This window comes from Ischnura elegans, chromosome 2, assembly GCF_921293095.1.
Source record: "Ischnura elegans chromosome 2, ioIscEleg1.1, whole genome shotgun sequence".
In the NCBI taxonomy this organism is placed as follows: domain Eukaryota; kingdom Metazoa; phylum Arthropoda; class Insecta; order Odonata; family Coenagrionidae; genus Ischnura; species Ischnura elegans.
This window is the reverse complement of record NC_060247.1, coordinates 125955853-126194460: the sequence shown is the minus strand read 5'-3', so window position 1 is coordinate 126194460 and position 238608 is coordinate 125955853. Positions and strand designations below refer to the sequence as shown.

The window sequence follows — 238608 nt, the reverse complement described above, 5'->3', positions numbered from 1 at the left end:
AGGTTGTTTCTAGCTGAAATTGAAATTAAGAACCTGTGGCAGCTTTTATTTATTCCACTTTCTGGAGTAATATTTATGCTTTTATGGCCATGTCTTGTGACATTGTGAGGTTGTTTGACCTCTTCAATATGAAATGTTTACCGGAAAATGTATATATCTGATTTTTAGTTTAAATAAATGTTGTCGAACTTCATAAATTATTTTTCTCTCCTGAAATACCGCGACGAAAGGTGCTAGAAAATAACGAATTACTTTTTAACATGTTAATTTTTTAGGTTATGCAGGGAGGTGAAATGATGTTTATTTAAAAGCCGCTCTTTATTTCTAAGTCAATAAATTTTATAGGGTGTTCTTCCATATTAACAACCAATGGGTTAAGTAGTAAACTAAACGGTATTTCCTTCTTGGTCTGAACTTCTGGGACGTCGATCGCAGTACTTAAATATATTTCCGTGAATAATCTCTCGTATCCCTTGGCTTGTTATTAGTTCTCACGATTACTTTTAATAAATAGCTGTTAAAATACGAAATATAACTACTCGAATAACTCAACCCTACCGTAATTTTTAGCTTAACTTTAGGGAAGGTGAACGGAGGTCCAACCGTATTAACGTCAACAGCTGAGAGGCCGATCCACCGCACCCCAGGCGATGTGCAGAGTAGCACCCCTGACGTCACGTAAAGCGCTGTCGCCAAATTGCATGTTCCGGCCTGTATTATAGGTGGCCATGGCTCTACGTTCTGCTCTGAAGAGCGCATATGCCCCGTTTACACCACGATCGTCGCGACGTTGATCGCGACTACTGCACGTTTACACGTCTAAAAGTTACCATCGTAACTCAGTGCTGCCCTCGTTGTGGAATTGTGTCATTTAACAACTGACGACGACACTGCGTGAGAAAATTGAAATCCTGGAAATTAAGAAGCAAAAGAATATTAATGTTTTCATGTGCTAAAACTGAAGCTAGACCGAACTGTCGGTAAAACGTTGAAGAATGTAGGTTTCTTTATGGGAATCTGTCCAAAGTTTAGCAATATTCATGCGGTAAAGACAGTAGATATGTCTCCTTGCTACGTTCCAAATTGGAATATTTTGCTAACTGGTCACTTTATTATAATATCGACTCAATCCGGATTGAACGTGTCCAAAATAAATTTTTCAAATTAATTAATTACGATTTATTAATCTCTTTGTCTGATTACAACACTTCATATATTCTTTCCCTAGTTAATTTGAAAACTCTTGCACGACCAAGGATCCTCCAAAAAAGGCGTATTCCTCTGCAAAATTATCAATTAATATTTAGATTGTTCCTATCTCCTTTATTAGTAACTTTTAATGTATCCCGTCATAGCTATATAAATCCTCACCTGCATGTTTTTAATTACCATAGAGCAAATTATGTCTTCAACTCCCAGCTATGATGAGATAAAACTAAAACTTTAAGTCATAACAGTCCGTGAAGTCTTTAAGAAACTAGATTCTTCGAGAGAATATGTCAAAACATTCAAGAATATTCACGCATTAAAGACAGTACATATTGCCGTTATAATTTAACTAGAAAAGGCTTAGATTTCGGCTTGATTCGGCACAAGTATTGATATCTCCATGTCCTCATCTAAATGTTATGGTTATTTCTGGCGAATTTTATTGTGAAATCCTGTATACAATGATTTAATTGGTTAAAATTTTGTGCATGTTTGTTATTTTCCATCATCTGTGAAGTATAATGTAAGGATACATGGTTATGGGTTAACCTGTAAATAAAGAAATGCATAAAACTGGTATAGTATAGAATATCCGATATCATTTGGTAAATAGAACATCAGAAAAAACTTTCCCATCACGTCCTTCCATTACCTGCTCAATAATGTCTTCAATCGTTGCCATATATCTTATATATATTAGAGTTATTTATGAAATATCAATTATTGTATCAAGATTGCAACGGCGCGAAAGAATCGTATATGCATCGATCTTCATTTCCTAACTCTTTTTTCTTGGCACACTAGCGCTAACCATCGTAAGTTCGGCAGTGTTAGGTACTAAGGCCTACGATGGTAACTCTGCGCGTCTACACGACGTTTTGAGGTTACGATCGTACGGATCAACGTCCCGACGATCGTTGTGTAAACGGGGCAATAGTCGAAGAGCACGAGAGGGCGCATGGATCCACCCTTATTCGCTCTTCAGCCCTTCGTCTACCGCCGTTGAGGTGGAATTTTCGTGGATTCGGATGGGATTTGATTCGGAGCAATGATTCGGTTCTCTAAATCGTTTATAAGGAATCGAGTGAATATCGAATCCGAATGAATCTTGAATAGATGCGAATTTAAGGGTGTCCAGCGACCGGGAAAGTCGGGAATTATGCATGAATTTTTTATCCAACCCGGGACTGTAGAAACGTTTATATCAAATTCATTTCACGGATAATTTTTCCAGTTCAACGCCCATTATCTGGTTAAAATGTAATTGTTGTAGATTTAGGTGCAATAGCTAAGAAGAGTTTTTTCAGCCGCAACGAAACGTGCAATGTCAGACGAGACAACAGAACCGAAATATACTAATATATGTACTCTATCTGAATGAATGTAAATATCTAACTATGAACTCAAGTAAGACTCAAAAGAATGCCAGGTGACGTCGACATCTAGTTACGAGTTTGAAGCAGCTCGTCAGGCTTGCTTTGAATAATGTCAATGCTAACAAACGGATTTCTTTTCCTTGTAAATATATTAATATGATATAACATGAAATCACTTCAATGGTTTAAAAATCATGTAAGAGATTCGGGTGTATTAAAATTCGAATATATCGCAGTAATCACGTAAGATTAATCTGGGAATTTGTAAAATTTCCCTGGAGAAGCTGGAATTATGCATGAAGTTTTCTGCTTTGGCTGGATGCCCTAAATCTGCCGTATTTCAAATATTATGACGGGTACCTATTTACAGTGATAATTTTTCATTTTAACGACATCTTTAATAAATTGTTTTCAGATATAAAAACCACTTAAATTTGTCTGAATGTACGAACACTACATGGTTGCCTACACGAAATTAGTAGCCTACAATTGATAAATCTCGCCTATGCCGTATTTTATTCGTTTTAACTTCTGCAATTCCATTTATAAGTTACATGTAAGCATATATATAAGTACATATGTTTATAAGGCATTAAATTATTGCAACACTCACTCCATAACAACAACAACATTGCACTATTTTCTTACCCTCCAAATTTGTTACTCAACTTTTTTCAGTTTCGAAATCTGCCACTTGACAGTGGTGGCACTACTTGCAATAAGAGCAGGAAAGAGCGAAAGAGCCGTTTAGAGCGTAAGAGCGCAAGAGCGTAGAGTGCACCCTATGGATTGGAACACGGCCTTAGTAATAAAGGTAGTAACAAGTGAGCATCGAGTGTTAGTCGCCGTTAGTTCGTTGCATGGCCTCTACGCGGCGCCCTACTCGCCGTTCGAGAAATGATTTCTCTTGTATTTAGGAAATCTTTCTCTTGGATTTCTCTAGTTTTTCTCTAACTTTTCTCCAAGATATACGTATATGATTTCTCTTAACGTATATGATTTCTCCGTTTTATACGGAAATTATACGTATATTTTGGTTCTATTTAAAACGTTGTGCCGGCTGGGTATGCGCATACTTTGTTCCTTAACTGTTCGCTGTTGCTAAGTTGGACATAATAGACAAGAGATAATTTATGTTAAAATAGAATTAAAAGTTGAAATTCATTTGAATGATTGTAAGAAAAAATTTTATTGTGCTTTTCCACATATTCCATTAGTTATAAAAATCTTGAATAGTTGCAGAAAAGCAAGCTTTGTCATCATTAACAGAACAACCACTGCATCAACAAATATTTCACATGCCTTCATCAAAGAAATATGTACTTCCTTTCATTAATACAACTCGGATTCTGCCCTATGTCAATATAATACGTGTGATTTTAAAAGAGAAACACGCCTTTAAAGAATATTTATGAACACGATGATTTCACTTCTCACAAACAAACCTACAAGAAAGACAGTCCTCTGACAATGTTTGTTGGTTCTTATTGGCGACGTAACGCACATACGCATAATACAAATACAATACAAATCTCAGTACTTGCTCAAAAACTTAAGAGACACAATAAATTATTAAATAAACACACTCAAGAACAAATATCACTTCACGACTTTCACTATCACTGAATGGATGCACGAATTACTTAATTCGTCACTGCGGGCATTTAGCACAGGTTAAATAATAATCAAATAAATAACTGTTTTCTCCGCAACCAACAACTTCACCACAACACAGTCGACCATGTGCTCGTAAACTGTCCGGATAACGGTATCGGTTATTGGCGTCCTTTGCGTTTGCTATCTTCTATAGGTAGGTAGCAGCACCACGCAGGGCTTTGGCGGCTTTGGCACAGGGCGGGCGAACTGTTGACAGCGTGCGACACAACAGTCTGACGGGCGTTTTCTTGAACTAACGCTATCGTTTCGTAAGATTATTTTTGATTAATAAATATTATTGCGTAAAAAATTATTTCATAACTTGTGTAATATCACTCAGTTGGTATCTTTAATAATAAATACGAAATATGAAATATGTGTGCTTCCTCTGTCTCACCCATTGACCAATCATGAATCGGCCAATGAAATTTCGTCTCCTCATTTCGAAAGTTTTGATCGTTAGGAAAACATCTACTTACTGTGGACCGGTTAGATCTTGTGTTCTCGCGATGTACGGTTTTAGGCGTTGTTTGTATATAGTTGTTGATTCTATTTTAACTTAATTCTCTCTACATCAAGTTTTCAAGCCTGCGTGTGGTGTGTGAAGTGGTTGACAACGTTATATTTTCGAAAAAGTCACGTATATTCAGCCCATTAACGCTTGTATAGTGATCTTGATTTTGCTTACGAATTTTTGTTTTTCAACAATCTCATATTCAGTGCAGTGAAGTGGCCACTGGTAAAGGAATTTTCTTTGTGGTGTTCTTATCCCGTAATTTGTGATGACACTGAGGAATTATAGTTCGCTGTGTGTGTGGGTACGAGGACTTATGCGTACACAAGTGAGGCATAGAGAGATTCTTGTCAGGCTTTCGCCATCCTGTGTATAGTGTTTATTTATATACTAATTCAATTCATTGTATTTGGCAGGTGAGTGACTTTTATGTGAACTTTTATGAAATAAATGGGCATTTGCTTTGCACATGTTGTGATTTTATTTAAATGATATCCCGCATAGTATCCCTACCGCATGCAACACGCAAAGCAAGAATAAAAGTGGAATGGGGACTGGAGGGGAGGGGGTACGGTAGGGGAGGGTGCTAGTTTACGGAAAACGCCCGCAGAATGCGCTGTAGTGGCCCCAGCCGCGTCGTCCGCTACGCTACGCTGTCTACACTTTTTAACATTGTGTGTCACGACTGTGGCACCACGCTATCTTTCCGTCCTTGTTGAGAGCCTGTTCACTAGCTGTTCACTGTTTTCTGTTCGTACCATGTACCGTGAAACGGACTATGAACCGGCCCTTGCCTGTTGACTGTCCGTTCACTGTTGTCTGTTCGTTCCCAGTCCGCCGAAACCACAGAGTACATACTCTTTGGCTGAAACATACGGCCCCTGCCTGTAATTGGCGAAGTAAAGTATTTAACGTGCGTAAGCCGAGCAGATAGCTAATATAATTTGCGTGCTCACTTCAATAACCGTCATCCGTGGTTGATGGTAATCGTGATAATGAATTCAACCGTATATAATTACTGTTTAAGTAGATGATATTTTCTTTGGATTCAATCAAACTTCCTTGTACTCAATTAAATTAGGATTAATTCAAATTGTTGTCCAAATTCCGAAACTTAAAACAATTGTTCGTACGTTGTTCATAATCTGTTCTCAAAATCTCCAAAAGGTTCCAAACTAACAGCGAACAGGCATCATTTTTACGTAAATCGATAGGGTGTTTAGTGTTTGTTCACTGTTGTCTGTTCATTCCCTGTTCGGTGAAACATACTACCAACCGGCCCCTGCCTGTTAAAAGCTTGTTCACTATTGTTCCCGAAATGCTTGTTGCCTGCCTGTTAAGGAACAAGCTGCAAACAGAGTACAAACTGTTGGTAGGCTGTTCGTAAGTTGTTCCTACTTGTGAGTGACCCGAGATTGTTCGTTGGCTGTTTATACTCTGTTCACTAATCTCCAACAGGCTATCAACAGACTTCAAACGGACAGCGAACAGGCATTGTTGTTTCAGAAATCAACAGGGAACTTTTAATTCTGGATTGACTCTATCGAATGCCGTGATGAGGGATAGGGGGAGCCAAACTTAAACTGGTTATTAGTCCGAAAAAAAACCTACACATCCACGTAAAATGAAAACGAGCACATCAAAACTTTAAATAAACAATAGCATTAAGATACAGGGTTTGTCCGCAAAGTAATAGGACTGAGTCGATTTAAAAAAATTTATTGAGCCAATCGTTACAATTCTTTAAAAACTTTCAAAATAGGCTCCTTCTGCGTTGATGCATTGATGCCAGCACAATTTCCAAGCGTTGAAGGCGTCAAGGAAGGCATTCTCCGGAATAGCCTTGAGAGCCGAGGTGCATGCTGCTTGGATCCCCTCTGTCGTCTCAAAATGCTTGCCTTTCATCGGCCATTTCAGGCAAGGAAACAAAAAAATGTCCGGGGGGGCCACATCTGGGCTGAAGGGCAGTTGCAGATGCGTTGGGATACCGGCCTTGGTTAGGTAGCTGTTCACAAGAAAGGCGATGTGAGCCGCAATTTCTGGTCGTCAGTGAGCACTTTTGGGACCATCTTCGCGCACACCTTGCGCATGTTCAAATGCTCTGTCACAATGTCATGAACCACAGATTTTGATAAATTTAACATCTGGGAAATTAAACGAATACTTAGTCGACGGTCTGAGTTCAAAAATTTGCGCACACAAGTCACATTGTCGGTGTTTGTCGAAGTCGCAGGTCTTCCAGCACGGTCTTCATCAGCGACCTCTCCCCGGCCCTCCAAAAAGGCCTGGTGCCACCGAAACACACCACTTCTTGCTGAAGCAACATCTGGGTAAGCCTGCTTCATCATATCAAACGTCTATGTCGCAGATTTACCGAGTTTCACACAGAATTTAATCGCGTATCTCTGCTCTAACGAACGCTGCGTTTTCGGCTTGCACCACTCACAGAAACACGTCGGGCAAAAATGTCTGTCCTGACTCTCCAGGTGCTCGGAGACAACCGACCAGCCGCTCGAGCGGCTGGTCGGTTGTCTCCGATCGTTCGTTAGCTAGGAACACCCTCTACCGAATCCAGTCGGTGCGCGCACGCTCCGAAGTACAGTCGTGGCGGAAGAAAATCAGTCCCATTACTTTCCGGACAAACCCTATTAGATGATTTTGATTCACTTATTTGAAAACAAAATTTAAATACCTCTGTAAGTAACGTGAAGATCTCTCGCGATCGCCACCAGGTTAGGAACTGTATTACTGCTGACTAGGCTTAAAATGTTGTTTTCTGAGGCTAATTTAAAATAATTTTCCTGGAGAGTGCCCAAAGGAACTTTTTGTGTCCCTGGGGGGTATTCTATAGCCCCTGGACCCCCGAAAAGATTGTTACCCCTAACATTAAACTCTAAACTCCACCCAATTCATAATCATTTTAAGTTTTCTCGAATGCTTCATAAATGTTATGCAGCCTATATATTATCCTCACAGTTAAAAGGTGTATATTGAGTAGGAAAAATGAACAAATATTTAGATGTGTTATTTTATACTTGAATATTTCTACTGCTCAGCATAATCTGCTTGAAACTAGTTAAACATAAGCTCACTTCTTGTGCATTATGTACTTCCTTCCCCCAAATGTGCACTTATCATGCACATATTTCATTAGTAAATAAATTTATGCTACTTTTAAGTAACTTATGTACCAATAGGGTAGTTTCCTTCATCAAAGAAAACGAAAGGCATTGATTGCAATTCGTTATCAACCATTATAGTGTATTCATAATATACAAATTATATGGTTTTATAGAAATCCCAGTTTAGACGAATGGAAATGGTCAATTCTAACCGCATTTGAAAAAGGCCAGATTGGCACCCATGCATTGCCACTCCACGTGACATCACAGCAACCTAGATGTTATACGAGTAGATAGGAGTTTTACATTGGCTGAGATTACACTTTTATCTTAAGTCTCACATTCCTCGCTCGCGATGCTTTACAAAGCCGCATAACCTTAGTTTTCTTGTGATTAATCCTCATCCCATACTCCTCGCAACGCTCGTATAACGCATCCACTAGAGCCTGAAGTCCCCTCGCTGACTGGCTAATTAATGCCTGATCATCAGCGAATCTCACTGATTTGAACATCATTCCTCCCACTTTTATTCCAGCTTTTAACTCATCCCACGCTTCCCTTACCATCTCTTCAGCGTACACGTTAAAGAGCAGCGGCAAAAGAGGACAGCCTTGCCTCACTCCTCGTCCCATTCTTGCCCACCAAGATTCTCCCTCCGCTATCCTCACTTGTGCAGTCTGGGCCATATACAGATTACGAATCAGTCGCCTATCCCTCCAATCTACACCTATTTTCTTGAGAATATTCAATAACTTTACCCAGTTCACTCTATCAAAAGCTTTTTCAAAATCCACAAAGCAGGCGTACACGTCCTGCTCATATTCTAGGTTCCTCTCGACGAGGGACCTCATTGCTGCTATTGCATCACGAGTTGACTTCCCTTTTCTGAAACCAAACTGATCTTCGCCAAAATACTCATTTGCCCTCGCCTCCATTCGTCTGTTCAATATCCTTAGTACCACTTTCGCCACATGCGATATTAGGCTAATAGTCCTGTAATCACCGCATTCCACAGCTTTCTTCTTTTTCGGTAGCGGATTAAAACCGTCTTCACGAAATCCTCCAGCCAACATCCCTCCTCATAGATCCTGCGTATAGTTCGAAAAACCTTTTCTTACCTTCCTTCCCTAGATTCTTCAGAAGCTCACACGGGATATTGTCCACGCCTACTGCTTTCCTGGCCTTCATATCACGAAGTGCTTTCTCTATTTCCGAATCTAACATCCCCGGCCCAAGATTATCTTCCTCCACTTCACTTTCATCCTCTAAAGTCAATCTCTCCGGTTTGTTCCTTCCTTCATAGAGATCCTCCACGTATTCCTTCCATCTACTCTGTACCTCTTCTTGCTCGCTTAGCATCCTTCCATCTTTAGCCTTAATTTTAGGCATGGTTTGCCTTCTTTTGCCGCCCAATAATGACTTAACTTTGCCATATAACGCGCCTACCTCTCCTTACTTCTGAAACTTTTCCATTTCCTCACACTGTCTTTTCCACCAAGCCTCTCTTGCTCTCTTAGTTTCACGCCGTAATTATTATTAATTTGTCTATACATTCTTTTGCCCTGTTCTGTGTCCACGTTCTTCCACTTCCTCCTCTCCTCCATTTCCCTTATCATGTTCTCCGTTATCCACGGCTTCTTTATCCTTCTACTGTCAACGTAACCAATTGACTTCTCCCCGCTTTGACTATTCCCATTTTAATATTATCCCATCTTTCCTCAACAGTCTTAGTTCTTTCAATCTCCCGTATACTAATGTCCACTAATTCCTGATATTCTCTCCTCATACTCCCTTTCAGGGCTTCTACGTTCCATTTCTTCGCCTTCCTAACTTTCATAAGTTTTTTGAATCTTACGTTGCATTTCATAAGTACTAGGTTGTGGTCCGAATCCACATCTGCTGCTGGGAAGCTGCGCAAGATTTTAACACTATTCCTAAACCTCTGTCTTACCATAATGTAGTCTGTTTGATATCTCCCCACATCCCCTGGACTATTCCATGTGTACCTTCGCCCTTTATGATGATTGAACGTTTTTGTGATGAATAACTTGTTTCTCCTGCAAAATTCTACTGCTTTCTCACCCCTGTTGTTCCGAATTCCTAATCCAAATTCTCCTATTTCGTTTCCATCCCTCCCTTCCCCGACTGAAGCGTTCTAGTCCCCAATCACTACCAGATTTTTCTTACCCGGTGTGTCTCTAATTATTTCCTCGAGCTGTTCATACACCTCATCTACTTCTTCCTCCCTATGATTGCTAGTGGGCATGTAAACTTGGACCACCAAAAGGTTGGTGGGCCGTGCCTCAATTTCTACCACCATATTCCTATCGCTTACCTGGTCTATACCTACCACACGCTTACCCATCTTCCCGTTTAATACTAAAGCTACCCCTCGCTGGCTTTCCTCCCCTCCACTATACATAACCATATACCCATCACTCCAATAGTCCCCCCATCCCTCCACCTCACCTTGCATAGTCCTAAGATATCTATCCTCCCTTTATCCATTTCCCTTTTGATATTTTCCAACTTCCCCGCCCTCATCATAGTCCTCACATTCCACGTCCCTACGTTTATAGCCGACTTCTTCTTCTCCATCCTCTTGGTCTTCTTTTCTTCTCTCTTCATTGCTGCTGCTGTTGATGATGATAAGTCTCTGCAAGGATTTCGCATGTTGACGACCCCAAGGACCTTGCCGACCTCACTGCCGTGCCCGACACCCACCCTTTGCGGACGGGTTCCGGGCAATGAAATTCCGAATGTATGAAGTTACATGATTAAAAGCACCATCCCTTCCTATCCAGTAGCTGTACGATTCACAATTAGATCCAAGGACCAGTTGGAAATAAATTGATATACAAAATATTTCACTCTAAATAATCCGACTTTTTGTAAGTAAAAATTTATGACGGAATGGATATCATCCATTACTTTAATATTTCAGAAAGAAAGTTTTGAATAATCATACCGAAATATTTCTATCTATCATACCGAAATTTTTAAAATCTTGTGGCCGCACCTTATGATTTCACCACAAGCAACTCAAGAAGATCACCATGACGGCTCATTCACCCAAATACGACTCCATTGAGAACTTATGGAGAATTATGACAAAGGAATACTAAACGAGAGGGGTGACACAAGAGTCGGGGTGCTATAGGCGCATTGCCACGACTGTGGAATGCACTTCGGACTCATATGTATGAGAAATTTGTTAGATCAATGCCTAAACTTCTGCTGAAACTTTTAGAGGCAACGACTGACACTAATAAATATTAATTAATGGATAAAATTGCTATTTAACTTATTAAGTTCCTGTTTGCCCCAAAAAATTTGTCAAAGGAAAGTGACATGTGGGCCTGATTAAAATGTTTGAAGACAAGGGTGTCATCCATTTCGATTAGAAATAAATGTTTTAACGAGATAGAGTCATTAATTATATACATTTGGTTAATAAAAAATTCTGTTATTTTTTTTATTCAACTGTATAGGCTGTGCTGATGTTATGAATGCGTCCTTTAAAAAAATAAAAATAAAAAATGATTACCTCGGACTCGAACCATCCCAGAACTCTACTGTCACTTACGCGGACAGAAAAGAAGTACTTGACTACGGAGCCACGTATTCGTATACATAAACGGTGAGTCAAAATATGATTGTAAAGAGAGGAAAAACCTCGCCAAGTAGCCCGTAAGGATACACTCCGACGGCCCAACGTGTGCGTGGACGTGAGTTTCCTCAGTGAATTCCATCCGCTGATCTTATTTCCGCTGGGCCATTTTCGTCTGGAGCTCTAGCAACTCCAGCTTCGGTAGCCCCGTCGCGTCTGCATCCATCCTCGTCGGCTCTTGATGCCGTGAAGACAAAGGAATACAGTTTGCTTCATGTGCCAACCTTCCAAGTTTTCACCGACCCGGTCCCATCAGTTAAGTGGGGCTCATTGGTGTCTACATATTATTGTAAGCAATGGTTCATGATTGTAAAGGAAATGATAGTTTCTTATGGGACCAAACGTTTCCCATTGCTAAATTACAACAGGAAAGAAAATCCTATAGAGATTTTCACTAGGGTGTCATTATTGTTTCCGTATGTATAGCTAAAAGATTTCTACTAGTTTGCTTCTACACATCCTCTTGAGGAAGGAAATAACTCCCTGATCACGTGGTTGCACTCATTCAGGCAATTAAGAGGAACATGAACGACTTTCACCTTCCTCAGTTTCAAATCCGAAGTTATCTGAGCAGTAAAGCCAGGGGCGGTCTGGCCAGCTCGGCTGGTCGGCGATCGCCGTGGGCCCCGAATTTAGGGGGTCCCCAAAACACTCGGGTATATCGTGAAGCGTATGTGAAAGGTGTAGCATAAAAAAGACTTGTATTACTTGAACCAAAGTTTTTTTCTCGAAATAATAAAATTCTAATAATAATAATAATAATAATATCTTTATTGTTCCATGGGTCAAACAGGTGACATAGAACATTGTCAGGGAGACATAGAACAGACATAGAACATGTGACATAGAACATCAAAACATACATGTTGTCATGAACTATCAGACAAGAATTCATTTACATTATAATAACCCTTAGGCTGTAAAAAATTTTTTAATTCTGTCTTAAAAACATTAATATTTGAAATGTGTTTTATACTCGTAGGCAATTTGTTAAAAATAAGCGAGGCAGAGTGATGTGGACCTCTTTTGGCACATAATTGTTGTAAAATATGTATATTTTCACTCCCACGGGTCAGATAGGCATGAACCGAGGAGTTTGGTAAAAATAAGGTAGGGTTCTTTTTTACAAATAATGCACAGTAAAAAATGTACATACTTGGTAGTGTCATTATTTTATATTTTAGAAATAATGGCTTTCCAGGAGACCTGATGGACACATTTGCCATAACTTTCAAGGCTCTTTTTTGCATAGAGAATGCTCTAGCAGCAGCACTTGTGTTTCCCCATAAAACTACACAATAAGCCAAGTGAGAATGAATTTTGGCATAATATATCAATTTCAGTATTTCTAATGAAGTAGTTGGAGCCAATTTGCGAATCATATATATTCCCGTTGCCATTTTGCTAACTAAATCCTCAATATGATATTGCCAATCAAGGTTTTCAGTTAATTTCAACCCTAAAAAATTTATAGAGCTAGACTGCTGAATGGCTGTTGATGAATTAGTCTTAAGTAGAGGACTCGTTTCTGGAGGACTAATTTTGTGATGGAAATTTAAAAAACATGTTTTATTTCCATTCAATTTTAAGTTATTACTTTTACACCAGTCAATCATCTGTGCTACTGATGAGCGTGCCATATCAATCACCTCCCCTGTCTTATTACCAAAACTCAGAGTAGTAGCATCATCAGCATATAAAATGACTTTACTCTGATGCAAATGAGATGGTAAGTCGTTAATAAAAATGATGAATAATAGTGGCCCTAGAATAGATCCTTGGGGCACTCCACAGAATTCTGTGTTTTCATTAGTTGCTTTACACTGCATACACACTCAGTGTAAAGAGATTATAATACATCTACATAGTACTTCGCAAGCCGCATATAAGAGTTGTGGCAGGGGGTGTTAGGACACCAGAAATTGTATAAAAGTGAATAAAATGGAGTCAGAAGATAAAAGAGTCTTATGCTTTTTTGAAAGGGTTATACAAAAAGGCTATTTTAGAAATTTATTTTAGATTTCAACGCATTGAAACATATTAGGAACAATTTGACTAAATAATAGATAGTAGAACACATAATGCATTATTAAGCTGTGAAAGTCTCACTTTACATTGTATTTTTTCTTATGAAATCGCTATTTTTTTATTAACTTATACATAATTTCGTAATATTTTCCGGGGAAGGACTCCCGGATTCGGGGAGCCCCATCATGAGCCACAGTATAGGGCCCCAAACTACTCCAGACTGCCCCTGGCTACATACATCCAACTGGGCCTAATTGCCTACATGCCTGCAGTTAGTTACTTGGACGAAGGACTTCATACTTGTTATATAGCGATTACATCTAATTTTTCAATAATTGCAGATTGAGCAATTCAGAAATTGATGCGCAAATAAGCGATGGTAGACCTATGCCACTTTGATTGACTTATTGGACGTAAAAATTTAAAATGTAATTCACATTGAGGTTAAATTTTTATCATGATTGGATGGGTTATGCTTGATAAAATTGGCGTAGATATTTTAATATTTCCTCGTGTCATATAAGCATTGGTCACAGGCAATGGCGCCGACTCCATGGGGCCTGAGCCCCCTCGGGAGGAAAAGATGTGTAAGGCCTGTCATTTTTCCCCGGAGTGTCGAGGTATTGATAGTCAAGTTTTCATAGTTCTAATGCTGATCATATCACTCTACTATAATGCTTAAAAACTTTAAAACTCACTATTTATAAAATTTCCTGGGGCAAGACCCCAGTATGGGCCCCTCCAAAATTTTTTATTAGTCGGCAGCAGGACAGACAGACAGACAGACAGGGGTGGATTAAAACTGCTGTTTACGAATGGGGACTGGCAAATTATCACCTTCCTCAGCAATTTAGTGGTATGGAATACCTCTCCATGGTAATGCTTCCAACGTCTGATATGCTCAGGGAGGTGGCTTTTATAGACCCATCAATTATTTGTAAACACAGCTGTGTCCAACTAGTTTGATTACCACATGAAGTAAAACTTTCATAGGAGGGCCACTAACTTAAAGATTATTAAATTTTCAGTTTTTCCAGATATTACAGGGGGATCCCCCTAAATCTTCCATCGGGGATGGACTCCCTTGAGCTCTTATTAATTTCTAGTTGAGTGCCTGTTGAGTTGAAAAATATTTCATTTGGTAACGTGACATATACCACAGAATTGAAGGCAACTCTCTGAATTCCATAATAACTAAATATATATACCCAAGAGACAGGCTCGGAACTGGGGAGGGGCAGAGGGAGCATGTGCCCGGGCGGCAGATGTCAGGGGGAGGTAAAATTTGAAAAGTTTATTTTAAAAAGTTATTCAATTTTTTAAATCCAATTATTTGACAATAATTATTAATTTATAAAGCTGTAATATTAATAAAACTTCTTAATAGCCAACATACAGTGTGCAATTTCATCTAATGCATCTCAAAAAAATGGTTAAGGATGTATTATATTTTGGAGTGGGGGAAGGGGATTTCCAGGTTACAAACCCTTTAGCCTTTAAAAGAGGCGCCAAAATCATCATTCAATTAATTTTTTTATTTTAATAGATAGTCACACAAAATTACTGTTTTTGAGTCCAAAGTTTGAGTGCAAAATCAATAACTTTTGAGTGCATCATGTAATCATTTTCCTGATCCATCAGGGTGATACATAGCTCTAGGGATAGCTTTATATGCACCAAAAACAGTGATCGCTCAACCACCCATCATTTTCTGAATCATATGGTCTTTCCCACCATACCTTTTTCCTATACCTTGTCTGTCACTTTCTGTACTTAAAACTGTCATTCCATTAAATGCCCAATGTGGTGTAACAATCGCTGTTAGCCATCATTTGTTCTTCCATCTTCCATTAGCCATCATTTGTTATTAAATTCAAGTCAAACGCCTTAACAATCCATAGTGGATGTGATCTATTCTATGCCCAAAAGGAAAGATAATTTAGAGCAATACAATCCTGAGTTTTCTCCTGGGCTGTTGGTTAATAAAAGTGAGAGAGGGCTAGAGGATAGGAGACATCAAGGTGGTCTGGAAATACCAATAAGAGGGTTAAGGGAATAGTATATATGTACAAGGATTCGACCATTTTTATTTATATTTTAATATTCAATAATAATAATAATAATAATAGTTTTATTAGCCAAAAGAACCAATACAAGTAAGTAAATGGTATAGGCTTCGTCAAGTATAATACATAATTGGTATTTTAGATAATGTTCACTCAAAAAAACAAAGACATCTTCCTAAAATAAAAAAGTTACATTACAAATTTCAAGCACACAATAGTGAAAGCTGAACAACAGCCATGTATACTTCAACACTTACTTCACAGCACAAAACCTTAAGCACAGGTATACAATTCTCATTTAATAGGTTAACACATCAAACTACATACTTTCTTTACAATAGTTAATAAATTCATCAACACTATACAATGCCTTTCCAGTCAGGTATCTTTTCAGATTTACTTTAAAATTATTTACAGAAGACAAACTTCTCAATTTTTCTGGTAAAAGGTTATATAGTTTTGTACCCTTATGTAGAGGACCATTACTACTCCTTTTTGTTTTCCTGGGTAGCACATGTAAACAGTCTTTGGTTCTGGTCATATGTGAATGGAAGTCAGAATTTTTTGGGAGAGAATTTATACGTTTTTTTATGAATAGCATTAAGTTCAGAATATAAATGGATGTTAGAGTTAAAATTTTGTGTGCCTCAAAGTGAGGTCGACAGGATTCTCTATATTTTAGGTTTAGCATAATTCTTACAGCTTTCTTTTGCATAGTGAATACCTCAGTGCTATTGCAACTGTCACCCCATAAAATAATGCCATAAGAGATTAAGGATTGAAAATTAGCATAGTACACATATTTTAAAACACTCAAAGAAACACTTGATCGTAAATAGCGCAGTTGATACATAATATGTGACAGTTTGGTGGTTAAGATTTCGACATGTCTAGACCACTTCAAGGATTTGTCTAGTGTGATTCCAAGGAAAGAAATATTATTTACATAAGTTATTTCAGAGTTGAATAGTTCCACTGTTGGTGGCGATTTACAATTTAAGTTCATACATACAGTTTTTTCTAGGTTAACTGCCAACATACTATTTTTTAGCCACATTTGAATACTTTGAACTGTAGAGTTTACCTTAATCTGTAATTCTTGCGAATTTGGGGCTTGCAACAATATACTAGTGTCATCAGCGAATAAGATTGTTTTTGCTTCCTGGAGATATTCAGGAAGGTCGTTAATATACAAAGTGAACAATAACGGCCCAAGGATTGACCCTTGGGGTACACCATATTTGACTTCTTTCATAGTAGAGGAGCAATTATTTATATATTTTGTGTTTGAGTCCAAGTAAGAAATTTGGACAATTTGGTGTCTGTTAGTTAGGTAAGAATTTAACCAAGAATAAGCTACTCCTGTAATACCATAATTTAAGAGGCATTTCAACAATATGTCGTGGTTTACAGTATCAAATGCTTTTCTGAGATCAATGAACAACCCCACAGTTTGGTTATTTTTGTCGAGAGCATCAGTTGCATCATTTAGAAATTCAAACAAAGCATCAGTTGTTGACTTATTTTGTCGGAAGCCAAATTGGTATTTGGATAAACTTGCATTTTTATCTAAAAAACTTAAAAGTCGATTGTACATGACTTTTTCGAAAATCTTTGAAAAACCTGAAAGTAAACTTATGGGTCTGTAGTTATTACAATCCTTTTTGTCTCCTTTTTTAAAGAGGGGGTAGACTTTGCAAATCTTTAGCTGCTGAGGGAAAATACCTTCTGATATTGATAAGTTACACAAATAGGTGAGTGGGTTTACGATGAACGGGATAGAGTATTTAATAATCTTATCCGGGATGCCATCAAAGCCCGATGACATTTTGTTATGGAGGGAGAGGCCAATTTGTAAAATTTCCCTTGGAGTGGCTGGGTAAATAAAAGGTGCATTCTTATTTTTAGATGCTGGTTGCTTGTAATAGGGATCTTTTGTAGCATGATTGCTGCTTAATGTTTTGAGTATTTTCTCAGGGGTTTCAATAAAGTGATCATTAAAAACATTTGCCACGGTTAATGGGTGAAGGTATTAAAAATTAACATTATCCTGAGAAGTTTTATACCTTTCAAAATCCAAATTCTTCACCTCTTCTCCAGCTTAATCTTGATGCCATTGCAAGGTCTCAACACAAGATCATGCATGAATGAGATGTCTTTCGGTGTGTCAACAGGAATCAGCTTGTAGTGACGAAGTATTGAGCAAAGCACTGATTTAACTTCCAGCATGGCAAACCTTTGACCTGTAACAAGAATAAATTCATCAGTTCATTATCCAATCCCTTTTAATGTCAGATGACCATAATTATGATGATCATAAATGCAGGGGAAACTTGATGGGAGTGGGAAAGTATAATTCTTGGAAATTACAGGAATTTTCTTTGGTACATAGTACAGTGGAACCTTGATCTATCATTTTTCAGGGGGATGGATGAAAAAAACGATGAAACCTATGTCCCAGGAAACGCAGCATTTTTGCGAATTATGATATTTATTAATGGATTCAAACAAGATTTTATGTAGCTGATTGCAGGAATATTATTACTTAGGTCATATTGTTGATTCGACTTATATCTCTTTCAAATATTCTAAAGGAACACACCACCTTGCTAAAAAAATGTTTCCACTCGGCATTTTCACTGCTATAATTGATTTCTGTCTGATTTAAAAATTCTTATCCATCAAATGCCATTTCAAGTACACGTATTTACGACAGCAATGTGCATGTTATGCCTAAAACAGCCGCTTTCGCCGACGCAGTGATAGGTTGTGAGATGGATCAAAAAGGCCAAAAATAGTTTATTATTTGAAATGTTCCTTTCTATTAATTGATTTTTTAATATGATTGAGGCAATGTGTAAAGCGTTAACAATGTTGCGTTAATCGTCAGCGGCACGCCCTTCATCCCACTTCTCCGGCATCATCCCACTTTTATTTTCACCAGGTATCTTGCTCTACCCCCACCATTGCCGTCATGTGCTAGCGGACAACCCGAGGCACTCTGCAATATTCGCGCGCTTCTAGCCCGGATTCTTTTCCTCGTCTTCAATTATTTTCAGTCCATCGTTTAAAGTTCTCACTTGTTTCTTCGGAAGGGCAATGGTCCGAAGACGAATAAAAATAAAACTAATAAAAATGAAACCGGACTTTCTTGAACCCACACGGAAAACACTCGCTGGTTTGAAGTCAACTCACCCTGGAAAGTACGGAACCACTCGTACAAGGTAAAGTTCGGCACTGATGCTATCGCGTACGGCGTAAGCAGAGCTTACTGCAGAGGGTGAAGCATGACCATATGACTGCGCAATGAAATCTTTTATCCTATAGAGAAGGCAACTTACCCACTCATTTCTAACAATAAGTAGCATAGCTCTAGATGAGCAGATGAATTCAGGTTGCTAGTAGGGAGAAACAAAATATCCTTAGAAGACATCGCTTCGTTAGCAACTCTGACAAGTGAGACTTGTAGCATAACTCGTAAATTGTAACTTGATGCCCTGTTTTCGAAAAAAATTCCGCATCAACTGCCGAGAAGCTCACAATCAGCTGCGAGGATATCTAGATCCCCCAGAAATCACCATCGTATTATTCCAACTATATCCTTGCTTAAAATGCTTAAATAACGTTTGAAATATGTTGTGTTTAGTATCATTCTTTTTTGAATTACGTGCACATTACTAATATTTTGATCTATTAAAAGTATAATACTAATTGCTGAAATTCATCGTTCTACACATTTTGGGCTAGTAAGTGATTCATAGGCTGAAAAAAAATCATTTACAGTGGGGAGGAGGCGAGTGCTGAATGGAGGGGGATAGCGGATCTTGGGAAATGCGCTAATGTAACTATCCCACGGCACTCAGCTTCTCCCTATAGTATTTCAATCTCCTGGGGAAGATTCAAACTATGTGTCTGTCATTATTAGCCACAAATAACGCATTCTAAACACTTCATCTCATTGGATGATCTTTCCATTCTATTCGGGTTTTTTCACCGCGTTTGTTGTATTTTAAAGACAACAGTTTCGCTGGCGTTACAGTCGGCATCTTCAGGTCGAAGGTAAAGTTTTTGGAAATTTTTTTAAAGACGTGGGGAGTATCCTCCGAAAATCAAGACCACCGAGACCGAATATAACAGCTGCAGAGAGACGAGCGTTGAGAAAGCTCCAGGACAATGGTAATATTCTCATATTACCCGCAGATAAAGGGAACGCTACTGTTTTGATGCGAAAGGAAGACTACGAAAAGAAAATATTATCTCTTCTCCAGGAGCAAACCTACAGAAAGATGAAGGCCGATCCAACAAGCAAATTGGAACGAAATACCAGGGCCATCATCAAGAGTTCATCCATTCCAAGAGAATATCAACGAGGCCTCCTCCCTTCAGCTGCGAAACCACCGAGACTATACGGCCTACCAAAAATCCACAAAGAAAACGTACCTCTGAGGCCGATTGTGAGTCAAATCGACGCCCCAACTTACTGGCTATCCAAATATCTAGCCCAATCACTCCAGGAATACGTTGGACGGACTTCATCGCATGTGAAGAACTCATCCCATTTTATTGATATTCTTAATACGGTCTCCGTCACAAACGAAGACATCATAGCCAGCTTTGATGTGGTGTCTCTGTTTACAAACGTCCCTATCCAAGAATCAGTGGATATCATCCGACGACTCACCTCTGAAGGCATCCCGAATGACTTTCCCAAATTAGTGGAATATTGTCTAAGAAATTCTTATTTCTTATGGAATGGGGAATTTTACGAACAAACAGAGGGGGCAGCTATGGGGTCTCCACTATCTCCAGTTGTAGCGAACTTTTTCATGGAGGATTTTGAAGAAAAGGCCATCGCGTCGTACGAAAAGAAACCATCGCTCTGGCTGAGATACGTTGATGACACGTTCATCATTTGGCCCCATGGCGCCGAAGAATTGCAGGAATTCCTACAGCATCTCAACTCGCAGCACCACGCTATCAAATTCACAATGGAAATGGAACATGATGGTCAACTTCCCTTCCTGGATGTTTTGGTAAAAAGGAAAAGAAATGGGCTCCTAGGACATGCCGTTCACAGAAAGAAAACGCATACTGACCGCTATCTGAACGCTTCTTCGCACCACCACCCAGTGCAAAAAATCTCCTTGGTGGCAACATTAATACATCGTGCCTATGCCATCTCAGACACCGAGTCACTATCTGCAGAGAAGAAGATTCTCATTGAAGTGCTGGTAAGGAATGGCTACAGCAGTAGCATGTTGAATAGAAGATTTGTGGAGCAGGAGAACAAAGATGCAGCCCCAAAAAGGACCTCTGAGGAAGAGAGCCGGCCGGAGCCGGAAGCATACGCCACAATTCCCTTTGTGGCAGGCACATCAGAAAAGATTGCCAGAATGCTCAGAAAACACAACGTAATTACACGTTTCAATTGCGTGGCAAAGATATTAGACATGCTACCCGGAGCAAAGGACAAACTCCCAATGGACTTTTATGAGGGTATATATCGAGTGCCTTGTTCATGTGGTAAATATTACATTGGCGAGACCTGCAGATCAGTGAAAGTCCGATTGCAGGAACATCGGAGGGCTACGAAAAACAAGCAGCACCAACTCTCAGCCATATCTGAGCATGCTTGGAGTGAACCTGGGCATAACATCCTCTTTGAAGACGCCAGGATAATAGCTAAAGAGAATAAATACTTCCCTCGCTTGATCAGAGAAGCTATTGAGATAGCGAAAACGCCCGCAAATTTCAACAGAGATCAAGGCTACAGCTTGCATACTGCATGGAAGAGGATTCTCCGACCACCAACAATGAAAGATGGACAACCGGCCAATGAGAGAGCAGCAGCGGATCAGCAGCCGCCGCCACCTATATAAGGCGAAAAATTTTATGCCTATAAAAGGCGGAAAAAAATTTTCCAAAAATTTTACCTTCGACCTGAAGACGCCGACTGTAACGCCGGCAAAACTGTTGTCTTTAAAATACAACAAACGCGGTGAAAAAACCCGAATAGAATGGAAAGATCATCTAACCAACGCCGCAAAAATCTTCGAACCTACTTCATCTCATTTTCGTCAAACGATGGATGCGGGAAAATTATATGACGGGACAGTGATCTTCAAACGATCAATGCAGGAAAACGATACTTCGGGGAATGATTGATGCGGGAAGAAATTACATTGTCTTTATGGAACTTTATTTGGGACCAGGAACGGCGAACGATGAATGCGGGAAAACGATCATAGCGCGAACGATAGATTGGGGTTCCACTGTATTTGTATGTTGATTGAAACATCGTTCAGCAAATGTAGTCATTTTTGTAACTCAATTTGTCTTACTATTCCTAATTCTATGCTAAAAATGTAAAATAATAGAATATTTTTCAATCAAGTATTAAATAATTTTTTTAATTTGAAGATCCTGCCGTAAAAATATCCATTTTTTACAAATATCAATGAAAATCCATTGCCATTATAAAGCAAACTTTTCTAGCTAATCATCTTTTTTCAAAAGAAAATTGAGCAACATTTAATAATTTTAAGTCTTGATGGTGACTGTAACAGGAATAAAGACTCGTATGAGCTTAGTTTCTTAGCTTACTGCTCTGTTTTTTTTTCGTGGAATGGCATATGGCATTTGATGGAGTTCACGCATTTGTTTTCCAAAGAAATTTTCCCTGAGTCCAAACAACTGCTATTTCGATTAATAGAGAAAGAGGTAACTGTGGAGAAGCTTTAGTATATCTCTATTTGATGGACCTCCCCATAACGTTACAGTTACGGTAACCCAAATGGCCTGCCACACTGTTATCTGCTGACCAATGCATACTCTGCAAGAGCAAAAACTCAGAAAGTATCTAAGCCATGTTGAGCTTTGGGCAAGTGCAGCTAATCCACCTCTTTCCCAATGCATGCCATTGCTTTGAATATACTATACCCATTTGCATATACTGTATACAATAATTTGTTGAAAGTCTACCCACTCGATTGTTTTAGAAAGACAATATGTAGTATGTAGAATATGGAAAAGGCAGTTCAGAAAATTTCCTAAACTTTTTAGAACAGAATTTCTCCTAAATTTTATTAATAAATTATTTTTTAATAGTTATTTCTACCTTACAGGCCAAATTTTACCATAAACTTGATGGTTTCAGTCTTAACTTTGTGAAAATTCATTGTAAATATAGGCCAGACTGGACGTTTGTTTCAAGTAAGAACTGAGGAACACAAAAGACATTTAAGAAATGGGGAGAGAGACAAATCGCATTTTGCGAAGCACCTATGGGAGAGTGACCACAGGAGCGATTTTGTCCCGGAAATTCTCCACTTTGAGAAAAAGGGAAGAAGGACGGACTGCTTGAATGAGTTAGAGATAAGAAAGCACATTAGGAATGGAATTTTAGCTAATGAGAATATTTTTGTCAACCATTCCCCCCCTCTTGGAAATCCCCCTGAAGTTGAGTAAAGCTCCAACCCCGGGGCCAATGCAACCCTCCTTTACCAATGTGTAATAGCAACCAAATAAACAGCAAAATAACAACAAAAATAACGATTTCTGTACCTGAATATGTCACCTCTGCGATGAAACAGGTCATCTTAAATAAATTGTGTGAAAAAATACCATACCTTTTTAATTGTTTACAAATTTTACCAGATAAAAAAAATTGACTGATATCTGTCAACTTTAGATTTTTTATGTGAGTTTGATAGTCAAAGGCAATTTTGCGGGTTTGGGAGATGGAATCAGGAGAATTCTCACCCTTGTGAACTATGATAACTCTGTTATAAGCAATCTACAATATACTGACCAATACAATTCCTGGGCCCAGCAGAGAAGGGAACATAAGCATATGGGTGTCTTGTCTTGACAACATCTGGGAGAAATCTGTCTGGATCAAAGACCTCTGGATTTGGATAAACTCTGGGATTCATGTGAATGCCCGATATGACCACATTTACCATTGTACCAGAGGGTATTTCATAGTTTTCTGAAATGGAAGAAATTCATTTATAGTTTTTTTTTATGCTTAAGAGGTAGGTAGAGATGTTCACTAGGTTTATCAGTCAATCTGAGCTAAGATTAGTCTGGAAGCTCATACAGGAGCTGAATTGGATTGCCAAGTTAGCCAACTCAGGCTGAGATTCTGCATACAATTTCCAAAATGCATAATTCATTTAGCAACAAAAATCATTAAAACCTCTAATGAGAATTTTAAACGACTACTCAGGGTGATATCAATTGGTTTTTGTTGGTATTGACTGCCGTAGCATTCAAATCATTGTGCGCTACCACCAAAAGACAGCACCGCCTGGAGGGAGACAGGCAGAGGACGCTTGACGCTGGCAGGGTAACAGTACACTTTAGGGTCTCTAAGGGTTACTTCGTGCAAAATAACTATGCCCTATGTAACAATGAACAATATATAAATTTATTTTGTCATGAGTACAATTGAGTCGCACTCAGGGAAACGGTGAATGTAGCGTTCAAATCATTGCACGCTACCACCGAAAGGCAGCACCGCCTGGAGGGAGACAGGCAGAGGACCCTTGGCACCGGCAGGGTAACGGTACCCTGGGGATTTGGCGCCCTTCTCCGAGAGTAGCGTCCCTGAGCCCACGCGAGTGAGACCTGCCAAACCGTAGCGCGGAACTGTAACTGAATCCACGGACATCACGATTCACCGTTTCCCTGAGTGCGACTCAATTGTACTCGTTACGAAATAAATTTATGTATTGTTCATTGTTACATAGGGTGTAGTCATTTTGCATGAAGTAACCCTTAAGAGACCCTAAAACTGCCAAAAGAAGATGGGGAGAGTGAAAATTGCACCTCTCCATATTAATCCAAAATCTCAGACTGCTGGGGATAGCAGGCTGACTAAGCCAATTTCTCAGATCAATCTGACCATACCATTACTTTTATCATACCTAGCTGAGCTGGTCAGATTCATCTCATGTTAATTATGTTAATGCAACTGTGGTTTTCCACTCGATTTTTTGAGATCCTACTGATTTCAATGCTGCATACCTATTTATTATCAATGGTACAAAACTCAAAGTTTCTGGGAGTGCTAGCTAAATTTTGTAAAATTTTTGAAAGAGGTTGGGGGTTATTGAAAATAGTATGAGGGTAGAAACAGGTGTGAATCCTTGGAAGAAAAAGGGGCAATTGATGTGTATCAGTTGTTTGGGAGGGGATACATTGAGGGCATTACTGTCAAGGGGAAGGAAGGGTCTGTGGGAGATCGTGGGATATTGTGACCGAAGATAAGAAAAAAGTACCACTTTATGAATTTTGGGCTGTTTTTGGCCAAAGTCAGCCCCAGTGAAGTCACCCAATATTGCTGTATTTGAAGAGATTGCACATTCTCGTAACTCACCCATTTGAAAATCCGTGGTCAGGACTCTTGAAATGAAGGGAACACTTGGATACATCCTCAGGGTCTCCTTAATGCATCTCTCAAGTAGCTGCAAATCGTTGTATATCTTTGCTGTAGGAACGAAAGATCCATCACCCGATTCAGCTGCATGCTCTGCAAACTTTGATTCTATCTCATGCCACACATCTTGCTGAAATGAGGAAGCAAAAGTTTTGAAATTTACCTTCTTTGATCAAAATTTGACAACATGTGGGAATTGTATGTGACATCAAGAAATTTTTACATGAATGCATATACATGTATTTATATATGTAATGCATATAATATGTATTCATTACTTGCAGGCCACCTGGCATTGTCGTTCAGGATAGTATGCAGAGAAGTGGGAGACTTGGAAATTGGAATTATTGGTCACATGGCAAGGATTTTAGGTAAAGGAACAAAGCCAGTTTAACCCTTTTAGTGCCAGCCCATTAATAATAGAGAATAATAAAGCAGAATAAATCCATACGAAGCTCAAAAAATAAAAGGCATCAGTGCAAAATATGCCTGGCCGATAGATCGGCCCTTGGCACTCTTCGCATATACTACCCGGGCCGATGGATTGGCCCCCTGGCACTAAAAGGATTAATAATGGTAAACATACGTAACTGCAAACAATGGAAAAAATAATTTCCGTATACTGTGCATGGGATCAGCTTATACTCTGCTCCACAACATTGATTGTTATATCTGTCCTTAGAAGCATTGACCAAAAAGCTTGTGTGAATGCATACCCTAGCAAAAAGGTTTGTACCAATAGGATTAATACTGTATTTACTTGTCCACGCCCTCTTGTATCCCGTGCATCCCCATATTTGGGCCGGCTCGTGAGGAAAAAAAAATTTCACAACGCTTTTTGGGTGCGGTCTAATATAGGAGCTCGTGATTCATTGCTAAATCGATAAATTTACGTTTCCAAGATTACTAATAAGGTTGAATGATGTTGGAAGTGTAATTCCTGCGAAGATTTCCTAGTTTCAATGCTAATCTCTGGAGAAATAAACGATAAGAATTTGAGGGAAAATGGTACGCGGCTTACATTAAAATTTTGAGGATTCTGAGCCGCGCACCCCCCGTTTTTCCACCGGCATTCTGGAAAAAAGGTGCAGGGGTTCTATGGGTCAGAGGCGCAGCAGGGGGGGTTTTGGGGGATAAAATCCCCCCCAGAGCTCAGAGAAATTTTTTAATTAAATCTATTTTACTTTATTGCTTGCAGAATAGAGTGAGGATTAACAAAATATCCCTCAGAAGGCTGTAAAACTTAACATTCTGAACCATTTATCTTAAATTTTTATCTGGCGGAGGGCCCCCGCACCTCCGGCTTACCCTGGCGGGCATATCACACTCCAGACCCCCCAGTATTAGTTGCACCTGAAACCCCCCTAGCCTTAATTCCTCGCTGCACCCCTGCTATGGGTAAATATGGTTGTTTAGTGCAGAATCCTTTGAGTTATGTTTTCCCTTTGAGCGTGTCAAGACTGTGCCTATATCACAGGATGTCCAACCATAGAAGTTGTATTACGTGACGTAGCAAACTTTAATGAGACAATGACGCAACGGATGCATCAAACACCACCAAAAGTAGCATTATGGGCTTCAACAGCATGATATGACGAACCAACTTTGGTTGCAAACCGCCAGCCATATTGAAATGCATAGCTGGCAGATAAACAGGCATCCTCTAGCTAATGTATCTGAGGAAGTTGCTGTGACCATTAAAAAAGTAATTATTGTGTCTATGGTGAAACTTGCCACAGCTGTATGAAGAATATTGAGGAGGGCAGTGGCGTAACTAGGAATATGCCTTGGGGGGGATGATGGGGATTAGTGGGGGCTACCCCCCCAGGAAACTGAAACTTTGAAAAATAACGTGCCTGAAAATGTATTTTACATCATTTTGGCACTTATAATTTAACTTTAAGCAGATGAAGTTAATATAAATATATATCAAATGTAGACAAGATTTTTAAATGATTTCTTGATTTCTCTGAGTCTTTTAGGGGTCTTTTCCCTCATCCCCCCCATAGTTACGCCACTGCGATGGAGAGGATGAAACTAGGAAGTTCCATCCATCCATTCCCCTTTCTCCAGTTCCCATTCCTACTCTGCGCATATTACATACTTATAAATACAAATTTTGGATATATGGCTTTGGATTATCTGGATATTTCAAGGATACAACTCACCAGGGCCGGTATTCAGTACCAGAAACTGATTCGCCTGATCACCCGGGGAGGGGATTGGAAGAGAAGGAAACAGGAAGGAAGCGCCTCCACGATTGGAGACCGTCGATGCCTCTGGGATGAGGATAGGGATGGATGGGAGGGGATAGGGGAAAACCTGTGCCGCCATCTGGGCGACAGGGCCCACTGCTAGCAAAACCATAATTTGATGTGCTAGTGATATTGGAAGATTATTCTTTAGTGAGAATACAGGCCTGTAATCCAAAGATCATTTCATTGGAACTTATAAATACAGGTAGCTTTTTGACTTTGAAAGAAAAATTTCAAATCTCAGCTAAATAAATCCACTATACATACATACCTGTATATCAGGGTGATTTGCCAGCATGAAAATTGTCCAGCTGATTGCCATGGATGTGGTGTCATGACCCTGAAATTATAGCTTTCTTATTTGCTTGATCAATGCCTATCAACTCATTTTTAACTGAAATCATTTGTATATACTAGCGGAGTGCATACAATCCCTAGTAGCACCAAAAGGATTATTTCTAGATTTGATGCGTATCAGAGTATACACTGTAAGCATATTACCTAGGGGAGTGATGTGGCGGAGCTATCAGTGCTGCAGCTCGCCACATTGGGCGCCACCGGCTGGACCCTGTAGAGTTGATGGAGTTCCAAACTTGGCCACCAGATGTGCGAACGGGGACCGGACCGGAAGCACACCGGAGTCAGCCGGGAGTCCGCCGTGAACCGCCATATTGTGCACTTGTCAACGCTTACGTACTCTACTTGTATCTGCGTCACACGCTTTAATAAACGTGGTCCTAATTACTTCGGTGCTAATTATTGAAGTGCGTATCGTTACCCAAATACCCTTCAATACGTATTATATCTGCTGCCATAATATGGATTTTATATAGATTACATACATATAACTCGTCGTAAATCTGTATATTATACATATCTTATACATGTCTGATGATCCCTGGTTACGCGGTAAGGATATTATTTGTATATTTTAAAGATTCTGGTATACATCAAGGACCATGGATCATCAGACATGTATAAAATATGTACAGGTAAATACATAGGTATACAGATTTACAAATCTGTATTCCTATGTATTTCAAAATCTTAAAAATATACAGATATAATCCTTTTGGTGCTACTAGGGATGTTTATAGCCATACAATGTAATGAGCAGTAGAAACAGAAAGAAACTTCCATCACAAAATTGATTATAAGTTATGAAGGATGTATGTATTGAGAGGAGGAAGAAAAAAGTCATCTCTTCGCGTAGGGAAAGGTGGTGGATTTTTCTATCTGTTAGTCTCAATTCTAGAGGTCAAGCATATAGATGCTTCATCAATATTTTCTCTCTTTCAGTGTACATTATAATGGTATGTTTTAATTAAGGTTTTAGTAATGATACGTATATTATAAAAATGACTGTGAAAATGACTTATTCTCCCCTTCCGTTGAATATCATGGGCATATTGGCAAGTAATGAGTTACTTCAGGAATAAACCGCACTTACCTCAAACATGAATGTATCAACTTCTTCCCTTATTTCTTCATCTGTCAATTCATTCTTCTCTTCAGATAACTCTATCAATAGCTCCAGAAATGCTTTAACCTTCTTTTCTAAAATTTAAAAGACTTGTCTTTAGATAATCATTATTATGCCATTAATTAAATAATATTCATGTCATTAATCATACCTTACAATAAGTAATAAATCTTCAATAGTGTTTATTACAATAGGACTTTGATTATAAATTATAATATAGGGGCAATACAAAACTTATCGTTGTATCAGAAAGGAAAGACAATGGCAGGTTCCACAACTTATTAAATACTGCGACCGGTTTCAATACATAGTATCATTATCAGGGCATCAGCCGTATGTATTGAAACTGGTCACAGTATTCAATAAATTGTGGAACCTGCTATTGTCTTTCCTTTATGATACATCATGAAGGAGTTCCATCATGTTTCCATGCCTGACATGATTGAATTTATCAAATCTTATCATTCAAAGTAGGTAGTGGATAATCCATTCATAATTCTTTTCTCAGCACTTTTTACTCTGATGTATGTGCAATGATGGATTAATTGTCATCAATGATCTTTACCTTTTTCTATACAAACCAACCTTTAAGTTGAAGCACTGGGTGAATGAAGTCTAATCCTGCATGAGCAATTCTTTAGGTTTGAAAATTGAATCTTTTCAATTTCATAGGATTTGCTAACAACAGCGTAAAAAATTCACTTCAATCAGAAATTTTAAGCAAAATTCAATTCAGTTTGGTTTGATATGAAACGTTCTCAATCCAGGCTACTTAATTATATGAGTGTACCATTCCTGAATTTAGATCATTGTAATTGCTAAGACATACTGATCTTATTACTTGTAACTTTTGAATCTCCTTTGCTTTTCTTTTCCTTGGAGGCCTTGTTTCTTAGGTATTCCTCTTTTTTGTCTTTGATTACCTGAAAAATATAATACAAAAAAGATAATTTTATACATTGCTGTATTGGAAGAATTACAGATTATTTTTGAGGTTCAGTTACTGTCAGTATAAATTTCTAAATACAAGCCCAAGACAGTTGGTTATTATAGAGCCAATTGACAAGCGTTAGGGAGTCTATGAAAAATAATCCTATTCAAGGAAAAATACATTTAAAATTTATATTGTCTTAATTCATTCATTTCCAGAGCTTGGTACTCTGTGACCGAAGGCACGTATTGCTTCAACATGTTAGAAAAAATTGCATCACACCGTAACCATATAAAATTAATTTAGGTTCTCAATTTTTAAATTTCTGATGGAAGAATTTCATTGCTTTTGAGTCTGAATTGGGGATTTTTCATTTGCATGAATTTATTCAACTTCTTCGTTTGTACACTTATAGTTTATTAATGGTGGTAAACCACTTCTGTAATTTTGTAGTGCATACCCTTTCAGTAAAGTCATGTAGAATCTTGAGTACTTTCTCTTGCTGCCTGTAGAGAGGTGTCAGTTTGAAAAGAAAATCAATGCCATACCATGGCTTTGCTATTCGATTGTAAAAAATTTCTCCAAATCTGTCAGGAAAAAATACAAATATAAATGTATTAAAAATAAGCAGTGGGGGGTTAGAGAGTGTCCAGGATACATTTTCATGGTTACTGCCATGCTAGATAAATTATGAATGTAATTATGAGCAGGCATGGATACAGATTTGTTGCTTGTGGGGTCAAATACCTTGTATTTTCTCCTCCCTCTCTTTATATGAGAACTATCTATAACTATTTTAACTTGGACACAACAGTTGGGTCATGGCCCCCATTACAACCGTTGTGTCTGCCAATGTTGGTGGGTGTGGGAATGCTGGTGGTTATTAGTATTGATGCCTGAATCAATTATTTTTTATAGAATGGATAAGAAATAATACTTAACGAGATAAGGCTCAAGGAAAATTGGCAAAGAAGTGTGCTTTGAGAAAAAATTTGTTGAATGAGAAACATTTTTGAACATGTGCATGATTTTGTTTGAAAAAATGTTTTATCTCTCATGAAGCTTGAAATCTTTAAGTGTTTAGTAGTCAGCTTATTGCTATGAATCTCATCGCTGAGGATTCTTATACCAGGGATAGAGTAATAGGATTAAAGGTGGTGAAGCTGCCACCCTTCATCTGTAATATCTGGCAAAATAGAAGAGATGTTTTCAATAAGGTGGCTTTCCAGTTCCTGTTTTTATTTCCCCAGCTCAACAAGCAATGTTTAATGATAGTTGGTGATTATCTAATAGCTGCTTGCCTAAACAGATGCATTATTAAGAGAGGATTGCATACCTTTTTCATAGGCATCATAGGAAGAAATGGTGCCCCGAGAAACAGCAGCCTCAATTCACTCAGGTTTATCCCAAGATGAAACTTAACTCTTAATGTGGCCCTCATAATGGTCTAATTGCTGGGAAAGTAGCCCTGCCATTCACCTATACTCCAGGAATACCCTTTCCCAACACTCCAAGGATGTTGAGGCCAGCCCTAGAATACATTCCAATTACTCTACCTGAAGCCTAGTCATTCTATTTTGTAGGGGGATTCGGGATGTGGACCAAATCAATAGCAAAATACAAAATAGAAATGAATGGAAACTGAGGAATATGTAGTTTCAGTGGATTTATTTTCTGGAAAAGAATGGTTTTTATTCCTTAGGTCAAAAATAGTTTAAAAGTTCAAGCATATCAGGATGAAATAACAGTTTTTATGTGACTTGTGTGCTCTCAAATAGGTAGTATCTTTTCTGAGGTTTTGGTTGATAGTCGTATGTGTAGTTATGTGTTGCCAAATCTCTGTGTAGGTACTACCTATGAGAACCATGTAAATAATTATTTAAACAACTTTTATATAGGAAAAAGTCAATTTTATGACTAATAATTTAAAATTTTTAATGTGTGCAGGAAAAGTATTTACTGAATGAGAAATTCTCTGTATTATGCATAAATTTCTTACTTATAAACTCTAAAAAATATGTACACCGAAAGTAAAAAGTTTAAAAAATACCATAAATTCAAGTTTAGATGCTCTCCAAGTTAAATATAAATGGTGGTGAAAATCATTGTTGGTGTGCTTACTCTTTAATTGCCATCATGTACTTCTTCTGGCTTTCATCTTTGGCATCTAGTTTTATCCCCATTGCACTCTCTGAAAGAGAGAAAATGATATATTGGTATAAGAAATCATTCACTCAGAATTACGAGTGAAAATGAAATTATAATACGGAAGGTCAAAAAATGTAATATTTAAATACATTGTCTTTTTAGATGTGCAATTGCAAAAGCAAACTTATTTCCTCTAAGAATACTTTGATAATCCATGACACCATCTTGCATACTTTCGTGGGTATCCACCTATATCTTCACTGATAAAAGGCTGGAAAATTAAGGGTTATATTTGGTCCCACGCTTTACTTGAATTTTGAACCAGTTCTTTTTAAAATTACATCATCATGTAATTTTTGTATGGATTTCCGTATTTACACGTTATTTATGAAATTTTATTGAAGGAAATATCTTTGAGTCTTTAAATTGTTTCAATGAGTTCATGATCATGACAAAATTGCAAAATTTATCATGAGTAATTTTAAGTGTTCTAACTATTCACCACATATTATTTCCAGAGTGCACTGGGAGACAATTGACACTATATCAAAAGCCTCTCCAGATGATGCCTCCACAGAGAGCTTCTCTGCTAATGCAGTACTGCTCTCAGCATATAGTGTCACAAATTCTTCCAATATCTTGAAATGGAATGTAGGTGTCAGGAATTTGCGATGAGAAAACCACTTGTCACCTGCAATTATCACATATAGCAAGTTGAGTCATTCATAAAATCAAAATGTTCATATTTCCCACCATTGTTGCATTGCTGCAATTTTCCAAAATTTGTTGCTTCTACTAATTTGTAATAATGAATATATGGTAGAGGGTCAGTAAAATGTGCATGGCTCGAATCACTAAGGGTATGATGGTGATTGATAGTTAGGCTTCATGATTAAACCTCCAAGTGTATACAGTAAACTCTTGATTTTACGAAGCAGGATTTTACGAAGTTTTCGATTATACGAAGTGATATTGCGGTCCCGGTGAAAAGCCTATGCTAAATACATGGCGCTATTCGATTATACGAAGTTTCGATTATACGAATTTTTTTGAATTTACGAACCTCGGCTCGGTCCCTAGGAGCAAATGGCATTCGTTTATACGAACTACGGCGAAAAATTTGTCAACAAAACTAGTTACGCCGGCGTAAGTAGCTAAAAAATCAGCGCTTCCAACTGTGGTCCATCAAAAGTGCGAAATCGTAAATGATAATGCAACTTTGGAGAGAAATGGGTCGCCAAAAACCTCACTGTGGGAATTTAGGGGGAGTAGGAGTTAAGTTAAAATATCGCGGCTGACATTATGCCCCTATTTACGTGCCTGTTCGTAAACATAGCATCGACAATAATTCGTAGTTTAACATGTAAGGAAGGTCGCGCGGAGTATTTCGTACACCCCTAATTAACCCTTTGCACTGCTGTGAACGTACTTCGAAGACTACTTGACTACTTTTCGCCGAAGCACTTCGAAGGGTCCCTAATCCGGGACCCTTTCCTCGACGAGCTCACCCTCGCTGGCCCCTGAAACTGGGCTATTTTTTAATGCATTACCTGACGCAACCCTGGGTTTCAAATGGCAAAGGTGCCATGGGGGGGGAAAGAGTAAAGTGCGTGTTATTGTGGGTCTGTGCGTCAACCAAACGGGCACGGACAAAATAAGCCCGTTGTCATTGGGAAATTTGAAAGGCCACGGTGCTTAAAACATGTAAAATTGGAAGCCCTCCCCGTTTTTTACCATGCAAATAAAAACAGCTGGATGACCCGAGAAATTTTCCAGCAAACGGTTATACGTCTACAGAGAAAAATTGCTGGAGAGAACAGCAAATTTGTTTTAATAATGGATAATGCCACCGTTCATAAATACGTGGAAGATCTAAAATTGGCTAATGTTTGAGTCCTCTTTTTACCCCCGAACTCGACTAGCAAGTCCCAGCCCTTGGACCAAGGCATTACCCAGGATTTTAAAGTCCTATACCGGAAGAAGCTTGAGCGGTATTACTTGCGATGGATCGGTATGTATACATTCATCTATTTTGCTCCTGTGCGTTTGGATATAGATTTAGATATTTTTATTCATCATTATCATTCTTTCAAATCTACGATTTGAATCTCGTATTTGCTACTTTTATAAATGGGAACAGAAATTAATAACATCTCGAAATGGACGTTGATACATGCAATCCGCGCCATAATATCTTTTCATGTATATACTGGCCTTTGTGAATGAACAACTTAAATATCTTAAGTACTGGGCTCTATTTACCGCCAATTTATATTTCAGGCTTCTCGTAATGAAGACGCACTTCCAAGTCTAACCATGAACTTTCTTCTCACGCGCTTCCCCGTTCTCCCATGCTGGGGTTCTGTCTTTCCAAAGCCGTCCCTTCCCTCCTGCCGCCTTTGGCTGATCTTGCTGACACCCCCTTACGCATCACAAACCCCTCCTTCCCCAGCATTTCCCATTCACTCCCTCCCTAAGGAGACTGAGCTTGTGTGCGTCGCAAAAAAATACGGCCCCCAAAAGTAGACTGAGGCAGAGCTGAAGGCCATTTCCCCACCCTTCTTTGTCCTGCCCCCTTCACCAGTCCTTGTGCTGAACACACTTCTTTCCTCAGGCAATCCCCATCCCACTCTTATTCACCCCACCCACTGGGAACGTTCCCCGATTGTGGAGAAGGGCATGGTTCATCTTTACCTGCAACGGGGGGAAGTTATTAACCGGAGAGAGGCGGAAGAAGTATCTTCCACTATCGGGAAAATGGTGCCGCGCTTATAATTGTCTCTCTTCTTCTCAGCTGACTTTTCAATTGAAATTAATTTCTTTGCTCTTTCCACACTATATTTATTTACGATTATGGCGCGACTATTTTTAGTGCTAAAACTAAGAAAATCTTTTCTCTATGTCAATGATCCTTTGCCTAACTTTCAATACGGCGGAGAAAGGAACACGAAAACTAAATGAGGTGACGGTACAGGTTTTTGCGTGTCATTTTTTGGGAATTCACGCTAGCGAACCAATACTTAACCACATTGAGAAATGATAAAACGTCTCTTGTAGGAAAACAATCAATGTGGATAATAACGTTTCTATCTATATTTCTCCGATACTGTAAGATGTTTCTCCTGTCGTTTTCCGGTTGAAACCTTGCTCCTGTCGGCATAAAAGGAGAGAAACATACTATATGAACAGGTCACCTCACACCCGGTATGAAGAATACAGTCCTGATGAAGAATTAAGTCTTTTATGGCAACGTCTGCGAAGATGATGGAACACAGTAGTCGGACGGAGAACTCAAACAGAATTTACTTCAAATATTCGCCAGAAGATAATCACATCCTACGTTATTTATGATCGTAATTGAATCTCAGTGAAAATAGAGCACATTCTGCTGAAAATACGAAGTAACTCGAAATATTAACTTACGAAGGTTATTTTGGAAACGGGCTAAGAGCCTTGTTTTTCTTTTTTCTCGTCACTGAGCGATAGAGGGCGACATAAATGGCGGTTAGGCCGGCTGCCGCTAAAATTCCGTGGGTGTCAGAAACAAATATCTATCTTTTGCATACTTAATAGTTCTTATTCACTCCTAACCACAAATTTAAAACATTAAATTCTTATAATAAACTTTGCAATTCATTATTTGATTACGTTTTCTAAACTGGTCGGGAATTTCTTAAGCGATCGTTGATGTTGAAGTATGAACAAGAAATGGGAATTTTATGGTGGTATAATTATTTAACGATTTTTCACATCATAAATCGATAGCAAAAAGCCTTTTCTATGAATTATACCGAGAATAACCACCGAAAACGTTTAAATAAGACCACTAAAGACAAAAAACGGCGGAAGAAACAAAAGCGAACATTTTTTTCGTGACTTATGAAAAAGGTTTGAATTTACGAAACTCGATTTTACGAAGTGCCAATTTTCCGGTCCCACTGACTTCGTAAAATCAAGAGTTTACTGTACATATAATTATTTCTAGGAAAAAATTTGCACTGTCTCATGTAGGCACATTAAATATGGCCTACATTCTGTTTGACAAAATATATTATATATTTAAAGCTGGAAATTCATTAAAATTGCGTGATTGACCATAATTAGCAGCCCAAACTACCGGGCCGATCGAGCTGAGATTTTTTGTGGTAAAACTAAAAAAATATTCATCGGGAGAAAAAATCTGAAAATGCCAAAAAGTGCGATACTTTTCGAGATATATCGATCTACTTTAACATGGGCTCTTATGGAAAAAAAATAAATTCGCGATATGACCCACTTTTAATCTCCGCACGCGGACGAGATCCAAATGGGAAACATTAGTTTTTTGGCCGATTTTTTTGGCATGGGTTAGAAGCTTCCAAGTCGAGCCGATTTCGAGATATCGATTTACACGCGTTCTTATGTGATTTCGATTTGAGAGCTGGCGAACGAAACTTAAGCTATGTAGCTCGCGAAGATGTTGGCACAAGCCTACCTACTCGGTAGACTTTGGGTTTTCTTTTTTAATTAGGTATTGTAATAGTTAATGAATTATTTCATTTTGAAATTTTCCCAAATTATTTTTTTGGTTTCCCGGCGATCGCCGCCATTCCTCCCCGCCAAACGGTTTGAGGTCGGACTCGGTAAGAAAAACGCGCATTGCCTTATAGGAGGGAGCATGGCAGTAGACGGGAGAAATACGATAAGTATGGGACGATACCCAATCAACCATCGCGGTCCATTCTTCGAAATGCATTGCTCTTTTGTTTTCAAATTATTATCTTAGGCCTCATGCACCATGGATGGGTATATGAGTTTGATATAAGGGCCGCCATTGCCTGTTCGGCGAACCTATGCTGCCATTGAAAAACGCGAATTTGCACTACTTGGTTGGTATTACAGGTAGACCAATGAAATTTGCAGGAATGGTACATCTTGGTATTCTTCACGGAGCAATGTTAAACATACTACTGCTGGTGGGCTTACCTTCGATATATATCGAACCTACGTTTTATTGTATTTAATCGAATGCTAATAAGTACTTGGAATATTCATAAATGGGGACAGATGTGCCAGCCTAACATTGAGAAAGACCAAGAAATGGAATACCAACCAATGAAATTGCGTATTTCAGAGTTCCGGGGTCAGCATAATCGAAAGTTCGATACGATTATTATACCAAATACGTAAAGTACCATAACTTCTTAAATATTTTTGATAGACCGATAAAATTTGGTTATTTGGTACATCATAGTATTCCTCATAATTCACTGTAAAAATATAATTTGTATGTAGTCTCATATTCGATATATATCGATTCTGCGTTTTCTTAAAATGTATCGAATTGCTACACCACATAGTATGTAGCATCGAAGGGGTAAGTTGAGGTGGTATTAAATAGCTGATGATCGTAAAAACAATTCTGAATCATTAGAGTTGCGCATCTCACCATACAGGTGTCAGTATAATCGAAAGTTCGATTCGATTATTATACCAAATAAGTAAATTGGCATAACTTGATAAGTATTTTCGTTACACCAACGAAATTTGGTAAATGAGTACATCTTCGTATTTCTCATGAAGTACACTGGGAATACGTACTGTAAGTAGTCTCACATTCGATATATATCGAATCTGCGTTTTCCAAAAATATATCGAATTGCTATAATACTTAGGATTTAACATCAACGGGCATAGTTGAGAAGGTAATAGATAGTGTACGACCATAGAATGAAATTCTAATCAATAGCTATGAGCATTTTACTGTACAGATGCCAGAATAATCGAATGTTCGATTCGATTATTATAACAAATACGAATGTTGACATAACTTGATAAGTATTTGAGGTAGATGAATGAAATTTGGTAAATGAGTATATATTGGTATTCCTCATAATGCACAGGGGAAATATGTTTACTATGTAGTCTCACATTCGATATATATCGAATCTGCCTTTCCTTAAAATATATCGAATTGCTATAACACACAGAATTTAGCATCCACGGACATAGTTGAGAAGGTAGTAGATAGTGTACGACCATAGACTGAAATTCTAATCAATAGTTATGGGCATTTTACTGTGCAGATGTCAGTATAATCGAAAGTTCGATTCGATTATTTTCCTAAATACGTAAAATGCCATAACTTAATAAGTATTACTGTTAGACCAATGAAATTTGGTGAATTGATACATCTTGGTATTACACATAATGTGTTGTGTAAATATGTTTACTATGTAGTCTCATATTCGATATATATCGAATCTGCGTTTTCTTAAAATATATCGAATTGCTATAATACATGGGATTTAACATCCACGGGCATAGTTGAGAAGGAAATAGATAGTGTACGACCATAGAATGAAATTCTAATCAATAGCTATGAGCATTTTACTGTACAGGTGTCAGAATAATCGAAAGTTCGATTCGATTGTTACAATAAATACGAATATTGACATAACATGATAAGTATTTCAGGTAGATGAATGATATTTGGTAAATGGGTGCATATTGGTATTCCTCATAATGCACAGGGGAAATATGTTTACTATGTAGTCTCACATTCGATATATATCGAATCTGCTTTTACCTAAAATATATCGAATTGCTATACCACATAGAATTTAGCATCCACGGGCATAGTTGAGAAGGAAATTGATAGTGGATGACCATAGAATGAAATTATAACCAAAAGCTATGAGCAATTTACTGTACAGATGCCAGTATATAATCGAAAGTTCGATTAAATCATTGTAAGTTATACCAATATTGACATAACATGATAAGTATTTGAGGTAGATGAACGAAATTTGGTAAATGGGTACATATTGGTATTCCTCATTATGCACAGGGGAAATATGTTTTGTATGTTGCGTCAAATTCGATATATATCGAATCTGCGTTTCCTTAAAATATAACGAATTGCCATACCGCATAGAATTTAGCATCCACGGGCATAGTTGAGAATTAAATTGATAGTCGATGAATAGAATGAATAGAAATGTATAACCTAATAAAAATATGAATAGATTTTCGTATTTTTCAAAATAGATGTTACTTTTTTTAAGTTCGATTCGATTACTGTAGAAAATATTCAAAACGACATATCTTCATAACTATTTCAGTTAGACCAATGAAATTTGAAGTGTGTGTGCATATTAGTATTCCTCTTACTTCTAATAAAAATTAATGAAGAGAATGGACTACCTTTAGATTTATATCGAATATGCGTTTTCATAAAATATGTCGAATTGCTTTAACATTACGTGGTGAAAATTTCGAACTTTTTACCAACTTATGGACCCAGGACTAGGCTACAATTGACACCACCATATCTTCTACCCTTTACACACCCGCTTGAAGAATTCAAGCGCCCAATCGACTCGTTTATTATTACATACTCACCACCACTGGTCAGTAGTCCATCTCCAAGCCAAGGTTGCATAAACTTGTAGACCCATCCTTTTTCAATGTGCTTCGAGCTGTGAAGTATAGCCTGAAGTGGGTGATATTGAGAAAAGTTGGGAGCATATCCATGTAAATTTTATTTCCAAGTTACGCAGACCTCATTATAGGATTTTATGTTTCATTCATTCATTTCATATTCATTGTGAGGTTGATAAGATATATGTTATCGTAGCTGTACGTTCTTTTGATAAAGTTTGACACATTTTCTATTTATTTAAAGTACAGAAACTAACTTAAAATATTAACCTATCAATCTCCTTCATCACATTTAAGTTAGTTGTTATTGGGTATATATGAATGTTTGTTACTATATCTTTATTGATATCTCAAAATCAGTACTATTTATGTGTCATGTCTTTGCTTATTTTTAGTAGGTATGGCTTCATATCAATACATTTTTCCTGAAATCATTTGATTGAAGTTATTGTAGGGCTTTTACAGATAATATTATTTTATGCATTGCAGATCTCGAGTCTCCAAAGTAACTATTTAAAGAACCCACCTCAACATATTCAGGTCCAACAACATTAACCATAGGTTGCTGGAAGTACCATAATCTGTACACAGGGAAGTATTTCTCACAGTTCTCCTTCCTGTATTGTAATATACCTAGAAGGAGAGGATAAAATATTCCACCAATTACAAAGTCATTGCATATCACAAGGCACAAGCGTATTTGATATCATCGTCACTTGTGAAAACATAATTTTACTTTACAAAGTGATTACATTGGCTGAAATTTCCAATTATGAAGTATGTAGTCATACAAAGTAAAATATACATGAATTCAAATGAATTAACAATTCCTTAGTTGATCATTAGTAACTACTTGCAGTGAAGGCTGCATAATTCCCCCCTTTCGATTTAGCAGTCTCCTCTACAAGTGGGTAAATACTTTGGCCATCGTTTATGCGTAACCCTGAAAAATTCTTAAATTTGCCCATGGATGTTTGGGCTTTAGGACTTTTTGAAAATTTTTTATTTCAAATACCCTATTTCTCTTTCTTCATCTACCATATTTTCTCAACTCTTGCTTTCATTTTAACAGTAAGTGCTTTAGCAAGAATGTGAGACAAAAAGATATGTCTGGAAGGAGGGATGTATGTGTGTACATACTATCCCCATTAGCTCTGTCCATTTTGGATATATGTATACATATAGGATGTGAAAGATGGCTTGCAATCCTTTTTAAACCCAGATTTTGAAGGTTTTCTTTGATGAAACCATTGTTTGACTCTAGGTATGTCCAATTATATGTGGAAAAATTCTTGTGAATACATTTTTATACCAAATAATTTTCCCTATTTTAGAATGTTAATTTTGTTTAAATCAGAGGAACAGTTATTTTGTGAAATATCTATGATTATGATATTCTTGGAAATTCACTTAATCAGTTATGATTAGCAATCCTCATCCTTCCTGTACCACTACTGACATGTGATGGCTTTATGAAGACCTTCAAAGTCACCATAGCCGTAATGGGAGTCAAATCATTTGTTCAGGTACGTACATACATGGATGAAAATCAATGAATGTATGCGCTCTAGGCAGGCAGTAACATCAAAATTATTTGATAAAAAACAATGCAAAAAGCTTAATCCACCAAGCACTGTTGAAAGTGAGCATTAAAATAGACACAATCAAGTTGAGTCAACCTTTCATGATATTCATTTTAAAGGCTCGTCTGAATTTCACAATAATACCTAATATTGATTGCTATTTTATGAACCCTTTCCAGCTGCTGAATTATCTTTTATAAAATCACTGAAATCTACTATTTGGGTGGATTTTTTGCCAACCTTTACGTGAAACGAAGAATGCGGCAGCATTTCCCATAAAGGCAAAGGTTGGAGGACCATGGATCTTGTTGATGAGTTCACGGGTCCTTCTCCCTGATGTGGTGATGTATGAAATGATGACCGGCCCCATTATCAACAATACAGGCAGCATGAGGATAGCTACACATGCAGCCATTGAGTACATCAGAATGCTGGTCAACAGCGACTCCATTTTGAATGGCTCTGAAGTCTGAGAAGGCCTGAAATTTGAGAAAAAAAAATGAATTTGATAAACTTATGCTATAAATTAATTAAGCAAGCTCAAATACACACCAATGATGTAATTCGTCATGGAAAAAACATTTGGCTTAGTTTTTATTCTGAACAGGATCTCCCATTTGACGCTCAGGTATGCTTCGAGTCAGGGCTGCCCACATACTTCTCATGGCCTGGGTACAGTTTGGGCATGAGGCCCCCCTGAAGAAATATAGCATTTGAACTGTTACTAATCTGAATAACTTACTCTTAACTATGTGGCCTGGGGCAGTCTGCCCCATCTACCGCCCCCTGTGGGTGGCACTGCTTCTAGTTACAATACCCAGCCTTATTCCTTCAAACTAGTGACTTAATGAGCAAGACCTCTGTCTCCAGTGCCACAGTGGGGACTTAAGACATCAGCATCTTGATCGTTAAACCCAATCTGAAAGTCACCACCTGGTAATCAGGGGTGCAGCTAGGAATTAAGGTGGGGGGGGGGGGGATATAGGTGCAACTAGGTAATACCAGGGTGTGTGGGGGTATGGAATACTCACCAGGATAAGTGGTAGGTGCGAGATTAATAAATTGTGAAATTTTAAGATGAATGGTTGAAAATTGGTGAGTTTTAAGGCTTAATGAAGGATATTTTATTAATCCTTACGCTATTCTATTAGTCATATCAATCCAATTAAGTAAAATGGATTAAACTTAAAAATTTCTCTTAGCTCTGGGGGTGGGGGGGGGGGTTATCCCCCAAACCCCCCCCCCCTTGCTGTGCCACTGGTGGTAATAAGTCTGGCCATCAATCAGGATAGCCAAATTTGAATCCTGCTTGAGGCAAATGATTTTCCCATGGCAAATTTCATCGTTGATGTAGAGAAAGCATGTAATGGGTAGGGTGTTTATGAATAGATATGCAGGTACATATATCGATGAAAGGGTGTTTTCATAATGGGGTACTCATGGCATAAGATTCAGCACTAACATAAGCCATATTTATGCAAGTACATATTTGGTGATACGCTGACCACAAAAGGGGAAAAAATAATAAATAATTTCACCAAAAAAGACCATAAAGTTTGAGAGAACTGTTTTTCTACTTTTTTTAAATAAAAAAATCATTCATATCCACCCCTCATAGCCTTGATGAAATGATAGACTATGGTAACTTCCCACTGAAATACATTTTTCTCGAGAGATAAATTTATGACCTTGGTTTTGGCATTCAGTCTGTCGGCCAATATCAAAGACCTCTGCCTATTATTTCACCTAAACAAAAGTTTTGGATCATTCATAGGATGGTCTGCCATTTCTTAGGAATAGTAAAGTCGGTTTTGCTAGTGGCAGCCCACATCACCCAAATGACGGCGTGGGATTCTGAATCCTTTTATTTCCGCTCCAATCCATATTCAGAAAGCGTCGGCAGGCTCCTTACCACAGCAGTTCCGCTGTCTTCTTTTCTTCCCCATGTTCATCATACTAGAACTCCACTTCATTTCCAGGTTTGAAAGAAACTATTAATTAAGAGAGATATTTTGCCGAAAGGATAGGTATGGAAATTCGTTTTTCCCAGGCACGATATAGGACTTAAATAAATGTTAGGCATATTTTCATGAGAGCATTTCTTTTTTATAAGTAAACGGCTGCTGTCCTAACATCCCCAGCTACTTGCCTGTCAAGTTTACTTGTGGGGTAGAAGATATGTACCTGTAGATGTAGATGTTCCCTTAGTCCTCCATTTTCCTGGGGTGAGGGAATAAACGTTTAGGACTAATGAGCCTGGCCCCAGGAGTGTATCATTGAGGGCTCGCTCAGGGGTTCATTACTGTTACTTATTATTTTATTGTGAATAATGCTGTTACTTTTAAAACTTAACTGCCGCAAGGTTAAGCCAGATACCCTTTTTCATCCCACTCAATTTCCCTCTTGCTTAGCAACCCACATCTCATCAACTCTCACCGCCATATAAGGGTTACGCATTTCCCTATCATTAGTCATATAAGAAATCGGCCAGTAAGGAATGCTGTTTCCATGGAAACGGTTGGCAACCTCTGGGGACTTCAACAGAACGTGTGGAAATGATATGGTAACATATTAGAAGTTTTCTAACGTTACAGATCAGGAATTTAGTCTGCATTTTTCGAGTTTTACCGCATCATAACTGTGTAAAATACCACAGTTTCCCCTGCATCCATGCAGGCGTTTTGATGTGGAAATACTTGATGCCGTGTTTTAGTAATCATTAGTGGTGTGATGTACTTAGATTTATATAAATTATTTATTTTTAGAATATGCATAATTTCAAAAGAAATTTCTGAAAACGTTATATCTCATATATTTCTTAATTATAGATACTTTTTTTTAACTACGCTGGGCATCTTCAAAATATTACCTGAAATTTCGTTACCTTTGTTTCTGCAAAGCTCCGGCGACAATTTCTACTCGGGTACGTTTAAATTTCACTGTTTATTTTTGCTCCGAGATTACGAATTGGTGTAAAAAATAATATTTTGTGCTTATGGATGAATAAACTTCATACCTAAGGAAATAAGTTTCGCACTTTCCCTCAAGTTAGATATTTTTTCTTAAGAGACAAATGACTCGGTGACTGAGATCGTTCATTCGAGTGCCGACTTAAAGGACGCAGAGTCCTTTTGTATTGGGCTCCAATTTCAATCATATTAATTCTAAATTACTTGTGATTGGAAAATGCAATCTGCTGATGACGTCATCCATTTAGGCGTGGCTCTGGCAACGCATCTTTGCCCCAGTAACACCACTATCAGTTCGAAGAGGAGAGGACATTTAAGTCTTCCAATGGCCGAAGTAAAATCAAAAATTTACCCCAAAAAGACAGATAGGTAGCCTGCTGGTAGCTCTCCATGAAGCCCTCCTCCACGTATTTTTTCTCTTGAGGGGACTTACCCCGATACAACGAGGAGACCACTGATAAGAGGGCCATCTATTCTCTGAATCTTCTATTTTCGATATATTTAGTTACATTTGATGGAGTAAGCCATCAAGCAATAATGACTTTATCTATCAGAATCAGTGGCGTAACGTGAGATATGCTTTGGGGGGGTTTAGGGGTCATTGGGGGGGGGGGGAGTGAGGAGGATTACAGGGGGCAACCCCTCCCAGTAAACGGGGAGTTCAGGAAAATTTTTGAAAAATAACACGCCAGAAAATAAAATTTACATCATATTGGAACTTATACTTTAACTTTTAGCAGAGGCAGTTATTATGCATCAAATCCAGACAAGATTGTTAAATAATTTTTTGATTTCTCTGAGGCTTTGAAGGGGATACATCCCCTAATTAATCCCCCCATAGTTACGCTATTGATCAGAATTCTGCAAACGAGAAATGTAGCTGATTTGCTGAAATTAATGGTTTTCCGATGCGTGCGATTCCGATGAGGACTAAATCTCAGTATAGGCAACCCGCACACAGCCCAAGTTCCTCTCGATGCAAATTTCAGGCCACAAGTCTGCCCCATGATGAATGTTCTTCGTGCTGAAAGATCGCCAAAGGAGGACTTTGATCTAAGTAAGATAAAATTTTTGAAGAAAAAATCCTCCATAAAAATGAAACCCAAGCGGCGTTGTCGGATTTACTTTTGGAGGGTTGATGATATCGCGGCTGATTATCGCGTCGCGCTCTTCAATTGCCCGGCTCAACAATCATCAGATTGGCCCTCTTGGGAGTGGCGAGAGGAGTATGGGAGTATGCTACCGCCACTAAAGCCGAAAAGGGAATTGCAGCTATTACAGTAGCGGATACAGAAAACAGTCGAGGGGGGCGGCGCAAAAGATATTTTGAGCTACCCATATTTTATCGTAATGAAAAATAATCAAGTCACATGCAGAGTTTTAGAAAGTTTTATTCAAACTGATTATACACATATGCAAGAAAATGCCATGACATAAAAAACGATAGAATTGTGGTTCTACAATGTTCGGCAATGCGGGCAACCCCGCAAGGGGGGAGGGCGTACCCTCTGCGCCCCCCATATTTATCCGCCGCTGGGATATTAGCTACGTTTTCTTGTATTCCATTTTGCGTCGCTACGGACTGCTTAGGCCATTGAAAACCGGGCGATCGGAATTGCTATCTGTCATTTTTACAGTATTGGTATGGTATTTAGAGGAGGCTACCTCCAGCTAATGTAATTTGCATTATAGAGAAGGAAGAAAGGAGAGCCAGCGTCGCCATTAACCTGCTCATAACGAAAGAAGCCAAGCGAACACGGCCAGTGGCGTGATAATTGGGGGGGGGGGGTTGAGAGGATAGATCCCCCTCCCCCCCCAAAGCCTCGGAGAAATAAAAACTTTATTTAAAACTATTGTCTGGTTTTGAACTTAAACAACTGCATCTGCTTACAGTTAAATTATTAGTCAAAGGTGTGGGTCAAAATGACGTAAAATGTGTATCTAGTCATCTAATTTTTCAAAAAATTTTCCGTGGCCCCCGTTGCCTGGAGGGGAGAGTCTCCACCCCAGGCCATTCCGTTCCTCCCAAAGGATATTCCTAGTTACGCCAATTAACACGGCTTAGCGTCCCATACGACCGACGGAGTGCTACTCCTAAAGTGCCCTCAACAAAGCATTCAGGCAAGGATCGGGGAAAATCTCCGCCACCGCCACCTTGGCCCACGGGGTGGGACACCAGCACTGTAGCCACCGAACCCCAACCCCAGTCGATTCAATATTTCTTTTGTATTAAATCCAGTGAATCTATTATAATATTTCCGGTAATCAAGGCCGCAGGTGGCTGGAGGTGGGGTGTAAGGGATCCTCCCAAATTATTTAAAGATACGGGAAACCCGTCCTAAAATCCAAGGCCTTCTCAAAGTGAACACCCATGTAAATAGGGTGGTACCCTACTATTTTTTATTGCCTAAATCGAAAGATTATTACTCCTAGAGTACGTATTTCACGCTTTTAGATTTTTAAATGACGATATCTATTTTTCGCGATTAAATGGAAATTGAAAATTTTCAAGCGCGCGAAAACGCGACGGCTAAGTATGAATGCTGGGAAAAGCCCGTGTGACGTCGTTCTGCTTCCGGCTGCTGCCGTGTGAGGCCAACTTGGTGCGAGGCTATGAGCGCCGCTACGATGCAGGTAGCAGAGTATACTGCTAACAGGTAGCGCTTGGCTTAAATAAGGATTATTACCCTATCAAACGAAGGAAACTTTCCGATCTCAGGCAATTTTGATTGGTGATTATTAAGGGATTTTTCCCTGAGATCTGTGCCTAATGCATGCATTGGTAATCTCAGACAATGTAAAACTCCTGACTTATAGGTTGCTGTGACGACACGTGGAGTGGCATCGCATAGGCGCCAATCTAGCCATTTTCAAATGAGGTTAAAATTGACTATTAAAATTCGTCTAAACTGGGATTTCTAAAACAAAATAATTTGCGTATTATGAATGCACTGTTGATGGATAACGAATCGCAATCAATGCCTTTCGTTTTCTTTGATGAAGGAAACTACCCTAATGTTGTCCTAGCTTTGGCCTTGCCAGTGGTACAGAACAGGATAATTAATTATTTGTAAAGCGGAATGACTGTCGTTGCGATACACATTTTGTGACGAAAGGTATCATGAATGATTTGTAGAGTTTACGTTTTAATATTGAGAGTATCTACTTTTCGCTGTTCTTTGAACAATTTATACGAAGGTGTATGAAGCGAAAAAAGTTACATATTTATGGCGTGGTGATTGCGTCGGAAAACTCATCTCCTGCCATTAGATATGCGCCAAATGATCCCCACTAAATGCCATTGAGTACCTACCTGTTCAAGATAATGAATACCGTTAGAGTGAAACATTATGGAAATGCTAGCAAATACTATGAAACGCCAATATGGAATATTGATAATAAAAGTTAAGATAATTTAGGGGCATGCCGGCACCAATCGGGGAGGTAAACAAATTGTGAGACTCCCGCTTAGTCACGATACTATCCGGAAGTCACAATCAATCGCTATGATACTTAGCAGCAATCGCAAATCATCCGTTTTTCCGTGAAAATTCCAACAGTGGTCTTTTTCGTTCTGTATTACTTCATCAAAACTTAAACTATTATCTTGAAAGTCTGAGGGTATTCAGAGTAGACCTTTGCCACATTTTAAAGATTCTCAAATTTGAAAAATTTTCCAAAGCATTTTCTTACGTAGAAAACGTTCATGTTTGGGGTTTAGCAACATATTGTCGAAGGTCCGATTTATGTTCGCTGAGAATTTTGAAGTGCCAAACTAAGTTTTAAACATGTTATTCGTGGCGAAAAAAGGCAAAATACCTATAAATGCTTCATCGACTTATATCCCCTCGCCTACAGTTTAGCGCGTACACATCGAATTGATTCATACAATCGTATCTCTATGGGCCACTATTTCGATGATCAACTTCCATGTGTTAAGGGTGCAGTAGTTTATAAGCGGCGACATGTATTTCTGGTCGTTACTCATCCAACAAACTGTTATTCAAGGAGGTTATTCGGCGTTTAGGAAGCGGACTAACCTTAGTAGGCGAGAAGAAGTTGATCTCACGGTGCTTCCTCGCAGCTACGGACGGCTAAGGAGAGCACTGAGGCGGTTATCTATCAAGGACGCAGACGCGACCGAAGGAGGCTGCCTGCGGCTCCGATCACTGCGCATCGCTCAAATACGATTCCCGCGTCTCTTCAATTTCGTTCCTCACTTCTCTCCCAGATGGCTCTGCGGGTCCAGGCACCGAAGAAGTCCTTGGAAATGGTTCTACACACCTAGGTCCCCTAGGTCCGTGACCGAGGCACCGAGGTCAGATATGGGATTGAATCGGGGTTGTGGGCGCAGGTAGTGGGGTCTCGCCAGGGCCGGATCAACCGGGGGACCCGAGGGGCCCGAGCCCTGAGCCACCCACCAAGCGTGAGCCTTCCGCCAATATATAATATTCCGCCTTCCCAGAATCGGAAAAAAACACAAATAACCATAATGTATGAGGGGATTCGGAGTGAAGCCAGTGGCGGATACATCTGGGGGACGCGCGCCCCCTCCGTTGCGGGGCCGCCCACATTGCCGAACATTGCAGAACCACAATTGTAACTTTTTTTATATCATATGATGGCATTGTCTTGTATACGCTTGTTTTCAGTTCCAAGAAAACTTTCTTAAATTTTGCATGTGACTTAATTATTTGTGATTACGAAAAAAGTAAACGTAGCTCAAGATATCTTTTGCTCTCCCTCCTGTTGAGTTTTTTCTGTATCCGTTACTGAGTGAAGCTGGGGTTGTTTTTTGGTTAACATGCAGTCGTCAACAGTGACGTTAACAAGGGCGTACCCAGGATCATAAATAAGGGGGGGGGGGCAAGCCATGGTCAAGGGTGGAGCAAGCCAAGTTGTCTCATTAGTTTATGAGATATTTCCTTAAAAAATGTTTTATTTTAGTTACATATCTTATACTAATACATATAATTTTTCGTAGGTTTAAAGAAAATTTGTTGACTGCTTTCGTTTCAATTCAGTACTGATTTTGCTTAAAGACTTTTGCGATTTTTGCTTCTAGGGGGGCGGAGGGGTGGAAAGCTGCCCCCACTGCCCCTCGCTGGATACGCTCATGGATGTTAAATGAATGGTTAACACTGCTGATACAAACAATCCTTTGGGGTTGAACGCCACCAGTGGCACCTCCCCGCCTCCCACCTAAATGGTCCCCGGGGCACCTAAATCCGGCCCTATATCTCCGGATGGGATTCCGTCTCCCCCAGGAGGCTAACCTAAGTAGGTCTACGTACTGCTCCGCCAGCCACCTCAAAAGGCGTGTGGCAGGGGGTGTTACGACACAATTCCTTGACGAATAAAAAGGAAATAATCCAACGAAGTTCTGCCGAGCATTTATAAAAGTCCTTTATTACTCGGGGGAAAACGAATTCCCATATCTATCCGTCCGGTAAAATATCTATTTTAATTTATCATTTTTGTCGGAACTGGGAATATAGTGGAGTGCTAATATGATGCTGTCCGTGTCGTTCCGAAACATACCTATTTTAAAATTCTCAATCAACCAAAGCCTAGCGCGCAGCCTTCTGAGTCTTTAGCGTCTCCCAGCCTAATTTCTTTTAACGCTCTCTGTTCGCCCATCATCATCATCGTCACTGGTCAACAATTCTAGGATTGGTTTGACACAGCTCTCCACTCAGTTCTCCTATCAGCTAATCTTTTCACACCTACGTATTTCTTCTCTTTCACATCTCTCTTTACTTGTTCCATATATTTTGTTCGGGGTCTTCCTTTTCCATTCTTGCCTTCCACTTGTCCTTCGGCGATTGTCTTCATCAAGCCATCATGTCTCTGTTCGCCCGTGACAGTTTTTTGGACTTGCGTCACAGATTTCCATTATATTTTAATAAGTTCACGGATTAAGTCTTACAAAGTCTCATGGGCCCTCTAGAAAAAATAGCCAAATCGATATCGTGGCGGTAATGCTTCGCTTACTGGTGGCAATGGCTTTCAGTATTTCACAAAAATGTCATCAGAATTAGGTTTAATTTAAGTTCTTCGAAGTTTCAATTTAAAAAAATTTCCGGGATAGAAACTTCTCCTCTTGAATTGGGTTAACCCCCCAAATTCCAAGGGGTTGGTGTGCTTGGGGTGGTGCCATAACCCCCGATGAAAAATCCCCTAATAAATCCAATTTAGTGTACCTACTTGCTACTCACCCCGGGGGTTACAAACCCCCACCCATAAAGTAATCACCCCCCGCTGGAATATAATATTCATTAAAGAAAAAACTCCCCTCTGAGTTCTACGGCCTCAAAGATGCAATTAAAAACGAAAAAACTCAAATTGCCGAATTATATATCCGAGCGCTCGTTCACCTTGCAAAAATTGATCATTGCGTTAATGTGCGGGAAGAGGATTTTATTCGCAAGGACCAAACCCCAGCCTCTCAGCTGGAATAACTAAACACTCTTGCTCTCCCAATCACAATTTTTTATGGCGCGACTTAGGTCATAAATTTCCCCATGTAGGCGACCCTGCCCCCGTGGGCCAGGGTTGGCTGAGACCGACGCGTCGCTATGGTGGCTGAGATTTTCAGAAGAGTCCCGATCCTTACTTGGGATCCTTTCTTGGAATAAATATCATGTACAGCACTCCGTCCGCCACATAGGACTTTAAAGTCGTGGAAAAGTCAGGGTGATTACCATAATAGGAGGAGACAAAAAGGGATTGGAAATAGTCTTCGATTTCCTTGCATAGATTTTGCTGGGAAATGAGTTCCTTCTACAAAGTAATTTCACTGGCGCTTTTCCTTTATGTATAGAAATAAGATATTTAAAAATTATTTAATCCTCTGGTTTCTTTAGGAAGTGAAACGTCGAACGAAGTTCTTAACCTTTTCAAGGGGAGAATTTATCGACGTCACTGGTTGCTCCCGTTCAGTTAAACTGGCGTAGTCGTTACATTATAAACTCGCCTATTTCAAGAGGACGAATCGTATACTTGATGGTGTGATGAAATTTTTAAACGTGAAAGTAACCTCAACTTCTTAATTTAGGAGTGAATAGCTGAAAGGAGAAATGTTTTTTTTTCTCGCATAATATCTATTTTGTTATCTATTAATTGAATCGATGGAAGACCCTATTGAGGGTTTATTACCTATGTATATTAATGGAGGATGCGTTATTTGGATAATTTTATTCGTGCACGTTTGATGCTACTTTCAGATAAAATTTAAGCTTTCAGTATGTTCATTGAGACATTTAAGAGTTCTTCCGAGATTATACGACAATTCATCTTAGCTCATAATCGCTTGTTGGGCTGTGGCGGATACCTATGGGGGCGTAGGGGGCGCGCCCCCCCTCGTGGGGCTGCCCGCATTGCCGAACATTGTAGATCCACAATTATAGCTTTTTTATTTGTCTTGTATAGTAGTGGGCCCTGGTCGCTTCTATAGCGACGAGGGTTTTCCTGTCCCGCCCTTCCTTCCCTATCCTTCCCCTGGAGGTGTCGTCGGGCTCTCATCGCGGCGATGCCTTCTATCCTTTTCCTTCCTCTGTCCTTCCCCTCTCGAGATGGCGCGGGCATATAAGCTAGTATCGTACCCAAGGCCTAAGTCTCTGACTGGATTCCCGACCCTCATGAGTGTACCCCATGCGGGCCCGCCCTGGGTTCCCGAATTCACTGTCTTGTATGTGTATAATCAGTTTAAGTATGATAAATAATAATAAATATACTCTCAAATTATGCATGTAACTTGATTATTTTTCATTACGATAAAGTATGGGCTACTGAAAATATCTTTTGCGCTCCCCCCCTTGAGTTTTTTCTATACCCGTGACGGCTGTTGGGCCAGAAAAATTGTTGGAAAAACTAGGGCGAAGCCATGGGAATGTCATAATGTTTCAATATTGGAGGTGTGTAATAATATAGCTTGGAAATTTCGTCATATATTGGCAAAATGACTGTGTGAACCTGTGTATTATCAACATTAGTCTTGAAATATTGGCAATCGTGACGAATAAATGATTTGAGGGTCTGCCGGAGGATGCGGTAGAGTTCTTGGGTTTCCATCTTGGTAAGTGGAGTTCTTGAGAGTTCAAACCGTCATGAGTTACCACTAGAAGAACCAGGCCAGACGTCATTTTAACGGATATCCTCTGCTTACTTAATCATATTCCCTCGAATTTTTTTCTGTCGGCTTCACCTTATTTATTTTTATGGTGCGTATTCCTTTAAAATATAATTTGATTTTTTTCACGTAGAAATACATTTATACCTTCTGTCTAACTTAAAAGACCAACAAATGTTACAGATACCGCTTCATCTGTAATAGAATTTCAAAATGACGGGCGAAGCGTTTCTATTTCATTTGTTACGGTAAAGCGTGTTTTATTTAGGAAGGCACTACAATATATTATACTACATCATTTTGATGTTTTGGTTAAAACATTTATGAATTTAACATTCTGAAAGTAGGGGTAGGTTTCCCATGACCGTGTTCATTTTAAATGTTTTGTAGCAAAATGATTTATAAAAATATTGCTCAGTTGTACTGATTTATAAAGGAAAAGAAGTCATCAATTAATTTTAACTTTAACGTAGACATATTTAAAATACTTACAGCCCGTCACAATGTCGAGAAAAGTGCCTACAAGGTAGACGTACGACCCCGGTCTTTCTTCAACTTAAGTCTTGAACAGCCTGAACATGCTGGAGATTACTCCATTGACCAGGGTAGGAACCCAAAACCTTTATTTGAGTAGGGATAAATGTCTCAAAAAATAACGATTAAATGCTGAGTGATCAATTAAAGAGGAGAATTTCCTACACATAGTGATGGTTGAAGCTATAAATGGGAGATTATTCATTGTATGTATACTCTCAACGTTTATAGGAACGATTGAAACTCTCCAGTACAAACAGTTACCTGCTATCTCTTGTAATTCGGTTGCTCAGGAGATTAAAGTCCATGTGAATGGTAGGTTTCGGTTATAAAATTATCTTATCCTTGAATTTTGTGATAAGGGCCTTCTCTCAGTTTTTCGAAACAGCGTGAATATACCTGATACTTGACACGCGCCACGCAATATCTTTTCTTGATTTACTCTCGTGAGGTCTCATACATCGAGAGGAATTCATAGAGGGTGACCGATATACATCCATAATGTTTTGCTTGATTTTTGTGGGGATCGTGAATTTTGTTTCGCTTTGCTCTGAAGTCTACTGAAGGGGACTTTAATAATCAACAGATTCCATTCAACTTATTGTCACTTAATTGAAGTGAGTTTTAATTACATTTTTATTGCCGTAAGATAAGGGAATGCAATAAAATTTCGCTAAATTTCGACAACGGCGATCAGCAGGAATTGTCGGCTAGATTTGGGCTGCCGATGTCATTTAGACCTACACACATTAAATTTTGGTTAGCGACCTGCCGAGCGAAGTAAAAATTACCCGTGATTGATAGGGTGGGTTGACCTTTTATGTAGATATTATATTTTTTTCTGGAAAACGTCTGAAGTTGCTAAAAATAAATCCTCGGAGATTGATCACCATGAAAGGCAGTGTTATGTATATGTAGTTGTAACCCCATGTATACATGAATTCACTTGAAATTCTATTCACGAGTGATTCGCGTTAGGTCGTTGCACCATTGATTGCATAAAATTATTAGGGAAAGAAGTTTTTGTCATTTATCATCACATCCGCGCGATTTTCAACGTCAAAAATGTAATTGTTCGAATATATTTCTTTCGAGTCCTCCACCATGTGAGTTCTTCCATCACTGTCAACGTTTCGACTCCCAACTTGAGTGTCGACATCAGGTCTTCATAAATTCTGAACTGTTCAGAATACACCCCCGACGAAGATTCTCCAGTTGGGAATCGAAAACTTGGCAGTGATGGAAGACAAACCGGTGGGGAATCTGAGAGAAATTTATTCACTATGTGTACCGGAAAAGCACTTGATCTTACAATAAACAACCAATCTCATGACGGAAACAAATTCAAGTAAAATAGCTATACCAGTAATTACTTTTTATGTAATTTTGAGCTATGCATCCTCCGTATAAAGTTTACTCTAGACCTATTTTTTTCTGGATATTTTTTTTTACTTATACCACTTATTTTTTACTCAGCGCGACCCGGGCATCAATGAATTATCATCATGTTGTAAGTAATTTTGTGATATCCAGAAAAAAATAATGGAATACCACAAAGTTAATCAAGAGTTAGTGAATTTTACTCTAGACCTGTTGACTTTTATCACTGGTTATTGCATGGCCCCGATTATTAAAAGACTACCTGTGAAAACAGAAAAAAACGTTGGAGTATGAACATATGGTTATTATATTTGTTTAAGTTAGTATTACAATTAACAGAAAAGCAATTGAATTTTAAAACAGGCATTTATCAAAATAAATTTTAAAGGAGGAGAAGTGATTTGGTGATGTAATGATACATTTTAGTTAGTAATAACGAGTATTTTCAGGCCGTAATCGGTGCTGATATGGTATCTGGTGGTAATTTGTCCGTGACTTTCTTGAGTCCAAAGTTGATCCTGGTTTTCTTCCACTCAGCACTTGATTCATGATTTATTTTCTCTGGGTTCCAATTTGATCCTAATACCTTTATTTGATCTCAACACTATGTCGTGCATCAGCTGGATGTCTTCTGGTTTGTCTACGGCGACGATTCTGTAGTTCTTGATCAGGGCTGACAACACTGCCTTCATTTCCAGCATAGCAAATCTCTGACCTAAAAGTAAATATCTCATTAAAGTTCTAACTAGTTGTAAAAATTGTTGAATATTACAGTCTAAGATCAAAGTATAGCATATGGATGGAGTTATTTAAAATATTACAACGATAATTCATAATTCAATCGCGATAGTTAATTCCTCACGAAGCATCTTTCTCAATGGATGATTTTTGCCTGAAAAACAACATAAATAATTGGTTGCAATGTTTTGTTCAGAACTAGTTTTAACCACTTTATATTACATTGGATAATATACATGGTATTGCCATAATGAGGTATTTACAGAGGCATATGTTCAAGTGCTGGAAATAATTTGGAACTCAAAGCTATCCAACTAGGGATATAGGAATCGATTTTATTTCATATGCATGAGAAATTACTTTTTTTCTCATTTTTTAGAAAATTTTTAATCAGTATTCATTTTACTTACCGAATAACTTAAACTCAAGTTATTGTTTTTGGAAAGGGTAATTGAAAAATTGGGTAAAACATTTTTTCGAAAAATTTCGATTCTTATTCAGTTTAATTACCAAATAACTTAAACCCAGGGTATTGTATTTAAAGAGCATAATTGAAAAAATAAAAATGCTAAGGCTCCATGCGCGAGCAATGCTTTGCAATTTTTTTTTAAATTATATCAAGTGTTCAGGCTTCACTTGGTGGAGCCACATATACATAGGGCGAAATAAATAGCTTATTAATGCTCAAAAAAACTTTTATTGCTTCCTTACATTTCTCCCCGGCCCCGCAAGATTCAATTCCTTAACGATTCTCCCCTCCCGCCCCTCTCATTTCGGACCAGTCATGCACACCTCGCCTGATTACTCCTTCCCCACCCTTTTCTCTGTGTTTATAAAGCCTGAATCACATGATCATTTTATCCGTCATTTCCTAATGATCACTATCAAGATCACTAGAGTGATCATTCGCAAATGATCGTTTCCGCCAATTTTTTTTCGCGATCACTCTAATGATGAGGATTCCCATCACTTTTTTTATCACTCGTCCGGTCGCTTTTACCGTCGCTAAAACCCCATATCAGCCAATCAGAACGCATGCCCGTATGGAGCAGCGCAAAGTTTGGCAATCGTGGGAACGACGTAGATAAACAAACACGCTATATATTTTCTTGATGCGGGTGCTATGGCAACGAGCTGTGATATCGGAAGTGATGCGAAAGGAGACGGCGGGAGGGACCGTGTGATTCAGAAAAATGATCACTGGAGCGATCGCTCTAGTGATGACTTTTCGCGACGAAAGAAAATGATCGTGTGATTCAGGCTTAAGGGGCTCGCGGTGAACCACTTGTTCATCTTGATAATGACTATGTACTAGTTGAAACCCAGGGTCGGGACAATAAATGTTTTTGTGGAACATTAGGTACTGAGTGATTTATTTCGCACTGCTTTTTTTAATTGTTTCCATTTTCCTCCTAGAAAAACACCGAAGATTCATCGTCATCTTGGAAATACGTTTATCTCCCGTTTGTGCTTACCAATGCAATTTCTGGGCCCAGCTGAAAAGGGGATGTAAGCGTAAGGATGCCTCGACTTCACTTCCTCTGGAAGGAATCTGTCTGGATCGAAGGTCTCCGGGTCTGGGAATACAGACGAATTCATATGGATGCCGGTGATGGCCACGTTTATCATAGTATTGGCCGGGATCGTGTAGTCACCTGCAGAAAGAGAGGAATATGAAATTCATGACCTGAGCCTTTATTGTTCCCCTGCAATTATTTCTTTATCGCGTGTTAATTATATTCGCGACGAAACACGCATGAATTGAAAATGAATTTTGATACGTCGTCGTCGGCGAGCGGGCAAGAGCCATGAGCACTGCGTTGGTGAGTTCCAAGTGTGGAAGGGAGGATGAGGCTAGCCAGGAGGGGACTCGAGCGGCCTGCCGCGTTACTATCCGCCACATTGCGTGGGCGTAGGAATATTTTCTTCGCGCACTTAAATTTGGCATTTTTTTGGCGAAGCGGTGGCAAATACATAAAAATACACGATTTAAAAAAATCTAAAGGGCGGTACCTCGGTTAAATGTATTGGGAATGACCATGAAGTATTAAATTTTCCGATATTTTACCCTCCCCCCCCATAAATGATCGATGGGCGAGGGGTCAGGGGTTCACAGGTCACAAGACGTCTCAATTTTTTTTGGCCTTATAGTATTTGATCATTTCATCGTCTTTTTTGATTGGGCCAGATGGATTTGAAATAAAACTGATTTTTCCAAACCACTCTAATGAGCAGCCCGTCCTTCAGCGCCGCGACGCTGCTCTGCGTCTGGGTTGCCTAGAGATCTCCTCTCAGGCGCTGTAAATGGTCAATTTTTGGCCAAATGGTCACAGAAACGACAAAATGGGCAACAGTTTTGTTTTAATTTGACTCGACGGAATCTATTGGGAATGACAAAAATTAATCTATTGTAAATTATATACCCTTTTTAGCATTACATGTCATGGAGAGAGATGTTTGGGTTGAATTAGAGGTATTAAATATTTTTGGCCTTATTTTTATTGTGTTCCACAACTTTTTGTTGAATGGAGTTGATCTCTCCGAAAAAAATTGATTTTGCCAATCCGCCCTGGTAAGCAGGGCTTAAAAATCAGCTTCGCATACTAAGGCGTTGCGCTAATCATTGTTCAGTTGACGGTTTTTAAAAGTAATTTTATTGTCCGATTGGGTAATTCAGTCCTCACAGTTGACATAAAAAGTGCAATTTTTAGTGATTGAAATGCTAAATCTCAGATAATGTGATCTTCCGTCTCTCTTTCAGTGTCAGGGAAGATTGCCTGATTCCTACGTTGGAGCCGGTTCACTTGGTGTGTATTTCAATTAATCATTTTATTTCCATTGAATATTACTCTCATAAGGAAGGAGATGTTTCTGACTTTAAATAAAATCTATGAATCTGTATTTATTTTTAATTTTCCATCATAATATGGAATTTGGGGATTTTAATGCTTGAATCGACTTTAGAATACTGCGCAGCCTCCTATAGCGCTCTGTTATGAATTACTTAGAGATTCGATCATGACACCAGGAACACTTGTATTGGCTCTGAAACACTTGTATAGGCTACCTGTATCCCAAGAAATAAAACTTTTTGTGATCGATATCATATGCCCTAAGTCCCATTCTTATTCAATTTCCGCGGTACAAATTGTTGAACGCCAACATTTTTGAAAAAAGAACAATTGAATTTCACAGGCAAGTTGCTTTGTGCGTGGTGATTAATAGCGTAATTCGGGTACTCTATCCGCACGGTTGCTATTTAGAAATCACCTAATAGGGTATATAGTTATATGCTGGAAAAAATCCCAAAAGGTTGTATGCATGGTTCAATTATTTCGCGTTATTGAGGATGGTATCGAGAATTAATTATAAAATGACTTTAAGTAGACCCTTGATTGCTTTTAGAAGGCCTTCTATGTACTTCTTTGAAAGAAAAATGCCATTGACTTAACCAACCCTTATAAAAATCCCCTGATATGCAACCCCTGATATGCAATACTTACATGTCTCGTATAGAGTTAGGGGTTAGTCCACCACTGGTTACAATTAAAGAGTAAATCGTCACAGCCTGGATCAGAAAGAATCGCGGGTATTCACTCAAGGTGTGTATTTGCCATTTACTTATTTGTAAAAGTGTATTTTTACGCCATTTCCGGTGGTTTCCCCGTCACCCATCGATTCAAAATAGCCGAAGTTATAGTGAAGCTTCACGTACGTTCATCCTCTGATATCCAATTGAAGACTAGCATTTCACGTAAATTAAATTCATCTTAAGATTATATTTTACCCATTTCCAAATCTTCGGCCAGCAGTCGCGCTATATACGGCACGCTTGGATACATCCTCAGCGTCTCTTTGATGCATCGCTCCAGGAGTTGGAGCTCTCCCATGGACTCCACATTGCTACCACCCGTGGCACCACCAGATTGGCTGAACTGAACCTCCTTCCACACCTCTTCCTGGAAAGGGATATAACGACTGTGTAGTCTGGATAGTCTAACCACTGTAAACGAGTGGTTTCCAGCTGGTGTAGTCCGCCTTTGTAGCCTCCCGAAAGATAAATTAAAATGTTGCCAAGAACTGGAAATCTAGCATTAACTGAACTATTTAAGATCTGTTTTTAGAAACACAGAATTGGAATTTATAACAAGAGATTCAGAACCGACGTGTATGCTGGAGAAAGAAAAAAGTGGCCAACGTCCGCCTCGATGGAGAAAGATTGGAATAAATGGAAACTAACCCCAGAAGCCCAAAACTTGATTCAGAAAGAGAACAGCAGGAATTAGGCATCGTATAGTCCAAGTTTAGACCACATGCATGAAGGAAACGCCGCCAATATGATCCATGAGCTTTAGAATGGATACAAGGGCACAGTATACGTAAAAGTTCGTTTGAGCAGTAGCACTCCATTGATCAGAAATCTGGACCTCAATGCAATGCTAAGAATGATTCAGCTAGAGATCTTGAGAGCGTTGTGGTCCGAAAGAGATGGGGCAAATATGAATGCATTCTCAATAGGTGGTCGCCCTAAAAGTCGGCGAAAGTTTTTGGGAAAATACATTTTGCTGTAAAATTAAAATTGAGTTTTTTCCATCCTCTGACGCCTCACTATCTTCCATAAATGAACATCCCATTTCTAAGATGACATCTAGGCTTTGTAACAATTTAAATTCATTTTCAAAACTATTTTTTTTAAATCTAATAAATTAATTTTATTCTATTTTCTAGTCTAGTTTTACTAGCAGCCAATCGAATATTATTTAACTTTAAGACGAATCTTCATTAAATTTTGTGTCGTTAAACCTGATGAAAAATTGTCATCATATTGCGGCAAGTATTGGAAAGTCATTTTGATATTGGAGTGGCCACCGTTGTTATGAAAACCATGTTGCTCGATCATCTTTGAAATAACTACAGGAATGGCGTTGATACAGGTTTGCAACTTATCGAAGGCGTAGTGGAGGTTTATGCTGTCCATATGCGATGTAATTTCAGGCTGAGTGGCCTGGAGACAATTATGGGTCGGAAAGTACTCTCTTAAACGATATGAGTTCTGGAATCACAATACTTACTTGGATTTTCGGATGATTCGCCAGCATGAATATTGTGTAGCAGATTGCCATCGATGTGGTATCGTGTCCCTGAAAAGAAGCGAAAATTATATTTAGGCTATAAACAGAGATGAGAATATTAAACCGTTGCGGGAAAGTTGAAACTGGACTCCGTCACGTTCACTCTTTTAAATTTCGGAATGATTAGAGCACCGATTACATTTATAGCTATAAATTGATACAGCTAGGAAGTCGAGGCTTTCCTCACGCGTAGTAATTCTCCAACAGGCGTACAGGCTTGTGTTTTCCTAAAGTGAAGCCAGGCATGATCGAACGTCGACAGAAGTGGCGAGCTCAAATTCGGATTGATAGATTTGCGGACCATGTAGATTATTACTCGGATTGGAGCTTGCAATTCACCATACTCGGCCATAAATAATTGAGGCTATAAACGGCGATATTATTAAATGTGACGGAATCGATAATCATTTGTACTGTTTTCTGTGGATAAAATCTAGCTTATTAATATTTAAGCTTACTCAAGTGTACTTGAGCTTGGAAATTAGCACTGTTACTTCAATCACAGAGGAGCTGCATTTCATATTAATGGAGTATAAGTGGCGTGACTATGGGGGGGGGGGGGTTATTTATGGCCGAGTATGGTGAATTGCAAGCTCCAATCCGAGTAATATACCCCCCTTAAAGCCGCATGGAATTTAAAAAAATACTTCTATTTTTCGCCAAATAATAACAGCATCTGCTCAAAGTTACACTTTAAGTGCCAAAATAAAATAAAATGTATTTATAGGCATGTCATTTTTCAAAAATTTTCCCGTTGCTCGGGTGGGCGGAGGGTGGAATCTTGGGGTAGGGGGATGTAAACCTTTATTCTCCACAAAGCATATTCCTAGTTAAGCCACTGGAGAGTATCGTGCTGATAATAATCAAAGAGAATTTGGCGGAGTCTGGAGTGAATGGGCCGGTGAAGATCGAAATAGCTGCCCTGGTGTCAAGCTCACGTTTAAACCATTTTGAAGGCGTATACAGTCAATAGTAGTCGATTTAGCCTCACCTCAAACATGAACGTGTCCACCTCTTCTCGGATCTCTTCATCGGTGAGCAGCCTCTCCTCCACCGCCAATTCTATCAGCAGCTCAAGAAAGGCTCGTAATTTCTTCTCTGGAATAAGTGAGAGGAGATTTCATAAATTTTAACTAACCGATCAGTAGGAAATGCGAACATATTAAAATAAAACTTGCAGGACAAAGTTTGACGAAAATTCGCAGGTTATAAATCTTAGTAAAATAGTTTTGGAAGCCCTATGAAAAGCAATAGGGTGCAAAAAAACACCACTTCTAATAGTGTCTAGCAGTATGCGATACATCACCGAAGTCGTATCATGGATTGGAAAAACAGATATGCAAAGAATGACATGGCTGAATTGAAAAATTTTCACTAATATTTTATTTGGATATATGCTACCAAATAAGTACCCTTGTGAGAGGAATTGTGTCTTACTTCCAGGTTTTATATCACTGGTGCCAGAGGTTGGAGCCTTGCTTGTTTTATTTCTGATGTACTCCATTTTCTTGCTCTTGATCACCTGAAAATGAGAGTGTTTTAAGTGTTATTAGCATTTTGTGCAGCAGTATATAATGCAATAGAATCTAATACCATTTCAATATTTTTAAAAGTCTCACTCGACCAAATTAAATGCCTGACTTCGGTATTATTGTCAAGGAGATGTGGGAAGGGGTCTTGTTACCCTCAGTATTCTTGGAAAGGCTCGAGATGCGATAGATAATGCGAGCTTCTTTTAGTCATTGTGTTTATAACCAGTCTGTGCCATTCAAAGTAATATTTTGGTTTAAAATATGCCATTTAAAATAAGTATAGTTTTTTAAGGCGGCTTTTCAGGTGAGAGTGGTCAGTCCTTAGTACGTGACGCTGCTATCCTAACGCGAGGTCTGCTTAGAGGCCAACTCTGGCGGGATGGGGATTCCTGCGAGGGCCAGGCCATATTTATTTGTATTTATTTTTGGGGCTCTGTGCTTCGATTTTTGAATTATTGACAGGAAGAATGAAAGATGCAGCTGTTTTACCTTGATCGAGACTGGACAAATATTCGTTTACTTAACTGTCGTAGTGGAAATTTCAGTTTTGGAGAGTATACCAAATTATTTGCTACTTCTAATCGAAGCTGAATGTAAAGAAAGTTTTGAAACTATGCTTTTATTCGGAACATATATTGGGTCTTAAAAGGGAATATGAAGCTATTCAATTCCTCTGTTCAAAGTACATTACAAAATATTGATACACCTGCGTAATTTTGTCATCCAGTAAAAATTAATTCTTACATAAACGGCAAACTTTATGTGCACTACGGAATAATGTAGAGAATAATACTTATTTATACCTTTCTTAGCGTCAAAATTCTTGATTTGTGGAACTTGCAACAAACACAAAAGCGTGAAAGGCTCTCCTTACTCTCCACAGATACGAGCCATTCTTTTAATCGCCATTCGAGTCAACTTTTAGACTGAACATAGTCAAAAATGGCTCCTCATACTTTTTCATCCGAAAGTCAGTGGAAGTTATTAAAATATACGCGGAATTCACCCTAACAAATTTATAGATTTATCAATTTGAAATTGATGATGTGCGAAAGCTTCAGTTTCCGCGAAATATTCTCACGCACATTTTCGGAGAAGGAGTGGAGGACTTGGAGGATCCTCTTGTGTTCCCGGCCGAGTGGCGTCAGTCCAAACACCCAGTCCACGGCATACCACGGCGTGATCGCCCGCTCGTACAACACCTCGCCGAACCTGCAATCGACATCACGAAGCAGTGGTGATGTAATGTAGACCACACTGCATGCACACCATAGTGGTATTTGCCAGAAAGAAATAATTTGAATTTCGTCGTAGAGAAAGATGGGTTGGCAGCGTAAGTCATAACACCAATGACCAGAAAAATAGAATTATATTTAGGTACGAATCCCGGCTAAGCCAGATGATTTTTTTCTTGGCGAATTTTATCCTTGTAAATTGTGGATGAATGAATAAAAAATGTAAGTGAATAATTGGTTAGTAATAAACCCTTTTGTTAAACTTTGAACCCATGCGTGTGACAGCGTGCTAAGTCACGTGTTGCATGCACTGCTGTACCTACATCTCGGTGATACTGATTCAGTCGATAGCCGGTGGAAAACCATGGTATGTGAATTGAACACTTCGTACAATTCCACGACTTGTTTTGTTTTTTCAACAGGTTGAAACTCATCTGGGATGTCCAATTTTTGAGGCGATTTTCAATCCAAAGATTTTTTATCCAACGATTTGATCTTTGGATTTTACTTATTTATAATAAAATCTCCCAAAATCGTTGGAACAATAAAGTAAGCGTTCCGCTAGTAGTGGGCCCTGGTCGCTCTCATAGCGGCGAGGCTCATACCCTATACCGCCCTTCCATCCCTATCCCTACCCCGGAGTCGTCGAGGGGCTCCTATCGCGGCGGCGACTTCATCCTTTTTCCTTCCCATTCCACTCCCTTCCCCGGGTGCGCGGGCGTATCAGTTGTATTACTGGGTCCCGGTCCCGGTGTGTTGTATCCTTTAAAGAACCCCCCTTAGGTTCTCATTCTTGTCCATTTAATTACGTGAGGCGATTTTCGACCGACCCTCCCTCCATGGTGAGATATCGTGAGATTTTTTGGTTGACTCCCGTCACCCCAATCTCTCATAAGCTTTTTAAAAATGCTCATTTTTGGTGTTAACCTGAACTTGATTCCGTTGAACTTGTAAAAAATCATTTCCAGTATTATTTTTATTTAAGACTAGTTGAAACCAATACTACATTCTCTACCCCCACGTGAGATTCGGCTCGACCCCTTACCCTCCTAAAAGCCTGAATGTTTTGAAATGAAGGAATATTTTCGGTTCGGTTAAATCTTCTATATTATTTCTACTGTATAGATACCTTTTTCTCAACTTATACGCATCCAAACTCTACAAATGAGGTACCAAAATGCACAGAATTTATCAGAGAACATGGGACGGTATATCTGACTTCCTAAGTATTGCTATTGTTTCCTAAAATTGGTTTTTAAATAATAAAAAAAAAACAAAAATAAAACCGGTAAATGTTCCTGACGTTAACGGCGCACAAACTGATACATTTGTTCATTTGCAACAATATCTCGCATTCTTTAAATAACTTTTATCAAAATGCGGCTGATTCCACATTCAAGTCTCCTGTTGATACGTAAGAATGAGTCATCATGCGCGTTTAACAAAGGATACTGTAATTACTTCCAATGTTGTGTTTAAAGAGGTCCTCTGACCTCAATTTATTCATGAATATTCATATTAAATTTGCACATAAGACCCTGCCTTTTTTTTCTACATTTTAAAATTAGAAACGCGCCTATCCCTCTGTGGACCTGCATTGAAAAGAGCGGGGGAAGCCCGCTGGTAGCGGCCGCATCACGCTCGTTAGTAGTTTAATAAAGAAATTCTTCAATCTGTAATTATTTTGATAGGGCAGGGAAAAGGATTGTGTAGTAAAGGCAAAGTAGTAGTAGAGAAATGGATTGTATAGCAAAAGGCAATGTAGGGGTTCCATAGATACTATAATTTTTTTTCCTCCCTAAATTAGAATCGTGATGGACTGAATCTGCAATTTTCCCGTAGGTCGTGTGCCACCACATGCATTATTTTTTCATTAATTTCATAATAAGTCGTCATCATAATCAATTCAGAAAGTGTGCAATACCAACCTGTATATGGCCGCTATGTAATCACGCTGCTCTTTTTTCTCACGGTCCAGTTTGATTCCCATCGCACTTTCTGAAAAATAGATATTTATTTCGTTCGTTATCATGCTTGGTATTTTACTTGGTGATGAAAATAATCAATGAATCAGCTTAAATGACTGGAAGCATGCGGCGAATTTTTACGACAAGATCACCGCGAGAAGAAGTGGCAGTTACAGAGGAAGATGAAGGACTAAAACAACTTTCCGCGAATATATCCGTGAAAGCTTTGATAAATTAAGTGTTCCTTTGTCATTGGCACCACATCAGAAAGTGGAAAAGTTCACTTCATTTTTTATATTTTATTTACCTAGCTCAAAATCGCCACTGAGCAATTTTGGTCGGGAGCCTATTCCTCCAAATAAATTTCAGACTAATGAATATACTCGGAATAGAAACCCTATAAAGAACGACGTGTTAGTCCTAAACAACCATCTTTTCTGTTTACTATTTACAAGTAATTTAAGAACCACGATTTTCTACCTCTGTCTCATGGAGTATCCTGAAATCGATTTTGTCACGTTATAAAGGTAATGAGGTGACTATGATATTCTTTCATTATAACTGAGCTGTGTTACGGTTTAGTTGACTTATTGTGTAAGGCCCCGTTTACTTCAAATTCGTTTGATGTAACTTGGATTATGATATTGAATGTTATTATGACATAAAATTCCGTATATCCACGGAAAGACTGTTTAAATAACTGTATAAGTTGTTGTCAACGAATTTTTATGATTCTCTTTTCGTTTCGGATAATTTTCATGGGTTTTTCGAAGATTTTGAGACTCTTGATGAATTTAATGAAAAAGAGAGGTACCAATTTTTCAAAAAAATTATTTAATAAAGTACAACGTGTCTCGATCGTCAGGTCATTCTCAAGTCAAGTGACCTGACGGTCGAAAAGCGTCGTATTTCGTTAAATAAATTTGTGGAAAAATACCATCGCTCTTTTTCATTAAACCAGGATGTCATTCCGCTATATCTTACCTGCCTCAGTTTCTTTAATTAGAATGAAATTAGAAAGAAAGTAATAGATAGCCGTGATAAGTGAGGTTTGCAGAGCACTACCCGTTAGTGCAAGAGTGCTCACCGCAGATGACTTCTAGGGTGCACTGCGAGATGACGGGGACCACGTCGAAGGGCTCTCCGCTCTCCGCTTTGGCGGCCAGCTTCCTCGCTAACTCCGCACTCCGGTCCACGAACATCGGCACGAACTCCTCGAGGATTTTGAAGTGGAAGGCGGGCGTCAGGAATTTTCGATGCGAGAACCATTTCTCTCCTGTATTTTAGAAACAACAAAGGAAAGCTCATCATCGTTGATCAAGGTAAAAATGGGTTAATATTATCTCGTCAGAAGTAGGCATCAGAAACAGTGACTTAACTACGGGAGGAGGTGATGTGATGCATATGCGGATTTAGGGGAGGGGCACGGGGCCACGTGACCCTCCCCCAAACTTTTTAATGCTGTTCTCATTACGTTCGTTTTGTTTTGTGAATTACGGAGTCTCAATCTTTTCATTTCATACTAACCCTCTCTAACCCATAGCTGTTTCTGCGAGAAATTAAATTTCAAGGCTTCTCATTTTAAAAATGAGAAAAATTTCCACTTAATCATAATGAATGTGGCAGCACATATTTCGGTGTTAACCTTTACAGCACTAAAGAAGGCGGATATTTCCTGACTAGAGCTGAAAATGTACACATTTTTATGTTACTAGGAAGCAACATTGGGTTATAATGGATTAATAACTTTCATATTAAAATTAAGAGAATATTTCGTACTGTAATTGCTGCTTTTAATCTCAAGTAGGAGAAGATATTTTGCCTGTCATACCCCCCCAGAAAAAAATCCCGGATCCACCCTTGATGAGGTGAATTGAGCCTCCCCTGAAACCTTCTCAGAGATCTCGTCTCGCCTGCCGATTATAAAGGGTCGCCTTCGTTTTAACGGGAAAACTAGAATACTTAAACTTTCTGTAGCAATTACTTATTTTTTTAAATTTCATTTATATTCATCACCTAGAAAAAAGCAACACTCATCTACCCTGAGGACGATGACTGAGTCCACAATTGAAACGTGCTTATGCCTTAAACCCAGTTAGCATTTAACTCCATTCTTTTACTTGTCACCACAAGTTATCCTTGTTGGGAGATAATTTTCATCAGCGCTCCAATTTTTTTTTCTTCCGTTGTTTGACATAATGATTTTTATTGAATTCTGCACTCTCACCTTAGGTGTTTATGAATTGAATGCATTCTGGAGTAAGATGGATTTACAAAATTTATAATCATTTTCACTCTGCAGATTCGGGAAGTTAAAATGTAGATAAGCCTAATACTGTGATAGCTGTGTGAAGAAGGCGGGGGTACCCTAAATAGGGATTTAAATGCATTTTTTACATAGATAATGGATTTTCTGCGCGGCAGATGGCGAAAAATAATTTTGTTTCCTTTGTAAAAACTTTGGAGAATGGGGATATCGTAAGGGTAACGAGTTAGAGATTTTTAACGCTGTTTTAAGTATAGGGAAAATGAGGTTACTTAGGGAATGAGTGATGTAGAATGATTCCACTTGAACTCGAAAGAGAGGAGGGGGGAGATTAATATGCCGCCATCTCAATGTTAATCATACATAATGATATCTACTCACCTTTACTCGTGAGCAATCCATTGCCAAGCCACGGGCGGAGCAAATCGTAGACCCAACCCTTTTCGATGTGCTTGGAACTGCGAAGGATCGCCTGTAACGATTGAAAGGCAAGCTATTTTTGCATATATTGCCCAAAGTGATGGCAGCCCCGGAAGAACAAGTAGGAGCTTCACTAATTTTCTTAGTGTAAACTATAGTCTTGTATTTGAGCTTGGTATTCGGTAAAGAAAATTCGGTAAGACCTTAGATTTTCCCGGCTAATCAGGTGCAGAAGTATTCTCGAGTTCTGCAGTGGGTAACTGGCTGCATGTCTCCCAACGTTATGAAGGACGACTTGTTCTTTATCCTGAGATCAGAAGATCCCGTGAGGATGAAGAACAAGTCGTTCATCGAAACGCCGGGAGACATGCAGCCAATTCCGCTGTGGAGAACCCGAGTTCCTTTCTGCAAGGCATTTTTGCAGTGTGCATTTATGTAGGTGCAAAGGACGCTTTGTTAAGTTCAATTAGCCATCCGCAGAGCGCGTCAAAATCAATTCCACGAGTGGGCGCACCACACCGGATTGTACCGCCAATATAAAATATATTCCTATCATCAAGGCGGAGGTTATTCTGATTTAATAGTTGCTACTGCTGCTTATTGTATCGTTTACAACTGAAAGTACGATGCTAATTATCTTAGCTCACATCTAGATCATGCATTTCGTCGCATCTGATTTATGTTGTGCCTTGACGACAATTCCGCATGTTACATTTATTTTACATCTATAGTACACAATTTTTGACCCATAATTTTTTAAGTATGATTGCACTTGTCATTATAATTCACAGTGATATCATTAATTGCATCACTAATAGACGAATTTATGCGTCTTATCTCTCTGAATCGTCTCTCTTCGATGTCACCAGGCTAATCCGTTTATTATTGATCCGGGTATCGGAAAAACTGTCTCTGATATTAAAATTTGAATGCCTAGGGACAAAGACCTGCGCCACGAAACAGAGAGCTCGGAAACTTAAACATGTTGCAGTTTTTCGCTTGCTCACAGGAGAAAGCTGAAGTATTAGTAGCTGGAATAGCTAAGGTTAGAGTTTGGCTTCATTCATCACCTAGACGGTGAGCAATGAGCATATAGTTGTAAATTGAGAGAAAATGCTTCTAGGTTTTGTTTTCCAGCGCACTCGTGTAATCTCTTTCTTCCCATGCACAAAAAACTCCATTTTCATCGCTCATTTTTTGCCAGCTTGCCAAACACGTTTTCCGAAGGAGAAAAAGTCCGCTTTGCGCGTTAGAAATTTCTTTATCAAAGCGTAGCGGAGTCGAAGAAGTTGAGTTGTTTCATTAATGGTTATGAAAGAAAATTTACCGCATGTAGAAATTAAATTTATGAAGCATTTTACGCGGGTTCCATGAAATTCTAACTGAAAATTGTATATTTTTTTACCGTTCCTAATATGCTAGCAGTGGAAATGGCAGTGACCCGGCGCGGCCCCGTTAGGCAACATGGCATTAATGGAATTTATTAACATTCGGACATACCAAAATTTTTATAGATTATTGATCATAGAAAAATTACAAATAAATTAACAAGTGTGTCTATCAGTATTATTTTTCCTACCGGGATAAACTGTAGGGCTAGATAATCTTAAAACCTTTTCGTAAATTAACAACAAAATATGCGAAAGCTCAACTCAAAAGCCATTTAATTAATCTAAATATATTTTTGCAACATAGCGTGGGAGATGAACGCTGTAGACGCTGTAGTTTTCCCTAGGATGAGTTATTGATTCATGAAGTTGACAAAACGGCTAATTTTACGGTGCGCGGAGTCATTTATTGCGCTGGCGTGGCTACATTTTTGAATTTTTCGTAAAACGAAAAATGAATCGGATTTTGAAATAAAATTATCTTTGAAATGACGTATATTTCATTATTTTAGGATGAACTCAAGCCCAGATATAAATTTGCAAAGTACAGCGGCTCATCATTTTGACGCCCGCAGTCGCTAGTCCGGAAACCCGGACGGTTTTCCACCATCTACTGACCCATCGGAAAATATCACGGTAAACAATTTGTTTATCCTTTGAAATACGTATTGATTATTTTTTGTTGGTACATTATTTTGGTCTAGCGGTTGTTTGCATCGCATTTATGCTTTTATTTACAGTCCAGCCACCGAGAGTTGTCTGATTAAAGGTAGAAGGGTCTAGTTCGGAGTAGTGGAAGAGGTTGCCGGTTCAGAAAGGGAAACTCTCACGTCACATGTAAAAAAAAGGGTTCCGCGAAAGAAGGAGCCGGAAGGGCGTGAAGTATTCAAAGGAAGAATCCCTTGTCTTGGTGATTCGAGGAAAGGGCTTGTTTTGGTGGCTCAGGCTTGTTTCGGTGTTTCATATGGATGTGACAACGTTGTATGACTGGGCGAGGGTTTGAGGTGCGTTTTGGGGACAGCGATTGGCTGCAAACCATGCTGGTGCAGGGTTTTCTGCCACTCCTTCAGAACTGTCATCGGGCAACTCTCGATTGTGACTAAGGAAAATTCAGGGTTGTGCAGCAATTGTGACTACATTCAATGAAAATGTGGTTGCGTGCCTTACCTCAACGCATTCCGGACCAACTGGATCGATCATGAAGACTCCAAGGTACCACAGCTTGTAAAGGGGATAGTATTTTCTGCAGTTGTCATTGCGATATTCCAGTATTCCTGAAAGGAGGGGAGCAAACATTTCTTAGATTAGTTTTTCCCCTCGACAATACGAGTTGGCAATACTGCGACTATCTGTCCAGCATCACCCATTTGGGCAGAAACAATAGATGTTCTTTAAAGATAGCTTTAATTGAAAACCGGGTTTCTGGGGTTTTATTATTATCAAACTATTTTTTTACTCTCCTTGGGCTAAGATGAGGTTTAGCAGGAAATGATCCATCACTTTAAAGAGTTTTTGTCCCGGATACGTGGTATTATCAAGCAGATACTTCCTCGAATCGTATCTATCACCTAGTTTTGTTAAGGGTGTTAGAGTAGTTTTCTTTTACAGATAAGCGACGACACTCAAGCGATATCAAATACATATATCTTCTTAGTTACTATTAACTGATAATTTTTAATTATGCAATAAATGATATTGTTCATGCATATGTACAAAGAAGATTAGATTGCACATTTGACCTTACGCATCGGTATTTCCGGGGCGTGAAGTGCCAACGCAGTTGAAAGTTCAAGTATCTGGATTTACTCCGTCTGCAAATAAAGAGGAATGGCTTTATATCAAGTGATATCATTGATTTATTTCTGAATGGTTTGAGTGGGTTTTTCATCGGAAGCTATCCTTAACTTATGCGTACATTTTTATACTCCACGTAAGGGTGGTATTCAATTGTTATATTTCTCCAATAGTGCGGCCACGAAGACAAACTTGAAACAGTCTTTGAATTGTTAGTGGACATGTTACCCAATAGTTGGTAGCCATCTCACGAGAATGTTATGCATAAATATCGGCATTTTGCGGCTCAACTTAATAGTAGGACTCCAATTTTGAAAATTTTGTTGCTTTTTTTTTTAAGGGATAGATAATTTTACTATATTTAACCGCGGTGAAGAATAATAATCATTGGCACAGTCGGTACATTTAAAATACAGGAATTCGAGGACAAAATTAACTTCTTAATTCGTGCGCAAGTTCTTAATTTTCTGTATATTGGTTATGGCTCATTGTTATAAACCACCTAACGCGTGTGCTTAACCTATATTATTGGTGAGAGATTACCGCACCATTTAGCCTTGGTGCGAAGAATTGAGCTACTGCACCGGTAGTAATCACACATTGTCAATAGCAAATTGTAAACAAAAAGAGAGCGATTAGTAATGCTTAAGCCCTACAAAATACATAACCAGTTATTTAAAGGGTACTATTTTGATGCATGTTCGAAATAACATTGGTTGAAAAATAGATTCTAAAGCTTTTCAGATTAACATTAAAATAGAAAAACCCAGAAAACGTTTTCTAGGGATTGCTTCTTCATTATTTTCGATGCATTAACGATTAATTTATTAGGAGCATTTTCCTATAAAGAATAATGCAAATGCAGAATATGTAATAGGTTAGCTACTCCATCTCATGGGAATAGTATTTTAGTGGATTTTGCTTGATCTATCATTCTGTGTTGTGTCTTAAGCTTTGAAGACATCATTTTCAATTTTTTTTGTTTCCAACGCCCGTAGCCAATACTTAGCGCATAATTCAGATTTGTATATTAATCAACTCTTTTGAAATGGGACCTTGATGTAAATGACTTTTCAGTTAAAATTTTAAGCCCAAAATTGTTGCTTTATAAATTATGTCGAAACCATCGTAGAATCTGGTATACATATTTTGGTAACTGACATCGCTTTAATTAGTTGTAATGCATTTGCTAGTAATTATTAATTTGGCAATAATAATTATATACTTAATTAATATGTTTAATCAATAACGTCGTAGATACATCAGTAAGTGAAATTTTTGTGTGAAATTAGAAAAACATACGAAAATCAACTATGGTAACCTAATTTTTTTTAACTTTGGACTAGAATTTTTTTTCCAATCTATTAACCCAAATTTCCCTCAGTTCTAATCATGGTCATGAATTCCTAAATCTCAAATAGTTTGTTATGAGACTTCTCACTGGCTTCCTTCCTCTATGAATTTATTATGCTATTGCGTAATACATTCTCCACTATTAAACTAGAAAAAATATTTAAAATATAATGTAATTGACTTTTTATCCAGAACACGCATGTAAGGTGCGTGTTAAAGTTTATTAGGATTATAGAAAAACTTGGGCACCTAATCTCACTACTTTCGATAATAGTCTTAAATTTAGGCGGTTAATGGATTGTATAAATTTCAAACTTTACGCGTGAACATCGGTGACATTCAGATTAATTTCTTGGGAGGAAATATATCTGAATCGGAAATATAGCGTATGGAGTAATAACACTCATGGGAATGAAGTGACTGCATCGCGTAGTTGTCTGCGCGGTGGGAAGACAAAGGTCTGTGATTCGATTCACGGTCCACGGAAAGTTTTTTCCATGGCAGGTAGGTAATGTGGATTTACTCTGTAGTAACTAGGTCATTATTTAACGTTAGTATTAAATAAATTCCATGAATTTATGCATTCTATAAATGCCCGACGCTCGCGTAAAGCAAGCACTTCTTAGGAACTAGAAATATCATTTCTAAGCGCCAGAAGAACTTCAATTGTTGACAGTCGAGTGGACTCACTTTCCCTGGAGACCCAGATGTCGAGGGCGTTGCCGAGGACTGGCAGGTGTGGCGGCCCTGGGATGGCGTCGATGAGCCTCTTGGCCCTGCGCCCCTTCGGAGTCACGTAGATGTAGAGCAGGGGCTTCAGGATGACCACGACGGGCACCATGATGACCAGGGCGATGGCCAGCGCCACTGACCACGCCACGTAGCACAGCACCACGCCCAGATCCATGACTCCTTCGGTGAAAGAGAGCCAAGGTAAAGGAGAGAATAATTAATTGTTGCTATGGAATCTTATAAAAATATTTTACCGCCCATCCGAATTTTTTTCATGCATTATTTTCCTAAGGAAAAACTGTTTTCATTAGAACGGTTTCCAGTTGAGGCCAAAATTAATCAATGTGCATTGGAAAATTTATTTGAGAGTGGCTGGAGAAATACGGGCTTATTAGTGTGTCTAACTCAAAGACCACTGAAAGATGTCTTCAAAATCCTTCCCATATTTCTTGAAGATAGTTAGAACTTTTTGAAGGTGCGATTCTTAGGCGGGCCATCCCAGGCGCCCTTAGGTTTTGGCGGCCGGAGTGACTCCTGCTTAGAACAACTTTTTCATGCTGTGAAATTTTGATTCCTCTGTTGTACAAAAATTAACTTATGACGGTGGATATATGTAAATATTAATACCTTTGACCTTGACACCTTGTCATTCATTTCTGCAAAATTACTTACGCGTAAGAGAAAAACTGACCACCTATTCCATAACTTGTAATTATATCTGCGCCTCTATCTTCGAAAAACTTGTACTTGTCGTAATATTTATTTATCGAACTTAATAATATTATTATTTTCTGGCGAATTTAACTTGCAAAAATCTTCTCGGGCTGTACGCGGGGTAAAAATTTATTTCGCCTCTCTCGGTTTATTTGGCTATGTAGTTTCAAATTTGGTGCTGAGCCCAGGAGATCTCCGTGAGCGAAGAGCAAGGCTGATTTTTTTAGGCAGCTCTGGACTCGGGCATTGTCCAGAAAGTAAGGGATTATGAAAATACCTAACTCCGAGGCAAGCTTTTCTTAGTTTACTCTGATACTGGTTGTATTAAAATATTTTTTAAGCGATTATATTATATAATTTTCTCCTTTTCCTACCCAGGAACAAGCTTTTTAAATATCCAAAGAATAAAATACTGCCGCTAAGCCATTGATGCTGCGAAAAGAAATTTGTTCCAAGCCATTATTTCATGTTGTGTGGCTGTTGAGGATTAAATACAATTAAATAAATAAAATTAGGGCGGTAGGATCGAATTGTTGAGTAAAGCCTATCCAAAACTCCCCATTAACTCACCCACTGCACGTCCCTGATTTGGTTCCGAGCTCCAATTTCTGTCTCCCAGCATGAAAACAATTGCTGGGAACGATCCGTTATGAAAACAAGGGAATCAATAGTATGCAGCAGCTATTGGTGGAAGATTTCATTCATTAGATAAAATATGCCTAGGCTGAAATATATTTTAAACCTTGAGCCTAGGTACGATTAAAGCCTTCATACAAGCGTTAAATACGAAAGTTAAAATTTATATCTTTAAGAATCGTATGGAATTTTCCGTAGGGTATGAAAACAGTCCGTCAAAAAATAGGATAATTTTTAATCCCCATATAGCGAACAATTTCTTGACAACCCCGCGCCCTGAGAATGTTTCTCATTCACATAGAGAACACTATATCTTCCTATACAGCTCTAAGACCAAATAAAAGAAGCCGGCTTGGGTATCTCGAAAGATAAGAAGGTATGTAGATCATTTGTGAGTTAGCTTCCCTCCGGCAAATGTGATAGCTCAGTACCTAGTAACATTATCGTGCTTAAATTATTGGATTTTTTTTGTTTTTGGTTGAAAATGTTGTTACATTATACCACGAAGGACAAAGCTTGCTTTATTTTTGAACTCACCAGTGAGCGATTGAGCCAGCCACACGCCGCGTTAGTGTTTTTCTTTCTTCTCGTCGAGACGCTGCGCTGCCTCGTCCTCGACTGTCATCTCCCGGCAGACACTATCGCTCTTCCCCTCACTTCTGTTATCTGCCAAATATGTGAACTTGAAAACATCTTGACTGACACTGAGAGAGGAGCAGAGATAGTGCATTTAATTGCCAATCTTTTTTCATCTTTCCCTTTTGAGGCGCCGCAGTCTCTCCGCGGTCATTGATGCCTACATGCAATTTTCGTATAAACTTATCTCATCGCTCTTTCCTTACGCTTGGAAACTTGCTGCACCAAATTCGGCGAGGCCCAGGCGGGATGGCCAGTCTGGATAATTCGTTTTCTTCAATTTTTTCCCGTAGCTTATTGTGGTACCATGGGGAGTTTGGTAAAATAGGATGTCTTACAACGAAACAGCTGAAAAATATTAGGATTCAATATTTACCTCAGTGCATATAATAATCGGCGCGGATAGATCGGTTAAATGCAATATTTGCTAGAACAAAAATACCACTGTTTTAAACTTATCTTAGGAAATAAATAATTTCAGGGTGCCCAAAATCGTGTCACGTAGACAGTGGTAGATAATAGGCACCGAAGAGGAACTATGGTTATGATTTAGTAATTTTTACTGACATTAATTATATATTAATGAAAGTATAGGAATAAAATACATTTGAAAAGTGATCTCCCACAGATATGATGGCCCCTCAGTTACAGAAATAAAAATTCACCCTGGAGCATGGTTCAAATCCTGGGTGAAGCCGCGCGCCGCTGCAAACGAACACAAGAGGTATGCATCAGCAGTAGCATTATGTTTTTGGGAATAAGGGTGGTTGGTGACCTTGATTTGTTTGCTTGATAGCGGGATGAGTAATGGCCCTTTCTGTTACCACGTCGAAAATGAAAAGGTTCCTATCGGTTCTACCGGGTTTCTACTTCGGGTCTTACGTATGGTGGCGGGGATCATCTAATGTATGATTTTATCTTCCCTTGAGACCTTATTTTCATCATAGTTGTGATAATCGTCGTCTCGTTAATAACAAGACGTATTGTCGTCTGACGAAAGTTTTGTTTTAAGCCTGAGTCGGTTCACATTTAGTTGAGGTTGTGAAAGGTAAAACAAATAGCGGCTGCAAGCGGGTTCACTCATTGCTTTAATTCTTGCCGTCGGGATATGAATCCCTTCTGCCAGGGGCCGAAAAACGAAGTATCCAAAGATGGATTTTACGCGGAGAGCATTTATACAGCAATCTCAAATAGAGTATTTTTAGCATGTTCCGATTGTAAGTTGATGCGGCACAAGAAAAATATGGCAGTTCATAGCTTTTGATTGTTAAAAATGTTTTCAAGAACCAAATTCTGCAGTCGCCAGTGGAATGCCTTGATCTGCACTCTCTTCCGGCCTATCGGACGAATCATATATTGATGGGCTGCTGTCATGCACGTGTGCCAGCTACTATCTGAATCTCAGGCGTTATAAACACGCGGGGCCAATATTTTAGATGGAAACTGCCTCGCCTTCCTCTAGATGACCGTAAAGGCCGCTATACACGGTGAATGATCATGCGAATATTGTTTTGAGTTTCTGGTCACCCACTTTTGGTTTGAGAGGAGAACGTTTGTTGCTGCTCCTAACTCTCCTTCTTTCACCTTCAACTCTACTACCTCTTTCCTCGCCCCTTCCCCTCTTCGTTGCTTTCTTATGAGCCTCCGTCATTGTGTGTGAGGACATTTTTGCTCATAGAGGGTCGCTTGTTCTTGACCTTATCTGGGATTTTGCTTTACTTACTCTATGGTTATACTCAGCAAAATGTTCCTACCCTTAAAAATGTTATGGACGTAATTTCGTTCACAATGGGTGAACATGTTTCTCATTCACTTATGTAAAGTATTTAGTACTTCTAAGCATGACGAATCGCTGGCTCGAAAAGATAAATATTAATAATGCTGACCTAAGAGACTCTACCCTCCAGGGGCGCAGCTAAGAATTAAGGATAGGGGGGTTTTAGGCGCAACTAATAATTAGGGTAAAATAGGGGGTCTTGCGTACCCGCCAGGGTAAGCGGGAGCCGTCCAGAAAGTTTTTAAGATTAATTGTTTAAAATGGCGAGTTTTATGGCTATCTGAGGGATATTTGATTAATCCTATCACTATTCCATAAGCAATACTAATCCAATTAAGTAAAAATTTATCTTTGCTCGGGGAGGGGTTTTATCTCCAAATCCCCCACCCTCGCTGCGCCACTGCTACCCTCACCTATTTCTTGACTGAAACTTTCGCATCTGTTGATGATAAATAAGACATTGGGGTTTATGCTCGTTCATCGACGATTTTTCTTTTAGATTATTCATTTCCAAATTTATTTCCAATGTCCTTCCGATAAAAAATGAAAATATTCAGTCAATATTTCCTCAAATTTTTGGACATGTAGGAAAAAAAAACGAAAATGTCATCTATGTTTTCCCGTTCGAAGAAGAATATTTTCAACTCGGAGATTTTGGACACTCCTATAGAAAAAAATCCATGGGTGGCCGTCTGTACTGAGAAGCCTATTCCGAACCCATACGCCTGAAGCTCAGTCAAGGATGCAGTCTACCCTCACCTATCCCAACCAACTTTCGGGTTGAAGTCCTGTGTACGTGACACGATATAGAGCACCCTGAAATTTGGCTTTTCATATGAAAATTTTACAATAGTGGTATTTTTGTTTTTGTAAATATCATATTTAACCTAAGTATTGGCACGGGTTATTACATGCACTGAGGTAAGTGTTAACTTCTATTTTTTTCGGAGGTTTCGTTGGAATTCTTCCTAATTTGGTGAAAAATGATTGCAACATTATTGGAAAAATGTAAATGCACTAGAGAAAACTCAATAAACGCAAAAATTTTATTTCTGTAACAGAAGGGCGCGAATATCCGTGGGAGAGCACTTTTCCAATGCCTTTTAATCCTATACTTCCATCAATATATATCACTGGCAGTAAAATTGACAAATTATATTTGTAGTTTTTCCTCAGTGCTCTTATCTATCCCTCTGCGGAAAAGCTGTCATCCCTCCCAGTCTCACTTGCTAGTTTGCATCGCTCAATCACGCTCATTTTCGATGCAAACATTCCTTTCTCGTAAAAAAATCGATTTCCTAGTTTTGAGAAAAATCCTAAAACAATCCCTTTGGGCTGGTATGACTTTTTTCAGCGTGGAAAAGTTCATCGAAGCACTTGCAATTTCCATTAAAATACTGGTGATAAAAAATCGCTTACAGTTCTTCTTCATACACATTTTCTATTTGTATATATTTCGTTGGATCGTGGCTACTCCTCATTTACTTTTAATTTCCATCAAATAACTGGTGATAAAAAAAATCACTTAAAATTAATTTTCAGTCAAATTTTTTATTTGTGTGAATTATTTCATAGAATCATGGCTACTTATCATTTATTTCGACTGAAAATAGCCAGAGCAATAATTAGAGCAAGGAGTACCTCAGGTTATTCGATTATGAATTTATGATTTATGATTTTGACGAGTTTTCATAAGTCTTGGTCATCTTATTAATTATTAAAAGCAATGTATGAACAGGTGCGCGAGCGCGAACTTGGAAAACATCTATTTAGAGAAATAATCGTGGTAATAATTTATTTCCCATTATATACATGGCATTATTTAAAAATAATGGTTTTACATTCTTTTAAAAGTGGTGTGACGATGATATTTTGGATTAGCCGTGTCACAGTTCCGACGTCTGGCGAATCAATTTGGAATGCCAATTAGAGGTTACGACCGAGAGCTTGGGTCACTTCCCCCTTGAGGGAAGGAAGGTTGGAGAGAAACCCAGCGTCGGCATTAGCCTGTTCTAAACGGAAGACGCCAAGGGGACCTCGGCTTTAACGTCCCATCCGGCGGACGGAATGATGTACTTAAAGTGACCTCAACAAAGCATTGAAGTAGAAATTGGGCAGCCTCTTAAAAATCACTGTCACCCTGGAAGCCGGCCCCACGGGTTACGGAGCCAATACTTTAGCCACCATACCGATCTGATACTTCATCTTCCCTCGGACTCAAGGTGACGAGCACACTGTGACACGGGTTGCCCGCAAGAGCATCGCTGTACAATATGGACCGCGAAAGTTTTTAACCGTATAAAAATATTTTTATTGAAAAAAACTATCGAACAACAAGGAAAAAAAACTAACAGGTCCTTGGATTGCAATTTACTTAAGTTTTGCTTAATCGATTCAGTATCATTTGTTTGTAGTTTTCTACCTTCCAATGTAGCACGAATTTTATGCTCAATGAGAAATTTTTCTAGCAAATTGGAAGACATTCCTATTTTTATAAATATTATTTTTATGCAATATTGCCTGTACTAGGCCTATGTTTTGTATCAGCTCAGAGGAATCCTTCCGCGGAAAGGATGCAGGGAATTAATATCAATCTCATTGTTCTTCACTTTTATTCAAGCCACTTTTGGTGACGTCAGGGGTAGCTCTTCCGTCTTGCTTCCAACCTGATCCGCAGTCCCTTAGTTGGCCTCAGCACAATATCGTGCATCAGTTCGACATCTTCCGGCTTGTCCACTGCGTGGATATTATAATTCTTCACTAGCGTTGAGAGGACGGTTTTCATTTCCAGCATGGCGAATCGTTGACCTGAAAAGAAAAAAAATATAATATTGAGCTACGCACTCTACCCTCATCTGTTTCTTGATGGAAGCTTTCGCGGATCGTGATGATAAATAAGTCTTACGAGTGTATGCTGCGTAATGAATCAAGTTTTTTTGGACCTGCGCACTGTGGCTGGATCACGAAATAGCTGCCCAAAAACCTATCAAACTTTTTTCTATCCACAGTGCTTTTATGTGTCTTATATTAAATGCAAATTTCCAGGGCATGTTTCCCTAGTCAAATTGTATTGATATTTCACTCCAGTAATAATCAATCCCTTCTCATGGACCCGTGGTGGTCCCGTGGACGCAGACGCCGAAATGGACGGTCGATTTTCAACTAATAGTGCAGGAAACTGGTCCCCTATATTTCTTTTTGTAAACTTATATTCGATAGTAAGGAAATAAGTAAGGAAAATATAGATATGCTTTTGAAATTTATATTTTAGGGAAAATAACCGTGCAGCAAACAGGACTTTAGAATTTTTTCCTCGTCACACAATCAGGTCGGTGGGATTATTTAGCAGGTTACATGCTAGAACTTCCCTCTCAGTGCACTAAGCTAATTAGAAACCGCAACTTTATTTATTTATACTTATAATCAAAATAATACCGAAGAATCGGCCTAGAAGCTGAGCCCTGATCATTGAGCAGCTAATATGTTTTACATTCAAATAATAATTTTGTCTTGCGAAAAACTGCTCTGTTGAGACCGCGATTCAATTTATTGGTGAAAATTTGACCGATGCGTGCGCAAACGTATCATTAGGATTAAATACTGACCTTTTGAAGGGTTTTTGTTTCCTTGTCTCCAAACACCTGTTTTATGCTCAATATGTCTTTCTGCGAATAGGAGCAAATTTTCAGAAATCCCAACAAACTTTATGAAAATCATCATTTACCGAAGTAAACAATATTTTCTGAGCATGTTCTTTGATCATCATCTGTACTCCGTTAGAATCTTTTTTTTTATTTGCATCCGTGAGTGAGATGAAAATGGGAGAGTAAACCAATTCATGTTTTTATATTTTCACGGTAACCATGACTCATCCAAACCGGATACGTCGAGGTTAGAATACTATTTGGTGATTTCGCTGAGAACGAGTGAGTTTAGTTGTTTTGTTTTGGCATGCTTCTGTTGTCGCCCGCCAAATCCTGCCCGGCTACAGAACAATTTGTGAATAAAATTTACAGTGTGAAATAAATTTTATTTTACTGAAATTCATTCGCGTCAAAAATCATTCGCTTCGACCGGAACTTTGACCACAGATTTCCGGTCGAGGGCTTTAGCTAGTTAGCTACCGCAGTGGCGCAGCGAGTTGAATCAATTTATCTTTCACCAAGTGGTCAGACTTGCCTATGCAGTTCCTTGGCCCGGCCGAGAAGGGGATGTAGGCGTAAGGGTGCCTCGTCTTCACTGCTTCGGGAAGGAAGCGGTCTGGATCGAAGGTCTTCGGATCCGGGAAAACAGATGGGTTCATGTGGATGCCGCTGATAGCCAGGTTGATCGTCGCACCCGCGGGAACCATATACTCACCTGCATTCAAAGTGAGAAGCGCATTCTTATTTTGTTTAGATGGTAATAATTAAACGTAATGTATTATTATCTTATTGTCTATAAAGATGAACCTTCCACCAAATGCGTGTGCATATAGCCTACATACATTAATTTTGTCATTTCAATAATATTTTTTAAGGTTATTCATTAACTTTACTTTATCATATTTTAATCATCTGCAAAATGAATGCTGATAACATTCATTTTACTAAAATGGACTTAAAACCAATATTTTTCTGCAATTCATCACTTTTTAGAGTTTTCCCGAGGTTAATCTGCTGAAATTATAACATCAATTAGTTAAGTTAAATTGAAAGTCACTGGGAATATTTCCCCAATACTCAAATTTTACTTCACGGAAACATAAAATGTGTTAAAACTGGTTGTGAATTGAAACTTAAGTGCTCGTGGAAAATTAACAGCAACTCTTATCAGTCAATTACATTTTTATCGTCAGCGAAGATGAATATTTCATCGAACGCGCTTCATAAAAATTCTGAAAAATTGCGAAAATTGTCTGTAAAGTCTGGAATGGTCGTACAATTTTAACCGGATAATTGAGTGGCCTCCTTATTCACGACCACCCAGTGTCAGTTCTTCCAATGTGACGCTGATAAAGGAGGAGATGAAGCTCTCACCCATTTGGAAGTCCTCGGTGAGTACTCTTGCGATGTAAGGGACGCTCGGGTAGATTCGCAGCGTCTCTTTGATGACCCTCTCCATGAGGTGCAGCTCTCCGAGGGCATCCACGTTGGACGCCCTGCCGGAATCGAAACACGATTCCACCTCCTGCCGCACTTGCTCCTGAAAAAAAAACATTTTCGTGCATCAATGGAAGGCTATTCCATTCCCGAATTATTAATGAGATTACCCAGTTCATCATAAACAATTAAATACCTGAAGATTTCCTGAAGAAATATTACTTCCGTAATACCAAATTTCTTTCTACTGCCTTTGGTTTAAAAGAAAAATTATGTTCCAGTGTTTACAAACTTGTTTGTTTACAAAATTATTTGTTATTTACTGGGCAGTTGTTCATCAGCCACTTCTGACAATATAAACTATGAAAAAGGAAATTAAAACAAAAAAGAGAAAGTTACATGGCTAAAGAAAAAATGAAAAAAAACATTGACAAAATGAAAAAACACAAATGATAATGATAAAAAACTTAAAACTAACAACATGTTACAGAAACCTAAATATCAAAGAATAAAATGTAAATTGAATGATTCAATTGTTTATTGTCCATTCGGACGCTTCCCGATGTCATTTGTTAGTTATGTTTGGTTCTTCCTAGACTTGGTGCGCATCGCAAGCGCTCAATGGTAGCTCTTCTCCTCCATTTACACTGATCCATTACACTTGTTTGTGCGAATTGTCCCCATCGTGAGTGCTACCGCACAGACCATTCCGCTGAAGAGGTGGAAACTTTTACACCGACAGCTGGACATGTGGCCGGTATATACACCGGGGAAATTATTGCGGATCGCTGTCGTCGCTAACTCGGACTTAATGAAAACTGGAGTGATTTCCGGCTTCAGCGTCTGAGACCAAAATTGGACTCGCAAAATGCAAGATTTATTCCTACATTAGAGTAAGTTAACATGTTTTTTCTTTTGGAATTCTTTGGGGTTACCAATATCCATATTGTTTTTGTGTGATATATTTCACGTAACAACGAGAAGAAATTGAACTTATTATTTTTATTAAGTTCGTCAAGGCGGTACGTACGTATTTAGTTAACTCTCGCACAGGAACGATTTTAGTTCCTCCTTATCTAAAAGATCGTCTGAAAGTACTTACCTGTATTTCTGGATGGTTGGCCAGCATGAAAATTGTGTAGCAGATTGCCATTGAAGTGGTGTCGTGGCCCTGAAACGGAGAAGGGATATTCTTTTAGTCATGCAATATTTTTCTGCGATCAAGAACCGAGTGTAAGGCACCCATAGGTGAATAGTGAGTTATTTGATCGTCTGTTGACAAGGTATTGTAATTAGCATACAATTATGGGAGAAGGGTTACACAAGTTTATGTTATTTAAACTAGTGTCCGAAAACTCATGGACATCTAAATATATAGGATTAGGATAGAATATATAAATAAATAGGATTTCTAATAATATCCCACAGTGGGCTGTAATTCCCAAAAAAGGGAGGCTCTGACAAATTTTACCAAATAAGGTAAGTTTTAATTCCGTTCGAACATGAAAATAAGTTCAAAGATATTAATATAGCCTTGAAGATGATGTGAGGTAATAGTGATTAGGTATTGGTGGGTCATGATCGTATTTATTTTCGAAATAAAAATAAACTAATTGGAAAGAAGCGAGAAAAATAAAGGAAATCGAGTTTTGCTAAGTATAAAAAAGAAATAGGAACACTCTAGGATTTAAATTAAGATATTGTATGCGTTAGAAACAGTTATCTCGATTGGAAAGAATCCATGATAATAAATGTAATGCATGGGCGTAGAGTAATTACCCTCCGTGAAATATCGTATGTTGAATTAAAATATTAAGTGCCCTGCAGACATTTCACGCTGAAATTGCTGCTGAACCTGAGTTATTATTGCTGGTGAAAATAGAACTTGAACATCTTTAATCTTCAGGATTCTTGTGTCATTATATGAGATCAATTTGGCAGACGACGTAGGTATTACCAATCTGTAGATTGACAGCCCATGATCCGTTTATCATTCAATCCTATCGATAGGTATTAGATAAAAGTGTAAACAGCTGGAATGTATGACATAATGTTATCTGATCTGCTCATAATCTTATCAGAAAAGAGCAAACGGTATCTAATTCGTACACTCATCCTTATCTGACTGAGTTGGTTCACGAGAAAAAAATATATTTTCCAATTCATGGTTTCAACAACAAACATTCAGAGCGGTTTGGAATCACCACTGGTTAGTAATAATTGCATTTCGTAGACTTATTCAAAGTGTTGGTCGATTTTATTTTAAGCGTGCCATAATTTTCTGGGTCCATCCATCTCCATTCTCATGGTCACACAATCTATTTTATAGTCATTGGTAGTGATTAATCATCCTGAGAAGTCGCATAAAATTTTTACCATTCTCAATGAGTTCGCATAATGTTCTGAGAATATTCGCTATAAATAGAGGTAACTAAATTAAAGTTCGTAGTTAAAGTGCGTTCCGCTTCATAGTTAGCAACTGTAAAATATCGTATTGTATATAAAATCCAAATATGTATGAAAAATCCAAATAAATAACAGAGAGTATTTTTTTTCACAATAAATTTCAGTATTAAACAGTTCCAAAATTTGAAATGGCACTAAATGGTACACGATATTTTTCATAAAAATTGCAATATTGAGAGACCTAATGGCATTGTTATAGGCCATAGTTTTTTTATTTTTTATTTTGACTGCTTGCTCCGGATGTGCGTTTTTAGGTGTGTCTTGCGCTAAATTCCTTCACATTTAATCAATCAGCATAATCAATTGTTTTGGCTGACCGAAATCTAATCTTCTCTTATCATAAAACTTGTGGTGATGATTTTAAGTCCGGTCGTTGCACTCACCTCGAACATGAACGTGTCAACCTCTTCCCGGATTTCTTCATCGGTGAGCAGTCTCTCCTCAACCGCCATCTCTATAAGCAACTCCAGGAAGGCTCTTAGTTTCCTCTCTGGAATAGAAAATCATGTAGAAGCATGAATAATACATAATTAACATTGACATTTTCAATTTGGATCGATAAAAATACTTGATTTCCTCCTTTTTTGTCGCCTTTTACATCTCATCTTTTTTTGCTAATATGAAGGAAGATTTCAAAATTATTATTTTCAAGCGAACTGCTCTTTAGGGTGAAGTAAAGATGGATAGTTGCAAATATGTAGTAAACATCAAAATTTGGTAGATTTGGACCAATTCGTAGTCAGATTTATTTTTATTTTTTTTTGAATCCGACTACCCGATACGAATCCTTATGTCGTCAAATTTTAGTCGACAGTTTTTATCCTCTTCATTTGCATTTCATGAGAATCGCTATTCCATGATTGCACGTTTAAATTAACGTTTCATTCCTCATAAGTTCTCTATTGAAGCCCATTTGACAGTGTATGCTATCTCCTATAAAATTGTATATTTTCTTCGCCCCTAATGTAAAAACCGCGGTATTCGTATTCGAATCTAAAAATGAATTTATTCAATAGAATTCTGAGCGAGGCCTCTAGACTCACGCCATACTTACAATAATAATAATGAATGACAACATTGTTAAGTTCCTATAATCTAAACATGAAAATATTTCTTTATTTTCTAATGCCGTCATATTCACAATACTCGTTTCTTAGTTATATGCTCGTCTAATAACCCCTGGTGGAATGAAAAATAATAACTTCCATTTCAGCATATCTTGCTAATCACTATAGGTTCTCATCTTTGTCCGCAAATCGTTCTGAGATTCTGGAAACTCCAGTCTGAGATTCTGGAAACTCCAGTCTGAGATTCTGGAAACTCCAGACTGAGTCCTGGATAGCTAAGATTATTTTTTTGATTCATGGCCTTCGTGAAAAATTCTGAGAATTCGCTTTAGATAAGATAACAGCGTGAGACTGAAGACATTATTATAATATAGTATGATGGAGTAAAATCACAATCTAGTATACATCATATTGTGTTACGGTAACGGATCCAGGATAGGATGAAGGGGGGCTAGATGGGGGTAATCTTCCAGCAGTAGTGGGGGTCCGAAAAAAATTACCATTCTATCTAGTGTAAATTGGATACCCAAGGGGGGATATAACCCCCTTACCCCCCCGTTGATCCGCCACTATTGTGTTGTATGGCAATATGAAATTGTTTTCATTTCTCCTCCATCATTTTGTGCACTCACGTACTTGTCTGGGTTTGTTTGAGCTATTAGAGCCACGGATTTTATTAAATATCGCTTGTGCATTTTGAAGTTAAATATGTCGAAGAAAATAATCTTATTGCAAAAACTCAGTAGTCAACTTAATTCATAGCTAGACTACCTGAATGCATTTAGAAAGTGAAACCATAGTTATAATTTTTGTCAATTTTTGTGGAATTCAAGTGTTCTCGGTGTATTGCGGTTCTTTATCCATGAGAAATTCCTTTGGGTTATTTCAAGTACAGCTAATTCGTAAATATTTTTGAGGCCACTGAAAAGTTGTTGTGACACATTATTCAATTTTTTCGCGATGTAATGGTGGATATCTGTAATGATATACAATTTTAATTTTCAATAATTGAACATAAAGAGGCTAAGCTAGCAATTTGTAGTGAAAAAATTCTTACTTGTTGGCTTTTGTTGGTGCCCATTTGACTCCTCGACCCTCGCAGTCTTGCTCTTTATGTATTCCATTTTCTTTGACTTGATCACCTAAGGAGAGAAGATTTTTCAATGATTTTCTTTTTTTTTTTGATTCAGATTCTTTGACGAGAAAAATACAATATGCCCATTTCGAAGTGAAAATCTGTCAATGGAGACCGAGGCAATTTTCTGCAATTGAATGAGGAGCTTTTATTTCACCAAGCGTTTGATATAGGTCTCCATATGACACAAAAATTTAAGTTATCACTATCTAAATTGCGGTAAGACTTGCTTTTTCAGTTATGTATAGTAATACTTGTGAAACCGTTAAATAGTTGTATGCTGATATAGTTACGTAGACAGAAATATACTTGGAGGAACTTGGGTTATATGCGATTTATCAATACCAATATTTTTTGGTAATCCATGCCCACCATGTATTTAATTAAACCAGTTATATATATATTTTGATTTCATAATGCTGAGAATTTAATTCATTGTTACTGGTTATCGGAAGGAATATTATAAAACGTAATTATATCGAATAATGGGGTGTCAGAGAATAGATTACCATGGGCTAGTAATCTCCTTAGCAGACGTATCGCGGATAGTTGCCTCAATGCAAAAACTTTCGGGTGGTGGAATTGTAGTTCACGGAGCCCTCACCTGGCGACGTGCCTTATCAACTTACATTTTCTGAGAATGAATGGAGGGTTCTCAGGACTTGCTTCTGCTCCTTCCCCACTTTGGTGAGTGCGAAGACCCAGTCAATCATGCACCATGGTCTGATGCCTCGATGGTGGGCCAATTCCCCGAATCTGAGGAGAATGGGAATGTTATACGAAAGAAGATTTACATCTACATCTACATCATACCCTGCGAGCCACCTCTAGGGTGTTTGGCAGGGGGTGATCAATCAGCAGCATGCAGCATGCATTTGGATTCCCACATGCACACCACACCGTCCAAAAAACGTCCCGTATAATAACAAACTATACTACTATATGCTGTTAGAAATAGAATATAGAATAGAAATTCAGAAACATGCTTTAAGTTTTACATAGGTTAGTAGGCTACACTACAAGTCATGCAATCTATTTACGAGGTCTATTGCTGCCGTTATAATCTCTTATTGATCGAGGAAAAAATGACATTCGGAATCTGTCTGTTCTGCAATCTATCTCTCTTACTTTATTTATATGGTCTGATCTTCCGTAGTACGTTGGCGTCCGCAAGATATGGTTAACTTCGTCAGAAAAGACACTGCTCTTGAATTTATCTATAAGGTTTAGTCTATTTTTCAATCTACGGTCCGACAGAGATTCCCATCCGAGTTTATCTAAGAGGTCAGTTACACTAACAAGACTATCGTAACGACCTTTCACATACCTGGCAGCTCTTCTTTGCACGCGTTCTAACTCTGTTATTAAGCCTTTTTCATGAGGGTCCCAAACACTGGCAGCGTATTCCAAACGAGGGAAAAGTAGCTAATTTCTCTCACTTTGTCGTCGCACTTTTCTAGTATTCTTTTAACAAAACCCATTTTACGATTAGCTTGACCGGTTATTTCTCGGTCAAGCTAATCGTAAAATGGGTTTTGTTAAAAGAATACTAGGAAAGTGCGACGACAAAGTGAGAGAAATTAGCTACTTTTCCCTCGTTAGACCACATTTGGAATACGCTGCCAGTGTTTGGGACCCTCATGAAAAAGGCTTAATAACAGAGTTAGAACGCGTGCAAAGAAGAGCTGCCAAGATTTAGAGAAATGACATGAAGGGAAATATCTGTCTTAGTAGTACTAGTAAGCGCAATACCTTTACTTGTATGTATTTCTAGCAGGAAGAATTGAGAGCACTTAAGCTATTGCATTATACGCAGAAATATCCCTGTTGGCAGCAATGACATTACAATGGAAACATTTGACGTATCTCTGATATACGTTCATTTTCAGTATATCTAAATGGTGATAGCTGGAATCCTTTTCATATTAAGGCATTTATGAGAGAGTAAATGACCACAAGTTCTCAAAAAATTTTGATTACATTGATTTTCATCACTCCCTGCTTCAGTGGATGTATTTTGTCCTTTTTCACGACGAATCAGTCGTCTCGAAACTTTGTTTATCGTCTTGAAATTTTGTGAAGGAAACGATCTAGAATTGAGGAAGAATTTCATCGGATGCTGCATATGGAGTATGTATCTCTCTGGGGGCCAGGCTTGGACGTTGACATGGGCAGAAAAGTCAAGAGTGGAAGCATTCGAAATGTGGTGGTACCGAAGAATGGTGTGAATATGATAAAACGAATCGATTGAATAAGTAACGAGGAAGTGATAAGAAGAGTGGGAGAAAAGAGAAGTTTTCTAAAAACCTCAAGTAGAAGACTTCAGTTGGCCACACTATGAGGCACGATAGCCTGATTGAAACAATCTTAGAAGGATAGGTGGAATGGAAGAAGGGCAAGGGACAGCCCCGAATGAGTTACATGGAACAGGTTATAAAGGACGTAAAAGAGAATATTAATATGACCAGGATTCCCGCTATCGCCAAAAAATATACCTCAGATGAAAATACATCAGATGTACTTAAAATTTATACATTTTCACGTAATTTCTGACAACCCGGATATCTCCTTGATGTCCTTAGCGTCAAAACGCATCGTACCTGTGAAATTTTTCTATTAAGGTTGTAAATCTTCTACAAAGCAAATCCAAATTTATAATTAAAGGTTTCATTTCTCGGTATTCCTCACCTGTAAATGGCTGCAATGTAGTCCCGTTGGTCTTTTCTCTCTGGGTCAAGTTTGATTCCCATTGCGCTCTCTAGAAAAATTAAGAAATGGTTTAAAAAGATTATTTACCCGAGCTTGCAAAAAAGTTACACCAGATTAAATTGTGCCACAATTAAAAAAATGTTTTTAAGGTAGAAAGGCGTTGATTCCAAAGATTTTGAATTAACAAGTTTTCAGACATTAAAAGTAACCCTTTATTGTACATTTTGTACTCTTTCCAATTTGATGTATATTATCAGGGCACAAATGGGGCATGTAAAGAAATGTTTGGGAAGTTATAAATGAAACATGTAGCAAGTAGGTGAGCATCTACAAAATTACATCCGGCTATTTAAAAGGCTGATTTAAGTTAATGTCAGAAAAAAATTGATCATTATGCCTTTTTTGAACACGAAAAAATACATCAACCATAGAGCGAGCCAAATTTAGTTTTGAAATGCTTTGATAATCGATAAAAATCGATGTAATCAAAATTTATTGAAGAATTGTGTTCAATTTCTCTCTCACAAATCCTTTTACATTAAAGGATTCCATTTATCATCATTAGATGTACTGAAAATGAACATAGATCAGAGATACGCCAAATGTTTCTATCGTAATGTCATTATGTTATTGTTGCCAACACGGATATTTCTGCGGATAATGCATTAGTGATCTCAATTCTTCCTGTTATAATTGCAAGTAAAGGTATTTCCCTTCTGAGCATAATTTCACTGACGTGCAAATCGTGGTAGTAACTCGTAATAGTGGTAATCGTGGTAGTAGTAACTTACTGGTTATAATGGTCTTAGTCTAATAAAAGGTAAGGCTATGCGATGCATATATTAGATTGGCTTAAGTTTCTTACGCACTTTGGTAGAAATCCTAATTTACAACAAAAAAAAAAACTAACAACCATTGCAATTACCAATCTGTTCCATTAATGATGTTGATTGATCCGAGGGAAAAATAAATAAATTCTTTTTTTCTCATATAGAAAGGATTAGAAGACATCTCTGCTTTGATCACAACACACTTCAAGCGTAGCGATGGTGGCGTAGTATTGAGTCGCGTGACTTGCATACGATCAGCGAATGTAATAGGTAAACTATTGCTGTGCTTTTGGGAACCAAGAAAAATCATTCAGTGGATGCTCAGTGATCTTTCAGTGGTGAGTTAAGCTAAAAATATTTAATGTATTGTATTTTATTTTAATAAGAGCTTGATATTTCCTCACAGACTCATTAATATGTAAATTTCCCACGTCACATGATAAATGTGATGGGATGTTTATCCAAGAGTGTGTTATCTACCCTCTCTCTACTAATCCTTACTCTAAATTTACTTATAATCCGAGATCAAAATCCGAGGGAATGGGTCAATCTTTGTTTGAATTGAGATGGAATGAGCCGTGTACTATTTTTTTGTCAACAGTCATCATTCAGAATGTTGGTTTGACGAAGCTGTCCACTTTATTTTCCTACGAGCTAACATTCTAGCAACTAGGAATTCATCTGCTTTAAACCCTTCATCGCCTACTCTTTGTACCCCAAATTTACTCCTAAAAACTCTTAATCTAAATCTTTTTCCTTGTGGAATTAAACACCTCTTCTTGGATAACAAGCCGTTTAAATGCATCTGTTGATCGATACAAAATTGTAAATAAACTCTAATGACATGACTACTCTTGGCGCAACGACCTACCTTAAATTAGTAGCAACTTGATTAAGCTAGAATATTTTAGATTAACTTAATGTAATATCTATTTTTTGAGGGAGTAGTGTTAAGAACGGCCAACCGGAAGACGCTGGATTAGGCTTGCTCTTCATGATAGCGAGTTTTTTTTTATTGATATCACCAGGCAACGTCGCGTCGCTACTCACCGCAAATTACTTCCAGCGTGCAATGTGATATTACAGGAACTATGTCGAACGCCTCTCCGGACAATGCATACTCGGACAACTTATCCGCCAGCTCCATGCTTCTTTCGACGAACATCGGCACGAACTCCTCCAGGATCTTGAAGTGGAAAGCGGGCGTCAGGAATTTCCGATGCGAGAACCATTTCTCACCTATTGTGGAAATGAAAGGAAGGAGTCAAATCATGAACACAAGTCATTCCGCAGAATATGCTGACATCTAAGCCTACATTCTGATGTTAATGCGCTAATTTCATTTAGAGGCCTTAGTGAGAAGGGTTGTTTGTAAGGCACAAGCCGTTTGAATGAAAGCGTACTACATATTACAGAGCCTTCAAGTAGAGATGAGTCGGAAAGAACCGATCCGTGAAAACGAGCTGTTCAGTGAAATGAACCAGTCAGAAAATAAATACTCCTTCAGACCGATCGCATTTAGCTATAGCTACCCTTAGAAATAGCTGTGAGGCGGACCATTCGTGAAGTTAACGTGAATCGCATCGTAGTAAAGTTTGCATAGTATGCATTTATTTCAATGCTATGCCTTATTTTAATCAGGAAAGATTATCGGTAATTCCGAATGCGATGCTTTCCCGATTAAAGGGTAATAAGTGCCAATTCATAATTAATAAGAGAATTTTCCTACTTAAAAACGAACAAGTCAAAATTAGATATAATTGGCTGAGTTATTATAATAATCTATCGGTCGCTATGCTTTTGCAGAATAGCGCCACACATCTCACCTTTGCTCGTGAGCAGACCGTTTCCCAGCCACGGACGGAGGAGGTCGTAAAGCCAGCCCTTTTCTGTATGCTTGGAACTGCGGAGAATAGCCTGAGAGGGGGAAATTGCCATTGATATCTCTTCAATAAATTTAGATATTGAACCAATTAATCTGTTATACCTTACATGATTTTCATTTGCCTCATTTTATTTTCAAAAATGTTGCTGAGGCTATAGTAGGTAGAAATGTAATTATAAGAGATCGAAAATAGTAAATTCAGCGATGAATATTTTCATATAAATTAATGAATAACCTATATTATGAAAAATCCGGGAAAAGTATTCAATGAATAAATTTCAGTGATAATATTTTGAGTAAAACCGTGTTATGGTTTAAAAATATAAGCACCAACAGTTTCATATACGCTTACGCTAGTAAATTCACATTTTTTTCTTATATGCTCTAGGTATTGGAGAAAACTATCAGTGCATACATGATTTAACTGTGACGCAGGTGTACTAAAAAAACATCGCTGGATATCATGGTCCTTGAAGTTTTTTTTCCCGAATATATAATGAATTTTTTAAATTCTGTGTCTGCTCTGAGAAACAGATTTCCAATAGATGTAACTAAGTTTGATGACATGCGGGTGTGAACATTTTCATCAAAAACGGATTTGTGAAGGGATATAGCACCATACCTTTCAATATTACCCTCGCAAATAATAATGTATCCTCAATTGAGCCTCAAAATTTGTGGTGATTATGCAACGCACCCATGCAAAATTATGATCAAAATCCGAGGAAATGGGTAAACCTTTGTTTTAATTGAGATGGAATGAGCCGTGTACAATTTTTTTTATCACCATCATCAACAGTCATCAATCAGAAGGTTGGTTTGACGCAGCTGTGCACTTGATTTTCCTACGAGCTAATATTCTAATAACTAGATAATTCATCTGCTTTACACCCTTCAATGCCTAAGGTCTCTCTATGTACCCCATACAAGGAACATGCAAAGAATGATTCGATGAGATTACTGTATCGTGATTTTAACTTTCTTCGCTCCAATCACTATTAAAATTCGCTTTATCTTTCAATCATAGCACCAATAGCACTTCTAGTACCTCTTTTGGATGCTCTCCTTATAGCCGTGATGTCCACATGATAAAATATTATTCTTTAATTCTGCGTCTCCCTTGTGAAAGGTAACGATGAGGGGCTTGAAACTCAAGGCATACATATATAATTGATTACAAATGAAGATAAAATGGCAGATATACGATCAAAACTTGACAATAGAATGGGTTAATAATGTCTTCTATCATCTTTTATTACCGTAACTACCTCTGAATGCTGAAATAAAGCAAAAGGAACCAGTTAGTAGATGTCTTACTTCAACGTACTCTGGGCCAACTGGATCCACGGAAAACTGGCCGAGGTACCAGACCTTGTAAAATGGATAATACTTTCTGCAGTTTTCATTCCGGAAGTCCAGGATTCCTAGAAAAAAATATGAGAGCGTTATAAAAGTGTGGGTTTTATATTATTTTTTTCCATTTGGTATATTTATTTTATGGAGCAGAAGCTCCACTTTGCGCCTTTCACATTTTAAAGCCATATTTTACCAATTAATATTGAAGTTCTATGGGTATATTTTTAAGTGAAATCAATTGAATTTCCCACCGTGTCTAGGAGACATGCAGCTGAATGTAAATGTCTTTTTCCTTATCTTTTCTAAAATAAATAATTCCATGTCAAGATATTCCTATGCGAGGGAAAATGACATTTCCTCCGACGTAGGTATATTTAAAAAATTCTAATCATAATATTTCCCCGTGGTCTGGCGATTAAGCTTACCTGGAGCAGGTAGGACTAAAGAGCTTAATCACCTCATCTATGTGCAGTTTGCAACTTATGTTTGCCAATGAAGAATATCCCATAGTTGATATACTGCAAGGAAATTTGAATCAATCTTATAGAACTCCATTTTAATTCCTAATGCCGATGAAGTTTTATTCCTATTTACAAAGCCTTCACGGGTTGCTCTATCCACAATCTTTACCATACGAGGGGCATGTGTTGTGGTTAAGAATATTTATTTCGTGAAATAAATAGTGTTAATGACTGCATAGCGGGTGGACGATCAAACAACCAAGCTAACGTTGTAGAACGTAATAATAAGTTTGTAGTAAGATAACTCCGGAACTAATAGGCTCAATTCCCTAACATTTTCTGTGCCACAGCTGGCGGACTCTTCAACGGTGTTACCAAGAAGATACTCCATACTTTCGCGTATTTTACCGCGTCTATATAGGTAGCGTATACTACAGTCATTGATACACCAATAATTAATCAGAAATACATCTGTAAACTATTGTCATAGAATAGAGCGACGCAGTGACTTACCTGAACAAACGGGACTGCCTCTTCACTTTTGTGTATCAAAACATATTGGGTCAAATTTTTATGCCTATGTTTTTGCCTGGGGTGATATCTACACGCAAGGGCGCAGCCAGGAATTAAGTCTGGGGGGGTTAAGGTGCAACTAATACCGGGGTGTGTGAGGGTATGGAATACCCACCAGGATAATCGGTAGGTGCGAGATTAATAAGTTGCGGAATTTTAAGATAAACGGGTCAAAATGGTGAGTTTTACGGCTTTATGAGGGATATTTTATTAATACTTTCACTATTCTATCAGTAATATCAATCCAATTAAGTAAAATTGATTAAACTTAAATATTTCTCAGAGCTCTGGGGGAGGGGGTTAACCCCCAAAACCCCCCCTCGCTGCGCCACTGTCTACACGCACCTACTTAAACCAACGTAAATTTTGAATGACCATGTGTAATAATGAAATATCTGAACGTATTGGACGTTAAAATTCACTTTGCGTATCGTAGCATGCAATGTGTGAAATCTTCATGGCCTTTAGTTTAGTATGGGGTGAGCTTTTCCCTCAAATATCTTAAAAAACCAGCGTAATAAATTACTGAGTGAGTGAACTTATTATTGCCTATATTAACGGGGTCGTTCACGTAAAATCGAAATCGCTATATTCATTTGAAGAATTCGGTAGATGAATGATGGAGATAAGTTACGACGAAAGATGATGTGCTCATTTATTAGTTTAAAAAAGAAAAAAGCCAAAGTTACCACTCGCTTTTCATGAGTTATTGACGTCATTAGAGTTCCGGTTAATACATTCATTCAGGGTGAACATATCATTGAGGGAAGAGAATAGTTCACAGGAGTGAAATCAACAATGACCAATGGACCAATCAGACTGGTGCATAAGGTCGAGGATTGGCTTTGACCCGATTCGTACGAGTGCGTGACGTCATCAAATGGTCTACGATAGGGTTAAGGGCATCGATTATTATTCGCCACAAATAGCTGGGAGAAGAGGGCGGCGAATTGGGAAACTAAAATATACGGAACGTAATATTTTCCAAACTTCATCAAAATTGCCAATAAAAAAATGGTGATCAAATGAGTTAGGCACTCTATATCGTGGGCATAACTGCGTGGTGGAGGTGGGTACTCACTTTCTCTGGAGACCCAGACGTCATGGGCATTGCCGAGGAAGGGCTTGTGCGGCGGTCCCGGTATGGAGTCTATAAGTCTCTTGGCCCGCCGTCCTTTTGGAGTCAAGTGGATGTACATGAGGGGCTTGAGGACGACCACGAGGATGACCATGACGGGCACGATGACAAGCACGGCGACAGACACCGCTACAACCCACGCCATGGAGCCCAGGTAGCTGCTTTCGTCCATTGTGACAGCGTCTTTCAGGGAAAGAAACAGTTGGTAAAATTATCTCGTCGAAAAACGTCATTGCAGGCCATCATGATCAAGGGCGCAGCTAGGAATTAAGGCTGGGGGGAGGTTTAGGTGTAACTAATACCTGGATGTGTGGGGGTATGGTGTACCCACTAGGATAAGCGGTAGGTGCGATATTAATAAATTGCGAAATTTTAAGATAAATGGTTGAAAATGGCGAGTTTTACGGCTTTCTGAGGGATATTTTATTAATACTTACACTATTCTATTAGTAATGTCAATAAAATTAAGTACAATGGATTAAACTTAAAAATTTCTCTAAGCTCTGGGGGGGGGGGCTTATCCCCCAAAACCCCCCTCGCAGCGCCACTGAACATAATTACCCATAACATTTTCAAAGGAGTACAGATGATAATAAAACTTCGTGATAGATAGATAGTGTCAGTTTCTAAGTGATTCTCCTCATTCATAGTTCCGGAATGGTGCAACAAACGGAGGATTATTAGAAATTAATTGGTTACCCTCTATAGGAGCAAATATATTCCATACTTGGTCAAAGCGCATTTAAATATTTCGGTGTATTCTATGGTAAAGGTAAACTTCTGCTGTTATTATGAGGCATTGCTCATACTTAGCGCTGAAGATAAAGGAAAATATACTTTTATAAATTGAACTTTCTTGTGTGCTCTGTGCTTGTAATGAATTGAGCTGGGGCGAAAAAAAACTGATTTGGCATTTTATAGACCCTGTAAATGGAGGTACCAGCGTAACAGCAGGTTCATAAGTAGATGGATGGATAATGAACTTTCCATTCTATTCGGGTTTCTTCACCGCGTTTGTTGTATTTTGAAGACAACAGTTTCGCCGAAATTACACTCGGCGTCTTCAGGTCGAAGGTAAAATTTTGGAAAAATTTTTCGCCTTTTATAGGCATAAAATTTTCCGCCTTATATAGGCGGCGGCGGCTGCTGATCCGCTGCTGCTCTCTCATTGGCCGGTTGTCCATCTCTCATTGTTGGTGGTCGGAGAATCCTCTTCCATGCAGTATGCAAGCTGTAGCCTTGATCTCGGTTGAAATTTGCGGGCGTTTTCGCTATCTCAATAGCCTCTCTGATCAAGCGAGGGAAGTATTTATTCTCTTTAGCTATTATCCTGGCGTCTTCAAAGAGGATGTTATGCCCAGGTGCACTCCAAGCATGCTCAGATATGGCTGAGAGTTGGTGCTGCTTGTTTTTCGTAGCCCTCCGATGTTCCTGCAATCGGACTTTCAATGATCTGCAGGTCTCGCCAATATAATATTTGCCACATGAACAAGGCACCCGATATATACCCTCATAAAGGTCCACTGGGAGTTTGTCCTTCGCTCCGGGTAGCATGTCAGATATCTTTTCCACGCAATTGAAACGTGTAATTACGTTTTGTTTCCTGAGCATTCTGGCAATCTTTTCTGATGTGCCCGCCACAAATGGAATTGTGGCGTATGCTTCCGGCTCAGGCCGGCTCTCTTCCTCAGAGGTCCTTTTTGGGGCTGCGTCTTTGTTCTCCTGCTCCACAAATCTCCTATTCAACATGCTACTGCTGTAGCCATTCCTTACCAGCACTTCAATGAGATGCTTCTTCTCCGCAGATAGCGACTCGGTGTCTGAGATGGCATAGGCACGATGTATTAATGTTGCCACCAAGGAGATTTTTTGCACTGGGTGGTGGTGCGAAGAAGCGTTCAGATAGCGGTCAGTATGCGTCTTCTTTCTGTGAACGGCATGTCCTAGGAGCCCATTTCTTTTCCTTTTTACCAAAACATCCAGGAAGGGAATTTGACCATCATGTTCCATTTCCATTGTGAATTTGATGGCGTGGTGCTGCGAGTTGAGATGCTGTAGGAATTTCTGCAATTCTTCGGCGCCATGGGGCCAAATGATGAACGTGTCGTCAACGTATCTCAGCCAGAGCGATGGTTTCTTTTCGTACGACGCGATGGCCTTTTCTTCGAAATCCTCCATGAAAAGGTTCGCTACAACTGGAGATAGTGGAGACCCCATAGCTGCCCCCTCTGTTTGTTCGTAAAATTCCCCATTCCATAAGAAATAAGAGTTTCTTAGACAATATTCCACTAATTTGGGAAAGTCATTAGGGATGCCTTCAGAGATGAGTCGTCGGATGATATCCACTGATTCTTGGATAGGCACGTTTGTAAACAGAGACACCACATCAAATATCTAGCCCAATCACTCCAGGAATACGTTGGACGGACTTCATCGCATGTGAAGAACTCATCCCATTTTATTGATATTCTTAATACGGTCTCCGTCACAAATGAAGACATCATAGCCAGCTTTGATGTGGTGTCTCTGTTTACAAACGTGCCTATCCAAGAATCAGTGGATATCATCCGACGACTCATCTCTGAAGGCATCCCTAATGACTTTCCCAAATTAGTGGAATATTGTCTAAGAAACTCTTATTTCTTATGGAATGGGGAATTTTACGAACAAACAGAGGGGGCAGCTATGGGGTCTCCACTATCTCCAGTTGTAGCGAACCTTTTCATGGAGGATTTCGAAGAAAAGGCCATCGCGTCGTACGAAAAGAAACCATCGCTCTGGCTGAGATACGTTGACGACACGTTCATCATTTGGCCCCATGGCGCCGAAGAATTGCAGAAATTCCTACAGCATCTCAACTCGCAGCACCACGCCATCAAATTCACAATGGAAATGGAACATGATGGTCAAATTCCCTTCCTGGATGTTTTGGTAAAAAGGAAAAGAAATGGGCTCCTAGGACATGCCGTTCACAGAAAGAAGACGCATGCTGACCGCTATCTGAACGCTTCTTCGCACCACCACCCAGTGCAAAAAATCTCCTTGGTGGCAACATTAATACATCGTGCCTATGCCATCTCAGACACCGAGTCGCTATCTGCGGAGAAGAAGCATCTCATTGAAGTGCTGGTAAGGAATGGCTACAGCAGTAGCATGTTGAATAGGAGATTTGTGGAGCAGGAGAACAAAGACGCAGCCCCAAAAAGGACCTCTGAGGAAGAGAGCCGGCCTGAGCCGGAAGCATACGCCACAATTCCATTTGTGGCGGGCACATCAGAAAAGATTGCCAGAATGCTCAGGAAACAAAACGTAATTACACGTTTCAATTGCGTGGAAAAGATATCTGACATGCTACCCGGAGCGAAGGACAAACTCCCAGTGGACCTTTATGAGGGTATATATCGGGTGCCTTGTTCATGTGGCAAATATTATATTGGCGAGACCTGCAGATCATTGAAAGTCCGATTGCAGGAACATCGGAGGGCTACGAAAAACAAGCAGCACCAACTCTCAGCCATATCTGAGCATGCTTGGAGTGCACCTGGGCATAACATCCTCTTTGAAGACGCCAGGATAATAGCTAAAGAGAATAAATACTTCCCTCGCTTGATCAGAGAGGCTATTGAGATAGCGAAAACGCCCGCAAATTTCAACCGAGATCAAGGCTACAGCTTGCATACTGCATGGAAGAGGATTCTCCGACCACCAACAATGAGAGATGGACAACCGGCCAATGAGAGAGCAGCAGCGGATCAGCAGCCGCCGCCGCCTATATAAGGCGGAAAATTTTATGCCTATAAAAGGCGAAAAATTTTTCCAAAATTTTACCTTCGACCTGAAGACGCCGAGTGTAATTTCGGCGAAACTGTTGTCTTCAAAATACAACAAACGCGGTGAAGAAACCCGAATAGAATGGAAAGTTCATCAAACCAACGCCGCGAAAATCTTCGAACCTACAGATGGATGGATAGTTTGATAGCCAACAAGCCCATACACCCGCGAGTGAAGTAGCTTTGATGAAGTATTTTTTTTTCAGTTTTCATTCAAGGCGGTTTAGCTTTCAGTGAAATAAAACTGCTGTATTATATGCAGAAGTACTGTGCACATCAAATAACATAGAGGGGCTCAATATTTGAAACTAACGCCAAATCAAATTTTTCGTGCGGAAAACAGTAATTTAATGTGTTTTCGAGTTTATTATGAAACACTTCCATTATTTCGCATCTGAATTTATGGATATAAAAGGAAATCTATACAAATAAAAAAATGCGATCACTGAGCATGGAATTTTACTGTGTCTATAGTATTCAATGATAAAATTGTAAATGTAAACCAATATGAGGCTGCAGAGAATGCGTGAAGTAGTTACCAATACTGAGAACTACAGCCAAACAGTCTATGAGTATGCATGAACAAACGACGATAAATCCGGGATGAAGATGTTCGCCGGATTTGGCTCAAGGCTATTAACTGAACTTTGGTCGCCTGCGCAATGCAACCTCTTTGGTTTATTTTTGTTTACTTGAGTGCGCTTGCGAGAAATCACCGTCTTCCAACCTTGCTCCCTTCAGTTAGCCAATAGGAAATAAATTTCTTTACAGCATATAGTCTTTTGATCATTAAGGAAGAAGGAAGTATGATCCAAGGACATAATTATATTCACTGACGAGTATGTTGCAGCTATACCAGTGGTGTGTATATATAATATATATATTTGGGGGGACTTGAGGGGCAAGATCGATGTAAAGCGATGTTAAGTAGGAATAAAACTTGAGCATGGTAATTTTATATTAAAACCATTTCTGTGAATAACTCATTCGTGACTGAAATTTAACGTACATACTTTGTTTTTTATCCTACAACCATCAAAGTTTGAGGAAACGAACCTCAACCTGAATAAAAAATTGGATTTATGGTACATTCATAGATATGATATTAGTAATACAATGTTAATAGGTCGAAAAATGTGAAAAGTGTTGTGAAAAGTAAGTATGACTTGCTTATGCCAGTAGCTAGTTTATTTTATAATTCTATAATGTGGATTAGTAAGTGATTAAAATTTGAAAATAGTACACTTGGCGCTGTCCAATTAATTTTTTTAGTACTTTAAGGAGGGTCAACTGACATACTCTGGAATCACTGGAACCTAGTGTGGAACCCTGATTTTTTGTCTATGCATGCACTCACATACCTTGAAATTTATGTTCAGCTTCAATATTCCTCTGCTAATGCTAAAATGGTATATTTATCTCTCTAGAGTAACGTAAAATCTGAAATATCCCTTGAACTTGAATTCACCCTACTTATAGGACATATTTATTACTTTGAATCTTTCTCAGTTAAAATTTATCAAAATTTAACTATTATTAACTCAATCGATTTGGGGAATAATACTGGATTTACCACATGTCCGAATTATCATCAAATCAGTTGCAAGTTACCTTTTCACCTCGAACCTTCCTCAGGTCTAACTTAATATCGGCATTTTGTTCCCTGTGAAATTTAAAAGATAGAACTGGAATAGCATGAAATCCAAAATATCCTTGAATTCCAGGAATTATTCTGGAAATTGGACGCTGAGGGTGAGAACTAACGAATTTTTACCTTTTTACCTAAAAATTTCCGCAGATATGATTTAATATAGGTAATTTGTACTCTGGCATGTTTAAAAGATAAAATTGAAATATATCCTGGAATTCCAGGTATTATCCTGGAACTCGGACGCTACGTGTGAAAAATCACTCATATACATGGATTTTTGAAAGTATCGAATCGTATTATACTTTTTACTTTGTGAAAACCTACTACTGCCAATGAATTTGAGCATGCACATAAATCTCACTAGCTAAAAATAAACAGTATATGTACTTTTTTTAATTGTTTAAAGATTGTTTCTTATGTAAAAGTAGTTTATCTTTATTATCATGATTTTAATTCAATTTTCATACTTAAAAGTCTGTATTTTTACTGTTTAATCCTCAAATTTTCTTTTTTGTCGGAATTTCACGCAATCACAGTTCTTTAGGACGTTTTTCTGCGGTATTTTTCTAATCGACTCAGTCTAATGGAGGGATAATTTTATATAGAAGCTTCTATGACATTCAGTTACATAAATTACTGCTATTAGTACCCGAAGACAGATTGTGATTTGAAAATCTCACACCTCTACTTGACATGCAAATCGCGTTGTTTGCCATCTGCGTGTTAAGATTGAAGTTATACAATGAAATTTATTTCCCACTTGAGTGTGACTTTAAGTATCGGAATCAGAGGCGATAAATGAGATAAATATAGCACGCTCTTAATTTTTTTTGATCCTTCTGAAAATGGAATTTTAAGAAGATTTTGTTAATGTCATATCCATTATTATGGGATAAAATGATTCTATTTGCGAGCGAAAGCAATAAAAATATCCCAGTATACACTTCCTAAAATATTTCAAACTAAAAACCATTATGATGTAGGTGCGAATTCATGAGTGCATTCATGAGAATGTAATTAAACGTAGATATGAATGTAATTAAAAACATGTATGTAATGGAATATACCTTCCCGCATAATCTGTTACACCAAAATTACAATATCATGCCTTTAAGCAAAATGCACTATTCAGGTTGAAAATGCATAGTCATTACTGTCGGTATTTTACAAGGTAATATCAGTTTAACTCATTTTATTTCCCTACTTATTCAGAAAGCGTATTTTGACTTATGTTACATTGTGAAATTAATCACGCTGTTGTTGGGTTAATCACTCTGAAATAAGCACGGTCAGGTGCCCAAGTTATATTTTTACCAATGTGAGTTTTGAAACATTTAAAATTATTTATTTTTCAACACTGCTTACGAGTTCTGAATTTCCACGGAAGACAATACTACTAATTACCTCACCATTATCTAACATGATTTAACACTTTCCCGGCGAACAATATTTGAAAAATCTTCTCGGGATACCGCGCAGGTAAGATTATGTAAGAGCGCCGACGTTTCGGGTACCGACTCGCTACCCATTCTCACGGTTACTGGGTAGCCGTGAGAATGGGTAGCGAGTCGGTACCCGAAACGTCGGCGCTCTTACATAATCTTACCCGCGCGGTATCCCAAGAAGATTTTTCAAACATTATCTAACACTTCCCAACCGTTCTTCCTCAAAACTACGTCCTCGCTGAGGAATTCGAAAATTACAACATCCAGTGATATTTTAAAAAAAGTCGATAGGGAAATTAATATTAAGTGATGCACATGAATATTGGCCATGCCCACAACGTAATACCCCTCTGTTTATTGTGAAATTACATAAGTTAAGATAATGCATCACTCCCGCTCCACCGGCCTTTATTCGTGAGATATTGTTTTAAACACACGGTATCATCCTGAAAAATTTCACAGTAGGTGCGGTAAGGGAATATGATCTAGCCACAACGATACATACGTTTCCGTAACATCACCAAAGTTAAGTTGGGCCGAAACTAAGCCTTCTAAGACAAATTACAATTCATGCCGTAACCGAGATACTATTCTCTGCTGTTTTCTAGTGGCCGGAAGGGAAAATGGGATTGTATCAATGGATTAAGAAAATATTTAGTCAATGGACACCTCTAAAAAGACCCACAACCATTCAATCTATCTATATAAGTAAAGAAAACCCCAGTAGATATTTTCCTGAGTTTTTAACATGAAAATTTTACCTCAGTATTTTCTCAAATTGAATTTTTTAAATATAAGAGTAACCCAATTGAAATATATGCATATCTCCATCGGATGAGAACGCTAGACAATTGTAAACTTTCACATAATTTTTACATACACCGGCCTGGTTTCTTTATATCATTGATAATAACCCAAGTACCGCAACCTGGTCGGTCATCTGTAAAATTGTGTGTAATTTTATTGCTGTCTTTCTCATCCCATGGAGATTATGTATTTCCAAAAAGTTTAACCGGATACTCTTACGAACACGTAATTGCTCTTAAGGTGGGTATACGTTGAAGATGTTAGCGTAATTGTTTTTGCTTCGAATAAAGCTGTCGAGAGCAAGCAATTAGCGAAAAGGGACAAAACGTGACAGGTTGATCGGGAGGGATGGGTCCTCTGAAAGAAAATCGTTGTGATAAATTCGTTCACATGGCGTGCCCATACTCACCAGATGTGTTCCACTCCAGATGTACTCCGCGTCTTCCGTCTTCTGGCGATCGACTGGCATCCTCCGCGCGATCTCCCTTATCGCCCGCCTTCATGTTTATCATCTCAATGCTGACGGATCTTGGTCGGGGGCGTCACACACAGATAAAAATGTTCATTGCCAACTTGACTTGCTCTTTGGCGCGCAAGGGGCATCACCTGCTGAAGCATATATATATAATAATTACCCTTTTCGTCATGTATTTATTCTTTTATTGTTACTAAGGATATAATTTAAAGTCAGAATGAAATGTATTGGCATATTCAACGTATTCCCACATTTATCACACTATTGCATCATATCATCGATTGTCGTGAGAATAAATCTAAGATATTGGCTACTTTCAGGGTGACAGTGTTATATTTGAGGGAGTGCCAGCGATGATTTAGTTGTTCTTATTATCCAAGCGGTTTCGAATGAAAGTAGATTTTGGCCTTGGAATTAGTAAAAGTTGCTTGGAAACTTTCAAAATATCAGGAACTTCTTTATCGCTTCCTTTATATTTTTAGATATGAAACAATTGACATTTGGCTTAGTAAGTTCTGGTTTTCAGGCATATTTTAATAATCACCACGTAATCAGTTCACCAAAGAAGAACATGGTGTATTGGCCACGAAACGAGGGATAGCAGCAGGACAAGTTTACCAAGGGAAAGGTACCTTGGACAGATGAAAGAGAATACGGGAAGAAGACAGCAGGGAGGTAATAGAACAAGCTTGGGATAGGGAGAAATGGAGGGCAGTAGTATCCCAATATTAGTACTGAAATACTGTAGGTACGTAATAAGTGCATACAGTTTTGGCCGGCTCTATCGATAGACGAAGCTGCTGACATTATCCACACCGAAAATTACACAGAATCGCCAAAATTTGTTTCTGATTTAAAAACGGAGTAGGAATAAGAAGGCAGACACATAGGCTTACAGGAATCGCAATTTTTCTCTCCATGTTTAATGCTGGATTTCGAGCAGTGACTATTCTAAGAGAACTGCTATATTGCAACAACAAGACGCGTTACTTATGTTCTCAAACTAGACTAGCTGGGCTATCGGCATCAATACACAGTTGTGCTAATAAAAACAAGTCTTCCGGCTGTCCTTGTAGAGCACAGGGGACACTATGGTGAACGCCGCATCGTGTAGTCTTGGCAACGTTCAGGAAATATCTCATTCTTAATACAAGAATATTTTTCACTCACTCAGTGAGGTTGGTTTGGTAAGGTGAAGGTAAAGCTCACCCCGGACCGGGCCACATGCTGGCTAAGCTCACACATTCAGGGTAGCGAGGTCAGTTCCTTTCCCAGGGTCATCTTGAACTTCGAGGGAAATTCTTTCATGTCCGAATATTCATATTGCCGATATTTTGTAGAATTCCACGGTAAACATGGAGAGGAAATACTTTGCTCTGTTCTTCAAAAAAAAAATAATTTGGCGAGTCCACATTCTTTACAAACAATTTTTCTTGATGGTGTTACAGTTCAAGGGAATTTCGTACCTTGGTAAATAAATTTAATTATCAGCAGACAGCAATTCGAAGATCGATTTCGCGCATCCCTCAAATAATTACTCTACTAGCAAATCTTCAACAATTGCATAGTTTTTCTGTTTCAAAAACTTCATCACCTGCTCCATGTACTCATCCGGGTCCTTTCTCTGCCTCTCCAATATTCTTTAAACGATTTTCCGAATTTCCTCATCTCATAATAATGTATCATGATGTTGCCAACAGAGTTGTTCCGTGTCCCTCTCAAAGGTTTCAAAAATGTATCCCCTGTTTTTCTCAAGACTTTCACATTATTCATACAATCTTCTCATTTTTATCTGTATCATTCTTCCCTATCACCATATTTAAAACGCTTCCAGCCTTGATTTCTGTGCTGTCATAACCGTCAAGGCCTCATTGCCATGAAGTAGCGTGCTCCAGATGTAAATCCGGATCAACTGCTTCCTTTATTCAAAGCTTATATTCCCAACTGTGAGGGGATAACTCTTTTTGAATAATTCGCTTGGGCCATTCTGGAGTCAATTTTTTCTTCGCCCGATAATGGTCACTGCGTAGGTACAGGAAGCAGATCTCCTACCTATACGAATCCCATTTTCACGATTTTTTAAATGTATTCTACTGATTAAGGTAGGTTTGCATGCAGTCTTCAATTCACAATAAGGCCTTCTTCCTTTCAATCTAACTAAAAATCCTATTCAACTGTTTTCAACATCCCCTCCATACCGTCTGACTCCTCCGAACGTCATCTAGAAGCTGATCTCCTCACCCACCATGTCCAGAACTTCGTCGCTCAGTTTTACGATATTTCATTGAAAACCGGGCCGCGCTCTGAAAAAATAAAAAAAGTGGTATAAGTAATTGTCTGATATACAGGAAAACTTTACGATATTTAATGAATTTTATAAGTGTTGCGGTTACTACAAGTGTCTTTATTCAATATTTAGATGATAAAAACTTTTAATAGCAAATAGTCATACACTCGTTAACTAGGTACGCTACCTCATGGATGCTTTTGGGTACTACACGATTTTCCATACGGTTGAAATGAAGAATACTTTTATGGTGTACACCGGTGTGTATCGGCGAGACGACCTTGCACATTTTCCGTCTGCAACGACAGCCTCGTGTTTATCCGAGGCCACCCTTCAACCTTTCGCTCCAATGTGCATTAGAGCCAGCAAGGGCAACAGCCTTTGCTGTACTCGTCCCACGTGCTGCTTTCCCTGAATATTAAGATCTTCAAATCGGACTGTTTCGTCGAATTTCGACTGCTGGAATCGTCATCTGGAGAGACATCTCCCGATCATACTGTTCAATGCATGATCTTCCATTCAGGAACAGCAAATCTGTTTTCTCTTATGGTACAGCCCGCGTTGCTTCGCCCTAATGAGGGCTTGGCATTCTTCCAACCTTTCCTTCCGTCCCTATCCCTACATCGAAGGCGTCGCGCCTTCGATGCTCCAAATCGCGGCAGCAAACAGTGGGCTGAAATAAAAAAAAGGTAGCCAAAACCTCTCAATTTTTTTAAGAACGAAAGGTGAAACGTTGTACTGTTGTTTTCAAATGCATTAGTGTTTGTTTTGACGTATACCGTTTTCAAAGGAGGCTTCCTTCAACAAAATACGTGGCCTAAAATTTGAAAAAAAAAAAAAAACTTTGCAAAAGTTGCCCGTTTTGAATTTTTTTTTCGAAATTCAGAATTTGCAAACTAATAGAACACCTTTTGACTGCAGAGTCTGATCCGAAGAGCAGATCTACGATGCCGAAATGAAGATTGATTTTCGACCGTGCGTTACAGTCTGGAGCTGACTGCTAGCCATAGGGAATACCGTACTTGATGGATGTTGGGAATTGAAACTTTTATAGCAAAGAAATTGAATTAAAGCATCCTCTTTATAGCAAAACAATTATTTTCCAAATATTTAACCTGATTTTTTGAAGATATTCATCGTCTATGCATTCGAAAAATGGGGGAAAGCTGATTTCAATAAAAAAATTTTCCCGTCTGAAGCAATATAAGAAGTTGCTATCATATATTTACATTACAATTCCTGCAAAGATTTTCGAGTTTCCATCCAAAGGCATCACCTGCAAACAAGAGCAACAAAGAAAAAAACACCGCGGTGCCTCCTTCCTTTTTCCTTCATGAGGTCAGGGCACAGTCAGGGTGTGATGGTCCCTGGCTTTAAAGCCCGGCCTCAAGAGTGGGATCAGTCCGGAATCTTGTTCAATCTTCAACCAACTTTCATCCCAAGTGGATGAAACAAATTGATGTTATTGACGGTATAATTGCTCCCAGAGTAATTTTTGCAACGTTAAAAATTGATGTAGTGTCACCTGTTAAACCAAAACGCAATATTCACCTATTTGATAAATGCAATTTCATTAAATTTGGCGGGATGTTTAATGACTCTTATAGAAAATTCGAAGAGGTAACAGAGGGAAAAAGCACAGGTATAACATGGAAGCACTTCTTAGAAATCGTGCGCCAAGAAATCAACGAGAAATATTTCGCAAAAACTGAAACAAGATAATAAAAATCTATGTTGGTGCAACAATAATGCCACAAGGGACCTAAGGACGCAAGGAAAACTACGCAACTTCTACAAAAGTCTATTACTTTAGATAATAAATCGAAGGAACTTGAAGCAAAAGAAAGCTATGCTGAACAACGCTCAACAACCAAGAAATCGATGCGAACTCCACTGTGAAAGTTCAAGAAAAAAGTACTCGGTGAATTACTCGAAAAAAAATCTGAAATCTTTTTGGTGGCATACGAGAGAGCTTTAAGGAAAATCTTCAACCGTAGATTCATTATTTGATTAAGTTGGTTAACTTGCCTCCGAAAATATTGACAAACCTAACACGTTATACTCCCACTTTGAAAGTGTATACACTGCAGACGATACTGAATTTAATTTAGACATCCAATGTACTGAGAAATCGATGGAAGAAATCTCAATACAACGCGATGGGATAACTAAACAACTGCAATCGATGAAGAATAGTAAATCTTTGGGTCCGGAATGAATACCCGCGCGTGTCCTCAAGGAGTTAGCTTCACGGATTGCACCTTACTTAGAGATAATATTCAAGAAGTCACTGTCTGAGGGAAAGTTACCGCTAAACTGGAAAATTGCAAGCCTTACACCGATATTTTAAAAGGGAAACAGACATGACTAAGGTAACTAACGTCCAATTTCATAATCATCGATAATAGGCAAGATAGTCGAGCATATCGCCGTTAGTAATGTCATGACTTTCTTGGACAGTCATAACTTCTTCTGAGGTTGTCAGTACGGATTCCGAAAAGGTAGATCATGCGAAACACAGCTCGCGTTCTTTCTCCACGACATACTCAAATTTGGTTAATCGAAAAAAGAATATGACGCATTATTTCTAGATTTTAAGAAAACTTTCGACACGGTACCTCACAACAAAGTTTTATACAAATTATAGTATGCGTATGCGCGACTTTCTGAGCGATCGTAAACAAAAAGTAGTTATTGACAGGATTAGCTCTGATGTAGTTTAAGTGACATCAGTTGTTCCACACGGAAGCGTAATCGGCCCTTTTTTGTTCAATATGTATATTAATGCCGAATTAGCAGTAAAATATGTTTATTTCCTAACGACGCTGTCATCTATCGTGAAATCAGTGATCATCCTGACTATGAAATTCTATAATCGGATTTAAACAATCTTCATCTGTGGAACCAAGAGTGGGGACTCAAACTTAATCTAAGCAAATGCACGGCGGTACATTTTTTTTGCAGAGTTCGTCCAACTATAACCATGTTTATGCTGTGGATGGTGTTAACATAAAGGCAGGAGACGAAGTGAAGCACCTGGGAGTAACGATAACCTTGAACCTCTCGTGGGGAACACATATAAGTAGTATTTGAGGCATAGCCCTGAAGAAGATAGGATTCATCAAGGGTATTGTGGGAAGATTTTCAAATGAGAAAGTAGAAGAAAGGTTCTATTCCGTACTCGTTCAACCGCACCTTGAATATGCAGCGAGTATATGGGATCCGGTGCATAAAGACTTAATCAGTGAACTGAATAAAATACAAAGGAAGGCTGCGCGGTTCGTCTAAAACTGCAACAGGAGTACTGACAGCGTTACCCAGATATTAAGCGAATTTGGCTGACCGCGGGAGACTCGCAGGCTGCGCGCTAGACTTAAATTGCTGATGATTTAAGAATAGATATCTTTAAGAGTGACACATAATGCTGGATCCCCATTATATTTCCAGGTAGGCCAGAAGCGATACATTAAGATAGATATTTAGCCGAACGGATAGATATGGGAATTTCCCCCCCTCCCCCGAATCATAAAGGATTTCAATAATTGCTTGTCGTAATTTACTTAGAACACTTCCTTTTTATTTGTAAACGGCCTAGCACCCCCCGCCCCACGCCACGGCAATAACATTTCCAACCGGAATCAGTATTTTATTTTATTAGTTATAGGTCATCTTTAAATGGCACCAAGCATCAACACTTACATTAAAACTTCCGTACGCATTAGCGTTATGACCTTTTGACTTTTTGTACAAAATTTGATTTCCTGTACCACAAAAGGATGAACTTTTGCCCAAAAATAACGTCTGAAGTCTTAGTTTTGTTCTATTTTATAAAAATGCCACCCCCAACAAGAAATTGCTGATTATAATTTCAGCCATATACAAGTTACATCCCTGTCCTTTCTAGAGTCTTGTTAAACGTTCTTCAAGTATCTCAATCTGTATGATAGAATTCTTTAGAGTAATCTGGATGTTTGTAAGACTCTCTGAAGTCTTCTATGACGGTATTATATTTTATATTACTTAATAGAAGTGTCCAGAAAGTTCTAGAACATTCTCCAATTTTTAAGTATATAACTGTATACGTTTGTAATCTTCTTATTAATACTTATTCTTAATTTCTTACTAATTTGTTCGAAGTCACCGACTGCAATTTGAAATCGTAATGTCTCATAAGGTAATTGCAACTACTATTGAAAGGAACAAGATGATCTGGGAGAAGAATCTTACTCAATTTCAAGACTCACATAGGAAAAGAAGAACTGTTCCACTAAAGAACAGTCACTGGAAAAGAACAGCAGGGTACCACTGAAAATCCAAGTTTTTGGCCTTATCTAACCTTTGGAACATCTATCATAGGAAGGAAGGAACAAGTAAAAGAGATTATGAAAGAAGTTACAAGTTTGTGGCGAAAGAAATTAAATTTCCTAACTTTATCAAATGAAGCAGTACAATCAAAACTAGAACATATGCTAAAACCTATGATGAATGTGCGGGAAAATATGCGAGTAATGATAGATGAATGCGAAGAAAATACTCTTCTTTGAGTCAAATATTTGACACAACAAAAGAAAATAACGAATGGCTGTGCAGCGAGGTTAGAAAATTATATCATCCACAGATTGAGAGTAAAGGAAAAGTAGCGTATTCTACTGAAAAGGCAGCAAGTAATGAATGTATCCATCCATCCAAAGGAAGAAAAATGTCTTTGGTATCTACTTCCTCAACAGTAACTGCTACAATAATGCCAGCTTGTGTAACAGAGACTGAGAGTGAATATAAAGAGTCCGAAGAAGAAGAATCCACAAGAACATGTAAAAAGCACAGCAAACCAAAACTACGACAAAGTTAGTAACATCTTTAAATTTATCAACCAGCAAAGCATCAGCAGTTTGTAAACAGCTATTTCAAGATGGGATTAATGTGGATACGCCTTCACAATCAGGTAAGTATTTACAGATCCACTATCAAAGAAGCCGTCACAATAAAAGAAGGAATGAAGAAAACGCTACAGTTAGAAAAATTTTTAAACTAAAAAAAATAATGGAAATTAGAATCGAGACATATGGAAAAATTTATGGAAAAGTGTAAAGATGATTGTAGCTAACACTGAAAATGTGAATACTGAAAGAAAGAATGGAGTTGTCATTAGTTATTCAGAGTTTGCTGAAAAGAAACTAGAAAAGCCACAATTCATTGCTTTCAGCACCATGCTCTTGATCGAGTTCTTCGCTTAGTAATGGATAATGAAATTGAAGAAAAAGAGACATCTCCTAACATTGAATATCCATTAATTCCGGAACTTCTAAATAATTATGAACAGCTAGAAATGAAATTCTACAATGGTAAGGAAGAGATTACTGAATCAGCAGGATGACGTGATGATACATGAAATTTCTGTCTTTTTACTCGGGGTTTCCGTTTTTTTTTAGGAACCTGGAAGATTTCCTGAAGTAAAGTTTCAGAAAATACCTAATTTAAGTAATGTCAGGTGGAATTTCCGAGCAATACTAGCTCCTTTGTCATTTATTCCTTTTCCAGAAAAAAGACCTCGCTACTCAAAACTTGTAGATTAATCTCCGACAATTTTAAAAAAACGGGGTTCCAAACTACCTTTAACACTTTTGATAATCGAAGTAACTTCTTTTTTCAAAGAATTCTTTTGTAAATTCATGATTTTTCAATATTTTGTTCGCCACTGCTTCAATTTCAATCTTTTGTGAAGATAAGTAATTGTGTTTTATATTTCGGTGGTGGGGGTTGGTCCGGATCCCCCAGCACTTCCCCCCTCGCTACGCCATTGCCCACATATGTGTTAATACATATGTGTTACAAAATTGCATCATTATAATTTTAATTTGTAATCTAAATAAAGAAACTGCTACAAAATGATTTTTGCACCTTATACGTTATTATGGTAAAAGTAGGTTTTTGGGTTGGGGGTGACCTTTTTTAAAAAGAAAATAGAAAAAATGTCTTTTTCTTTAGTTTTGAACAAAAGTTCATCAATTTATAGCACAGGAACATGGGGTTACAAAAATGTCATAACCCTAGTACGCATTCTAAGTCTAATTCATGCGTTTATATTGAGGAAGCCAACATACCACTCAGTAGCGGATACAGAAAACACTCAAGGGGGGGGGGGTGCAAAAGATATTTTGAGCTACCTACACTTCTATCGTTATGAAAAATAAATAAGTTACGTGAAAAGTTTAAGAATGTTTTATTTAAACTGATTATACACATATACAAGACAATGCCATCCTATGACATTAAAAAGTTACAATTGTGGTTCTGCAATTTTCGGCAATGAAGGCGGCCGCGCAAGGGAGGGTGGGGCGCGCCTCCCAAATGTATCCGCCACTGACACCACTTGTGAGAAGAATACAGGTGAAATGAAGCATGTGAATGATACAGATTTTTCAAGTGTCTTGTGCGCCGAAACACTTAATATTTAATGTCTTTTAGTGTAGAATTTACTAACCATTCACGCTATGGTGAGTGTTTCATTAAATATTTAAACCATTGGCTATTGATATAGATTATAAAATAATTCCAATCCTACATCTATGTCGATGTTCTGTTGCAAAATTCAAAGTGCCACTAGACAGAAAAAAACTAGCCCCGTATAGCTCACCTTGCCAAACAGGTAGGTTATACAAGAGAAAAAAGCGTGATATTGTTAATTGCTAATATTTTTTAACGTACACGTGCTCTTTAGTCACCATCATTGATAGAGTTCTGTCTCACCAGTGTTCTGCTGTCCACATTACATAAACGATACCGAACAAAATGGCTGTCTTCTGTCACTTTGAATGAGGCATATATTAAGAAATAATATATCCATGACAGCGAGCCGATTTCGAAAGTTGATAATAGATTCAAGGTCCCTGATCTGTAGTCATGCATATTTTGAAAATGACGGAGGAAATAACATGTTAAATAATAGAAACTTCTTCTTGTTAGCATTTTGAACGCCTGAGTAAGTTATCCGCCCGTGAATTTACTACCATGCCGTTATGGAGATAGGTTTTGCGCATTTCTGACGAGTGTGGATAGGAATTTAGCCGGTCAATGCGTATGATGAGAACCTGACTTGATATTAGACGTGATTAGATTTGGTATTTTAATTTTTGCTTGCTGGAATGACCCCATTCAAAAATTTCGTATGTATAATGTTCGAAATTCATTCAAAACTAATAAGTTGGCTGACAATCGAGGAAAAATTGACTGGGCTCGAACTTGGGTCTCATGCATTCCTATGGTTGCTTACAGCGATTAGATTTTTGCTAGGAATTGTTGCGATTAGAGTATTCTTGCAAGTGGCTTCGTTAATATTCACAGCTAGCCATCCCATGGTTCATTTATAAAATTTGTTGGGAGAGACCTCATCGTTTGCAGATGATTGCAAATTTCGTTCAATAGTTTTCTGCCTTTCAAGATTGATGAATGTAATCCATGGAATTGATGTTTGGATTTGATTATAAAAGAGCGCTCGTTAGACAATCATCATTACTTTCGTCACTGAGGTTCAGTGCGTCTTGCCTTATTATTTTCCACCTCTTGTGTAGCAATAGGGTAGTTACCTTCATCAAAGAAAACGAAAAGCATTGATTGCGTTTCGTTTCCCACCAATAGTGTATTCATAATATAAAAAATTATTGTGTTTTAGAAATCCCAGTTTAGACGAATGGCAATGGTCAATTTTAACCGTAGGTATTTGAAAAAAGGCCAGATTGGCGCCCATGCGATGCCACTCCACGTGACGTCACAGGGACCCTGTTTCTATACGAGTAGATAGGAGTTTTACATCGTCTGAGATTACCAATGCATGCATGAGGCAAAGAGCTCAGGGAAAAATTTCTTAATAATCACCTATTAAAATTGGCTAAGGTCGGAAAGTTGTCTTAGTTTGATAAGGTATTTATAATCCTTATTTAAGCCAAGCGCTACCAGCTAGCAGGGTACTCAGCTACCTGCTAGCATCCTACGTCGTATCAGCGCTCAAAGCCTCGCCCCAAGGTCACCTCACTTGCGGCAGCGGGAACCAAAACGACGTCACACGGAGTTTTCCCATCATTCATACTTAGCCGTCGCGTTTTCGCGCGCTTGAAAATTTTCACTTTTCATTTAATCGCGAAAAATAGGTACCGCCATTTAATAATCTAAAAGCGTTAAATGCGTACTCCAGGAGTAATAATCTTTCGATTTAGGCAATAAAAATTTAATAGGAAACCACCCTATTGAAGGTAAAACGGGCCGTGGTATCTCCGCAAACATATTTTAGGGAGACATAAAAATTATGATTCGAAATCTCTCTGGCAACTCTTGCGTGCACTAAAAATCCCATTAACCATAATAATTTTATTGATCCACAAAGAAAAGTTATATGCTGCTTACTTAATCACTCTGTCTTGCAAATTATTCTTAGCGGTGCAATACAAGATTCTTTAGGAGCCGTTCATTCATCTGTTTTAACCTATTTCAATCCATGCAACCCTTGCTAGAGATACTGAAATACGCTTGAAGCCATTTGCGTGAATAGCGAAACAGACCTGTGGATCTTCGCGAACTAACTGCGTGTAACAAAACTATTATAGGAGCAGGTCATAACTTATTCACACTTTTGACTTATTATGAGCCATTTTTGCTCATCAGAAGGTTCTCTGCCTTTTAATTACCTCATTTTTGCCATTATAATATATATGCTATTTCTGTATATGCTTCTTTCTAAAATATTTTCGCTCCTTTCTCCGACCTTTTTCGCGTATTGCCTCAAAATGACCAAAATGATTATATGGGATCATGCAATGATTAAATACTTAAATGATGCGTGTGAATTCCTCTTGCATCTAGAAAATTGAACTAGATTGCCTTTTTATGAAATGGAACGGCAGGTTAGTGATTCAAAATCCACTCCGAGGGATGCCATCGTGTGGCCAGATTAGAAAGTAATTTTTCCGGGACAAATATGTAAAAATGTATGTCTGCGTTCATATTTACGTCTTGGACGTTGGTATATGCCGTTAGTGTACAGAACTATGAGGCATTGATGTGGTTATGACCCTTCCATTCATTGTCAGTAATTAGAAGGGAAGTACGTGTGCAAAGAGTAATTAATAAAATTTCATATCATGGATAAAATGTAGGAAACTGCCCTCGATGTGTAAATGGACGGTGAAATCGGTTGATGTATGTATGAATTAATATAGTGGCCTTAAAAAAACTTCAGTCGTAAACGTTGGATTGGTTCTGGGATGATCAATAGCATTCAGACTTAACACATGCATAAATTCATATATTCTTATAAACATATTTACTCTTTTTGCTGGTCTTGCTTGCGCTGGGATACTGCCACTTCTATGTTAGTGTTCCTTAACTCACAGCTCTTTGCATTGCTTCATGCCAACCATAATTTAAGAAATTATAGACAAGAATTTTCCGTTCGTTTTTCCGAGAATTTTGTCGCAGACCAGTGGTCTTGGGCAGCTAATTTTCTTCTTATTTTTCTTTTCCAGTAAGTCTTTTTCATAATCCTGGTGTCAACGCCTCATTAGTCTCCGTTTCATGAGAAAAAACATATTTGTGTGAAAGCCCAGAAAACAAAAGAGAATGAGAAATATTTTCTACCGAAGTTTTCCCTTTCGGGTTTGTTCGATATTCAAGCTTTCGATCTTCTATGGGAACACCATAGCCTAATTGGATCCCAACTTTTCTTCCTAGTATATATCTTGTAGAGCTATGAACTTCAATTGAAGAGCACATGGACGCTTAACACTTTTTCCAACCCAATTAACCAGATTAGAAAAGAAATTCTAATGTTTCAGCACCCCAGTTACTGTATAATATCAGCATTGTTTTTGTATGATTTGACTGCCACTGCTTATGTGGATGCTATTGATCACCTTATATATGGAATGTAAGTATAATTTTTGAATTTATTTTCCCGGTATTCATTTTTTGATCTGACGAAACATCAGAGCAAGGTTATAGCAAATTAAAAATCTATAATAGACGCAGAATCTAATATGCTTTTAAAATCATACGGTTATATTTCATTCGGGAAAAATATAATTTTTGCTTTAATTTTATTAGTATATCAAGAAAATGACAATATTATGTATTGGGGGATAGTTAATCAAATTATTTAACTATCAAAAATCGAGTTCAAAACATCACGAGAAAGGTGTAAAAGGTGATTTCAGGAAGTAACGAGAAATTAAGTTAAAAAAATTATTTCTTCGTAGAAATTAATGCTGTCGCTTTCAAAATAGTCCCCATCAGATATGCACGTGTACCAGTGCTTCTTCCAATCCTCGAATCACTTCTCAAACTCGATCTTTGAGATAGCCATCAGTTCTGTCATCGATTTCTTTTCCTGTCATCTATGCCAGTAAAAAAAATCCCTTTAAGGTTCCCTTACTTTTTTAAATAAAAAAGTCACACGGAGTCATGCCTGACAAATATGGAGGCTGGGGTATCGTTACAGCATTATTTTTGGCCAAACATTCACGACCAAGCAGTGAAGTGTAAGCTAAAAATCACTGATCTCATAAAAACACGTCTAACATTCGAGGCTGCTACAGGCGGAGTAAGCTGTAAATACAACTGAAAATTTGGTCAAACTTCAGGGGCCTGGATACCGGCATGATAAAAGAAGAATTGGCAATAGTTCTTTCAAAAATTGCGAGAAACATACAAATTTTAGTACACGTTATTTACTGAGAACTCCTCGTCTGTCAGTTTTCCAAATAGGGCACAATTCGGAATTTCTAGCGGACACTCGTTCATATGCAGATTGTTGACATCGTGCTAGACAAATAGAGATAAATGGCAGTCGGCTCCGTACACCAATGCTTGCCACAGTTCGTAGCGTCAACGGAAACTATTTTTTTTTTTTTTTGATTAAGCGAGACCTCAATTTATTTCTCCTTCGCGTGCATCCTTCGTAATTGGACGAAATAAAATTCAAGAGAGGAAAGGAAAATTGCGTAAAAGTATTTTCATGCCTGACCTTGACCGACCAATCGGACGAGCTTCCTCCTGATACTTGTTTTTTTATTCACGGCAGATGGCACGGAAAGTCCCGATAACTACCTCGTTGGTGACCTTTGTTAAATCGAAACAAAAAGTTTCTTCACTGTCTGTCATAGAATGACGAATATTACAATAGAGCTTTTTTTTCAGTCGGCCTCCAAGTGTGTTGTCACTAACCGCGCATATGAATGGGTTCGCGTCGCTGAGGAGTAGAGCCATCCGAATTTCACGAAGAAATACCATGAACTATTTTCAGGGCTGTAGACCGAAACTTATATTCGCGATTACATATATGTATCAATTCACAACTTCTCAATCTTATCCCCTGCGCGTTCAAAAATTATGCTACAAATATTGGGAATAAATGAATCGATCTGAATTCATCATCGCGCGGACATATTCGGAAACCAATGAACATTCTCCCGAAATGGCAACATCAATCAAACATCTTTACGATCGAATGAGTCCTCTATTTAGTCTCCTCGGTACATACATATAGCCTGTTTGAAATCAGCAATTTTGAAATTATTCTCGGCGTGTGTTCTTAGTTGAAGCCCATAGAAAATTACCAATTTATTAAATTCTCACTTTAACTCTTCACCTCTATCACTCCACTATTTTCTGCTTGGTACTCAATAATTCTAGCTTTGAAAATGAAGCGCAATATAGAGGATGATACCTATAAATGATTATATAGCACCAAAACATAACTAAACAGAGAATTTGAGCTACGGAAATTGGGATGCAATCGAATAAAAGATGCTGCTCTATTACACAAACATAGTTGTTTCAATTGAGCTTATTCTAAATCAATGGATCTAACTCATCTGCGCTTAATCTTGAAAAGTTGCTGTTTCTAGTTCCTATGTTACTTTTAAAATGTAAAATGTAAATTCATTTTCAAGAACCCAATCAATTTTAGTAACAGGAATAAAATCAGAAACAGCGGTATCAATTTAATGAAAACCAATTATTTATTCACGTTAAAAAGTGATTATATTGATTCCGGCTCCAACATGATATATCTATTTGCCACGATACACCTATATGGACATTACTGCCACTCAGTAGGTGAATTCCTATTTAAAAACTAAATGATTTATAATTTTACAAATTTTATCGTATTCAGTACCTGAGATGTAATTCGGGAAAAATCACACTTCTTAATAATCGTCAGCGCTTTTGGAAGGAATAATGGGCGAAAAAAGTAGTCTATATCTTAATTTAATGGGGACTCGTGGGTGTTTCTCTTGGACGCAGATGGTTTTAGCTGATATCCCTGGTCTTAGGAAAATAATTAGGTCTTCTTGTAAGGGAATTAGACTCCATAATATTTGTGCAATTCTTTCGAGTTTGAATTGGTTATCCATGATTACGAGCGGAATATAGGAGTAGTAAAAACCTCAAGCATCAACACATTTAAATTATGGATGTAATTAAAACTATGAATGCAATATGTTTCCACCGTTATAATGTTCCATTTGTCCCTAACCAGTTACACTAGTTTTGCAACGCAGCCATAATCGCCAATTTGCGGTTCAATGGGAGACTTTTGGAGCAATAATGTTCCAATTTTTAATTGTCATTACTCATGTCTAATTTGACGTAGTTATCAATGGTAAGGTCGTGCATTTGAAGAATATTTATTATAGTTCCTTATCGTTTTATAAAACGCATTTTTAAATCCAAAATTGCGGAATTGTCTTGGGTTTACTGTTGGAAATGTCATATTCGTTTCTATTGAGGGTAGAGCTCTTAGCTGCTTATCAAAGGGTCCCAGGTTCTAAGCTCGGGTGAAACTTTCGGACACCCTCAAGTGCAAGAAGACCCAAGAAAATTAACTGATCCCCCTACCCTGAATGTGTGAATTTCACACCCCTGTGGATCAGTACGGGCTGTGTGCAACCCTCGACTATCCAAATCAATATTCCGGTATAATCACGAAGTGAGTGAGTTTTGTTTCGATTCTTTATACTCGAAGTTTTGTTGGGAAGTTAAAATGGCCGGAAAATAGTCTGTATCATATCTACATCGACATAATACCCTGTGAGCCACCTCTAGGGTGTTTGGCAGGGGGTGATCAATCGCCAGTATGCAGCATGCAATTCCCACATGCGAAGCACACTGTTAAAAAAAACGTTACGCATTATCACAAATTATACTACCACATTCATCCAAAGGCAAATATTTCCACCCACTCATTGAGGTTGACTGCCAATAAAGCTATAACACAAAACAAGCTGTTGGAAATACTAAGAGAATTCAAAAACATGCATCAAGGTTTACATAAGTTGGTAGGTCAAACTACAAGTAATCTTATCTATTTGTGAGTTTTAACCCTGCCGTTATAGTCTCTTATTGATGGGGGAAAAAGTGGCATACTGAATCTATCTGTTCTACAGTCTATCTTTCTTGCTTTATTTATGCGATCTGATTTACCGTAGTAAATGATGGTGGTGGTATATAGGTATGAGAAAGCAAATGATGCAGGAGGTGACATAAGGGCGTTTCTCGTGGACACAGATGTGTCTCGCTTCTCCCCGTGTTCGTAATGGACCATTTTGACCTTCTAGCGGGGAAAACCAGTCTTCGGACGGAAAGGATTTTTAGAGAGGGATAACTCGGTGCCGTGAGTGGGAACCAGTTCTATCCCACCCCATGAAGCACTGCGCTCTTGCGCCGAAATTTTTTTTTTTTATTATTTCCTTTCCGTGGAAAGAAATGCTATAATATCTCATTTGGGAGTTTCGCCAAGGTCGCCATCCGTCCCTTTGGTGATTGGCTGGCTCGAGGATACACTCTTGCTCTCCCCGTGTATCTGGACCGCCCACTCCTTGACTCATATTTGAGACACGCCACCCCTCACGGCGCCGCTTTCCTCGTCTTGTCGAAGGCTTGGGCAGTTTGCGCGGGAAAGGGCATGACGTGACCTTTGACCCAGCAACCTGTCCGACGGGCTCTTTTATGAAGCTCCCTTTATTGCCGATCGTGATAGTGTGTGTAAAGTGAAGAGTCCCATATTTTCCCGTTTTGCGATCCTTCGTGTACTTATCGAACTAATTGCGGAGGAAATTTGACGATCTTGACCTTTTCTAGAGGCCTGTTTACATGATGCATTTACGCGTACGAGTTAATGTCCGATTGTATGAACGATTTTTGTGCACCGGAACGGAACATGTACAAATGCATGAATCCAGTTAGAACAGGTTCTATATTCTGTTCATGCATTCGAACTAGTTAGGTGGTTACTCGGTGCATTTTGGCCTTCATTCTCGCGTTCATACGTTCCTTAACTTATTCCCTAAGATGTAAACTTTTAGGAGCTAATGTACCGTGCCAACAGGCCTTGAGATAAGTTTATGACGCCACGAACTGATGCCTGGCGGGTAATTGCTTCTCATCAGTCTGGTGCATCGGTTTCCCGTGGTTCATTGTCACCTCTTTTGTTTAATCAAATTGTTTAACGAATAAAATGCTTGTGATCATATTAAGAACGGACTTTCAGCATTAAGGCCTGTTTACACGAAAAATTAATCCGTACGAGTTAATGTAAGAATATATAAACGCGTGAATGAATACGAAAATGCACCGTGTAACCACCCAACTTGTCCAAATACATGTACAAAAAATAGAACCTGTTCTAATTTGGTTCATGCGTTTTCCGTTCCGGTTCATAAAAATCATTAAGGCAAACAGACATCGACTCGTACGTGTTAATGTAGCGTGTAAGCTGGCCTTTAACATTTGGATTTATTTTCCTGGATTTCATCTTTTGAACTGAAAAAACTTCAGAGTGTTTTAATATTGCAGATTCCTCCTTAAACACCATGAATTGTGTACACCTTAGTGGCAGATATATTTCTTGAGGTGTAGGTCTATAACTGAAATACTTCAGCTCGTCAACGTTACGAATTTGACATGTTCTTTCTTAGGACATTAATGCATTATTATGAAATTTAAAATGAAGAATACGGACAGTCAGTTTGAGTGAAAAAATAGAATTTACAAAAATAGAACTTCATACATATGATAAATAGTATTTTAAAATATGTAGAGCAGTACGAAAGTAGACGTTTCTTAATGGAAATATGATAGTGGTATTTGTATTTTTGTTGCTATGTACTTTGTGAGAATTAATTTTGGTGCATCAGATTATAATAAATCTTGCTGTAATTCATAATTTCTGTTATTTTATTGCTGCCACTTAGAATAAATAATCGATTTCTTTTAACAATCCTTTGGTTAAAGCATGTTCCTCTCTTTTTTGTTAGTTCCTATTGGATCTGGAGATTCAATGCTATCTCTAAATGATGTCCTCAGTATAATACAGACACATGACTCTATAGTGTCTCAAGCATTCTTGTCACAGCGCATCGAGGTCGCAAATGAAAAGTCTAAAAACAAGGAGAATTTTCGTGTCCTTAACTGGTTGCTAATGGAGCAGTTTAACCTGATCAACCATGATGCCTTAATTTATATTTGAGCAATGATCCTGATTTTTACAATGGCTGTCGTAAGTTTGATTATGCATGAGTTATTTTGTTGTAATGCTTTCTTGCTATGCAATTCTCTCTCATTTTTGTGAAACTGGTTGCGGCATTTGTAATTAATGTTACAATGACACTTAAAAATCATATCAACTAGCAAGGCGTCCTTAAATTTTATATATTAAATTTTCTTGATTCAAATTTTGAATTACGGAGTCATTTTCAAGTATTGGGTGAAAACATTCTTAGTTTTTCAATGAGACTTCTGGGTTTTCCATAGCACAAGGTACGAGTGTTACTAAAATCTGAGTCTCCAAGAGTTCTCTGAAAGTCCGACGTTGTCCTACAATAATCCCAATGTTACAATAATTACTGTGGACAACAGCATAGATTTTCACAGTACTCTTTTAGCACACTCGGTGAACTCCGTTTGCACTAAAAAACTTACACCTTAGATCTACCTATAATTATTGCGGAAACAAGTTACTTTGTACGCAGTTACGCGCACGGGTGCAAAGTTAAATACACCAAAGGATTTTTTTTTCAAGGCGAACTTCATCCTTTGGTGTATTCTACTTATAAGATACTTTAAAGACATTTACTTAATTTTGACGTCATATAACGAGTAGGAGGCTCGGTAGTTTTACCTCGTAAACATTTTAGCATACTGATTTGTGAATGAAAAACTTTGCTGTTTCTACAATTTGGAACTTTATTTTCCTGACTAGTTTCGATACAGTGAATATGATATCGAAACTAGTCAGGAAAATAAAATTCCAAATTGTAGAAACAGCAAAGTTTTTCTTTCACAAATCAGTAAGATGGATTTCTACAACGTTAAGGCCTCTACTATTCAGTGCATCATTTTAGCATATATTGAACTTCTTATGAACAATAGAGATATTTTTTTAGACTTCTGGTTAATAATCATGATAACCGAAACAGTAAAACTGACGATTTTAAATCTTTTTGGAAACAATTTTTTTGCGTTTCGCTGGCAGCAACTGGTAATCATCTCATCTCAGTGTAAGGCGCAAAGGAAGTTGAAGCGGGGAGGGAGGCGGGCGTCCCTGGCGCGGAAGATCAAGGACCACCGCGGTGCCTCACGATCCTGCTACCCACCCAAGGCAGTGGCGAGGAAGGCGGAATAGGCATGTCCACTGAGGGACCATGTCTCGGAGAATGTTCCCCGACAGTATGTCGGCGGAAACATTGGTTGACTAGGAGAGGCCACGTTCGTATGCTCGTAGCGTTTCGCTAGTTTCCTTGATGTCTGTTTCCTTTAACCAATGAGGTGGTATTGGGACGAGAGGAAATGAAGTACTCGAATGAAAAGAGTTTTTACGGTTCAATAACAGCTTATGAAGTATTTGTATTAAGTCCCTTTTCGCATCCTTCATTAAATCTAAAACCATCACTCTTCCTTCTTACCTAGCAGGTACTTACCTCTTAACTTATCTCTCTTGGCCTACTAGATGTGCAAATGTTTGTTTTGTTAATGGTGAAATAATTTTTTTTAATAAATTAAAAGTTCACACGGTCTTCGGATGGGATGATGTTTTCTATTGACGCCGAGGTTTCGACAAACGATTGGTTTATTATCTCCTTAGCGTGTTCTAGATATTTTGACTCAATTAACATTGATATGAATCACAATTGATTGATATGAATGTGTTCATTACTAATATGGAGTGAAATTGAATTAAAAATAAGGTATAATTCGATTGCTTGGACCGGCAAAGTTCTAACTTCAACATGGGCTTCGCGAGACACTGCAATTGTATTAGCCAGCTGCCATTAACATTTTTTACTTCATTTATCTAATTCGGTCGTAATTCCATGGCCCATGTCGAATTTGGCTCATTGGTATGTGGAGCATAAATTAATATATGGACTGCCTGCCCTGTCTATCAAAACATCAGCCAATTTCCATTCGGGAATATCATTACTCGATAGCATTTCCCAGCTTGGTAATGACTTTCATGTTCCACTGAGGGGAATAAGATTAAAAATATGGTGTATACATTACCTACTTGTAGTCTATGGGGAGTAATAATGCTTAAGTGATTTACTGCTAGATCACGGTTTCTTTAGACTTTGTTGCCGGAGTTAAAGAGATATTTTAGTCTCAAGCGTAAGATCGCCTTCATCTTGAAATCGCCCCTGAGGTAGAGATTATGTGAGGTAGGTCAGCTGAGGAGGTGACTATTACTCGTACCTGCCAATGTTTATACGATCTAATTAGCCCTTTGGGAGTATTACGATAAAATTATATTTTATCACTTTAGACTCTGGGCAAAGCAAGAGATCGTGTAATGCAAATGATATGTAGATCAATTCAGCGTCCTGCCTCAAATGCAGTGACGCAATAAAAAGTAATTAACGTCGACGCAGGGTGTATTGGTCTTCTTGCATGGCCAATTTAAATACAAAAATGCCTACTCCATTGACCAATAAATATTTCTCATTGATCCTCAACCCTCACAAAGACTTCCTGAATTTTGGTTGAATCTAGCCCAAGGTGTCTAAGAAGGGTTGTAAAAGAAAGGGTTATCGCTGTGGCAACACAACCAAGTATCTCTCCTTGTATATTTAGTTACTTCGGTTTGTACATCATCTAGTCCGTTGATGTTGATCCACTGGTGATTATAATATTTTTCATTTTACTTTGGGTATTTCCAGCCATTAAGACTCCTGTACTCCTAATTTTTATTGTCCTAGTTTTCGTGTTTTGACTTCACACGTGCTTGTCGGACTTAAAATCGTTGGTTCCGTGAAATAGAATTGCAGGATCTCCCGGCGTACTCACACATCGACCTCATCAGGAATGCCGAATTACAACAAATATTGGGGGCCTAAACCGGGGATCTTGCCCCAGGAAAGTAGTAAGTTTTAAGTTTTTTTTAAGCATTTTATAAAAGTCATATGATCAACATTAGAACCCTTATAACTCGAATCTCGATATCTGGACACTCCGGGGAAAATCTACAAGCCTGACAAATTTTTTCCTCTCACCCATTACGAATTTTTTAGGGGGCTCTTGCACCCTCAGGCCCCATGGAGTCGGCGCCACTAGACCACATCTGCACTGGTGATGATGCGCGCGCCGAGCATCGAAACGTCAGCTATGAAAAGCCTGACCTAATGGAGAACCCGACAAGACTTGCTGCATAGTCTCAGTGTCGGCTACTGTTAAAGCAAGGTGAACAGACCATCATCTCCGAGCAGTCAGCCTTCGAAAAGTCTCGCGTGATGAGAGAGAATGCGTGGTCGGCAAGTTTTCTTGGTCTCAACGCGAGTTTAAAATTTGAGTCGTGGGCGGAGCCACCGTCGCCATCCCCCCTCCCCTTCCCCTCAATCTTCGGCGGAGTGTCCGCTGTTCGCCCTGGCTGCTTGGTGTACTCCGCGATTTCTCCTCGGTCAGTGCAGAGGTGTCCGTTGGAGTGAGGATATCCCGCTAACGTGAAGTGTTTTCCGACGCCACGCGTGGAGTCTCTACAAAGTGTTGATAGTGCTCCGTTTAACAGTGATATAAAGTTGGCGTGCCGAGTCGTGGTGAGAGCCTCAGTCTGTGATCTAACAATATCGTGAACTAAGGATTACTCGCGGAGGTCTAGAGGAGCATGGAGGAAGGGACTCACGGGCCGCCGGTCTGTCCCATGTGAGTTTTCCCACCATATCCTATTCCAAGTATTCCGCATGTTGCTTCAGCTATTGAAATCACCAATTTTTCACGAATTAAGAATTCTGTGACCATTGCCCATGGTAGTGTTAACCTGGGTCTTTGGCATTTTTTGTTTTGAGGGAATTATATTTATGCTTTGCCCCGCAACTCATCCTAATAGTGTAATTTAGAGAGTGAATATTTTGGGATACACCGGCTGCCATCCTTTAGAAAATAACTCAAGTGATTTCAATGGCTGAAAAACTGAAAACAATCTCTAATTATCTTCGCGGTGGCTGTTGAATTTTCGAGTTTAAGAAGAGATATCGATGGCTAAGTTCTAACAACGCGTATCTCGAAATTTGGCCGGTTTGAGATAGGTTTCTTAAACAATGACATTATGACATTCAAGCAAAAAACAACCCTTTGTTTACAAATACATGCATCTTTTTCACTTCTATGAATTTTTGGTTTTTGATTCCAGTGCACATTTAAAATTATAAATCGTTTCTTTTGCTCTCCTGAAATGTTGCTAGTATTGAGATACGGGTTGTCAGAACTTAGCCATCGATATGTGTTGTGGCCTTTTACGAATATCCAAGTTGAATTGCCTTACTGCCGTTTAAAACAGAGATATATTTGTAGATCAGGAACTTCAGTAAAATCCCCTGTTTATACTTAGTACTCGCTTTTGCTCGCTGGGGGGCTTTCCCCCCCCCAGACCCCTCCGAAAAAGGCCTGCGGCCTGTTATGGTCACTATGGAAGGTCCTAAGCTTTTTTTCTGCCATTTGTTACTTAAGGATCGATTCCTTTTAAGCTGGCTATATTAGATAAATCAACTTTCACGTAAAATGAGAGCATGGTACGTAGGCTACAATATGAGAATAAATATTAATATAAGAGAAAAAATTTTCTGAGGGTCTAAAAGAGTAAAATAAATTTGAATGAGCCTGAAAGAGACTAAATTATTCAATTCAAATGCAAAAAAACGTTGAGGGCATATTCCACTGTAACACTCAACTCATACTTAATATCACGACATAATGGCTTTACATAATACAATGAAAAACACGTTTATCAATTATTTTTCACATAACTCGGCCAAATTATTTATATATCAGTAAGGTGTGACTGCAGTTTCCCTTCGTAAGATGAGGAGTAAGAGGATGAACCACGCAATAGAATTACATAAAAACTGAATATCAATATCTAGTGCAAATGCGCAACGTGGAGTACCTTCGCATGAATTGGGGCTAGCATGACGAATTTTATCGAAAGGTCGTGAATGATACTACTTCAGGAATACCTGTCTTTTTTATTTTTAATTTTTTAATTTTTAATTTTAGATTTTTAATGATTCGGGATACACAAACATCTTCAAACAGCTAGAGTAGCATTTTTAGTAGAAAATGAATTCGAACTATTCCTAATCTTTCGTTTTTCACCATTATACCTTTTTTACCATGCCTTGGTTTTCTTATTTAAATTCTTCAATTTTTATTCTGTTTTCTTATTTATTTTATTTTTACTATAACTCATTGTTTACCACTTCTATTTTGCTATTTTTCTTTCCGAAAGACGTGACGTATTCCTTAATCATTAGCGGAAAATTGTTTTCTTTGCGCTTCATGGTATGCACTTTATTCCATGAGTTACCACTGTGGCGGAAGTGCAACGTTCAAAGCACCCTTTTAATGGTGCAGACTCGTTTTACAAAGCTTAAGTGCGCTGATATTGCTCCGAAACATAAATTTGAGATCTTCTCTATCATATAAATATGGATGGAATTACGTATTGTTTTGAAATGCCATTAAAAAAAACTAGATAGTCCTCTCTCATTGGACGGGTTCATTTTATTTTCAAAATTAAATCACTGCTTATTTATTATTTTGTATGTATACCTCCTTCGAAATGGTGGAAATTTAGTAATCTCCGCCTTGATTATTGTTTTTTTTCGGGTACCATCGTGTTATCGCGGATTATATCAATTTAAAAATACATTCGATTGGTGCAATTTAGCAACAAGGGTAATTTTTCGCTAAAAATACAAGCCCGTAAATGCAGCACTGATTAACTGAATATAATTATAAGTTATCAGTGACCTTTTAGTCAGTGTTAATGAATTTATCTAAAACTATAACACTTGGACAGAGTTTTGTTCCATCGTAGTAAATGAAAAAAATTGACTCAAAATGAAATCCAATATTTTACCGGCATATTTTTTCGATAAAATAACAGACAAAAATTAAGATTTCATTTGAAAAAGGGCATCAACCGGAAATCAGTTTTCATACTGGTCTCGGCATTGAAAACAGGTATGTGACCGATAGGTTATGAGAAATCAGAGTAGCCTAAATTTTTAGATAAGGTTTATACTGATGTGGGAGGTTTATGAACCAGAGCTTTGCGATATTGGTAATTTTTTCTTGGACACGTGTCTCATAAGCACTGTTGAACTTGATAGACCAGTTTGCGGTACGTCAAGGTGGCCTACCTGTTTCAATCGATGTTACTGATCATATTTTCTCCTCTCCTTTTGGTCGCATGAAGGCAAATCCCAGTGCATAGACATAAAACGTGTATAAAATGTGCAATGCTTCAGAGAGAGCAGAGGAGATTTTTATTTCCGTGATTATCGAAGAAGAATTTTGTGATCAAAATTCTGTTTCTTGGTGAAGAATAGGTACAAGTTTACCAGTGATTGGAAAAAAATATGTCGATCGGTGTTTCTTCGGGGTAAATCGTAATCAGTGTACTGAATCAGCTTTTAAGCCAAAGTTTGAAGTGTCTCATTTCGTACTTACACCGCTTTTTGCCAAAAGCTCAAAATATAATGAATCTTTTTACCAGACCAAACCACCGGGCTAAAAACCTTTAGCTTTAAAAACATTTTAAGGGATTCGAGTCCGTGATCGGGTACTCACCACTCTGGGAAAGAATAACACGGGCCAACAATGAAAAACCATTTTTACTGAAAATACCTTATTTTTATGTTTTAAAGTTGCTGAATCCAAATATGTTGGTTTTAAAGTTGTATCATCCACCATTTATTCACATTTTACCGTTAACTTTATGAAATCAAGCAATATTTTTAGAATTTAACAGATTTTTGATAGTTACAATAAAATTGAAAAGTAGGTCTAATGAACGAAGATAATGGGGGATTACTGCTGATACTTCACCGAGAAGTTCAGCAAGCGATTCATCGTAGAAAAAGCTACGCAAGAAGCTTCAAGGAAAAAAGGGATAGAAAATGTAGACCAATTCCAGTTGACAAGTGAACCCTGTATTATCACGCTGTAGTAAATACAAACAATTTTATCACGATGTGGTGAACAGTAAATGCAAACAATTTTATGACGTAACACAGGGTTTCATTGATTTCCCTATATATGTATTGAGGTATTAGACTAAATATTAAATACATATTGCTTGGAAACTATGGGTGTTACAAAAAAAAACTAAGGCCAGGTTTGGATTTGGCACATCAAAATCTATAAAGATCAGCTATTAAAATAAAAAATGTTTTCAAAAATTTTTTTATTGGCCAGTGTAATTAAGTAAGTGTGACATTATGTAGGGGTCTTCTTGAGTGAAGTAAGTATCCTCTCAGTGCATATGAAAGACATATTTCTGTTCCGTAACCTTGACCTCTTTCTACACCTAATTAAAATTGTATACCTACACAATACCGTCCATAAAATTTTCTGTGTTCGTAAAATTAATAATATTTTTGCGAATGAATTTACTTCTATGATTTCAGTGACGAATAAATGGCTGTTCTTTGGTAAAATAGACGAACCGAATCGTAAAATTGCGGGAGCTTGTGACCAATCTGGAACACTCTTGAGCTATTTTTAAATTTTCAAGGGCACTCATATAATAAATATTAAAATTATAATGAACCGAAGATGAGAAATGTTACAATCAGGTTTAAAGTGCTTAGCTTGTCGAATAAACATTTTTCATCACATAATTTTGAAATAGAGATGAATGTCAACGTAGAGATCGCATTAAAACAATAGCATGCCAACCTTTCGCTAGAAAAAAGGAATTGCGAGAAATTAAAAAAAAATCTTTGTTGCATGCTTCAATCACATAGTGACAGCCGGAAAGCATATGTTTCTGATGCGTGAATGTTTTCGTCAATATCAAACGGCTATCATACTAGTTTTTATCAATATTTCTCGAGATAATTTTGAGATTATGAGCCATACAACGTGAGGTCAATGTACGCTCACCAAGGCAATATTTCTCCTCGAGAATTTAAATAATTTTCAAATCAATATACCCTCATTGAGTGGTAGCTGTCGTGATATTGGATATAAAAAAATGGACGTAAGCATACGTGAAAACCATGATGGGTTTTCCCCACTCGCGGCCCATGTGCACGGCACAAGGCGTAGGAGTAGCGAAGAAGCGACGGACTGCCAAGAATCAACTCGTGACGTCATCAACTTATCAGCGAATGGGTAAATGACCTCAATTTTTCGATGGCTCGATAAGTAGGAATCGCATCAGCCCAAGAAAAGATCACTACGCGCCTCTTTATTTTTAAACTGTAGAACAATTGACAATAAAATAAAATTAGTAAGCAAGCCCTTTGCAAAATCGGTGTATGAATGATAGTATTTATTGTCGCAGCACTTTACTCGCAGTCCTTTAATCTCCTAATAAGGATCAGGCCTGAATTTCAATATTCCTATGGAATCGAGCACAAATTGAAGTTATTGTAAAAGTTATTATTGAAAAGTTATTTTATCTCCATTTAATCGATTTATTAATTCAATATGTATAAAATCATCACATTACTTATGAAAAAATCTCCCTTTGAAGTGTGGTGACAAAGGGAGAAGAATTGGTGCAACCCCACATAACTTGGCGCGCCTGTGGGAGTGGCCATTTTTATTATGATTATCGAGCTCGACTCGCGGGGATTTCATAATAAGAAATGGACATTGCAAAGAAGAGCAATCTTGCTTGGATAGGGAGAATCATGATAAATCGTGGTGATAAAATTATTTCCGCTACTTCCTGTCTGTGGTGTTGACCAAGTGGTGGTTCTTCCGCCATCGAGTGTAAAATGAGACGTTAAGCATGTTATTTTTCGGCCGGAAGAGGGCGGGCAGAGATGATATCAAGGAGGCTTACTGTGGTGTGACTTTGTGGAGTCCCTTCCCTTACGAGCGGTGTGTCATACGACTGACCACTCTCACTCACATTCCGCTGTTGGCGGTTGGGAGGCAATTGATGCGTTCGTTCTCCCCGTTTGCGAGTGCGCTTCGGGCGAAGAAATCAGCGAACTACGACGCTCTGCGATAATATCGTCATATTTAATCATTGCGTTCGTTAGAAATGGAATGCTAATTATCGTGTCTTGGAGTAGACTTGAAATTCTTCCGTCATCTCTACTTCTTATTTGCGACTTAATAATATTCGGGAGGAAGGGAAACAGGGATGCCGACTTACAAAAAATATTGGGGGGCCCAAAGCAGGGATCTTGCCCCGGGAAATTTTATAAGTAGTGAGTTTTAAGTTTTTAAAAAGTATTTTAGAAGAGTCATATGATCAACATTAGAAGCCCAATTACTCGACTCTCGATATCTGGATACTCCGGGAAAAATCGACAAGCCTGACACATTTTTTCTACACACTCATGACAAATTTTTGAGGGGACTCGGGCCCCCTCAGGCCCCAGGGAGTCGGCGCCACTGAAGGGAAACCTGTAGCATACCTTAAAGGCTGTTTTACACGGGGCGCGGAATTGCGCAGGTTAGAGCTGCATTAATTTCTAAAATGGCGTGGAATATGCGCGAATGCATGAACGAAATTAGAAAAGGGGTTATTTTGCCATCTTACGTCCACGCACTCTCTCACATGTTCTAGCAATTCGCCACTTTACACGACGCAATTTTGACTGCGCCTTCGTATACACGTCAGATTGTGCAAGTACGTGCCCCTGGTAAAACGGCCTTAAGAAGGAAATCTAAAGCACTGCAGGAACAAGGGATTTTGTACGCAGTTAAGCGCGTGACTGCGTACAGAGTCACTTGTTCCTGTAGTACCTTGAAATTCGTTGTCGCAGACCAGCGACAAAATAAGGGTTTTTCACCCCGACAGTGGCTTAGTAGGCACGACCCTCGCCACATGTGCCTCAGTGACGTCAACATCTTGTTCGTTAAAACCCATCCCGAAGTTCGCTCTAAGAAAATGGCTTGGTGGTGGAACTGGTTAACACGCCAGACCGGCAATCGGGAGACCCGGGGTCGAATCCCGGCTAAGTCAAATATTTTTTCATGGCGAACCCTATCCGTTGGTGTATTTAAGGAAATTTAAGATAATTCATTAACTGCAAAGTCGATAGATACAGGGCAGCACTCAAACTCTTCCTTAGAGTTGAAAGAGCTCAAAACTGTGGCCAATAAGTCGAAAATAAAGGATACATAAGAATTCATATCACTTAAGCCATTCATAACTTATTTGGGATCGCAACTGAGCCGTGCATGCTGGCTCGAGGTCGGGCTGGCCGGCCATACTAGAGTCAAACTAGGACGTGGCTGGACGACTCCAGCAGAGGATGAGTCAAACTCCATACTAGAGTCAAACTAGGCCAGGCCCACCTCGAGCCAGCATGCACGGCATCGCATGTATGAATGACTTTATTTTTGACGGAAACTATTAATTATGCTTATGTAGAAATCCTCGTGGTCAAAATATATCATGCGATGCACTTCCAGAATATGACCTCGCATAATCAATTTGAAAGAATTATTCTCCTTATTTATCTCTTTCTTCTCAGGAATCCTCATCCGGTGAACATTACCATATATTGACCTTAATCTACTTCTATGTAACAAATTTTTACGATTCAAAATATTAATTTTCTTGATAGTTCAAGGAAAGAATGAAAATTTAAATATTTTAGTTCTTTACCCATTTACTTTATTTGTATAGCGTCATTCACTCCTCAGTGCCATAAAAGCTACAAAAAATAGTAATTCCCATCAGACTAATGTACTGCTCAGGAAGGAGGTGCTCAAAAAGATTAAAACCTGATATTAACCCCCGTAGCTCTTGAGCCCTAGGCTCACGATGATACTCTCAATGGGACTATTTTAACCATTTGTACACGCTGCGCTCTAGTTATCCTGTTCGATAATGCTTAGCTTTCTGGAAACTTTCTTGCGTAAGAATAACTGCAATATTTTAAATTGAAAAAATCGCCTTAAAGAAGTTTTTCAAGAAAGTGACAGTCAGCCAATATCTGTACTTTTTCTTTTATTTACGTATCTAGATGAGCTTTCATTGTACCTGATAATCAATTTGTTTTTCTGCATTTTCTAAGCACAAGTGTCTTGCTCGAGGGGCCTTGACTAAGCATACACGCAACGCAACCGACAATCAGCCAATCGAGTAATTATTCGACCGTCAACTCGTAGGATAAATTATATTTTAGTACATACTGAAGGGTTATTTATTGGCTCTGTTAGAACATTGCGTTTCCAGTTTAATCATAGGGCTATAGTAGAAGAAACTTTGTCGACTAATGCGTTGCAAGTACTTACTTACCTTGAGAGTAAGGTCTGTTACTCCTTTTTTAATTTCCAAAATAATGAAACTTGGGTGTGCAGAACCAAAAACATAATAGCAATTTTGGCTTTCCCAATGAACTCGTCTATGTGAAAGACGATACGATGTTAAATATCGTGGCATACATTTTATGACCGAAAACGGCAATGAAGTATTTGATCTTAAGTGTTATTAAGTAAACAAGTTTGAGATCCGGGAGTTAACACCGTGGAAATCGGTGTTTTACCATGACGATGGGCATTGAAAACATTTACCTCTCTGAAAAGGAATTTGATCATAGGTGTTATATAATCATGATTTATTGCTTTTGACGATGCTTGTATTAACCAGTAGTCTCGTTCGGTTTTATGGCTGAGAATTTGTACACTTTGTGTGTAGTCATTGCTTGTTTCTTACGTAGACAATCCTTTAAAAACGGAGATGTTTGCTTAATTATTGACTTTGCTGTGCTGTTTGATTTTTTGCTGTGAAATATTGCTCCGAGAAAAGGCTGCCCACTCCGCTTTCCATTATTTTATAGTACCTTGTTCCATCTAAATTTTTCACCATTTATTGTTGTTTACCGCCTGCTTGCTACAATCCTACAATTTTTATTCTAGGTTTCTGTACTTCCATTGACATTTTAGCCATTACCTTCATCGCTATTGTCCTACTTGAAATCGATGGAAGGCTACCTGTGGTTAATATTTTAACGTTGGTTATTCATAAGCTGTAACAGATTTTCATCGAGGTTTAGGTGAACGTTAATTTGTGGTATCTTTTCGTAAAAATAAGCGTAGCATCTAAATTTTTGCTCGACTGAGATTTTATTATTTTTTGTGGGCAAAACAAACTCATTTCTACCTAATTCCTGTGGATATTCAAACCTCGCTCGTAATAAAAAAATGGTAATTTATGGAAAATATATGTTTTTTCAGTAACAAAATATTGTATGGTAGTAGAAGACTGTGAAAGACGTAGCTGTGTCCGAAAATGTCGTCAAATAGAAGTTTTTGCTGTTGGAGACCATAATACTCGTTCAGACGGTCATTTCCGGCTCACTTTCTGCAAGATTCGGTGCCTCAAGAGTCATGTATACATGGCTTGAAAAAAATACGTTTGTTTTCGACGTACACGAAATTCCCTTCTCCAATTTACGTAGTGGGCAAGGTCTCGGGCAAGTTACAAGGCATCCAGGTGACCATCTCTTTGTTGCTTGGTTTCCTAGTGGTTGCTTTCATCTTCCTCTGCGTTATCTCACGAGAGGAAGATGAAAGAACTAGATTGATTAAGGTATGATATAACAACGTAGATTAGATTATCATAGATTGCAAAATTTAATGAGTGGATCCTGGAACCTAGCTAAAAAAAAAGTTTCATCATATTTTTTAAAGGATTTTCTTTGTGTACAATCGGTTTTGCCATTTATTTGGCATTTGCCCTGCGTTTTTGAACTATGCTACACTGTAACTACTTTAGTTTTACTATATCAGTGCATATTTTCTGTAGCCGTATGGAACGAACTATGATAATTGGTTGTTCTTATATACGTGATTCTTTATTTAAAGATTATCACGTATACGAATGACGTATACGTGATAATCTTTGAAACAACGATCAAGTATTCGGGCATGTATTTGAAACTTCACCTTGCCATACACTTTGGAAGCATATTGCTGGACAATTAGTTAATAAGGGGAGCGTGGTAGTCTAGAGGGTGGAACACTCGAAGTGCGTGGTCGCCTAAGGAAAGGAACCGGCCCCCGTACCATGAATGTGAGGAATTCACTAACCTGTGGCTTACTTCGGGGTGAAATCTACCCTCACCGACGACACCCTACCTTTGGGTTGAATCACTGAGTGAGTGAGTTACTTAATATTTCTATAAATTTGGGCATGATGCAGTAATTTTATCGCTAGATTCATCTGAAAAGAGGGGTCTTATAACCATGCTTAAATTGTAATTATCAGGGACAATTAATTGTTAACTTTTTAGATGGTTGAATTCATCGAGGATCATCATTGGCCCCTCTTGCATTAGTTATTTCAGTGAGTAGTTTCGCTTCCATTTGTCTCTAGTCTTTGTTACACAGCAATATTTTAGTTTCAATTTTATTGATCTTCTTATCTTAGTCTTTCTTCTCGAAGATCTCCATAATTTATATTTTGGCTTCCAGATCCCTTTCATTTCCCGCTACCACTGACTTATCAAATGCAAGTATAATTATATTTATCTTCAATACTTCTTTTTTTACCGAAACTTTGTGAATTTGCCAGCCTATTTTTTGCACATCTCGGTATCTAAAAATAGAAACAAGTTCATTATAATATAATGAATTTCCTTCACGCCACTTCACTGTGTTTTTTTGTGGCTGACTGGAATTAATTGTCCCTCTCTACTTGCTTTCGCTGTTATTACATTCAGCATCTTCCCCAGGAGCCTTATTCAGGAACTAATCGGAAGTTTCGGCTCGACAATGATAAGCCGTCGAGGCGACAATGTCGAGGGCCAGGAAGTCGCGTTCCGTGCTATTCACTAGGCAAAAATCGAGGATTCGACAAAATCGAGGCATTTGTGAATAAGCCACAGAGTTCAGGCCTGGTGATCTATCGTATTGTGTGGAATTGGAATGAATGGATTAGAAACAGGATGAAGGGAAATATATATAACCGTTGTGCGTCCAATGCAGTCATAAGGCAGTGAAACTTGGCCACGAAAAGAATATGGTTAACTGCCGTAACTCCATCCTGTATGGATCTCTCGTCTTCCAAGGAGTTTTACTAATAATATCGGGGTTCATTCTTAATCAAGTCACGGAATTGAAATCGGTTGAAATGATGGAGAAGCATTTGACTGAGAAGGGTGGATTTCCGGATCAAAGGTGATAGTTGAACTTTTTACTCTCGCTATTTTCATCCGAAAGGGCTCCTCCTTCAGCGGCGGATGAAATGATGTTGATGTGTGGGAGATTGGGTTAGTGCCGCATTAGACTTTTAATCACTTTTCATTTTTCCGATATATCGGTTTTTCGAAAAAATTGGTTGATTGGGTGTGAAGAGTACTCGTTGGTATGTGTTAAACTTTAGAATTTATAGTGGTTCTCTTTTGAAGTGCTTGGTGTGCTCCAATAATATTGAGATAAATGATAATATATTTTTAGGCATTTTTTTAATTATTGAATAATTCCATTTTTTGCGGATAGTTCAGTGGTACAGAGCGTAAAGTATTATTTAGTCCCTTTGAGGCTCCTTTACACTTTAATCATGAACCACATCGTCTTCTAACGAGCACTCAGCACATCCAAACTCTTTTGTATTAAAAATAAGTAAGTTTCTAGTGTCCGTTTCACGTTAAGGAATGGCATTCCGACACGGATTTATATTCTTGAACGAATTATGCTTTCTAGGTCCCTAGAATCGGAAATCGGGTGGTGGGGTTGTCTCGTGAGCCGGTGGTGAAGCAAGGGGAAACATTTAGTCGTCGGAGGAGGAAAGTACTCGAACATTGCGAAGCTACTTGCTATATAAAGGCTTGCTTGCTTCGCCGTGCAGTGCGGCGGTGTAGCACGTGACAAGGGGTCATTGGAGATGGAAAAGAGGAAAGGAAAGAAAAGAGAATGGGAATTAGTGAAATATGTTATGGGTGCCAACTGAATAATGAGTGAAAAAGAGTGATGAGTCTTCTACCATATGGTGGCTCTGTTATCTAATCGGTTGAATTTATTGAGTCTGTCCCGTCTGTTTCCTGACTGAATAGTAAATTTGAATTAGCATTAGCCTTCCATTACTAAACACTATTTTACTCAGCTTTAGGTGTTGTGTTAGCCTTGCTACGAGTATTTCAGTGTATAAGTCCTTCATTCCTAGAAGACGCATTGGTTGAACCGGTAAATCATACATGCAGTAAATTCGAGCATATTTACGAGATTTTTCATAACGATCAAGGGTATGGAGTTGCGCAAATCTATTAAATGGATATTTATGGTATACCTGAAGAAAGCTGAGTGGTGATTTTCTACCTGTCTCTTGTCTTACTTTGAAGCGAGCCCAAATTTTAAGTGGAAAAATTATTTTCGATTATGCTAAAACCCATATCTCAGTTCCAGGATCATGACAAAACTTCGACAAATTTAGTGGTGTACGTGAAAATTTCTGAGTGCGGAAAAATCCGAGTACCGGCAGAGTACTGCCTTTTCCAACGGTTAGATTTCGCTTAGTTTAAACCTTAGCACCAATTCTGCTCTCTGCAGGTGATTGCTAAGTTGATAGAAGAACCAGTTTCTGAGATATTTATGACTTAAATTGCTTCCGGATTCTCCTGTCTCGGGGAATTTTTACGACAAAGCTTGAATTGAAAATATATTAAGTGGGTTTGGTTCAGATTTGGATCATTTATAGAATCACCCATTATCATGACCACGTTTTCTCCTTCAAATCCCCACTCTTTATCTATCTTCGACCTCAAACGGATTATAAATAACCTCCTAATAACGGTAACTTTTACCTAAAAACTGTATTTAATACTAATGATGCTGCAGCTCCGTAAATCTCTTGCATATGGTGAACTTTACAATGCATGAAAGTAGAGGATTTCAGCGTTACTAATTCGGAATATATTCGCATCTCATGCAGTTCTAGAATTTTCCTAGTATTCTCCTTAATTAATTACTACGCCTCACTTTCTAGAGGATATTAATCCTGGTTTTGGTTCGAGTGTAGCTCAACAAACGCTTCTCTGATACAAAGATATTCCGTTAATGCCGAACACATTTAATGCGAGGATAGCGAAATGCCGTTTATAGTTGAATGGAGTAATGGCCCAAACGCTTTAATTAATAACCCGATCTATATATGACCTTGCGTTTGATATAAACTTCATAAAAGTGTGTTCACCTCAACTTTGAAGGGAAAATCAGAGCCACCATGCGACAGTTTGCTTTTTTATGCTAAAGTATAAAATTATTTGGATGTAAAATTGAAATTCATTAATTGATAAAAACTTAAAAAATTCGATTTAATGAGGATTCTTTGAGATGATGGAGGAAAATTTTCTATGAAGTTAATATTCATTATTGAATCAATTCAAGTGAATGACTGATTACAGTGCATTATTGCCTAGACAGCGAATAGCGCTAATTTGCCAGTTTTTCCCGTCTGCTCATTATATGCATTTACTTCTTTTAGTTTTCTCTATGAAATATTGGAAAGAGCGGAATGTTCGTTACGCACTGTTATCGTAAGGCTATGAATGTCTCGAAAGAAATTTCCTTCGTCATCATTCTTTTTCGTCTTGTGTGTCGCTGACACCTCAGCGTTTGCTTCGTGGACTGAATCTTTCGCGCATTCTTGCTGTACTTCCTTTCAACTGCGATGACCTTTCGAGTCTGCTGGACGAATTCCTTAGTTCCCACGCCAAAACTTACTTACGGTCGCCATTCAGTTGTAGTATATTATGTATATAACTTGGGGTTATTGAGCTGCAAAGGAAACAGTAGGTAACGTCAATTCTAAGAGTAACACATGCCTTTGCTTTCCTTGATCTTAATGTGGTTACGTTAATACATTCTTGAATTTAGTTGGATGAGGAGTTAACCTGAGAATTTTCAGTATCAGGACTCGATGTCGCTTTCGTTCCATCGTCTTGATAAGTATCTACCTTCGAACGCTCAAATTGTGTTCTCTCCGAGGGTTGGAAGCATCTTTATAAACAACCAACATCTTATTTCCCAAAATGTCACTCTTCTTTTTACAAGAAACTGGGTGATTGGAAAATTAAAAATAACATTCTATGCTACGAATATGAAACCTTTGAAGTTTCCGTGGTGGAAATAATTTATGCCACGTGTTATTCCATATTCGGAAAATCAGGTTATTTGTCGGGAATGTCGTAACTGGAGGGACAGGTTATAGAAATAAGTGTATTGTGAGCATAATTAAGGTTCTATATGCAGAATATATTCACGTGCCTCTTTTGCGGCCAGTAAATGATAAGGTCGAATTTAGTGCGGCACCAACTTGCTTGAAAAAATTCGGTGCGATTTTAGTCCATAAGCCTTATTCCAAAAGAAATGCTGGCACGCCTTCCTCTAGAGTCCACAACTATGTTGACCTTATATGATAAGTGGAGCAATGTGGCGGAAATTCTTATTACTAGTTAGTTAAATGAGTCATTGCAATATTGTGAAAATTTAAACTTCCGTAATCAAAAGGATATACCTACAAGAAAAGAAACGAAATTGGACCATAGTGAATAAATCATTTGCTTTTTGCCGAGAAGTAGGTATTTCCTCTTCATTATGACTTGGGAATGTTGAAATAGGTCGAGGTTTTTACCTGAGAATAAAGTTGTGTCGAACAGAAAAATGTTACAATGCGTATTAAGTAAGCCATTTTCGATGAAATCCCACAGCAGATATAATATTAGTTTTCTTGTCTGCCAGTGTTTTCATTAGTGTTGCGCAAACTGCTAGTTCGACCGTTTTTATTTATCCTGGAAACGCTGTGCTTTCAAAATAGTGAAAGAATGTAGCATCTGGTGGATCCTTGTTGTGAGTGAGTAAACATCCTCTACAAACATTTCCTGTACACACTGGGAGAGACGGTGGAAATCCAGCGAAGTTAGTGTGGCCCATTTTTAAGCTTTATCTGGCAACGTTTTCATTTTCAGTCGAACTTGCGCATGGATGCCACTTGTAGCTATCACTCCACGACCGGAATATTTCGGATAATTTAATAAATAATTGCACGCTTGTCCCTTTGCCAAAAGTGTAGTCCAAATAGAAAGAAATTACGAGGTTATTAGGGCTGTGGACGAGTAGTGCGGATGAGGGCGCGTGAAGTAAGAGAGAGAGTTGAATAGAGCTCGCACCGAGCACCGCGAATGGGATTCACCAAAATGGTGCGCAGTAGCTAGGAACCAGAAATGGTGAACCAGGAACCACATGGTTTCTTTGACAATATTGCAAGAGAAATGATGTACTCTCTAGAGTTGGAAGTTGTTTTATTAATAATACATTATAAAAATAAAAGTTAGATCTTTTATGTGTTCCCTTAAGAATATAGGGTAAAAATGACCCTATTTTTTGTTCTTATTAATTTTTTCACTTTTAGTCTCACATTTCTTACATAATTTTCCGTACTCAGGTATACTTCTATCACTTCTCAGTTACGTAGTATTTCTAACAACCATTTCGCAGATATTACGAAAAACAGTATTGATGATACTGTTCAATGTTGGATAATATTTCATACTACTCTGTATTCAGCCATATTAGCACTTCGGAAAAGTGGTGCGACATGATTGTTGCTTATTATCATTGACACTGCCCATTTATTCTCTTGGTGTAAAAGCAATGTTAGATTTCGCGTGCTACATGCATGTGCAAGATTTCTACGGTGACAATATATCTTTACATTTAATAGTTGTGGAGGAGGTAGCCTAGTGAGTAGAGCATGTTTGATGGCCGAAAAGTCTCGGGTTCAAATCCCGGTGAAGTCTTTGGATACACATGCCAAAAATCTTCGCGTTGCGAAACATACCAGGAAAATGAACTGACCACGAGCGATAAAATTGTTAGCACACACAGGAAAAACCTTTTATTCGCAAGAGGTTATAACGTACACTTACACAAAGAAGAAAGAAACAGTTGCTTCAAACATAAACGCAACCTTGGCAATGCCATTCTGAACTCCACCCAGGCGCTTCAACCACATTATACATATTCAAAAAGAACTTATTTTGTTAATAACAAATACTCCAACAAAAACTATCACGCCAGTGGCTTAGTGCGGAAAGAGATCCATTAATTAAGCACTGAGTGACTTAGCGAATGAAAGTTGTTAGTTCCGAAGCATTAAAATTCGTCGCTGAATTATGTTACCGTTAGTTACAGTTTTAAAGCAAAATTTAATTTAAAAATTATGGTATCCATCAGCCTCCGTTTTGTAGAATGGCCTATAACTACTTGTGAACTGAAGTTACTATTTTTTTCGGCAGGTGTGGATAAACCAACCGACAGTTCGTCAGGTAATAATTATTTTAATAATATTTGCGTTAACTTATCTTAAATCGCAAGGCTTTTCTACCTCCTGACAAATGTTCTAGCTAAGGAATATATCTTATTGTTTGCAATGCAGCTTGGATAAGTCAATCGGTAGTTTTCCGCGATGTCGTTCGAAATAGGATCGTCACTTACTGAGCCTTTCTTATGGATTTTATTTCCGCATTATACATTCCCTAGTGGACGATATTTCCTTATCGATATTGGATTTCCCCACTGAAATAAGTTACAACCTGTAGGGTTTGCATGAATATCAAGCCCTTAGGGTCTAAACTCTTGGCCTTAAATTGGTGCCGAGCCATCGATGAATCTTTTATCACACGTCCAATCAAGTTACTTAACCTTGAATCTTGGTCCTTAACCTTGCTTGCAAGCTACTCAGTATTAAAAGTGATTACACACTCTATTGAACAGTTCCCTCCATTTTTTTCGCCTTATGATCTTTATCTCAGGAATAAGAATTGGCTGCATCTTGAAAGTGAACATGCTTTCTTTCAAGGTTTGGGTTTTTTTCCTGAGTTCTTCAGCGTCTTCTGAGAGCAGATGACGTCAAAGGCATTTAACCCGCTTTGAGTAGTAGTGTCATGGTCTGAGGAGGGTGTTAAGTGCATGCATTGCCCAAGACGTGTAATGACAGCCTATTGCAACTCGGGCCATTAAGTTCAAAATTGCATTTACCTCATATCTTTAAAGATCTTGATCGGCGCCCGACCCCTCTTCCTTCCGTCATTTCTGGCAAAGGGCATAGCCGGATAAAGAGGGTGAAAAGTCCTCCCACCGGGATTTTTCCCGTACTTGGGGTATGCAATTTGGGATCAAACAGGACAAACCTCCCCACATTTCCAGCCCACTAGAGGCCCAACAGGGCCAGCTAGATCGAAAATACGATTTTCACTCTTTTTTTAATATCTCGGTCAAGAAGGCATATTTTTTAATGCGGTTTGCGGCATTTGAAACCTTATTTAATGGAGCAGATTTACCATTGTTTTCAAGAACTTTGAGGGGGACAAGAAGATATGGCGTTGATTTGAAAATTTCTAACGCATGTTTTTATAAAATATGTTTGAGAGGGCCAAAAAGAAAAAACGTTTTCTGGAGGTGTTTTTAAATACCTTTCGGCTGGCGTATTGGAAAAATAATTTTTAGGTGGTGGAGCATCGCGAAAAACCTTCCTTCACCTTCTTCCTTATTTTGACCGGCGGCTGCCAAAACAACGCCCGTGACACGCTTGTTATTCGGCTCTCTCGGTTGCATTAATGTACAAGAAAAATTGAGCCATTAACTTTTTTCTGTCCATATTTGGAAGCACTTGATATTATTATTTTTTTATGTTATTATTATTATCCTGGGCTCTAAAGACTGAGACCTCCTCAGGGCCGATTAAACAGCGTAAAACGTCTCTGGTATATGAGAGAAAACATCGCCTTTGTTAATAGCACGTGTGAGTTGCGCTCGAAATGTCGTATTTTTGTTTCAATTTCCCGAGGTATAAATTGTTTTAAGCTTAATCTATCGTATAACTGGTCGTAGGTGAGACGTGGTGGAACTATTGATTGAATGACGTACATTTTGAATAAATCATGGCATGCATCATGAACGACTTACATTTTGCAGGTTCCACTTTATTCTTTAAAAACTTTATTCACTACTTTACACAACACGTTACCATCTTGTCATCATACCTACACCATAAGTCAGTGTTGTGACAACATCGAAAATACAATCGATCTGACAAACGATGTTGGCAGGGGCGCAGCTAGAAATCAAGGCTAGGGGGGGTTTTCAGGCGCAAATAATACTGGGGTGTCTGGGGGTGTGGTATAACCGTCAGGTTAATAGAGGTGCGGGGGCCCTCTGTCAGAAAAAATTAAGATAAATGGTTCAAAATGTTGTTTTACGGCCTTCTGAGGGATATTTTGTTTATAATCACACTATTCTATAAGCAATATTAATCCAATTAAGTAAAATAGATTTAACTTAAAAATTTTTCTGCAGAGCTCAGGGGGGGGGGGTTTTATCCCCCAAAACCCCCCCTTGCTGCGGCCCTGGATGTTGGTTCCAATCTTGCTGAAATTTGGCATACTTAATTTCTAAGCAAGGAGAGAAACTGTTACCATAATTGAGTTACATATGTGGCAAGTACAAATGAAAGTTCTGAGTTCCGAAGAAGGAAATAGAATAAGGAAGATAAACGGAACGAAATGTAAACAGGAACTGTCATGCTGTGCAGTAGGCCGGCTCATTTTTCTGAATTTGGAAAAGCTATCTTTCCCTAGTCTCAAAATGTCCTCAATATTACGTGATTCGCGTCCTCATCGCATTTTCTTACCTTTAATCAGGGAGGCTGGTGCAGTGGTGCAGCAGAATGCAGTGGTGGTGCGCGGAGGATGCAAGACCATCGGAAACGCTTCCTCCGGGACTTTGGTGCTCAACCGGCTGGATATGACGGTGCCCAGGGGATGCATGTGAGTCCTACTCTCTCTTTTTCTCATTCTCCTATTACATTTTCAAAGTCTCTTAGACGAAATACAAACGGAAACGCTCGTGGTGGCTGTTAAATAAGATGGTTCTTATTTTTCAAAATCTGGAAAAGTTATTTTTTCCAAGTCTCAAGTTGACCTATTACATGAATTTAATATTCATTCTTTCATAGGTTTTCTTGACTACGCTTATGATGGCAAGATTCCTGATTATTCTGCCGCGTTTATTGTTTGTGATTGATAATAGTTTCGTAAGCCATCCTACTCTTATCTACAGGTCGTGGGTGAGAAGCCTGAATTGTTTGCCGCCTTATGTGGGAGGCACTGGCCGTCTTTCAGGTGAGGGCTGATTGGTCAAAACTCTCTTCCGCGCGTTGGTGATTGGGTAACTATGGTCTCTGTGACAATGAGCTGCCAATGAGCTGTCAAAGACACCATGGCTACCCAATCAACAACGTGTGGAAGAGAGTGCTGACCAAACAGCGCTCAACGGGAGGACGGACGGTACCAGTTTAGACGGCAAACACTACAGGCTTCTCACATTTCACCTGAGGACGAAAGCAGGTTGGCTGTCGAAAATTTCGAAGAACTGTCCGAAATCAAATGTCCAATCGAAATAAACAACGTGTAAACGCTATCGCTGCAGTCATGCAATCGGACCCATTTGTGATCACGTGATCTGGGATTTTTCTGTTCCCACCTTGATCGCTTGGACAGAAACCGAAAATCTTTCTTGTTTACCTTTGATTCAATGTCAAGGCCTAGTTACACGGAACATTAACTCGTACAAGTTAATGTACGTTTTCGGGAATGATTTTGGTGGACCGGAACGGAACATGTACGAATGCATGAACCAAATTAGAACAGGATCTATTTTCTGTTCATGCATTCGCACAAGTTGGGCGGTTACACGGTGCATTTCGGCGTTCATAATCCCGTTCATACATTTAGATATTAACCTGTACGTGCTAATATATCATGTAACCAGGCCTTCAGGGTAGCCTCTCTTCAGATGAACCCGGTAAAACGGAATTTAGTCGCGTCTGTAAAGGCCTGGTTACACGATACATTAACACGTACGGGTTAATGTCTAAATGTATGAACGCGTGAATGAACACGAAAATGCACCGTGTAACCACCCAACTTGTGCGAATGCATGAACGGAAAATAGAACCTGTTCTAATTTGGTTCATGCATTCGTACATGTTCCGTTCCGATCCACAAAAATAATTCACGCAAACGTACATTAACTTGTACGTGTTAATGTACCGTGTAACCAGGCCTTAAGTCATGGGAAATTAGGAAAATTGAAGGATGCATGTGGAATATTTATCTCCATTATGAAATTGAAAGGGCGACATTTTCATCTTCTTTATAGGTATATTTATCTGCGATAATTGAACACTCCACGCCTTACTGACAGCATTTTAATGACTGCACGTTTTCATCGAGTCACTCAATCATTGTGCTATCATAAAGCTGGAACAATTCCAACTCTGTCTCCTCTTCGACTTTAGGAGGATGATAGCTTCGATGGTCGTTGTAATACATCCGAGGGATTAATCATATGTCCTTTGCAACATGCATTCTCTTGAGGCTTATTGACACTTTAAAGACATTTATATGAGGTGCTTTAAGTTTTCTTGTATATAGGCAGTAGAAATTGAGTATTGGAGATAGAAAATTCTTGGTAATCAAGTAATGGGAAATAACGAGAAGGCACTGCCGGTACAATATGAAGTAAAATATGAAAATTTTGAATTGTATGGTCACCCAATTTAAGATTTTTTTTACCAAGACTTTGGAGACGAAGGTGATATACAAGAAGGTGAGAAGCCAAGGGGTACATGTGATTTTCTTATCTAAACAGAGTTATGTTTAGAAATTAAGTAAAGAAAGAAAAACGAGATGGACTAGATATTTATCAGTGAATTTGAATCTCCACTCAATGTGAGCACAGAACAAAGACGCACATGTATATCTTGGCCACCAAGTTTGTAAGTATTATATCTATGAATTTCTGTGCTTAACTTTGTTAAGAAAAAAAATTACTTGTACACCTTGTATACTATCCCCTCATATATGATTGTAAAAATATTAATTACACTGCAAAAATTATGCCATAAATTACATGCACAACTAGTGAAACTAAGCATCATGGTAGGTATGGTATTGTGTTGGAGGGCGCTTCCATGAAAACAGGTCAATGCTTGTATAGCAAGTTAGAACATCGGTGCAGAAAAAACACATTGTAAGGAAATGAGACAAAAAAACGAAATGTGTCCATTAATATTTGTAATGAATGCACATGTAAAAACTTGGTAGATGGATACAAATTAAAGTAAAAACACTATTATATAGAATTATTCATGAGTAAGTGTATTCAAATCGAGGGTCTAGAAAAAATATATATAAAAAATGCGTGTAATCGGTCGATGTCTTACAATAAAAAACTAGAGGAATAATCTTGAACAGAAATTCAGTTGATTATGATGATAATTAAGAGGTGCGGATTAGGTATTAAAGCTCTGCACTTCGGAGAGGCGATATGCATGTTGAGCGGGGTGTGCCGTTGACCGATCCTGCTGTTCACTGCAATCTCCCGGAAGAACGTGTTCTGGCCGCACTGGCCAGACCAGGAAATCCCGATTTCGAAATCGAAATCTTGCAGTCAACTTGCACCCTCGCCCAATATTTTTGATAACGTAGAGAGCGGTGCCTCCTATAGTGGCAGAGCACAGAAATACACTATGATTGGTCAAATTAATGGTGTTTCGGTGTAAAGATGCTACAGAATATATGGATATGAATGGAGAATTTTTCACGAGCATTTTAATAGCCGTACCAAAGTCGCTACTCGCGTAGCTTACGGCTGAGCGATACGAATTCCGCAATGTAATGAGCTATTATGACAGCTTTTTCCCAAAATTCTTATTCGTAAAGTAACTATCAAGTTCATGACTTTTAAATGCTACCCCTTGTTTGCTATCGATTACTACTAGATATTCGTAAAAATAATTATCTGTAATGGGGAACAAGCATGAAATTTGTTCATCATGCTAGTAAATCTCACTGAGTAGACAATTTTCACACGATTCCAAATATGTATGCCAAAACTCTCCTTGTACCCTACAAATGTCATTAAATGCTAATTAAAAATTCTCGAATATCGCTCTAAGTCACGTGACCCGAAACAAATTCTAACGTCATCGGACGGTACACCATACACTTCGCTAAGAGAGTAGAGCGATTGAGCCTTGAATGCAAGATATCCGAGTAAAAATAGCAATTACTTTCGCTAAATTTGCGTTTGAGCTCCTACAAAGACCGATTTTCTGTGCTCTTCCTCAGTCTGTCATCAGCGGATTCCGTACCGTGACGTCACACTCCGATAACGTCGTGTTTTCAAGCAGTAGAAGAAGCTTAATTTTTAAAGACTCATAGCTCAGCTAAGAAACATTATTCATCCGCCAGATTTTCGGCGAGTACATTTGAGGAGGGTACCTTCTTATTTAGTACTTAAAAAAAATTGTGCATGTTCCCCATTGAGCGGTGTTTGTCATTTCCGCATTCCTTGACGTGCGGTGCAACAAATTAAAATGTGTGAAGAATGTTCGCAAGCTTTCCCGGCGTACGGTATCGTGGAAGGTTATTCGGTATTTCCACCGGGTCAGGTTCTCCATTACGGCCCGTAGTTCGTTGAACAAGTCGTCCACCGTGATAGGGGCGTGATACAAGCTCCTAACAAAGTCCCTGCACGTTTTGATAGGTTTCACACGTTGCTGACGCCGCCTTGATGACGATGGACGACGCGTTCATCGTCATCACGCGACATAGGGGTTGCGATTCATTGAAAATAAGGAATTTCTCGGATAACATGCTTGGGTATCGGAGTAGAATAAAAAAATCACAGAATAAACGATAGGATACGAGTCAATTTATTTATGTAATTAATCAGAATGCACAAACTTAGTAGAGAAATGCAAAGTGAAAAATGTCCACAACGAGAAGAAAATGTATAGCTGGTCTAGTGAAGAAGGGATTCCATGGCAATGGCAGATAGTCTTGTGTTGATTGTATGCATTTTTTAAAAGAAAAAATCTCGTATTCACATGAGTAATCCAGTAAGAATTCCCCTTAGTTACTCGAATGACCGTGAACTTTTAACTAATTCCTAGTTCGTTGGTATTGATAGGAAAATAATAGTCAAAAGACACTACATCATTGTCACTCTGCGAATCAGTTACTGTGAGGTTAAGAACTTCATCTGGTGGGCTGATATCAATTTTTATCGGTACTTTTCATAAAATCGAAATTTAAGGTTAATAGCTAAATAGAAGTCTACCTTCATGATATATCTTCATTTGTCGCTTCTCCTGAATATTTTCTCGCATGAAGCACTCGGTATATATCTTCAGCTAAACTTATCTGCTCCGATAGCGACTCTGCGTTTAATTTGTAGATTCCCTATGTCAGTTTCCGAAAATTACGATGGGGTTGTCTTTACTAAGGCTCTGAATTACATCATAATCACGCTATCAATGAAAAATAAGGAGTGAAGTTGCTATTGATTTTGCCGTAATGCAAAATCTGCGTATTTTTTCAAGACGACACCGTTGTTACTTTCGAATACCGCCCAAGGTTGTATGCCCTTCGATTATATAAGGAGTAAATACGTCGCTAAGGTAAAATTGGTCCCTCCATAACAACTTTTTCATAAGGAGATTGTTTTGAGGCTGCCGTGTTTTCACAATAACGCCAGCTAGATTTATATATAAGAAGATAGATAAGGTTATGTCAGAGCATTTATATACAGTGTCTTTATAATAATGTACAATATGGAATAATTGATTTCACTTCAGCAACTTGGTTCATTGGAAATGGAGAATATACTAGGAATGAGATATAAAGCTATTGGAGTCAGTTCTTCTATAAAAATGCAAATATAAAATTGGTAGCGCATACATATTGCATTCAAACATCAATATATCGATTTCAGGCGCATTAAAAATATTCTTCAATTATTTCTCTGGCTTTAACAACATGGAGTAGTTAATAGGTGTAAATAATTGTAAACACTGTGCCTGACGGCCTATGGTTAAGTGGAATACCAAATTAAAGTTGTTTTTCTGCATGGAATTGACATTACACTAAATTTCCATTATTATCAAGCGTGAATAGAAACAGCCTGAATGTGAACAACATGGAAATGAAAACATTCATATGCCCCAAAGGTTTATACACAGTGAATTTTATTCTCTGGATCAAGAGTACCTAATACATACTATATATGATGTACAATGAATGGCGGCTAGACCAGTCATATTTCACGTTAAAAGGAAAGCAACGGCAATTAGTGCCTAACCAAGGAGTGCAGTAAAACTATCCACCTTGCAATACTTATCATGCAACCCACGTGCCTACACTCCTTTTAAGTAAATAAGAAATGAACATTATGGAATTGTAAAAATGGAATAGAAATTTGATTAGTTATATTTTCTTATTGAAACGAGAAATGTTTATTGGAAAATATGGTGAATGAAATGCATCAATGATAGCTGTCTACAGAAGTAACTGATTTTAGGATTGAAGGCCCTCACGGTGTAATAAACGCAGAGGCATCTGTTTTCGTGCTCAATCGAATCACACGTAGTCACGCGGCTATCCAATTGATGTTGGTGTCTTCGCTCTTTTTCTAATTGAATTCTCACTCTTCCTACCGATATGCCACACTGTATGGTCCGCTTGCAGCGGTGATAATCTTTTATAGCGCTGGAGGCGCTAAAACGGTTCCTCTCGTACTCAAGGCTACGTACGAAGCCTGTCCAACCAACCCCACCAGCTGTGACTTTTCTTATAAACTTGAGCGCCTCAGAAGTGTGCAAATCGTGAACCGCCCTGCATCTTTGGGTCAGGGATCTTTTTGGTTTTTTGTCGCGTTCGAATAAATTTGAGAATGAGGTCAGTAGGCGGCCAGAAGCATGCTCTCCTGTTTCTTATTTCATAATATTTCAGCAGCAAGAAAATGATCTGTACAACCTTAACATGGGATTACCTTTCCAATCAACTGCGATTAATATTTCAAAACCGTGATTAGAAGAGGCTCGGAGTATGTGAACCACGATTAAAATTTAGTTAAGTCTAACAATATCCGCAGTTCTATAAGATACGTTGAATGAAAAAGGAATTATTTTCACATACTCAATCTGAATCCTAGCTTTTACGAAGGATGAAAAATAACTTATTTCTCCTTCGTGCTATTATTCATTAGTGCCGTGATATATCGTGTAGATTAGTGAATATGCACTGTGGGCATTCTTCTCGGATTTCCACTTGAGATTCTCATTTGCAATGACGACGTTTCAAAATCCAGCATGGCTTCCGAAACATCCTTATTAATTTTGACCTTCGACCGGCGAAATAACCGATAGGAAATCACTCATTACACTCATACTCCCAGGATCGGTAACTGATAGAGCTCAGTGACGCAGCGAGGGGGGGAGGGTTTGGGGGATACCCTCCGCCCCCACAGCTGAGAGAAACTTTTAAGTTTAATCCATTTTACTTAATTTGACTAATGTACTTATAGAAGAGCGTAAGGATTAATAAAAAATCCCTCAGAAAGCCACAAAACTCACAATTTTGAACCATTTATCTCAAAAATTTTCTGGGTGAGGGCCCCCGCACCTCCCGCTTATCCTGGCAGGTATATCACACACCTCAGGTCTAGTTGCGCCTGAAACTCCCCCTAGCCATAATTCCTAGCTGCGCCCCTGATAGAGCTTACATATAAATACCCTTATCAATCATTTGCGACGTTTTTGAGTATTCTAAGTGAGTGCTCAAAAATGATTATAGTAAAAACTTTGGATGCACTTAAGTTTAATCATTAATTACTGCGAGAGCATGGAAAAACCATAATTTTTCCAAAATCGATGCAGCGATTTGCTTTCATACTTCATTTCATGAATAGATACTGTTTAAAGCTAATGAGCTAGAATATCCCCTCACAGAGACCCCCTTCGCTATTGGTAAGAATAGCCACTTTGACTTACTTTCACGACATGCTTTTCGTTCAACCGAAGAAATTACTCAGTGTGAAATGTCGAGGAAATCCTCGAACATCAATGTAAACATTTTAGATTTTAGTGTTTTTAACACGAAATGTAAAACTGCGGGTTAAGTTGTTTGTGTTAATTAAATATTTCCATGAATCTAGCACAAATAGTCTATTTTTGGCCAGCTGAATACGATGTAAAATGTATCGATAGTAACCCATCATGTTTATAAATGAATTCATCTAAAAAATCTCAATCTTCTGTTTCGGTACACACCCTTTCATAGAAATCGCGGGTCAAAACATCAACCTCCGAGGGCTTGAAACGCTTTTTTTTTGACCGGCAGCAAAAAACGTCCTCGCTAGACGCTGTTCTGTGCAGTGGAGGCGAGATTCAGCTGCATTACTAAGTCGACATCAATTAGAGACTTTTTCGCCTGATGGGTGGTAGGATTATTTTATGCGGGACTGTACAATGTACATACATAAGTATTTTGGGGAAAACCCTATGCGCAATGACAGAATTCTTAGCCGGTGAAGAAATGAAGTAGTTATTGCGGTGTAATAATTGGCGACTACGTCTTCATCGCAAGCCTTCCATGTAATTTATGCACCGTTTAGCGCGGTATGATTATTGCTTGCACAACCTCTTGCGTGAAAGCCGTCACGAGGGAAATTGTTCCGGGTGAAGCAGAAAATTGCGTTAACTCTGATGTGGATATCTGACTGAGGGAAGGATAAAATGTATCTTATTCATTTGAGCATGAATGAATGCATTGGTATTCGGAAGAATTTAGGTATGAGGTTTTGAAAGATTACATAAATACCTACGAATAAAGGCCCAGTTACTGAAAATTAGTAATTGGGCTCGATTACTCTTCCTCCAAGTTGATTTATTTCTTTAAAAATGTATGTATTCCTTAATCTTCTGGGCCTTTTGGTGAAGTCAGAGCCATAAAATCTCTTTTATAAAGTTGAAGTTGAAAGGTGAAGTTAAAGTCTTAATCTATTCATGATGGGAAGTACGAAAGCAAACCGCTGCATGGATTTTGGAAAAAATATCGTTTTACCCCGCTCTCGCAGGAATAGGGTGGTTTCCTATTATTTTTTTATTGCCTATATCGGAAGATTATTACTCCTGGAGTATGTATTTAACGCTTTTAGATTTTTAAATGACGATATCTATTTTTCGCGATTAAATGAAAAGTGAAAATTTTCAAGCGCGCGAAAACGCGACGGGTAAGGAAATCTCTCCGTGTGACGTATTTCTGGTTCCCCCTCCCGCCTTGTGAGGTGACCTCGATCGAGGCTCTGAGCGCTGATAGGACGCAGGATGCTAGCGGGTAGCTGAGTACCTTGCTGGATGGTAGCGCTTGGCTGAAAAAAGGTTTATTAATACCTTATCAAACGAAGAAAACTTTCCGACCTTAGCCAGTTTTAATAGGTGATTATTAAGACATATTTCCCTGAGCTCTGCGCCTCATGCATGCATTGGTAATCTCAGACGATGTATAACTCCTATCTTCTCCTATAGAAACTAGGTCCCTGTGACGTCACGTGGAGTGGCATCGCATGGGCGCCAATCTGGCCCTTTTCAAATGAGGATAAAAATGGACCATTGCCATTCGTCTACACCGGTATTTCTAAAACGAAATAATTTGTATATTATGAATACAGTAATGGTGGGTAACAAATCGCAATCAATGGCTTTCGGTTTCTTTGATGAAGGAAACTACCCTATTGATAATTTAACTTAAGTGCATCCTTTTACTTTAAGTTAACTTCTTTTTCGGTGTAAGCACAGAGTACGTCCGTTTGTAATCGTCGATTTGAGGCTCTCGTATATCGCAGATGCTAAAGCCAGAACCACGCCATCAATTTTTTCCGTCCCTTTCGAGCGATAACTCCAGCGATCGCTCCAATGATAGGAAAAAATGAACGTTTCAACCGCAATCATTTTCCGCAATGGCTCCAGGGATGGAAATATTATCCCTTTTTATATCACTCGGTCCTTTTTTCTCAGGGATGGCAAGTGAAACGAAACGAAAGGCAAAAACAGTAAAATTTCAATGCTTTCGTTTCCGGGAGCGAAATGTAGAGACGAAACGAAATGAATTTAAACCCGGGGAGCTAAACTCAGGGTGGAAACGAAATCGGAGTAAAAACTACTTCGGGTCGGAACTTAACTAAAACTCTGGGACGAAACGAAGCACAGATAAACTTTCGCACCAGAGAGAATTCTACGTGCTTTACCCTCAAACAGTTAAGTTTCGACCCTCACACCGAATAAGAAGTGTGGTTGAATGAAGTAGAGGTTCGGCCTACCGCCATTAGATGCCTGGGGCAGTCATATTTTTACCACTAACAGGAGAACGGTGAACGCAAACTGGCCATTCGATTTTTAAGCTCCATGATTTAACCTCTCCAGACGCATATCAAACGTAATGGGTTGAAACTATTTCCTCTTATCCCCCTCCACTCAACTTCTGGGATCGAAGCATAACTATGAGCATCGGAGTTTCGATTGATTTAGTTTCGTTTTCAGGGGTATAGTTTCGTCCCGGGTCGAAAATAAACTCCTTGGTGATTTTAATTTCGTGAGATAACGAAACTAAACCCAGGCCTCGTATTTCCGTTTCGCTCCAGGTCGAAACGAAACATTTTCGTTTTGGAAATAAAGGATAAAACTTGGTAAGGTTCACCATTATTTTAATATGGGCTCCCGGGTTTCGTAACTTGGTTACCAGATGTAACCACGTTACGAAACCCGGGTCTTGCCCATATTAAAATAATAGTGAACCTTACTAAGTTTTATTCTTTATTACCAATATGGAGAGGTTTCACAAAGTAAAGCCTGACGTTATATGTTATATTTTCGTTTCGTTTCACTTGCCATCCTTGCTTTTTCCGTCGCAGAAACCATGGCTGGTACCGTCTGTCATCCTAGCAGAACATACGTACGCTAAAAGTGATTGTTACGCATAGCTTGAATCTTAATTGAATGGCAGTTGTAAGTACGGAAAATGTCGCAATAAGCGATGGGAAACGGGACATTGGGAATGACCGTGTAATTCAGAAAATTAAGGGTAAAGTGATCATTCTTTTAGTCCCTGAAAACCTATCGCTGGAGTTATCACTCTGAAGAGGGATGAAATGATCGTGTAATTCAGGCTTTTGGCAACCTGTATATGTTTTGAGGCCTGCTTGTTGAGAGCGCGTCGTTTGAGCCCATCCGCCCCGGGCCATTGCCCCTGTCCCTTCCGCGGCACTGACCCAAATACTTTCCCTTTCGCGAGGATGTCCACCATCAAGGCCATCCCGACTCACCACTCGTAATTTCGAACGCCAAATTTGGCACTCACGCGAATGCCGCCACTGAAGAGAGCATTCTCCGGGTTTATCGTCCTCATGGACGGATCCTCAACACAATGCAATGCTTCTGGTCAGCTCATGACCCTCAGCCTCATTGCCAGAGTAGAAATGCAGCCGCAAATAAGAATGTTTACTGTCTGCAAATAAAACAATGATGCACCTGAGTTTGAGGTGTTCCATCGTCTAAGCAAAACTACCAATTTAAATTAATCAATTAATGTCAGGGTCATCTTTAATTTCTACTTTAGATTATAAATACCTTACTTTAAAATAAACTTTCAGTCTATTTGTACTTATTGCAGTAATTTTTTCTCAATAAGATTCACATGTTTTTGCGCAAATTACCACTTTTTTCAAACGCTTTTTATGATTCTAAATATGGAGAAGCTTGAGTTGGATTTTTGAAAGAATGTCATCCAACATAGAAATGAACAGCCGCTGTTACGATTTTTGCTGTATTAATGTTGGTTACTTCAATAAAGCGATAGAATTCCTCAAACTCTTGTGTGTATTGCTTTGTTTTACAGACAATAAGTGTTCGCATCGGTTCGCTCGATCGGTTGTTTTTCATGGTGAATTACTACATTAGAACTTACGCTATCATCTTTAATTTTTCGAGCACATAGGGCAGACCCTTGGAAAAATTTGCCTACTTCAAAAATACGAAAAGAAATTTCCTCGATATTTTCTCGAATTTAAAATATTTATTTTTGTGGTAGTGTTATAGTTTCATTCCATATATCCTGAAAATTTTAAGCTGTTATAAGTTTTTCACTTGCAATAGGCTGAGAAAAATGTCAAAATACGGCCGGGTAGGTGAAAGTGTTTTATCTTCTTCAGAAAGTAGAATGCTACCTCGTAAGGGGCTAATACTAGGGGCAGATTCGAAAGAAAACATTTGGCTTCCCACCCGACGGGCTCGGGTTCAAATCCCGGCAGTGGCAGAGAATTTTTATAAACTACCCCATCCCTGCTTAAATGTTGTGTGGAGGACATTTCAAGCGCAACTCTCCGTCCGTCGGTTGGGACGTTAAGCCGTGGTCCCCTTGGCGCCTTTCGTTAAGAGCAGGCTAACGCCGACGCCGGGTTTCTCTCCACCCTTCCTTCCACACCCTTCCCTCACGGCGCAAATGACCTCAGCTGTCGGTCGCCTCCTCCAAATATCATACCGAAAGAAAAAATGAAAGAAGAACCTCAGGGAGCTAAGGGAGATTGCTAGGGAAATATTGGGATATGGAAACGTGAAGGTTTGAGGTAAGTATTGCAATATTATGAACGAATGATCAGGAACTCACTTTAAGGTTCATGATTTTTTATATCTATGCCGACTTATATTTACTGTTATTATATGTTATTGAACATTTATTGTGATCCCTAACTATTTATAGCTCTACATCCGAAGTAGGTTGGTGGTTTGTGCATGGACCAGAAACCGCGTGTTACTCATTGTTCTATTCGGTGTCTAGATGAAGTTATTTGTGCCATTTGTAATATATATGAATTTCATTCACTGTTTGCCGGATTGTGCTAATTTTTTCGTCATTTACAGTCATGCATGCCTATAGCTGTGGAGTGCGATTCAGAATTGTACTCTTTTTCGATGAAGCTCGTCATACATGATATCGTTGGTGCGCCACAGTGCGTGGCATCCACTGTGTTTAATACACTTGAAATTGTCACGCAAAGGTTTGTGAATTAAGTATTGTTTGAGAAGTTCTGTCGTAGGCGAGGTAAGTAAATGTATTATCAAAATTTTGAAATCGCCTTTCAATGTAACTATGGTTACCCTCTGAATGATGGACGCTTATGTGCTGTGGCCAGTGGTAGCATATTTTTGCTGTGTTTATTTATGACTAATTACAGCTTGAGGTTTTATATCATGGCCCTATGTCAATAACTGTTTACAGTATAAGGTTTTTGGTGAATCGAGGACATTAGACTTTGTCATTTACCAGGATATTGTCTGGAATTAAGTCGTCACTCATTAGCTCTCAGCGTCAATCAATGACGCTGAGATGAGTTTGAAGCACTACTTTCTTCGGAAACAATTTCCTTTGTTTGAAATGAATAATGGACGACTGTATCATTATGTATTGCCTCTTCTGAGTCAAACATTCCACCGCTCCCTTTGGTTCCAAGGAGCCAATTCTTTGTCACGTCAACTCTGACCGTACAATCTCTATGGATATACTTAACCTCTTCCTACACTCATGATTCCATTTGCAGAAACTGTTAAATTGCCATCACAAAAATGAAAAGTACTGAAAAAAGATATAAATTTTGGAATTCTCATTGTTGACCGCTGAAAGTCTAAGATGAAAACATTGTATTAACAGCAAATAATAATTTGAATATCTGACTATCGAATATGTTGGGGCTATCTGTTATTTACACTGTTTGAGGATGTGCTGGTTCCCAAGGTTTCTTAGGCTTCTGAGAATTTTACCGTGTTACGTCAAGAGAAGGAGCTCTCATTCTTTAAAAATTAGGTCGTTCAAAACATGTGTTTTCAGCATAATACTAACAATGGCTGATGTGTATTGTGTTTACAGTCTTTTGTTATTACAAGGTTCGCTGCCGGTATCGTTCCTAGGGTTGGGTTTCATACACGAACGGGAAGGAAGTAAAATATTCCCAGGGCATAACATATAAATCGTCCTTATTAACATAAGTTATGATGCTATATTGATGTAATTGAAAAAAAAACGCTGATTGATCATGTTTGAATACTAAGTTTAGCTCATTTAAATTGTAACGTCCATTTTCGAAAATATGTAATTTTAAATTTTTGCATGTTTTCTGTAGTTTTGCACTTAACACTTATTATTATTATTAATAAATTATCTCATTTATCCCAACAAGAATGAATTGTTGAATGTTGGTTGAAGTTTTGAGACGGGAGATGAGGGGGGGATAGTTGGGGGAAGAAGCAGAAGAGGAAGTAAACAGAGTTGAGTGGCTATTTATATGGAAAGGTTTATTGTATTGTGGAAATAAAGTGAATTAAAATAAAAACAATTCTGACGTTACAATACACGCCATGGGCGATAACGCTTGTAGAGGCACACCGGAGAATTCTCTATTGTAATATTCGTAGATAGTGCTTTCAGAATCACTGCTCAGCAGGTTTTCGTGAATTCCGGAATCAACCCGGTTAGTATAATAATTTTGAACTTGGGTTTCATCGGAGCTAATGCGCAATCATCTAGAAAGCTCTTGTTAATATTTACTCTGAGGAACAATCATTTGTGCTGAATTTTAGGCCATTTCTTAAAACTTAGCTTGAAGTCCTAAACGATTGCGTTTGTTTTAACGCTGTTTATATCTGTTATTAATTTCCACTGAAATTCCATCGTGAAGATGACGAGATATAAGACCAGCGCTACCGTAACACAATGCACGGTCCTGTCTGTAGCCTAAATCTCACGATTTGTTGCAAGACCAGGGTTCATTGGAGCTACGCTATTCAATCATGGGGAAAATCACAGATTAAGCTATTATTTAATGAAGAACTCTTCCATTTTTTCTAAATCCCGCGCACAACTTTTGTTCCTGCGATTCGAAGTGTTTATTATTTTTTTGGCATGCGGCAACACTATGTACTTGCTGCCGTGCTGTGATTGGCAGCAGAAATATCACGTGCGCCTTCAAGGACGGAAATTACAACGTATACAATTTGATAAGGTGTTATTGTCGTGATTAATGTCCTAATCCCTGGAAAAAATTGCTTCCGAGAAAAATCCTCAGAGTAAATGCAATAAAGACTGATAATCGATTTCCGTTCAATGTTCCAAGATTGACGGGGTAGTACACCAGATCACGCCATCCTTGACGGGGCTCTGATTGGCTGATTCCAACGATTGTGATTGTTTCATTGTTGTTTTACTTCGATTAATAATTTTATATCATCTCAATTCTTAAGTGACGTTGGAGAAGTATCAAAGCTGTAATGAAATGTATTTATAAGTATATAATTCCCTTTCTCCATTTCCCATAGTGATACTGAAGTTGGGTGTTTCAAGAAAGTCCTCATCTTGAATACAGCGCAGCTACTTTGAGAGCTGTTGTTTATGTTTACCCTGAGGAGAGAAATTATTTGAGGTTCATTTGACTCCATCTCCTAATGTTATCGTGAAAATTGATTGCTTGTTTGATGGCTTAAACGATTTCGCCTTTCGCTTGGTACGATTTTGAGTTCTTCGGTATCATAATTGATTTCGAATTTGCTGCCTCAAATGTGGAGTACAAATTAATGGCCGCGGTAAAAATTCTCTTGGACTATGAATCGATCCACTTCAGCTTGCTGGGCAGCAGCCTTTCGCCAGTTATCCATGTTACTGAAAAGAGCGTGAACCACCCTCTCGACTCGTCTATTTTGGTGACGGATTACTCGCTTGAAATTCATGCTATCATCTTGAAATTTTCCTGGTACGTAGAGCAGACCGCTTTCAGCATATACTCGTAGCACAAATGCGATATGCGATTTTACCTTCGGCAATTGGAATCATTTTCTCGGACATAGCTTTTGTAATAATTGAGAAACAGGCAAATGTTGATAATTGTCTTTTCTGCTTGCCATACTGAAACTTTTAAAGATAATCATCATTACTGCTGAACAATCCTAAGATTGATTTGACGCAGCCCTCCACTCAATTCTCTTATTTGCTGATTTATTCACATCTGCGTGTTTCTTCTCTTTCATATCCGCTTCAACCTGTTCCGCATATTTTGTGCGCGGTCTTCCTTCTCCATTCTTGCCATCGACTTGTCTCTCAACGATTTCCTTCATATGCCTCAAAATGTGGTCCATTAGGTTGTTTCGCCAAGGCTTTCACTAACCTTCTCCTCTCCCCCACTCTTTTCAAGACTTCGTTATTACTTACTCGATCAATTCCAATTGATCCAAGTCATTATTCAGCACAGTATCACTTCGAGAGCCTCCTACCTTGATTTCTCTGCTGCCGTCTTTGTCCACACCTCACGTCTGTATAGAAGCGTACTCCGGTCGTAATTTCTGATAAATGGTTTCCATATATCAATGGCTAAGTTCTAACATCACGTATCTCAGAAGTAGCAAGTTTTCAGGTGAGAAAAAAAACCGTTTAATTTTCTTTACTTGTCACCTGAAATTAAAAACCAAAAGTACATGTAACTAAAAAAGAAGCATTCATTTGTAAACAAACACTTGTTTTTTGCTTTTGTTTTATTTTTTTAACGTTATTACACTTTGTTAAAGATACCCGTCTCAAATTGGCCGAGTTTAAGATACGTGTTGTTGGAACTTAGCCATCGATATGTATCTACAATTAAATTTCCCGTTGCGAAGAGATATTTTTTTTGGTGGATTTCTCTCTTCGCCTGGGCTATTCTGCTAGCAATTTTTTTCTTACTTCTTCCATCGATAGTTATACTGCTTCCCAAATACGTAATAGAATCCGTCTATATCTCCCACTTTTAGTTTCTCTATTTTAATGCTTTTCTTGACATCTTCTCTTCCACTTCACTCGGATAACTTGGCTTTCTTTGAGCTTATCATTAGTTTAATGAGAATAATTCGTCACCAAAGAAGATCGGCCAAGAAGGGGCTCTGAGTCCTCTCAATCACTCTGTAAATTTTAAAGCAAAGTGGTTGATATTATTTGATTTTCACTGCCCAGGTGATCTTCGCGAATTCTGGAATCAAGCTGATGTGTGATAGGAAGTGTTTCTTTCCGGTCGGGAGTGAAACGGAGGCCGGCTGTCGGAAGGAGCTCGCTCCATCAGGTGTGCGATGCGTGTTTATTTTGCATTTCCGCATTTCCCGCGGCGCGTAAGCCATTGTGCGTCTGTCACTTGTTTCATTTCCGTCGCTGAACTCGCTTCCGTGTCCGAGCGTCCGCCTGAGTGAAAGGTGAACGAGAGTGTATCGATATATTATAGCCTTGACCCGATTTCGACTCACAGACTCGTAATCTCCACACTCTCCGACCAACCGGTTCGTGAAAGCGTGAGCGGAATGCGACGTTCAGCTCCAATGTGTGTGAAGCTTAGCCAGACGGACTGTTCGCCCACCGCGGTCCATAGAGGCATCGCGTCGAGCTATCGACAACGAATTAATCGCTTCAAGCGAATGGAGCGTGAACCAACCTTGAAAATTAATGGACGGCGATGAACCTTGTGGTAATATTCGTTACATCACCCGCCCTTGGTTGGAACTCATCACAGGAAAATTTTTAAGGACGGGCCCGGAAAATTTTTGGCTTTGATTTTCGTTTGCTTTATTCAAATTTGATGTCGCGTAAAGGGAGCGGTGAAGACTAGTGAAGCCTAGGTTTAGTGTTGTGTTGTGGACTGAATGGCCTCTTGTTCATACTTGAGGTGAAGGTTTTGGACAATACGGAAATGAACTTCTTGCGACAAGGTTTGGAAGAAACGAGATCTTAAGGAATAACAGAGGGATAGATAGGGGTCTGCGCAGTAATAAAAATTTCATTATTTACTTCGAGATAGTCCTCGATGAGATCATAGAGCGGGATTAAGGAGTAAACGGAAAGAGGAAAAAAAAACAATGCCTCGAGTTGCTGATGACAAAACAATCGTAGCCGATACAGAGAAACATTTGAAGAAGGCTCAAGAAGATTAAAAACTGCCACTGATATGATAACAAAAAAAAAACAATAAAATTTTGCGAGAAAGAACCGTTTCCTGGTAAACCGAGTAATCAGCGTTAGAAGAAGCAAAATATAAATAGTCAGTTAAACAGCTCAGGCAAAGAGAGTGATATGCATTACTTGGAATATAAACGGAGAAACAATGATACTGTTCATCAGATCTTCCATGCCAAATGGCTCTCTGCCCTCACTTTTCACAGTAGGTTGAAACAGTGAGTGACGTAGAGAGTCATATCCGATAACTTTTGTTCAATGGAGTCGCTATGGAGGCAAGTGAAGAAATTTAAGACTCAATCCTCTGAAAAAGGGCCCAGGGCTAGGCCGTCACGAAAACAAAATTTCGGATAGAAGGGGTAGAAGGGGAGGGTAAAAGAAGGGTATATTGTAGATGGTGGCGGGATTAAGAGGGCATGTCTATGAATGCATCTCTCCAGCAGATCCGGAGAGTATATGCCCCTTCCCCCTCATTCCGCTCGCTACATTTTTTGTCAAAATGTAAGATTAACTTCCGTCATCACATTTTTTTATGTGATGCAAAAATCTTATTGTGAGCGATTCTCATTATATACAAATGCTTTCAATAATGGCAGCACTTTTATATTTTTACCACGTGCGTTTTTTCTTACCAGTAATATTTCAGTACCATTAATGTGAATCAAAATTGTCCCTGTTCACCAGAATTTTACTCTGTCTAGTTCAGATATATAGTTATGCATTAAGTTTCTTCCATGCAATTTATTTTTTTTCTCAATATTCCTTTACTATTTCTTCTATGTACTGAAAAAATACATCGCAAATTATGAAATCAACTCGTCACATTTTAAGTTCCGGTCTCAATTTCGTATTGGAAAGCTGTTTCACATCACTACTCGCTATCTTTTAATGTTTTACTACAGCTTTTCAGCTCTGTGCTAAGGACAGCGTGGCAGTCCAAAAGCAGCAGTGGTGTTCGCAGATTCCATGGTAGCAAGCGTCAATTGTAATGACCTTATGGTTGATCAGCTCTTTAAAGTTGTAACACTACGAATAAATTTACGAACATCTCCCGCATCGCCTGTATGCTTCAGCGTTGTTTTCCTGTTGTGATAGCAACCATCTTTTGCGTTGAGCGTGATTCAAGAGAGATGTTTGCGTGTGGACCTTGAGGACTTGCGAAGACCTTGGCTGATGCTTTTCGTTGAAAATTATGAAGGTCGTTCACGTGAAAACTTTCAGTGGCCTGATTTAATTTTAACCTCGTATTAGTCAATGATGCAACATTTCTTCTCGAGGAACACCTCTTTTAAGTGGAGTGAGCCGGTTAAAATGTATATCTACTCAAATACATCAAATCATCATGAGTCAGTGTATTATCATGATGAGTACAAAATCGTTGATTCAAAAGGGTTATTCCCCTCTGTAGCTCTGCCAAATGGAATTCTTACTTCATAGATATATAGCCAATCACAAAATTTTATTAAAGAAGATGTGACAAATTCTTAATTACGGTGGCGTGAAAAGTGACTTTTATAATAAAAACTCACGGTAGAATAATCAATTTTCTAATGAAAACCTTTAAAATCGTTAAATGGAAACCATGAAAAACGTTAAAAATATACTATCACCTTAAGGATGCTATTTTTTTTAAGTTATTAGCTAGTTAATTTTACGACTTCAGTCAAAATGCTTTTGTTTTAGTGAATATGACGCCACATTAGATTTTGACCGTTGGAATGTTAAATTAAAATAATATGCATTAGAAAATCTGCATGCTGTGAAGCCTAGCGCAGATTATAGTATCGAAGAATGTGGCATGCTTGCGGAGTATTTTTTTATTTTTTTTTATTTGATTTTTACGGAAATTTCGAATGTTGTACAGGGTTATCATAAAGGAATGGTGCGGTTTCAGTCATTCATTGGAACTCAATAGGGATAGGGTGGCAGACATTTTTCAGATCTCTCTTGAGTGCCTTTAGGAGGGTACTTCAAGTGCACCGTCCGTCAGATGCTACTTTAAGCCACGGTCCCCTTGGCGCCTTTCCTTAGGGGTAGGCTTAAGTCGATTCCGTGTCCTTTTCTCTCCCATCAACTGAGGGCGAACACATTGCCATTTATTAATTATGTAAAAAAACTATTTGAGACGAAAAATTCGAAAAATAAAAACATAAACTGCAATCAATTTTCAAATGTTCAAAACCGCACTATCCTTTTAAGATATCACTATATTTGTTTTGATTCATACTCTCCGTCGCCATAGAGACTCCTTCATAGCCTTGGCGGCGCACGACTCCGCTACATTGTGGATGCATAGACATTAGTTGTTGAGATGACAACTGACACTGATCAGCGGTCTCGATTAATGGATGGAGCGGCAGCACTATCACATTCCCGCGAGCGGCTTAGTGCTGAGTGATTCTTCATTTCAAAAGGGATTCAATTAAGAAAAACCCACGTTGCATCACAAATGTCGCGATCGGGTAGTAAAGCGGTGACTCTGCACTTTCGCACTGTGGGAGGAAGGAAGAAGTTATGTGATTGACGTATTATCATACAGAAAGCAAGCGGTTTGAGCCAGTATCACGCGGAAATTTTGTGACTGCAATTAAAAAAAAAGAAGAATCCTTTGACACCTGGCAAGTTGATGCTCGCACGATAGAATTTTTGCAAGAGGCAAGTTGCTGTTCTCAAGTGTTTTCCCTCAGGAACTGCGTTATTTCTGTCCCCTTTTCCGTAAATAGCGGAAGTGACCGTGAAAATTCAAGCGTATCCTTTAAGAGGGCACATCCATGTGAAGCAAGCTCTTGCCTTGAGCGTATAGTTTACTATTTAGTCATTTACGTGTTTTTTTTCTATCTAAACTTTTCTCAGGATGTTGTGCCGTTATAGTCCTATAAATATTTTTTATACGGAACTCCTGGTGATCCTGCTTTCCACTAAGGGACCCTCTCTTATGTTAAGCAAAACACTGGTCGATTTATAAAGCGTAGAACGATAAATGGAAAGGCTTCACGTGTATGCTATTTATGTTTTAGAAAATAAAGTAAATTTTCTTAAGCAAAACTTATTACAGAATGTAGGAACAGGGGCGGATCCAGGATTTCTTTCTGGGAGGGGCACAAGCAAGGCCGTATCCTGGATTTTGTTCAGGGGGGGGGCACAAGGATACCTCGTCATACAAAACAAAAGAAATGATAATGGGACCACATTAAAAATCTAGCATATTTTTAAGGGTCTGGGGGGGGGGGGCACGTGCCCCCGTGCCCCCCCCCCTGGATCCGCCTATGTGTAGGAATATCTTAGCGATACGATTTTAGTTTTCATGTAAATATAATTATCCAATAACCTCCGAATATCTTTCTTTAGGGGCACCTGAATGTGAATGTATGTAGGTACTACTGTATCTACTGTATGCAAATGTATCGTTTATTTGAAATATTATGTGTTTTTTGTCTGCATTTTTCCAAGAGGGAAGGCATTGTCGAAAGAACCTAACTAGGTATGTTGGTAATTGAATACATTGGAAATGGAAGTGGGTTTTCATTGCTTAGTATGCTCAATCATTTGTTATGATCAAAATACACTCGTATTTTTAATGCATTTAATCCTAATGATATTTTTAGGCATTTAAGTATTTTTATATAGAAATTTCTATTGCTATATTTTGACACGAGTCAACAACTTACTGTAGCTTAAGCCACATGTAATGTAAGTGTTACGTAACGATAAAAATTTTCACTATTATTCCGTAAGGTTATTAAAATTTGAATAGGTATCATACATTAGAATTGTTAAACATGCGATGCATTACCAAAATAAATATGAGGCCGGAAATCATTGCCCAATTCACTTATATTTTTACTCGTTTCTAAAGTCGGGCAGTAGAACCCTACTAACTGATCCGTAGCACTTATATTTTTGATTGTTGTCTATTTGTTAATGTAGACTTTACTTTAGATTGCTATTTTTTAATTTCTTTCTTCCTTGAATTATTACTTCACTACCTTGATAGCTATGTAGCCGTATTCTACTTATGATTTTTTCATCATTTTTATTTGTATCCCTCATGTAAAATATTCAATTTTTATTCAAAAATGGCGAGTACTTTTTTTTATTTATTCGTAAAAGGGACTGCCCGCTAGCACTGTACATAATTTTTTTATATCAAATTCTTTTTTATTCATTTAGTCACTTATTGCGTCCATGTACTATCAAGATCCATTGGCTTTAGACCCAAATGCCTTACAAGTTATGCCCCTATCTGACATTCCATCCGTCTAGACCTTTTCAAATCATGCAAAAAAAGACATGAAGGTTAAAGTAGGAGCTCTGGTGCTTTCAACACCCACCTTTCACGATTTCCGTTCGTTACTCCGTTATCAGTAGGGTGCATTGTAATTTTCTCTGACGTAAGTGAATAGCCATGAAAACTTGGAATCGTGCTTGAATCGTACAGTTTAACTATTTTTACTCACACAATCACTGATTGATTCAACCTTAAGTGTTGGTTTAGATGAGGCGTGGGCAGAGTTCATCCATGGTATAGCCATAGGCGTGTGAAATTCAAGAATCAGGAAAAAGGTGGCCAGTAGATTTTATGACGCCACCTGCTGCCTCCGTCTATTTACCATGGGTGTCACTCGGCCTTCCTCTTCCCCATTCCCTCCTATGAGCATCTGGCGTTTTCTGATGACAGCACAGATTTCACAAATAGACATCAAGTACTGTGGATCTTCTGGTTTTAACTTACAAGTGATGCTTATTAGTAAAATAAGACATTGCAATATTTCCACTGAGTTTTATTGTAACACTACGCGTTGCGTCGTTACAAACAACATTATCAAGTGCATCAAATGGTGTTTGTAACGACGAAACGCGTAATTTCATAATAAAACTCAATGGACATATTGCAATGTCTTATTTTACGAATATTAGGAACTTCCACCATATCGTGCCCAACATCATACAAGATAAGTGATGTAGACCTGTATGGAGAAAAGAGAGGAGAGTAGGACAAACATTAAACTAGGAAAACAAATACCTGAAGAAGTTAAAGAGTTCTACTATCTAGGAAGAATAACAAGCGATAGAAGAAACAAATTGTGAGTAGAATAGCACAGAAAAAGAGGGAATTTTACAAAAAGAAGAGTCTACTTACAGTTGAGAATAAAAGCATTAATGTAAGGAAACAATACGTTGGATCCCTCAATGGATCTTGTTTCTTTATGCCAGCGTTGATTTTGACAGCAAAAGAGAGGTCAAGAGTGGAAGCAATCGAAATTTGCCGCTACCTAAGAACGATGAAGATGAAATTCAATGAAATGAATCGACCAAGTAAGCAATGAGGAAGTGCTAAGATGATAGGGAGAAAAGAGAAGTCATGCTAATCCCTTGACGGGAAGGTGGGAAAACTTTTCTGAAAAAAAAGACTTTTCTGTTCCACAAAATAAAATGTATAACAATATACGGCAAATATATATTTTACCATGTGGAGCAGCAAAGTCTTTTTTCTTACCCTTTGTGCATCATGAAGGAGTTCCACCATGTTACGCCACCCACCACCACATTTATTTGGGAAAACTTAATTCGCCACATCATGGGTAGAGATACGTGAAAATCGCACTTTCATTTTTATTTTATCGCACTTTCAATAACAGTTTATCGCATTTTGTAGCGTCTATTTTTTATTTTCACAATGAGGTAGACGACGATAAAATGTAGTGAAACACAGCTATATGGCATATATATACAGAATATTTTAAATAATAAATGTTGTAGAACAGTAATAAATTAAGGAATAAGATACATCGTGGCCGAGGTGTAGCTTGCCCGCGCCCACTTGTAGTTCGCGGCCACGTAGAGTCCCAGCCAACTAGCAGCTGGCCAGTCGCTCACATGCTTTAAGCGGTTAGTGTCGGCGGAGCATTTAAACTGCGCTCGGCACAAAATGTACGAATTTTGCCGTCGAAAAGGCAAATTTGCGTAAAAATATTATAAAAGTCCAGTCATCGCATCTATGTCGTATTTATTTGCGCACATCGCATCTATATCGCAATTATCGCATTTGCGATTTTCACGTTATCTCTAATCATGGGACATGGTGGTCTGACGACGACAATCGTCGAAGGACAAGTGGACGGGAAGATAGGCTACGGGCTGCCCCTAATGAGTTGTAAAGGACAGTTATAAGGGGCGTGAAGGAGAAATACATCATTATAAAAAGGTTAGCAGATAAGAGAGTGGAATAAAGAGTTGCGTCAAACCAATCTTCAGATTGTTCACCTCTAATGATGACGATGAATAATCCGTTGCACCCATTATTTTGATTTTTTTACCTATTTGTCCTTCAATTTGATATTTTACAGTTTATTTCCTCCTTCAATTATTTATGAGATACCTTGATAGCTATATCTATATGTCTATATAGAAGTCTAATATTTTATTTTTATTTTTTATATATTTTTTCAAATGTATCCTTGCTGTGAAACATAATATTCCATTTTGATAAATACTGGCGAGTATATGTATTTCTTTGCCCTGAGGGACTTTGTGCTAAAACAGATAATCTGTTTATATCATATTCTATTTGAGTCATCTTATCATGACGTTAAACGGTGGCGCCTATACATAAAATAAGAGCTGCCGCCATTACACGGAAAATGATTCAGGTATAATATGAAGTGTTGTACTTTCTTCTTTCTCTCTACAATAATATTTTTTATTATCTGTATGTATTTTATGTGGCTATTTTACATATTATGTTTTTGCACTCCAGTGGTTAAGTGCAAGTTAAAAAATTGAATGCACCACAGGCCGATTTAAAACTTATTTGTAAATGAGTGAGCCGGCAGCCATAAAGCGTGGCGAAATTCTCAAGGGGTGTCTAATTCCTAATTTTTCTTCATGCATGCTTCAAGTATTATTTGTGTAGTGAGGAATGAAATTATTGTTATTTACTTTTCCAAAAGAGTTGCTCTCACTTTCAATGTCCTCCTATAGATACGGCCTCCTTGGAGCCAGTGGCTGTGGGAAGACGACCCTTCTGAGCTGCATCGTGGGGAGGCGGGCGCTGGACCGCGGGAGCGTTTGGGTGCTGGGCGGTCGTCCTGGAAGCGAGGAGAGCGGCATCCCTGGAAACAGACTCGGATACATGCCTCAGGTACGCACATGACACGGAAGACGCAACTTTGGATTTCGATTTTGTTTTTGCGCTTGCCGTTATTTAAGGAGATAACAGTGGATTAGGCAGTGGTGTATTTGAGTCACTCTCAATTTTATTCAACCTGCAAAAATTCTATGACGAAAAAAATCATTCATTTTATTTTTTATAGTATTTGGTCAAAATTGCCTGAGGAAAACAATTGTAGGACAAGTGGAAGGGAAGAAGGGCGAGAAACGACCCCGAATGAGTTACGTATGGCAGGTTAAAAAGGATGTAAAAAAGAAGAAATACGTTGCTATGAAAAAGCTAGCGGATAGGAGAGAAGAACCGAGAGCTGCGTCAAACCAATCCGAGGATTGTTGACTTATGATAATGATGATTAGTCATTATTAACAAGTTTTGGGCTGGGTCTACGTTTCGCTTCATTTATTTAAGCTTCGTCAGTGAATAGGCACACTAGAATTTGTGTTTATATTTGCCTACGCCCTGATATAGCTTGAAAAAATAAAGATTAACGTCTGCCTAAGACAATTTTCACTAGTGAATATGAACCTAAAAAAAAACTACCGAAAAGTAAAATGAACAAAGATGTGGAAGATGAGGGTAAAGCATAAAAGATCATTTTACTTGATTGGGACTTAAACCCAGAATTAGCTCCAGGTTCTCTGCCAATAAAGCTACTCTGACTTCTTTTTCACATTGAAAAAATCCAAAATTTGGAAAAAAGTTCTGGTACCTTAGTTTACCCGGTGAAAATTCCGAGGATGGGTTCGAATTCCGGTCGAGGTAAATGATTTTTTCCCGTGGAATTTTTTTTTACCGTTGTCGATTTACTTAAATCATTCTTACTTAAGTTCCAAAATTACAGGCTCTTTTATGAGTTACGGTTCGCACTTGAATTATTTGTGTGGGTGGCTGTGCATTAATATCAAATCTTAGCTAACATTGTGCTACGTTGGTTAATCATTGGAAATGTCAACCAAGCATTTTTGAACAATGAAGGACGCCTCCAAAATAAATATGGTCAAGTGCTTGAGATAAAAAAAATAGAGTAAAATGGATGCTGAAAGCAAAATATTTGAAGATACTTAATTTTAAAAACCATCGAAATAATTGTGTTCTGATGAAAGCAATGTGTTTTCTCTCCAATGAACATGAACTTCAATGCTGTTGATAATGTTATATAGCAAAAAAATGCTATGGTAATGGCAGCGCTCTTCACTTTATCAGTTCAATTTTCTCACTAAGTTCAAACAGCTTTAGCTAATTACGTTTGTATGTACTACTTTGCGTATACTGTTGATGGTTACACGTGAGATTCGCTAGCTACCTACGGCATTCTTCTAATCGAAATGCACTTTATTTTCCGAATTACATTTTTAGTTGTTGCGATCGATGAATAGATCTTGATTCATACTTTTCTATTCATGGTAGCACATTTACAATTCTACTTGAATCGTTCAAGGTATTTATAGAAACTGGTTGTGTGGATAAAATCACGTTCACATGGATCATGACCGAGAGCACGAACTTCCGTGTCCATTTGAAGGAAGTAAGTGCGCTCATTGATCGGCGTAGCAGCAGGCAGGCGGTTGACGAATTCATCAGTTTATCATTCCTTCAAGGGCCGTGAGTGACTATCCTCGCTCAGAAGTCTAATGAGAGATTTAAGATAGTATATAACTTTTATTGTCTCTCTGTCGAAATAATCTACAAAATCGAGGTGAAAATTTTTTTTATTTAGGTTTGGAATAAACAAGTGGTTCCAATAATGGCTGTAATGAGATTGCTACAAAAAAACATCTAAAAACGAGTCTCTTATTGTGCGGAAAGAAGTTGGTGGTGTAGATAGAAAGTCAAGAGTATGATCAATGCAGGAATCTATAAAGAAGGAGGGTATTTAAAATACGAGGGACATAAGGACGTGGATGATGCAGAATTCTGATTTCATCATTTCATGTACTTTGGCTCTCCGGTCAATCCTCATGATCGACTCTTCTGACCGTAGGTACTGGAGACTTATTAAAGTCTTAAAAGAGTCTTAAGGAAGTGATATATTTTTTCTAAGGTCGTGTTAACAAAAATCTGCCATTTAATTCCGATTATAATTTACGTGACAACCCGTTGACTATTAATTTTTTTGTCATTTCGGTAAACGTAAGGAACCCCCTTTGGGGAGGAGAATATTTCTTTCTTCCTCTCCCTCGTTTACCCAACATTCTACCCTTTAACACTGTTTTTAATGTCATAACCCCGCTCAGGATTCGCTCCATCCATAATCTGGTAAGAAGCTGGCTGAGTGTCGATAATATTTAACATTGCTTTTCTTTACGGGAATTTCTTCTTTTTACACATTTATTATTAAAGTATTCAACCGATTAAGGTAGGTTTCTATGGAGTGTTTACGAAATATTATTGCAATCTTCCTCTTTTCATGGAGATGACAATTAAATTCACAGTGAGGCCCACTCTCTTTCATTCAATTTAAAAATCCTGTTCTCTTTCTTTCTCTCACTCGTTTACCCAACATTCTACTCTCTAACACTGTTTTCAACATTCCCTCCCCGCTCAGCACTCGCTCCATCCACACCTTCTGTCTCTTCCATATCTCATTTGGAAGCTGCCTCTCCTCCTGTCTTTTCTCGTCTCCCTTCCTTGGTTTCCACGTTTCCGCACAGGTCACTCGAGACTCTTCACTACCCTTTTTTTTTTAACTCTTACATAACACCTTCTCTGAAAAGATAAGAATCTTATAATATGCAAATCTTTTGGGAAGTTTTCAGCATACTATATTTTATATTCATGAGAAGAATGTTCTAGAAAATGCAGCTATGCCTCCGGTGTTTTATTGAAACGCTACACTCACCTTCAAACGATTATTTTTGTTAAGATTAAAATTTGTCGAAGGTAACGAAGCTTTTCCCACTTTTTCAGAATAGAGAGCCTAGTTTAATTAACAGCCATTGTGCAATAAGGATGACTGGCAGTAATAATTTTGGATTGGTTGGAAGTATAATTTTTTTTAATTCATCCTAATTAGTGAGGAGATTTTGCATCGCAGTTGTTAGTAAGATGGCCGCATTTCTGTTTCAGAATATTTTTCCGTCAACGATTTTAGAGCTCTGAATCAAAGTGGATACTTCCATCGGTAATTGATTCTTCTTAGGCTAATTGTATTTTTGAAATGCATATTTTGATTCCTTTTTTAGTTCTCTGCCCATTTAACTTCTCAAAAACACCTTCCGAGTAAAATCTGAAGGCTTACAGCCAAGGAGAGACTCGTGCTTGATAATTTTCCGGATGAGGAAGGCGAGACGATTAATTTTCTGCATCATTGGATTCAATTATTAGAACTTCTTGTCCTATTATCCTCGTGATGAATTTCGTAACAAATGAGAAGGCAACCATATGTTTCGTTTCGCTCCATGCCTTAAAAGACTAGGCAGGCATCATAAATTGGTGATTAAGACGTTATCTGTAAGTAATGGTTGTTAGGCGTCGAGAGATTTTTATTCATTTTACCTTTTTCGCTGAGAGCTTGGTGAATTCCCCAAGGTTAACGACAATTTATATTCGTTGAATACTAAATGGAAAAAGAAATTCATCACACATTGAAGATTTTCACGCTTAATTAGAATAAATAATGTAGTGATTTTTTTCTGTTCCTGAGCTCGAACAATGCCGGCAGTGATAGTTTCGGATTGGTTCAATGGACCACGTTTAGAAGTTTTTTTATTTGCTTCTCCTTTCCTCTCCTTCTGGAGGAAATACATTTGAGGAATTTATCTTTTCCGCCCATATTGGTATAGATTGCCACATACGTTGCTTGATTTAATATGTTTGTTTTCCCAGTGTTTAATTGCAGCGGGAGAAATTATGGTTGAAGCTCTAATTGAAATGATAGCTGTTAAAAAACTCTTGGGAATTATTACTTAATAGTCGAATCATTCTTATTGTGGCACTTTAAATATCAATTTTTCTTATTTTAGAGCCCTCTTTCATATGTTTTACTTACATATAAGTGACATCAACAGAATACCTGTCCTCTTGATTTTCTTTAGCTCCGAGCTAAATTTGGGATGTCGTTGTTACTGTTGGCTGTTCTGGTTGCAATATTTTTACCATACCCATATAATGGTCTTATGATTCTTTTAAAGGAAGTTATTTTCACGCCGTCAGATCTTCCATATCAGTTTTATATTACAGTTTAACTATAAAGTTTGTTCTTGGACAATAAATGAAAAACATTCTGTCTCAAGAAAGTAGGAAGAATTCACCCATTTCATTTTTGGAAATTTATTTGCTGCAGTTTTTTTAACGACTAAATTAATTGACAGCGCCTGCTCTAAAGTTTAATTTATACGAGGGACAATACTGTCTGAATTATTATTCATTGATTCATTGGAAAGTAATCATGATTCCATTTTCCTTTCAATCCCGAGCGAACTACCTTCGTGTCAATGTCGGCTTGATTGCAGTTTAACTCTTTTATCTAACAATCCTTATTTTATATCAATTAGCATGCTATCAATCCTTTATAATACACGCAGTTTTTCCCTATACTTCGTCCTTCAAATCTTCGTTGGAATTTACCTGGATTGCTGTGTCAATAACATATTAATACTACGCATATGCGACTCCATTTGGAAAACACTTCCTTTCTAATTCACGATTTCAGAATAAAGCGTATTTCATGCAATAAAATTCCATATAGAAATGACTATTTAAACAATAAATAAGCAAGTGCAGAGTCCCACGTGGCATCATTGAAGTCAAATATTGTTCGGAGGAAAAACGAATTCCTTCACTAACCTCTAAATTTAGTGTTTCTGTCAGACCTGGATATATGGTGAGGTTTTATTATTATGTTCCCCTTATCGCTCTGAAAGGTATCAACACTCTCAGTAATTTCTCAAGTAATCTAAGCACAGCATGTGATCTCCTCGTCTCCAGCGGGTTCCAGCATAATAGGGTGGTTTCCTATTATTTTTTATTGCCTAAATCGAAAGATTATTACTCCTGGAGTATGAAAAATGGCTACCTTAAAAAAGTATGGCCTGTAAATTTTTTTCAATTGGTGTTTTGTGATTGTCTACTTGTTGGGAACCAATGATAAAAAATCAGGGCAGTTAAAAATGTTGAACAACATTGCCTGGGTGATTTGAAATGGATTGACACGTGCCAACAATCCTAAGATTGGTTTGACGCAGCTCTGCATTTCGCTCTCCTGTTCTCTAGCCTTTCCAAAATGACACATGTCTTCTCTTATACATCCTTTATAACCTGTCCTATTTAACTCATTCGGGGCCGGCCCTTGCCCTTCTTCCCTTCCACACGTCCTTCTGCGATTGTTTTCACCAGGTCGTCGTGCCTCATAATGTGGCCAACTGGGTTGTCTTATATTCTCCTTAAAGTTTTTATAAGACTTGTCTTTTCTCTCACTCTTCCTAGCACTTACTCATTATTTACTCGATTCAGTTTAACTGCAACATGATTCGGCAGCACCACATTTCGAAAGTTCCCACTCCTGACCTCTCTGCTGCTGTCAACTTCCAAGCCTCTTTCCATTAAAGAAACAGTCTCCATGTTTAGGGAATGGTGATTTTTATCCCCTCTTCTATACTAGTATAAGTCAACCCGACAAATATTTATAACTCGCGTTGCTCATATAATTTGCGGTATATTGTTAGGTATGATTGGAATCGATTACCCAGGGCGGGCTCGCGGGGTTACACTCCTGAGGGCCGGGAACGAAGTCCGAGACTTTTCCGCCCGCACTCCTCAGGTGGGGAAGGACAGATGAAGGAAAAAAGGGAAGGGAAGAGCCACCGCGATAGGAGCCCGAGGACGCCTCCGTGGCAGGAGTAGGGAAGGAAGGATTGGGATGAAAGAATCTCGCGCCGTCACTAGCGCGGCGCGGTCTTCAATTAGCGAAAAAAAGTTATTATTGATTTTCTTAGGATTATTCAGACGACAGGATATTCAAGTTGATCAATTTTAATAATACTTTATCAGAAAAAAGATGGAGAAAGTCCTTCTTAAAGGAAGATATCACGCAATAACTTCAACAATACGTTAAGAAAAAAAATAAACACAACGGAATAACAAAAATAAATAAACAAAATACAAACGATTACATTGGACTTAAAGTAAGAGAAATTGCTCTGTACAACAGGTATGCTGGTCCTAAGAAATGGATGAATATTCTACAATTAAGAATATTCCACATTTACATTCAATTTTTGGTTATAAGGTTGCCTTGTGAGCAAGGTTGTCGTAGGAAAAATAGACCCAGCCACCATATCCATGGTTTGCTAGGTAACATGAAGGTCATGGAATGATATACGCACCTGTATTGGCTTCGTTTACTGCTAATCACTTTATTATTAATGGACATTATTTATTAAGCATATTGCAAGTAATATTAAATAGATTGTAAGGGATACTGTAAATTTACGCAGTGCAGCGCTTTTACGTTGAATCATTTTGTTCTCTCGGCAGGAGCTTGCCTTGACGGAGTTCTTCACTATCCGCGAGACGTTCCTCTACTTCTCCTGGCTTTACGGCATGTCTGCCCGCGAACTGGACGAGAAGATGGCCATATTGGACGAAGTCCTCAAGCTTCCCCCTCACTCCACACAAATCAGATTCCTCAGGTGAGTTTTCCATCGAACGTCTCTTCTGCACTTAATAAGTGCTTTACTTTATGACGCCATTCTTCTCTTAATAACGATAAAATTTCTCATCTGATATTATATCTGAGAAGAATTACTTACCCGCGTAGCTTAAAATTTTAGTAAAAAATACGATATTTTTATGTTAGCTTCATGCGTTCTTGAAAAAATTGGCGCACGGTATAGAAAACCTTTTAGCTTAATTGCAGCAATAACAATAAACATGCATGATTTTCAATTCCATTTTGCTGTCAAGCATAGTGCTTATATCATGCTTTGTTTCACTGTTCTTCTGAATACTCTCCTTGTTCTGGCTTAATAGTTGTTTTTAGATTATATGCTTACGGAGATATAAGTCATATGAAGTGCCACTTGAGCACACACGCGGAAGTTTTTCGGAAGTGTGGCCAGGCAAGTCATTAAGTATTTTAGACTCCAATCTATGTCCACTGTTCATAATGCTTCTCTAGTTCCCTAGTTACCTAGCGTGACGGAGGAGAAATACCACCCATCTACGATGCCATTCTTGTATCTTCCGTGGTTTGCTTCGTAACATGAAGGTCGCGGACTGACAAATTGGTTTCGTTCGCCGCCATTTACAGTGTTATTAATAGCCATTTTATTATTCCATGAGCGTGCAGCAGGAATAAAACGTATTTGATGAAAGTAGTAAACGCTGGGTAATATTAGATTTTCCAGTTATCCTACCATTACATTTAGCAACAGTGGAATACGAGTCATCTTGCGCTAAACAATGTTAAACCTCTCAGAATTAGTATCAGCTTTATTGGGTGGAAAATTACACAGTTAAATTTTCAAATAAACGATGGGAAACATATTTTAAATTTACTATGCAATTGGAGGAGGACAGATGAATTAGATACTCCCAGTGGTGGTCCGTGACAGGCTCGGCAATGGTTACCGGGACGAATAAAAATGTTTCCAGTTACTGGGTATCTTGAAATCATTGGGGCAACTATGAGGGTTCAACAGTTTTTAACTTTTTATGAAAATATTTTACTTAATCACCTTTTCTCTTGATTTTTAATTCTCTGAGGTATTACTTGCTATGGGGTAAAATGCCATGGACCAGCGGACTCTACCGCGGACCTTTGAAATTCAGCGTCACTGCTGAGACCACCACTCTCTCGATGTACCTTGATATTAAACAATTCAAAACGTCTAGCAATTTTTATGCAAAGAGCCTATATTGCGGAGTGGTCTACGTAGTAGCCTGGAAAGCCACAGACCGTGGTTCCATTCCCGGTCCTGAGGAATTTTCACCAGTGACATTTAAGGTGGATTTCATCACTGTTCTCATGGCAGGTTTTGAAGTATATGAAAATCCTTAGCGAGTGAGGTTGAGTGTTCGGATGGTTAATTATTAATTTACGACTGAACTGCCCGCAGACTACAACTAGTTGAATATCGATAGAGAGAGTAGTTTCAGGCTTAATCTGGTAGAATTCTAACATTTTAGCGAATAAAACGTTACTGGCAATTTTCTACAAGTACTATTATTTCAAGGTCGCGAAGGAAAATTGAAATATTTGTGGAAAATCGCCAGTAACTTTTAGTTTACTAGTTTGGAACCACTGCTTTAAATTAGCCCTACCTTTTTCTCATGCTATTGGTTGAGAATACAAGTATTTATGCCTTGTGGAATTAAAACACATAATTGCTAGGGAAGTGCGTCATTTAAAATGAGATTAATACGCATTTTTCTTTCACACCCGTTGTTCGCAGCACTGGCCAGCAGAGGCGAGTGTCCTTGGGTGCTGCCCTTCTTCACGACCCAGAACTCATAGTGCTGGACGAACCCACGGTGGGAGTGGACCCGCTTCTTCGACAAGGGTGAGTGCTATTTACACCTACATCATGCATGAGTGGGGGAAGGGTAGTAGCCTTGTGGGTCGAGCCCTTGGATGCTGATCGAGAGGTCGCGGGGTCATATACTCTGTACTTGAGTGGTGTCCGAAGCAAGTTAGAGGTGGCCCAGGAAAAAAAACTCTACTCAAAATGTGTAATGTTTTTCATTTAGTATGCTCATCAGAAAGTTGAACCTGCAGAAGCTGTTTCTTGCGGAAATAAATTGCGTGATACTTGACACCTCTATCCCCCGCGTGAGATTGGGTGAGAATCTGCTTGACCCCCCCCTCTGAACGCCTCACGTAATTAATAGATGCCCCCTAAATGGATTCATTTCCGATAGTTGAAGACGTTATCTAACTTGATAACCTGATTTATGAACGGAATGATAGCTTATAACGGTTACTTAAGGGAACATGATCTCCAATTTGTCCTTACTGAGAACTCCCCGGTTAAAAAATAACCCGGCTTAACCACAGAGAACTATATTCTTCCTGGCAAGTGAGTTTATTTACTTAATCTGTGGTTATGAAGTTTGAGTCATTTCTAATTTGGCGCACATATAAATTATGCTCAAGACGATAGCAAATCAAAATCTTCGTTACAAGCTTATTATGGTGTAGTTTTCTCATTATGTTCTCTCTGTATATCCTTAATTTGTGTAATTACACAAAAAATTTCCTTTTAAATCCACCGATAAAGCCAGAAAACCTGACTGTAAGAATCAGGTAGTAGCCCATTCTTGCAAAAGTGTGATTCCCGCCAACATTTAAGACTTCACCACTTTATTGATAAACGTTGCTATTTTCACGAATTAGTTCCAAATATGTACAGTAGGCATAGTTGAAAAATTTCTTACTACTTTCTGAGTGTCAGAATCATTTAAATCATTTTCAAGATGGTATTAGACCAGAAGGCATTATTTGTTTCTCATTTTTCTTAAAAACTTCATCTTTGGTTAATGTCTAGCTCTTACACTCATGATTTAATTTACTCGAAAATGCGTCATATTTTGCCGATTAAAATACATTTTTAAAGGATTTTTTAGGTTGAAAAACAAGCATTTGAACAATGGGAAAGAATCGTATTCCATTACACCGACTCGACTCATGTCAAAATCCGGTTTTTTAATGTCGAAGGGACATATCAGTTTGATAACGATGAGTAAAGGCCTGTTTACACGGAACATTAACCCATGCGAGTTAGTATCTAAATGTATGAACGCGTGAATGAATACGAAAATGCATCGTGTAGCCACCCAATTTTTGCGAATGAATCAACAGAAAATGGTACCTGCTATAATTTGGTTCATGCATTCATGCATGTTCCGTTCCGGAATGCAAAAATAATTCACACAATCAGCCATTAACTCGTACGGGTTAAAGTACCGTGTATACAGGCATTAAGAGCCTGATTGGAGACATTCTTTTATCAACCATACTCTATTTAGAAAGAAAATCCTTTGTACGCCTTGACTTCTCACCCCCTCAATTGATTCTTAACCCTCTTCCCATTGTCGGATCGGCTTAAAATTTTGCAAACTTGCTTGCTAGTGATGAAAATGAAATATTCAATAATCATAAATTAGAAATTAAGTTCCATTGTGCTCCCATTAATTTACTGCATTTTTATATGGAAGAATAGTATAGTATTGTGTATAAATCCTTACTCAGTCACTCTTCTACACTAATTTCTAATAAACCTACTCAGCCCCCACATTTTCTTCTCCGATTGATGAAAAGATTATTTTTTACCCAGTTTTTTTTTGGGGAAAGGATGTTTTTTAAATCTCGTTTTATTTTATTTTTATTCATGGCAGTATCATCTTGAAATTTTCAGAGTATAGTACAACGTAGAGAATTCTCCACGCATGCCTTTATCTTAGATAAGAAAATTCTTTCCCAACATGTTCTCGGAGGTAAAAGTTTTATGTTTGAAATACAGATGAATGGTGAATACGGATTCTTCTTTTTTGCTTGATTAATTATAGATGATAGCGTGAAATTTAAACAAATATAGGGACCTCCAATAATTACGTGAGGGGATTTTGGCGATTTTTGGACCACCCTCCTCACCCTTAAAATGAGATTTGGATTGACCTTTGCCTTCCCTTTTAATCTCACGTGAGATTATTCAAAATGCGTACTTTCAGTGTAAATACGTTAATATATGTCACATATCGTTGGATTTGTTAAAAATAAAATAATTTGTAGAATCGTATGGTGTAGAATTTAGTCATACATTAATAGGGAAACGCGTTTTGCTCAATTCGACCGAGTGTTCTCGTAATATTACACTGTTTCTTGCGGAAAAGTAATCACGTGACACTTGCCAGGTGACACCTCCTCTCTCCTACGTGAGATTGGGTGAGAATCGACTCTCCCCCCTAAACGCCTCACTTAATTAATGGGCGCCCCATAATGCGTCACAAAATAAGACAAAAGACGACCGGTTTGGAGTGATTGATGCGTCTTCATAACTCCTCGAAACTTGGATAACTCCAAAATGTCTCTATTTCGGGGAGATAAAAATATCTATTCCCTTGTTTTTTTGGGAGCGTGGTTGCCCAGAGGGTAAGGTATGGGTACTTGCTGAAGGGTTTCGTGTTCGATTCTCGGGTCAAACCCTTAGCCACTCTCAAAAAAATCCTCGATGTGTGAGTCAGCCAAGGGAAAGGAATTGGCCTTGAATTTGTAATTTTTTGACGTGCACTTATGTTCCCGCTGGAAGGCACTGATTGTAAGTGTAAATTATAAGACTTCAACTGAAATCAATTAACACTTCATTTAAAGAAAACCATATCAGAAAGTATTGTTGCTAAGTACGCAAAAAAAATGTTTGATCGCCAACGAACGAAGACAAAGTAACAGCGATGAAGACGTAAACACAAAACACAACTGAAATTAAAAATATCAACAGAATCACTCTTGAATGTGTGAAGTTTACACGCCTGTGCTTAGGTCTGGGTGAGCTCTACCCTTGCCCATCGAAACGAATCATTCGGATTGAATAACTGAGTCAGTGAACGAAGTTGATTTTATGAGAATTCGAGGTGGACTTTCTCATCGGAAGAAATAAAAATACTAGGGTTTCTAGATGAGCGGATTTGATTCGGTGGGCGATAGTTGAGCATTTGTACAGTGGAGGAATCGTAATGGCTTTTAAATAAGTGTCATTATTTTATATTCATTCCGATATTTCCGAGAATATAATCCTTTCTAAGAGGAAATTCTATGAAAACTGGTTATATTAACTGGAATGGACGAACAAGTTCTATAAAAATGTGACCAGCGTAATTTATCCTTGAGAAATTCTCGGCATCCGTGGCCTCATGGTGGCGGAAGGAAAAAAAAGCCGTACCTGTTCTTAAAAACTTCCATTAAAGTGACAGAATATTAACTTAATGCTAACGAGTAGATTTTCGTAAAATGGAAGTTGTTGGCGAAACTCCTGAAGTTATCATGCATTTCGCGATACGCGAAATAAGTGACTGGACAATTCCAAATTACTAAACGATAGTTTGATTTGCTTGTACGTTTCATCTTCAGCTGCGGGAACGCAGAGGTTATTCGTCTCCACAGCAACTCAACCTAAAATAGGGCCTCTTGGGACACTAATAATATCCCCAGAGCACAATGGGTTTTAGGAAGTAATAGTTTGTTCTGGCGAAAAACAGCGATTTAAGTGGGCCAACAAAGCCAAAAAATCTATTATCTGGGCTGGTGAAAGAAATTACATGTTTAAGCATAGGTCCCCTGGCTTTCAGTCATTCGGAGAAGGATTTTCACTTAAATACATCTTTATAAAACTACTCATATACTTTCTTAACCGCATATAACTAATAATTAAACTGCCCATTTTTATTACTTAGTAATTTTAATTCTAAATTACTATAGCAATGGTAAAATGATCTGCATATTTTGCAACACACATATTGTACCGATAATACCTCCTCCATAATTTTTTCGATTTATTGTATCATGGTCGCACTGTAGTCTATTTAATATGCCGCTGAAAAATTTCATAGCACAAAAGACATTAAGTTAATTTAATCACACGCAGATTAAGTTATTTTGTACCGGATTGTAAGTATTAAAAATATTTTTTAAATATAACATGCATGCAATTATTCCAGATAGTATTATTGATTTCTATGCTTTAAATTATTTTTTAAAAGGCTGAAACAGACATCGATTTGCCTACTCTATGCTGAAAAAGCTGATAGACAACTCATTGTAAACGTGCATCTTCTTTAAAATTAATTTTCCAGTTCGGAATGGAAATGGCAAGATGAGTTAGGGTGATTACTGAAACGTTATAGAAGTTCTTATAACATAATCATTTTTTCTTATTTCCAGGATATGGGATTACCTGCTGCAGCTCACGAGCAAGGCGAACCGAACGATTATCGTGACCACTCACTACATCGAGGAGGCCAGGCAAGCGGACTACGTGAGTGCTCTATATTTTGCCTACTAGGCCAACCAATTTTGTTCATTTTATTTACTTATTATTTTTGTTTACATTCACCACCCGAAAACAGTACTCCTTGGCCTTTAACGGTGCCTACAAAAAATGACAATGAACGACCACAAACATCGATGCCCCAATTTGGGATAAAGTACTCAGAGCGGGACTCGAAAGCGCGACTTTATATTAGGCAGGCGAGGACTGTACCCCGTTGTCACCTCGTTTTATTTCATTATGTAGGCTCACGATTTGTTTTCGAAAACAACTCCTTTCGAGTTGAGGATTAGTAGTGATAATAATATTTATTTTATTACTCCACACACAAATTACATGACAAAAGGAAAATTGAGTAATTTTAGGAATACTCGCGAAGGATAACCTGTTTGTGGCTACCATCCAAAATAATGATACATTATGCTTTTCATATAGTGTAGCTCATTTTGTGTTACCTTGATAATCTATACTAACAAAGCTTAAGTGCGCACATGAAAAAAACGACTGAAGTAGCATTTATAATTCATTTACATCAATATTTTATGACAACATTCGTTCTACACTTTCTTTAGTGAGAAGCCAAGAATGTGTATTTTACAAAACTTTTTCAAAGACTTTGAAATAAAGCATGACCGAGGTAACAAATTAAAAACCTTTGGTCCTACGTTCATAAAACATCTTTTACACAAAGTCAAATTTGGTTGTGGTAAGGGCAGACTTATTTTACTTACCACTTATTTAGTGTTAAAAAATGAAATATAAACAAGAAAGCAAGTGTTTATTTTGGATCTTCCACGTGAACTTCCATTAGACTGGGAATCTTACCACGAAATTTGGTATTTCTGCCGATCAGTTCGTATCTTGTGTTGTTGTCAGGCGTTTGCAGGCCTATGATGATTTTTTCTTCGGTCTAGTTGATTTTCATCTCCCTAAAGTTGCCTCATTGAATGCAACTAATATGTTTCACGTGCGTATTAGGACATGGTACGAGTCTTCCTTATCATGCCCTGTTGCATCCTATACATTATTTAGGAAGCTTCAATGTTACCATTTATTGTAATGTAGTAGTTGTTAGTTCTTTTGCATTTATACCATTCAAATTGTTGCGGAATTCTTTGTAGTATTTTCGGGCGATAATAACGAGATAAATGGTGTTATTTCATCCCAATAGAAATATTAGAGAGCTATATTACGGCATTTGGGTATCAGTGTAGCTGCTACTATAACTGACCAAATGGATTTTAATCACAGTGGTTACGAATGTTTTCTTCTATAACTGACGGAGAAAATAAAATTTCACTCTTCACTCACATAATAATCTTTTTAACAATATTTCCGACATTTCCATCTAGGTATAGAGATTTTAGTGACTAAAGTTAGCGCCAGATCAGTAAACAGGATCTGAAGGCTACATAACTGGTAACCGGAGGTGTAATTTATCGTTGCAACCTTTCATGTGCAGAAAAAAACTGAATAGAAATAAAGGCATCAGTAATTGTTGTTGAAAGTTATTGTCGAAGTTGAAAGAATATTGTGGTTTAGTTGAGAGAAATATGCAAATAGCCTCCTCTTGAATACTCAATTTTAGAGTTTTTATGTAACAGGATGCATCCATTTATTGAGAATCTTGTGCGTTACGTAATTTATAGAGTGATACTGCATATTCATTGTCCGAGAGCTTAGATGGAGTGTCATAAATATTTGCGGTCAAGTAGGACAATATATATGTATCGTAAGTACATTGTCATTGTTGTGATTGCATAAAGGTCTATTACATAAGGATTCTCATACGTGTAATTATCGCCAGCTGCTGAAAGTTCTAAGCCTTCATTATTTTTCCAAGAATCCTTTATCTTTGAAGTATCGCTTACCAGGGAATGCTTACGTGGTTTTTCACCTTTCCTACCGCATCCTATAAAAGAGCTTTCATTTCATTTCCACTGTAATCTCTTTTAGCTTTTATTCGTTTTGATTATCCACTCACTGTAGAAATGCGATATGTGTATTGCGATTAAGCGGAAAGTGTAAATCCAATGTTTAGAGTGCTTCTAATTCTCTATCAACATTTTCCAGGAGTATCAAATTTTTAATAACCGAAAAAAATATTCGATTCATATATTTTTTTACTGAAGAAAAAAATCTGACAATCACTCCCTTCGATTAAAGCATTTGCATCTTATCAATGTTACTAAAGTGTTTACAAATATCATTAAAAATTAAGAGCGAGACTTGAATAACCATGTAAAGCTAATTATTATTTTATGCTCATAAAATTTTTCTTTTATTTTTGGCTAGTCTCTGTCGAGATTGCTTGATAATTAACTGGGTAATGGTTAAGAGAATGTATAATCGTGACTCCATGGAGACGCCTTACTCTCTCTCTCTCTCTCGGTATTTTTCGTGACGAATTTCTTGTTAAAACCTACGCTACTATCGTGAAAAATTCAGGGTACATGAAACAAACCTCATGTCAACATTTTCTTTCTTCTCAAAGTATACTACGATTCAGACATTTTCTAAGTAAATTAATTAAATCCCTGTCAATATTTGATCTCTTTTAATTTATAAAACTTTATAACAGTATTTTCCCGGATATGAAATACTTTCCTGCGAGACACAGGAAAATTCATTATGTTTTGATGAAGTTCTTCTTTCTATATTATAAGTACGCTATAAATTTCAAAATCATTACGTAAATTTTAAACCATATAGGGCGAGAGAAAGGGTGTGCTCGGTTATCATAGTCATTAATAATTTGTAAATTATGAGCGAAGAGAATACTGGGTATTCCTTATCAGCCGGCGTTGTCAGTTAGAACGTGCATGTAGAGAGGAAAAAGTTTCTTATTCCTTTCCCAGAGAAAAACAGTCATTCAAATCTCCTTTTCTCTTTTGTCATTTAAATCACTATTGAATGGTCGTGCTATCAATTTAAGTCCTGTGGAATAAAATTATTCGATATTTTCAAAGACGAACCCGTAATTAATTCGAGCTGTATATTTGATAAAAAATATGATGCAATTCTTTCCCGGCGATTGATTTGCGTGAAGTCTTCTCGGGGTTTCCTTCAGATTAATTAGTTATTCATCTTCAACGTTCAACTTTTCCATCATCATCAGGGCGAATGAATAATTTTGACTGAACAAAATGCACTGAGATGCAATAATAAACAATAACCACAATCGGGTGACTTCCTGATCGACTGGAAAGATATATGTAGATTTGATGAAAAGGAGGAATAGAATTAATGGGGACCACAAGATACAATGGGATAGTGCCAAATTAATCTGTCTTTCCAACAACTTTTAGGACAGGCTTGTCCAGAAGGCAATTGAGATCAGGCTTAATAAAAATACTTTAAGTCCAGACACGCGGTACAAACTTAGCATTGTGTAGAATCCCATTTTTATTAAAGGGAAAAATTATAGAACTCCTTTCGATGTAGAATTCGATTTACCTAGACCAGAAGTAACCTCATCGTTTATAATTATTTATTGTTACAAATAATTGTTTATAGTTAAATATCAGGGTTTTTTGCTCTGTCAGAATTATTCATTCACCCTTATGACGATGGACCAGACCAACGAATTAAACCGGTAAAAACCCCGAGAAAACTTCACGCATATGCTATTTTATCGATTAATCATAAATTTTGAATACTTAAGTTGAAAAAAATGGCACCCATAATATGGATTTATATAAGACATATTTACCATAAAATCCTGGTAATTCCAAATGGTGTTTATGTTCAGTGTCGGAATTTCTATAGATATTCCCAGCTTATCCAGGTTACGATTTAAGCTCACCTTGAGAGTGTTAAAAAAAAACCTGACAATGATTGCTGCGACTCGGCAGCGCGGAAACTATTCGCTCATCGTCCGATTCGCGCGTGTTCAGCGAAATCACGTTCATTCCCACCCGCGCGTCGTTCATCGCGGCCGTACGTAACAACTGACGACGACAATGCGATCTCGCAGCTCACGTTGCCGCTGATGCTGACCGCGCAATTATCGGCGGCGGCGGCGAGTTTTCTCCTTTCATTATCATCAAGCGGCACTTTCCCTTCCCTCTTCCGCTGCAATTCTTCACGGTCAGAGGACACGCTCGAAAAGGACGCAGATGCGTAGGTACTTACAGATTCCCCGTAATTACGGGCGATCCAAAATAAATTTTCGTAAAAAAAACTCCGGATTCATGGCCCCACGAGTGCTTTGTTACGCGGATGGCAATCAAGGATAAGTACTCAATTTTGTACGTGTGGGGATGTGGTTACGGAGATAAAGGAAAATAAAAACAGAGCTGAACAGATAAAGGATGAAAGGAAAATAAAAAAAATTGAGTTGGACACGAAAGAGGTGGAGATCAGGATGAGGGTTATCCATTCAAATATTTTCGTCACTCACCTTACGTGCGGGCTCAGAACTCACCCAAGGGCATCCCTTCAAAGTAATTGCGCAAATTGGAATGGGTATGGAGCTTTTACCTTTACTTATTCAGGTTGTTTCAGGAGTTAGCTGTCATACTGAAGGAGATGTTAGGGGAGACAGTTTTAAGTATCTTTGTCCTTAAAACATGGGGTCTCTACACATTAGTTACCGAGCTATGTCAACCAAACACTTTTTAATACACTTTGTACCATGAAAAGCTGTTTTTATTAGATATCTAGCCTTTCTGATATATATTATTTTAAACTCTGGATGAACAATTTATACCAAAATGGGTGAGATTGTTCAATCGCATAGTTGATACTCCCTATAAGCTCTCGTTTACTTGGTTCAAAGATAAACTGTTTCAGACAATTATAATTGCAAATTTTCGTCCAACCTTAGATATTTAATGTCCTTGAAAATTCACAGAATTAAATAAAATATCAAATAGGCTGGATACCCAAGAAAAATCACTTTTCATGGTATAAAGTGCATCCAAAAAATGTTTGCGCAGCAGTAACCAAGGAGTCGCGACCCAATGTTTATGGGCAAAAAATGCTTAAAATTTTCTCCCCTATACCTCCTTTTGATTTATCGCAGATTCTTCATGAAACACCCTATATAGTTTATATTTTGAAGGGAGATCTCAGAATGGGAGATGTAATTTCTCTCGGAGTTCATGACGGAATGAATAATTGAGATACATGCACCTTCAATGTACCCTGCAAGCCGCCTTCGATGTTTTAAACAGAATTAGAAATTTCACTCTCATTTAGATTTCTACATATCGCTTCGAACGCAACTGGACCGAGTTATTTAAGTGTCCCTTCAATTTATTTCGGTGGAAAATATATTAATGTGTTTATCTCAGTTATTTTGAACTAAAATGCACGTTATACTTTCACACAAATCATTTCATCAGCTTTACTGGTCGTACAAGGTGCTAATTTTTTCAAAATATCTTTCAATTTTTGAAGAGTTTTCATTGTAAACTTTCGCAACTTAAAGCATTTTAATTATTTGAGGTACCATATAGACATACTTATTATTAATAAAACCTTAAGTGATTTAACATCCTACAAGATTTTGAATTTGTTTACCTTTAAAAATAGCCGGGATCTTTTAAAAACCATTATGTATTATATAATATCAGATATTTTGCAACGTATTTCAATTATCGATAAATTTTTTTACTCTGATAAAGCCAATTTGCAACATTTTTTTCATAGCATTCTTCTTCAATTTCACATTCATCCGTATTTTATCATTGTTTGCGATAAACGAATAATACAAGGATTTTATATGCGATGTTAAGTTTTTTTCTCAATTTAGTTCTACTGATATTCATTTCCTCATAATTCACTCCGCGATTCAACCCGAAGGTTCTTTACTACCTCTTAAAATCGAAAACAAATCTAAAATTTTTTAGCAAAATAAATGGGAAAAACAACAATTCGGAGCCAACAAAAATTAAATATAAACTGATACAAATTTTACAATTAATAGGCTGAATAAAAGTATTTAGGATATCATTTAGCAAAATTCATCTGCATACTTTTTTTTAAGTTAACAATAGAAGAACTGGACTACAATACTGTTATTAAATATAAAAACCCAACCACTTCAAGCAATAACTACAATATGAAAAATAATAAAAACAATATTTAGCGGTCAGAAAGTAACATATTATGTACTATTTCATCTGAAAACTAGCAGCAGAAGAACAATTTTGTATGATTATGGAGAGGATGTTCCAGAGACGACACGCAGTGACCAAGAAAGAATTTTGGACCTTCGTTGTGGGATGACCAGGAAAATAAAGATACCCCGGGTCACATTCAGTGCACATATCCCTAGTGGAAGCTTTCAAAGAAAGCAAGTCGTATCAGGGGATATTTCTTTTAATAAGCAGTACAAGTAGAACATGTTAAGTTTAATTGCAGGGAACGATTGTGGAATGAGGTTGCTCCTAATTGATTCCTTCAAAGTGTTATGCATTACTCAATCAAATGGACTGCATCTCATTTGGCGTTCCATTTATCTCACCTATTGACTCATCGGGCGTGGCTTTGTGGGAAGAAATCAACATTGCTCTCACAATTCGAGCTCTATGTGTCATTTGATCGCGTCAATCGTTTCAAGGCAATGAGGTTTTAGAATAAGGGAAAGATAAAAAAAACAAATATTTATCGAATATTTCCTATTTAGATCTTATTTAATGGAAAAATTTATTTTCCTGTGGCTCGTACGGCAATGGAGTTGATTCGCATCGATTTATTTCGCTAAGGTTATATCTTTTTCTGTCTCCAGATTAGAATTAGTAGAGTATTAAATTAATTTCCATTCGCGTAACGGTGTATAAAGTAATTTTCACTGTGGGTTTGTTTCTTGTTAGCATCTAACTAGTTTGATTTTTTTAATTCTCGGCTTAAAAGTATTTGAAAATGCACTCTTTTATCCGTCGATGCGTATAAAAGCAATCCAAGTGCCCTTAGCTGCATGAGTGACTGTTAATTGTTGCACTGAAACATGGAAGATGTGCGTTCCAGTTGCTTGGAAGGCCGCTCAAGCGCTTACGTATCACTTGCAAAGCGTAAGGGAACAAATCGTTTTGAGGAAAAGTAATTGCATTCGGGTGTGATGGCCACTTATGATGTGGGATTCCCTATCCTAACACATTCATTTTCGTTTAAAGAAATTTTCGTGATCGAAGGCTGCAATTATATTTTGAATCCAGGACTTATGTGGAAGCTGGAGAATTTTTTATATGTTTTCATTGAGGCCGTTGTTTCACCTTGGGAAAACCTCTCAAAATTGGCTCACTATGAGCGATGTCAAATAGCGACCGCTCTTTATGAGGTACAATAAATATTTAATTGTTAATCGAGCATAATATGCGCGTATTACATACTATGATCTTATTGATAACTTGTGACAAGATGAGCCTGAAATTTGGAATTAATACTTCCTTTATTGGCATGAGTATGTGTTGTACGTGAAAGTACAAGCAATATTGCGTTACTGATTTAATAAACATCGGAAATATAGCCAGGGCAATAAACTCAGCGGTTAATGGGAACTCTTTAACGTAGATATAAAGAAAAAGTAGAATTTTCTAACAAATTCCTTCGTCAAAGTAGCAGAGAATTAGAGAATACATAGATAGCGTCAGAGTTAGCCACTCAGGGGATTAAAATATGAAGCTTCATTGCATTTTGTCAAAATGAAATTTGTATACAGAAATACCGAAACCCAAAATAGACTAATCTCAGGAAATAGATACGTACACGCATGCCGTAGGCTGTACCCTTTAAAATCTCTATCCCATAAAACAAAATTTATATAAAACAAAAAAGAATCGGTCCAATTCTGATCTATGGGTGAGAGACGTGGGTACTAAACAATAAAGAGAAGAAATAATTGATAGCATTCGAAAATAAGGTTTTACGTGAGTCATATGGACTCACTTATGAGCAATGGAGATACAGAAGAAAGTTCAACAATGAAATCAGAGAACTCTACAGGAGTAGTGATATTATTTGTGAAATTAGGGGCAAAAGAATGAGATGGCTTTTCCTTGTGCTGAGAAAAGAAGACGGAATTGAGATGAAGGAGATTGTAAGTAGAAAACCCGGATGGAGGAAGACTGAGGAGAAGACCAAGAAAGAGATGTTGATCTGATCTGGAGAAGGTTGGAGCTACAGAACAGGAAGCAACGGGAAAAAGAGAGGATGGAAATTGTAGGTGCGGCTAAATTTCAACTAGAATATAAGTGCGTAAGTGGCCCTAGGAGTGAAATTTGTAAACGATAACTTTTATTCCGTGATTTCGAACATACCTATTAACATGCCGCTACAATGAAAGAAACGCCAACCATGATCAGTTCATATAATTTTTTAGATTTTGAATGAAAAAGACGACTAAAGCGGATTGAATTTCGGAGTTGGCTTGTTCGATGAATTTTTCGTGTAGCTGTGCATTCGTTCTTTATTTTCCAGCATTCGATGCGCATTCCCACATTTTGATCGGCAGCAGTGGTACGACTTCCACACTTCTTTTTATCCGTCAGAATCTAAATTTTTAATGGTCAATTTCGCCTCCTAATTGCATTATCCTAACTCTCCCGGTAAAATAAAATGGATACACTGTGTGCCTTCATAGTTAGCGCTGATGGCTCTCGTGAATTCAAAACGGCTAGTCACTCTTTCACCGCACAGCTTTGGCTTTGACCTTATAGAGGTCGTGCACTTCGAATGCAGTCTCGGTTGTCTAGTTACGGAGCAAGCCTCAAGGCCTCCTCCGACCCCCTCTCTCCATCGCCACTGATATAGGAAGGGTCGACCGCGAAGGCAACGTACGAGCCTTTCCGAGGTGAGGTTCGTGGCCGCCGCAACTAGTCTTGCTGCCATTCAAACCGAGCAAGTTCACTCTGCAGCGATCAAGTTCACTCTGTCGTTCAATGGTGCATGAATGCACAGCAGAGTTTTAAGGGATATCGGATTCTCTGTGTGAATCGTGAAGGCATGTAGAAGCGTAGAGCAAAGAATAGGCTACATCTACAGACTACCCCACAAGCCGCTCAAATAGGTGTGTGACAGCCGCAATATGTGTTAGGACACCGGTTGTTAACAAATGAAAAAGGAAATGCTCGAAAATGAAAAGGAGACTTCGTTGATTTCCACAGATTTATTTCGTCCGTACGACATGTTTCGAACCATAGAGGTCATTATCAAGTACTTCATAATGACCTCTATGGTTCGAAACATGTCGTACGGACGAAATAAATCTGTGGAAATCAACGAAGTCTCCTTTTCATTTTCGTGCATTAATTTCCACTTAGTTGAGCCTAATACAATTGAACGAAGGAAATGCTCTTAAAAAAACTCCACTTGGTTTTAATAATGACTAAATTTTTTTGGTAAATTCTGGGAAGACTTTTTCTCAGACGACGTGAAATATATCCTTCGTTAACTCTCGTATTATTTTTGACGCGATCCTGAGAAGAAAATGAAGGGAATTAACTGCAAAAAATAGAGATTTAAAACGCTATTATTTCCTCGTACTATTAAGGATAGCAACGGCGTCTCTATTGATAAAATTAATTGCATCACTCGCTGGGGTGACTCATTGCATGCTTTTATTTTTCCATTGTTGTATTCCTCCATGGATTCAATTTTAGGGATTACCATGATCAGCTCATATAATTTATTTTTAGATTTTCAATGAATAAGACAAGCGACGAAAGCGGATTGCATTTCGGAGTTGGCTTGTTCGTTGAATTTTTCGTGTAGTTGTGCATTTAGTTGTAGTCGTTTTTAGTTTTTCCTTTGCATGAATATGGAAATATATTTCGATGTTATACGTAATGTATTTGTGACCATTTGGTATGCATGCGGGGGTCCTCTAGCATGCTGAATGCCGGTGATTGATCATTTCCTGCCGACACACCCTACAGGTGGATCGCATGGTTCTATGTTACCTTACTGTTAATTACCTTGCAATGTTGTCAAGTTGACTAGAAAGAAGCATAAACAAGTGCATGGTAAGAACTGGATTAATGTAACTGAGCCCCTACTGTGTTGGAAACACAGTAAATTTTTTGACCACTTGTCGCAATTTTCCTACTAAATCAGCTAAATAGGCGTAAGCGGGTGAAGTATAACTGGTTAAGCTATTCTTTTATATTATTTTATTTTTTAAATATACTGTTACGTAAATTGGTATCGCCGCCAATGTAATAATTACTAATACTCAGAGAATGATTTTATGAAACCAATTGCGTAGGAATGAAAAAATGGGAGAATAAAACAATTTATGAGTTGAGCTCAGCGTAGAGAAAACACAAGGAAGGACAAGTTGCTTTTGAGTTCAGCGTTCCGTACTCCGGGAGAGGTCAAAGGAATAAAAGCTCAGCTAGATGGAGAGAAGCAAGTTGGAATTGCTCGAGATGAAGATACGAGGGGGAATGGTGAAGGTATGATAGCGGAAAGGAGGAAGAGCTAGGAAATGTATTTAAATGGTGAGGATAGGAAGCTGTTGGTTGATATTTAGCAAGTGGTAGTTCGCACTGAGGTTCAAAGGGAAGCTGGAATGCTCAAAGGAATTTTTATCGGCAGTATGGAGGGGAGAGGGAAGAAAACTGGCTCTGAGGACCGAGTGAAAAATAGTTGAAATGTACATGAGCGGTGCTTAAAAATGGCATGCAAGGGGGCTACATATAAAATGCACCAGCCCGTCCCGTTGAACGGAGATTTTTGTTGCCGCTTTGAGTGAATTTTGATCGGCTTTCCAAAATGGCCGCATGGCGGCAATGAGATGAGAGCGATCGATTTATTTCCAAAATTTTCAACGTAATATTTACAATCGTATTGATAATTTATTAATTCTTGGTACTGCTAGATTTGTCGTTAATCCTACCTTTGGTCTATTAAAATCAGACACTCGTAAAATAAGCGCGAGTTTGATTTCTGTCTTTTCTTCTTGATGAGGATGCCTCAAAGGTTTAGCATCGATTAATTTTCTCATCTCATCCGTCAGTCGATAGCTTGATCATTCGATGCTGTCAATTACCGGAAAAAGGCATGTGTTCCCGTAAACTTTCCACGATATAGTTTTATTTTCATTGCGCGTCTATACATATGCGTTCATGTATCGTAAGGAATATAAATCTCGATCAACATCCCTTATTATAGCTTATTTTTTTCGATAAATTCGGATCTCTATGTCCTTCAGCAACGCCCGTCAGTGGCGACTTTAGTAAACCAATGAAAATGCTTGGAGGATATCAAAACATCTAGAGGTCAAGTTGAGAATAAATCTAAAATATAGATACTTTACGCTTTAGTAGTAGATACTTTATTTCACCTACTGTGATTGCAGTGCTCCCATTGGATTCAAGTGGCCATTTTGGAACTCCATATTTAATGCTTACTTCAGAATATTATTCGAGGTACCATTCAATCGTGGTAAAAGTGTAAGAATATTGCATTGTCATCCAGTTCTGAGCCATCCTGAAAATTTCAGCGCTCTAGTTAATCAGGAAGTAGTCGAAATTTGAGTCGCTAGATTTTCCCCGGAAGGGCAAACAAGAAAGCGAGTATAATAAAACGTGGTAAAATACCTTCTGCTGCGTAAAATATCCTTCATCACCAGTTTATTTTACACATTTTTTAAAAATAAATTGAGTTCAGATGCCATCCTGGCCAATCTGATATGCTTCATTTCCACATGCACGTGTTTATTTGCATATTTTATAATACATTTATTATATTCAAGTCATTCAATTCATACCCTTGGTTAAGTTCTATACTTAAAATTATTTTCAAATGTGTCGAAAAGAAAATTTAGAATAAAAGTATTTGAAAAACGTAATGCACACGTTCACGCATTTTTTTCGAAGGTGAATGCTTACGTAGTCATCTGTAAGTTGGTCCATGTGCAGAAACTCTTCTGGGTTCATCCACCTTGACCTGGGCGTCCAGTACGGTGAATGTATTTTCTACCGTAAAATTTCTGCATTTTAGCATTTACCTGCTCGCAAACATATTTTTTTTAATGATGATGATGAGGGGACATAAAGATATTTCTTGTTTCAGCGGGTTGGTAATTTTATTTTCCTCCACTTGAGTATGTGGTCATAAGGAAGAAAAAATAAGCAGGCGGTCACGTCATTTGTGTTCTTAATGAGACTGACGAGAAATATTTTGTTGCTTGTTTACACGAAGCACTGTTTTGTAAAATTCATGACAAAACCGAATGCGGCGTATCGATATTCTGTTCTACTTTTTTTTTTAAGTTTTTGTCGAAAATTTAGAGCCGGACATAATCAAGCATATCAAATGCTGTTTTTACAATCTCTAATTGCTTTAAAGAGAGATTTCTATGGTCTAGCGAGAACTTTGGTCTCAAGGGGACTTAATAGTGGAAACACGGGCCCCTCCCATTGAAACTTGATTTTTGATACCACTTTGGGCGCAATGATATTGGTTTTCAATCATGCACGGTGGTGAGGCGCTAGTGATTCTTTTATTCCCAATACTTACTGTGCATTTTTCACAATCGTGAGGGATAGCATTATAAAGTAATAAATTACATATATTATATCATCACTAACCAGTGGCGTAGCTAGGAATTTCGTTCAGGCGGGGTCCAAAAGCAGGGGGGGAAATTTTCGAAAAACAGGGTACCTAGTATAGGGTTTTAAACTAATTTTAACACTTTTCATAATAGAAAAAACTTCATTTGTGAAAGAAATATTTGGTATATTTATGATTTTTCAATATTTTGTTTTCTCTTATGAAGGGATATAATTGTGCTTTTATATTTCGGGGGGGTGTCCGGACCCCCCGGAAACCCCCCTGGCTACGCCACTGTCGCGAACATACATTTCAGTTAACACCCGTAATCATAGTTTATTTTTCCGTGAAATGTGGATCGCTCTACTATCAGCGAGGCCGGTGTCGACTCGTAAACCAATTTCAATGCGTGGGTAATGTAGAATACATCTAGAGACCATGTTGAGAATCCTCTAATCCAATAACCGCTGTTTGACTGCTGACCGTGGGATATCAATGTATGCGTTAATTTCACTAGCCAGTAGCTTAGTCTGAGCTGAGCTCCACCATCACCTCTTCACTCTTCAAACCTACCTCCGGGTTGTAGCACTGAATACAATAGATTAAGTATATTCTTACTCTATGGCTGTATATCATGGAGCAAGAAGACACTTACTCTACGATACAACTAAGCCTCAACAAATATAATTTAAGCAGCGATTATACTATGAATATCCGTCTTAGATATTTAGGCACTATTTAAAATTGTTGTTATTCCTACCCTTGGTCCGGTGAAATCAGACATGTATAGACATAAAAAACTTGGTGTCTCGCTTTTTTCCTTGGTGATGATACTTCAAAGGCGTTTAATCGATTAATATTCATATTCCGTCCGTCAGTCGATAGCTCGTTTTTTTTCTATGGAGTAAATTACCGGAAAAAGACGCTTTTTCCCATGAAATTTCCGCACCATGATTATACTATATTCATTCCGCGCTGAATGGGGAAGACCCTTCGCACCAGGTACTATCGTTTTCAAAAGTATGTAGACTCCCAGGAGTCCCACTTAACTGGTGGGGCAGGGTCGGTGAAAACTTGTGAGGTTGGCACATAAAGCGACCTGCATCCCTCACTCGTATGCCACCAAGAGCCGACGAGGACGAAGGCGGACGTGATGTAGCCACCTAAGCTGGAGTCAAACTCCAGGAGCACGAGCCCAATCACAATTAAGATTAGCGGATGGAATGCACTGAGGAAACGCACGTTCCCGCAGACAGTGGGCCGTCGGAATGTTTTCCTGCGGGCTCCGCGGCGAGGTTTTTCCTATCTTCACATTCATATTTGTACTCACCGTTTATCTCTTACCAATACGTGGTTTTGTATCCGAGTAGGTCTGTACTGTGGGCGGCAGTTGGGGTAAAGTTCTGGGAGGGTGCGATTCCGAATATATCACTATACTTTTTTCACCTTTTAAAAGAAACATTCTGAACATCAACATAATCTATGCAGATTACTCAATAAAAAGTTAATAGTGAATTTTTTTAGAGACTGAAATTATTTAACGAAAAGTAGCCTCTGAGTTAATCCGCATTACGAAAATTTTAACATCAAATTATCTTAGGAGCGGTAATGCCGAAAAAAAAACAAAAATTCTATAACGCGTACTCCAGGGAAAGCGATTATATCACTGTGATAAGCACTTCCAGTGTAATTCACCCACCTAGTACGTAAGCGTGGAAAATAATCGAGCAAAAGTCAGCCTACAAAATGTGACATCAAGTTTGCAGTAGTATTAAAAACGAGAGCGCGAAAAGGTCGAGCGTAAATTTCAGGACGCAAACACGGTCATAGGAACAGAGAGTTGGATTACAGAGGTTATATAAGCTACAGTGAAGCTTTTCCTTCAGCATATAGGAAGTTTTGTAGACTGAAGGAAAAGCTAAGATACAGATGCGGTCTACCGGAGAGGACTGGTAGCGAAGTTTTTCTATCACTTAAATTGCATTTACACAGCACCGCCCAAGAAATTACCGGCAATGAAATAGAAGGTGTATAGTCTAAAATTAAACACAGAAACAAAAGGAGTATACATGTTGGATATTTTTATAGACCTCTAAACTCCGAAATTGATATTATTTACCAATTAGATTATCAAATTTTACCTTTTACTTTGAGAGATAGCTAACGTGTAATAATTATTAGGGTAAATATTAACTTCCCATCTCTAAATTGGGATTATTACACTGCAAACCGAACTTAAAGAATAGGGAAATTAATTAGCGTGATCTTACTTAACGCACAAGCAATTTACTCACTTAGACAAGTTGTTGACAAGTCTATGGGACGAAATAAAAGTTTTTTTAGGAGTAAGCCGTCATAAGTTGATAAAACAAATCAATATTATTGACGGTTTAAGTGATCACAGAGTACTTTTTGCAGCCTTAATAATTGGAGTAGACTCATTTGTCGAACCAAAACGGAATATTTATTTATTTGATACATGCAGGTTCATTAAATTCGGCGAGAAGCTTGATAAATCGTACACGGAATTCGTAGCTAAAGCAGATAATAAATACACTGACGTATCAAAAGCAGATAATAAAATTACTGACGTATCAGGTAAATGCTTCTTAGAAATCCTACGCCAACGAATCAACTAATCATTCCGTAAAAACTGAAATTTGATAGTAAAAAAAACCTCGGTGGCACAACAACGATGTTAGGGTCCTTAAGAAACAGAGAAAACTGTAAAACTTACTAAAAAGGTCAATTTAATTTATTATTACTATCCTAGATAAGAATTGTTCATGACTCATAAATTTACATAAATGACTCATGGCGCTCCATTTCTCGCGAAGGTCGTCCTACTAACCCCATGTATGTGCAGTGGATAGTTTCAACATAAAAGCGGCAGATAAAGTGAAGGCAAATTTCTAAATAAGTTAGAATTAGTGAAGCGTATTGTGAGAATATCCTCGGAAGAGAAAGTAAAAGATAGGCGATATTTCGCACTCAAATACTGCTACAGAGAGCGTTTCACAGATGCTAAACCAAATACGTTGGGAGTCACAAGAGACTCAAGAGGTTGCGCGCTAGGCTTACTAGGAGATTGCTTTAGCAATGGAGAATATATCTTTATGAGAGACGCGGAGAACATCATATTAGGTCTTTACGTCTACAAGTCCGACACGATAAATAAGAGAGATATTTTGCCAAACTGATAGGTATGCGAATTCGTTTTTCACCGTAATGAATGCTTGGCGCAATTTCGTAAGAGCATTTCTTTTGTAATTGTGGTTCGCACACTCACTGAAAGGAAATTGTCGGTGCTTTTAATCACGTTATTTACCACATTTGTTGTGACAAAAACTAGAAATTTAAAAACTATGATTATCGATCTAATTACAATTATTTGTCTTGCTCTTGTGTCATCAAATTTATTTCAAATACAGGTGTATCTGGTTATGTTGTGAGAACTTTCATTACTATGTGTAGGTATTGCCCTCAATGGAGATTTGACAGTAATTAGCGGAAAATAAACGAAGATACAACAACACTCGCCTCCCCATATTATGTCTTCTCCGTGAATGAATCTGTTTAGAAATGTGTTAACGTAGATGAAGTCATCATTTTATTAACTTTAGTCGTTTAAAAAATTCAGCTCTAACTTTTTCTGTCATCTGCATAGATTATGTTGATGTTCTGGGCGTCTCTTTTAAAAAGTGCAAAAAGTATAATATATTCGGAATCGCACCCTCCCAGAACTTTACCCCAACTGCCGCCCACAGTACAGACCTACTCGGATACAAAACTACGTACTGGTAAGAGAAACGGTGAGTACAAATATGAATGTGAAGATTGGAAAAACCTCGCCACGGAGCCCGCAGGAAAACATTCCGACGGCCCAATGTCTGCGGGAACGTGCGTTTCCTCAGTGCATTCCATCCGCTAATCTTAATTGTGATTGGGCTCGTGCTCCTGGAGTTTGACTCCAGCTTAGGTGGCTACATCACGTCCGCCTCCGTCCTCGTCGGCTCTTGGTGGTATACGAGTGAGGGATGCAGGTCGCTTAATGTGCCAACCTCACATGTTTTCACCGACCCTGCCCCACCAGTTAAGTGGGACTCCTGGGTGTCTACATACTTTTGAAAACGGTAGTACTTCTCTTAGTAACGCCAATGTCGTGCGTCATTTGATAGCACACAGCGAGCAAAAGACCGTGACTCAGCCCGCGTGAAACGTTCACCAACATTTTGGGAAATCGAAGTTCGACGCACTTGTCTTTCTCGCTCGCCGAAGGGAGGCGTGAGTCTATTACGAAAATACCGTCGCCATGAGTTACCGTTTCTTCCGCAGCGGCGCGTCCGCGAAACATGCGCCATGCCCAGAGGCGGTGCATTTCAAATCGGACTGACAATGAGTGAAAATTCTGCGACACCGCATGGCTCGTGCGAAATGACCGTTAAATTTGAAAAAAAAGTACCTCCATCTAAATTATACCCTGAGTCAGCTATAGGGAGTTGAAAAATCTTCAGAAATCAGCATGCGACAGGATCCCCAAATGCACACCACACGGTAATAAAAATATTACGCAAACATAATAACAAAAATACTCTCATGCATAGGCAAAACCTTCCAACGGGAAGTCAGTCCTTACGTAAATCCATGCAAGGTTGGACCAATGGAAAAATAATAATATGCTATGAGTCGTCCTAGCGGGTGACGCTATTGATCTTATAAATGTAGACACAATTAATATCCTTAATGGTACGAGAAAATAATTCAAGAAATCATACCGAAGACTCGCAAGAATAAAATCTTTTGACAACGCTAAAAAAGAAAACTGGTTCGCAGACTTAAATGCGGGTCTTCAAATAACAGTATGATCTTTCTTTGTAGGATTAAAGGGATTGTGATGATTTGATGGTTATCGGTGGGTAATACAGAATCTAGTAGCGTTAATTTTAAATATATAGTGGTGTGGGCAAGAATAATCAGACCGGGTGGACATCACAACAACTCTCTTGCGGAGGATAAATAGTTCGCACCCCAACCAGCAGACGATATCCATCGCATATCTAATTAAGGTTGATATATCTACAGCACTTTGATATTACACAATGTATATATTGACAACGTTACTTAAATATCCTATTGGTAACCTTCACTGACAAGCCGTTAAGATATCGTTTCATAGATATCCAAGGTGTAATATCCGTGATATTAAAAAAATTGTTATTCCAAACAGTATCCATAGGTAGCATATCTTCTGTATAGAAGAGCACAAATTTTTGTTTGTATTTTCTGGGGATTACCAAAAACTATAATAAGCACAATACACCCATTATCCAGTCATAAGGTTTTGTGAAGATATCAAAGAGATGATATCGCTGCGACGTAGTTTATCGGGTTCTTTGGATTGGGTTATTTGGTGTCAAGAAATATATGAGAAATTTTTGCGTATTGAAAGACTGTTAACTGTCAAGGTAGACAATAAAACAATTATGGGTATATTTTATTAGACATCGAAATAACCGAAAACACTGTTTATTTTTGCGTGATGTCTTCTCCGGAATACACCGGTTTAGTTCGTTGAATATCACCAGCGTTTCAATTGACGACTCAAGGATTAAGGACCATTGGAGGTATTTTAAACTTTAAAGTCCCAATATGTCTGCTGTGGCTGGACATGGCATCGATAGGGACATAAAAATAAAATTGGATAACGCTAAATTAATCTGCTGTTCCACTAACTCCTGGTACAGACTTGCTGAGGAGGCCATTAAAATCATGTTGATATTTGTGGTTGTGTTCTCACATGTTTACTTCTTTATCGCTGATATTTTGTCCCTCTTGGGTGGCGACCAAACAATTTTATCCGTATACTTGGTAAAAGTAATAAAAACTAACAAATAAATATTAAGATAAAACATCCTTTAAAAATGGAGAGTTAATCGATCTCGGTTCAAGTCTTGTAATTCATTTACACATATAACCATCACCTTCCAGTGGGGACATAAGTTAAAGCCAAAAAACTAACAGATCAAACTTGATGGAATAATTTCAATCGAGGTACAGGGAAGCTTATCAAAGCGTGGAATCCCATTTTAAAGAAAATAAAAAAAATGATAGAACTTCTCCTTTATGTTCGAATTACATATATCTTTTCGGTCGATCAGGAGTATCATGATTGCTGTAGTTTTTAAAAGTTAAATAGCAACGTTTTTTGCTCAGCCAAACTTTTTAATTCTCTCTGATAGCAATGAGCGAGTCGTCCGTTGAAACGTTAGTATATACTACAACGATTTTAACCGGTGGTAATCCCGAGAAGACTTCACGCAGATAATTCGCTGAGGAAATATTACATCATATTTTACTCCTACTTTAGATTTTAAATTGACATGTTTTGTTTTCGAATCATTAAAAACAGCTCGCGTAAGCGTTTTATTTCACTCTTTTATAGGGGGGCATTTGCCGGTTGGGGTCCATTGACCACGTTTCCGTCGGGGCCTTGGGTTAGCCACTTCGCACCTGTGTGTGTACCAACCACGCGAGAATTTTTGTGCCTTTAATAGCTGCCAGAATAAGCCCAATATTTTATTTAAAGAAGGGATTTGGAAAACAAAAGTTGCTATTACATTACGTCCGACCCTTGGTTAGCAAACGTAAGATTAATGGATCTAATTTGGTGGCATACCGGTTTTGAGAAACACATTGCGTCACAATGTCAAAATACAAACGAGGAAAACTTCGTACCCTTCTCTCCTGACCTTGACGATGTCCTCGGGCATCATTGTGAAGGTCAAACAGCAATACGGCGTGAGAGCGGTAAGATCCAAATTAAGGCCAACCCAAACATTGTGCAAAACTAAGCCGTTTATCCCAAAATTCTCATAAGATTTTGTTGGTATTCATAGGTATGTGTCGGCTTTCAGTGCTGAAAAAAACTTAAATCCTCGACTACTAAAATTCTCTAAGTATATACAAAATAACCCCGAAGCATTGCAAGATAATTGGCTGGTCTGGACCTTGTGTTAGGTTTTCTGAAATACCGTTTGGACTTGTTTCCAATTTTTCCGTTTTCTCGCTAGTTCGGTGAAATATGAAGTATGCATCAAGATTGAAATTCGGCATGAAAAGATAATTCGGTTCAGGCGAGACTCGAACTCGGTACTTCCTTTTCAGACCCCAGCTAAGCCACCTTAATTTTTCATGGCGAATTTTATCCATGGTGTACATAACATAGCACTGCACCGTTCGTGTGACCACGTAAGATATCGCTTGTTTCATACGGTGATTTTGAAATTTGAAATGTTATCCTCAGTATAATATATATTCAGTGCTAACAATGCAAAGAATTATGACACCAAATTCCGTTTTTTTACTGTTCATTCAATCTTTTTTAGGATGCAACAGTGGTTTCGCTAAAACATTTAAAATTCATCTGCTCGAACATCTTCATACTATCCCCGAAACCGACCCAATAGGCATGCGGTGGGGGCGTTAGGACATCACCCGTCGACAAATAAAAAGGAAATCCTCTCACGAAGTTCCACCAAGCACATATTTAAGTTCCTTATCATGCGGGGGAAAAACGAATTCCTTTATCTATCCGTTCGTTAAAATATCTCCCTTAATTTATCGTTCCTGTCGGGCCTGGAAATATAGTGGGGCTCCAAAATGATGTTCTCCGTAATCTGTACTCAATTGTTCAAGCAATCTAAGCCGCCTCCGAGTCTATAGCAGCTCCCAGCATTAATCCTTTAACATCTGTGTAACGCTCTCTGTACGCTCGTAGCAGTTTTCGAAATAGGAGCAAAAGGAGGCGTGGATGTTTTTTGTGACGTTCCTCAAACTTTTTATGCTAATTTCTGGAGTTGGCATTTTCTCGTGTTCACGTCGACGACATGAACTTAACTGTACAGGGATTAAAACTGTGCTTCAGCGAGTTTTTTTTTATGAATTCGTTGCATGAAAGACGACCTAATTTGAATGAAGGCGGTGACTTGTACAACCTTTTGAGGCAATTTTTCGCGATTTGAATGCAATTTTTTACTGGTTTTATTTGTTCTCACTCACATTGCGGTCAGTATTTAACGGCCGAAGTGACATACATCAACTCGGTTTGGTAAAGAATTCTCCTTGTTCTCAGATGGGATCGAATCCAGATCCTGGATGGTACCGGTGCCGTTCTTGTGAAACGTGATGGAATCCGATGACTCAATCGTCGAGAAGGTGTGTCGAAATCTACGATAACGATTGACTTACTTCTAGCCTTTCACGCGAGCTCGTTTGGCCCGTTGGAGATTTCGCCAGAGGTCTTCGTCTATTTCTCCGATATGCAGACAGGTTTCCTGGCATCCTTCAATACCAGCTATATGTCCTTCCAGCGACCTAATGTACTGCTAAGATACCGTCGTCATCCAAAGATAATTGGCACTTGATACAAAATTTGAGAGCATAAAATTTTCAATCGTGTCAGGCGAAACATGATGGAACTCCTTCATGATAAATTAAAAAAGGAAAGACAATGGCAGGCTCCACAATTTAATAAATACTGCGACCGGTTTCGAATACATGGTATCATCATCAGGCACTTTTGATAGAATTATTTCCACTTATATTGTAGTCAAGAGGGAGGAGTCAGCGTCATGGGCTGTCAACCATTCCCCTAACTTCCCCTCCTCCCTCTTGACTACTATATAAGTGGAAAAAATTCCATCAAAAGTGCCTGATGATGATACCATGTATTCGAAACCGGTCGCAGTATTTACTAAATTGTGGAACCTGCCATTGTCTTTCCTTTTTTGATTCAGCATAAAATTTTATCAATATTAACCAATTAAAGCCGCAATGTTTCCTTTCCGATTTTTACCTTCTTTTCAGATTTTGGTCTTCTTAGTTTTAATAACTTCATTTGCTGATAGTGTTAAAATATTTTTAGCTTTTCGAAAAACCGACCTGTGTACATACATGTGACCATACTGCGCGGACACCGTAGCATTCGCAATAATGAAAACGCTCGGTTGAATACAGTAAATATTTCAATTTTTAAAATGATATAAACATCCTTATTTTTATGGAAGGACATCTTGTCAATTTGAAGAATACGGTCAGGATGGCTGTGTAAAATGAGCCATTTTTGTAGTGATCATATGAACATCTAAGGCTTTAAAGGTTAATTAGTTTGGCTGAAAAGAAACCAAGTGACCCATCACGATTCTTGGCCCATCAGTGAATAAGGTTTTTCCTTTACAAAAAGATGGGCTTGAAAAATTTCGCGGTGGCTATTTCAATGACTGTAAACAGCAATTATTAACATAGATAAGTGGAAGGGTAAAACAAAGCTAAGTGAAGACTCGATACTAAATATTGTGACAACATTGTAAGGCTATGTTTCCGTTAATGCGAGCAATTAATATTCTGTTGGGGTTCATGTTGTCTACATGGTCTTAGATTCAGGAGGTGTATTAGGAATTAGGAAAAATAGTACGGATATTATTCCATTTTTTATTTTAGACAAGACAAAAACGGGCACTTGTAATGCATCTCCATCTCAAAAGGAAGTTGAAAATATGCTAGGAAGACAGCACTTGTAGTTTAAAATATTCGTATTTGTAACTCGTAACGTCGAAGTCTGAAGAGGTATTACTTATTTTTGGATATTTTGCTCTTTAGATTAATTTACTAAAACCTTTGGTAAATATTTACGGAATTAAGCGTTCTGTAGGAAATAGTTGTGCATTCAACCATGATTTCAGTGGTATCGATTTGTATTAAAATGTAAGCGGTGCATAGATATGATCCAGATCAAAATTGACCAATTGACTTCTATCTTTCCTCTTTCTATTGACAACAAACCCCTTCTCCCCACTGATGGATTTAAAATCACTAATATACTGTGAAAGCACATTACAAACACATTAATCTGGATAAGCAGCTGAGTAAACTAACTGAATAAGAAAATGAAAATTATAAATTGATTCATTCATTTAGGATTCCATAACATGAATGTCCTTTTCGGATTTACGAAAGCCAGTCCAAAATGCCTAAAATGAGTGAAAATCTATCTAAATAACAATTAAATAAAAATCTGGCACCTTTTAATGCATAAATATGAAGTAAAACATTCATTGGAAGCTTCTCAACTCACTCTACATAGAAACAAATTAAAAGTGATATTATTTCAGTCGGACTTTAGGAAAATATTTTGAAAATCAAGACTTGACGAAAATTTTAAATGAAAACAGACCTATTTTTTCAGGTCAGAGTGAAAAGTCTCAATCTAGGAAAAAAATGTTTTGCATACCATCTCGTCATAGCATACGATGGTTGCGCCAGAGGTACGCTTCCGGAGAACGGATAGGCGTTTAGAAGGGCAATAGCTACAGCAAATCTATTTATTCCCTCGGGTGGAAGTTTTACAACCCCAGAAGGAGAGTGAATCAAGGTCATATGGACCCTTCCGAGTTCCTTATCTGTGCAATGACTAACGCGAATCAAATAGGGAAGTCAGAATGATCGACCTCTCTTTTTTGTAAACCTCTTCCTTGAATGAATAGAGATGCAAAAAGTGTATGCGATTGGTCATTTACATATGATAACAACCATTCAAACCTTTGTAATTTCGTGCTTGGCCGACCTCGGTAGTATCTCGTTTCATATTTTACTTTATAGGTTAATCTTAACCTTTTTATTGAGTGGAGTGTTTTGGTGGTTCCAATATAATTTTTTTAAGCTACTCCAACACTTCGTCATGGCAAACCTAATAGTAGAACCAGTGCTTTCTTTTCAAACTATTTGATTACAGATCTGACCATAGATTCATCTCTTCTAACCATTGTAAAGACCTCAAACTTACTACAAGTGCCATAATTAGCCATGGTTATTTGAGTGATGGAATATTATATGTGAAGAGTCACTATCTTTTAATTATCTTACACGGATATAACGAATTTCCACTAAGATAAGTTTTAAGTTAACCTCAAAACGCTTCTTTCATATTAAATATACATTATCACATATAAAATACCTTACTTCCTTCGCTGAACACGCTGTAACTAGGACATTATAGCATGCCTAGATGCAGAGTTGTTTTCCAAATCATGCCTTATTGGAGGACATCAGATTATCTCTTTCTTTGATCTCTATGATCACTCGTCCATGCTTCACTCCTAAAAATCCTAGCGTTGCTAGCGTTTACTTTAGAAATGAAGGTTTTGGTAATAAATAATCCAATAATATTCAAAATAAGATTTCTCCAAAGAAAATAATCTCAATATTCAAACTCAATATATATAAAAATCTATACATTCAATAACTCTGAGTATCCAACTTTCCCGCTAATATCAATTCGCGATTTGTTCTGCCGATTACTTTTTTCAATTTTTTAATTCCCATCACATGTCGTGGCACAGCCTTATACCAATGAAATTAACGGAGACAACGCTATATTTCACTTTTCCTAGTATTAGATGTGCTGGAAATGACTTTGAAAATGAAGGCATAAATTCACTTTACAGTCAAAAATTCTCACCCCTCTCCACGTAAAAAATAAAGTTAAACCATCTCATTTGGCTATTGATGGTTGCATTACCGGCATCCCGATTCGAATAAACTATGTTCTTCTCTTTCAACAAACAGGCCAAAAATTCCCTCCAAAAATCTTGATGCTATTGAAATTGTGCCTATAATGTCTTCATCGTACATTCCTCGCCACAAATACCCCTAATCCGTAAAGAATATATACGCAGAATACTTTAAAATTTGAGGCGTTAATTGCGGGTACGCGGTGAGTGGAATTTGAGTTGTATTTTCATTTAAAGGTTTATTAACTCGTTAAATAAAAATAACATTAATAATAAGTCAAAAACTGCTATTGTGCTGCTACTGTAGGTGGAATTTGAGTTGTATTTTTATTTAATGAGTTTACGAACTCATTAAATAAAAATAAAATTAATAACAAGTCAAAAACTGCTACGGGAGTACAGAAAGTGTTATACAGATGTTGAAAAAATTAGGCTGGTCGCCTTCTAGGAACTCAGGGGCTGCGCGCCAGGCTTAGATTACTTGAGCAATTGAGAATGAATATCTTTCTGAGAAACCCAGAAAACATCATATTAGAACCCCAAAATTCGTAATACCGAGTCCGACAGAAACGATTAATTAAGAGAGATATTTTATCGAACGGAAAGGTACGGGAATTCGTTTTTTCCCCCAGGCAATAAAGGACTTCAATTGGGATGTGCGAGTAGCACTTTTTAAGCTCTAGTCGAGTCAAAAACTACTCGCGAGTATCGGTCGAGTATGATAATTTCTGGGAGAGGCAATACAACAAGGCATTATTCAACATATTCTCATTTTTCCAATTCCCTTTTGAAATTTTTATACTGAATCCTTATTCTCATATAAAAAGAAAATTATGATGAGGAATGTTGATGGTAAATATGCCAAAATTGGGAAAAGCCGGCATTGTCCGCCAAAACCTTGAAATTACACACTTTTATTTATTTCATAAACCTTAACAACTTTCCCATCTTATTCCCCTATTCTCTCGGCGTTTGAGTTAAGAAATTAGTGCAGGATAAAAAAGTACCACATAATAAAGTAAGAGCGATGCAGCGGTCCACTCGTATTACTACAAGGAGGCTGTAAATATCTGGGTGAGCTGTTTTAGCGTGGTCAGAGTTCCGCCATCTTGGTTTTTACAATTCTTGGACTTAGTCACCTCCTTTTTGAGGAGGCTAAGTTTTGTTCTCAAAATGAACTGCATTAAGTGAAAAATGCTGCCATAATCATAAGTATTTCGCCGACGATTGTCATCGGATTTTTCCCATCATTCGCGATACTTCGATTAATGTATAAACTCTGTGTCTGTTAGCCACTTCACTGGTGGGGATATTTATTTATTTATTTCATCACCAAAAACGGCACAAGTGCCTTTACATTGGCTGTTCCTTAAATAAATAATACCCAAAAGATAACAAACAATAGCACAATGAATAAAAACTAACAGAAAACAAAATTTTTTAACATAAGAAGGGGCACATTGATTGAAAGAAAAGAAAATTGAAGAAAAGAACATTGATTAGACAATGGTGAATTATTCAGATGGCATATTAAGGTGGCTTTGTAACTAGTGGCAGAGGAAAATAGGTCCAGGGAAGAGATTATTTAAGCTATGGAGTTAAACAAGGAATTAGAACATATTCCATTTTGCTCGCATGGTCCTGTGAATGATCACGTGATCATTCTGCATGATCATTCGCAAGATCATTCACCGTGTATATAAGACGGCAAATTTTGGAACCTACTGGCCCCGACAGTTCTGTAACTTAAACTACTCGACTCGACTCGACATTCGTAATGCGACTCGAAACACTCGAGTCGAGTGAAAACTATTCGACTGGACTCGAATTTTCGAGTACTCGCACATCCCTAGACTTTATTAAACGCTAGGTGGAACGTAGTAAGAGCGTTTACTTTTTATTTATCAGCGACTGGTGTACTAATAGCCCCCGCCACACTCCTGTTGAGGCGGCTTACGGGGTAGTATATGTATAAATGCATTACCGGCATCCAATCTGCCATATTTACCCGTCTATGCACTAGAAACATCATAGATTCCGATCAACTCCACGAATGAGAGTGAAGCCAATATGGATGGAGACTTGAGGTGTAATAGATTAGCTCTGTATACTAAAGGCGATTTGTATTATTTATTGCCATTGTAAAATGATGCGACTGCCCACTGTATCACCCATTCATGTCGAAGGAAGTCGAAGAACTGGATCTGCAGCCCAACGTTTATCCTGGCATTCCTTTTACTTTTCCTTCTCCCTATAAATCCTTGGTGCTGTTGCCAACTTCAAAATGCCACAACATTGTCATTTTCAACAAACAGAATTCATGCAGGATACGATATAGTGAAGGAACGGTGCGGCGTGCCGGCGCAGAATTTTTCCATGATTTTCCTTTCTCTGCCCATGTTCTGTTAAATAAATTACAGCAGACTCGTTTCTCAGGTAGCTCCAATGCCCGATTGCATGACATAATAAAGGATATCATGGTTCTATAAATACATAAAATTGTACCCTTAATGCACTATCACAAAACAATTTCAAATTACTCGCCTGGAAAATTTTTATCTATTCCGTTGTGCTCTCTTGAGGATACCAATTACTCCCCCGAATTGCCCGAACATTGGTGTAGCTCATGAAAATTTCAGTTTTAATTTGTAATGAAACATTTGGCTCGGAATAGCATGTTGCATGGTATTATATTGTGAGAAACATTCCTAAATTTTAGTTCAAAATGGGGTTCTTCGCTCAATTGCTATTTTTTTAGGACTTGCTACTTGATATTTGATGATATTTGATTCATGATATTTCCGATTGCCTTTCTCGCGGTTGCCGGATCCGATTTCCATCTGATCAATCATGCGGTTGCTGGAACAGGAGCGCATTTAGGCAGTGTTTACAATTTTCTGTCCCAAATCAATGCGAAAGAATCCAACTCATCGTTATATTGCTGAGAATAAGTGAGTTTAATTTTTTTCACCTTGCAAACATGTGAGGGCTAAGAAAGGTTATGGTTTGTAAGACTCTTCTTTCCGGGGAAAAAACCGATTCTCAGGTCAAGGGCGAGCCATGAGGAAACATGCAGAGAGGAAAAGCGAGGACTCGAACGGGATTGGCTGCGTCTCTGCTCCGAAAGGAACCTCTAGCGGTTCTTTCCCGTGTGCTCCAAACTGCAATTAATGAACTAGCAACGCACATTCCATTACTCTCCGTGTTGGCGTCGTAACAAAGCACTAATAAAACTGAAAAAATAGCATAGTGTCGTGCTATCAGCCATACTGCTCTTAATAGGGTGGTTTCCTTTCTTTTTTTTGCCTAAATCGATAGATCATTATTCCTGGAGTACGCATTTCACACTTTTAGATTTTTAAATGACGGTATCTATTTTTCGCGATTAAACGGAAAGTGAAAAATTTCAAGCGCGACAAACGCGAGGACTAAGTATGAATGGGGCGATGACATGTGCGCCGCTAGGCGCAGGCTGCTGATGCAGGCTGCTAGCAGGTAGCAGAGTACCATGCTACCTGGTAGCGCTTGGCTTAAATAAGGATTATTAATGCATTATCAAATGAAGGAAACTTTCCGACCATAGGCAGTTTTAATAGGTGAATATTAAGAGATATTTGTTTCTCTGAACTCTGTTCCTCATGCATTCATTGGTAACCTCAGACGATGTAAAACTCCTATCTACTCGTATGGAAACTAGATCCCTGTGAGGTCACGTGTAGTGACATCGCATTGGCGCCAATCTGGCCTTTTTCAAATGAGGTTAAAATTGACCCTTGCCATTCATCTAAACCGGTATTTCTAAAACAAAATAATTTGTATATTATGAATACACTGATGGTGGGTAACGAATCGCAATCAATGCATTTCGTTTTCTTTGATGAAGGAAACTACTTCATCTTTATCATTCACTACTATCTTATTTTAGTTATCGTCCTTTCAGCCTATATCTGATCACCAAAGATGAAATATCCAGTAATATAAGTTAATGTCAATGCTGGGATGAACGAAATTTTAATCGTAGTTTAACTCCAAGAAACTTAATAACTACTTCAATAAATCACAGAAATGCTGTTTGAAAGTCGTGATAGTGATCTACTCTATGTGCTGTTTTTGATTGTAAATTATAAACTTTTCCATTGATCCACACCTTATTTCTCCTTTCACGTTTCGCCTTAACCTTTTCAGTCAGACATTTTTTCTCTTCGCCGACAAAATTGTTATTTATGCTTTTTAAACTTAATTATGGTGTCAGGAACACTTTGGAAAAAATATTTTTCTATGTTTTGTGAAGTAAACTTTATGGTCTACATCCATAATTATGGAAGAGTATGCACATTGGGAGGTTAAAATCTCCTAAAACTTCTTCTAATGTTCATTTTACAGGACACTACGAATTAAAGGGTTAAAACACTCGAACCTTTATTCGGTAGATAATGCAAAACAAATATTTTATGTTAATATATTTATAATAAAATGATTGCTCTTGTTAATATTTGGGTAGCCTTAAGCTTATGTAATTTCTATTAGCGTTATTATTTCTGCATACAAATGACGGCCGGCCATACTAGAGTCAAACTAGGACGTGGCTGGACGACGCTAGCAGAGGATGAGCCGTGCATGCTGGCTCGAGGTCGGCCGACCTGCCGACAGGAGTCAAACGAGGACGTGGCTGGACGACGACAGCCGGCCATTTGGGGGGCTTATATAAGGCCTTCCCGGGGACGAGAGATCACTGTTCGAATGCAGGACGAAGCAAAAAGATTCTACGAGAAGACGAGGTCATCACAAATAACTGATATTGCTCCCCTCGCAGTAGCGAATCTCAACTCATGGGACCGCTACCGCCGACCGGCGTCTTCTACGGGAGACGCTGAAAACCCACCACAACCCCGGAATGAAACATTCCCAGTCCTGGAAGGCAGGAAACTAACTCTGCATCATCTTCAAAGTGCCCAAAAGGGTGGAATAAAGAAAAACAAAATGATTCAACTTGCAGATCGCTGTTTTTCCGCCTCTTGACATGTGCCGGTTGTTGCAGCGCGGCCCTGCTGTCTCCCAGTCATCCCCAGTGCCTGGCGAGGACCTTCCCTCTCCTTTCCCCCCCCCCTCTCTCCCTACCACCTACTCCACCACTACCACGGCCACTTACCAGTTTTTTACCACTTCTTGTTGTGGCCACTAAGAGTAAAAAAAACTGACATCTGATTGGAGATTGGCTGCGAAAAAATAGAACCTGTTTTAAATTCCAAATTGGGCGAGAAATTGTGTCCAATATTGTGAAACGGATATTGGAGCAGAAAATGGTGTGTGTCAGTGGTGGACCACTATCCAATGGATTGGCCAATGAAATGGGAATTGTCATATTGGCTTTAGAATTTCATACCCGCGCGGAACCCCGAGAAAAGTTTATTTATTCTGTTAATCGGGAAAGTGTAAAATCATACGTATCCGAAGTCCTCTCTTAAGCACAATACGGTCGTTGACCCCTCCACATCCTGTTTCTCCTGTCGCGTCTCATCTGGAAATACCAGAACTAGTATACACATAAGATAAGGGTGGTCAGAAGCAGATATTTGTAAATCAGCGTCAATTCTTATCATGGGTGGTAACAGTAGCAGGGCAATATTTTTACAAAGCACCTGAATGATACGCCGCGATCCAAAATAATGGTGCGTAGAATTTAAAATTACCGCGAACCATTTATAAATAGCGCAGAATATGTGCGCCAGCTAATACTGGGACGATAGCTGGGTAATATATAGCAATATAACTGCTAGCTAAATAACTTGGTGAAGTAAATGCGTGTCAATTATTCCAGAATGTATACTGGGACTTCGGTAAAGCTTATTCTGTATTAGAATGAATGGCATAGTAGAAGATAATTCAGAGCGCTATTTCATGTGTCAGGTTGGCAGCGTTCCTAAAGTGAAAACATTGTTGCATGTTGTATTGAACATATTGGGTATATCTGCCTGATTACCTGGAGTTGGCAATTAGGGAATTTAAGGGTGATGATAAATCATTCATTACCTTTTAATTTAATTTATTTATTTCCAAACACCCCGAAAACAGCTCGCAATGGGCTTTCCATCGAGGATCCCATTATTATATGCCTTACTAGGACGAGGGATGTGAGTTGTAAGCAATCCCATATTTGCTAAACACATTTATTAAATCGGTTATACGGCTTCAATTGTTTTTTTATGCATAGATACATTTGCTTCGTCGGATTTGGTAATGAGGTAGGGGATTAGTACCTAAGCCTGAAAACTTACGTCGGGTGTTGTAGAGGTGATCCGTATTTGATTTTACATCTGGATTTGTGGTCGGCAGACTTTTTCAGTGTATAAACCAATGCTTTAAGGGCACATTTTCAGAAGTGAAAAAGAAAGCCATAGTAACCGGATTGCCATGAAAGTTTTGTGCCAAAACGTAATTTTTGCATTAAGTGCTACTATTTGCATTAAGGTAAATACTAACGAATTATGCTCAAACTCCAGGAGGAGATGCGGGGTAACCATCAAGAATATTTTTCAAGACATGTATAAGCTTTGTGAATGATTTACAAATTGAGATATTTTAACTCTATAAGTTAATTTTTAATGAAAATGCAGCCACTTAAAAATGCTTGAAACGACCATTTTGGCGAATTAAACTGTCAACACGGGAGTCTACACAGACTCTTTTCAAATGCCTTTAATTTGAAATTAATATCTATATTTTCGTGACGCTAAAATCTAGAAATTTCTTTATTTTGAATTGATTTCTTACTGTACTCACTTATTTGTGAGAAAAAAGTTTTGCGTTGAAAAGGAGACGTAATCTAAATATCACGTTCTGTAAATTCACAAAGTTTTGTCGACTTTGGCAATTTTTTTATAGCTATGGAAGGTGCTGTTAGAGCAAAAATCACATTGATATGTTTCAAATATGTATGTTGGTGGCAATGTATTTTTAATACCACAAATATTTTACGACGAAGAAATATTTTTCTGAAAGAAATAATGAGAACTTTATTTCTTCATCGTAAAAGTTTTCCACATGCTTCAGCAATCTTTCATTATCACCTCAAACCTGAAATCTAATGAACAAGATTTTTATGGAGGAATTATAACCCTCTTTTTACAGCCAATTCAGCAGTCTTTTAAGCGAATCCGCACTTAAATAGCCGACTTATAAATTACCAAATCAACTATGGTGATTTTTTATCTGCGTACACATAAACGGTTATTAACGGAGGAAGTGTACAGTCGAGAATTTAAACCAGAATCCTCTGGATGGAATTCTAGCCAATAAGTGCTCAGCATGTGCTGCTGAGAATTTTCTGCAGACTCCGTGGATAGAAAACGGTCTGTCGTAGCAGCACCTGAAAAAATCGCAGAATTGCGAATAGGATGATGAACTCCCATTAAGGATGGGTTAAATATCTTGATAGGCTGACCGCGACTCTTGCCCGATATATCCCACAATTCTTAAAATCGCAGGAAAATACAGGCTTGGCAGGTTTCCATGTGACGACTTCGGTCGTGCTCACCGACTCAGAAACACAGGATAAGTTATCAGTTTTATTTACTTCGGGCCTCATATTTTTATGAACTACCTGTTTGAGCCCACGCTCTTCACGGGTCATTCACTTATGGTTGTTGTAATACTGCCAAAGCAGGGAGTGTTTCATGTCATTACCAGGAATATTAAATCAAGGGACTGATTCTAGAATTATAAGGAAATTCTAAAAGCTTAATGGAAAAAATAAAGAATGGATGTAAATTGAAAATATAATTGCAAAAAAAATAAGTATTGATCTGCACATAGATATCTTAGGATTATGCGAGGTGAGGTGGAGGGATGGGGGGCACTATTGGAGTGATGGGTATAGGGTTATATATAGTGGTGGGGAGGAAAGCCACACAAACCTTGTGGTGATCCAAGTTTACATGCCCACTAGCAATCATAGGGAGGAAGAAGTAGATGAGGTGTATGAACTGCTCGAGGAAATAATTAGAGACACACCGGGTAAGAAAAATCTGGTAGTGAAGGGGGACTGGAACGCCTCAGTTGGGGAAGGGAGGGATGGAAACGAAATAGGAGATTTTGGTCTAGGAATACGGAACGACAGGGGAGAGAAAGCAGCACAATTTTGTAGGAGAAACAAATTATTCATCACAAACACGTGGTTCAATCATCATAAAGGGCGAAGGTACACATGGAAAAGTCCAGGGGATGTGGGGAGATTTCAAATAGACTACATTATGGTAAGACAAAGGTTTAGGAATAGTGTGAAAAACTCGCGCAGCTTCCCTGCAGCGGATGCGGATTCGGACTACAATCTAGTGCTCATGAAATGCAACGTAAGATTCAAAAGACTTATAAGAGTTAGGAAGACGAAAAAATGGAACGTAGAAGCCCTGAAAGGGAGTATGAGGAGAGAATATCAGGAACTAGTGGACATTAGTATGCGGGACATTGACAGCACCAAGACTGTTGAGGAAAGATGGGATAATATTAAAACGGGAATAGTCAAAGCGGCGGAGAAGTCAATTGGTTACGCTGACAGTAGAAGGATAAAGAAGCCGTGGATAACGGAGAACATGATAAGGGAAATGGAGGATAGGAGGAAGTGGAAGAACGTGGGCACAGAACAGGGCAAAATATGTATAGACAAATTAATAATCGATTACGGCGTGAAACAAAGAGAGCAAGGGAGGCTTGGTGGAAAAGACAGTGTGAGGAAATGGAAAAGTTCCAGAAGGATGGAGAAGTAGGCGCGTAGTACGCCAAAGTGAAGTCGCTATCGGGTGACAAAAGAGGACAAGCCATGGCTAAAATTAAGGCTAAAGATGGGAGGATACTAACCGAGCGAGAAGAGGTACAGGGTACATGGAAGGAATACGTGGAGGACCTGTATGACGGAATGAACAGACCAGAGAGATTGACTCTAGAGGAGGAAAGTGCAGTGGAGGAGGATAATCTTGGGCCGGAGATATTAGATTCGGAAATAGAGAGAGCACTCCGTGATATGAAGGCTAGGAAATCAGTAGGCGTGGACAATATACCTTGTGAGCTTCTGAAGAATCTAGGGAAGGAAGGTAAGAAAAGGTTTTTCGAACTAGTGCGCAGGATCTATGAGGAGGGATGTTGGCCAGAGGATTTCGTGAAGACGGTTTTAATTCCGCTTCCGAAAAAGAAGAAAGCTGTGGAATGCGGAGATTATAGGACTATCAGCCTAATATCGCATGCGGCGAAAGTGGTGCTGAGGATATTGAACAGACGAATGGAGGCGAGGGCAAACGAGTATTTGGGCGAAGATCAGTTTGGTTTCAGAAAAGGGAAGTCAACTCGTGATGCAATAGCAATAATGAATTCCCTCGTGGAGAGGAACCTAGAACATGAGCAGGGCGTATATGCGTGTTTCGTGGATTTTGAGAAAGCGTTTGATAGGGTGAACTGGGTTAAGTTAATGGACATTCTCAAGAGAATAGGTGTAGATTGGAGGGATAGACGACTGATTCGTAATCTGTTTATGGCCCAGAGTGCGCAAGTGAGGGTAGCGGACGGAGAATCTGGGTGGGCAAGCATTGGCCGAGGTGTGAGGCAAGGCTGTCCTTTATCGCCGCTGCTCTTTAACGTGTACGCTGAAGAGATGGTAAGGGAAGCGTGGGATGAGTTAGAAGCTGGAATAAAAGTGGGAGGAATGATGTTCAAATCAGTGAGATTCGCGGATGATCAGGCGTTGATTAGCCAGTCAGCTAGGGGGCTTCAGGCTCTAGTGGATGCGTTATACGAGCGTTGCGAGGAGTATGGGATGAGGATTAATCAGAAGAAAACTAAGGTAATGCGGTTTTGTAAAGCATCACGAGCGAGGAATGTGAGACTTAAGATAAAGGTGGGTGGGGAAAAACTTGAGCAGGTTGAGCAATTCAACTATTTAGGCAGTACGTTAGAGGAAAACGGATACAGTAGTAAGGACATAAGGAAGAGAATCGCATTAGCGAAGGAGGCATTCATGAACAGGAAGGAGCTTCTGAGAGGATCGTTGTGTAAGAGTTTAAAGAAAAGGTTAGTGAAGAGTTTGATCTGGAGTGTAGCTCTCTACGGTGCGGAAATATGGACACTGAGGAAAGAAGACGATAGAAGATTGGAGGCATTCGAGATGTGGGTATGGAGAAGAATGGAGACTGGAGAGGGTGAAATGGAAGGAGAGGAAAAGGAATGACGAAGTGCTGGATATGGTTGGCGAGGAGAGGCAGCTTTTAGATGAGATACGGAGGAGACAGAAGGTATGAATGGAGTTAGTGCTTAGCGGTGAGGGGATGTTGAAAATGGGGTTAGAGGGTAGAATGTTAGGGAAACGAGGGAGGGGAAGGAAAAGAATAGGATTTTTAGATAGATTGAAAGAGAGTAGGCCTTACAGTGAATTAAAGAAGGCAGTGCTGGAAGGAAAGGGAGGCTCCCAGCTCACTTCTTGAATACTCCATGAAAACCTACCTTAATCGGTAGAATACTACTAATAAATAAAAATAAAAAATTGGTCTGCAGTAGAAGAGATGGGACGAAGACGAACCTGAAATTAGGAAGCCATAAACTTAAGGAGGTGAAGGACGCAGAAAATCGCTCTTATGTACACAACTACTTGCACACACGCCGGAATTTTACCGGTCAAACGATAAGTTGCTATCAGGGATGGCAAGTGAAACGAAGCGAAAGTCAAAAACTGTAAATTTTCAATAGTTTTGTTCCCGGGAACGAAATGGAGAAACGAAACGAAATGAATTTAAACCCGGGGTCCGGGGGGTCTGGACCCCCTCCCCCCCCGAAATATAAAATCACAATAATTTTTTCACATAAAAGATAACAAAATATTGAAAAATCATGAATTTAAGAAAGATTTTTTTAACAAATGAAGTTTTTTTCGATTATAAAAAGCATTAAAATTACTTTAAAACCCTCTACTTAGTACCCTGTTTTTCAAAAATTTTCCCCCCTGATTTTGGACTCCCCCCCCCCGAACGAAATTCCTGGCTACGCCTATGAACAGGACGCAATGAACGCAATGAACGGTGAACGCAAACTGGCCATTCGATTTTTAAGCTCAATGATTTAGCGTAATGGGTCGAAACTATTCCCTCTCTTCCCCCTCCACTCAACTTCTGGGATCGAAACTTAAATATGAGCAGCGGAGTTTCGATTAATTTAGTTTCGTTCCTGGTCGAAACTAAGCTCCTTGGTGATTTTAATTTCGTGCGGGAGCGACACTAAACCCAGGCCTCGTATTTTTGTTTCGCTCCGGGTCGAAATGAAACATTTTCGCTTCACTTGTCTTCCCTGGTTGTTGACCCAGCGCCTGTGATCCACGGTAGCAATGGCTAGCAGCTAATCGGCATTTTGCCGGTGCTGGTGCGTGGTTGGTACGATTGCAAGCTCCCATACCCTGCCAAAGTTCACTATCGGAATGTGGACGGCCGATATTTTACCGGCCGTCCTAAATCGGTGTGGGTGCAAGGGACCTAACTCTAAGGGAATAACTAGTCGTCGTGCCTAATTTAAATGCATGATGAATTCATGTGCAGGAGGGCTTCATCCACGACTTTGCACTGTCTAGCATTATACGCATATGTGTAGCGATCCGATCCGAATAGGTGAAGTTGGCTTCACAATCCGTGGACCAGGGTTCGAGTTCTGGCGATGACTGGGATTTTTCAGAGGTTAGCCGATCCTTTCTTGTGTGTTGCATGGAGTGAACTTCAGTCATTGCACTGCGTCCATTAGATTGTGCGTTGAACCGTGGTCCGCTTAGCGTCTTCCGTTAGTTAATTAAATTGAGGTTCTCGGTTAACACTAAAATAACATATGATGACAAAATTCCCCTACTTCCTAACTCTTACTTTAATGGAATATTTCTTTTAGGTTGGCCTGATGAGAGGCGGCTGCCTGGTAGCCGAGAGCTCTCCTGACCACCTACTCCGCACCCACGCGGCTGACACCTTGGAGACGGTGTTCCTGGAGCTTTGCAAGCGCCAGGAGTCATCGAGGCCTTCTTCAATCAGGAGCTCTAAAGGTCAACGCGGGGCCAACGGGGTACTTGCAGTCGAAGGCTCAAAAGGTGGTCAGGTGAGAGGATATGAAAATCAAAATCATAGGTTAGAGGGAAATAAATATTTTTATTGTTTAAAGACCCCCTGGGTCGTTAAGAACCTACATTAGGTAAACAGATGGGTATCAAATCTCGAACACGAAGAAATATTGGTACGTATAACGCATTTTAGGCGTGTAAAAACACGAGTTAATACCACGAAAAAGGAGAAAAATGGAAACAAACACATGGATCAGGCATTTTTTCATGCAATGGATTTTGCTTGAACGATTCGTTTTTAAAGGTCAAGTAAGGGTTAGAATATTTATTGAATTGGATGGATGAGATACTTTATGGAGATCCATTATGAGATATGAAGTAAAACACTTTGCACTTTCCACATAAAAATTTATTAAACTACAGTCGACATGTTTCGCTGCACTGCAGCATTATCAAGACTCAACGTGTCGACTGCAGTTTAATAAATTTTTATGCGGAAAGTGCAAAGTGTTTTACTTCATACCTCATATTTATTGAAGTCCGGAGTACTTTACCTTTTCCTTGCCCTGCAACTGAGGATGATTTGCTGGTTACATGGAATTGGAAAATAAAATAATTCAGTAACATTTGGGTTGTTAAATTTCTATTTATCTCCTTGGGCTGGAAAAAATATTCGGTATTCAGGGATTTTGTTTGTTATGGAATTAGAATGTAAATTTACTACAGCATATGTAACACAAAGGATTATTCCTAAAAAATCTAAAGAGCATGCAAATAATATTTAAGAGGGTAATAGAGGCTGTTTAAATCTGAAAATTGAACCTTAAAAATAATATTTGTTTAAATTATGGTTTTACATTCTTTGCCACATTAACATAATTTGGTTTTCCCAATAAAATCTAGTTTTTTGTTTGATATTGGAGTGGTCTTTTAAAAAAATAATCTATATAACATATTTTACTCATGGCCTACGTGTGATAACTTCGTATGGCCTATTTGCTATTTCGCAGATATCTGGAGATGGCAGAACGAAGATGTCTGAGGATTCAGACCACGAACTGTCAGAGATCCCGAGGCACAAGAATCTTTCGGAAGAAGTAAGTGTCATAAATGCGTTCACAAAGTTCGGGTCAAAGAAAAATTTAGCAATAAATTTAAATAACACACTTAAAGAAAAATTAGCTCCACATCTTTCGGGCGTGAATAGAAAAAAACTGGTGTGAATTGAATGCTAATTATAATATACCATTCATCTGCAGGCTAACAGCAAACTGCCTCACTCACAGAATTGAGATTGATCTGAGGTTTTAAATTATTTGGCTTAGTTGCATTTATTTAATGCATGCATGGATTTAATAAAAACTATTGTTTTCATAAAGAGTCGCAATATAAATGAATGCAGAGTTTCAGTTATTATGATGTTTCTATGCATACATTTTAGATCCCTATTTACATCAAAGATACATTTTGATAATATCTGACGTTAATCAGACTTACGTGGAACGAAATGTGGGATTTCATCGCTTTTATTTTTGATTTTGTTCAAATATTGCCAAAAGAATTATCTCTGTGATCTTGCAAAGCTTTTCTCGACCTAGCTGGCAATCTAAAACTGATGTCTACAGCTAAGTATTACTCATAAGCGCTTTGACGCAGCTCCTCGCTATGTTTATTTTCAATCACTTACAAATTTCTGTTTCCATTATTTGCAGGATTGTAGGGAGCCTCCGACGATTGGTCGGCGAAAGAAAAGCTTCTCTACACTCTACGGCGAGTGGAAAGCGATGCATTATAAGAACTGGATCAGATTCATCAGAAACCCTGGGTGAGTCTGCAGATTTTAATTCGAGGAAAGAGTGTTGTCTACGGAATCATTCTGGGTGTTTCAGGAAAAATCCATTGTTAAGATTTTCTGGACATGTTATGCCATAGCTAGTGGTATTCGCACCGTACCTTACTGGTACGTTTTTATAACTTATTATCGTAAATAGAAATGTTTAAAGGTAGTCAGCATGTTCACGATGCTTAGTCATGTCTTCGAGTCTCACTCCGATCGTTTTTTCTGCATTTAATTTTTTCAATTTATCATTTGAAATTCTATCTTAAATAGCAATTTAAAGTTTTCAAAAACGCTATTTCTATTTTTAGAATCCAATTTTTAATAATCGCGGTAATAAAAATTTATGACAATAAAGTTTTAAAGAATTACCTGAGAAATCCTGTAAAATGTAAAAAAAAATCAAGAAAACCTACAAACATTTGGTTCAAGAGGAAAGGTGAATTCCGAGGAAAATATTTTCAAAAAATGATGCAGAATTTATTAGCACAGTAGTAATTAAATTAATGAAATAATTATTGCGAAGAAAACTATTACGCATGGTGATTAGTCCATCCAAGGATATTGTTTAGAGACATTAGTCGCCAAGATCGCAGATTAAAGAAAGCTATCCCAGGTAAGAAAACTCGTTTATTGTAAGCGACTTGAAATCGATATATACTCTTAGGTTTCCTCGGATAGTTTAACTCATGTGTGTTGCGTCATCATTTTATGGACCTCTGAGGAAAATTTTTCGAACAAAACATGGCAGGGGTTTTTGTAATAATGCTTTCACAAAGCTATGTAATTTTGAGGCCAAATTTGAACGTGGGTCGTAATTTATCTTTGGTTCTCGTGATTGCGATCAAACTTAAAAAAAAATGAGATACCCAACATGACTATGCAGGTTTATTGTATTTTGAATTCAACTAATTTTTGCTTAAGACAAAAAGAGAGAGAGACATTATACGTATATTTTTCATCATGTAATACTTTAATGTTGGCACAAGTCTCACTTATTATCGCACTTGTTTTCCAGTGGTGGATATTTTTTTAACTCCTGAAAAAGAGAGGAAAAACTATCATTTCAAAACGCGACCGTAGAATATTTTACGTAGACGTTGAGAGATATCTCAAGAGAAAAAATTTGCATTTATGTGGGGCAACGGTTTGGAAAATATCTTATTAACGATATTGTGATTCCGTAGTGTGTAACGTGATTCTTGATTTAGTTTATTTGTTTTTCTTAAGTGGTCATTTTTGGTTGAAAATGTCGGAAGCCGACTGTCAGGTTAGCTCACTGGTGCCATTAAGGAGTCGTGGCTTCGTTAATTGAGGAAGTACGTCTAGTAAAAGAATAGTGGTGGGCAAGACCGTAGCTGGAAAAATATTTCGGGTGGTTTGAGAGGGAACACGCAGTGTCGACATAGGCTACTTATTGACAAATAGTACGTTGTGGTTAACGGTTTTATACGTTCTACCTGACGTAACTGTTGTGCTTTAAGTGCCCTTCAAGCCTTACCCAAACGAGTGAATCGACATTTACCTAAAATAAATCAAATAATCCTATAATGTGGGAAGAGAAACCATTACTCCAGCCATTTCGATAGTTCAATCCCTTTAAATTATTTGTGTTTTTAATTTTTATCGTGATTTTGAACGGTTTTGTGGTCCAGAGCAACCAGAAAATATTATTCCATTTGAAAGAGGGTAAGTTGTCACCTTCACGCAACCTTGTACCTTCTCTGTTTTGAAATCGGGTAAAGCGGTGCTGCCTAGCATTTGAAATCTTTAGCGGTTAAATTTCTCCTGGTGGCTTTGAAAAGGGCAGAATTAGAGATTATACAATATTTTGACGCCATAAAAGTACAGTTATCTCCTTTCCCTCTTTCTGTTTAAGCCGTTAACTTTTCTGTGGATATTATTTTGAAAAAGTCGAAAATAGCCTGAAATAGAACATTATTGTTTGCACCACCATTATATTTCTGTAATCATATGGAAAAGCGATGGTAATTATTGTTTCATTCGAAATATTTTCAATAGGGGAAATATTAAAGAAACTATGTTTAGATGCAGAATAAAATGAAGGGTGCTGCTGACATGCAACATTTTGCAAAAAAGATTTTAGCATGTAATTTTTTGCTATTTTTGCTCGAAGGCACCAAGAAAATATTTTTTCATTTGAAAGAGGATAAATTGCCACCTTCACACAACCTTGAACCTTCTCTGTTTTGATATCTGGCAAGATGGTGCAGCATAGCATTTTATTTCTTCTTTGTGTGCATATTGCTCACTTTGTGAACAATTTCGATGTCATTACTTGTCCAGAGCAAGGCAACATAGCTGTACAAAAAATGTCGTTCTTTTTCGCTCAGACTGCTATTACGCAAGCCTGGTATGGTATGTTGAGATATATACGACTACTTTGACTAGAAATTGGAAGATTTTGCAAAAAACTGTACTCATTGTCAGGGCATTGAAAATGAGTACTCTTCGTTACTAAGGAGACGAAGATGAGGCGCGCAACATGATCGAAAGAAGTGGAGGCCTTGCTTTCAGGGATAAAAAGATCATTAATCGGCTCTTTGGCTTGTGGCACGGTAATGAATGTGATTCGATCAGGTCGCGGAGATGACTCGAAGTGAGTTAAGACGAACGCGTAACACTTACGCGTTGTGCGATTGATCATTCCGACAGTATCTAAACGTCATGCATCCGGAGATTTTTTCGTTTCTCTAAATATTTGTCGAATTATGTACTCCTTTACAGCGAGTGCCTTAATATCAATTCAATAGTGACCAATCATTCCTGCATACCTAAACAGAAAACTGAAAGTTTGAGTTGCGTGCGGGTAAAATATATTCCGATAGTGGAACACGCATTCCATGCATGTTTTCGAAGAGGAGTGGAAACTAACTATCTAGCTAACCAAATCATTCTCCAGAGGCTAATTAAGATAAATCATCATGGTAAGAAAGCCAATATTTAGGATTATTAAAAATACTTTGGTAAAAATAAGGTTGATTTAAAGAAGTAAGACTTGATACTGTGTTTAAGCGGAATATAAAAATTTTATATATTAAAATCTTTGTAGCCAGATGTTACATGTTGTCTACACCCTTTTTACATCGTTTAATTCTTCATCCAAAAAATTTTTCTTCAATATAGTCCCATCTAAAATATGTTTTGATTTTTGGAAATTGCCCACGGTTCGTGTCAAAAGCGCAATTTCTCTCTCGATTTCGCTTCTCCCTGCGCAGGTGCGTATGTGACTCAGCAAAAATGTCTTTTGGGGAAAATGTTTTTAAGACTTTCAATTTTAGATTTCATGAAGTGGAACGGTTGTGTTTATTTATCTACTGATGTGTTTTTCGACCGCGGTTGAACGGTAGTTACATAACAGTCCTTCTCCTATCGTTTCCCCTTATTCTCCTCAATTCCTTTTGTGAACTACTCCTGGTAATCATGCCCCACCGTCCCGCTATACCTGCCAATCGATTGATTTATACCATATCCTATTTCAAGCCTTTACGTGTAGTTTTCAAGTTATACGTATTAATAATTTTTCTCTTGATTTACATCGCGTCGGATTTTGTGGTAGATATGCATTGTGTTCACAAGCAATTTTTTATGATAGAGTACTACGGGAAAAAATTATTCTTACGAAATAATATTTTCTATGTTTTTGCGTGTGGTAAAATTGACATTGCTCCTGCTTATTTATTCCTCTCTCTCCCTTCTTTTTCGATAATTGACAGAAATTCAAGTAAATATTTAAGCCTATTTTGCTTATCAAACCCCGGAAAAATTTTTTTCTGGAAATCGGTTTGAAAAATTTACTCTGTGATTGAATTTCACCACTAATGAAAGAGCCTTTTTCACTTATCTTACTTATTTACTTTGTAGTTGGATGCTTGGAAAAAAAGTGATTCTTTTGAGCAATCAATGTCATTTCCACATGTCATTAATGTTCGTATCACATTGTTGAAATTATTCGTGATGGAATGACAAGCCGTAAATGACTGGGGCAATTCATAATTTAGCTTTTTCTAAAAGGGATCAAAGATATTTAATTTGCTGCCCACTGAAATTAAACAAATCAAATTCTCAAATAAAATTGTAAACCCAAAAGACTGACTTTTTTCTCGAGAAATTACTGAACATTTATTTTTATGTTATTTAATTAACAACACTTATGATATATTTTTACTGCAATTGTTTTTGGCATACATTTTTGTTATTTGTTGGTGGCTTTATTCTGGTCTTACGAGCTTGAAAACCACCTAAAGCTTCTTCTTCTTTGTTATTACCAGTTGTACAATCAAAATGTTGGGAGTAAAGAAATCATCATCATAATACAAGTGATGGATTTGGTAGCTGTAGAAACGCTAAGGAAAAAAGTGTCTATCTCAAAAGTTTGCCAAGCGGACTTCAACTGGTTTTTTTTCTGACATATATAGGGGGAGGCATGGGGCAGTCTCCCTCGGCTCCTTCCTCACCCGCGCCCGCACCTATCTATCTCAGTGAAGCATTGAATTAACAATATCAATGACTCCTCCTGTCCGCTCCAATGTAGTGTTTGCGGTTTCATCTTCGGCTTCCCCATCTTCCAAATCGTGCTCTACTTCATGGCGATCGGAGGCGACCCGAGCGACCTGCACATCGCAGTGGTCAACCAGGAGCGAGTGCTGGACGGTCAATTCCACCTGCGGCCCGTCGACTGCTCCGACTACTCGTCCGAGGGACACTGCAACGACACGGCCGTCAGCTGCCGATACTTGCAATCGCTGCAGACGAGCAGGTTCATGACGGTGAGTGCTCAACTCCCATTCATGCTATGCCAAGGTATTTGGAAGAGGCGTCCGGCAGCGTTTTAAGCCTGGATCACACGATCATTTTTTCCGAGGGATAGCTCCAACGATCGCTCGAATGATGGTGGAAAATGATCGTTACACACGCAATCATTTTTCGCGATGGCTCCAGGGATCAGTTGCGCAGCGAGGGGGGGTTTTGGGGGATAAAACCTCCCCAGAGCTCAGAGATATTTTCAATTTTAATCCATTTTACCTAATGGATTAGTTTTACTTATAGAATAGTGTTAGGATTGATCAAATATCTCTCATACAGCGGTGAAACTAGTCATTTTGATCCATTAATCTTAAAAATTTCTGGAGGAGTGCCTCCGCACCTCCCCCTTACCCTGGCGGATATTCCACACCCCCAGACACCCCAGTATTGGTTGTGCCTAAAAACCCTCCCTAGCCTTAAGTCCTAGCTGCGCCCCTGGCAGGGATAGAAATCCTACCCCTTTTCCATTACTCGGCAAGTCTCTTTTTCCGTCGCTGAAACCAAGGGGACTGCATAGAGGAGGCCCAAGTCCATCCCACAGATGGCTGATTTCCGTTGCCACTTCGGTCGCATTTTAATTGGGTTTTCTAAAGTGTCCGCGGCGCGGTGATGAGTGCAATACGATCCACTTTTTTCCAATATTTTGCACCATAATGTTTGTAATCGCGAGGAATAGCTTTTGAAGGGTTATGCATTTTATAGATCACACCATCATGTGTATAAATTTCGGTTAACACCCCTAATTATACCTTATTTCCCCGTGGAACTCGGATCAATTTGTCCGTCAGCGACACCAGTGGCCACTTTTATAAACCCCTTTAAATGCGCGGTGGTTGACAATACATTTAGAGACCGACTTGAGAATCCTTTTTTTCTGAAACCATCGCTGGCACCGTCTTTCAACCAATGAAAACGCACGGCCGCTAACAGCGATTGTAACGTCACGCGTGGCTATTAGTTGAATGACAATTGTAAACAAGGGAATTGACGGAATAAGCGTTGGGAAAAGGAACTGTAGGAATGACCGCATGATTAAGAAAATGATGGGTGGCGCAAGCACTCTTTTGGTTCTTGAAAACCTATCGCTGGAGATATAACTCTGAGGGACGTTAAAATGATCGTGCGAGTCAGGATACATTTGGGTCAGGGGTCGGAAAATAGAGGTGGAGAAAAACCTTTTTCATATGCACTCCTTGAAGGATGATTGACCTGTTTACCATTTGGAACTCTGTACCTTTTGTTACCATGACAAATAACTATAAACTATTCGTACGCAGGTTTCCGCGGTGATTACTCGAGTTCAGCATTCTTTCGGGCTGCATCCGCGTCCGTTGTCGAAGAACCACAACAGTTTCGCCAGCTCTCCTGCCAGCGTCCTCAGGTGAAGGATGAAGTGAAGCTTTTAGTCCTCTCTTATATAGTCAATTTTTGGCGCCAATTCGGTGGATTTCTTTCGACCAATCAGGGAACGTCCTCGTATTTGCGTCGAATATACCTTTTCCACGCGCTGTGCAAAGGATAGCCATCCTCCCTATTAAAGTTCGCTGGTCTTTTGACTATCTCAATGGCCTCTCTTATTATTCTCGGGAAGTACTTGTCTTCTCTCGCAATTATTTTGGCGTCATCAAATAAAATTGAATGTCCGGACGCTGGCAGGAGAGTTGGCGAAACTGTTGTAGTTCTTCGACAACGGACGCGGATGCAGCCCGAAAGAATGCTGAACTCAACTATAAACTATTATTTGTTGATCGAGAACATGAAAACGTTGGTATATTAATCTGTAATGAATTCCTTAACTAATATCATATATGTTATTGTTCACTTTTCTCCAAAAAGATGATCATACACTGGTTGCTATACACATAAATTTTTTCCAAGCATAGACGTACCTATCTAATTTTAGATACATTCGTTATAAGAGCGCGCCTAGAAACAAGAGAAAATTTATTTCAAACAATAAAAAAATTGTTTGCGTGGGAAGCCAAGTTCTTTCCGCGAATTCAAAGTCATAGTGTGAAATAAAAAGTTTTATATTTCTACGAAAATAAAATTTACTTGGATTCCACCTCAGAGCGCCCTTTCTTTTATGCTTTTCAAACGGCTGCACACGGTGGAACCTCTCGGGAGATTTCGACGGAGCGCGTGCAGCCGGAAAAGTAAGCCATCTCGCCCAGCCTCGCTTGCTATTGGTGCTGAGTTACGCAAGAGCGTCTTCCGGATCGTTCCGGCCGCTTTGTTGACATTGAAGGTCCCTCGAGCGTGGAGCGCCGAGTCTCTCTTCGCTCCATTTCCCCCATCCCATTTTCAGCTTTCTCCACAACCATTCCTTTCTTTCTTTCGAGACACAGGGAGTCGAGTCACACTCTGGCGCTCCGTGACGAGTGCCCAGAAAAACAGGTGACGCGGTCATCTTGCTCTCATCAGAGGAAATACATGCCGGGTTATCATATAAGAATGGTGCATTTTTGGACATGGTTAAAATGAAAAGGAAATTACTCAAGGCTGTTGCGCACGGGGTACGTCATCGTGCTGGTTAGCTCTGAATGCATTTGTTGGCAATGCGAGAATGCGAGCTCGGAATTAGAACATCGAATTATTTTGCCATCTCGTATTCATGCATGCATTTTATCATTTGACCGTTTTACTTGACGCAATTATGACTGCGCCTTCGTATAGACGACTTGCGCCGTGTAAATTGGCCTTTACAGTTTCTGTTTTTTTTTGTTTTTCGAATGTGCCGACTCAAACAGATTTTTTAAATAACTAATTAACAGGGTAGTTTCCTTCATCAAAGAAAACGAAATGATGCATTGATTGCGATTCGTATGGTATGGTATTTGGAGGAGGCGACCGACAGCTGAGGTCATTTGCGCCATGAGGGAAGGGTGTGGAAGGAAGGGTGGAGAGAAACCCGGCGTCGGCGTTAGCCTGCTCTTAACGAAAGGCGCCCAGGGGACCACGGCTTAACGTCCCATTCGACGGACCGAGTGCTGCACTAGAAATGCCCTTCTCATGGCACTCATAAAGGGATTGGGCATATTCTGAAAAATCTCTGCCACCCTATCTCTACTATTTTCCTTTTAACTACTGGAGACGCGCCATTATTTTACGATAACCTTGAGTATCCAAGATCGCACATCAGTGGCGTAGCCAGGAATTTCGTTCCGGGGGGGCGTCCAAAACCATGGGGGAAAATTTTTGAAAAACCGGGCACTAAGTAATGGGTTTTAAACTAATTTTAACACTTTTCATTATCGAAAAAACTGTATTTGTTTAAGAAACATTTTGTAAATCCCGATTATTCAATATTTTGTTTTCTTTTATGGACAATAATTGTGTTTTTATATTTCGCGGGGGGGGGGGGGGTGGTCTGGACCCCCCGGACCCCCCTCCGGCTACGCCCCTGGCGCACTTCAGCTTCTGTGCAAGGAGTCAATGTTGAAATGGCAGAAACGTAGATCACGCTATGTATCTGATGGAATATGCAACCTCTAAGATGCACAGATGGCCGGATTACTACCTCCCCCACTTTTACCCAGATGGTATACGCAGGAGATGCGCTTCGAATGGTATTCTTACGGCGAAGTTCAATAAATTTTCACATTTTTATCTGATCAATCGCCTTATTTTATGTCCAAACGCTCATTAATTTAAAATATTCATGTACTTACCATTGTAAGTATGAGTATTATTTAAGACGGAACTTTAGGCGTTTATTGCACGAAAACGATAAAAAACTTCCTCGCTTCTTACATCATTCTTATGGCAGAGTTCGCGAAATATCAGCAATTACATAAACATTGGTTTTGCTCCGAGAATTCGCTTGAAATTTCTAAAATGTGGACGAAAGGTTTTGCTTCACAATTGATTGAAGGGTATAAATCACAAGAATTATGCAACGTAAAATCATCGGAATACAATGTAAGGCGATCGCTAGCGGGACATTCGGACACTTTTATGGCCAATATTGGTGTAAATTGATACGTGTCATACGGCACGTAACTCGCAATATTTCAAAAAGGCATTGGGCGCCGATTTATCGGCCTATAAATTGGAAAGTGTGATACGGCCTTAGATGATTTTTGGTGAGTACCGCCTAATTTTTTTCCCAACTTCAGCAGGGGCGCAGCTAGAAATTAAGGCTGGGGGAGGGGGTTTAGGTGCAACTAATACCGGGGTGTGTGGGGGTATGGAATACCCACCAGGATAATCGGTAGGTGCGAGATTAATAAATTGCGGAATTTTAAGATAAACGGTTCAAAATGGTGAGTTTTATGGCGTTCTGAGGGATATTTAATTAATCATTACACTAGTCCATTAGAATAATCAATATAATTAATTAAATGGATTAAACTTAAATTTTTCTGTGACCTCTGGGGGGGGGGGTTTAAACTCCCAAAACCCCCCCCTCGCTGCGCCACTGAACTACAGCACTGATGTGAAGCTAGGGCGGGCTTCTATCTCGCTCCAACCGCCCCCGAGCGCAATGCAAAGCAACCAGCAATTCTTTTGTTTAGTGTCCAGTGGTGGTGCGTCTCCATTGAAGTTTATCCGCTTGTGGACCCATGTTTTCCCGCCAATAATAATTTGCCCCTCCACGATTCGTCCCATCCTCCGTTTGACGGTGAAATGCTCCGTGGGAGAAAGCCGACGCCAGCGGAGCGTTACCGATGCGCCATTGTTTCGGCTCGGGAAAACTTCACAGAATAGATTTCGTGGTTGTTCGCCGATTTGTCATGCGTCGTGGTGAACACGGATGCTGACTTGCAGCACGCAATACTTGCGTCCAACCATGAAAAAGCGAGTATCAGGCGCAGCTAAGAATTAAGGCTAGGGGGGGTTTTAGGCGCAACTAATACTTTGGGGTATGGGGGTATTGCATATTCACCAGGATAAGTGGGAGTTGCGGGGGCCCTCTTCCAGAAAATTTTAAGATTAATGGTTCAAAATGACTAGTTTTACCGCTGTATGAGAGATATTTGATTAATCCTAACACTATTCTGTAAGTAAAACTAACAAATTAGGTAAAATGGATAAAAATTTCTCTGAGCTCTGGGGGGGTTTTATCCTCCAAAACCCCCCCTCGCTGCGCCACTGGTCAGGCGTAACACCTTGAAACGGGGGCTAAATTTTTAAAATATAAGGCGTCAATTCAGTTGAAATCAGCGGGATAAGGGGGTCCTGATATCGATTCATGCCTCGTGATTTTTTTGACCATGAATGTACCAAAATCCTCTTAAAATGCCGTCATCTGCTAAATAACCAAAATAAGCACTCATATAAGTTTCCACTCATTTGAAGAAAATTTAATGGCGTCACAGCATGGGCGGAGTTTTTGGGGGAGTCCGGTATGGTAACTTAAATGGTAATTTTTCCGAAAAAACATGAAACCTGTACATTCAAGTCCAATGAAAACAAAACATCAAAAGCTAAAATAAATTTTAGTCTTGGATAATACTTTGTACTGCTGTTTTCAGAGACTAATTTGAGCAAAATTTCCAAAGTGGGGCCCCTGAGACCCCCCCCGTTTCACTGGGGGATATTCCATAGGCCCTAAACACCCAAATTGATTACTGGCCCCTAACATAAAACTCTAAACTCCGCTGATGCGTCACAGGGATAAGGTAGTAAGTGGGGAAGGACAATATTGCATATTGGTTCATGGGCGTACCCAGCGAAGGGCAGGAGGGAGCAGGCCCCCCCCCTCGAAGCAAAAATCGCAAATATCTTTAAGGAAAATAATATTTTTTGAAGCAAATAATTTTGAAAACTAATAAAGAGCTGTTACAGTTTCCGTAAAATATTGGTTTCATTCACCTTTCTCATGCTTAAATCTTACTTATAACTTGAACAACCATGGCCTGTCACCCCCCTCTTCCAGTTTTGATCCTGGGTACGCACTTGTAGTGGTTATGGAACCTGTGTCTATAGTCACATTAAAGGCTTTCCTCCTTCATTCTATTTGGATGTAACGGCTTTGTTATGTTGCAACTAAGAGCGCTAGAATGAGGCGGTGACTAAATCGACCGATTGCATTTGTCTTTGTTTGTCATATCATTAGAATCATCTCAAAATATAATTTGGGTAACAAGTGCATTAATGAGCATATTTACAGATTTTTCAGAGGCAGAGGAACATTTTTTCAACGTCCACTGTGTCAACGGAACGTATAAAGGAAAAGGGGATGAGAAAAGCCTTGAAATAGAACCCTCAGTCTTACAACACATCTTTTTTGGTATCGGATGTTATTTACTCATTTTTCACCCCCATTCACGATTCCGAGCTCCTTTCTAGATTAAAGGCTGTCATAATAGTTTTCATTTGTACTCATTTTGGGCCAAATATTTTTTTAGGAAGAATATAAATAAAATATTTTGAGTTTGGAAACCTCCTCAATTTCTGAGATCTAAATTTTTTTGCTTCTTAAGTCCATTACGATACTTTTTTATTGATAAAAAAGGAAAAAAATTGATTGGCATATTATTCACCTCTCCTCTGGCACCCATATTCTGGGAGGGCTCAGCAACCAATAGGGCCAATCATTAGCTTGCTACAAAATTAAAGCTCTATACTGTTGCATTATAGCATATATTGCTCTATAGTTGTAGTATGTACATATCCCCTGATCTCCCCCCAAAACTTAGAATCTTAGTTGAAATCGCATACATAGGTGCTTCAGAGACAGATGTTCTGAATCGGGCAGAAGCATCTCTGGACTCTTCAGATTCTCTGCACCACAAATTCAAGGAGCCCATGTTTATTCCCTTATGCTGACCACAAAATCTATACAAACATGATTTTCCTGAGTGAATGAAATATTAACTCAAGTGAAATATTGATCTCAAGGGCACAACTAGGAATTAAGGCTTGGAGGGGTTACAGGCGCAACTAATACTGGGATGTCTGGGGGTATGGCATACCCGCCAGGGTAATCGGGTGGTGCGGGGGCCCTCCCCAGAAAAATTTTAGGATAAATAGTGAGTTTTACAGCTTTCTGAGGGATATTTTATAATTCCTTGCACTATTCTATAAGTAATATTAATGCAATTAAGTAAAATGAATTTAACTAAAAAATTTCTCTGAGTTCAGGGGGGGGGGTTTTATCCCCACCCCTCGCTGTGCCCCTTGATTGACCTTGCATCATATGCCCGTGCATTCTGTTGCAAATAAGCATTAAAATCCCTCAATATATATATGTCACATGCACAATACAGGCATGTCAAAATAGTTCTCGGAGTGTAGGTCAACGTATGTTAAGCAAAAAAGTTATAGCCAATGCAATATAAATAATAAATATGATATAATATGATGTACTATATGATGATATAATAAATATGTACAGAGTTAATCCCTGATGATAGTTTAAAATAAACAGAAACGTTGGCTAAAACTTTTTTGCATAACATACATTGACGTACACTCCAAGAACTATTTTAACATGAATTAAACGAGGTCAAGATAAGGAAAAAAATATAACAATACAGGCATGAATTAATACACGCTCATATATATATTCTCTCAATCAAGGCCACTTTGTACTCTGATCGGAGTGCAGCCATTGATGCTGTTCGCCGTGGCAAGGCCTGGGGTGCAATAGTCATTCCAGAGAACTTCACTAAGGCACTGACGGCAAGGCTGGAAGAAGGCGTTGATGCAGACGCGGTTCTCCTAAACTCTGGCGATGTACTGGTGCACCTTGACATGACAAGTGAGTGATAGGAGACTACTAAGTTGTAACTCTAAGGCTCCAACTATTATTTTGCGTGACAGAAATACCTCTCAGATATACCAGAAATAAAATAAGAAACAGAAATACCTCTCAGAAACCTTTCTGATACATCTCGAATATATCGCATGATAATGATGAGATATTCTGTAGACTTATGGAGGTGTCTCTAGGGTGTCTCATGAGACATTCAAAATGGATCCGAGACATCCTCTATAAAGATTATTGAAGGGCTAATCTGTAGTTCATTTAATCAGCCTACCTTCCCTGAAATATTTTTGTTATTCCTTCTCTAAAGTGATATCTACTAATAGAGTAACCAGCTGCTTGGAAACTATGGATTAAGTTCTTAAAATATGTATACTACATATTTATCTGTTAACAAGGCACTCATGATGAGTTGGAGGTTTAGGCAGTTGAAGGGTTCAAACACTCCCCCAAAATGTTGGAAGATACATAATATTATACACACCCTCCATGTGAACCCCCATAAACATATTCCCCCTTCCAGCACCCTCCAAATAATTTTCTGACTTTGGCCCTGCATTCAAGTCTGACTATTGGATCATTAATGACTTAAAGTTTTCAGTTTTGGGCCAGACAGTGTCATTTGTGGACCTGTGAAAGTGATCTTTTAAGGCTGTTCCCTATCCCTCTTCCTATTTTTATAATGCAAGAAATATTTTGTGGTAATCCATTTAAGTGGGGCACAGAGTCTGCTCCCATATCTTTTAGACAACTATGGCAAACATTTCACACTGTCTAACCTTAATATTTAGAATTAAATGGCTATGCACATCCAACCATTTTACTTTGAACATTATGTCACATAAACGGCCTTTCTAGCAGCATAATGCATTGATGCAAAAGTTCATTATTAGCTGGACTCAAAACGTGTTAATCCTATGTGTAATTGTTTTCTCATAAATTAAAGGCCAACAGCTCTCTACGCTGGTGCAAAGGAGGCTCCTGGTTGATTTGCAACATGTTTTGGTGGGAATGGCTGCTGACTGTGGTCTCAGCCCCAAGATTGTATCTGCACCTCTTCAGGTAAGAGCAATTTATTTGTCTGGTGATGACTTTTGAAATATAACCGAAACTGGCCTGTTATATCCTGGATTTACCTCATGATATTATTATTACATAAATTGTTACAAGTCGACCATGCAGTCGGGTGGTAACATAAAATCAGGAAGTATATTAAGAAAAAAATATTACAATGCAAAGTACCAGCTTGGTTGATGGGTTACATCACACACAAAAATATACATAAACCAAAATACAAAACAAAATACTAAGTACAAAAAATTTTTAAAAAGCCCTCAAAATACCATTTTTTACACAATACATGTTCCCATGTACATAGCACCAAATCAGCAAAAAACAATACATGTCTACATTTACATTGCCCTCAAAATCCATTTTTACCTAATAATATACGAAGACCAAAGTAAAAAAAACAAGAAACACCAAATTAAAAAAATATACGTTTATAAAGCCCTCAAAATTCAATTTTATTTTTACTATTGATAAATATAGTGGTGTTAGTTGGGAAGGGCTAAAAAAAAATTTCCTCCGGTAAACAGGAACATATATGTGACAAAGCAGGGAAAAAAAGCAAAAAAAAGGCCATTCAGCAATACTTACGGACAAATTGAAGGTAGTTCCTTTCTGGATGATTTAACCTTACTGACAATTGCCTTGAAAAAGGTTTGGAGGTGACATAGATTTCATTTTGACATGAAGCAGTTTCACCAAGTCATGTTGCAAACCATCCACTTTAGCTTGTACTATCTGGTTTTACCCTAGGATTGGAACTATTTTTGTGCAAAATATAGTTTCACATAAACTTTTCTTTTTCTGGAGAAAGTTTAAGAAGAAACCCCTAGTGGGTTATCTGTCACATCGTCCAGAGCAGCTATGCCTTCTCTTTATTAACATGATACGAGCTAAAATTAACTTTGAGTAGGACAAGCATTTTACTTATAAGGTATTGGAAGCCCATGAATGGCTAATGGCAAGAAGTTTTTCATTCATTGTTGGATGGGGTCTAGATATTGATTGAGAAATTACCCTGATCCAAAGATAGTGTTGCAATGCATACTCCCCATCAATTTTCCCTATTACATACATATATAGCAAAAAGAGGTCTTGGAAGGAACTGTATTCAATTTTGTATTCCAGTTTCACGAACCAGTCTTCGGTGACAGGGAGCCCACATTCCAATCTTTCACCACACCTGCTGTTATTATAACGTGAGTAATAAAAAAGTTTTTTATCTGGCTTTAAGAATTATTGGGAGGTATTATAAGTGATATGCCTGATATAATCTGATATTGGAAGTAATTTTGTAGCATGCTTGGGAATCCATTTTTGCCCAGTGTGCCCATATAGCTACATCCTACCATTCTAAGAATATGAAGCTCATTAAGACAACCTGCTCTCCTTTTTGCTTTTGTCAAATTGTCAAAAATACGTTTTTAAAGCTTGCAATTTGAAGTGGTGAAACTTCATCCACTAATTTGTTTTTATGTGAAGCTGGTCAAAATAAGACCACAGGCGGGAAGAGGCGGGTAGGCGGGTGCTAAACAGAAATGCAATCTGGATGCTTATTGTCTATAAACTACTTGCAAGTATCATAAAAGAGAACACGTAATGGATTGTTCATATTATTTTAACTTTCCTTCATCCGTAAATATTATTGTCCATACTCCATTCTATCAAGGTACATAACTCGTAGATATCGAAAAACACCTCATTACCACCAAATGAAACTATTTGGCCATGGATCATTCTAAAGAAACAAGTTGATGTTTCACCAAAAATATTTCACTTAATTGTAAAGACGATCATAGGTTCCACGTACCTAAATATGTAAACAATCCCAAGGAGAAAGTTTATTGGGCGGAAATGGGTGGATCCCAAAAGGTGACGCCCCACTATACCTACAAATTTTTAATTGGGGAGAAAGCAGTCTGCCTGGCAGAGGCTCTAATGGTGGAATAAGTTCTGTTATTTGCCAATGAAAGAATAATTTTGATTTTATTGAGGGATTAAGATATGTATGACATGTATTTCATGGCATGGGTGCTATTTCTTTCTTAAGGGAATCCATGATTTAGAGTATTTTGGAGGAATATTTACGCATATTCTTATTTCCAGGACCATATTTTTTCTTGCTTTGGGCTTGACAGTTACACTGATCATCACGGAGAAAACTGAGGGCATCTGGGATAGGACAATGGTAATGGGTAAGTGTGGCTGAAGTGTAGCCTACAAAATAACCTGTACCTACTATGAAAGGGTCTGCTTCATGTTTAAACAAGCATTTAATTAAGTACTTTTCTTTTATTAGCATACATAATATGTACTAATATTATTTTTGTTATGTATACTCATTCAGGTATCACACCTCTGCAGATACTTCAAACCCATTTAGAATGGCAAGTTCTTCTAATTTGTGGTCAAATCTTTGAAGTTGCAATTTTGACGTTGTTCGTGTACAATGTTGAGATGAGAGGGTCGATATTCCTGCTCCTTATTCACATGTTTCTTCAAGGACTCAGTGGAATGGCATTTGGTTAGTGCTGGTTATTCTACATTTCATCGATGGTGAAAAAAATTATGTGTATTTAATTTCCTATTTCTTTTGCTGCTGCTGACTAAGTTATTTTTGCCTCTTTCAGGGTTTGTTATTTCCTCATGCAGTGGCAGTATTTCAGAGGCAAACTACATGGCTACTGGCAGTTTTCTACCAATGGTTGTCATGAGTGGTGAGTTAAGTCTATTGTTTGAAATCATCCCACTGACGAACTATTAAATTGGCTAATATACATTTTAGATATTGCCATACATGCAGTTTTGGTTTAGAGCATCATTGTGTGTTATCAACGTGGAAATATCTGTAATTTTGCATTTGAAAAAATTCAAATACACAATGACTGTCCCCTTTCTGATAATCAAGGTCATACATTACCCATACTATATTTTCCTCACCAGACAGTGTGAGATATGTTAATGTGCAATGCATTAAAAAATTAATACTGTGAAACCTCAATTTACAATATTAAGCTGTTCCGGGGAGAAGTGACCTTCAAGTGAATTCCATCCCATGTTCAATTTGCATTTTTTGAGAATGAGGAATCAGTTTATAGACCATCATTGCATGTAAATATCCATAGTATGCATTGGAGTCACGGAAAAATTAGCAGTGCCGGAACGCACTTTCCTTAACTATCTTTAGAAGTTAAATGTTACTCTGTGTGTTTTTTTATTACAAGTCACTATTTACATTTTCTCACTAATTTTTTTTGTTTTGGTTAAAAATGTATAAATTAGAATTTTAGGCAAAAAGTGATAAAAGTGTTATTTGACTTTAATGCCTGTTGTTTAACAGTGCCGGAACAGTGTTCTGGTGTGTTCCAATACCATGACTCCACTGATGGTATGGGATATTAAGGAAGGGTGCAGAGAAAGCCAGCATCAACTTTCTCTGTGCCCAACCTTTTTGAGACTACTCTCAATTCAAAAATGACATAACTTGTTGGTTGCCTCTACCAAATGTAATGCCAGGCCTTAGGTTCAAATCTTGATGAATTTCTTTTCCCTAACTCCAGTAGTAATCCTTAGTAAGCAGCTGGCCGAATTTCTGAACTTCTTCGTAAACCTTACATTTGACAGCCTTAACACGTTGTATACCAGGGCATTTAAATGTAGAGGAACGACGTACCTGGGTAGAAGTATTGAGATTGAAAATATGTGCCAATTTCAGAAAACTGCCTTTGATTTAAACATGGTTAAAAAGCTGTTAAAAAGGTGTTTAAAATATAACTTTATCTGATCAAACAGTAGGATTGGTCAATTAAGTATTGAGCAACTGCTACCAATTACTTGTAGTATTCTTAAAAATTGTTCAAGTTGAGGCATCTAAAGGACAAAAATATTCTTCAACCGTCCTTAACGCTCGTGAAAAAATGGTGAGAATTTTTGCCATCCACATGCAACATGTTAAGAGTAATCCAGTTATTTTTCTGCATGATATGGTTTGAAGTAGGATATTACTTGTGTAGTTATGTTTTTGTAATTTAGTGGCAACATGATGGCCTTATGTTTTATGTTGAGAAATATTTGTGATAAAAGATTAATGTACGCATTTATGATTGAGATGCAAAACATACACATTCTAACTTGTATTTCCTTTGCCATTTTGAATAGGAGCCATGTGGCCATTGGAAGGGATGCCAAAAGTATTTCGATACCTGGCCTATGCCATGCCTAGTACCATGGCCACAGAATCACTGCGAAGTATCATGTTCCGAGGCTGGGGAATCTCCATGAGCACTGTGTACTTGGGGTTTGTCTCCACTATTGCATGGATCATTTTCTTCTTGCTCTCTTGTGTGCTTCTCATCAAGTACAGGAAGACGTGAACACAATGTTTGTGGCCACATATTCGCATATTGATCCTTTTATGGTAATGTAAGACTGTACTTGGCCTGCAGTCTTAGGATTGTTGTGACATTGTGTATATTGGCAGTGTTATTTGGAGGTGGAACTGATTACGAAACTTAGCTACGTGGAATAAGTGGAAAAATTCAAACACTCAAGTGGATTGCTTTTTATTGTGAAAGACTTCCAATGACTACTCCACAATTGTGATAACTGACTCAAGAGAGATATTCAGAGCATCAAGTAGTGTATGGTAAATAGAGGATACAGTTTTTCCCTTAAACTAATTGTGTCTACATCTGCGAGTTTGTCAATATGAAAAAATGCTTGGAAGGTTTTCCCTTGAAATAATCTTTAAAATCATCCAGTGAGTTAAATCTTTGGCCACAGGGAAAATTATTCTTCAAGACACTAAAATTCATGATATATCTTCCATTTTCTTCTGTGGTATTAATACTCTTGCATAATTTGGGCCTGTTAATATTTTGATAAAACTTTCCTTTCCTTATTATCAGAAGATTGGATATGCAAGAATTTGGCATCATAGAAGTGTTATACAGAATGTAATGAACAGTATTCACAATGCATGTTTGCCTTCCTGTGCATTAGGCTATCATAGAAAGAACATTCTTGAAAACAAGAAACCCTGAAGAAAGCCTTGGTACATATGAGAAGTGGACGAAAACCTTCTCTAACCAATGCTATGCATAAATTGTGTTTAAGAAAGTCTGTAATTTTTCAAATTGTCCGATGTGTAAACAGTATATTCGTGGGGACTGCTATCTTTTGAAGAAGATCATGGCACTAACTCTCTGAACCTTCCTCATAAGAATGGAATGTAATAATCTAATATTTGATCTACTATTCTCGGCCAAGAAATTTAATGAGGTACTTTGTCATAACATTATTTAATCACTCAAGTCTGGGGATTGCTATTTCTTAATCAGGGCTGCTATGGGGAATTTATGGCACTGATTGGGCCATATAGAAAAGTTAGAGGGGAATTTGGAGAAAGTAACTTTGTGCTGAAGGTTATTTTCATGATTTTCATTGGTGAAATTGGGTGTCTTTCATCCACCACTCATTATGGATAACGAGACTAAGGTTGTACTTAGTATAGGTGGGGGAGACCAAGGGGTTTTAACCTCCACCCTCTTCCTCAAAATGTTTGACAGATAGGTTTTAATAATTGTACCCCCCCTCTCAAAAATAAAGCCAGCAATTTTTTTTTCTAGCTACGACCCCGACTAAGATTGTTGGGTGTGTAAAATTGGTGAGCCTGTATTTTAAGGATTTATCTCACATAAATTAGGCATTTTTTCTCTCATATTCTGAAGAGATAATACTCCTCATAACTTTTTCTTCTGGCATAATAGGAAAGAAAATAATGTTGAAATATTGTTTAAGTGCTGATATTTCTTTTTCAATTTTCTTGATTCAGAGATAAGGTACATGAATGATTGCTTTACACTGATGAATTTTTAACGGTAATCTGAAACATGCCAAGTTTTTAAAATTGAAGCTGTGTTTGATAATACTTGTTTTGAAATGGAAATAATTTTAAAACAGTAATTTGTGATGATGTATTCCTCAATCATAGTCTCTATACATGGCATGGTTTTTCACTCACTGTGATAAAATACAGAACTTGGCATGCAAATGAGGCTAGTCATTTAGGGCTGTTTCTAATGACCTTGATTTTATGGTTGATAAAGTGATTCCCTGAGTTATGTTGCATTAAGATTGAATTATGTTGTGTAAATGTTGGATTTAGGAGCAAGTTGTGTGACTGTTATGCAGTGAGGAGTCACTTTGTATATTTATTTGTACCTATATTTTAATGAAATTGTTGGAATTTTTAGAGTAAATGTTTCATTTCAAATACCTTAGACATGCAAATATTTACTCATAAGTTTACTTGAAAATATATATTTTAGCATATGTTCTACATTGTTAAAATCTGTAACAACAGTTCTGCAAACACTCTAGCTTGATTTTTGAGGATGAAATGATTCTGGTTAGCTCAGGTTTCTCCTTTGTTCTTGAATGGAGGATTAGGAAGGTTTCTAGAAGATTAATATGGTTTAGAGAGCTTTATTTAATATTCTTGAGGTGTCATGGTAATGCCAAATGGATACCTGCAGGGGATAAGATAAATCTGAACTACATGGGTATGGAAAGGATGCCTCTAGGTAGATATATGCTGTGATAAGGAGGTATGTATTTCCTTTACGGGGAAGTTTATCAGCTCCAGGGGCGCAGCTAGGAATTAAGGCTGGGGAAGGTTTAGGTGCAGTTAATACCGAGGTGTGTTGGGGTATGGAATACCCACCAGGATAAGTGGTATGTGCGGAATTAGTAAATTGCGGAATTTCAAGATGGTTCTAAATGGTGAGTTTTACGGCTTTCTTAGGGAAATTTTATTAATCCTTAAACTATTCTATTAGTAATATCAATCAAATTAAGTAAAATGGATTAAACTTAAAAATTTCTCTGAGCTCTGGGGGGGGGGGGGGGGTTTATCCCTCAAAACCCCCCCACGCTGCACCACTGACCCTATATGGGGTGTGGTTTACTCCATTGCTTTTGGGTAATGAAGCTATATGAGGGAGAGAACAGAGTCATGCTGGGTACTACATTTGAGGCATATAGACTTTTCATGGAATTATAAAGGGTTA

The 238608-nt window shown here is 38.3% G+C and overlaps 3 protein-coding genes across 3 annotated transcripts; 1 reads left to right on the top strand and 2 right to left on the bottom strand.

Moving 5' to 3' along the window:
• Positions 1-17254: 17254 nt before the first annotated feature.
• On the bottom strand, positions 17255-74518 carry LOC124153250. Its single transcript, XM_046526350.1, has 25 exons — positions 74364-74518; positions 72435-72656; positions 69765-69871; positions 67171-67261; positions 65611-65799; positions 64485-64554; positions 62407-62533; positions 61227-61311; positions 60781-60887; positions 59730-59798; positions 58445-58616; positions 56133-56312; positions 54466-54634; positions 41146-41384; positions 39849-39955; positions 39284-39374; positions 32403-32591; positions 31874-31943; positions 30213-30339; positions 29663-29744; positions 28789-28895; positions 27610-27678; positions 25024-25213; positions 23452-23631; positions 17255-17884 (listed from the first exon to the last, which is right to left on the bottom strand). The coding sequence occupies exons 2-25, from the start codon at positions 72649-72651 to the stop codon at positions 17727-17729; spliced, it is 3192 nt and encodes a 1063-aa protein (XP_046382306.1). The 5' UTR covers positions 72652-72656; positions 74364-74518; the 3' UTR covers positions 17255-17726.
• Positions 74519-78007: 3489 nt separating this feature from the next.
• LOC124154612 (cytochrome P450 4C1-like) lies at positions 78008-103159 on the bottom strand. The gene is made up of 13 exons (XM_046528452.1): positions 103083-103159; positions 94884-95123; positions 92730-92836; positions 91354-91444; positions 90578-90766; positions 88677-88746; positions 86618-86744; positions 85911-85995; positions 84170-84276; positions 82423-82491; positions 81258-81423; positions 80419-80598; positions 78008-79047 (listed from the first exon to the last, which is right to left on the bottom strand). The coding sequence occupies exons 2-13, from the start codon at positions 95110-95112 to the stop codon at positions 78875-78877; spliced, it is 1593 nt and encodes a 530-aa protein (XP_046384408.1). The 5' UTR covers positions 95113-95123; positions 103083-103159; the 3' UTR covers positions 78008-78874.
• Positions 103160-124335: 21176 nt separating this feature from the next.
• On the top strand, positions 124336-237791 carry LOC124154611 (ABC transporter G family member 20-like). The gene is made up of 17 exons (XM_046528451.1): positions 124336-124617; positions 142590-142715; positions 166785-166944; positions 173449-173603; positions 175368-175475; positions 179849-179942; positions 215927-216130; positions 217103-217189; positions 217805-217917; positions 222485-222719; positions 230284-230464; positions 231417-231532; positions 232667-232737; positions 233645-233733; positions 233886-234062; positions 234169-234255; positions 235697-237791. Exons 1-17 carry the CDS (start codon positions 124580-124582, stop codon positions 235909-235911), a joined length of 2256 nt encoding a protein of 751 aa, XP_046384407.1. The 5' UTR covers positions 124336-124579; the 3' UTR covers positions 235912-237791.
• Positions 237792-238608: the final 817 nt, after the last annotated feature.

Excerpts from the sequence above, each read along its gene's own strand:
- LOC124153250 (XM_046526350.1), bottom strand. The coding sequence starts at position 72,651 with ATGGATCTGGGCGTGGTGCTGTGCTACGTGGCGTGGTCAGTGGCGCTG. Across the intron at positions 67,262-69,764 it reads TTGGTCCGGAATGCGTTGAG|GCGATCCTTCGCAGTTCCAA; the intron begins GTAAGGCACGCA and ends CAATCGTTACAG. Across the intron at positions 62,534-64,484 it reads TACATAGCGGCCATATACAG|GTTCGGCGAGGTGTTGTACG; the intron begins GTTGGTATTGCA and ends TGTCGATTGCAG.
- LOC124154612 (XM_046528452.1), bottom strand. The coding sequence starts at position 95,112 with ATGGACGAAAGCAGCTACCTGGGCTCCATGGCGTGGGTTGTAGCGGTG. Across the intron at positions 92,837-94,883 it reads CGTCTGGGTCTCCAGAGAAA|GAATCCTGGACTTCCGGAAT; the intron begins GTGAGTACCCAC and ends ATTTTTTTCTAG. Across the intron at positions 79,048-80,418 it reads CGGGCCAAGGAACTGCATAG|GTCAACGATTCGCCATGCTG; the intron begins GCAAGTCTGACC and ends TTTTCTTTTCAG.
- LOC124154611 (XM_046528451.1), top strand. The coding sequence starts at position 124,580 with ATGGAGGAAGGGACTCACGGGCCGCCGGTCTGTCCCAT. Across the intron at positions 173,604-175,367 it reads ACACAAATCAGATTCCTCAG|CACTGGCCAGCAGAGGCGAG; the intron begins GTGAGTTTTCCA and ends CGTTGTTCGCAG. Across the intron at positions 222,720-230,283 it reads AGACGAGCAGGTTCATGACG|GCCACTTTGTACTCTGATCG; the intron begins GTGAGTGCTCAA and ends CTCTCAATCAAG.